The 288,358-nt window shown below is 45.8% G+C and overlaps 1 protein-coding gene across 2 annotated transcripts; it reads left to right on the top strand.

Annotated features, from left to right (window-relative positions):
• The first annotated feature begins 84,579 nt into the window (after positions 1-84,579).
• C2CD4C (C2 calcium dependent domain containing 4C) lies at positions 84,580-249,371 on the top strand. 2 transcript variants are annotated; one of them, XM_077253950.1, is made up of 3 exons: positions 84,606-84,707; positions 218,854-218,954; positions 245,807-249,371. In XM_077253950.1, exon 3 carries the CDS (start codon positions 245,862-245,864, stop codon positions 247,167-247,169), a length of 1,308 nt encoding a protein of 435 aa, XP_077110065.1. In that variant the 5' UTR covers positions 84,606-84,707; positions 218,854-218,954; positions 245,807-245,861; the 3' UTR covers positions 247,170-249,371. The 2 variants fall into 2 exon arrangements, with proteins under 2 accessions (XP_077110054.1, XP_077110065.1); XM_077253939.1 differs by lacking the exon at positions 218,854-218,954 and having other exon boundaries at positions 84,580-84,707.
• Positions 249,372-288,358: the final 38,987 nt, after the last annotated feature.

Below are 288,358 nucleotides of genomic sequence, written 5' to 3'. Positions count from 1 at the left end.
TCACTCTTGATGAGTGACTGCTCTGACTGTGCGGCTGGGACACACCTGCTGCTGACGTCACGTCAATTTCCAGAGTCTGGAAATTGACGTGACGTCGGCGGAAATAAGCGGCGGCTGCAGCCTGGGGGTCACGTGACCCGGACTCAGCTGCCGCTACAGCGCCGCTCACAGGCAAAAACGGCAACAAAAGGTATTTGCACAATTCATCAGGGGCCCCGGGGGGATACATTGGGGGGTTAATTGAAAGTAGTGGACAACCCCTTTAAGCCATTGATTATAATGTATATGGAGCGCCCCCACTGCCGTAAGGCCGAGGGGTACCCAGTACTGGGCCTCTGAGTCTCTGCTCTGGGGTTGTCACGGTGGCTAGACCCGGTCCGTGGCCCTGCCGGTCAGTGGGGGACGTCCGGTGCAATGAGTGATGATGATAGTGGTGGGGGTGATGCTGTGATGGTGCGGTGCAGTTGTGGGGTGCAGGTCGCGGTTAAATAACGAGGACACCAGGTTGCAGTCTCTTTACCTCTTTACTGAAGATCTCTGGGTCCTCAGTCCAGAACACGGTTCACCAGGCTGCGCAAGTCCGGCCGGTCAGATGGCACCTCCAGAGTTCTCTTCACAGGTGGAAATCTGTGCCTTCCTACTAGCGCTAGGTGTTGCGGTCCTTCCCTGCTGTGCTTACGGAAAGTCCCCACAACTGTTGTGTCTGTTTCTTAAGTTCCCTCACAACTCGATTAGATGATGTTCTGCTAATCCTCCGTCCCTCCCTGATGTGTTGTGTATCCGCTTTTTGGGCTCCCCTGGTGGTTGCTGGTGGTACTGGTGACTTGTTTGCACTTTGCTTCTTCTGTTCACCTGCTTCCATCAGTGTTTGGGAGTTTCCTATTTAGCCTTGCTCTCCAGTCATTTCCTTGCCAGTCATCATTGTAACCAGAGCCTTCGGTTGCATGTTCCTGCTACTAGTCTGCTGATCAGCTAAGTGGACTTTGTCCTTTTGTTTTGTACCTTTTGTCAAGTTTGCAGTTTTTGTAATTCTCTGTAGCTGGAAGCTCTTGCGGGCTGAAATTGCCACTCCTGTGTCATGAGTTGACACAGGAGTCTTAAAGTAATTTCAGGATGGTTTTTGAAAGGGTTTTCAGTTGACCGTGAAGTCCTCTTTTGTATCCTTCTGCTATCTAGTAAGTGGACCTCTCTTTGCTAAATCTACTTTCATACTGTGTATGTCTTTTCCTCTTAATTCACCGTTATTACATGTGGGGGGCTGCTATCATCTTTTGGGGTATTTCCCTAGAGGTAAGCCAGGTCTGTTTCTTCCTCTACCAGGCGTAGTTAGTCCTCCGGCTGGCACGTGGCATATAGGAAGCCGTAGGTATGCTCCCTGGCTACTGTTAGTTGTTTGGTAGATTTAGCTCACGGTCAACTCGAGTTTCCATCACCCGAGAGCTCGTTCGTTACTTATGTGTTTTTTACGTTCCCTTGCCATTGGGAACCATGACACTGATGTCCTGGTTGGGACGGCACCCGTTTGACGGGTAGGCTCGGAGCTCTTCCAGGACCCTAGAGTCGCCCCTCTCCAAAAGTTGCCCCCCAAGACTGCATAGGTGATTTGAGTTAGACAGCCCACCTTAGACTGACTGTCCTGCCGCTGTTTAGAGTATTGCTTGAAGCTAGATATTATGATACTCCCTCGGCGTTCCGGCCACCGGTAGTGCGCCTCAGTAGGGTGTTGCTTCGGTCTTACAGCACGACCCCTACTGGTATTTCTCCTATTGCTTGATCTCGTTTCTCACTCAGCACAATCTATCTCGCTTCTGATCCTTCCTTGGGCACCGCCGCTATCCTGAGCAGGCACGGTCCCGTTACGTTCTTTCAAGTTGCCAAGCCTCTGCCAGGATCACACCCCTGGCAGAGACCCTACTGTATCTTCCCCCACAACACCCTCTGCCACAAGGTGTTGCCTGGTTCCAACCCAGTCAGCTTTTCTGATCTAACTTCCTGCCTGACCCCCAGTTTACCCACTATGGTGGGGAGTGGCCTAGTGAATAGAACCCTTAGCTCCCCCCGGAGGCCCGACTGTGAAATGTATTGGTGTCTGTGATACCTGATCAGATGAACTCCTTCAGTGCCATCAGACACACCATAGCTCCCCATAGTGGCGGAGCCACAGTACTGCAACGACCAGGACTCTGGGGCGCTGCACTCCCCCCTGGTTAAACACAGTACTCCGGGACTGAGAAGAAAACAACAATACAAGTCAGCAAAAAGACATACAGTTTTGTTGAGTGCAATAACAATAAGTATACTTAAACAGAGCTTCCCTTTATGGGAGGTGAGGACACTTGAACGTTACCAACATGGTTAGATATCATAGCAACATGCTATAAATAACTTTTCTTACCCAACCGGGTATTCTACTAAGTGCAAAATTGTTGAACAATAATTTAACATTGCCTTTAAGGACATACACTCTTAATCCACTAAAGACCTTCCTATAATCACATTATAAGGTAATTTAACTTTTCCATTCTCCTTCTTTAAATCTGCAGGACCGCCTGCCCTAACGGCACCAGACCTACTGCCTCTCCTTTCTATGCAGGACCGCCCCGTTCAGCCCGGGCCTACTGCCTTTTCCACTACTATACACAGTATAGAGCATAACATTACTTTCAGTTTAAGAGCACTGAGCCATCTCTACATGACTCCTATGAGGACTCAGGGTTTACCTTCTATCCTAATTATCTATCAACGTTATCAACCATTTTCTTTATATAACATCAAACCTTCTCATTATCTTTCTCACTAACATGCATGCTGGACACCACGTCTACCCCTACGGGCCCACTGCATCCTTCTGCTATCTTTCACTTTTTCTTTTCAGAGAACATCATCAGCATTTCTTCACAATTAACTAGTTGAATACATATAACTTACTCATGTAAACATTATCATCACTTTCTTTCGTCAAAACATTATTGCTACCTGTCTTAAAGCAATATCACCGTTTAAGTGCGACAAATGAACATCCCCTTTAAGAGGGGACCAAGTCTCTATGAGGTAGCACGTCTTCTCAAGCTACCAGTCCATACTCAGCAAAGGTTCCAGTGTGGTATCTTCACAAAGAGTCCTTCTTTAAGTAAAACCAGTAGGGAGCACCTTTAATAAGGTGCAAACTATGTACAAAGAGTTTGTATCATGCACTGTTCATGATTGCGGCAGTTCTGGAAACTTTGTGCAAACTTTAGAAAAATCAAACAAAACAATAGGGATCCCGGGTCAACAAAAGGATCCCCTTAAGAGTTAACCCTGGACGGGTTTTAGCAGAACAGTAAAACAACAACTATTTACATTGCTCAGTGTATCGAGGTTTATTCTTCCAAGTCTGGGGGTGGCTTTCGTGAGCACCGCCCTCCTCCCGCCACCACATAAAGGGCGTCTGCACCCCGGATTGGGGTCTGGGTACTCACGGTTCTCCTCGGAGTGATGGTCCGCAAACATTTGGCACACAGGGAGATTGGGGCAATGACCGCTGGTCTCAGTGAATCATCGGAGGATGGTACTGTCACTTCTGGCTTGTATCTGCGCACGTGCAGGGCATACCACCCCTTATCTCCCCAGTGGCGAGTGTACCGAACTCGGTCTCCTGGGTAGAGATCCCGGCCTGGGTGTCCCTCAATGAGGTGCGCCTCTACATCCCGCCGGTTGACAAACACTTCCAAGGCAAGACCGGGCTCCTTAATGAAGCCCCAACCTCCCTGCAGCCGGAAGGTGCTAATCACGCCATAGCGCTGCGGGCCCCAGTTCTCCTCAGCAGCCTGCCTGACCTGGGCTTTGATTTGGAGATCCTTCTCCCGCTCAGCCTGACGCCGGAGCTCCTTCTTGCGGGCCCACTCCTCTTCTTGCTGGCGCAGCTGCTGGCGGTATTCCCTCTGGCGGATTACCTCAATACTCTCCCCTTCCTCCTGGGCATCCCCCGGAAACCCCATCAGGTTGGTGGTGGCCGCGCGGGTCCACTTGAAGGTTACCCATTCTCCCTGGAGCTGCGGGGGCTGCTTGATGGGTCGCAGGGGGCTATCGGCTGTCTGCAGGGTTTCCCAGGGCCTCTCACACTCGATGTGGCTACACACCCGTCCGGGTGGTCGTGGTGGGGGCGAGTCTACATCTACCAGCAGGGGCTCTTTAATCGCCACGCCTGGGTTGGCGCCGTTACCTGCTTCCGCCGCATCTCCGGTGCCGGTCTCCTCTGTGGTCGGCTGCCGGATCGATGCCTGGTGCGGGTGCGGCTCCTCACTAGGGATGGTTGCTCGCTGACAGAGACTCCGGAACTGCCGGCACAGCTCCTCCACCTCTGCCCCAAGGATCTCCTGATTAGCGCAGCCTGGTACGAACTCCGTCGGCTTCCATTGGCGGGGCCTGGTACGGTTCTTCTCTCCCTCTCCGGGGTGACTTCCGCGCTCCATGCTGCCAATCGGATTCTGCCTCATGGCATCCAGAGGCTCTTGCTCCTCCCCGTCCGGAGGACGGCCTTTCTCTCCTCCACCATCCCACACTAGGAGGCGGGCCCTTCTCCTTGATGGGCATATTTTCTGAACATAGTAGTATCTGTGAGGGGTGGGCTCCATCTTCGCGCCGCTCTTCCAAGCCACGCCCACGATGACACGCCCCATGTTCCCTGCGCGCCACATAGTACTATAATGGCGACGGTTTTGGCGGGGAATGTCATAGCACAGTCTTTGCAACATAATACAGTCCTAGCACAATAAATCTCAGCTCCAAGGCACACATGACCTGATTCTTCAGGCTTAAGTAGATCCTGTTCGTGACGCCAAAATGGAGCGCCCCCACTGCCGTAAGGCCGAGGGGTACCCGGTACTGGGCCTCTGAGTCTCTGCTCTGGGGTTGTCACGGTGGCTAGACCCGGTCCATGGCCCTGCCGGTCAGTGGGGGACGTCCGGTGCAATGAGTGATGATGATAGTGGTGGGGGTGATGCTGTGATGGTGCGGTGCAGTTGTGGGGTGCAGGTCGCGGTTAAATAACGAGGACACCAGGTTGCAGTCTCTTTACCTCTTTACTGAAGATCTCTGGGTCCTCAGTCCAGAACACGGTTCACCAGGCTGCGCAAGTCCGGCCGGTCAGATGGCACCTCCAGAGTTCTCTTCACAGGTGGAAATCTGTGCCTTCCTACTAGAGCTAGGTGTTGCGGTCCTTCCCTGCTGTGCTTACGGAAAGTCCCCACAACTGTTGTGTCTGTTTCTTAAGTTCCCTCACAACTCGATTAGATGATGTTCTGCTAATCCTCCGTCCCTCCCTGATGTCCTGGTTGGGACGGCACCCGTTTGACGGGTAGGCTCGGAGCTCTTCCGGGACCCTAGAGTCGCCCCTCTCCACAAGTTGCCCCCCAAGACTGCATAGGTGATTTGAGTTAGACAGCCCGCCTTAGACTGACTGTCCTGCCGCTGTTTAGAGTATTGCTTGAAGCTAGATATTATGATACTCCCTCGGCGTTCCGGCCACCGGTAGTGCGCCTCAGTAGGGTGTTGCTTCGGTCTTACAGCACGACCCCTACTGGTATTTCTCCTATTGCTTGATCTCGTTTCTCACTCAGCACAATCTATCTCGCTTCTGATCCTTCCTTGGGCACCGCCGCTATCCTGAGCAGGCACGGTCCCGTTACGTTCTTTCAAGTTGCCAAGCCTCTGCCAGGATCCCACCCCTGGCAGAGACCCTACTGTATCTTCCCCCACAACACCCTCTGCCACAAGGTGTTGCCTGGTTCCAACCCAGTCAGCTTTTCTGATCTAACTTCCTGCCTGACCCCCAGTTTACCCACTATGGTGGGGAGTGGCCTAGTGAATAGAACCCTTAGCTCCCCCCGGAGGCCCGACTGTGAAATGTATTGGTGTCTGTGATACCTGATCAGATGAACACTAACGGCAAGAAGGTCACCCAATCGTCCTGATCAGCAGAGACAAAATCGCCAGAATCTGGAAACGAACTGGGAACCTCTGTCTGACACAATATTCTCAGGGATGCCGTGCAAACGAACCACGTTCTGGAAAAACACAGGAACCAGATCGGAAGAGGAAGGCAGTTTAGGCAAAGGAACCAAATGGACCATCTTGGAGAAGCGATCACATATCACCCAGATAACAGACATGCCCTGAGACACCGGAAGATCAGAAATGAAATCCATGGAGATATGTGTCCAAGGTCTCTTAGGGACAGGCAAGGGCAAGAGCAACCCGCTGGCACGAGAACAGCAAGGCTTAGCTCGAGCACAAGTCCCACAGGACTGCACAAATGACCGCACATCCCTAGACAAGGAAGGCCACCAAAAGGATCTGGCCACCAGATCTCTGGTGCCAAAAATTCCTGGGTGACCTGCCAACACCGAGAAATGAACCTCGGAAATGACTCTGCTGGTCCACTTATCAGGCACAAACAGTCTGTCAGGTGGACAAGAATCAGGCCTATCAGCCTGAAATCTCTGCAACACACGTCGCAGATCAGGAGAAATAGCTGACAAGATAATACCATCCTTAAGAATACCAACAGGTTCAGCGACTCCAGGAGCATCAGGCACAAAGCTCCTGGAAAGAGCATCGGCCTTCACATTCTTTGAACCTGGTAAATACGAGACAACAAAGTCAAAACGGGAGAAAAACAATGACCAGCGGGCCTGTCTAGGATTCAGGCGTTTAGCAGACTCGAGATACATCAGATTTTTGTGATCAGTCAAGACCACCACACGATGCTTAGCACCCTCGAGCCAATGACGCCACTCCTCAAATGCCCATTTCATGGCCAACAACTCCCGATTGCCCACATCATAATTTCGCTCCGCAGGCGAAAACTTCCTAGAGAAAAAGGCGCAAGGTCTCATAACAGAGCAACCAGGGCCTCTCTGCGACAAAACGGCCCCTGCTCCAATCTCTGAAGCATCCACCTCAACTTGAAAGGGAAGCGAGACATCAGGCTGGCACAAAACAGGCGCCGAAGTAAACCGACGTTTCAACTCCTGGAAAGCCTCCACGGCAGCAGGAGCCCAATTAACCACATCGGAGCCCTTCTTGGTCATATCCGTCAAAGGTTTCACAATGCTAGAAAAGTTAGCGATAAAACGACGGTAGAAGTTAGCGAAACCCAAGAACTTCTGAAGACTCTTAACTGACGAGGGCTGAGTCCAATCAAGAATAGCTCGGACCTTGACTGGGTCCATCTCCACAGCAGAAGGGGAAAAAATGAACCCCAAAAAGGGAACCTTCTGTACACCAAAAAGACACTTTGAGCCCTTGACAAACAAAGAATTTTCACGCAAAATTTTAAAGACCATCCTGACCTGCTCCACATGCGAGTCCCAATTATCAGAAAAAACCAGAATATCATCCAGATAAACGATCAGAAATTTATCCAGATAGTTCCGGAAAATGTCATGCATAAAGGACTGAAAAACTGAAGGGGCATTAGAGAGACCAAAAGGCATCACCAAGTACTCAAAATGACCTTCGGGCGTATTGAATGCGGTTTTCCATTCATCCCCTTGCTTAATGCGCACAAGGTTGTACGCACCACGAAGGTCTATCTTGGTAAACCACTTGGCACCTTTAATCCGGGCAAACAAGTCAGACAACAGCGGCAAAGGATACTGAAATTTGACAGTGATCTTATTTAAAAGCCGATAGTCAATACAAGGCCTCAAAGATCCGTCCTTCTTAGCCACAAAAAAGAATCCCGCACCAAGAGGGGAAGAAGACGGACGGATGTGTCCTTTCTCCAGAGACTCCTTGATATATGAACGCATAGCGGTATGTTCAGGTATCGACAGATTAAACAGTCTTCCCTTAGGAAATTTACTGCCTGGAATCAAATCTATTGCACAGTCACATTCCCTATGAGGAGGCAATGCACTGGACCTGGACTCGCTAAAGACATCCTGATAATCAGACAAGTACTCCGGAACTTCCGAAGGCGTAGAAGAAGCAATAGACACAGGCAGGGAATCCTCATGAATACCACGACAGCCCCAACTAGACACTGACATAGCCTTCCAGTCAAGGACTGGATTATGGGTCTGTAACCATGGCAGCCCCAAAACAACCAAATCATGCATTTTATGTAGAACGAGAAAACGTATCACCTCGCGGTGTTCAGGAGTCATGCACATGGTAACCTGTGTCCAATACTGCGGCTTATTTTCTGCCAATGGCGTAGCATCAATACCCCTAAGAGGGATAGGATTTTCTAATGGTTCAAGAATAAAACCACAGCGCTTAGCAAATGAGAGATCCATAAGACTCAGGGCAGCACCTGAATCTACAAACGCCATGACAGGATAAGATGACAGTGAGCAAATCAAAGTTACAGACAGAATAAACTTAGGATGCAAATTACCAACGGTGACAGGACTAACAACCTTAGATATACGTTTAGAGCATGCTGAGATAACATGTGTAGAATCACCACAGTAGTAGCACAAGCCATTCCGGCGTCTATGAATTTTCCTCTCATTTCTAGTCAGGATTCTATCACATTGCATCAAATCAGGTGTCCGTTCAGACAACACCGTGAGGGAATTTGCGGTTTTTCTATCACATTGCATCACATCAGGTGTCTGTTCAGACAACAACATGAGGGAATTTGCGGTTTTGCGCTCCCGCAACCGCCGGTCAATTTGAATAGCCAGGGACATGGTATCATTCAGACCTGTGGGAATGGGAAAACCCACCATAACATTCTTAATGGCCTCAGAAAGGCCATTTCTAAAATTGGCGGCCAGTGCACACTCGTTCCAATGTGTCAGCACGGACCATTTCCGAAATTTTTGGCAATACACCTCAGCCTCGTCCTGGCCCTGAGACATAGCCAGCAAGGCTTTCTCTGCCTGAATCTCAAGATTGGGTTCCTCATAAAGTAAACCGAGCGCCAGAAAAAACGCATCAATATCAGCCAATGCCGGATCTCCTGGCGCCAACGAAAAAGCCCAATCCTGAGGGTCACCCCGTAAGAATGAAATAACAATTTTTACTTGTTGAGCAGAGTCTCCAGACGAACAAGGTTTCAGGGACAAAAATAATTTACAATTATTCCTGAAATTCCTAAACTTAAATCGGTCTCCTGAAAACAGTTCAGGAATCGGAATCTTGGGTTCAGACCTAGGATTTCTGGTAACATAATCTTGTATACCCTGCACACGAGCGGCAAGCTGGTCCACACTTGTAATCAAGGTCTGGACATTCATGTCTGCAGCAAGCTTAAGCCACTCTGAGGTAAAGGGGAAAAGAAAAAAAAAAATGAGAGAGGGAAAAAAAAAACTTAAAATTTTCTCTCTTATAATCCCACTTTTGCAATGCATTAAACATTTAATACTGGCCTGGCATACTGTTATGACCCCAGTGGACAGGGTCTCAGAGGAACGTGTAAGTCTGCAAGATACAAAAATCCAGCTCATAGGGCTGTGGTAACTGGGTTGACCAAATAGCTACTCCTAACGCCAACACTAGAAGTAGCCGGGGATCATGCCTACGGTGATCGCTAGATGACTCGCGCCAGCCGGAGAATCTAACTACCCCTAGGAGAAGAAAACAAAGACCTCTCTTGCCTCCAGAGAAAGGGACCCCAAAGCAAGATACAAGCCCCCCACAAATAATAACGGTGAGGTAAGAGGAAATGACAAACACAGAAATGAACCAGGTTCAGCAAAGAGAGGCCAGCTTACTAATAGCAGAATATAGCAAGATAACTTATCTGGTCAACAAAAACCCTATAAAAATCCACGCTGGAGATTCAAGAACCCCCGAACCGTCTAACGGTCCGGGGGGAGAACACCAGCCCCCTAGAGCTTCCAGCAAAGGTCAGGATACAGATAGGAACAAGCTGGACAAAAATACCAAACAAAAACAAAAGCAAAAAGCAAAGAAGCAGACTTAGCTTGAAAAACAGGAACCAGGATCAGAGGACAAGAGCACAACAGATTAGCTCTGATTTCAACGATGCCAGGCATTGAACTGAAGGTCCAGGGAGCTTATATAGCAACGCCCCTGAACTAACGGCCCAGGTGAGGATATAGGAAAAGACAGACGCTCCAGAGTCAAATCACTAATGACCACTAGAGGGAGCAAAAAGCAAAATCACAACAGAACTCCTTCAGTGCCATCAGACGCACCATAGCTCCCCATAGTGGCGGAGCCACAGTACTGCAACGACCAGGACTCTGGGGCGCTGCATATATATTAGCTGTGAGTATATGAGTATATATGATTATAGAACAGTATACATGCAAGTGAGATCTACATGATATATATATTTCTATCACAAGCCCCCCTTAGCCAACGTGGGGCCAACAGCGAGGCAAGGGACGAAACGCACACGGGGACCCTGCTGACCGGAGAGATGGAGGTGTTGGCCAAGTCCTTGGTTCACGGGACAGAGACTGCGCAGCTCCATAAGTAAGGTAAGAAAATGTTATCATCTTACCTGAAAGTCCCCTGTGCCCAGTCCGGGTCTATGCCTCTTGCCGGTCAGGTGTGGTCACCACCGCTTTCCCAGGTAGTGTAAAAAGTCCAAGCCTGTATCCAACAAACCCTGGGATATAAGTCAAGGTGTCTGCTGTGTGCCGTGTATGTGTTCTGTGTTTGTGTAAAATCCGGGAGAAGGAAGGCAGTGACTGTTTTGTTTGTGGTGGCTGGGTAACAGACAGCAGGAGGTCAAATCGCTGAATAAGCTATCACAGATTCCCGTGCAATAGGAGGAACAGGTAGTTCCGGGGCAGGTGGCTCCAGGATCCAGGCTCGGATGGTGATAGCTTTTGAGGGCTACTGCAGATTCCCGTAGTGCCGGCGATCCAGTTAGGATGACCGGACCAGGGTGGTAGATTTCCCGCTTGTTGTGCTTCTCACTCAGGTGGCCCGGGCACAGGTGTGCCCAGTGCGATTGGCAGTAGTCTGTTCCCAGCACAACCTGCACATGTCACAGAATAATTAAAGGGGAATCTCACGGACGTCTGTATCTGTTTGGTTCTGTTCATGCTTTAACTCTTGCTTTAAGAGCATACAATTGAAAAAGAAAGTTTTTTTCTCTTTTCTTTTTACTTCCCCTTTTCCAAGCAGAGATACAGTATATGCATTGTAAATCACACTGTCACATCTGTTTGTTTTTTTTCTGGCTGTTTCTGCAATGCTGGCTATGTGTAGCTATTTGTGAAAAAGTGAAACAAATTGTATCTATCATTTTTGGTGTGACATACGTGTTTTCAGATACGTGATTTTAGTGACATTTGATACAATAGCATAAGAAAAGGGGAAGGCCGGAGACACACTTAACGTATAAAAAAACGGTCCATTTTTCACGGCCGAGAATCGCACAAATGTTTCAAAAACAGTGATCCGTGTGCAGTGCGAGGATGCGATTTCCTCGCATCAAATGATCCGTGTGACATCCGTATGGCATCCGTATGCCGAGATTTTCTCGTAAGCTTGCAAAACCGACATCTAATGGATTTATGTGCTCAAATGTTCGGGAAAACATATATACAGTATATATATATATATATATATATATATATATGTCATTGAGACACATATATATATATTCTGTATTTATATTTCATTCAACGTGATATCTGTGAAAAGCCGGTAATTCAATTGCCGGCTTTGCATTTCTCCTTCACAAACCCGACAGGATATGAGACATGGTTTACATACAGTAAACCATCTCATATCCCTTTTTTTTTTGCATATTCCACACAGTCTGGGAACTTTTTCCCACGCTCCAGGTCATATGAGGACATCCACCAGGGGGCGCATCACCGCGACTGAAGGTAACTATAGGTCATTGACCTACATTCCCTTCAGTCGCGGTGATGCGCCCCCTGGTGGATGTCCTCATATGACCTGGAGCGTGGGAAAAAGTTCCCAGGCTGCAGTTCATGAGAACATCCAGCAGGGGCGCATCACCGCGACTGAATGTAAGTATAGATCACTGCTTTCCTTTCAGCACCCGGGGATTACAGGCACCAGCGAGTGGTTTATCGCAGCTCGTGCCTGTAATATTAGTTAACCCCTCCAGATGGATTACCTCGTGGGACGTGATAGGACATCAGAGAGGGTATGTATATTGTGTTTATTGTTTTGCCAAGCGAGGGTCTGAAAATGGATTGAGAGAGCAATAAATTATTAAAACAACCGCTGTGTTTATTTCATTAAAATACTTTTTAATCATGTGTGTGTGTTTTTTTAACCCTTTCAAACAATTGGATTAATAATGGATAGGTGTCATAATTGACGCCTCTCCATTATTAATCTGGCTTAATGTCACCTTCCAATAGCAAGGTGGCATTAACCCTTCATTACCCCATAGCCCACCGCTACAGGGAGTGGGAAGAGAGTGGCCAAGTGCCAGAATAGGCGCATCTTCCAGATGTGCCTTTTCTGGGGTGGCTGGGGGCAGATGTTTTTAGCCACGGGAGGGCCAATAACCATGGACCCTCTCCTGGCTATTAATATCTGCCCTCAGTCACTGGCTTTACCACTCTGGCGGAGAAAATTGCACGGGAGCCCACGCCAATTTTTTCCGCCATTTAACCCTTTATTTTAGCAGCTACAGCGGCCAAATTTTGCACATACACACTACTAACATTAGTAGTGTGGAATATGCAAAAAAAAGGTGGATATGAGATGGTTTACTGTATGTAAACCATGTCTCATATCCTGTCAGGTTTGTGAAGGAGAAATGCAAAGCCGGCAATTGAATAACCGGCTTTTCTATAGAACACCGCTGCGTATTTCTCGCAATGCACACGCATGGTCCGTGTGTAATCCGATTTTTTCTCGCACCCATAGACTTGCATTGGCGAGTCTCGGCCGAGATACGCTGACAATCGCAGCCTGCTGCGAGTTCCCTCGGATCCGAAATACGGTGGAGAAAATATCGGATGATGGGAGCTGAACCATAGATTAACATTGGGCCGAGTGCTATGCGATTTTTTATCGCATAGCACTCGTCCGTATTACGGTCTAGTGTGACCCCGGCCGAAGTGTGTGTCTCTGACTGCGTTGAGCGCAGAGAAGGAAAAAAATAAAATAAAATATAGTTTTTTTTACTCTTTTGAAGGTCTTTATTCTGGGTTTTTATATTTTTTTTAAGTTTTTTTATATTTTAAAGTTTTTTGCCTCTTTACCTTTTTTTTTTTAAAAAAAGTTTTTTCTTTTGTATCAAAATTTTGAGTTTTTGATCGTTATTTTTTTTGGGGAGTTTTATATACTCATTTTTAGAAGTTTTTGGTGTTGTTTTCTTTTTCCTTTTTGTGTGTTTTTCATTTTTTGCTTTTGCCATGGGGAATAAAGTGGCCAAGCAACAGGAGGGTCTTTTACTTCCTGATGAGAAAACAGCCACCCAGATAGTGGCAGAACACGAAGGTGTTAAGTATGTGAAGAATTTTGGAAGGTATAAAGTATGTGAAATTCATAAGAATGGCAGACTTCAAGCTGTGGAATGGCATGACGTAGAAAGGAAAATAGGGGAAGTTAGCTGATGTTAAATTGCTGAATGCTAATACATGGTATGAAGTAGCAGCAGAGCTTACATCGTTTAGGTGGTACAGAAAGTTATGTGAGCAAACCAGGAAGTGATTTTTATGTGTATAAGACAGAGATATTGGATCTGCGCAGTCTGCTTTTAGCAGAATCCATGGTATAGGTAGTTATTTTTGCACAGTATGTGGTGCACCCCGTCCCTCCCTACAGGGAGAAGGCACCATTGCTCCTCTCTATTGTTCTCGTTCTTCTCTATCCTACTTTTTCTCTGTCACTCTTTCTCTCCTCATTCTTCTCTCTCACTCTCCTTTCCTCTCCTCTTTCTCCACACTTTTTCCCTCTCTCTCTCTCTCCCTCTCTCTATCTCTCTCCTCCTTCTCCACTCCCCCACCACACCTATCTCCTCCTTCTCTTCCTTCTCCACACCGATCTCTCCTCCCTCTTCTTCTCTCTCTCTCTCCACCTCTTTCTGCACACCCTGATTCTCCCCGTTTCTCTTTACCACATCTTTCTATCTCTCTCTCTATCTCCTCATTCTCCTTCTCCACACCGCTTTCATCCTTCACTCATCAACCCCTCCTTCTTCTTCTTCTTCTTTCTTCCTCTTCGTTGCCGGCTGGGCCAACACCCAATTCAAACAATGTGGTGCTTACAGCACAAGGTTCCCCTTCTATGTCCCTGGCACAATCCAGCCATTGCCAGTTGTGATATCGGGGAAAGAAGGTGAAAATCCCCCTAACACAATGCAGTGGGTTGCCCCCAGACATATCAGGCAGCAGACAGCTCAGCCCTGGGTGCAGAGGGGGGAGTACTGACATCACCATTTGTTGATAATATAATGTACAATTTCAGCACTGGTCAGAGCTGCCTACATTCACACCAACATGGAATTATAAGCCTTATCGATCAGCTTCAGCAAGGAGGGGGAAACATCCTCACATAAAAAAGCAACTTCTAAGTCCAATATCAGCCAGTGTATGACCCCAGTACACGCTATCACAACTATTCCTCTGATGAAGATGAAGAGGGAACATCATACATGCTGTCCAGTACTAGGAAAAGAAACCCACAGGCATCAAGAATGCAGGGGCAGATAGAGGCACCACTATTACACTATGTGCACTTCAAGTCAGGTGACAATCCTCCAGACCCAGGGATGCATCCCATGCCATTTTACCGAAGAATATAGCAGAACCAGTGAACATATGCAGCCACCTGGAATGATCTCTGGGCCATGAATGGAAATAGAAGCAGGTGATGCACTCTGGCCAATCATGAAGGAACAATTCAAACTTCCAGCAGAATTAGATGTACATGCTTGGGAGTCAGGGCCACAGCTAATTGAACAGCTCAGAGAGTGGGCCAAAGGCAGATTGGCAGGACAAGCCCTCAGCTTACATGACATGAGCCAAGACAAGACAGAGTCTGTAAAGAAGTTTCATGGCAGAGTAATGCAAGTATTCCAAGACTTGGGCTTCACCATTCAAGACCAGATACACAGGCAAATGTTGGCACAGGCCTTTTTGCATGGACTGAGACAGCCAATTAGGAAACCACTGATAGTGGCTAGGCCTGAGAACAGGTCAATAGCAGTGGACTGACCCAGCAAAATGTTTTATGTGCGCCTAGGAGACTGTTTATTGCCCATTGTCACCAAAACTGCCGCCATTAAAGCACCACAAAGATCGCGGAGAAGGAAATGGGTGCCGTGCTGCTGAGAACGCCAGAAGGGGAGCCAGAGGTGAAGACACTGCAAAGTGCAGATCAACACACCGGAAGAACCGCTGCAGACTCCAGAGAGGAGACACCGACCTCAATAAGGTTAGCTAAGGGGAGAAGCTATGTCAGAACAGAGGGAAGAAGTTATGGCAGATGCAGCCGCAGCCCCTGTAATGCCCCAAGACCTTGGGTAGGATGCAGCCGCCGGTCTCATGGCACCCCCGGGCCTCGCCACTGACACACCTGCAGGCCCCATCTTACCACCGCAGCTTCAATCAGCAGGCCGGACCCCGCTGCCGCTACAGTGCCCATCATGCTGTTGTCCACAGTAGCCAAAGGGATTCAGTCCCAACCAGGGGTGCAGAAGACAGCACCTCTCATGGTGACCACTGACCTGGAAGCGCAACCACCCTACGAAAACATAAGAAGTGTCAAGTGTTACATCTGTGGCAAGTTTGGCCATTTCCAGAACCAGTGAAAAGCACCCATGCCCCCGAAGAGGCTGGACCCATGCAACCCAAGAGTTGGTCCAGAGAAACAGGTCAAGGAAGAAGTGCAGAAAGCAGTGAAGCACCCCATCCAAAGGACAGGGGCAAGCAAGCTAGGTCCGCAAGACACTACGCTCCTGACATGTAAAACTTCATCTGCAAGACCAATACCTCAAATTACCCTTAAAGTGGATGGCATTGTCAGATCTTTTCTTCTGCACACTGGTGCAAGTGTGATGAGACCTGTGGAACTCGCTGATCCCACCTGCCTATCAGAATCCTCTGTGCCTCGCATGGGCATTGATGGTCAAATCAGACATTCTCAGCTTACAAAGTCACTGAGCGAGTGCAATCAGCCAGGACACTCTATCCTGCCCCAGTTTGTGGTGCCAAGGACCTTCCACTCAACCTGCTGGGAGCGAACCTATTGCAGAAGCTGAAGGCAACCACAGTGTTCCAGGAAAATGGGACAGTGGCACTTTCTTCATCCCTGACCCAAGAAGAGTCATAATGGCGGCCCTACAAGAACATTAAACAACCGATGAGGCCTACCCAAGGAGGTACTGGATGTAGTACCAGAAAGTCTATGGTTTAAGGGACCCCAGGACGTGAGAAAACCTCAAGTTGCCCCAGTACGGGTGTCACTCAAGCCAGGTACCCTGTACCCTCGTAGAGCCCAGGCCAGGCCTAGAGTCAAGCTGCCTCTGACTAACTGAAGGTCTACCTGGAAATAGGAATCATTGTTCCTAGCACATCGCCTTGCAATACTCTGCTTTCCCCATCAAGAAAAAGACTGCAAAAGGAGAGCCAGCCAAGTTCAGAATGGTACATGGAACCAGAAACACATGGGCCACTTGCACATTGAACAAGTCTGTAGGAACCTGTTCACACCACCAGAAAACTTGAAGACACAAAAGAGCACAGTGAGGTCAAAAATACTCTGTTGTAAAAAAATCACAGTAATCAGCAAGTGCTAGTCAAAAGATGTAAAGAAAACAGGGTATTTAGTTGATACGTTTTTTTGCAAAAAAATGTATACTAAGCTGCTCCACCAAATCGTCAAGGTATACCCTTATAGAGCAGTCCTAACTAATGTATAAAATCCCTATCTGATGTATTTAAAACCTGATCATCTGTATAGTACCTGTATAAGCAGGGTTCAGAGAAGGACTATCCATGTGGACATGCAGGATGGAACAGCTTAAATGCAAATGACCCACAGAGGAGTGGTACATGACCTGAGAGCTGTGAATGATGCCACGGTGTTTGAAACTGCAATTATGCCGAATCCACACACTCTGCTCTCAAATGTGCCTGCCACAGCAAAAGTGTTCACAGTGACCGACCTGGCTAATGTTTTCTTCAGTGTTCCCCTTCACCCGGATGACCAGTACCTGTTTGCCTTAACGCACAAGGGGGGACACCACACATGGACAGTGATGCCACAGTGGGCCTAGAACAGCCCTTCACAGTTTACCAAAGCAATGTCCACAGTCCTCACCAACTGGGTCACAGAACATGCAGAAGTAACCCTGCTACAATACATGGACAATTTACTCCTTTATGCAGTTGGCTTTGACACATGTAAAGCCTATTTCTTGTATCTCCTACTCTACCTGGCGGAGCAGCATTGCAAAGTCTCAAAGAACAAAAGTCCAGTGGTGTCTGAAGCGAGTTACGTTCCAGAGACACTGTATTGCTCACCAGGCGAAACGCCTGACAGATGACCGGAAGACCACAGTGGAGAAGATGGTTCCTCCAACAACTCAAAAGGTGCTACAGGCGTTCCTTGGTCTAGTTTCATATTGCAGAGCCTAGATCCCTGATGCTTCAGTCCTAATGCAGCCTCTGTGTGAATACGTCAGCGTGACCCCATTCCTCCTGACAGATGCAGCCTTCAGCTCGTTCAAGAAGTTAAAAGGCTCAGTAGTCTCAGCGCCAGCACTAGGCCTATCTGACTACGAGAAGCCATTCCGTCTCTACTTGATGAGATAGGAAGGCCTTGCTACTGGAGTCCTGACGCAGCTTCAGGGGGGAAAGCAGAGACTTTTGGACTACTTTTCAGCTCGCCTGGATCCAGTTGCAAGGGGAGCCTCTTCCTCCCGCATGAGAGCAGCAGTTGCAGCACACGCCCTCCTGGACAGGACTGCTGACATCATTGGAAAAACCATTGGAAATCCTGGCTCCGCATGACATCTCAGCAATCCTCAACCAAACCCAGCCAAAACATCTCACCACCGCCCAACAATGTCACCATCTCCAGATACACAGTCCTCAACCCGTCCACACTACTCCCACTCCCAAGGGGGGATACAGATATGGACCCTCAGATAAAAAGTCTGATCAAAATCTGCATGATACCTGCCGCAAGGATCTGGATTTGCTCCGGACGGATGACCATGATTGCTTCAGCATCATGAAACAAGAAAACAGCAGGACTACCCAAGGTGGCAGAAGAGCCACTGACCAACCCAGAGTTGATCCTCTATGTGGATGGCTCCAGATTGACCAGCAATCAAGAGATCCTGTGGTCCAGAAGTCTGCCGCCTAGTCTGTCATCCCAGGAAGCAGAACTGATAGCGCTGACGAAGGCCTACCAGATGGCAGAAGACAAGACTGCGGAAATGTATACTGATTCGAGGTACTCGCATGGCATAGCACATGACTTTGGGCCCACCTGGGCTGCAAGGGACTTCATCACAGCAAGCGGAACAACCGTGAAGCATCATGGAGCCATTAAGGACCTGCTGAATGCACTCCAACTTCCAAAAAATGGTCGCAGTACTAAAGTCAAAGCGCATGGAAAACTAAACACAGTAGAGGCATGAGGCAACAACATGGCAGATATGGCAGCCAAAGAAGCAGTCAAAGGAAGACAATATGGAAAAGTGGAAGAGGTCATAGAGCCGGACGACTACTACATGACGACTGAAGACAAGAAACCTGACCAAATGACGTCCTGTGATCTGCTCAAAAAGCTGCAAGAGCAAGCCCCAAAGGACAAGAAGGAATGATGGATGCAGAAGGGAGCAACACATGAAGAAGGAAGGGTATACGCAATGGACTACAAACCCTGTTTACCCCGAAGCATGTACCCTATGGTGGTCCAGTGGGCACATGGGCCCACACACAGATTAAAGACACAGATGAATTATCCGATTGGTGCTTACTGGTTCGCTCCAGGGATCCCCACCCTAACAGCCAAGTTCACTAGCAGCTGTCTGACCTGCGGCAAATGCAACCCTGGAAGAATGGAGAAAGTTCCCACACATCATCTTGCCAGACCACTGTACCCCTTCCAGAGGATCCAGATAGACCACATCCAAATGCCGCCAAGTGGAGGTTTAGAATATGCCCTTGTGGTCGTGGACATGTTCTCAGGATGGCCAGAAGCTTTCCCAGTGAGGAACCAGTCAGCAAAGACTACTGCAAAGAAGCTACTCTCAGAGACGAGATATGCAGCTATGGGGTCCCAGAAGTGATAGAGAGTGACCAGGGACCCGCATTCACAGCAAATCTCACACGAGAGATCCGGTCAGCAGTAGGGTCAGACTTAGGCCTACACACTCCCAATCACACTATTCAGTGTTAGACACACTCCCAGAGGCCCAGAAAAGCTGTCACCATATGAAATTTTGTTTGGGTCTAGTCCCAGGTTAGGGGTATCCTTTCCCTCAGCAGCTGATTATGCAATATGATACTTTGTCTGCTTATGTAATTGAACTCACCAAGAAACTTGCTAATATCCATTCTTGAGTATTTTTCTTCATTGTCAGATCCAGATGCAGTCTATGGTAGATAGCCGTAGGCACTACTATTGGGGGTGGTGCGCAAGTAGGTGCCCAAACCGTATATCTTTGTAGAACAACTTGGCACACACGTGATACGATGCAAATGTGGTTTTTAATAAGAGAGTACATACATAATGACGTTTCGGTCATAGACCTTCTTCAATGTACTAAATAAAATAATAAATGATGACAAAATAAATAAAGTATATACAATAAACTCATATACAAAGTGGTCTCATATATATTGCAGTAAATAAACATATAATTGCACAGAATTGACTATATCCGTCTGTGATGAGGTGCAATTTAAGAAGAACGTTCTAAATATCATGCACTGGACTAACATGACTAAGTACCTTCAATCTAGAAATGGACCTACAAAAATTCTATAGGGCACTTAGACTAAAGCTACACTTTGCTGACTCCAACATTAATGATCCACCTCCTGACAATATAGAGGGACAACTCCTTACTTCAAGGAGCTTGGGCCTGAGAAACAAAAGCAATTACAGGCCTCCAACAGGCTCCCCGGCCCTAGAAGCATTTATCTCATTTGTGAATGATTCCTTTCACAAATTGAGAGAGGATTTTGATAGAGGTAGGTTACATGCCCCATCAAACCTCACGGCCGTAGATCAACAGGCACTTAATTCCTTACAAATGGACAAAGACATAATAATTAAACCAGCAGACAAGGGGGGAGGAATAGTCGTACTGGACAAATCCACTTACCGTGAAGAGGTCTACCGCCAATTAAACAATGATTCCATCTACACACCCCTTGAAAGAGACCCAACCAATAGCATTAGAGAACTAATCCAAAATGCGCTTACCAAATATAGAGAGTTAAAAATACTTGACCAAAAAACATGCGATTTTCTCACGAAACAAAATCCCATCACGCCAGTTTTTTATGTACTGCCAAAAGTACACAAGAGCCTAATTAATCCACCAGGAAGACCCATAGTGGCTTCAACAGAATCTATTTTTTCACCCATCTCTAAATATTTAGAGAAAATTCTCACACCCTTAACCAAACAAACTCGCTCCTTCCTATTGGACACAGGAGCCTTCCTGAAAATCATAGAGGAGTTGAAAACTGTCCCAACAGAAGCCTTTTTGGTTACATTCGACGTAAAGGACTTATATACGTCCATACCGCATGAGGAGGGCATTAAATCAGTCAGGAGACTACTTCTGGCCTCGAACTTAGCCCCAGATCAGATCAACCTTTGTTGTGAACTACTGTCCCTAATACTCACAAAAATTTTTTTTCTATTTGAGGACAAATTTTATTTACAAAAGCGGGGCACCGCGATGGGAAGCAATGCTGCGCCACCGTACGCAAATTCTTACATGGCAGACTACGAGGACAGTACCATCTATAAGAATGACCTCTTCCGCACACATGCCATAGTGTGGAAGAGGTACATAGATGATATATTCTGCATTTGGAATGGCCCTCAGATAACATTGGAATCTTTCTTTGAATTCCTCAAGACCTCATGGCCTGGCTTAGATTTTACCATTACCTATGACCAGAACAAAGTAAATTTCCTAGACACCATAATCCTCAAACATGAAATAGGCGAACTCTCCACAGATCTATACACCAAACCTACAGACCGAAATAGCCTATTGCACTACGACAGCTTTCATCCCAGGAAAATGAAAGACTCTATACCAAAATCCCAATTTCACAGGGTCAATAAAATAGTCTCTGACAAGAACCTACAAGAAAAACGACTAGAGGAAATGCGGACAAAATTTCTTGAAAGGGGCTACCCCCCTCACACCCTTGAGGTTACCAGTACAAATCCCTCCCAGAGCAAGAGGTTTGACACAAAATACCGCATCCCCTTCGTTCATAACTATCACCCCCTGGTCTACCTACTCCATAAGTCCATACGACGCCACTGGCACATTTTAGGAACAGCACATCCAGGGGTCAAAGAATTTAACGAACCTTTTCTCCCTTGCTTCCGGAGACCACGTAACATACGTGACAAACTAATCAGAGCGGACATAGGCAGTTCACAGTCTACATCCAGACAGCGTTTCCTCTCCAACCCAAGGACAGGCACATTTCCCTGCCTACAATGCATACAGTGCAATAATATACAAAGAGGCACGACTCTATATCATCCACACAACGGTAAAGAATATCCTATCAGAGGTTTCTTCACATCCGACTCCGCATACGTAATCTACATAATTAAGTGCCCTTGCGGACTGTACTATGTTGGAGAGACAACACAACCGATCAAACAGAGAATCTCTAAACATAAGTCCACGATAAGGTGCAAAAACACCTTATTGCCCATTCCCTATCACTTCATTACCCAGGGACATTCCATAGACCAATTAAGGTTTCAAGTCATCGAGCAGGTGACACCACCACGCAGAGGGGGAGACAGGATTAAGCTCCTGAAGAAGAGGGAGGCTTATTGGATACACGAACTACAAACTTTAGCCCCCAGGGGCCTGAACAGAGACTACGATATCCAAGCATTTCTCTCCTGATCATGAAATTACTGAGAGTGTTCATAGAACACTATGTCTATGATTTAATCTGCATATGTTATTAGACAATACCAATATATTATGCCACATCTCTTATAATATTCCATGTTCCATTCTAACACTTATGTCTCTCCTTTCAGAACCGGCTTTATTAACGTTGTCTGGATCCTAAATCACCTCCGCTACCTCACTGATATCGGTCACCACGGATGTTCACCTTCCACTACTCTAAGTACTTCACATCACCTCGGAGGAATGATACAGGGCTCTTTGAGCAGTATAGACAGCGCATGCCCATTGTGGAACGCACAGTCCCACCCATTTTAGCACCGTGGAACGCATCTGAGCCATACCCCTTAAACTAGGTCACTTCCGGTTAGACACTTCCGGTAGCGCGGCTTACCGCGCGCACTTATACCGGCACCGACCCACTTGCTCCCCCACCTCCAGGACTAACGGTGGATTCCGCGTCCAGTGCAGGGACCATTAGGTAAGCAGGATACTTCACCGCTCACAGAGCACCATGCCGCAATCTTAGGTCCTTCATCGTATGTCACTTTTATCCCCATAGTGCCTTGAAAGCACACAGACTGAACCTAGCTATACCGAAACCAGGGGTATGTTTACTCTTATTGTCCTCCCAAGGTGTCACTGCTTAATGATATAGCCTGAGACTCTTTATACATATTTATAGGTAATTTACCCAATAAGACCCGTTTACCTGTTATCTCCTTGAGAGAGGGTAGGTTTTCTTCTTCCTTCCCTCACTTAATGCACCAAGTAGAGATTATCTCTCATCACAAACGGTCACCACTAAAAAGCTTCCTCCACACTTCCAGTGCATGATATTTAGAACGTTCTTCTTAAATTGCACCTCATCACAGACGGATATAGTCAATTCTGTGCAATTATATGTGTATTTACTGCAATATATATGAGACCACTTTGTATATGAGTTTATTGTATATACTTTATTTATTTTGTCATCATTTATTATTTTATTTAGTACATTGAAGAAGGTCTATGACCGAAACGTCATTATGTATGTACTCTCTTATTAAAAACCACATTTGCATCGTATCACGTGTGTGCCAAGTTGTTCTACAAAGATCCAGATACAGTGTCCGGTACGCACTCCTTGAAGCCAGGAGACTGGGTGTTGGTGAAAAAGTTTGTAAGGAGAACACCACTCGATCCCAGATTTGATGGCCCTGTTCAAGTGCTGCTGATGACACCAAACTCTGTGAAACTGGAGGGAAGACCCACTTGGATCCACTCATCGCATTGCAAGAAAGCTCCCCTACCAGAAGATGACACCCAAGCCAGAATGATGTTGTGGATGCCCAGCCTGACCGATTAGATGACCTACCTGATAAAGAATACACTACACATGCTATTGACTAAGAGACTGATTGCAACGAACCCCCGTTAGGGACAGATCTCCTGACCGCCCATTTGCGGCAGTTCACCGGCAGCACAAAAGAGTTGCAGCGCTTTGGGACAGGAGGCTAGGAATAGGGCAAGTGATAGCTAAGGGGGGCTTGTGATAGAAATATATATATCATGTAGATCTCACTTGCATGTATACTGCTCTATAATCATGTATACTCATATACTCACAGCTAATATATACATTCTAATTAATGGCTTAAAATGGCTGACATAAACTGATATAAGCCACACAGATTGTATGGGGTTTTCCATCTCAAAAGCGGAACAACGCCAGATGTATTAAGTGCTGATCAGATGTCTCAACTTTGTCCTAGATGCAGAGCTACATTTTAGTTGCTTAATCAGCACTCATATGTGCATTAATCATAATATTCCATATATGTTTAGATAACCAATGACAGAGGAGCTAAACAATATGGTAATTAACTAACCACCCCTAACAACCCCTAACCACTCCTTTCTATATGAAAATATAAAACTATGTATGTATAATAAAGTATCAGTATTGATGGAATGTTGTTCTGTCACAATGGTGTACAGTCCATTCTTGATGAGCGCTCAAAATACTCAGTCTTATTGGGAGCGGCCGCAGCACACACACAGGGATAAATTTATCCAATCCAAATTTCCATATGACTAGTTAAAAAGAAATATAAGATGCACCACCTTTTTTAAAATTTTTTTTTCCATTTTCCACCCCAAAATTTAGGGTGCATGTTATGGTCTGGTGCATCTTATAATCCGCAAAATATGGTACATCTTTATGACACTTAAATCCATTTTGCATAATAATTTGGAACAGGGTGTATATATATAGAGAGCACTTCCTCAGATCACAACATCTCTACCCTGCCGAGAAGAGGATATATAACTTAGAGCTCATTCAGATGTCAGTTTTTCACATACAAATTCTATCTGCATTTTTCATTGACAGAACTCACAGAAATTATATTCTACTGAACTGTTTGCATATCTGTGTATTTTTGCATAATGAATGGTGTGTTTAAAATTACAGAGACATATCCTATTTTGACCCGAGTCAAAGATCAAACTCACCCATGCAAGTCTCTGGGTTCATTAAAAAAAACCAGACAGCACTTGCATGCCATCCATGTGCCATCTGTGTCCTGTCTGATTTTCATGCTATGCAAGAAGAGAACTTTGTAAAAACTTCTCATAGGGCAAAAAAACCATGATGAAACTCTGATGGTAAAAACAGACCCACACAGAAAGACTGAACACCTGATCCAAAACACTGATGAAGATCAACGTCTCAATGAGACCTAACTCATATTTCATTTAAGAAAGTGCTCCCATCTCCCAATATCATCTCTGCTCACAGGTTGTGGCAGTTGTACACTTGGCTTTTGAGCTGTGTCAGTACACAGAGCATTTCCTGTGTCAGTACAGAGAGCTTGAGCTGTGTCAGTACAGAGTGCATTTCCTGTGTCAGTACAGAGAGCTTTAGCTATGTCAGTGCAGAGAGCATTTCCTGTGTCAGTACAGAGAGTTTGAGCTGTGTCAGTACAGAGTACATTTCCTGTGTCAGTACAGAGAGCATTTCCTGTGTCAGTACAGAGAGCTTGAGCTGTGTCAATACAGAGAGCTTAAGCTGTGTCAGTAGAGAGCATTTTCTGTGTCAATACAGAGAGCTTTAGCTGCATAAGTGCAGAGAGCATTTCCTGTGTCAGTACAGAGCTTTAGCTGCGTCAGTACAGAGTGCATTTCCTGTGTAAGTACAGAGAGCATTTCCTGTCAGTACAGAGAGCTTGAGCTGTGTCAGTACAGAGAGCTTGCGCTTTGTCAGTTCAGAGAGCTTGAGCTGTGTCAGTGCAGAGAGGTTTAGTGGTGGCATAAACCATGATATGGAAGAGAATATTCTAACTTGATAACTAGGCAAATGTAGGGAGCTTTAGACACCATTTCTATGGATTTCTCTATGTACCATTACTCACATGAAGAGATATCATCAGATAGCTTGACTCGACTGCAGGAGGCACATATGTGGAACGCCCCGCCAGGGACATAGGGTACTCGGTACGTGGTCCGTTACTTAAAGGGATGTGTCATGGTGCCGGTGACCCAGTCCGTGGTCCTGGGCACCCAAGTGAAAGAGATGGTCTTTAAAGGGGTTTGTGAAATAATAAAAGTTCATGACACCACCTTGGTACTTGGTCAGGAGTGACCGATGCTGCTTAAAGGGGTCCTCTGGGGTGATGTTATGGCAGCAGAGATGGTGTGGCTTCCCACAGGTGAAGCTGGGTCCCCAGGGCTCCCGGTGTGTTTGGCAAGGATGGTGCGGTGCCGGAAAATAAACGGAGGACACAGGGTTGCAGTCTCTTTACCTGGTTTACTGATGGTAGACAGCCACAGTCCAGGGTACCAGCAGCAGGTGAAGGTGGAGTCCAGGCAGCCTGAAAATGAGTAGAATTCCATTTGCCAGGTCAGATTGGGAGCCTTCCACTATGCGCTAAATAATAGTCCCTTGCTGCCTATGGCTTCCTTCAAGGTTCTCTCTTACTCTCTGTCATGGGACAGTTCCTGCATGGTAAGTAACGTGAGCCGTTTCATTGGAGTCTCTATCCACGGTGACTCCAGGCTCTGGGTGTTGCTGTACCTCAGGATGTAATGTGGGCAAGTCACTTTCAATTTCCTGCCCTCCAGTTCTGCCGTGGGACCTATAGTTCCACACAGCCTCGGGCTCCCGGTGCCCGATTTCTGCACTTCATCTTAGAGGGAGCTCAATTGCAGCTCTCCTCTAGCTCCTGACTTCTCCTGTGCTACTTCCCTCAGGCACTTGCTATCAATGCAACGTTACTGCTTTTCCTCTTCTGGCCTGGAGCTGTAGCACCACACGTGGCTCCACGGCCCTAGCTCTGCTCACACTCCTCTCTCCTTCACTGTCTCACCACTCAACTTACTCCTCCTCCAGACCAGAATATATATATATATATATCTGGGGGAAGGAAGCTCCACTGAAACCGGGTTCAGAGCTCCCCCTTCTGGCCCGGAATCAGAATGTGTTGCATGTTGGTGTACTAACTGTTAAAGGGATCTTCCTTGCTTCCAGGCATGACATCACCCTCCCCAACAAGAAGGCAACATCACTGTAACAACCGGTTACCTTGGGTGTTACATATGAAGATTCCAGAAGAAGATTTATTTTCCAGCTGAATTCTTACAGTTATGCACAATTACAGTAGCTGTAACAATTGCAGTAGGTAAGAAAGTCTATTCTGAATCAGAACTGCAAGACATGAGGTTCTCAAGATGGCAGACATTGGGAGATTGAGGAAGAAGCAGGGTGGGGTTACTGATATCAGAGCTATGGAGGCAGATAGGAAGAGAAGGAGAACAAACTACTAAAAGGCAAACCTTATTGTATAGCAACGCTAAAGCAACAATACAATATGATTCCCAAGTCATGGAACATGACAGATAGCTTAGTAATGAAAACAAGCCAGTCAGAGAGCTCCCATCACACTCAGTTCTGGTCTCATGCCAACTCATTTGCTAAACAAAAGTAAATTTGAGATTCATTTTGAGATATCGGGGCACCTGTATTAAATTTAGATTTTTACCAAGCTTTATATATGGACAACCCCTTTCCGACATTGGGCATAATAGTACACTGTTATCGAATCCCCCTGTTTGGTGTGGGCTTTGGTGCTGAGCCCACACCTCTCCAGGCACATGACAGCTGATCTGTACAGCTGACATGTGCCCACAACAGCCGCGGGTAGAATTGTGATCCACCTGCAGTTGTTATCCCGTTAAATGCCACTTCAATCTCTGACAGCGAAATTTAACTCGCGCTTCTAGCAAGCGCGGCGAAAATCCCACTCACAGGTGACCCCATCACATGATCGTAGGTCACCGATGGGATGACATGACAACCAGAGGTCTCCAGCAGACCTCTATGGTTGTCATAGCCAGATCGCTATGAGTGCCGCACGGTACTTGGCGCTCATAGCAAGTGAGCATTTCTGCTACACACAGGAGATTTGATATTTAAAAAAAAAATGTTTAAATCATCCCCCTCCCACCCCGTTCAAAATAAAACAATAAAAAATCAAAATGCTCATATTTGGTATCGCTGCATTCAGAATTGCCCAATTTATCAATAAAAAAAAATAATTAACTGATTGTTAAACGGCGTAATGAGAAAAAAAACTAAAAATGCCAGAATTACGTTTTTTCTGGTTGCCGCAACATTGCATTAAAATGCATTAACAGGCGATCAAAAGATTGTATCTGCACCAAAATGGCATCATTAACCCTTTTCTGCCAGCTGACGGAATAGTACGTCAGATGGCAGAACCCCCGCTTTGAGGTGGGCTCCGGCGGTGTGCCCACCTCAAAGCCGCGACATGTCAGCTGTTTTGTACAGCTGACATGTGCGTGCAATGAGCGCGAGCAGAATCGCGATCTGCCCGCGCCCATTAACTAGTTAAATGTCGCTGTCAAGCGTTGACAGCGGCATTTAACTAGCGCTCCCGGTCGCGCGGCCGGAGGTACTCGCACCGCTGACTCCGTCACATGATCAGGGGTCAGCGGTGCATTGCCATAACAACCTGAGGTCTCCTTGAGACCTCTATGGTTGTTGATGGCCGATTGCTTTGAGTGCCACCCTGTGGTCGGAATTCAAAGCAACCCTACATTTCTGCTACACAGAGGTGATCTGTGCTTCACCTCTATGTAGCTGAGCCGATCCAGTTGTGCCAGCTTCTAGCTTCCTATGGAGGCTATTGAAGCATGCCAAAATGTAAAAAAAAAGTGTTTAAAAATATAAAAAAATAAAAAATATATAAAAGTTCAAATCACCCCCCTTTCGCCCCAATCAAAATAAAGCAATAAAAAAAATCAAACCTACACATATTTGGTATCGCCGCATTCAGAATCCCCAGATCTATCAATAAAAACAAAGTATTAACCTGATCGCTGAATGGCGTAGCGAAAAAAAAAATCAAAATGCCAAAATTAAAATTTTTTTGGTCGCCGCAACATTGCATTAAAATGCAATAACGGGCGATCAAAAGAACGTATCTGCACCAAAATGGTATTAAAAACATTAGCTCAGCACGCAAAAAATAAGCCCTCACCCGACCCCAGATTACGAAAATTGGAGACGCTACCGTTATCGGAAATTTTTTTTTACCACTTAAATGAAAAAGAAGATATACATGTTTGGGGTCTTTGAACTCGCAATGACCTGGAGAATTATAGTTTTACCATTTAATGAACATGGTAAAAAAAAAAACTGTGGGTTTACACTTTTTTTGCAATTGGGAATTTTTTTAATCATTTTCCAGTACATAATATAGGTCATTGACCTACATTTCCTTCAGTCGCGGTGATGCGCCCCCTGGTGGATGTCCTCATATGACCTGGAGCGTGGGAAAAAGTTCCCAGGCTGCAGTTCATGAGAACATCCAGCAGGGGCGCCTCACCGCGACTCAATGTAAGTACAGATCCAGCTTTCCTTTCAGCACCCGGGGATTACAGGCACCAGCGAGTGGTTTATCGCAGCTCATGCCTGTAATATTAGTTAACCCCTCCAGATGGATTACCTCGTGGGACGTGATAGGACATCAGAGAGGGTATGTATATTGTGTGTTTATTGTTTTGCCAAGCGAGGGTCTGATAATGGATTGAGAGATCAATAAATTATTAAAACAACCGCTGTGTTTATTGCATTAAAATACTTTTAAATCATGTGTGTGTGTGTTTTTTAACCCTTTCATACAATTGGATTAATAATGGATAGGTGTCATAATTGACGCCTCTCCATTATTAATCTGGCTTAATGTCACCTTCCAATAGCAAGGTGGCATTAACCCTTCATTACCCCATATCCCACCGCTACAGGGAGTGGGAAGAGAGTGGCCAAGTGCCAGAATAGGCGCATCTTCCAGATGTGCCTTTTCTGGGGTGGCTGGGGGCAGATGTTTGTAGCCAGGGGGGGGGGCCAATAACCATGGACCCTCTCTAGGCTATTAATATCTGCCCTCAGTCACTGGCTTTACCATTCTGGCGGAGAAAATTGCGCCGGAGCCCACGCCAATTTTTTCCACCATTTAACCCTTTATTTGAGCAGCTACAGCGCCCAAATTTTGCACATACACCCTACTAACATTAGTAGTGTGGAATATGCAAAAAAAAGGGGGATATGAGATGGTTTACTGCATGTAAACCATGTCTCATATCCTGTCGGGTTTGTGAAGGAGAAATGCAAAGCCGGCAATTGAATTACCGGCTTTTCTATAGAACGCCGCTGCGTATTTCTCGCAATGCACACGCATGGTCCGTGTGTAATCCGATTTTTTCTCGCACCCATAGACTTGCATTGGTGAGTCTCGGCCGAGATACGCTGACAATCGCAGCCTGCTGCGAGTTCCCTCGGATCCGAAATACGGTGGAGAAAATATCGGATGATGGGAGCTGAACCATAGATTAACATTGGGCCGAGTGCTATGCGATTTTTTATCGCATAGCACTCGTCCGTATTACGGTCTAATGTGACCCCGGCCTTATTAGCAGCAGCAAGTGTAGGATGATGAGAGCAATAGTCCTATCATCTGGCACCAGTGACTGGAGGTAAACTTTATACCTCTGATCACAGCTGCGTGCTCACACTGTCATTTGACAGAATGGGAACTGCGGCTGTCTGACAAGCGGTAATTGATTTTACCGCTGATCAGAAGCAGTGTTTGCCGCGCTGTCATTCACGTGACAGCATGACAAGCACTAGATGTTCAGCCCCCCATTCAAGTGAATGGGATCTGGGTACTGTTCTAGTACCGAACCCAAACTTTTTTTAACTGTTTGGCCAGACCCGATTATCCAGGGGTCCGCCCTTCTCTAATCCTCTGTCTAGTGTGTGGCTGGTGTGTGTCATGTGTCCATTGTGTGACTGGTGGGTATGTGTCTAGTGTGTGTGTGTGTGTCTAGTTAATACAATCTTTCTGTGCTTATAGAATACAATTGTTGTTGGCAGCACTTGTCTTTTTTTATCTGCTACCGATAAGGATGTTTTTAAATTAAGCATAAAATTCATTGCACCCAACAAATGAGCGTTTTGTTGGTTTGTCAGGTGTTTGTTTGGACAGGTATATATAGTAGGAAAAAATTCCCTGATTATCAGCTTGACTAGATGGAAGCTAAGGGAAGACTCTGCAGCTAGTACCCCTTACGCATGGTGGGCCCCAAGAATGATTTTCTCTGGTGGGCCCAAACTACTCCAGTCCGACGCTGGTGCAGAACAAATTAGATGATTGACAATCAGAAGGCACTGACCCTGACTGGCAGAGACAATAGGAAGCATCAGGGAGCAAAGTTTGTAGTCTCAGCTATGAGGCCAAACTCAAGCTGTGTGAGTTATTAAAGAGGACCTGTCAAAATGTAGTATAGTACCAGTTTTTGCACTTGTTTTATTTCCACTACTACAAACAAACTTAGCAGCAAATAGAAAGGCCCATATCTCTGAAATTGTATGACTGATTTTAAAAAAATTGAAATAAACAAGGGGATCAACGGGAATAACATAAAAGCAAAAACTGTCCACTTTTGACCAGCGGACAGGTCCTCTTTGAGTGTAACATTGAACGTATTACAGATGTGAATGTGAAATTTCATATTTTAAAGGGGTTATCTATCCTGTTTTTGTTATCCAGGAGCAAATTTCCTCTGCGTCTTCGCGTCCTGAAGATTGACCGTTCAGGCCAAAATCTTGGTAAAACCACTGGCCCTAGCTGCGAGCCCTCCATTGCAGCTGCATCAGTGATGGAACAGAGACTGAAGCTGGTTGGATCCAGCAATCTGGATGGATTCAGTGCATTGCTTATAGCCAGTGTGAGACTGCGGAGATCGCTGGCAATCGGGAAACAAGATAGAAAATATAACATAAAAAATCTGTCCATGCCTCATAATTGAGAGGATTTTTAATAAGAAGTAAATTCAATGTTGCTTGATTTTACAAGCATTTTCTATTTTATGCATTTACCAACATGAGGAAACCCCTTGAAAGGAGATAGCCTTCAGCTTTCACACTATCTCAAACCTGCCAGGAAATGGGCTATGTCTTCTGACATGCTGCAAGAAAGACGAGCTGTCACTTGCCATAAATACAGTGCCTTACGAAAGAATCATGCTTCAAACATGAAGATACCAAATGTAAATTTTTGGTGAAGAATTAGCAACAAGTGGAACACAATTGTGAAGTTGAACGAAATTTATTGGTTATTTTAAACTAGCTGAAGAGCCCGGCGTTGCCCAGGCATAGTAACTAACTGTTAGTTATAGCACCTCACTTCTCTCATTTTCCCATCATGCCTCTCATTTTCGCCCTCACATCTCTCATTTCCCCCTCACGTCTCTCATTTTCCCCTCACTCCTCTCATTTTCCCCCCACGCCTCATTTTCCCCCTCACACCTCATTTTCCCCCTCACACCTCTCATTTTCTCCCCTCACTTCTCTCATTCCCCCCAACACCTGTCATTTTGACCTCACCCCTGTCTTTTTCCAATCACTCCACTATTTTCCCCTCACTCCTCTCCTTTTGCACTCACACCTGTTCATTTTCACCTCACACCTTTCCCCTCAGTATATACCTGTATGTTATCTGCTCCTGTATATAGTATATACCTGTATGTCATCTCCTCCTGTATATAGTATATACCTGTATGTCATTTCCCCTGTATATAGTATATACCTGTAAGTCATTTTCTCCTGTATATAGTATATACCTGTATGTCATCCCCCTGTATATAGTATATACCTGTATGTCATCTCCTCCTGTATATAATATATAGCTGTATGTCATCTCCTCCTGTATATAGTATATACGTGTCATCTCCCCTGTACATAGTATATGCCTGTATGTCATCTCCAGTATATAGTATATACTTGTATGTTATCTCCTGTATATACCTGTACGTGATCTCCCCTGTATATAGTATATACCTGTATGTCACCTCCTGTATATAGTATATACCTGTATGTCACCTCCTGTATATACTATATACCTGTATGTCATCTATCCTGTATATAGTATATACCTGTGTCATCTCCCCTGTATATAGTATATACCTGTATGTCATCCCCCTGTATATAGTATATACTTGTATGTTATCTCCTGTATATACCTGTACGTCATCTCCCGTGTATATAGTATATACCTGTATGTCACCTCCTGTATATAGTATATACCTGTATGTCACCTCCTGTATATAGTATATACCTGTATGTCACCTCTTGTATATAGTATATACCTGTATGTCATCCCCCTGTATATAGTATATACCTGTATATCACCTCCTGTATATAGTATATAACTGTATGTCACCTCCTGTATATAGTATATACCTGTATGTCATCTCCCGTATATAGTATATACTTGTATGTTATCTCCTGTATATACCTGTACGTGATCTCCCCTGTATATAGTATATACCTGTATGTCACCTCCTGTATATAGTATATACCTGTATGTCACCTCCTGTATATAGTATATACCTGTATGTCACCTCTTGTATATAGTGTATACCTGTATGTCATCCCCCTGTATATAGTATATACCTGTATATCACCTCCGGTATATAGTATATAACTGTATGTCACCTCCTGTATACAGTATATACCTGTATGTCATCTATCCTGTATATAGTATATACCTGTGTCATCTCCCCTGTACATAATATATACCTATGTCATCTCCCCTGTACATAGTATATACCTGTATGTCATTCCCCTGTATATAGTATATACCTGTATGTCACCTCCTGTATATAGTATATACCTGTATGTCATCTATCCTGTATATAGTATATACCTGTGTGTCATCTCCCCTGTATATAGTATATATCTGTATGTAATTCCCCTGTATATAGTATATAACTGTATGTCATCTCCTCCTGTAGAGTATATACCTGTATGTCATCTCCCCTGTATATAGTATATACCTGTATGTCATCCCCTGTATATAGTATATACCTGTATGTCATCTCCTGTATATAGTATATACCTGTATGTCATCTATCCTGTATATAGGATATACCTGTATATCATCTCCTGTATATACCTGTACGTCATCTCCCCTGTATATAGTGTATACCTGTATGTCATCTCCTGTATATAGTATATACCTGTATGTCATCTTCCCTGTATATAGTATATACCCGTATGTCATCTCCTGTATATAGTATATACCTGTATGTCATCTCCTGTATATAGTATATACCTGTAAGTCATCTCCCCTGTATATAGTCTATACCTGTGTCATCTCCCCTGTATATAGTATATACCTGTTTGTCATCTCCTCCTGTATATAGTTTATACATGTCATCTCCCCTGTACATAGTATATACCTGTATGTCATCTCCTGTATATACCTGTACATCATCTCCCCTGTATATAGTATATACCTGTATGTCATCTCCTGTATATAGTATATACCTGCATGTCATCTCCTGTATATAGTATATACCTGTATGTCATCTCCTGTATATAGTATATACCTGTAAGTCATCTCCCCTGTATATAGTATATACCTGTGTCATCTCCCCTGTATATAGTATATACCTGTATGTCATCTCCCCTGTATATAGCATATACATGTATGTCATCTCCTCCTGTATATAATATATAGCTGTATGTCATCTCCTCCTGTATATAATTTATAGGTGTCATCTCCCCTGTACATAGTATATACCTGTATGTCATCTTCCGTTTATAGTATATACCTGTATGTCATCTCCTGTATATAGCATATACCTGTATGTCATCTCCTGTATATAGTATATACCTGTATGTCCTCTATCCTGTTTATAGCACATACCTGTATGTCATCTCCCCTGCATATAGAATATACCTGTATGTCATCTCCTGTATATAGTATATACCTGTATGTCATCTCCTGTATATAGTATATACCTGTAAGTCATCTCCCCTGTATATAGTATATACCTGTGTCATCTCCCCTGTATATAGTATATACCTGTATGTCATCTCCCCTGCATATAGTATATACCTGTATGTCATCTCCTGTATATAGTATATACCTGTATGTCATCTCCTGTATATAGTATATACCTGTAAGTCATCTCCACTGTATATAGTATATACCTGTATGTCATCTCCTCCTTTATATAGTATATACGTGTATATCATCTCCCCTGTATATAGTATATACCTGTATGCCATCTCCTCCTGGCTGTCAATTTGCCTTCAACACTTTTCCTTTCACTTTTTCCCCATTATGTAGATAGGGGCAAAATTGTTTGGTGAATTGGAACACGCGGAGTTAAAATTTTGCCTCACAACATAGCCTATGACGCTCTCGGGGTCCAGATGTGTGACTATGCAAAATTTTGTGGATGTAGCTGCGATGGTGCAGATGCCAATCCCGGACATACACACATACACACACACATTCAGCTTTATATATTAGATTTTTGTGGAAATTCAAAAACTGAAAAGTGGGGCGTTCAATATTATTCTGCCCCTTTAACTTAATACTTTGTAGCGCCACCTTTTGCTGCGATTACAGCTGCAAGTCACTTGGGGTTTGTCTCTATCAGTTTTGTACATCGAGAGACTGAAATTCTTGCCCATTCTTCCTTGGCAAATAGCTCGAGCTCAGTGAGGTTTGATGGAAATCGTTTGTGAACAGCAGTTTTCAGCTCTTTCCACAGATTCTCGATTGGATTGAGGTCTGAACTTTGACTTGGTCATTCTAACACCTGGATACTTTTATTTGTGAACCATTCCATTGTAAATTTTGCTTTATGTTTGGGGTCATTGTCTTGCTGAAAGACAAATCTCTGTCCCAGTCTCAGGTCCTTTGCAGACTCAAGCAGGTTTTCTTCAAGAATGGTCCTGTATTTGGCTCCATCCAACTTCCCATCAATTTTAACCATCTTCCCTGTCCCTGCTGAAGTAAAGCAGGCCCAAATCATAATGATGCCACCACCATGTTTGACAGTGGGAATGGTGTCTTCAGGGTGATGAGTAGTGATGAGCGAGTGTACTCGTTGCTCGGGTGACCTCCGAGTATTTATGACTGCTCGGAGATTTAGTTTTCATCATGGTAGCTGAATGATTTACAGCTACTAGCCAACTTAAGTACATGTGGAGGTTGCCTGGTTGCTAGGGAATCCCCACATGTAATCAAGCAGGCTAGTAGCTGTAAATCATTCAGCTGAGGTCATGAAAACTAAATCTCTAAGCAGTCTTAAATACTCGGAGGTCACCCAAGTGTGCTCTGGAAAACCTGAGCAACGAGTACACTCGTTCATCACTAGTGATGAGCTGTGCTGCCTTTATGCCAAACATATCGTTTGGCATTGTTGACAAAAAGTTCGATTTTGGTTTCATCTGACCAGAGCACCTTTTTCCACATGGTTGGTGTGTCTCCCAGGTGGCTTGTTGCAAACTTTAAACAACACTTTTTATGGATATCTTTGAGAAATGGCTTTCTTCTTGCCACTCTTCCATAAAGGCCAGATTTGTGCAGTGTGCAACTGATTGTTGTCCTATGGACAAACTGTCCCACCTCAGCTGTAGATCTTTGCAGTTCATCCAGAGTGATCATGGGCCTCATGGCTACATCTCTGATCAGTCTTCTCCTTGTTTGAGATGAAAGTTTAGAGGGACGGCCGGGTCTTGGTAGATTTGCAGTGGTATGATACTCCTTCCATTTCAATATGATCGCTTGCACAGTGCTCCTTGGGATGTTTAAAGTTTTGGAAATCATTTTGTATCCAAATCTGGCTTTAAACTTCTCCACAACAGTATCACGAATGTTATGATCCCAATGGCAGAGGATCTCTGATATTCCGGCAAGATAGCAAAAATATAAATACTGCTCTAGGGAGGTGGAAACTGGGCTAACCGCATACCTGATCCTGACACAAACAACTAAAAGTAGCCGGTGAACGTGCCTACGTTGGTTCTAGACGTCTCGAGCCAGCCGGAGAACTGACTACCCCTAGAGGGAAAAAATAAGACCTCACTTGCCTCCAGAGAAATTGAACCCCAAAGATATAGAAAGCCCCCAACAAATAATAACGGTGAGGCAAGAGGAAAACACAAACATAGAGATGAACTAGATTCAGCAAAGTGAGGCCCAATAGTCTAGATAGCAGAAAATAGATAGTGGACTATGCGGTTAGCAGAAAACCCTACAAAACATCCACGCTGAACATTCAAGAACCCCCACACCGACTGACGGTGTGGAGGGAGAATATCAGCCCCCTAGAGCTTCCAGCGAGTCAAAAATCAAATGTAAAGCAAGCTGGACAAAAACACTGAATAATGCAAACGATCCAAATTGTACAAAACAGACTTAGCTTTTCTTGCATGAGGCAGACTGAAAGGAATCCGGAGGAGACCAAATAGGTCTGGATACAACGATGCCAGGCAAGAGACTGAGTCCAGAGGAGACTCAAATAGGAAACACCCGCTGCTTAACGACACAGCTGGAGCTCAGGCCTGCAACAAGACATACCTAACACAATACCGTTAGTGACCACAAGAGGGAGCCCAGAAACACAGTTCACAACAGTACCCCCCCCTTGAGGAGGGGTCACCGAACCCTCACCAAGACCCCCAGGGCGATCAGGATGAGCAGCGTGAAAGGCATGAACCAAATCAGCTGCATGAACATCAGAGGCGACAACCCAGGAATTATCCTCCTGACCATAGCCTTTCCACTTAACTAAATACTGGAGTTTCCGTCTAGAGATACGAGAATCCAGAATCTTCTCCACCACGTACTCCAACTCGCCCACAACCAAAACCGGGGCAGGAGGCTCAACAGCAGGAACCATAGGCACCACGTACCGCCGCAACAAGGACCTATGGAACACATTATGAATAGCAAAAGACGCTGGAAGGTCCAAGCGAAAAGACACCGGGTTAAGGATTTCCAAAATCTTATAAGGACCGATAAAGCGAGGCTTGAACTTAGGAGAGGAGACTTTCAAAGGAACATGCTGAGAGGACAACCAAACCAAATCCCCAACACGAAGTCGGGGACCCACACCGCGGCGGCGGTTGGCAAACCGCTGGGCCTTGTCTTGTGACAATTTCAAATTGTCCACCACATGGTTCCAAATCCGCTGCAACCTATCCACCACAGAATCAACCCCAGGACAGTCAGAAGGTTCAACCTGACCCGAGGAGAAACGAGGATGAAAACCAGAGTTGCAGAAAAAGGGTGAAACCAATGTGGCAGAACTAGCCCGATTATTAAGGGCAAACTCGGCCAGTGGCAAAAAGGTAACCCAGTCGTCCTGATCAGCAGAAACAAAACATCTCAAATAAGTCTCTAACGTCTGATTAGTTCGCTCGGTCTGGCCATTAGTCTGAGGATGAAAAGCCGACGAAAAAGACAAATCAATACCCATCTTAGCACAATAGGATCGCCAGAATCTGGACACAAACTGGGATCCTCTGTCAGATACAATATTCTCAGGGATGCCATGCAAACGAACCACATTCTGAAAGAACAAAGGAACCAAATCAGAGGAGGAAGGCAACTTAGGCAAGGGCACCAAATGGACCATTTTAGAAAAACGATCGCACACCACCCAGATGACAGACATCTTCCGAGACACCGGAAGATCCGAAATGAAATCCATGGAAATGTGCGTCCAAGGCCTCTTTGGGATAGACAAGGGCAAAAGCAACCCGCTGGCACGAGAACAGCAAGGCTTAGCCCGAGCACAAATCCCACAGGACTGCACAAAAGAACGCACATCCCGCGACAAGGAAGGCCACCAAAAGGACCTGGCCACCAAATCTCTGGTACCAAAAATCCCAGGATGTCCCGCCAACACCGAAGAATGAACCTCAGAAATAACTCTGTTGGTCCATCCATCAGGGACAAACAATCTCTCTGGTGGACAACGATCAGGCCTATCAGCCTGAAATTTTTGCAGCCCTCGTCGCAAATCTGGGGAAATGGCAGACAAAATTACTCCCTCTCTGAGAATACCAGCCGGCTCAGAGACTCCCGGAGAATCAGGCACAAAACTCCTAGAAAGTGCATCAGCCTTCACGTTCTTCGAACCAGGCAGGTACGAGACCACAAAGTCAAAACGGGAGAAAAACAACGACCAACGGGCCTGTCTAGGATTCAGGCGCTTGGCAGACTCGAGGTAAATCAGATTTTTGTGATCAGTCAAGACCACCACACGATGTCTAGCTCCCTCGAGCCAATGTCGCCACTCCTCAAATGCCCACTTCATGGCCAACAACTCCCGATTACCAACATCGTAGTTCCGCTCAGCAGGCGAAAATTTCCTTGAAAAGAAGGCTCATGGCTTCATCATGGAGCAATCAGAACTTTTTTGCGACAAAACAGCCCCTGCACCAATTTCAGAAGCATCAACTTCAACCTGGAAGGGAAGAGAGACATCCGGCTGGCACAAGACTGGCGCTGAAGTGAACCGACGCTTCAGCTCCCGAAAGGCCTCCACGGCCGCAGGAGACCAATTCGCAACATCAGAACCCTTCTTGGTGATATCCGTCAAAGGTTTAACCACGCTGGAGAAATTAGCGATAAAACGACGGTAAAAATTAGCAAAGCCCAAGAACTTCTGCAGGCTCTTAACAGACGTGGGCTGAGTCCAGTCATGAATGGCACGGACCTTAACTGGGTCCATCTCCACAGTAGAAGGGGAAAAAATAAAACCCAAAAAAGAAACCTTCTTTACCCCAAAGATACATTTTGAGCCCTTCACAAATAGAGCATTCTTCCGCAAAACCTGAAACACCATCCTGACCTGGTTCACATGGGACTCCCAATCATCAGAAAAAACCAAAATATCATCCAGATAAATAATCATAAATTTATCCAGATATTTCCGGAAGATGTCATGCATGAAGGACTGAAACACAGAAGGAGCATTAGATAATCCGAAAGGCATCACCAGGTACTCAAAATGACCCTCAGGCGTATTAAATGCCGTTTTCCATTCATCTCCCTGCTTTATGCGCACAAGGTTATACGCACCACGAAGATCTATCTTGGTGAACCAACTGGATCCCTTAATCCGAGCAAACAAATCAGACAACAATGGCAAAGGATACTGAAATTTAACAGTGATCTTATTCAGAAGACGATAATCAATACAAGGTCTCAGAGACCCGTCTTTCTTGCCCACAAAAAAGAATCCTGCACCAAGAGGGGACGAGGATGGGCGAATATGTCCCTTCTCCAAAGACTCCTTTATATAACTCCGCATCGCGGCATGCTCTGGCACAGATAAATTAAAGAGTCGGCCCTTAGGAAACTTACTACCAGGAATCAAATCTATAGCACAATCACAGTCCCTATGAGGAGGAAGGGCACTGGACCTGGCCTCACTAAATACATCCTGAAAGTGTGACAAAAACTCAGGGATCTCAGAAGGAGTAGAAGAAGCAATAGACACCAATGGAGAATCGCCATGAATCCCCTGACACCCCCATCTAGACACAGTCATAGCTTTCCAATCTAAAACTGGATTATGGGCCTGTAACCATGGCAGACCCAAAACGACAACATCATGCATTTTATGCAGTACCAAAAAACGAATCACCTCCTGATGTACAGGAGTCATGCACATGGTCACCTGCATCCAATACTGAGGTTTATTCTCTGCCAATGGCGTAGAATCAATTCCTCTAAGAGGAATAGGATTTTCCAAAGGCTCCAGGACAAAACCGCAGCGCTTGGCAAACGACAAATCCATCAGACTTAAAGCAGCACCAGAATCCACAAAAGCCATAACTGAGTAAGAAGATAATGAACAAATTAAAGTCACAGACAAAATAAACTTAGGCTGAAAAGTACCAATGGCGACAGGATTAACTTTATTCTTTAAACGTTTAGAGCATGCTGAGATAACATGTGTTGAATCACCACAGTAGAAACACAACCCATTTTGACGTCTATGATTTTGTCGCTCGGCTCTGGTCAGAATTCTGTCACATTGCATAGAATCAGGTGACCGTTCAGACAGCACCGCCAAAGGATTATCAGATTTGCGCTCCCGCAAACGTCGATCAATTTGAATGGCTAGAGCCATTGAATCATTTAGACCTGTAGGGATAGGAAACCCCACGATCACATCTTTAATGGCTTCAGAAAGACCATTTCTGAAATTTGCGGCCAGTGCACACTCATTCCCTTGAGTAAGCACGGACCATTTCCAAAATTTTTGGCAATATACCTCAGCTTCGTCCTGACCCTGAGAAATAACCAGCAACATTTTTTCAGCCTGATTTTCAAGATTAGGCTCCTCATAAAGCAAACCAAGTGCCAGAAAAAATGCATCAACATTCACCAATGCAGGATCTCCTGGCGCCAGAGAGAAGGCCCAATCCTGAGGGTCGCCGCGCAAGAAGGAAATAACAATCTTAACTTGCTGAGTGGAATCACCAGAGGAACGAGGTTTCAGAGACAGAAACAATTTACAATTATTCCTAAAATTCAGGAATTTAGATCTATCTCCAAAAAACGGCTCAGGAATAGGTATTTTTGGTTCAGACATAGGGCTATGGATAACAAAATCCTGAATGCTTTGCACCCTAGCAGCAAGCTGATCCACACTAGAAGTCAGAGTCTGGACATTCATATCTGCAGCAGAGTTTCAGCCACTCAGAGAAAAAGGGGATGGAAGAAGCTAGGCAAACTGCAGCAAAAAAAAAACAAAAAAAAAAAAACTCAGAACTTCTTTTTAATCCCGCTTCTGCGATGCATTAAACATTTTCTTTTGGCCTGGCATTCTGTTATGATCCCAATGGCAGAGGATCTCTGATATTCCAGCAAGATAGCAAAAATATAAATACTGCTCTAGGGAGGTGGAAACTGGGCTAACCGCATACCTGATCCTGACACAAACAACTAAAAGTAGCCGGTGAACGTGCCTACGTTGGTTCTAGACGTCTCGAGCCAGCCGGAGAACTGACTACCCCTAGAGGGAAAAAATAAGACCTCACTTGCCTCCAGAGAAATTGAACCCCAAAGATATAGAAAGCCCCCAACAAATAATAACGGTGAGGCAAGAGGAAAACACAAACATAGAGATGAACTAGATTCAGCAAAGTGAGGCCCAATAGTCTAGATAGCAGAAAATAGATAGTGGACTATGCGGTTAGCAGAAAACCCTACAAAACATCCACGCTGAACATTCAAGAAACCCCACACCGACTGACGGTGTGGAGGGAGAATATCAGCCCCCTAGAGCTTCCAGCGAGTCAAAAATCAAATGTAAAGCAAGCTGGACAAAAACACTGAATAATGCAAACGATCCAAATTGTACAAAACAGACTTAGCTTTTCTTGCATGAGGCAGACTGAAAGGAATCCGGAGGAGACCAAATAGGTCTGGATACAACGATGCCAGGCAAGAGACTGAGTCCAGAGGAGACTCAAATAGGAAACACCCGCTGCTTAACGACACAGCTGGAGCTCAGGCCTGCAACAAGACATACCTAACACAATACCGTTAGTGACCACCAGAGGGAGCCCAGAAACACAGTTCACAACACACGGACCTGCCTGTTGTGCTTCTTGGTCTTCATGTTGTTCTCTGTGCTTCAAACAGAACCCTGAGACTATCACAGAGCAGGTGCATTTATACGGAGACTTGATTACACACAGGTGGATTTTATTTATCATCATTAGGCATTTAGGACAACATTGGATCATTCAAAGATCAACAATGAACTTCTGGAGTGAGTTTGCTTCACTGAAAGGGGCTGAATAATATTGCATGCCGCACCTTTCAGTTTTTGTATTTCCAAAATAATTTGAAATAACCAATAAATTTCGTTCAACTTTACAATTGTGGTCCACTTGTTGATTATTTACCAAAAATTTACATTTGGTATCTTCTTTATGTTTGAAGCATGATATGTGGGATAAGGTTGAAAAGTGCCAGGGAGCCGAAAACTTTCGCAAGGCACTGTATGTAATGTTATAAATACCACTATGCTGAATCTGCCATTGGTTATTTTTTGCACCTATCTCTTCCATTCATATAAATTTAGTCTTTATGGCCAACAGGGCAAGGTCATCGAGTGACAAAGAAGAGTTGAGTACCAAGCCCACTTGGCTAAAAAGACTAGATACTGTATAGTAGAGAAGACTAGATATTACAGTGAGCGAGGAGAGAATCATGTCTCACCAATGACATGAAAAGGACAATTTGTGAGCCTCATGAGAACAGAGGCACTTACAGCAGGTAAAAATGATATATTTATGGCAAGTGAAAGGTCCTCTTCTATCTCTTTCCTTTTTTCTGCTTTATTAATAGAGACCAAGAATAGTTTCACTTTTTGCTCACCAAACATCTGCATTTCAGAACTCTATGGCCTATTTGTCTTCTCTGTTACCATTTTTCATATTTCTTTAAAATGAATATTGAGACTTATTTCAGGGTAGAACGATAAACCTAGCATCTGTGCAAATGAGCCCTCAAGGCAAATTAACACAGCGATTATTTGTCCATTGCGAACAATAATAGGCAATAAGCTCCAAACGTAAATCAGACAAAAGTGGATTTATTACTTAGTAAATGGATTGAATGAGCATAAAAATGAAATAATTACAATGCTGGAATACTTCAAAATGTGTAGACAGCAATATACACTGCACAAAAAAATAAAAGGAACACTAAAATACCACATCCTAGATATCACTGAATGAAATATTTCAGTGGTAAATCTTTATTCACTACATAGTGGAATGTGTTGAGAACAATAAAACATAAAAATGATCAATGTAAATCAAAATGAATATCGCAGGTGAGGATTTGGAATGATACTGAAAATCAAAGTGGAAAATCAATTTACAGGCTGATGCAACTTCAGTGGAAATGCCTCAAGACAAGGAAATGATGTTCAGTTGTTTGTGTGTTGCTTCCATGTGCCTGTATTACCTCCCTACAATGCCTTGGCATGCTCCTGATGAGGTGGCAGATGGTCTCCTGAGGGATCTCCTCCCAGACCTGGGCTAAAGCATCTGCCAACACCTGGACAGTCTGTGGTGCAACGTGACGTTGGTGGATGGTGCAAAACATGATGTCCCAGATATGTTCAATCAGATTCAGTTCTTGGGAACGGGTGGACCAGTCCATAGCTTCAATGCCTTCATCTTGCAGGAACTGCTGACACACTCCAGCCACATGAGGTCTGGCATCGTCCTGCATTAGGAGGAACCAAGGGACAACCGCACCAGCATATGGTCAAACAAGGGGTCTGAAGATCTCATCTCGGTACCTAATGGCAGTCAGGCTACCTCTGGAAAGTGCGGCCCTCCAAAGATAAGCCACCTCACACTATTACTGACCCACTGCCAAACCGGTCATGCTGAAGGATGTTGCAGGCAGCAGACTGCTCTCCACGGCGTCTCCAGACTCTGTCACGTCTGTCATATGTGCTCAGTGTGAAGAGCACAAGGCGCCAGTGGCGAATTTGCCAATCTTGTGGCAAATGCCAAGCATCCTGCATGATGTTGTGCTTTGAGCACAACCCCCATCTGTTGACGTCGGGCACTCAGACCATCCTCATGGAGTCGGTTTCTAACCATTTGTGCAGATCCATGCCCATTTGTGGCCTGCTGGAGGTCATTTTGCAGGGCTCTGGCAGTGCTCCTCCTGTTCCTCCTTGAAAAAAGGCTGAGGTAACGGTCCTGCTGTTGGGTTGTTGCCCTGCTACAGCCCCCTCCATGTCTCCTGGCCTGTCTCCTAGTAGCGCCTCCAGCCTCTGGACACTACGCTGACAGACTAAGCAAACCTTCTTGCCACAGCTCACATTGATGTGCCATCCTGGATGAGCTGCACTACCTGAGCCACTTGTGTGGGTTGTATAGTTCGTCTCATGCTACCACGAGTGTGAAAGCCCAACCAACATTCAAAAGTGACCAAAACATCAGCCAGAAAGCATTGGTACCGAGTTTTGGTACCCACCTGTAGAACCACTCCTTTATTAAGTGTGTCTTGATAATTGCTAATAATTTCCATCTGTTGTCTATTCCATTTGCACAACAGCATGTGAAATTGATTGTCAAACAGTGTTGCATCTTAAGTGGACAGTTTGATTTCACAGAAGTTTGATTTACTTGGAGTTAGATTCTGTTGTTTAAGAGTTCCCTTTATTTTTTTGAGCAGTGGATATCAATTTATCTTTTAAAAGAAATACTGGTCATAATACTTGATATAATCAAACTAAGAAATTAAAGGCAATATGCCACATTGTGCATACAGATAATGGCAGCATGGTGGCTCAATGGTTAACACTGTTACATTTCAGATTTGGGGTCCTGAAATCAAATCCCACAAGTATAACACCGCAGCTTCTGCCTCCTGAAGACGAGTCACTTGAGTATATGAAGCAAAGCGTTATCAAAAAGGAAGGAGTAAAAAGAAAAGCGGTTACAAAGTATGGTTAAAGAAGGATAAAGTAAAAATAGATCAACTGACCGAACAATATATATATATAATTTATACTAGTGCATAGCCAAAAAAAGTCAAATACAAAATAGATCAATGGCCGCACTCATCTGTGCTAAAAATAAGGACATGTGAAATATGTGGAATGTGAATAGCATAATGGCTTATGAACTTTATGAAAAAACACATGAGATTTTTAGCACAAGATTTGGCCAAATATTGTGAGCCCATTCACCAAAACGTCAAGGTAATCTCAGATCGAATGGGTAACTACACTGACTGCCTGGTGTGAACACTTACCTATGGTATCTGAGCTGACTGCCTAATGTGAAAACTTACCTATGGCTAATAACAGGATAAAGCCTACTTATATAGGAGGCTCAGAACCAACTGTGTTGAGATGTAATTAAAATCACAGCATGGAGAAGGGCGGGACGTTCAAGTCAGAAAATAAAGTTCATAAGCCATTATGCTATTCACATTCCACATATTTCACATTTCCTTATTTTTAGCACAGATGAGTGCGGCCATTGATCTATTTTGTATTTGACTTTTTTTGGCTATGCACTAGTATAAATTATATATATATATTGTTCGGTCAGTTGATCTATTTTTACTATATACTATTTTCTGACTTGAACGTCCCGCCCTTCTCCATGCTGTGATTTTAATTACATCTCAACACAGTTGGTTCTGAGCCTCCTATATAAGTAGGCTTTATCCTGTTATTAGCCATAGGTAAGTTTTCACATTAGGCAGTCAGCTCAGATACCATAGGTAAGTGTTCACACCAGGCAGTCAGTGTAGTTGCCCATTCGATCTGAGATTACCTTGACGTTTTGGTGAATGGGCTCACAATATTTGGCCAAATCTTGTGCTAAAAATCTCATGTGTTTTTTCATAAAGTTCATAAGCCATTATGCTATTCACATTCCACATATTTCACATTTCCTTATTTTTAGCACAGATGAGTGCGGCCATTGATCTATTTTGTATTTGACTTTTTTTGGCTATGCACTAGTATAAATTATATATATATATATTGTTCGGTCAGTTGATCTATTTTTACTATATACTATTTTCTGACTTGAACGTCCCGCCCTTCTCCATGCTGTGATTTTAATTACATCTCAACACAGTTGGTTCTGAGCCTCCTATATAAGTAGGCTTTATCCTGTTATTAGCCATAGGTAAGTTTTCACATTAGGCAGTCAGCTCAGATACCATAGGTAAGTGTTCACACCAGGCAGTCAGTGTAGTTACCCATTCGATCTGAGATTACCTTGACGTTTTGGTGAATGGGCTCACAATATTTGGCCAAATCTTGTGCTAAAAATCTCATGTGTTTTTTCATAAAGTTCATAAGTAGTGTTGAGCGATACCATCCGATACTTGAAAGTATCGGTATCGGAAAGTATCGGCCGATACCGGCAAAGTATCGGATCCAATCCGATACCGATACCCGATACCAATACAAGTCAATGGGACTCAAGTATCGGACGGTATTCCTGATGGTTCCCAGGGTCTGAAGGAGAGGAAACTCTCCTTCAGGCCCTGGGAACCATATTAATGTGTATAAGAAAGAATTAAAATAAAAAATATTGCTATACTCACCTCTCCGAGGGAACCGGCAGCGTTGTTTGCTTAAAATTCGCGCTTTTCTTTCCTTTACGTGAAGTCCCGGCTTGTGATTGGTTGCGTCGCAGTCACATGGGCGACGCAACCAATCACAGCAAGCCGTGACGTAATTTCAGGTCCTTAAGGATTTTAAAATTACGTCCCGGCTTTGTGATTGGTTGCGTCGCAGTCACATGGGCGACGCAACCAATCACAGCAAGCCGTGACGTAATTTCAGGCCCTTAAGGATTTTAAAATTATGTCCCGGCTTTGTGATTGGTTGCGTCGCAGTCACATGGGCGACGCAACCAATCACAAGCCGTGACGTCACGGGAGGCTGGACACGCGCGCATTTTAAAATGCGCGCTTGTCCAGCCTCCCGTGACGTCCCGGCTTGTGATTGGTTGTGTCGCGGTCAACCAATCACAAGCCGGGAGGCTGGACACGCGCGCATTTTAAAATGCGCGCTTGTCCAGCCTCCCGGCTTGTGATTGGTTGACCGCGACGCAACCAATCACAAGCCGGGACGTCACGGGAGGCTGGACAAGCGCGCATTTTAAAATGCGCGCGTGTCCAGCCTCCCGGCTTGTGACTGGTTGACCGCGACGCAACCAATCACAAGCCGGGACGTCACGGGAGGCTGGACAAGCGCGCATTTTAAAATGCGCGCGTGTCCAGCCTCCCGTGACGTCACGGCTTGTGATTGGTTGCGTCGCCCATGTGACTGCGACGCAACCAATCACAAAGCCGGGACGTAATTTTAAAATCCTTAAGGGCCTGAAATTACGTCACGGCTTGCTGTGATTGGTTGCGTCGCCCATGTGACTGCGACGCAACCAATCACAAAGCCGGGACGTAATTTTAAAATCCATAAGGACCTGAAATTACGTCACGGCTTGCTGTGATTGGTTGCGTCGCCCATGTGACTGCGACGCAACCAATCACAAGCCGGGACTTCACGTAAAGGAAAGAAAAGCGCGAATTTTAAACAAAGAACGCTGCCGCTTCCCTCGGTAAGGTGCAGGCTGCGTCGGAGAGGTGAGTATAGCAATATTTTTTATTTTAATTCTCTCTTTTACACATTTTTACATTAATGTTGTTTCGATACCGATACCCGATACCACAAAAGTATCGGATCTCGGTATCGGAATTCCGATACCCGCAAGTATCGGCCGATACCCGATACTTGCGGTATCGGAATGCTCAACACTATTCATAAGCCATTATGCTATTCACATTCCACATATTTCACATTTCCTTATTTTTAGCACAGATGAGTGCGGCCATTGATCTATTTTGTAAAGAAGGATAAAAACATTTTAATTCTAGGGGTTGTCCACCACTTGGACACCCCTTCTCATTCCTCATGTTGGGCTCCGTTAAAATAAAAACACCTCTGCAGTTCCAGCGATGGCGGCACTCGCGTTACCAGGCTAATGTGAGGTTGCTATGTCATGTGTGCAATTTGCCCAATCAGTGCTGGCGTTACTGTCCCCGCTAGAGTTGAGCGACTTTTACTTTTTTCGGATCGAGTCGGGTTTTGCGAAACCCGACATTGTGAAAAGTCGGGCCGGGTGAAATCGGCCGATTATTGCGAAAAGTCGGGGGCCGACTGAAACACGAAACCCAATGCAAAATTGGCAGTGAGTGGAGGACAGGAAAACACCTACAGCGCCCATTTTAATGCCAAAAACATCAATTCTTATTACTTAAGCTTGTCAATCTTAATTTACTTTATAATAATAGTTAGGCATTGAAAACTGGGGATCATTTGGCTAAAGTTGTGAGGGGGGGAGGGCTGCTCAAGATTTTCGTGGGCCCAGGAAACGCGGAATACGTCATGGCGGTGGAGAAGGGAGAGGTACGTTTTTCAACTTTGCAAGTGCTGTGATCCTGAGCAAGCAGGGGGGGCCCACTCGTTGGCACTGGCACAGGTCCCCTCATAGTACGGCGGTGTGTTTGATGGCGGGTAGCGCCTCCCACTGGCAGAGACACTTTTGCGTACTATGAGGGGCCCTTTGCCAGTGATGTCGCCAACGAGTATGCCCCCCCCCTGCCTGATGAAGGAACCTGCACTTTCATCTGCACCTTCCTCTTTGTCCCAGTGTAAGGTGGTATAGTATGCGGGAAGGGGAACCTGACTTTCAGCAGGGTCAGATTCTGGCTGTGTAGAGTGCAAGGGGAATGTAGTGGTCTGGGTCAATGTACCAGCAGGCTCATCTAGCAGTGGCTGGGCAATGGGCAGGATGAGGAGGAAACACAGATATAGGCCCAAATAATAAAGTAGGCTAAATGCAGTTCAAAATTGGTAACAGGACTAAACAGGCGGCATTGCTTTGTTCAGTGGAGGAAAACTGAGTGGTAGACAGAGTTATTAGGCCCAAATAATAAAGTAGGCTAAATGCAGTTCAAACGTGGTAACAAGACTAAACAGGCGGCATTGCTTTGTTCAGTGGAGGAAAACTGTAATGAGTGGCAGACACAGTTAGTAGGCCCAAATAATAAAGTAGGCTAAATGCAGTTCAAATGTGGTAACAGGACTAAACAGGCGGCATTGCTTTGTTCAGTGGAGGAAAACTGTAATGAGTAGCAGACTAAGTTAGTAGGCCCAAATAATAAAGTGGGCTAAATATCTGCCAAAAAATTGTTCATAAATAAACAGGTGGCATAGCTAGGTACAGGGGTGGGCTCCTCTGCTGAGTAGCAGACAGTGGTAGTGGGCGCAAAGTATTAACTGGTCTAAATGGAGGCCAGGGCCCCTGTATATTTTAACTATCATCTATCATTTCAACAAATTTGTATTGGCAGTGCCATTGAAGGATTTAACAGTACAGACTACACAGTGGTGGAGCAGGGAGAAGTAAGTATTGCAAGTGGTAGAGCACTGTTCGAGCTGGGGGGAACACTCTCTCGTGGGCGGCAGTACTGGCACAGGACCCCTCATATTACGACGGTGTGTGTGACATTGGTTGTGCACCACCACCGTCAGAGACACTTCATTGTACTATGAGGGACCCTGTTCCAGTGCCGTCGCCCAAGAGTGGGCCCACCCACCTGTCCAGGCAAACGGCACTCGCACGGGTGCTTGCGCCAGGTGGTGACCACGACCCTGTGGGGGGAGTCAGCCCATTTAGGGAGGTATAAAAATGGCCTATGGTGGACATTCAGCAGCTGCAAATGGAGGAATTGGAGAAGTCAGTAAGAGGAGGCCAAAAGCAAGACATTTTTCAGGCAAGCTACGTGTCAGCAGTACCTGTCGTGTCAGCGGTCATTGCAAAATCACTCCACAACCTGGTCATAAAACCCCTCTGTCCAATGCCACTTCGGATTTGTGCACCTCTAACACCTCTGCCATGTTGCCCCCTAAGGCTCGTGTGAGAACCATCACCGCCGCTGTGTGCTGGGAATGCCTGAACCAAACGGTCTACAAGAGTTGCTTGTTTGGTAACCAATATTTGCTCAAGTATATAAATAGTCCACGGCACTCAAGGTTCCTTGGTGGTGCACAAGAAGGGTATCCAACCCGTATATAAACAATAAAGAACTTGGCACTCAGAGATTCATTTGCAAAAAAACTTGAAAGTTTTGTTTATTTGTGCGACCAGTTCAAGAGTGTTTAAACGTTTTCGGTCATAAGACCTTCATTAGAAACATCTCTCATGAAACTGGAGGCAGGACAGCGCAATATATAGGCTTCTGGCTACACCGGCCCCTCAGCACCTCGGCACCCCGGACCTGCATCTATTGGCGCCATTTCCTGCAACGGTTTTTTGCCCTCCCAGTGCGCTCTACTTCTCACATATCCTCCAGGACCCCCGAGGTGGTTTTGCCAGGTCTTTCATACATGTATGTGGGTCTTTGAGGCCTATATATTGCGCTGTCCTGCCTCCAGTTTCATGAGAGATGTTTCTGATGAAGGTCTTATGACCGAAAACGTTTAAACACTCTTGAACTGGTCGCACAAATAAACAAAACTTTCACGTTTTTTTGCAAATGAATCTCTGAGTGCCAAGTTCTTTATTGTCAATATTTGCTCAAGGTTCTCATGTGGCATGATATTTTGTAATTTTCCTTTATATTGTGGATTCCGGAGGCAGGCCAACCAGTAATCGTCATCGGTCATCATTTTGATAATGCGGGGGTCCCTTTTTAGGATATGCAAGGCATACTCAGCCATGTGGGCCAATGTTTCAGGTGTCAATTCACTGCTTGTGCTGGGTTGAGGAGCACTTTCTTGCAAATCAACATCACTTGTGTCCCGCAAAAACCCTGTACCTGAACTTGCAACGGCACCAGTTTCTATTGCCCCCTGAGAAGCATCCTCCTCCCATAAATATTCATCCCCATCATCCTCCTCCTCCTCCTCTTTGTCTGCCACCTCGTCCAGGAGAGTTCCCTGAGCAGACAATGGCTGACTGTCATCAAGGCTTCCCTCCTCCTCGGCTGCAGACGCCTGCTCCTTAATGTGCGTCAAACTTTGCATCAGCAGACGCATTAGTGGGATGCTCATGCTTATGATGGCGTCGTCTGCACTTACCAGCCGTGTGCATTCCTCAAAACACTGAAGGACTTGACAGAGGTCTTGTAGCTTCGACCACTGCACACCAGACAACTCCATGTCTGCCATCCAAGTGCCTGCCCGTGTATGTGTATCCTCCCACAAATTAATTACAGCATGCCTCTGTTCGCACAGCCTCTGAACCATGTGCAGTGTGGAGTTCCACCTTGTTGCAACGTCGATTATTAGGCGGTGCTGGGGAAGATTCAGTGATCGCTGATGGTTCAGCATACGACTGGAGTGTACAGGTGACCGGCGGATGTGCGAGCAAAGTCTTCACACCTTCAGGAGCAGGGCTGGTACCTCCGGATAATTTTTGAGGAAGCACTGCACCACCAGGTTCAAGGTGTGAGCCAGGCAAGGTATGTGTTTCAGTTCTGAAAGGGCTATGGCAGCCATAAAATTCCTTCCGTTATCACTGACTACCTTGCCTGCCTCAAGATGTACACTGCCCAGCCATGACTGAGTTTGTTGCTGCAAGTACTCAGCCAGTACTTCCACGGTGTGTCTGTTGTCGCCCAAACACTTCATTTGTAACACAGCCTGCTGACGCTTACCACTAGCTGTTCGATAATGGGACACCTCGTGTGCAACACTGGCAGCTGCGAATGGAGTGGTTGTGCGACTGCACTCTGTGGACGAGCTCTCGCTTCTGGAGGAGGAGGTGGAGGGGTGGTGAACGCCTACAGCCAACTGTTTCCTAGACCGTGGGCTAGGCAGAACTGTCCCACTATGGTTGTCCCCTGTGGACCTTGCATCCACCACATTAACCCAGTGCACCGTGATGGACACATAATGTCCCTGGCCATGCCTACTGGTCCATGCATCTGTTGTGAGGTGCACCTCTCCACTGACTGATTGCCTCAGAGCATGGACAATGTGGTCTTTGACATGCTGGTGGAGGGCTGGGATGGCTTTTCTCGCAAAGAAGTGCCGACTGGGTAGGTCATAGCGTGATACTGCGTAGGCCATCAGGTCTTTGAAAGCTTTGCTTTCAACCAACCGGTAGGGCATCATCTCTAACGAGATTAGTATAGCAATGTGGGCGTTCAAACCCTGTGTATGCGGATGAGAGGATGAGTACTTTTTTTTCCTAACGAGAGTCTCTTGTAGGGTGAGCTGGACTGGAGAGCTGCATATGGTGGAACTAGCAGTGGTGGTGGTGGACATGGCGGATTGAGAGAGGGTTCGTGATGGTATTCTTGATGTTGGCCTACATACAGTGTTTCCTACCAATAACCTTGTGATTCCCTGACTGATTTGGCCTTGCGATGATACCTCCACATTTGCTGCTGGTGGTGTCCTAACCGGTGGGCTTACAGTGAGGGAAGCAATGTAGCGTTGCTGACTACCTTCATTCTGAGCAGGTGCACCACCAGGTGTACGGGATATTTGGTAGTTAGTCCACGCTTGCAAGTGCATGCTGGTTAAATGTCTAAGCATGCACGTTGTATTTAAATTTTGAAGATTCTTCCCTCTGCTAAAGGTCTTTGAGCATTTCTTACAGATAACTTTCCACTGATCATTCGGATCTTGGTTAAAAAATTGCCACACTACCCTCTTCCTACTATGGAATACCTTTTCAGGCATTGCACGCTGTGCTACTTTCACAGGATGACCACGCTGTCCTAAAACTGTTTTTGTTTTTGACAAACATTTTTGGCCTGATACGGGCCTGCCAGATGACAGCTGTTGCGATGTAGATGGCTGCTGCGGATCATCCTCCTCTGCTTCTGAGCTACTGGCAGCAGCACCCTCTTCCCCCAATGGCTGCCAATCTGGGTCAACAACAGGGTCATCTATCACCTCCTCTTCAATGTCATGTGCACCTTCCTCTGTGTCACCGTGCTATAGCGTTCGGGACGGGGCACCATAGTCTCATCAGGGTCAGATTCTGGCTCAGTACACTACGAGGGCAATGTAGTGATCTGAGTCAATGGAACAGCATAATAATCTAGCTGTGGCTGTGCATCAGTGCACTCCATGTCCGATTCATCTTGTAATGGGCAGTTAACAATTTCCCTTTCAAATCCAGGCACGGTATGTGTAAAGAGCTCCATGGAGTAACCTGTAGTGTCGCCTGACGCATCCTTCACTTTTGGTTTGGGTGAAGGACACAAGAAAATGTCTTGTTCCTGATCGGGAGCATCCACTGACGACTCGCTGCTTTTATATTTGGAACTTTCTGAAGAGGAGGCGAAAGAGCTAGAGGCTGAGTGAGCAAGGAAAGCCAAAACTTTTTCCTGCTGCTCCGGCTTTAAAAGCCGTTTTCCTACTCCCAGATAAGGGAGCCTTCGAGACCTTGTATAGCCAGACGATGACGCTGGCTCAACACCTCCAGCCTTAGGTGCTATTGTGCTTTTGGCACTACCACCAGATGCACCACCACCACCATCAGTACCAGCTGGCAACCACCGCCCATGGGCTCTTCCACCAGACTTCCTCATTTTTTGGAAAATCTAACCAAAATAACAACCGTTATATGGTACTGTAAAACAAGGTAGAAGGTGTATATAAACTTGTTGAGAATTTAAATCTCCCTTTTTTTGGGGGGAGACTGAACCAAAACTCAGGCCCAGTGTATATAACAACGCAATCTAAGTGGCAGAAAGTGGCTGGCTGACATGATCTCTATCCAACATTTCTGACAGCAGGTAGTAGGAGGTGTACACATCGGATCTCCATCCAACATGTCTGACAGCAGGTAATAGCAGGAGCACACATCGGATCTCCATCCAACATGTCTGACAGCAGGTAATAGCAGGAGAACACATCGGATCTCCATCCAACATGTCTGCTAGCAGGTAATAGCAGGTGTACACATCTGATCTCCATCCAACATGTCTGACAGCAGGTAATAGCAGGTGTACACATCGGATCTCCATCCAACATGTCTCACAGCAGGTAATAGCAGGTGTACACAAAGAATCTGCATCCAACATGTCTGACAGCAGGTAACAGGAGGTGTACACATCGGATCTCCATCCAACATGTCTGACAGCATGTCGTAGCAGGTGTACACATTGGATCTCCATCCAACATGTCTGACAGCAGGTAATAGCAGGTGTGCACATCGGATCTGCATCCAACATGTCTCATAGCAGGTGTACACATCGGATCTCCATCCAACATGTCTGACAGCAGGTAATAGCAGGTCTATACATCGGATCTCCATCCAGCATGTCTGACAGCAGGTAATAGCAGGTGTACACATCGGATCTCCATCCAACATGTCTGCCAGCAGGTAATAGCAGGTGTACACATCGGATCTCCATCCAACATGACTGACAGCAGGTAATAGCAGGTGTACACATCGAATCTCCATCCAACAAGTCTGACAGCAGGTAAAAGCGGGCGTACACATCTGATCTCCATCCAACATGTCTCACAGCAGGTAATAGCGGGTGTACAAATCGGATCTCCATTCAACATGTCTGACAGCAGAAAATAGCAGGTGTACACATCGGATCTCCATACAATATGTCTGACAGTAGGTAATAGCAGGTGTACACATCAGATCTCCATCCAACATGTCTGACAGCAGGTAACAGCAGGTGTACACATCGAGTCTCCATCCACATGTCTGAGAGCAGGTAGTAGTAGGTGTACACATCGGATCTCCATCCAACATGTCTGACAGCAGGTAATAGCAGGTGTACACATGGGATCTCCATCCAACATGTCTCACAACAGGTAGTAGTAGGTGTACACATCGGATCTCCATCCAACATGTCTGACAGCAGGTAATAGCAGGTGTACACATCGGATGTCCATCCAACATGTCTGCCAGCAGGTAACCACAGGGGTACACATCGGTTCTCCATCCAACATGTCTGACAGCAGGTAATGGCAGGAGTACACATCGGATCTAAATCTAATATGTCTGACAGCAGGTAATAGCAGGTGTACACATCGGATCTCCATCCAACATGTCTGACAGCAGGTAATAGCAGGAGCACACATCGGATCTCCATCCAACATGTCTGCTAGCAGGTAATAGCAGGTGAACACATTGGATCTCCATCCAACATGTCTGCCATCAGGTAATAGCAGGTGTACATATCTGATCTCCATCCAACATGTCTGACAGCAGGTAATAGCAGGTGTACACAAAGAATCTGTATCCAACATGTCTGACAGCAGGTAACAGGAGGTGTACACATCGGATCTCCATCCAACATGTCTGCCATCAGGTAATAGCAGGTGTACACATCGGATCTCCATCCAACATGTCTGACAGCAGGTAATAGCAGCCGTACACATCAGATCTCCATCCAACATGTCTCACAGCGGGTAATAGCAGTTGTACACATTGGATCTCCATCCAACATGTCTGACAGCAGGTAACAACAGGTGTACACATCGGATCTCCAACCAACATGTCTGACAGCAGGTTATAGGTGTACACATCGGATCTAAATCAAACGTGTCCGACTGCAGGTAATAGCAGGTGTACAGATCGGATCTCCATCCACCATGTCTGCTAGCAGGTAATAGCAGGTGTACACATCGGATCTCCATCCAACATGTCTGACAGCAGGTAATAGCAGGTGTACACATCGGATCTCCATCCAACATGTCTGACAGCAGGTAATAGCAGTTGTATACATCGGATCTGAATCCAACATGTCTGACAGCAGGTAATAGCAGGTGTACATATTGCATCTCCATCCAACATGTCTGCCAGCAGGTAATAGCAGGTGTACACATCGAATCTCCATCCAACATGTCTGAGAGCAGGTAGTAGCAGGTGTACACATCGGATCTCCATCCAACATGTCTGACAGCAGGTAATAGCAGGTGTACACATCGGATCTCCATCCAGCATGTCTGCTAGCAGGTAACCACAGGGGTACACATCGGATCTCCATCCAACATGTCTGACAACAGGTAATAGCAGGTGTACACATCGGATCTCCATCCAACATGTCTGACAGCAGATAATAGCAGGTGTACACATCGGATCTCCATCCAACATGTCTGACAGCAGGTAATAGCAGGTGTACACATCGGATCTCCATCCAACATGTCTGACAGCAAGTAATAGCAGGTGTACACATCTGATCTTCATCCAACAGGTCTGACAGCAGGTAATAGCAGGTGTACACATCGGATCTCCATCCAACATGTCTGACAGCAGGTAATAGCAGGTGTACACATCGGATCTCCATCCAACATGTCTGACAGCAGGTAACTGTAGGTGTACACATCGAATCTCCATCCAACATGTCTGCCAGCAGGTGATAGCAGGCGTACACATCGGATCTCCATCCAACATGTCTCACAGGGGGTAATAGCAGGTGTACACATTGGATCTCCATCCAACATGTCTGACAGCAGGTAATAACAGGTGTACACATCGGATCTCCAACCAACATGTCTGACAGCAGGTTATAGGTGTACACATCGGATCTAAATCAAACATGTCCGACTGCAGGTAATAGCAGGTGTACACATCGGATCTCCATCCAACTTGTCTAACAGCAGGTAATAGCAGGTGTGCAGATCGGATCTCCATCCAACATGTCTGACAGCAGGTAATAGCAGGTGTATACATCGGATCTCCATCCAACATGTCTGACGGCAGGTAGTAGTAGGTGTACACATCGGATCTCCGTCCAACATGTCTGACAGCAGGTAATAGCAGGTGCACACATCGGATCTCCATCCAACATGTCTGCTAGCAGGTAATAGCAGGTGTACACATCGGATCTCCATCCACCATGTCTGACAGCAGGTAATAGCAGGTGTACACATCAGATCTCCATCCAACATGTCTGACAGCAGGTAATAGCAGGTGTACACAGCGGATCTCCATCTAACATGTCTGACAGTAGGTAATAGCAGGTGTACACATCGGATCTCAATCCAACATGTCTGACAGCAGTTAATAGCAGGTGTACACATCTGATCTTCATCCAACAGGTCTGACAGCAGGTAATAGCAGGTGTACACATCGGATCTCCATCCAACATGTCTGACAGCAGGTATTAGCGGGTGTACAAATCGGATCTCCATTCAACATGTCTGACAGCAGGTAATAGCAGGTGTACACATCGGATCTCCATCCAACATGTCTGACAGTAGGTAATAGCAAGTGTACACATCGGATCTCCATCCAACATGTCTGACAGCAGGTAACAGTAGGTGTACACATCGGATCTCCATCCAACATGTCTGCCAGCAGGTAATAGCAGGCGTACACATCAGATCTCCATCCAACATGTCTCACAGCGGGTAATTGCAGTTGTACACATTGGATCTCCATCCAACATGTCTGACAGCAGGTAATAACAGGTGTACATGTAGCGCCCCCACTGCTGCAGGGCCGAGGGGTACCCGGTACCGGGCCTCTGGGTCTCTGCTCTGGGGTTGTCACGGTGGCTAGGCCCGGTCCGTGACCCTGCTGAGGGGCGCCCAATGAAAGATGTGGATGGTGGTGGTAGTGCGGTGCAGTGCTGGTCACAGTAAATAACGAGGACACCAGGTTGCAGTCTCTTTACCTTTTTACTGAAGGTTTGGAGGTACCCAATCCAGAACACTGTTAACTGGGCTGGCTGAGACCGGCCGGTCCAACGGCACATCCGGAGTTCCCTTTTCAGGTGGGAATCAGTGTCTACCTTCTAGCGCCTGTGTGTTGTAGTCCTTCCCTGCTGAGCACCCCGGGATAGTCCTCACAACTTATTCTGTATGTCTCTGATGTTCATTCTCTCCGTCCCCCGGATGATATGGCTAGGACGCACCTGTATGACGGGGTAGGCCTGGAGTTCTTCCGGGACTCTAGAGTCGCCCCTCTCCCACAGCTGCCTCCGTTGTCTGCTTAGGTGTTTAAGTGAGACAGCCAACCTATAATTAGCTGCCCTGCCGTGGTTTGAAGTAATGCTTAAAGTCTCTTACTTTCTCGGCGTTCCGGCCACCGACTATTTGCGCCTCAGAAGGATGTTGCCTTGATCTTACAGCACGACTCCTTCTGGTCCTATCGCCTCTTTGCTGTATTCCCGTTTCCTCACTTAGCACAATAAACCTCGCTTCTTGTCCTTTCTTAGGAATCTGTCAGGATCCCATCCCTGACAGGTCCTCTCTCTGGCTCTTCCCAGTTACTTCTCTCTGTCTTCCTGTCCAACCCCCAGTTTTACCAGAGTGTGAGGAGTGGCCTACTAGATAGAACCACTCCCCCTGGTGGCCGGAGTGTGAAGTGTAGTGTGAGTGTTACCTGGTCAGGTGAACTCCTTTAGTGCAGTCAGACGTAACATCACTCCCCTTAGTGGCAGAGCGACATTACTGCAATGACCAGGACTCTGGGGCGCTGCACTCCCCCCCGGTTAAATCCAGTACTCCCGGACTGGGAAAACAAGAACAACAATACATGTTAACAGGAAACACACAACAATTTGAAATATCATACACAATTAAACGTAACAGTGCTTCCCTTTATGGGAGGTGAGGACTTCTTGAACGTTGCGAAAGTTAGGTCATGCACAGTTTATGACTCTCAGTTCAGTGGTTGAAACAGCGGGGACCCCGGGTAAACAAAGGGGTCCCCTTTTAGAAGTTTTTGGAGCAATTTACTGTCCATTACTCCGTTGTCCATTTTTAAAACCTGTAACAGAAGATATGCACACAAACATATTCAACTAAATAGCAGCCCTCATTAATACCTCCAAGTTTTGTAGCGGAGGGGAGTTTGATTCTGAGTGCTGCGTGTGGACCTTCGCAGGGCAGTGGTCGCTATTGACCTACCAGGGCCCGCTATGCTTGCTACCGCCGGTGTAGTGCACTGTCTTCTGGCTACACTTCTAGTGAGTCTGGGTAGCACTGGCAGGCTAGAGCTCTCAGGGCTGCTGCTACCAGCAGTGGGTACGGCAGGCTCACCGATAGCAGAGGGAGGATTTGCTATTTCAACGGTCGACACAGCATCTTCAGGTAGGGCTTGTTGAGGCTGCGGGGCCGGATGATCTGGTACCACCATTGTTTCTGGTGGGTTTGGCTGGGGGAACGTTAGAACAGGTACCACGATGGCTTGATTTATCTGAGTCCAGGACTGGGGAAAGTCACCAAGGACAGTGTGGATCATCTTCTCCCTTTCTACAGGTGGGGAGGTTCCTGGATCCATTTCCCTCGCTCTCAGCTTATCAGGGCAGGCTTTAAGGTGGTCCCTAGATATCACCGTCGAGGTCTCCCCTCCATCCTTGCTGATGAGGCAAACCTTCGTGTTGTCAAAATCGGATGGCAGGACGGTATACGGTTCTGCTTCCCATTGGTCGTCGAGTTTGTGCAGCCTCCTCTTTCGTTTGAGTACGTGCTCACCTGGTGGCAAAGGAATTGCAGGGGCATGCTGGTTGTAGTCCCATTCCTGCTTTTGCCTGGCCTGAGCAAGGCTTCTTTCCACGCATTCTTGTACCTTGCGGTACTTTTGCCGCCTCTCGGTATCCCAATCGGCATCTGGCGAGGTGTCTTCGGGGGTTAGGACCCCCATTTCCAGATCAACGGGTAACTTGCTAGACCTTCCTCGCATTAGGTATGCTGGAGTGCAGTTGGTGGAATTTACTGGAATGTGATTATATATGTCCACCAAGTCAGGCAACTTCGTTGGCCACAGGCTCCGTTCCTCTACGGGCAAGGTCTTTAGTAAGTCGATCACCACCTGGATCATCTTTTCGCACATCCCATTAGTTTGGGGATGGTATGGTGTGGTTCTGATCTTCTTACACCCGTACAGTTGGCAGAACTCTTGGAACACCTCCGCTTTGAATGCTGGTCCCTGATCGGTCAGTACCTTCTCCGGGTAGCCATGGGGCCTACAAAAGTACTGCTGGAAGGCCTTGGCGGCCGTCCTGGCCGTTAGATCCTTGACAGGCACAACCACCAAAAATCTGGAGTAGTGATCCACAATGGTAAGAGCGTAGACATAGCCTGACCGGCTAGGTGTCAGCTTCACATGGTCCAGCGCGACCAGTTCGAGCGGCCACCTGGTGATGATAGGCTGCAAGGCAGCCCGCTGGCTGCCACGGTCCCTCCTGCGTAGGCTACATGGACCGCACTCTCGACACCACTTCTCAATGGCTCTCTTCATGCCAATCCAATAGAACCTCCCTCGGAGTAGCCTCTCCAGCTTCTTCCACCCGAAGTGTCCGGCTCCATCGTGGTAGGCTCCTAGAACCATGGGCGCATCTTGCCTTGGCACTACTATCTGCCATACCAATTCGTGAGTACGTGGGTCGATGCTTCTCCGGCACAGCTTGCCATCATGGATAAACAGTTTGCTTCTCCCCTTCCACAGCTGTTGGGTCTCCTGTATATCATCTGGGCCGGGATGCAATCCTGCCTGCGTCAAGAGCTCTTTCACCTGACGGACTGCGGGGTCACCATCCTGGGTTTCCGCCCATCCGTGATGGGGCAGGGGATTCAGCGTGGCATCCGGTTGATTCTTGTGCCTGCTCTTCACATGATGGGAGTTCTGAGTGGCTTTGGGGCGATGGAATGCAGGCAGCTCCACCTCTTCAAGTGCCTCCGGGTCTTCCCCCGTTTCTGGCAAATTGGGCATTCGAGACAAGGCATTGGCATTTGCATTCTTATGCCCTGCCCGGTACTTGATGGTGAAGTCGTAGTTGGACAGCCAGGCCATCCACCGCTGCTCCAAGGCCCCGAGTTTGGAGGTATCCAGATGCGTTTGCGGATTGTTATCCGTGAAGACGGTGAATTTCGCTGAGGCCAGGTAGTGTTTGAACCTCTCTGTCACTGCCCAGACGATGGCAAGGAATTCCAGCTTAAAGGAACTGTAGTTGTCAGGGTTCCTTTCCGTGGGACGAAGTTTCCTGCTGGCGTAAGCGATTACCCTCTCCTTGCCTTTCTGGACCTGGGACAGCACGGCTCCCAATCCTACATTGCTGGCATCCGTGTACAGCGCAAACGGTTGGTCGTATTCAGGGTAGGCCAGTACCTCTTCTCCCGTCAGTGCCGACTTTAAGCCAGTGAAGGATTCCTCCAGCCCCTCGTTCCAATCAAATGGAGTGTTCCTCCCCTTGGTCTTCTTTGATTGGCCCACCAACAGGTTTTGCAAGGGCGCGGCTTTCTTGGTGAAGTCCTTAATGAACCTCCGGTAATAGCCTACCAGCCTGAGGAACTGCCGGACTTCATGGAGGTTGCCGGGCTTTGGCCAGTCCTGGATCACCGTGACCTTGTCGGGGTCTGGGGCTACTCCTTCGGCGCTCACCACATGGCCCAAGTACTGCACTTTTGGTTTCAGCAAATGACATTTGGACGGTTTCACCTTTAAGCCAAAGTTGGACAGGGCTTCAAACACCTCAGCCAGGTGCTTCAGATGGTCTTCGTAGGTCTTAGAGAAGACAATGACATCATCCAAATACAGCAGTACGGATTCAAAGTTCTTGTGCCCCAGACAGCACTCCATCATCCTCTGGAACGTCCCCGGGGCATTGCACAATCCAAAGGGCATGTAGTTGAATTCGCAGAGACCCATCGGTGTCGTGAAGGCCGTCTTCTCTTTGTCCGCCTCCGCCACGGGAACCTGCCAGTACCCACTGGTGAGATCTAAGGTAGAGAAGTAGTTAGCAGATTTTAAGGCAGCCAGAGACTCCTCTATCCTGGGCAGTGGGTATGCATCCTTATGTGTAATGCGATTCAACTGCCTGTAATCAACGCACATCCTCATTGTGCCATCTTTTTTTTTAACAAGGACTAATGGAGCTGCCCAGGGGCTACAACTGTCTCTCACCACCCCAGCCTCCTTCATTTCTCACAACATGTCCTTGGCACACTGGTAATGAGCTGGGGGTACAGGGTGGTATCTCTCTTTTATGGGCCGGTGATCTCCCGTGGGGATGTGATGTTGGATCCCTTTCACCTGTCCAAAATCTAAGGGGTGTTTGCTGAATACCTGCTCGTACTCGTGAACCACCCTGTAGTCCCCCTGTTTTTGATGGGCTGGGGTAGAGTCAGTGCCCACATGCAATTCCTGACACCAATCTTTCGAGTGCCCTGCAGAACCGTTGTCCTCCGCCACGTTTGACGGGACCAAGGGTTCAGGTGTCTGTATCACAGTATTATTGACAACGAACAATTTGGCGAGCGTGGCATACTTGGTGAGGTGAACCTCTTCCTCCCCACAATTGAGGACACGTACGTGCACCCTCCCTTGGCGGACGTCGACCACCCTCCGGGCTGTCAGGATAGTAGGCCTATTGTCTGAGTATACTGGTTCTACCAAGGCCTGGTAGTCCTTACCCCTGAGGCCTATGGCTGCCCGACACCATATTAACATCTCACTCCTGGGGGGTATCGCGATGGGGTTTGAATCACTCACAGTGACACGACCAATCTCACCACCAGTCAGCTCTACCTGCTGTCTCTGCATCAGAGCTCAAATTTCTTTTTGCAGGGCGCATTGTTCACTATGGCCAGCGGTTTCTGCTACCTGTTGCAACAAAACAATAACTTCTGCAAGACAATTTTCTATAACATTAGTACCGATGGTCATCATGGGATTACATTCACGGCGGTCAATATCAACAATTACAATCCCTTGGGCCTTCAGTTCCACCCGCCCCACCTTGATGGTGACCTCTGGCTATGATGGTGAAATCGTCATCGGGGCCACGAGTAATATCAGTGTCCTCCCAATACCGTTTATAAAGCACGTAAGGCATAGTCGTCACCTGAGAACCGGTGTCCAGCAAAGCGTTCATGGGGATACCGTCAACCACAACAGGAAGAACTGGTCGCCCTCCAACGTATTTGGCTCTCCAATGCTGCGGGCCTGATCGTCCTACTCCTGGGGGTTGGCCCTTTGCCCCAGGGGTTGCTCGTTTAAAGGACAGTACTTTGCAAGGTGGCCCACCTGGTGACAGCGGCGGCAGATGGGTCGTCCGTCCGGATGGAAGCGATCGCTGTCCCGGCCTCTGGTCGGTGGAGTCCTCCTCTGTCGCATCCAGGGGACATCTTCTGGTCTGGAGGCCAGCGGGATCTTCTCCTTGGGGGCCTCCTGTAGGGACTGCACCGTCCGGGCCAGGGCAGCAACGCTCTTGGTCAGCTCCTGCATCTGGAGGCAGAGTCCTGCAGGGGAGTCGTCCTCTAGGCTCTGGGCGTCGGCCTCGGCGGCAACTGGGGCATCCGACGCCACCTGGTGGTATGTAAGAGCGGGACGCCTGGGTGGTATTGTGCGGCTGGGTTGTCGCTCCTGCAGCACTTGGATAGCTTTATCCTTGAATTGCGCAAAAGTCAAGTCTGGATTCTGCATGGCCAGGAAGTGTAATTGGCCCCTTTGGTAACCGCACAGGAGCCCCTCAATGAACCGCTCTTTCAAGAGTTTATCCTCATCTTGCATGCTGCCGGGGTCACTCTGCTTAATGGCCCGCAGCGCCTCCTGGAGATTAAGGGCATAGTCCCGTAAGCTATCCTGCGGTCTCTGTTTGCATCCATAGAAAGTCAGTTTAATTTCTGTAGCAGTGCGGGTATCAAAGGTGGCATTGAGCTTTGCAAAAACCTGCTGTGCAGTTCCCTTATCCGCGGCGGGCCAGGACTTCACTTCCCTCAAAGCCGCCCCGAAGAGTTGGCCGATTATCATATGAACTGTTGTGAACTCTGTTTTCGGGCTCCCTCTTGTGGTCACAGGTGGTATTGTGTGAGTTTTGTTTTTGGGCTCCCCCTGGTGGCTTTGTTTGTTATCCTGCGGATCTGTGGCTGAATCAGCTGCCTCGTTATGCACTAGGGAGTTTCCTATTTAGCTCTGCTTCACCTCCACTTGTTGCCGGCTGTCGATGTATTCAGTGCTACTCTGATCTCCCCTGATTATCTTCGTTTTCAGTCTCTTCTGGAGAAGCTAAGTTTCTGTTTGATTATTTTTTGCTCATCAGTCTGCAATATGATTTCAGTGTATGATGAGTTTAATCCAGCTTGCTAATATGTGAGTTCTTGCTGCTGGTAAGCTCTGGGGTACGGAGTTGCTTCCCCCGCACCGTTAGTTGGTGCGGGGGCTCGAGCAATCTCTGCGTGGATATTTTGCTTAGGGTTTTCTATTGACCGCACAGCTCCCTTCCTATTTTCTGCTATCTAGTGTTAGCGGGCCTCATTTGCTAAATCTATTTCATCTCTGCGTTTGTGCTTTCCCCTTAACTCACCGTTAATATTTGTGGGGCGCTTTTCTATATCTTTGGGGTCATTTCTCTGAGGCAAGTAAGGACTTTACTTTCCCTCTAGGAATTGGTAGTTTCTCAGGCCGTGAAGAGACGTCTAGGATTTTCAGGTAACGTTCCACGGCTGCCTATAGTTGTTTGCGGATAGGTTCGGGTTGCGGTCAATCCAGATACCACTTCCCCAGAGCTGGTCGTTGGTTTAGTTACTTAGCTAGTCAAACTTGCGATCCTTGCCACTAGGATCATAACAGTACAGCCGGCCCGTAAAGTGTTAATTGCATGGCAGAAGCAGGAGAAGAGAAGCCTTGAGGATTTTTTTTTATTTTTTATTTTTATTTTTTGCTGCCGTGTGTCTAGCTGCTGTGTGTCTAGCTTCTCTCCTCCTCTTAATCTTGGTGTGGCTCTGAGTTCAGCTGCTGACATGGATATCCAGAGTTTGGCCTCCAGTGTAGATCATCTTGCTGCAAGGGTACAAAGTATTCAGGATTTTGTTGTTCACAGTCCTATGTCAGAGCCTAGAATACCTATTCCGGAGTTGTTTTCTGGAGATAGATCTAGGTTCCTGAATTTTAAGAACAATTGTAAATTGTTTCTTTCTTTGAAACCTCGTTCCTCTGGTGATTCCGTTCAGCAAGTTAAGATTATTATTTCTTTCTTGCGCGGCGACCCTCAAGATTGGGCCTTCGCATTGGCGCCAGGGGATCCTGCATTGCTCAGTGTGGATGCATTTTTTCTGGCCCTTGGATTGCTCTATGAGGAACCTAATCTTGAGAACCAGGCTGAAAAAGCTTTGTTGGCCCTCTCTCAGGGGCAAGATGAAGCAGAGGTGTATTGCCAGAAATTTCGGAAATGGTCGGTGCTTACTCAATGGAATGAGTGTGCCCTGGCTGCAAATTTCAGAAAGGGTCTTTCTGAAGCCATTAAGAATGTCATGGTGGGGTTCCCTACGCCTGCAGGTCTGAATGAGTCAATGACTCTGGCCATTCAGATTGATCGGCGTTTGCGGGAGCGCAAACCTGCGCACCATTTGGCGGTGTCTTCTGAACAGACACCTGAGTCTATGCAATGTGATAGAATTCTGACCAGAAGTGAACGGCAAAATTATAGACGGCAAAATGGGTTGTGCTTTTATTGTGGTGACTCAGCTCATGTTATCTCAGCATGCTCTAAGCGCACAAAAAAGTTTGATAAATCTGTCACCATCGGTACTTTACAGCCTAAGTTCATTTTGTCTGTGACCCTGATTTGTTCCCTGTCATCTTACCCGGTTATGGCTTTTGTAGATTCAGGTGCTGCCCTGAGCCTGATGGATTTGTCATTTGCCCGGCGCTGTGGTTTTGTTTTAAAATTCCCTATTCCACTAAGGGGTATTGATGTTACACCATTGGCTATGAATAAACCTCAGTACTGGACGCAAGTGACCATGTGCATGACTCCTGTTCATCAGGAGGTGATTCGCTTTCTTGTTCTGCATAATTTGCATGATGTTGTCGTGTTGGGTCTGCCATGGTTGCAGACTCATAATCCAGTCCTGGATTGGAAAGCAATGTCTGTGTCAAGTTGGGGTTGCCAGGGAATTCATGGTGACGCTCCTGTGGTGTCAATTGCTTCATCCACTCCTTCTGAAGTCCCTGCGTTTTTGTCGGACTACCAGGATGTATTTTATAAGCCCAAACTCAGTTCTCTACCTCCGCATAGGGATTGTGATTGTGCTATAAATTTGATTCCTGGTAGTAAGTTTCCTAAGGGACGACTTTTCAATTTGTCAGTGCCGGAGCATGCTGCTATGCGGAGTTATATAAAGGATTCTTTGGAGAAAGGACTTATTCGCCCCTCCTCCTCCCCTCTGGGTGCGGGATTCTTTTTTGTGGCTAAGAAGGATGGTTCCCTGAGACCTTGTATTGATTATCGCCTTCTAAATAAAATCACGGTCAAATTTCAGTATCCTTTGCCATTGTTATCTGATCTGTTTGCTCGCATTAGGGGGTCTAGTTGGTTCACCAAGATAGATCTTCGTGGTGCGTATAACCTTGTGCGTATTAAGCAGGGTGATGAATGGAAAACTGCATTTAATACGCCCGAAGGCCATTTCGAGTACTTGGTGATGCCTTTTGGACTTTCTAACGCTCCTTCTGTCTTTCAGTCCTTCATGCACGACATCTTCCGTGAGTATCTGGATAAATTTATGATTGTGTATCTGGATGATATTCTGTTTTTTTCTGATGATTGGGAGTCCCATGTTAAGCAGGTCAGGATGGTGTTTCAGGTCCTGCGTGCCAATGCTTTATTTGTGAAGGGCTCAAAATGTCTTTTTGGAGTCCAGAAGGTTTCTTTTTTGGGTTTCATTTTTTCCCCTTCTACTATTGAGATGGACCCAGTCAAGGTTCAGGCTATTCATGACTGGACTCAGCCTACATCTGTTAAGAGTCTTCAGAAGTTCTTGGGTTTTGCTAATTTTTACCGTCGCTTCATCGCTAATTTTTCTGGTGTTGTTAAGCCTTTGACGGATTTGACCAAGAAGGGTTCTGATGTTACTAATTGGTCTCCTGCGGCTGTGGAGGCCTTTCGGGAGCTGAAGCGCCGGTTTTCCTCGGCTCCGGTCTTATGTCAGCCAGATGTCTCTCTTCCTTTCCAGGTCGAGGTTGATGCTTCTGAGATTGGAGCGGGGGCTGTTTTGTCGCAGAGAAGCTCTGATGGCTCTGTGATGAAGCCATGTGCTTTCTTTTCAAGAAAGTTTTCGCCTGCCGAGCGGAATTATGATGTCGGTAATCGGGAGTTGTTGGCTATGAAGTGGGCATTTGAGGAGTGGCGACATTGGCTCGAGGGAGCTAAGCATCGTGTGGTGGTCTTGACTGATCACAAAAATCTGATTTATCTCGAGTCGGCCAAGCGGCTGAATCCTAGACAGGCTCGTTGGTCATTGTTTTTCTCTCATTTTGATTTCGTGGTCTCGTACCTGCCTGGTTCGAAGAATGTGAAGGCTGATGCTCTTTCTAGGAGTTTTGTGCCTGACTCTCCTGGAGATTCTGAGCCGGCTGGTATCCTTAGAGAAGGGGTGATTCTGTCTGCCATCTCCCCAGATTTGCGACGAGTGCTGCAGGAGTTTCAGGCGGATAGACCTGACCGTTGTCCACCGGAGAGACTGTTTGTCCCAGATAGATGGACCAACAGAGTTATTTCCGAGGTTCATTCTTCGGTGTTGGCAGGCCATCCTGGAATATTTGGTACCAGAGATTTGGTGGCCAGGTCCTTTTGGTGGCCTTCCTTGTCGCAGGATGTGCGTTCCTTTGTGCAGTCTTGTGGAATTTGTGCTCGGGCTAAGCCTTGCTGTTCTCGTGCCAGTGGTTTGCTGTTACCTTTGCCTGTCCCGAAGAGGCCTTGGACGCACATTTCCATGGATTTTATTTCAGATCTCCCTGTCTCTCAGAGAATGTCTGTCATCTGGGTGGTGTGTGATTGTTTTTCTAAGATGGTCCATTTGGTGCCCTTGACTAAGTTGCCTTCCTCCTCCGAGTTGGTTCCGCTGTTTTTTCAAAATGTGGTTCGTTTGCAAGGCGATCCCTGAGAATATTGTTTCCGACAGAGGATCCCAGTTTGTGTCTAGATTTTGGCGGACCTTTTGTGCTAAGATGGGCATTGATTTGTCTTTTTCGTTGGCCTTCCATCCTCAGACGAATGGCCAGACCGAGCGAACTAATCAGACCTTGGAAACCTATTTAAGATGTTTTGTTTCTGCTGATCAGGACGACTGGGTGGCTTTTTTGCCATTGGCCGAATTTGCCCTTAATAATCGGGCTAGTTCTGCTACTTTGGTTTCGCCTTTTTTTTGTAATTCGGGGTTTCATCCTCGTTTTTCCTCGGGTCAGGTGGAGCCTTCTGACTGTCCTGGAGTGGATCTTGTGGTGGATAGGTTGCATCAGATTTGGGATCATGTGGTGGACAATTTGAAGCTGTCACAAGAGAAGGCTCAGCGCTATGCCAACCGCCGTCGCTGTGTGGGTCCCCGACTTCGCGTTGGGGACTTGGTGTGGTTGTCTTCTCGCCTTGTTCCTATGAAGGTCTCCTCTCCCAAGTTCAAGCCTCGGTTTATCGGTCCTTATAAGATTTTGGAAGTCCTTAACCCTGTGTCATTTCGTTTGGACCTCCCAGCATCGTTTGCTATTCATAATGTGTTCCATCGGTCGTTGTTGCGGAGGTATGTGGTGCCTGTGGTTCCTTCGGTTGAGCCTCCTGCCCCTGTGCTGATTGAGGGAGAATTGGAATACGTGGTGGAGAAGATCTTGGATTCTCGTATTTCTAGACGGAGGCTTCAGTATTTGGTTAAGTGGAAGGGCTATGGTCAGGAGGATAATTCCTGGGTTGTCGCCTCTGATGTTCATGCGGCTGATTTGGTTCGTGCCTTCCATGTGGCTCACCCTGATCGCCCTGGGGGTTTTTGATGAGGGTTCGGTGACCCCTCCTCAAGGGGGGGGTACTGTTGTGAACTCTGTTTTCGGGCTCCCTCTTGTGGTCACAGGTGGTATTGTGTGAGTTTTGTTTTTGGGCTCCCCCTGGTGGCTTTGTTTGTTATCCTGTGGATCTGTGGCTGAATCAGCTGCCTCGTTATGCACTAGGGAGTTTCCTATTTAGCTCTGCTTCACCTCCACTTGTTGCCGGCTGTCGATGTATTCAGTGCTACTCTGATCTCCCCAGATTATCTTCGTTTTCAGTCTCTTCTGGAGAAGCTAAGTTTCTGTTTGATTATTTTTTGCTCATCAGTCTGCAATATGATTTCAGTGTATGATGAGTTTAGTCCAGCTTGCTAATATGTGAGTTCTTGCTGCTGGTAAGCTCTGGGGTATGGAGTTGCTTCCCCCGCACCGTTAGTTGGTGCGGGGGCTCGAGCAATCTCTGCGTGGATATTTTGCTTAGGTTTTCTATTGACCGCACAGCTCCCTTCCTATTTTCTGCTATCTAGTGTTAGCGGGCCTCATTTGCTAAATCTATTTCATCTCTGCGTTTGTGCTTTCCCCTTTACTCACCATTAATATTTGTGGGGGGCTTTTCTATATCTTTGGGGTCATTTCTCTGAGGCAAGTAAGGACTTTACTTTCCCTCTAGGAATTGGTAGTTTCTCAGGCCGTGAAGAGACATCTAGGATTTTCAGGTAACGTTCCACGGCTGCCTATAGTTGTTTGCGGATAGGTTCAGGTTGCGGTCAATCCAGATACCACTTCCCCAGAGCTGGTCGTCGGTTTAGTTACTTAGCTAGTCAAACTTGCGATCCTTGCCACTAGGATCATAACAATGAACCTTCTGTGGCTCCGTCAGGGGATAGAAATCGAGCAGGCTGCAGATTCCCTCTTTAAAATCAGTTAATGTGTGCGACTCCCCGGAGTATCGCGGGAGCCAGGCCGCTCCGAGCAGGTATGGCATAGAGAAGGGCATTATGGCCTTTGTGGTAGCGGCAGTGTCCGACTGGTTGATGGGGGCAGCGGGCTCTGCGGCCACCGGTGGTGATATTAGGGCCGCGGCTACATCCGCTAAGGGGACCGGAGCTGCCTCTGCGTTCACAGCTGCGACCACCGCCTCCGCTTCCCCTGACTCGGACATGGCTGTCCCTTCCTCCCACTAACCTGCTGGAGGTTGGAGTTTCTCTTCCGGGGTTGGCACTTTACCGCGCTTTCTCGTTCCGCGCTTCTTTTGACCGGTTCCGCCCACGAAGCTAAGGCTCCTCCCTCCGTGCGCGGCAATGGCGAATTGTGGCGGGAACCCTTGGCAGCAATTGGGAATGCACAGCCTTTGCAATAAGTCACAGTCCAAGCATAATAAAGCACAGTTCCAAGGCACACATGACCTGATTCTTCAGGCTTAAGTAGATCCTGTTCGTGACGCCAAGTTGTAGCGCCCCCACTGCCGCAGGGCCGAGGGGTACCCGGTACCGGGCCTCTGGGTCTCTGCTCTGGGGTTGTCACGGTGGCTAGGCCCGGTCCGTGACCCTGCTGAGGGGCGCCCAATGAAAGATGTGGATGGTGGTGGTAGTGCGGTGCAGTGCTGGTCACAGTAAATAATGAGGACACCAGGTTGCAGTCTCTTTACCTTTTTACTGAAGGTTTGGAGGTACCCAATCCAGAGCACTGTTAACTGGGCTGGCTGAGACCGGCCGGTCCAACGGCACATCCGGAGTTCCCTTTTCAGGTGGGAATCAGTGTCTACCTTCTAGCGCCTGTGTGTTGTAGTCCTTCCCTGCTGAGCACCCCGGGATAGTCCTCACAACTTATTCTGTCTGTCTCTGATGTTCATTCTCTCCGTCCCCCGGATGATATGGCTAGGACGCACCCGTATGACGGGGTAGGCCTGGAGTTCTTCCGGGACTCTAGAGTCGCCCCTCTCCCACAGCTGCCTCCGTTGTCTGCTTAGGTGTTTAAGTGAGACAGCCAACCTATAATTAGCTGCCCTGCCGTGGTTTGAAGTAATGCTTAAAGTCTCTTACTTTCTCGGCGTTCCGGCCACCGACTGCGCCTCAGAAGGATGTTGCCTTGATCTTACAGCACGACTCCTTCTGGTCCTATCGCCTCTTTGCTGTATTCCCGTTTCCTCACTTAGCACAATAAACCTCGCTTCTTGTCCTTTCTTAGGAATCTGTCAGGAATCGGATCCCATCCCTGACAGGTCCTCTCTCTGGCTCTTCCCAGTTACTTCTCTCTGTCTTCCTGTCCAACCCCCAGTTTTACCAGAGTGTGAGGAGTGGCCTACTAGATAGAAGCACTCCCCCTGGTGGCCGGAGTGTGAAGTGTAGTGTGAGTGTTACCTGGTCAGGTGAACTCCTTTAGTGCAGTCTGACGTAACATCACTCCCCTTAGTGGCAGAGCGACATTACTGCAACGACCAGGACTCTGGGGCGCTGCATACACATCGGATCTCCAACCAACATGTCTGACAGCAGGTTATAGGTGTACACATCGGATCTAAATCAAACATGTCCGACTGCAGGTAATAGCAGGTGTACACATCGGATCTCCATCCAACATGTCTGACAGCAGGTAATAGTAGGTGTCCAGATCGGATCTCCATCCACCATGTCTGACAGCAGGTAATAGGTGTACACATCTGATCTCCATCCAACATGTCTGACAGCAGGTAATAGCAGGTGTACACATCGGATCTCCATCCAACATGTCTGACAGCAGGTAATAGCAGGTGTACACATCGGATCTCCATCCAACATGTCTGACAGCAGGTAATAGCAGGTGTACACATCGGATCTCAATCCAACATGTCTGACAGCAGGTAATAGCAGGTGTACATATTGCATCTCCATCCAACATGTCTTCCAGCAGGTAATAGCAGGTGTACACATCTTATCTCCTTCCAACATGTCTGACAGCAGGTAATAGCAGGTGTACACATCGCATCTCCATTCAACATGTCTGACAGCAGGTAATAGCAGGTGTACACATCTTATCTCCATCCAACATGTCTGACAGGAGGTAATAGCAGGTGTACACATCGGATCTCCATCCAACATGTCTGACAGCAGGTAATAGCAGGTGTACACATCGGATCTCCATCCAATATGTCTGACAGGAGGAAATAGCAGGTGTACACATCGGATCTCCATCCAACATGTCTGACAGCAGGTAATAGCAGGTGTACACATCAGATCTCCATCCAACATGTCTGACAGCAGGTAATAGCACGTGTACAGATCGGATCTCCATCCACCATGTCTGACAGCAGGTAATAGAAGGTGTACATGCAGCGCCCCAGGGTCCTGGTCGTTGCAGTAATGTCGCTCTCCCACATGGGGGAGTGATATTACGTCTGATGGTACTAAAGGAGTTCACCTGACCAGGTATCACAAGTCACATACTACATTTCACACTCCAGTCCACCAGGGGGAGCCTTGCTTCTATCTATTAGGGCACTCCTCACACATGGGTAAAACTGGTGGGTTGGATAGGAAGTTAGTCAGAAGCTACCTGGATTTGACCCAGAGAGGACCTGTCAGGCAGACAGGGGGAGAAGGAGGAACATCTGAGCTGCAGACAGAGGGTCCCTGTCAGGAGTGGGATCCTGACAGAGGCCAAGCATGAGATAGAACGTTATGGAGCTGCGCCTGCACCCATTGCAGCAGCATCCTAAGAGAGGACACGAAGAGAATTGTATTGTGGAGAGTGAGAAACGAAGTCACAGCACAAGGAGATAATACCGGGAGGAGTTCTGTCATGAATCCCAATGGCTAGGGATAGCACAGGACAAGCAAGGTACAAATATATAACGGACGAGCTCTAGGGTGATGGAACCTGGGCTGACCGCTGCCCTACGCCTGACAAACGCAACTAGAGATAGCCAGGGAGCGTGCCTACGTTGGTTCTAGACGCCACGCACCAGCCTAAGAGCTAACTAGTACTGCAGAGAAAATAAAGACCTCACTTGCCTCCAGAGGAACGAACCCCAAAAGGTATAGTTGCCCCCCACATGTATTGACGGTGAAATGAGAGGAAGGCACACACATAGAGATGATATATATAGGTTTAGCAAATTGAGGCCCGCTGTAAACTAGAAAGCAGAACGATACAAAAGGGGTCTGAGCGGTCAGCAAAAAACCCTAATCAAAAAAAAAAACATCCTGAGATTACAAGAACCCATGTGCCAACTCATGGCACATGGGGAGAACCTCAGTCCACTAGAGCTACCAGCTAGCATAGAGACATAATAAGCAAGCTGGACAAAAATCCAAACAACTGAAAATCAGCACTTAGCTTATCTTGAAAGATCTGGGAGCAGGTAGGCAGGAACAAAACAGAGCACATCTGAATACATTGATAGCCGGCAAGGAAATGACAGAAAGGCCAGGTAAAATAGGAAACACCCAGCCTCTGATGGACAGGTGGAAACCAAAGGCCGCAACCCACCAAAGTCACCCAGTACCAGCAGTAACCACCAGAGGGAGCCCACAAACAGAATCCACAACAGAGTTCTGCCCCAAGATCGGCAGCCTCCTTCTGAGGCGCGTAGCCGGAACACTGAGGGAGTAATTAACGCTACGTATTACTTCAGAGACCGGCAGGACAGTCAATTCCAAGTTGGTTGCCCGACCTTAATACCTACGAAGACACGGAGGCAAATTGTGGGAGAGGGGCGTCACTAGGGTCCCTATAAATAAGCGCCCGGCCTACCCCGTCATACGGGTTGTCCTATTCATACCATCTGGGGGACAGAGAGAGAGAAGATCAGAAACATCCACGAAAGTTGTGAGGACTATCCCGTGGTGCTCAGCAGGGAGGTACTACAACACACAGGCGCTTGTAGGAAGGCTACTGATTTCCACCTGCATAAGGGAACTCTGGATGTGCCTTCGGACCGGCCAGACTCTGCCTGCCCTGTGAACGGTACTCTGGATTGTGGACCCTGAAGTCTTCAGTAAAAGGTAAAGAGACTGCAACCTTTGTGTCCTCGTTATTCATTGCGCCTTACAACCTCCACCACCACCACCTATACATCTGGGAAGCCCTGGGAACATATTTCACCTGTGGGAAGGTATACCATCTAGCTGCCATTCCATCACCCCAGCAGACCCCTAGCAGCGTCGGTCACCCTGACCGAATACCACAGGTGGCGTCACGAACACCAAACTTCTTTAATTGGACGCCCCTCAGAAGGGCCACGGACTGGGTCGGGCCACAGTGACATCCCCAGAACCGAGAGAGATAGACCCGGTACCGAGTACCCTATTGCCCTACACGTGGGGGCGCTCCATACACAACGGATCTCCATCCAACATGTCTGCCAGCAGGTAATAGCAGGTATACACATCGGACCTCCATCCAGCATGTCTGACAGCAGGTAATAGCAGGTGTACACATCGGATCTCCATCCAACATGTCTGACAGCAGGTTTTAGCAGGTGTACACATCGGATCTCCATCCAACATGTCTGACAGCAGGTAATAGCAGGTGTACACATCGGATCTCCATCCAACATGTCTGACAGCAGGTAGTAGCAGGTGTACACATCGGATCTCCATCCAACATGTCTGACAGCAGGTAATAGCAGGTGTACACATCGGATCTCCATCCAACATGTCTGACAGCAGGTAGTAGCAGGTGTACACATCGGATCTCCATCCAACATGTCTGACAGCAGGTAATAGCAGGTGTACACATCGGATCTCCATCCAACATGTCTGCCAGCAGGTAATAGCAGGTGTACACCTCGGATCTCCATCCAACATGTCTGACAGCAGGTAGTAGCAGGTGTACACATCGGATCTCCATCCAACATGTCTGACAGCAGGTAATAGCAGGTGTACACTTCGGATCTCCATCCAACATGTCTGCCAGCAGGTAATAGCAGGTGTACACCTCGGATCTCCATCCAACATGTCTGACAGCAGGTAATAGCAGGTGTACACATCGGATCTCCATCCAACATGTCTGACAGCAGGTAGTAGCAGGTGTACACATCGGACCTCCATCCAACATGTCTGACAGCAGGTAATAGCAGGTGTACACATCGGATCTCCATCCAACATGTCTGCCAGCAGGTAATAGCAGGTGTACAGGTCCTTCTCAAAAAATTAGCATATAGTGTTAAATTTCATTATTTACCATAATGTAATGATTACAATTAAACTTTCATATATTATAGATTCATTATCCACCAACTGAAATTTGTCAGGTCTTTTATTGTTTTAATACTGATGATTTTGGCATACAACTCCTGATAACCCAAAAAACCTGTCTCAATAAATTAGCATATCAAGAAAAGGTTCTCTAAACGACCTATTACCCTAATCTTCTGAATCAACTAATTAACTCTAAACACATGCAAAAGATACCTGAGGCTTTTAAAAACTCCCTGCCTGGTTCATTACTCAAAACCCCCATCATGGGTAAGACTAGCGACCTGACAGATGTCAAGAAGGCCATCATTGACACCCTCAAGCAAGAGGGTAAGACCCAGAAAGAAATTTCTCAACAAATAGGCTGTTCCCAGAGTGCTGTATCAAGGCACCTCAATGGTAAGTCTGTTGGAAGGAAACAATGTGGCAGAAAACGCTGTACAACGAGAAGAGGTGACCGGACCCTGAGGAAGATTGTGGAGAAGGACCGATTCCAGACCTTGGGGAACCTGAGGAAGCAGTGGACTGAGTCTGGAATGGTGCCGCATTCCCCAGGTAAAGCCACTTTTGAACCATAAACAGCGGCAGAAGCGCCTGACCTGGGCTACAGAGAAGCAGCACTGGACTGTTGCTAAGTGGTCCCAAGTACTTTTTTCTGATGAAAGCAAATTTTGCATGTCATTCGGAAATCAAGGTGCCAGAGTCTGGAGGAAGACTGGGGAGAAGGAAATGCCAAAATGCCTGAAGTCCAGTGTCAAGTACCCACAGTCAGTGATGGTGTGGGGTGCCATGTCAGCTGCTGGTGTTGGTCCACTGTGTTTCATCAAGGGCAGAGTCAATGCAGCTAGCTATCAGGAGATTTTGGAGCACTTCATGCTTCCATCGGCTGAAATGCTTTATGGAGATGAAGATTTCATTTTTCAGCACGACCTGGCACCTGCTCACAGTGCCAAAACCACTGGTAAATGGTTTACTGACCATGGTATTACTGTGCTCAATTGGCCTGCCAACTCTCCTGACCTGAACCCCATAGAGAATCTGTGGGATATTGTGAAGAGAAAGTTGAGAGACGCAAGACCCAACACTCTGGATGAGCTTAAGGCCGCTATTGAAGCATCCTGGGCCTCCATAACATCTCAGCAGTGTCACAGGCTGATTGCCTCCATGCCACGCCGCATTGAAGCAGTCATTTCTGCCAAAGGATTCCCGACCAAGTATTGAGTGCATAACTGAACATTATTATTTGATGTTTTTTTTGTTTGTTATTAAAAAACACTTTTATTTGATTGGACGGGTGAAATATGCTAATTAATTGAGACAGGTTTTTTGGGTTATCAGGAGTTGTATGCCAAAATCATCAGTATTAAAACAATAAAAGACCTGACAAATTTCAGTTGGTGGATAATGAATCTATAATATATGAAAGTTTAATTGTAATCATTACATTATGGTAAATAAGGAAATTTAACACGATATGCTAATTTTTTGAGAAGGACCTGTACACCTCGGATCTCCATCCAACATGTCTGCCAGCAGGTAGTAGCAGGTGTACACATCGGATCTCCATCCAACATGTCTGACAGCAGGTAGTAGCAGGTGTACACATCGGATCTCCATCCAACATGTCTGCCAGCAGGTAATAGCAGGTGTACACATCGGATCTCCATCCAACATGTCTGACAGCAGGTAATAGCAGGTGTACACATCGGATCTCCATCCAACATGTCTGCCAGCAGGTAATAGCAGGTGTACACATCGGATCTCCATCCAACATGTCTGACAGCAGGTAATAGCAGGTGTACACCTCGGATCTCCATCCAACATGTCTGACAGCAGGTAATAGCAGGTGTACACATCGGATCTCCATCCAACATGTCTGACAGCAGGTAGTAGCAGGTGTACACATCGGATCTCCATCCAACATGTCTGACAGCAGGTAATAGCAGGTGTACACATCGGATCTCCATCCAACATGTCTGCCAGCAGGTAGTAGCAGGTGTACACATCGGATCTCCATCCAACATGTCTGACAGCAGGTAATAGCAGGTGTACACCTCGGATCTCCATCCAACATGTCTGACAGCAGGTAGTAGCAGGTGTACACAGCGGATCTCCATCTAACATGTCTGACAGCAGGTAATAGCAGGTGTACACATCGGATCTCCATCCAACATGTCTGACAGCAGGTAATAGCAGGTGTACACAGCAGATCTCCATCTAACATGTCTGACAGCAGGTAATAGCAGGTGTACACATCGGATCTCCATCCAACATGTCTGACAGCAGGTAGTAGCAGGTGTACACATCGGATCTCCATCCAACATGTCTGCCAGCAGGTAATAGCAGGTGTACACATCGGATCTCCATCCAACATGTCTGACAGCAGGTAATAGCAGGTGTACACATCGGATCTCCATCCAACATGTCTGACAGCAGGTAATAGCAGGTGTACACATCGGATCTCCATCCAACATGTCTGACAGCAGGTAATAGCAGGTGTACACCTCGGATCTCCATCCAACATGTCTGACAGCAGGTAATAGCAGGTGTACACATCGGATCTCCATCCAACATGTCTGACAGCAGGTAGTAGCAGGTGTACACATCGGATCTCCATCCAACATGTCTGACAGCAGGTAATAGCAGGTGTACACATCGGATCTCCATCCAACATGTCTGCCAGCAGGTAGTAGCAGGTGTACACATCGGATCTCCATCCAACATGCCTGACAGCAGGTAATAGCAGGTGTACACCTCGGATCTCCATCCAACATGTCTGACAGCAGGTAGTAGCAGGTGTATACAGCGGATCTCCATCTAACATGTCTGACAGCAGGTAATAGCAGGTGTACACATCGGATCTCCATCCAACATGTCTGACAGCAGGTAATAGCAGGTGTACACAGCGGATCTCCATCTAACATGTCTGACAGCAGGTAATAGCAGGTGTACACATCGGATCTCCATCCAACATGTCTGACAGCAGGTAGTAGCAGGTGTACACATCGGATCTCCATCCAACATGTCTGCCAGCAGGTAATAGCAGGTGTACACATCGGATCTCTATCCAACATGTCTGACAGCAGGTAATAGCAGGTGTACACATCGGATCTCCATCCAACATGTCTGACAGCAGGTAATAGCAGGTGTACACCTCGGATCTCCATCCAACATGTCTGACAGCAGGTAATAGCAGGTGTACACATCGGATCTCCATCCAACATGTCTGACAGCAGGTAGTAGCAGGTGTACACATCGGATCTCCATCCAACATGTCTGACAGCAGGTAATAGCAGGTGTACACATCGGATCTCCGTCCAACATGTCTGACAGCAGGTAATATCAGGTGTACACATCAGATCTCCATCCAACATGTCTGCCAGCAGGTAATAGCAGGTGTACACATCGGATCTCCATCCAACATGTCTGACAGCAGGTAATAGCAGGTGTACACATCGGATCTCCATCCAACATGTCTGCCAGCAGGTAATAGCAGGTGTACATGTCGGATCTCCATCCAACATGTCTGACAGCAGGTAATAGCAGGTGTACACATCGGATCTCCATCCAACATGTCTGACAGCAGGTAGTAGCAGGTGTACACATCGGATCTCCATCCAACATGTCTGACAGCAGGTAATAGCAGGTGTACACATCGGATCTCCATCCAACATGTCTGACAGCAGGTAATAGCAGGTGTACACATCGGATCTCCATCCAACATGTCTGACAGCAGGTAATAGCAGGTGTACACATCGGATCTCCATCCAACATGTCTGACAGCAGGTAATAGCAGGTGTACACCTCGGATCTCCATCCAACATGTCTGCCAGCAGGTAATAGCAGGTGTACACATCGGATCTCCATCCAACATGTCTGACAGCAGGTAATAGCAGGTGTACACATCGGATCTCCATCCAACATGTCTGCCAGCAGGTAATAGCAGGTGTACACATCGGATCTCCATCCAACATGTCTGACAGCAGGTAATAGCAGGTGTACACATCGGATCTCCATCCAACATGTCTGCCAGCAGGTAATAGCAGGTGTACACATCGGATCTCCATCCAACATGTCTGACAGCAGGTAATAGCAGGTGTACACCTCGGATCTCCATCCAACATGTCTGACAGCAGGTAATAGCAGGTGTACACCTCGGATCTCCGTCCAACATGTCTGACAGCAGGTAGTAGCAGGTGTACACATCGGATCTCCATCCAACATGTCTGACAGCAGGTAATAGCAGGTGTACACATCGGATCTCCATCCAACATGTCTGCCAGCAGGTAGTAGCAGGTGTACACATCGGATCTCCATCCAACATGTCTGACAGCAGGTAATAGCAGGTGTACACCTCGGATCTCCATCCAACATGTCTGACAGCAGGTAGTAGCAGGTGTACACAGCGGATCTCCATCTAACATGTCTGACAGCAGGTAATAGCAGGTGTACACATCGGATCTCCATCCAACATGTCTGACAGCAGGTAATAGCAGGTGTACACAGCAGATCTCCATCTAACATGTCTGACAGCAGGTAATAGCAGGTGTACACATCGGATCTCCATCCAACATGTCTGACAGCAGGTAGTAGCAGGTGTACACATCGGATCTCCATCCAACATGTCTGCCAGCAGGTAATAGCAGGTGTACACATCGGATCTCCATCCAACATGTCTGACAGCAGGTAATAGCAGGTGTACACATCGGATCTCCATCCAACATGTCTGACAGCAGGTAATAGCAGGTGTACACATCGGATCTCCATCCAACATGTCTGACAGCAGGTAATAGCAGGTGTACACCTCGGATCTCCATCCAACATGTCTGACAGCAGGTAATAGCAGGTGTACACATCGGATCTCCATCCAACATGTCTGACAGCAGGTAGTAGCAGGTGTACACATCGGATCTCCATCCAACATGTCTGACAGCAGGTAATAGCAGGTGTACACATCGGATCTCCATCCAACATGTCTGCCAGCAGGTAGTAGCAGGTGTACACATCGGATCTCCATCCAACATGCCTGACAGCAGGTAATAGCAGGTGTACACCTCGGATCTCCATCCAACATGTCTGACAGCAGGTAGTAGCAGGTGTATACAGCGGATCTCCATCTAACATGTCTGACAGCAGGTAATAGCAGGTGTACACATCGGATCTCCATCCAACATGTCTGACAGCAGGTAATAGCAGGTGTACACAGCGGATCTCCATCTAACATGTCTGACAGCAGGTAATAGCAGGTGTACACATCGGATCTCCATCCAACATGTCTGACAGCAGGTAGTAGCAGGTGTACACATCGGATCTCCATCCAACATGTCTGCCAGCAGGTAATAGCAGGTGTACACATCGGATCTCTATCCAACATGTCTGACAGCAGGTAATAGCAGGTGTACACATCGGATCTCCATCCAACATGTCTGACAGCAGGTAATAGCAGGTGTACACCTCGGATCTCCATCCAACATGTCTGACAGCAGGTAATAGCAGGTGTACACATCGGATCTCCATCCAACATGTCTGACAGCAGGTAGTAGCAGGTGTACACATCGGATCTCCATCCAACATGTCTGACAGCAGGTAATAGCAGGTGTACACATCGGATCTCCGTCCAACATGTCTGACAGCAGGTAATATCAGGTGTACACATCAGATCTCCATCCAACATGTCTGCCAGCAGGTAATAGCAGGTGTACACATCGGATCTCCATCCAACATGTCTGACAGCAGGTAATAGCAGGTGTACACATCGGATCTCCATCCAACATGTCTGCCAGCAGGTAATAGCAGGTGTACATGTCGGATCTCCATCCAACATGTCTGACAGCAGGTAATAGCAGGTGTACACATCGGATCTCCATCCAACATGTCTGACAGCAGGTAGTAGCAGGTGTACACATCGGATCTCCATCCAACATGTCTGACAGCAGGTAATAGCAGGTGTACACATCGGATCTCCATCCAACATGTCTGACAGCAGGTAATAGCAGGTGTACACATCGGATCTCCATCCAACATGTCTGACAGCAGGTAATAGCAGGTGTACACATCGGATCTCCATCCAACATGTCTGACAGCAGGTAATAGCAGGTGTACACCTCGGATCTCCATCCAACATGTCTGCCAGCAGGTAATAGCAGGTGTACACATCGGATCTCCATCCAACATGTCTGACAGCAGGTAATAGCAGGTGTACACATCGGATCTCCATCCAACATGTCTGCCAGCAGGTAATAGCAGGTGTACACATCGGATCTCCATCCAACATGTCTGACAGCAGGTAATAGCAGGTGTACACATCGGATCTCCATCCAACATGTCTGCCAGCAGGTAATAGCAGGTGTACACATCGGATCTCCATCCAACATGTCTGACAGCAGGTAATAGCAGGTGTACACCTCGGATCTCCATCCAACATGTCTGACAGCAGGTAATAGCAGGTGTACACCTCGGATCTCCGTCCAACATGTCTGACAGCAGGTAGTAGCAGGTGTACACATCGGATCTCCATCCAACATGTCTGCCAGCAGGTAATAGCAGGTGTACACATCGGATCTCCATCCAACATGTCTGACAGCAGGTAATAGCAGGTGTACACATCGGATCTCCATCCAACATGTCTGACAGCAGGTAATAGCAGGTGTACACATCGGATCTCCATCCAACATGTCTGACAGCAGGTAGTAGCAGGTGTACACCTCGGATCTCCGTCCAACATGTCTGACAGCAGGTAATAGCAGGTGTACACATCGGATCTCCATCCAACATGTCTGACAGCAGGTAATAGCAGGTGTACACATCGGATCTCCATCCAACATGTCTGACAGCAGGTAATAGCAGGTGTACACATCGGATCTCCATCCAACATGTCTGACAGCAGGTAATAGCAGGTGTACACATCGGATCTCCATCCAACATGTCTGACAGCAGGTAATAGCAGGTGTACACATCGGATATCCATCCAACATGTCTGACAGCAGGTAGTAGCAGGTGTACACATCGGATCTCCATCCAACATGTCTGACAGCAGGTAATAGCAGGTGTACACATCGGATCTCCGTCCAACATGTCTGACAGCAGGTAATAGCAGGTGTACACATCAGATCTCCATCCAACATGTCTGCCAGCAGGTAATAGCAGGTGTACACATCGGATCTCCATCCAACATGTCTGACAGCAGGTAATAGCAGGTGTACACATCGGATCTCCATCCAACATGTCTGCCAGCAGGTAATAGCAGGTGTACATGTCGGATCTCCATCCAACATGTCTGACAGCAGGTAATAGCAGGTGTACACATCGGATCTCCATCCAACATGTCTGACAGCAGGTAGTAGCAGGTGTACACATCGGATCTCCATCCAACATGTCTGACAGCAGGTAATAGCAGGTGTACACATCGGATCTCCATCCAACATGTCTGACAGCAGGTAATAGCAGGTGTACACATCGGATCTCCATCCAACATGTCTGACAGCAGGTAATAGCAGGTGTACACATCGGATCTCCATCCAACATGTCTGACAGCAGGTAATAGCAGGTGTACACCTCGGATCTCCATCCAACATGTCTGCCAGCAGGTAATAGCAGGTGTACACATCGGATCTCCATCCAACATGTCTGACAGCAGGTAATAGCAGGTGTACACATCGGATCTCCATCCAACATGTCTGCCAGCAGGTAATAGCAGGTGTACACATCGGATCTCCATCCAACATGTCTGACAGCAGGTAATAGCAGGTGTACACATCGGATCTCCATCCAACATGTCTGCCAGCAGGTAATAGCAGGTGTACACATCGGATCTCCATCCAACATGTCTGACAGCAGGTAATAGCAGGTGTACACCTCGGATCTCCATCCAACATGTCTGACAGCAGGTAATAGCAGGTGTACACCTCGGATCTCCGTCCAACATGTCTGACAGCAGGTAGTAGCAGGTGTACACATCGGATCTCCATCCAACATGTCTGCCAGCAGGTAATAGCAGGTGTACACATCGGATCTCCATCCAACATGTCTGACAGCAGGTAATAGCAGGTGTACACATCGGATCTCCATCCAACATGTCTGACAGCAGGTAATAGCAGGTGTACACATCGGATCTCCATCCAACATGTCTGACAGCAGGTAGTAGCAGGTGTACACATCGGATCTCCATCCAACATGTCTGACAGCAGGTAATAGCAGGTGTACACATCGGATCTCCGTCCAACATGTCTGACAGCAGGTAATAGCAGGTGTACACATCAGATCTCCATCCAACATGTCTGCCAGCAGGTAATAGCAGGTGTACACATCGGATCTCCATCCAACATGTCTGACAGCAGGTAATAGCAGGTGTACACATCGGATCTCCATCCAACATGTCTGCCAGCAGGTAATAGCAGGTGTACATGTCGGATCTCCATCCAACATGTCTGACAGCAGGTAATAGCAGGTGTACACATCGGATCTCCATCCAACATGTCTGACAGCAGGTAGTAGCAGGTGTACACATCGGATCTCCATCCAACATGTCTGACAGCAGGTAATAGCAGGTGTACACATCGGATCTCCATCCAACATGTCTGACAGCAGGTAATAGCAGGTGTACACATCGGATCTCCATCCAACATGTCTGACAGCAGGTAATAGCAGGTGTACACATCGGATCTCCATCCAACATGTCTGACAGCAGGTAATAGCAGGTGTACACCTCGGATCTCCATCCAACATGTCTGCCAGCAGGTAATAGCAGGTGTACACATCGGATCTCCATCCAACATGTCTGACAGCAGGTAATAGCAGGTGTACACATCGGATCTCCATCCAACATGTCTGCCAGCAGGTAATAGCAGGTGTACACATCGGATCTCCATCCAACATGTCTGACAGCAGGTAATAGCAGGTGTACACATCGGATCTCCATCCAACATGTCTGCCAGCAGGTAATAGCAGGTGTACACATCGGATCTCCATCCAACATGTCTGACAGCAGGTAATAGCAGGTGTACACCTCGGATCTCCATCCAACATGTCTGACAGCAGGTAATAGCAGGTGTACACCTCGGATCTCCGTCCAACATGTCTGACAGCAGGTAGTAGCAGGTGTACACATCGGATCTCCATCCAACATGTCTGCCAGCAGGTAATAGCAGGTGTACACATCGGATCTCCATCCAACATGTCTGCCAGCAGGTAATAGCAGGTGTACACCTCGGATCTCCATCCAACATGTCTGACAGCAGGTAATAGCAGGTGTACACATCGGATCTCCGTCCAACATGTCTGACAGCAGGTAGTAGCAGGTGTACACATCGGATCTCCATCCAACATGTCTGCCAGCAGGTAATAGCAGGTGTACACATCGGATCTCCATCCAACATGTCTGCCAGCAGGTAATAGCAGGTGTACACCTCGGATCTCCATCCAACATGTCTGACAGCAGGTAATAGCAGGTGTACACATCGGATCTCCGTCCAACATGTCTGACAGCAGGTAGTAGCAGGTGTACACATCGGATCTCCCTCCAGCCTCCTACACACATGGATTCAGCTCCCTATAGCCTAGTATCAGACCCTGACTGCACAGACGGGCACTCTATGGGCACCCTTGCTGCTCCCCAGGATAGGCTAGGTGAGGCTGGCTGGGTGCCTCCCAGAGCGGGGAGGTGTGAGAGGAGGGATACATATGGTTGGCTGGCAGGGCTGCGAGCTGTGTATATAACAGCAGAGTCCCGGCCACTTCCGAGCAGACACACACAGCCCATAGATGCAGGCAGAGAGCGCCCGGCGTACCAGGAGCTGCTGAGCCTCGGCATACTGCACAACAGCCGGAGCAGGACCTACAGGTGGGTCACAAAGCACAGCACCCACTCTGGTGCCCTGTGCTCCTAGCTGGGCAATCCCTGGCTTCCATGACTTCCTAATATTCCTGGCTTTGCCAGGCAGCTGGGGCTTGTGCCTGCCTGGCTACCACTGGTGGTGGGATGACAGTGTCATTGTGCAGCAGTCACCTTCGATCATCTTCTTCATCTATTTGCCTGTTGTAGCTCGTGCTGCATCTCTGCTACATACTATTCCCATGACAGTGTTCACAGTGAAGCAGAGCTGTTTTTTTTTTGCCACAACTCATCACAGTAACATTGTGCTTCCTGGGAATTTACATAGGACTACAACTAGACCTACAGCTTTCTTACAGTCCATTTACTCTTAGTTTCCCCTGTAAAACCGTAATGCTCGTTTGCATATTCCTTTTATGCGGTATTATTTATATTAGTTCTGATCATCCGCATTTATTTGTAATGATAGTAGGTGTGAGAATATGAGGAATATGACAATGCAGTCTGAAAGGGTTAAGGGAGAAATGCAGTTCTGCTCCATCTATAATCACATCATTGACAGCAGCCAAGGAGAAAATGCTGGAGCAACATTGATTAAAGTTTTCCATTGTGTATTAGTGAGCTTGGGTTGACAAGCCATTAGCCCTCCTAATGGCTGGGCTTGTGACCTGTGAATGGCAGGTGGGCACCATAGAGGGCTGATCTAGTGGACAGGTGGGAGGCAGAAGAGACATGATGCCATTTACCGGTGGCAGCCTGTGCTACTTATATATTTATTATTATTATTATTATTTCATTCTATTGAAGGCAACCATGGCCAATATTTGTTTATGGCCCCTTATCTGTATTGTAGTTGTATCTAAGTCCTACGCACAGTTCTTCGCCGAACAGCTGCCCATAGACCTAATAATTCTTCCTCCATTAGAGGAGCCACAGGGAAAACATGTAATAATATATTCCTGCAATAATATATATATTTTTTTTACACTAAATCTTTGTTTGCCACAAGTGGGAGATTTTTTTTACCAATTTGGTTGTTATTTTAGATTGGTTTGTTTCCAAAGATCTATCACTTAAAATAATCTTTATAGTTTACTACAATACTATGCCAGTGTAAATACATGCCATCCATCTTTCAGATTGTAATCTGGATGTTTTGGAATATTCTCGGATGATGGGTAAAACATTTTAATAATAATTGTGAATAAAGCTTAATAGGGTTTGCATATTGAGATCTGCAAAAATGTTACTAACGAATTGAGCTTGAAAATGCCTCATTGCTTTAAAATAACTCCGTTATAAAAGCAGAGGGAAAAAGAGGCTGCAAGAGCAAACCTAAAAGGAATGAAATTATGCAGACGTTTACAAACAAACAAAAAAGAAGATAAATGTCATACTGTGAAAATGAGAAAAGTATGGGAGGCTCAGAAAAGCATTGAAGAGCTGCATCTGGCACTTAAAAGAATCTTTATCTTTAGAACATTATAAGTCTCCTTTATGGAGACAGCTGTATGTGCTTGTAACACCTAACGTTCCTGTATGGCCATATTACACAATATAAAGACATAGGGCACGGTTTTATCATGAAAGGTTTAACTTAAAGGGATGGTCCAGCATCTAAAATGTATTTTCTAACTATCTATCTTTGCACCTAACCACTTTTGTAATTTGCTTTATTACAGAACACACACTTTTCTTAACTAGGTAAATGTCTTTTTTACTGTACTTCCTGTGAGGTTTCGTTTGAGAAGTGTCTCAAATGTAATGTCATGGGAGGCTGGGGTTGCAACCATTCCCTGCAGAGTCCATCACCCCTCCTGGAACAGAACATCACAGGGGGCAACAATGCAGTTACTCACTAGTTTCTTGCATCACCACCCCCTTTGAAGATGTCCTGAGTGATAGATGCTGTGGAAGAGGTGAGTGCAGCACCAGCATTCTGCCTCTATCGCTGCCTCCGCCATAAATTGTAACTGAAAGAAAACATTGTCAGGGGTGGTGACAAAAGTAACTGACACCAGCGCCGCCCTCAAATGAATCCTCATCAGGGGCAGGGCTGGTGTCACACAGGTTCTATCACCAGCCGCTGATGATGATTCATTTGGGCCATGGTATCTTAAGGTTTCCATATACATTTATATTGTCTGCCGAACATGTCAGTATTTGTGGGTTCAGATGATATTTGTCTAATGTGTATGGGAGCCGTAAGATATCATGGCCCAAATGCAATTGTTACCTCTGCATTCCCATATGGATATCTACCACAATGTTTCTACTTTGTGCTGTGATGTAGAATAAAGGCCCCCAAATATTAGATAAGAGTCAACTGAACGCACTAAGATCGTCAGGTTGATGTCAAAGATAAACATTGGGCAGTTTCATTTATCTTCTGGAAGATAAGCTGCTTACAAGACTTGTCTGGATGTTGCCTTCTCCACCCTCCTCATTGAGAGCACATGAACGTTTAAGCGAACCAAACATTCATACATTCATGTGTGTTGGAGAGAGGTAGTTGTTGACCAAAGCAGTGTTCGCCCAACAGCGGTTTTCTTCACAACCCAAAACCATAGGACCTTGTCCAGGGAGTTTCAAGGAGCAAATATTCTCCATTACGGTGATGGAAATAATTATTTGATCCCTTGCTGATTTTGTAAGTTTGCCCACTGACAAAGACGTGAGCAGTCTATCATTTTAAGTGTAGGTTAATTTTAACATTGAGAGATAGAATATCAAAAATAAAATCCAGAAAATCCCATTGTATAAATTTATTTGCAGTGAGAAATAAGTATTTGATCCACTACCAACCATTAAGAGTTCTGGCTCCTACAGACGAGTTAGACGCTTCTAATCTACTCGTTACCTGCATTAAAGACAGCTGTCTTACATAGTCACCTTTATAAAAGACTCCTGTCCATTGACTCAATTAATCAGTCAGACTCTAACTTCTGCAACATGGGCATGACTTTCTAAGGATGTCAGGGACAAAATCATAGACCTGCACAAAGCTGGAATGGGCTACAAAACCATAAGTAAGACGCTAGGTGAGAAGGAGACAACTGTTGGTGCAATAGTAAGAAAATGTAAGAAATACAAGATGACTGTCAATCGACATCGATCTGAGGCACCATGCAAAATCTCACCTCGTGGGGTATTCTTGATCATGAGGAAGGTGAGAGATCAGCCTAAAACTACACAGGGGGAACTTGTTAATGATCTCAAGGCAGCTGAGACCACAGTCACCAAGAAAACCATTGCTAACACATTATTCTGTAAAGGCTTAAAATCCTGCAGTGCCCGCAAGGTCCCCTTGCTGAAGAAGGCACATGTGCAGGCCCGTCTAAGTTTTTCCAGTGAACACCTGGATGATTCTGTGAGTAATTGGGAGAAGGAGCTGTGGTCAGATGAGACAAAAATTGAGGTTTTTGGCATTAACTCAACTCGCATGTTTGGAGGAAGAGAAATGCTGCCTATGACCCAAAGAACACTGTCCCCACTGTCAAGCATGGAGGTGGAAACATTATGTTTTGGGGTTGTTTCTCTGCTAAGGGCACAGGACTACTTCACCGCATCAATGGGGGAATGGATGGAGCCGTGTACCGTAAAATCCTGAATGACAACCTACTTCTCTCTGCTAGGACATTAAAAATGGGTCGTGCAAATCCAAAAAGAGAAAAAACGGAAGTAAACGTCCTATTTATCTCAAAAACAAGTATACTTTATTGAATATTTTAAAAACAATGAAACAAACTGAAATAAAAAATGGAGACAACATATACAAAAAAAACGCACATAACCTTCACATGCAACACACGTTATATATATGCTTAGGTATATACAGGTATATGGGGAACCTATTCAAAAGATATTGATGCCCCTTTATTAAATAGCTAAGACTCTCATTGTGACAGTACCTTATTCACGTATTTGGAGCTACCCCAGCGTTAGGTGGAGGTGATTATCCCTATGGAGGTGTTGTGGTGGCATATATAATAAAGTAAAGTGCTTAGTGCATTGTGCTAAACTTTTGCCCACACTTCACCCTCACAGCAATATCATAACCACCAATGGGGAATCCCCTTACTGCATATAGCCTACTTGGCCCCATACATCTGCATACAAACATGTTAAATAGCCAAATAAATAGTACAAGCTCTGTTACATGACCTGTTTTGTGCGATCCTGAGCCCCAACGCGCGTTTCGCGTTAGCTTCATCCGGGGGTATGTAAATGAAAAATGGGTCGTGGTTGGGTCTTCCAGCAAGACAATGACCCAAGACATATAGCCAAGGCAACAAAGCAGTGGCTCAAAAAGAAGCACATTAAGGTCATGGAGTGGCCTAGCCAGCCCCCAGACTTTAATGCCATAGAAAACGTATGGAGGGAGTTGAAGCTCTGAGATGCCAAGCGACAGCCTCAAAATCTTAATGATGTAAAGATGGTCTGCAAAGAGGAGTGGACCAAAATTCCTCCTGACGTGCGCAAACCTCATAATTTACTACAAAAAACGTCTGACTGCTCTGCTTGCCAACAAGGGTTTTTCCATTAAGTATTAAGTCTTGTTTGCCAGAGGGATCAAATACTTATTTCTCACTACAAAATGCAAATAAATTTACAGGTGCATCTCATAAAATTAGAATATCATCAAAAAGTTAATTTATTTCAGTTCGTCAATACAAAAAGTGAAACTTGTATATTATATAGTCATTACAAACAGAGTGATCTATTTCAAGTGTATATTTCTGTTAATGTTGATGATTATGGCTTACAGCCAATGAAAACCCAAGTCATTATCTCAGCAAATTAGAATACTTTATAACACCAGCTTGAAAAAATGATTTTAAAATCCATAATGTTGGACTACTGAAATGTATGTACAGTAAATGCACTCAGTACTTGCTCAGGGCTCCTTTGGCATCAATTACTGCATCAATGCTGCGTGGCATGGAAGCGATCAGCCTGTGGCACTGCTGAGGTGTTATGGAAGCCCAGGTTGCTTTGATAGTAGCCTTCAGCTCGTCTGCATTGTTGGGTCTGGTGTCTCTCCTCTTCCTCTTGACAATACCCCATAGATTCTCTATGGGGTTAAGGTCAGACGAGTTTGCTGGCCAATCTGATACTGTTGTTTTTAAACCAGGTGTTTGGTACTTTTGGCAGTGTGGACAGGTACCAAGTCCTGCTGAAGAATGAAATTTCCATGTCCAAAAAGCTTGTCGGCAGAGGGAATCATGAAGTGCTCTAAAATTTGCTGGTAGACTGTTGTGCTGACTTTGGTCTTGATAAAACACAGTGGACCTACAACAGCAGATAACATGGCTCCTGAAACCATCATTGATTGTGGATACTTCACACTAGACCTTGGAAATCAAGGTCCCAGAGTCTGGAGGAATAATGGAGAGGCAGACAATCCAAGCTGCTTGAGGTCAAGTGTGAGATTTCCACAATCAGTGATGGTTTGGGGAGCCATGTCAATTGCTTCTCGTGTTTCTGTGAGGTGGCCAGGGCCGTAGTCGTGGTGAGGGGCTGATGTACTGGCATCCTGCAAATGAAATAGAATGTCCTGTGTGGTGTGGGTGTATTACACAAAATGCATGTTTGCATTTGCAGATCCCATAGTCCCTTCTCCGGACGATATCACACATTCGGGAAGTGGTGACAGGTTCCCTTTAAACTAAAAAAATCAAGTGAAAGGTTCTCTTTAACATGGACTTGTGTTTTACAATATGGATGACCCTTGAACCATTAACTACACTGAACAAAAATATAAACGCAACACTTTCGTTTTGGCTCCCATTTTTCATGAACTGAACTCAAATATCAAAGACTTTGGACATCCTGCCAAATTCTCTAAAGTGCCTTTGGAGACGGCTTATGGTAGAGTAATGAACATTCAATTAACAGACAGCAGATCTGGTGGACATTCCTGCAGTCAGTATGCCAATCGCATGCTCTCTCAACTTCTGTGGCATTATGCTGTGTTATAAAACTGCAAATTTTATCATGGCCAGCACACCTGTGCAATAATCATGTTGTCTAATCAGCAGCTTGATATGCCATACCTGTCAGATGGATGGATTTTCTTGGCAAAGGAGAAGAGCTCACCAACAGATTTAGACAAATTTGTTAACAATGAGAGAAAAATGCATTTTGTGTAGATACAACCCCTGGCAAAAATTATGGAATCACTGGCCTTGGAGGATGTTCATTCAGTTGTTTAATTTTGTAGAAAAAAAGCAGATCACAGTCATGGCACAAAACTAAAGTCATTTCAAATGGCAACTTTCTGGCTTTAAGAAACACTAAAAGAAATCAAGAACAAAAAATGTGGTAGTCAGTAATGGTTTCCATTTTTTTTTTCTTTTTTTAACCAAGCATAGGGGAGAAATTATGGAATTGCTGTGATCCTGCTGGGTCCTGTGTAATGTGGATAAGTATGTGCTGAAACATGGTCTGCTCATACGACAGCTGCTGGGCAGGGAGGGGTGAGCAAAAGAGTATACAGATATTACATCATGGGATCACAGCTGATTCTTTTTGTGAAGCAAAACATCTCGAATAATTAGCGATCCCCTCCTGTAATATCTGTATACTGCCTTGCATCCTCCCCTGCCCAGGAGATGTGGTATGATCAGACCATGTTCCTGCAGACACAGCCATTACACTGGACACAGCAGGGGCACATGTATAATATATGTGGTATGAGCAGACCATGTTCCTGTACGGTCAGACACAGCCATTACACAGGACACAGCAGGGGCACATGTATAAAATATGCATACCTCCCAACTTTCGAGGAAGGGAAAGAGGGACAAAGTCAGTGGCGCGCCCAGCACGCCGCGGCAAATTTCAGGCCACACCTCTGACCACACCCATTTCACATCTAGTCACGCCCCAACCACACCCAGTTAGCACTTCTGATCACAATGTTTCATAAACAATAATTATAAACAAAAAAAAATATGGCCACACATGACGCTCCATACTGTATAATGGCCACACATGACGCTCCATACTGTATAATGGCCACACATGACGCTCCATACTGTATAATGGCCACACATGACGCTCCATACTGTATAATGGCCACACATGACGCTCCATACTGTATAATGGCCACACATGACGCTCCATACTGTATAATGGCCACACATGACGCTCCATACTGTATAATGGCCCCAAATGATGCGTACAGTGTACTGGCCCCACGTGATGCTCCATACAGTATAATGGGCCCACATGATGCTGCATACTGTATAATGGCCACACATGATGCTGCGTACTGTATAATGGCCACACATGATGCTCCTTACTGTATAATGGCTCCACATGATGCTCCATACTGTATAATGGCCACACAGTGCCCCATACTGTATAATGGCCACACATAATGCTCCATACTGTATAATGGCCACACATAATGCTTCATACTGTCTAATGGCCACACTATGCTCCATACTGTATAATGGCCCCACATGATGCTGTGTACAGTATACTTGCCCCACGTGATGGTCCATACAGTATAATGGCCCCACATGATGCTTTGTACAGTATAATGGACCCACACGATACTGGTTACAGTATAATGGCCACACATAATGCTGGGTACAGTATAATGGCCCCTCACGATGCTCCATACAGTTTAATGGCCCCACACAATGCTGGGTGCAGTATAATGGCCACACATGGTTACCCCACCCCCATCATTGCCTTCTCCATCTCTGCACACACACCTTTCACTGCACTCCCTTGCAGCAGCCGGCAGCTTCCACTCCCACGGCGCTGAATGGTGTCATCCAGCTGCGCCGCTGACTGCTCACGTCGCTGCAGCTGTGATACGCCACTGATAAAGACCTCCGTGTCTCCTGTGCCAGTCAGTGTCAGAGCGAGAAGCAATATCTGCTCCGATCCGACACAGCCAGCGTCCGCTCCGTACACCTCGTACACATGCGACTCCGCTCCATACACCTCGTACACACACGACTCCGCTCCATACACCTTGCATATGCGGCTCCGCTCCATACACCTCGTACACACGACTCCGCTCCGTACACCTCATACACACACGGCTCCTCCCCATACACTTCGTACACACACGGCTCCACTCCATACACCTTATACACACACGGCTCCGCTCCGTACACCTCATACACACACGGCTCCTCTCCATACACCTCGTACACACATGGCTCCGCTCCATACACCTCGTACACACACGACTGCGCTCCATACACCTTGCACATGCGGCTCCGTACACTTCATACACACATGGCTCCGCTCCATACATCTCGTACACACAGCACCACTCCGTTCACACACGGCTCTGCTCCGTACACCTCATACACACACTGCTCTGCTCCATACACCTCATACACACACGGCTCCACTCCGTACACCTCGCGCACACACACGGCTCCACTCGGTACACCTCATACACACACGGCTCCGCTCCATACACATTGCACACGCTGCTCCGCTCCGTATACCTTGCACACACGGCTCCGCTCCGTACACCTCATACACACATGGCTCTGCTCCATACATCTCGTACACACACGGCTCTGCTCCATACACATTGCACATGCTGCTCCGCTCAGTATACCTTGCACACACACGGCTCCGCTCCATACACCTCATACACATACGGCTCCTCTCCATACATCTCGTACACACATGGTACCACTCCGTACACCTCGTACACACATGGCTCTGCTCCATACACCTCGTACACACACGGCTCCACTCCGTACACCTCGTACACACACGGCTCCACTCCGTGCACCTCGTACACACACGGCTCCACTCCATACACCTCGTACACACAGCTCCGCTCCATACACATTGCAGATGCTGATCCGCTCCGTATACCTTGCACACACACGGCTCCACTCCGTACACCTCGTACACACACAGCTCTGCTCCATACACATTGCAGACGCTGATCCGCTCCATAAACCTCGCACAAACAGGGCACCGCTCCATACACCTCATACACACGGCTCCTCCCCATACAAACAGCCAATATGTTGCTCTGTGGGTGCAGGGGCTCAGGGAGCTAACCGGGTGATATACACACCTCCCAACCAGTGTGGGACTACTAATGTCCCGCCGGGATCGCGGGGCTGACTGTCAAAATCGGGACAGTCCCGCTGGATCCGGGATGGTTGGGAGGTATGGATATGTGGTATGATCAGACCATGTTCCTACACGGTCAGACACAGCCATTATACAGGACACAGCAGGGGCACATGTATAAGATATGTGGTATGATCAGATCATGTTCCCGCACTGTCAGACTCAGCCATTACACAGGACACAGCAGGGGCACATGTATATGATATGTGGTATGATCAGACCATGTTCCTGTACGGTCAGACACAGCCATTACACAGCACATAGCAGGGGCACATGTATAAGATATGTGGTATGATCAGATCATGTTCCTGCAGACACAGCCATTACACAGCACACAGCAGGGGCACATGTATATGATATGTGGTATGATCAGACCATGTTCCTGCAGACACAGCCATTACACAGGACACAGCAGGGGCACATGTATAAGATATGTGGTATGATCAGATCATGTTCCTGCAGACACAGCCATTACACAGCACACAGCAGGGGCACATGCATAAGATATGTGGTATGATCAGATCATGTTCCTGTACGGTCAGACACAGCCATTACACAGTACACAGCAGGGGCACATGTATAAGATTATCTCGGCACAGGAGCATTTTTTTTAAACATATCTAATTGTGGAACTTTTGATTATTTCAAGATCTATTGATTTAAAATGTTGATCAAAATTAACTTTGTGGGAAAACCCCCTTTTAAAAAGAAGGCACATGAAGGTGAGAATACTATGGAGTACTTTACCTCTTACTAATACTAGCCTTCTCTGGGGCAAGTTGTGGCACAAAGGATTAGAATAAAAACTGGTGGGCCCCTTCTGTCTTTCTCTCCCTGCACAGAATATTGTCCTTTTCAATATAAAATGAGTGTATTATTAGTTAAATAAAATTATGAAAAATGTCCTAAAACCTGCAAAAAAGATAAGTTTGTATCCAGGATACCAAATTCAAAGAAAATGCTTTGAGATCTATTACTTTTTTAATAGCATTCCCATTTCTATTTCTAATATAAAATGCTACAACAGAAGAAAACTGCAAAAACAAAAATAAACAAATACAAATGTACTGTATTAGAGCAACATACAGTGGATTATGACTAGAGATGGGGAAACCATTTTTGCTTGAAAGAGAGACTAATCCTAAAGTCTGTCTATGTTTGCTGGGTATGTGAATGAGATCTTCTGTTGCCCCTGAATAGTGGTTTCAGGTTGGAGAGAATCCAATTGTAGGGTTCTGCTATGTGATCCCTGATGTAATTCCAGAAAAGAATATCTGACATAGGGATAGCTGAGGTCACTATATACGTGAGGATAGATTTGTATAACCATAATGATATAGCAAGTCGTTAATGTTCAAGAGACATGCCTGTATATGTAGCAATAAGGTTTTTTGAAACCTTGATAGTTTCTAACATCACTTTTTTTTTTGCTCCTCTCTTTCAGGCCGGCGTCACACTCAGCGTATGAAAATATGGTCCATTTTTTATGACCGTAATACGCAGAAATGTTCCCAAAATAGTGATCCGTATGTCATCCGTAGGCAGGGTGTGTCAGCGTATTTTGCGCATGTCATCCTCCGTATGTAATCCGCATGGCATCCGTACTGCGAGATTTTCTCGCAGGCTTGCAAAACCGACATCTAATGGATTTATGGGCTCAAATGTTCGTTAAAACATATATATATATATATATATATATATATATATATATATATATATATATATATTATACTGTATTTATATTTAATTCGGCGCGAGAAAGCAGAAAAGCCAGTAATTCAATTGCCGGCTTTTCCTATCTCCTTCGCAAACCCGACAGGATATGAGACATGGTTTACATACAGTAAACCATCTCATATCCCTTTTTTTTGCATATTCCACACTACTAATGTTAGTAGTGTGTATGTGCAAAATTTGGGCGCTGTAGCTTGTGAAATAAAGGGTTAAATCGCGGAAAAAATTGGCGTGGGCTCCCGCGCAATTTTCTCTGCCCGAGTGGGAAAGTCAGTGACTGAGGGCAGATATTAATAGACTAGAGAGGGACCATGGTTATAGGACCCCCCTGGCTAAAAACATCTGTCCCCAGCCACCCCAGAAAAGGCACATCTGGAACATGCGCCTATTCTGGCACTTGGCCACTCTCTTCCCACTCCCGTGTAGCGGTGGGATATGGGGTAATGAAGGGTTAATGTCACCTTGCTATTGTAAGTTGACATTAAGCCAGGTTAATAATGGAGAGGCGTCAATTATGACACCTATCCATTATTAATCCAATAGTACGAAATGGTTAATAAATCACACACATTATTAAAAAGTATTTTAATGAAATAAAGACACAGGGTGTTTTAATATTTTATTATACTCTTAAACCACCTGAAGACCCTCATTCTGTAAAAAAGGAAAAATAAAAAATCAACAATATCCCATACCTTCCGTCGTTCAGTCACGTCCCACGATGTAAATCCATCTGAAGGGGTTAAATCATTTTACACCCAGGAGCTCTGCTAATGCAGCTGTGCTTCTGTCTGTAAAATTTTGAGAATGAATGGAATGCAGGGGAATGTCCTGTAGTTACCTTGAGTCGCGGTGATGCGCCCTCTGCTGGATGTCCTCATATGAACTCGAGCCTGGGAAAAGTTCCCACGCTGCCTCTTTTTTTGAAATTATATATATATATATATATATATATATATATAGTTATATATAGTTGCCCGATTCTAACGCATCGGGTATTCTAGAATATGTATGTCCACGTAGTATATTGCTTAGCCACGTAGTATATTGCCCAGCCACGTAGTATATTGCCCAGTGACGTAGTATATTGCCCAGTACATTGTATATTGCCCAGTGACGTAGTACACAGCAGAGCCACATAGTATAATGCCCAGTTACATAGTATGTTGCCCAGTGATGTAGTATATTGCCCAGTGACGTAGTATACAGCACAAAGCCACGTAGTATATTGCACAGCCCATGTAGTATATTGCCCAGCTATGTAGTATATTGCCCACCCACATATGACACAGGTTAAAAAAATAAACATATACTCACCTTCCGCAGGCGCGTTGTAGCTCTGTCGCCTGTGTGGGGTGCAGGCGGCATCTTCCGGTCCCAGGGTGTGATGACGTCGCGGTCACGTGACCGTGACGCGGTCACATGACCGTGACATCACGGCAGGTCCTTTCCGCGCAGGACTTGTGATGACGTCGCGGTCACATGACCGTGACATCATGGCAGGTCCTTCTGCCAGACCATCTGTGCCACCGGAACGTGCCGGTTGCATCGTGAGGAGCGGGAAAGGCGGCGTAGGTGAGTATATAATCGTTTTTTATTATTTTTAACATTAGATGCTTTTTCTATTGGCGCTGCATAGGCTGCATCAATAGTAAAAGACTTGGTCACAAGTGCGTTACCCGCGACATAAACGCGGTCTGTTACCGCCGGCATTAACCCTGTGTGAGCAGAGGGGAGTATGCGGGCGCCGGGCAGTGAGTGCGGGTAGTAAGGAGCGGCCATTTTCTTCCGGACTGTGCGCGTCGCTGATTGGTCGCGGCAGCCATGACAGGCAGCTGGCGAGACCAATCAGCGAACGAATACGAATAACCGTTACAGACAGAAGGACAGACGGAAGTTACCCTTAGACAATTATATAGTAGATATATCTATCTATATATATATATATATATATAAACGAACATTTGAGCCCATAAATCTATTAGATGTCGGTTTTGCAAGCCTGCGAGAAAACCTCGCAGTACGGATGCCATACGGAGGATGACATGTGCAAAATACACTGCCACACTCTGCCTACGGATGACATACGGATCACTATTTTGGGAACATTTCTGCGTATTACGGCCGTGAAAAACGGACCATATTTTCATACGCTGAGTGTGACGCCGGCCTCAGACTTGCCTTCAAGTGATGAGCGAGTCTGCTCGTTACTCGAGTTTTTCCGAGCATTCTCGGGTGATCTCCAAGTATCTTGGGCGTGCTCAAAGAATATGTTTGTGTCCCCGCAGCTGCATGATTTGCGGCTGCTAGATGGCCTGAATATATGTGGGAATTCCCTAGCAAACAGGCAATCCGTGCATGTGGTCAGGTTGTCTAACAGCCGCATATTATGCAGCTGCGGATAACAACCGAGCATGCTCAGAAAACTCGAGTAACGAGCACACTCGCTCATCACTATTGCTTACTAATGACCGGCACATGCCCGGTTTACACACGGGAATGTAAGCCTATTTTAGACCAAAAAAAGTGTAATTAACAGCAAGCAAACCAATTCTTGCCTATAGCGCAGCGGCAGCAAGTGTTTACACTGAAAATAATTGCTAACTTTTCCACGATTTTGTCATCAATTTTTTAGTTAGCAATGCATCTATTGTCAACCATTAAGGACTCTTGGGCCCCAATGTATTTAGACTAGTATTTTGTACACCAGTCCTAATGAGGGGCATTCAGGAATAAAAAAAACAAAAAAACCTTTTTCATTAAGAGGCGTACCCCCACTTAATGAATTTGGCACATGTTATCCCTCGTGCCCCTCACCAGAAAGTAACGTCAGTGACTGAAGTAACATTTCTGGTAGACAGTAACTTTTAATACATTTTTCTTGAGATGGGTTTTGCCAAAAATGTCAAAATTCTTAAGCAACTTTGTTGTGCAAACATTTTACTACACCTGAAGATGTGTTACGCCAGAATTTAGTCAAAAACCTTTGTGAATATGGGCCTTGGATTTTATGTTTAATTTTTAGTCAATATGACAATGCTTTACATGAAAACCATCCCATTTAAATTTTTCTCCCATGTCTTCAGTACTGAGAACCTACATTAACCACTTCACGCGATGTGCCGTACATGTATGGCACATGTTGGTTCTCCCCTTTTGATGTGGGCTCTGGCGCTGAGCGCACATCTTTTCTTGCACATGTCAGCTGATTTAATTAGCTCACATGTGCCCCTAACAGCCACAGGTGGAATCGCAATCCACCCATGGCTGTTAACATGTTAAATACTGCTGTTAATCTCTGACGGCAGCATTTAACATGCTTGGGCTGTGAGTATGTCACAAACCATGCCCGTGTCACATTACCGTGGGTCGCCGATGGGTTAGCATGACAAGTAGTGTTGAGCATTCCGATACCGCAAGTATCGAGTATCGGCCGATATTTGCGGTATCGGAATTCCGATACCGAGTTCCGATATTTTTGTGAAATCGGAATCGGAAGTTCCCAGTGTATGGTTCCCAGGGTCTGGAGGAGAGGAAACTCTCCTTCAGGCCATGGGATCCATATTCATGTGTAAAATAAAGAATAAAAATTAAAAATAGGGATATACTCACCCTCTGACGCGCCCTGGTTGTAACCGCTGCAACCGGCAGCCTCCATTCCTAAGAATGAGCGAGTGAAGGACCTGCGATGACGTCACGGCTTGTGATTGGTCGCGTGAGCGGTCACATGAGCGGTCACGCAACCAATCACAAGCCGCGACGTCATCGAAGGTCCTTAACTCGGCATTCTTAGGAACGGAGGCACCGCTAAGAGCAGGGGCCGCCGGAGGGGTGAGTATATCAATATTTTTTATTTTTATTCTTTATTTTATACATGAATATGGATCCCAGGGCCTGAAGGAGAGTTTCCTCTCCTTCAGACCCTGGGAACCATTCCGATATTTTGTGTCCCATAGATATGCATTGGTATCAGGTATCGGTATCGGCGAGATCCGATATTTTGCCGGTATCGGCCGATCCAATCCGATACCGATACCTTTGCATATCGGAAGGTATCGCTCAACACTAATGACAAGCCGAGGTCTGCAGGAAATCCCTGTAGTTGTCATAGCCGGATAGCTATGGGCGCTGCCCAGTGGTCAGCTCTCATAGCAAGTAAGCATTTCTGCTGCACAGAGCAGGGCTGCAGCACAAGCAATCGGATGATTGTAGCCTCTGGTCTCCAATAGAGACTACTGAAACTAGTAAAAAGCAAATAAAAATGTTTTTAGAAATCTTTTTTAAAAATGTGTGTGTGTGTGTGTGTGTATATATATATATATATATATATATATATATATATATATATATATATATATATATATATATATATATATATATATATATATTTGTAAAAGCTTAAATCACCCCCATTCAAAATAAAACATACACATTTGGTATCGCTGCATTCGGAATTGCCCGATCTATCAATATGTAAAAATAATTAATCTGGCAAACGGTGTAACGAGAAAAAGTCAAAACTCCAGAATTAAGTTTTTTTTGGTCGCCGCAACATTGTATTATAATGCCATAACAGGCGACCAAAAGATCGTATGTGCACCAAAATGGTATCAATAAAAACATCAGCTCGGCGTGCAAAAAAACCTCTCACGTAGCCCCAGATTTCATCAGTTTTTGCATTTAGTGAATATGGTAAAAAAAAAAACTTTGAAAGAAGAAATATAAACCAGCTCACCCGTGATGCATAAACCAATCCTCGGGAGCACGGACCCGCTGTGTTCAGGCGTATAGAGTCCAAAAAGAAAAGAATGTCCAGCTTCACCGAATCCGTAAAAAAGAGTTTTCTTTATTCACATACTATTGAGCATAGAGGATACAGACCATGGTTATGATTAAGGGAGCTTAGTCTCCAGAAACGCGTTGAGATTCTTACCCATATGGATTGTGCTGAAGTCTGTATCCTCTATGCTCAATAGTATGTGAATAAAGAAAACTCTTTTTTACGGATTCGGTGAAGCTGGACATTCTTTTCTTTTTTAAAAAAAACAAAACAACAAAAACAAATCAAAACAAAAAAAAACCATTTGTGGAATTGCACTTTTTTTGCAATTTCACCACACTTGGATTTTTTTTTTTTCTGTTTTCCAGGACATTATATGGTAAAATCAATTGTGTCGTTCAAAAGTACAACTTGTCCCGCAAAAAACAAGCCCTCACATGGCCATATTGGTGGAAAAATAAAAGTTACGGCTCTGGGAAGAAGGGGAGCAAAAAACAGAATTGAAAAAAAAAAAATGGAAAGTGGTCCGGGGTGAAGAGGTTAGCAATACATGTGTTAGATATATAAGCATTTACTCTTAGCAGCTCCTCTAAGGCTATATTCACACTAATGTTTTGACATTTTGTTTGTTGCATTTTTATAAACAAATTAATGTAAAAAAAGCATCCATTGCATAACTGGTACAAATGGAAGCAGAGAAACCTCACTGGCTATTATGGGTCCATCTAGATTCCGCTGTTTTTAGAATGGAAGAAAAAGAACCAGTTGCATGAAGGAACACAAGACAGTCCCCGTACTAATCGATGGCTTTCCTCTGATCCTTTTTGCATCAGTTGCCTAATGGATCTTTTTTTTTTTTTTTCAGTTCCTAGAAATGGAACAGACAAATAGAATGTGAAAACTGTCACAAGGGTAGTGTAAGCACAGCCTTAGTCACACGTGCAACTGCTGCCATTCATTTTCCTTAGGTTTAGATTGTATATAGAGTACAATAAAGTGCGAGACAGAACAGTTTGAGACACCAGGTCATTTGCTTTTTTTTACTGACTCACTATTTATGGCAGGCGGTATATTTCATGTTCACAGAGAGACTTGTGAAGCACAATAGTACAAGGTCTGCACACTTGACAGATTTCTATGTTGCATTGTATCCATTGTTTGCTGCAACCTTCAGATCATTACTGTACATTTCATGTTGGAAAGTGCGGTTTGTAGGTAGAGGCAAATCGGCAAGTCTGATCTATATAACCTCATGAAACAAGTGCTAAAGTGGTGTCAGTTTTGATTTATTAGACTAGCAGTCTTAGCCACACCCTGTCTCACCCATGCTCCGCCAATTTTGGTGAATGTTATAAGCAACTGGCAGTCGCACAAACATTTTTAGGGTATGTTTCCACGGTCAGGAAACGCTGCTTTTTTGACGCTGCGCAGAGCTGCAGCGTCAAAAAAGCAGCGTCCAGATGTTCCTGCATAGTGGAGGGGATTTTATGAAATCCCGTCTCCACTATGCGTGGAAACCCGCACGCGGCGGCCCTGCGACTCCGGACATGCTGCGCGTCTTTTCAGATCGCAGCATGTCCGTACACCTTGCGGGGACGCAGCGTCCCCGCAAGGCATATCACAGGGCCCTGTGGGACAGAGCGATCATCCTGGATGTGAAGAGTTAACACATCCGGCATGATCGCGTCCCAGAAAGGGGGCGGGGCTTAGCGCCGAGCGGCTTCGCCGCTGCGGCGATACCGCCGCCCCTCCGGACCGTGGAGCCATACCCATACATTTGTTGTAGGAATGCACAAATCCGAACAAGAAAATTTGGAGTCCGTTACTGAACCCCAACCACAGAATTTTTATTATAAATGCGGTTTTCTGTTCGTAATCAGCAGTCTAAGGGTATGTGTCCACGTTCAGGAAACGCTGCGTTTTTGACGCAGCGCTGAGCCGCAGCGTCAAAAACGCAGCATCCAGATGTTACAGCATAGTGGAGGGGATTTTATGAAATCCCGTCTCCACTGTGCATTAAAAAACGCATGCGTTTTTCCCGCAAAAACGCACATGCGTTGCGTTTTTTCAGAACGCAGCATGTTGCTACAATGAGCAAAACACGCAGGAACACCACAGGTGACCTGCCAGTGGCCTCAGGTGCATTTTTGGTCAGGATTTTACCTGCATAAAATCCTGACCACAGCCTGAAGCAAACCTGAACGTGGACACATACCCTAAGGCCAGTCTCACACGTCCAGATAATTCCGGTACCGGAAAAATCGGTACCGGAGTTATCCGTGTCCGTGTGTCCTTGTGCTCACGTGGCACATCAGTGTGGCACACGTGCGGCAGCCGTGTGCCGACTGAGGACCACACGGACCGTGCAGGAGACAGCGCTAGAGTTAAGCGCTGTCCCCTGCTTTTGGTGCTGAAGCCGGCATTCATTCCTTCTCCCCAGCAGCGTTCGCTGGAGAGAAGGAATGAAAAATCAAGGTTTTTTTTATTTTATTTTTTGTTAAAATAAAGTTCGTGGTCACCTCCCGCCTCCCACCCCCTGTGCACCTCACTGTAATGAGCGGTACCACGTAACCGCTCGCACAGGACAAGCTGCCGGCGCTGAGAGGAGGCACCGCGAGAGCTGGGTGAGTATTTTAATGCAAGTGGGTGGGAGGTGACCACGAACTTTATTTTAAACACAAAAAAAATAAAAAAACCTTGATTTTTTCATTCCTTCTCTCCAGCGAACGCTGCTGGGGAGAAGGAATGAATGCCGGCTTCAGCACCAAAAGCAGGGGACAGCGCTTAACTCTAGCGCTGTTTCTCCTGCGGCGGTACGTGCACACGGAGGAGAGTGCACACTGTTCTCCGTGTGCTTGTGTGCGGGACGCTTTGCGGACCGTGCTGCCAGAGAAACGTAGACATGTCTCCGTGCTTTGCACACGGACACACAGTCCGTGAAAAATCACTGACATGTGCAGAGACACATTGATTTTAATGTGTCTACGTGTGTCAGTGTCTCCGGTGCGTGAGGAAACTGTCACCACACGTACCGGAGCCACTGACGTGTGAAACAGGCCTAATAAAGCTCATTGAAAGGCTGCAGTGTAGCTAATCAACATGCTTTCAGACTGTGGGCACTTAAGGAGCCATGACAAGTTGGCATTATGCTATCATTAGTGTAGGGATGGGACACAGCTGGACTGAGGGACAGATTCTGACTGCGCTGTGCATACTCTGCACCCCTCACCTGTGGCAGTACTGTCCTTTAAGCTTCTGTGTACTCTGCATCCCTCACCTGTAGCAGTACTGTCCTTTAAGCTGCTGTGCATACTCTGCAACCCTCACCTTTGGCAGTACTGTCCTTTAAGCTGTTGTGTGTACTCTGCACCCCTCACCTGTGGCAGTACTGTCCTTTAACCCCTTCATGACCTTGGGATTTTCCATTTTTCCGTGTTCGTTTTTCGCTCCCCTCCTTCCCAGAGCCATAACTTTATTATTTTTCCATTAATATGGCCATGTGAGGGCTTATTTTTTGCGGGACGAGTTGTGCTTTTGAACGACATTATTGGTTTTACTAGAAAATGGGAAAAAAATTCCAAGTGCGGTGAAATTGCAAAAAAAGTGCAGTCCCACACTTGTTTTTTGTTTGGCTTTTTTGCTAGGTTCACTAAATGCTAAAACTGACCTGCCATTATGATTCTCCAGGTCAGTATGAGTTCATAGACACCAAACATGTCTAGGTTATTTTTTATCCAAGTGGTAAAAAAAAATTCCAAACTTTGCTAAAAAAAAAAAAAAATTGTGCCATTTTTCGATACTCGTAGCGTCTCCATTTTTCATGATCTGGGGTCGATTGATGGCTTATTTTTTGCATGCTGAGCTGGTGTTTTTAATGATACCATTTTGGTGCAGATACGATCTTTTGATCGCCCGTTATTGCATTTTAATGCAATGTCGCGGCGACCAAAAAAACGTAATTCTGGCAATTCAAATTTTTTTCTCGCTACGCCGTTTAGCGATCAGGTTAATGCTTTTTTTATTGATAGACCGGGCGATTCTGAACGCGGTGAGACCAAATATGTGTAGGTTTGATTTTTTTTTTTATTGATTTATTTTGATTGGGGCAAAAGAGGGGTGATTTAAACTTTTATATATATATATTTTTTTTTTTTTCAATTTTTTTTTTTACTTTTGCCATGCTTCAATAGCCTCCATGGGAGGCTAGAAGCTGGCACAACGCGATCGACTCTGCTACATAGCAGCGATCATTAGATCGCTGCTATGCAGCAGAAATGCAGGTGTGCTATGAGCGCCGACCACAGGGTGGCGCTCACAGCTACCGGCGATCAGTAACCATAGAGGTCTCAAGGACCTCTATGGTTACTCTGCAGATCATGTGACGGGGGTCAGCGATGCGCTCATTTCCGGCCGCCCGGCTGGAAGCGCCGGTTAAATGCCGCTGTCTGCGTTTGACAGCGGCATTTAACTAGTTAATAGCGGCGGGTGAATCGCAATTTCACCCGCCGCTATTGCGGGCACATGTCAGCTGTTCAAAACAGCTGACATGTCCCGGCTTTGATGCGGGCTCACCGCCAGAGCCCTGCATCAAAGCAGGGGTTAAGCTGCTGTGTGTACTCTGCAGCCATATTTGTGGGAGTACTGTCCTTTAAAATTCTGTGTAATTTTCTGGTAGTCTGAGATACAAATAATTGGCATCAACTGTCTTGTTATCATTCCTATGCCCAAAAAATAATTTTTCTGGACTAGTGTGTTTTTCAGTAGTCTGGGAAACCTACAGCACCACCATGTGATAGCGTACATATTTGCAGGAGCCAGCATTACAACAACATGGTGGAATAGTACGTGTCCACACGTCTCCACATACTAACAGATGGATCTGTCCCATTTAATTTCTGGGTCTCCAAATTAGACACATGGCCTGAGCTCACCCTATATGCTTTGGAGGTGCTGGCCTATCCTGCTGCAAGTGTCATGTTGCAATGTGTGTTTAGCACATAAGGGAATGTGATCACAATTGGTCGCATCCACCTGTCAACATCCAAAGTGGGCAACCTACCATTCCTTAAAATGAACCAGGCGTGAATCCCACAGACCCTTGCCATACCTTTGAATGACTAGACAACTATGCCAGCCGCACACAGCCAGTGTTCAACTCTATTTGACATTGGTTTTATTTGCGATCCTCCTCCCCAAATAAAAACACACAAAATCTGTGATGAATATCTCCTCCTCCACTTGGACCTGTTCCTCCTGCTTCAAGATTCTTATTTTTTATTTCTGCTCTGCTTACTTTACGGACAGAATGCAGCTGTAGTGAGGGAAAGTGTTATGTGTTCAGTTTGGAAAAAAAACACTGTAGTTTGCATCAGTGTCTGTGATAGTGCCATGCGTAACCAAAAGTTTTAATAATCTTCAGGTGTGTCCAACTGGAGCACCTTGGGCCCACCAGAGAAAATCATTCTTGGGGCCCACTATGTAGCTACATAGAAATAAATACAAGACCACCAATTGTGTGGTAAAACGCGTTACTATCAGGGTATAATATAAGGTAGTACACATCTTAATTATGTAGCCGGGGTTGGGGTAGCCCCCCTCATAGAATATAAAGTAGCCCCCTCATAGGGTACAATGTAGCCTCCTCACAGAATATAATGCAGCTCTCATATAGTATAATGCAGCCCCTCATAAAATATAATGCAGCCCCCATAGAATATACTGCAACCAGCCTCAGAGTATAATGCAGCCCCCACAGAATATAATGTAGCTCCCTCAGAGTATAATGCAGCCCCACCATAGATTATGCAAGCCCCTTCATATAGTATAATACAGCCCCTATAGGGTATAATGCAGCTCCCACCATAGAGTATAATGCAGCCCCCCATAGGGAATAATGCTGCAACCCTCATAGGGTCCAATGCAGCTCCCCATAGGGTACAATGGAACTCCCCCAATAGGGAATAATGCTACACCGCTCATAGGGTACAATGCAGCTCCCCCATAGGGTGTAATACTGCCCCATAGGGTATAATGTAGCTCCCCCATATGGAATAATGCTGCCCCCCCTCATAGGGAATAATGCTCCTCACTCCCACTCTGCACACAGCAGGTAGGTGATGATGTGATGTCATTGGGCACCCGCTGTGTGTCAGAGGCAAGGGGAATGATGGGAGAGGGAGTGTCATCTGACGCTCTCTCCTCCATTAATGCACGCTGGGGGCGGCGCAGGTGACGGGTCCCCCTTTCTTACTGCCCTATAGCGGCCGCATGGGCTAGGGGCCCCTGAGGGAGCGGGGGCAGGGGCCTGGTCTGCAGACCCTGATAGTGGGCAGTGTTAGCTGCAGCATGCGGCAAACACTGCCCGCTATTATAGTGAAATGAAGTCACTCCTCTCCATACCCATGGGGGCGTGGGGAAGCGTGAATATTCATTTCACTTTAGCAGTGGGAACAGGCTTAGGCTCTCTGTAACCCGCTGCTGCTCCGCTGGCACCTGGGCCCCATAGCAGCTGCGTGGTGTGCCGCTATTAGCGACACCCCACTGGCTGGGGGCCCCTGGAGCAGCAGGGGCCCTAGGTAGCTGCTGGCCCTGTATGCCAGCAGGTGTTAGGGCTGTGTCGGTGGGAGTTACTGTATGTGCTTCTAAACATATTTTTCTACTCTTATGCATACATGGCTGTGATAGTACTGTATGTATACATTCTTTAACTGATATCTGTGGGAGTACTGTGCCGTTAAGTCTCTGTGTGCTCTGCAACCCTGCTTGTGGGGGTGCTGTGTCCCATTGTCGGGGTGTGAAATTTGGAATCCGCTTTCTCAGGGAAATGTGAAAACATGCTGTGTGGTTGAAATTTAGTGGAGTCTTTATTGGGGTATTCTTCCCCCATGTTCTGAGGCTGACATTTTTAATAGTCGTATTGTGCACCATGCTCTGTGGGTGAAACTTGAATCAGCTTCTGTGGAGGTACTGTGCCCCATGGTCTGTGGGTGAAGCTTGTAAGCTGCTTCTGTGGGAGTGTTCTCCCCATGCTCTCTGGGTGACATTTTTAACTGGATTGGCAGTAGCAAGCCTGTCTCTGAGGGCACTGTTAAAATTTTGAATATTCATTTACTTCCTATTTTACCATGATTGCTAGGATGAAATAACCAATTTAAATAATTTCCAAAATCCATATTTGTTTGCAGGGCAATTGTCCTGCTCTTTTTGCAGTCCCATAACCCTGACTATAACCATTTTACTGCACTGAATTTTGGGTCCGATGTCTCGGAACAAGCTCAAGTCAAAGTCCGGATGAAACCGGCGAGTTCCCTCATCACTAGTGTTGAGCAATACCTTCCGATATCGGAAAGTATCGGTATCGGAAATTATCGGCCGATACCGTCAAAGTATCGGATCTAATCCGATACCGATACCCGATCCCAATGCAAGTCAATGGGACAAAAATATCGGAATTAAAATAAACCCTTTCTTAACTTGTAGGTTCATTCTACATGAAGGAAAACAACTAAGAATAATGTAGGATGTATTGGGGGACGTGGCGGAGACATTAAAGGCACAGAGGTTTAGCCCAATCTAATAGAATAGCAGGATTTTGTTTTGTTTTTTATGACGTTCGGCGTTAGAAAGATTTTGACTATGTTAATTTTTTTTTTATTTTGTCAGATATTGATGTTTCACTACTTCCACGCCCTTAACCTTCTTTTTTACTTCTCCCACACTTTCTTCTTCATTATCCTCATCATCAGCTTCTTTGACATCAACTTCTTCACCTTATTCATCTTCTTCTTCATCTTCTACCTATTATTTTTTTTGTTACATTGTTCATATTCTTTTTATTTTACTATTATCTTCTTCATATTCAACTTCTTCATCATATTCTTATTTGTGACAGGCATTCCCGTAGTTGTTATCTATAAAAGTTTGAAGATTACACCTTCCGTTCTGCCTGTCACAAAACAGTTACATTTGTCCGCGTTCAGTTTGGCCTGCAGCATCAGGCTTTATCCAGGGGCACCACGAGGAGGAACGGACTCACCCCCATACACTGCTTAGTCTTCTTCGGCTTATAATTTAGATAATATCTTTTGCTCTGATATTTAGTCTTATGCTTAATGTTCTTCTGCTCTATGATCTGCAGCCTCTTGTTCTTCTGCTTCTCGGTCTTCCAGGTCGTCGTCGTCTCCGGGGTCGTCGTCATCGGGGTGGTCTTCAGGGTCATCGTCTCCAGGGTCATCGTCATCTCAGTGGTTGTCGTCTCTGGTGTCGTCGTCATCTTAGGGGTGGTCTTCCGGGTCGTCGTCTTTAGGGTCTTGAACTTGGGAATGTAGCAGAAGGTACAAGAAGGCTGAGAAAATGCCGAGAAACAGCTGATGGAACTGGAACTCGGATGGCTACCCGAAGGTCCAAGAGCCAATGGAACTACCGAGGACCAGCTGACGTTACTGGAACCCGGTTACTAAGCAGGAGGTACCCGTCCCTGAAAGCACTACCAAGGACCACCTGACGTTGGTGGAACTCAGATACCCAGAGGGAGGCACCTAAGCCAAAGGCTCTGCCTGGAACCAGCTGACGGTACTGGAACCAGGATGGGGAGCAGAAGGTACAAGAGCAAAAGACACTGCCGAGAACCAGCTGACGGTACTGGAACCCGGATGGGTAGCCGAAGGTCCAAGAGCCAATGGAACTACCGAGGACCAGCTGACGTTACTGGAACCCGGTTACTAAGCAGGAGGTACCCGTGCCTGAAAGCACTACCAAGGACCACCTGACGTTGGTGGAACTCGGATACCCAGAGGGAGGCACCTAAGCCAAAGGCTCTGCCCGGAACCAGCTAACGGTGCTGGAACCAGGATGGGGACCTATTCAAGCTTGTCTTCCTAGAGCCCCAACTAGCGGTGTTGGAGCAAAGGGTCAGCAGGGGGAGCAGAGTGTAGGCCGAAGCCTGCACTGGAGGCATTTGTAGGTCTGTTGTGTCTGCGTGGCTGTTGCAGGACACGTTGCCGGCTACACAGCAGGGGAAAAGCTGGCGGTGCTGAACCCCACTGACACATTGGCTGGTGTTTTTCTCTGTGCAGCTAGCAGTACCGGGCCCCAACTGGCGGTGTTAGAGCCCAGGGTCAGCAGGAGGAGAGGGAGCAGAGTGTAGGCCGAAGCCTAATTGAACCAATTTTAAAGGTAACCTTTAACCCCCCCCCTCAGGTGTTACAAACTAGAAGAGCCACGCCTTATGCAGCATTTGTGCTGCACAAGTCAAAGGTTGCTCTTTTAATTTTGTTCCTTGCACAAGCTGAATGAAACACGTACAACATTTTGGCCCTTATACAGTCAATCTGTCTTGGAGGCGGGAGTTCCCTTTGTAATGAGACGCAGCACAGCTGGCAAAAATACCAACTTGGTGCTTGGCGCGGCCTCCTGAGCATCGCATTTTGCTGTACAGGAGTCTGCGTTGTTGCGTTATCCCTTGGCCATGCGCTGCCCGTCTTCTGACATTTTTCATGTCGGCTGGTGCGGTTCGCGATGCCCATGAATCCCAGCCCCGCAGTGTCTTTACAGTGTTTCACACTGCGGGGCTGGGATTCATGGCCTGGCGCAGTACATATGTTCGCCTCTCGCTCGTGTCCTTACACCTGCTACAGACTGTGCGGCGTCAGCTGATCCCTTATCGCATGCCACGGCCTTGAAGCCGCACAGTCTGAAGAAGGCGGAAGGAGCTGAGTGACAGCCTGGCGAAGATATGCATTGCTCATGCCCGTCAATCACACCCTCGCAGTCAAAATAAATAAGACACCGAGGGGCGTTGTGTCGGGCAGGGCGGCCGCAGAGGCGCAGCCAGCCAAACAATGATGTCAGAAGAAGGGCTGTGCTACCAAGGGGGTTGTTGCGTGTCATTACAAAGGAAAGTCACACCTCAGGGACGTTTTAATGGTCTCAGGGGACACATTGTAGACGTGTTCTGTTCCACGTGTGCAAGGAGAATAAGTTTATGAGCCACCTTGCACACATGCAGCATTACTGCTGTACAAGGTGGCTGTAAAACATACAAATGCCTGGGGGGGGGGGACAGGTTCCCTTCAATTTCAGTTCTTGTGTCTGCGTGGCTGTTGCAGGACACATTGCCGGCTACACAGCAGGGGAACAGCTGGCGGTGCTGAACCCCACTGACACATTGGCTGGTGTTTTTCTCTGTGCAGCTAGCAGTACCGGGCCCCAACTGGCGGTGTTAGAGCCCAGGGTCAGCAGGAGGAGAGGGAGCAGAGTGTAGGCCGAAGCCTGCACTGGCGGCAGCTTTGTGTCTGTGTGGCTGTTGCAGGACACGTTGCCGGCTACACAGCAGGGGAACAGCTGGCGGTGCTGAACCCCACTGACAGAGTTAATAGAAGAGAACAAAGGAGGCTTTCTCAAATATATAAAAGCGATAAATTTATTAGTTACAAAAAAACACTCATACAAAAGAGACCAATAAAATAGACATGATACAAAAACACATGAACACGTTATCTGTAAATACCCGTGTACAGAACACAAGAGTGTAAAGAAAGACACCAGGACTAATAAAGGAGCGTACCACATAAACCATTAGCTGTACATGTTCATAATGTGGACCGTAACTAAGGTGCTACCAGGCCAAAATATCCATGTGTAACTATGAATGAAATACTATGTCTATCACCCTCTGTGTGTCCTATGCCATATGGACACGAGTGGTGAAAGAGCTATAGACCATGCGTTATGTGCACCCTAAGGTCCTAGACACAAAAACCTTATGGACCCTGGAAACGCTAGTGGTCCTGAAAAAAATGGTTATCATATTGAGCACATGGAAGGCTGGTCTCACCTGGTATGCGGACGCTCCAGCACGCACCCCAGGTGTGCGGTTCAGCCTTCCATGTGCTCAATATGATAACCATTTTTTTCAGGACCACTAGCGTTTCCAGGGTCCATAAGGTTTTTGTGTCTAGGACCTTAGGGTGCACATAACGCATGGTCTATAGCTCTTTCACCACTCGTGTCCATATGGCATAGGACACACAGAGGGTGATAGACATAGTATTTCATTCATAGTTACACATGGATATTTTGGCCTGGTAGCACCTTAGTTACGGTCCACATTATGAACATGTACAGCTAATGGTTTATGTGGTACGCTCCTTTATTAGTCCTGGTGTCTTTCTTTACACTCTTGTGTTCTGTACACGGGTATTTACAGATAACGTGTTCATGTGTTTTTGTATCATGTCTATTTTATTGGTCTCTTTTGTATGAGTGTTTTTTTGTAACTAATAAATTTATCGCTTTTATATATTTGAGAAAGCCTCCTTTGTTCTCTTCTATTAACTATGATCTATAAGGAGGATGTTTATGGTTTTTTGTGACATATGGGGGTCACAATGACGTTTCTGGAAAATTGGTTAACCCCACTGACAGAGTGGCGTGTGTTTTGCTCTGTGCAGCCAGCACTTCCGGACAGCAACTAGTGGTGTTGGAGCCCGGGCTCTACAGCTGGAGCAGAGTGTAGGCCGAAGCCTAATTGAACCGATTTTAAAGGTAACCTTTAACCCCCCCTCAGGGGTTACAAACTACAAGAGCCACAGCTTGGGCAGCAGTAATGCTGCACAAGTCAAAGGTTGTTCTTTTAATTTTGCTCCTTGCACACGCAGAAAGAAACACGTATAACATTTAGGCCCTTAAGCAGTCAAACTTTTTTGGAGGCGTGAGTTCCCTTTGTAATGAGACGCAGCACAGCTGTCAAAAATCCCACCTTGGTGCTGGGCGCGGCATCCTGAGCGTCGTTATTTGCTGCACAGGAGTCTGCGCTGTCGTGTTATCCCTTGGCCTTGCGCTGCCCATCTTCTGACATCATTTAATGTTGGCCGGTGCGGTTGGCGATGACCATGAATCCCAGCCCCGCAGTGTCTTTACATTGTTAAAACACTGCAGGGCTGGGATTCATGGCCTGGCGCAGTACATATGTTCGCCTCTCACACTCGGGTCCTTACACCTGCTTCAGACTGTGCGGCGTCAGCTGATCCCTTGTCGCATGCCATGGCCGTGAAGCCACACAGTCTGAAGAAGGCCGAAGGAGATGAGGGACAGGCGAACATATGCACTGCTCATGCCCATCAATCACACCCTCGCAGTCAAAATAAATAAGACACCGAGGGGCGTTTTGTGGGCCAGGGCGGCCGCAGAGGCGCAGCCAGCCAAACAATGATGCCAGAAGAGGGGCAGCGCTACCAAGGGGGTTGCAGCGTGTCATTACAAAGGAAAGTCACACCTCAGGGACGGTTAAATGGTCACAGAGGACACATTTTAGACGTGTTCAGTTCCACGTGTGCAAGGAGAATACGTTTCTGAGCCACCTTGCACACATGCAGCATTACTGCTGTACAAGGTGGCTGTGAAACATACAAACACCTGGGGGAGGGGGGACAAGTTCCCTTCAATTTCAGTTCTTGTGTCTGCGTGGCTGTTGCAGGACACAATGCCGGCTACACAGCAGGGGAACAGCTGGCGGTGCTGAACCCCACTGACACATTGGCTGGTGTTTGTCTCTGTGCAGCTAGCACTTCCGGGCGCCAACTGCGCATGTCCATGGATCTCAGACCCCCAGTGGGATTAAATCAGAAGACACTGCGAGGCGGGATCTTGGCCAGCGCAGCCGCACAGGCGCAGCCAGCCTGACACCAAATGATGTCAGAAGACGGGCAGCGCAAAATGTGTGCATGGCCAAGGGCTAACCTAACAGCGCAAGCTCCGGGACAGATTCAAACAACGCTGAGGAGGCGGCGCACAGCGCCAAGGGGGTAAGAATGATGGCTGTGCTGCGTCACATGACAAAGGAAAGTTCCACCTACCGGACGGTTTAACGGTGTGAGGGGACACATTTCATAAGTGTTAGGTTCAGCATGTGCAAGGAGCACCACGAAAAGAGGCACTTTTTCCATTTGCATCATTACTGCTGCACAAGGTGGCTCTTTCAGTAACAAACGCCTTGGGGGGGGGGACAGGTTGCCTTAAATTTAAGTTGTTGTGCCTGCGTGGCGGTCGCATGACACGTTGCCGTATACACAGCAGGGGAACAGCTGGCGGTGCTGAACCCCACTAACACATTGGCGAGGTGTTTGGCTCTGTGCGGACAGCACTTCTGGACAACAACTAGCGGTGTTGGTGCCCAGGGACAGGAGGAGGAGGAGGTGGAGGAGATAGGAGGGATTGCCACACACACAGCAGGGGAGCAGCAGGCATTACTGAACCCCACTAACACATTGGCGAGGTGTTTGGCTCTGTGCGGACAGCACTTCTGGACAGCAAATAGCGGTGTTGGAGCCCAGGAGGAGGAGGAGGTGGAGGAGATAGGAGGGATTGCCACACACACAGCTGGGGAACAGCTGACGTTACTGAACCCCAATAACAGAGGAGCGACTGTTGACTGTGCGTACAGCACTACCAGGCAACAACTAAGAGAGAGATAAAGGTATTCAATGGCAACATTGTCAAATCGCCGTAAATATTAACATTGCCCTACACTGGATTGTTCCCAAACCCAGCCGTATAACTAAACATGAGAAGGAAATGTGGAAAACCACATAAGGAAACGACCAAACTGGGTACTAATACAATACCATCTTTATTGAAAAACAACACAGACAAGTAAAAAACTACTGAGGCTAAGGACAAAGAGACAGAACAAGGTGCAAATGGTGATGGCTAAAAAACCCTTACATGGCCGCCATGTCCAAAAAACGTGCGGTCCGGAATCCAATGGCTACCCTCTCATAATAGACATAGAGTAAATAGCATGTATCTTATTATTAACCCCAAGGCCCTATAGGACCATACACATGACCCTATATATATGCCCGGAGACCCGGGACTAAACACCGCAATTGCGGTCGGGAATTTACCTGTGAGCAGAGGTTGAGAGGGAAGCCCGGACCGGTCACCGCACGAGCACCCGACGCGCGTTTCGGAGCGGAAGCTCCTTCGTCAGGGGGCGTGTCGGATCACTCCGGAAGCGGGGTTTAAATATCAGTGTCTCCCTGACTGCCGGGACGAGGCCCGGAAGTGACGCAGGCGTCACCATGGTCACGGCGACGCCGGGCGGCCGCGGCGTCATACAGGAAGGCCGCCACAGTCCGTGGCAACCAACCCTGCATAGAGACGCCGCAAACCGCGCAGCGCGGCCATGAACAGGTGCGCATGCGTGCAAGCCACGCCAGGGCAGTCAAGGGACGCTAACTGGGGGATGAATGCAGAACTACTATGAGACTCTACCGTTAAGGAAAGTAAACATGTGGCAAACAAAACAAAAACAAAAACAAGAAGCAGAAAAGGGGAAAAAGAAGGAAATATAAAGGCAAGATATCAAACAGAAAACTAAAGCCATAATGTCCTACGCCAGTAGAAATATATATAAATAAATAATGAAGAGATACAAACTCACTATCTCACTGTATGATACCCAACCATTACAAAACGATGGTAATGGGGTGCTAAAATAACACCCCAAACTAATGGCCATACTGGACGTAAACAGGTCAATAGTAATAACACATGTGACTTTATAAGTATACAAGTGTGAAGATAATATAGCAAATTCCCCATTCCATCAGTCTTACATCAAGATGCCTAACAAATATGTGTAAAAATACAAAGATAAAAAATGCATAACACCCCAAAACGGAGTAATGCGACATGTATGAATACAAACATACACCAGATACTAAAGCAGTCTTTATGGGGCCACAATATCTGTCAAATGGCCGTCTTCATCACCATAACTTCAAAATCCAGCGAAGACCCGGAGTGAAAAGGCCTTATGCAGAGACATCAAGCATGGCCCAATGCTACCGTATCTGAATGATAAAAGATATAAAAAGTTAAAAACAAAACATGGCAGTCATAGAACGGGAAAAACAGCCCCCCAAAAAGTATTGTACACTGACTAAGCAAGAGATCACAGGAATGGTGCGAAGCTAATGGTTTCATTCAACCCATGGGGGTGGATCGTGTTCAGGGTCCACATCCATCTTGTTTCAAGTTGTGCCAATCGTTGGGAGATGTTACCCCCCCTAATGCCTGGTTCGATCATGTCTATTCCCTTGACCCGCAGGCCCTTACTATCACAGCCGTGATGGGACCTGAAATGTTTAGGTAGTGTCTTTAATATGCTTGGATCAGGTGCGGTGGCAGCTGCCTCTATTCCAAGCACATGCTCCCGCACTCTTACTTTCAACTGACGAGTTGTCAGTCCCACATATATTAAGGGACAGGGGCAAACAGCATAATATATCACATTTTTCGATGTACAAGTGATGGACTTAGTGATTTTAAAGCTCTTTTGTCCTGATGAATCGGTGAACGTGTCATCTCTAGAGATATTACAGCATGCAACGCAATGGCCACACATGCGACAGCCACCACGAGGTAAGTGTCGTGGATCGTTCAAAAATGTCCTTGGAGGGTATTCCACAAAGTGACTACGCACTAAATGGTCCCGCATGTTTTTTGACCTCCGAAAGGTGATGGACGGTCGACTGGGCAGTAATTTCAGCAATGTTGCATCAGTTCTAAGAATCGGCCAAGCTCGTTCTAATGCATATCTGATAGCATCCGCCCTTGAATTGTAATTGGTCACAAATCTTACTGTTTCAGACCCGTTAACTCTAGTCTGGCTATCATACAGCAAGGCATTTCTTTCGCTATGCTTAGCCCTTAAATATGCTCGCTTAATGGCCCGGTTGCTATATCCCCTTTCCTTAAAACGTGACCAAAGGTCCCTTGCCTGTGATTCGAAGTCAGAATCGATAGAACATAAACGACGTAGGCGTAGGAACTGTCCAATGGGGACTGCACGTACCATGTGGGAGGGGTGTGAAGAGCCCGCATGGAGCAGCATATTTGTGGCCGTAGGCTTACGATAAATAGTGGTTTGCACTGTGTGTGAACCGTCTCTTTGCAATTTCACGTCCAGAAACTCAATCTTTGATGCATCACATGTCGCTGTCAGCCTTATATTGAAAGAGTTTTTGTTTAAGGTTGTCACAAATTCGAAAAAAGAATCACTGTCACCCTGCCAGATGATGAGAATGTCGTCTATGTAGCGCGCCCAAAGTAGGACGCGCTCCATAGACGACAGACCCTCTGACTGTAGGAGGTCCCTCTCCCACAGCCCCAGGAACAGGTTAGCATAGGAGGGCGCGAAGGCCGCCCCCATGGCTGTTCCCTGGAGCTGCAGGAAGAAAGACCCCCTAAAGGTGAAAAAATTATGGGTCAGAGCGAAACTGAGCACTTCTAAAAGAAAAGCGGCAAAGTCAGGGGACAAACTAGATGTGGATAAAAAGAACCGAGTAGCAGCTAAGCCATCACTGTGGCGAATGCTTGTATACAGTGATTCCACATCTATTGCCCCCATAACAGTGCCCACCCCCAAGTGTAGATCATCAACCCTTTTTAGCAACTGATTTGTGTCCTTCAAGAACGAGGGGAGTTCCTCAACCAACGGTTGCAAGATTGAGTCGATCCATTTGTTGATCTTTTCTAGATAGCTCCCATTCCCTGACACTATAGGGCGTCCCGGTGGTATAGACATATCCTTGTGTGTTTTAGGGAGTAAATAAAAGGTTGGTACTGTTGGTTCAGCCACCAGGAGTGCTGCATATAGTTCTCTAGAAATGACACGATCCTCTACACCTTTTTCAAGGATCCCCCTGAGTTGCGAGCAGTAGGCGGACAAGGGGTTAAAAGTCAGTTTTTTATAACAAATAGGGTTTAATAGCTGGCGCATAGCCTCTTTTACATACATAGCCTGTGGCCATAATACGATGTTACCCCCCTTGTCCGCCGGTTTGATCACAACACCAGGGAGATCTCGGAGCTGCTTAAGCCGTTGTCTCTCTAATCCCGTAAGGTTGTCATTTTTGATAGTTCGAGGAATTTTAATTAATTCCTCGCTGACAACTTTCACAAAGGTTTCAATGGCACTGCAGCTGGCCAATGGAGGGAACCTTTTGGATCGCACACGAATAGCAGGTGGAACCCTACCTCCTTCCTCTGTAGCCTCTTCACTAGCCAACTCCTCCAGAATTCTCAGGGCCGATTGTTCACTCTCTGTGGGGAATAATTCATGGAGATTATTATCAAAGAAATGTCGTTTGAATAACAAGGACCGGGCAAATAAATGTAAATCCTTGATTACCGTAAAATGATCTAAACCAGCAGTCGGCGAAAAAGACAATCCCCTACATAAAAGTGAACAATCGGCACGAGATAGAGGGTATTTACTCAGGTTTATTACCTTATTATCCTCTTTGGGGACTTCAACATCACGTGCTTTGTATCTCCTATAGGGATGGAAGTTTTGTCTCCTTGTACGATTATAGCTCACGCCTGAGCGTGTAACCGCCGATGACGCAGAGCTATCAGATTGAGACCCATGTGACGAGAGAGAGATATTTGATCCACTGCGTTGTGTACGATGATGTTGCATCGGCATTTTCCTCCACATATATACATTGTGGAACTGATAGTCTTTTAGGTCACGATTAAATTTGGAGGACTGTGTGTCGCTAATTTTTTTAACTGTTGACTCCATAATTTTATCGATTTGTACATCATAATTAGTGATTTGCTCATCCGAGCAATTACCACGTAACTCTGATAGTGTGGAATCAATCTCTTTATCGAGTCCATCAATAGTTTTTATATTGAGTTCAATAAGCAACTTCATCAAGACTTTGGAGCAAGTCCCACAGGCCTCCTCCCATTTTGACACAAATTCGTCATCCTCAACGGGGAACGTAGGCATCACTCGAACCCGAAGGCCCCTGGGGATCATACTTTTTGATAGATACTTTTCCAAAAACAATCTGTTCCACCAGAGCTTTGTGCGTTTTAAAAGCATTTTTTTCATGGATTCAAATAAAACATCATTACTGTGATCTCTTGCTGGCAGACCACCTGTTCCCTCCTGTCCAAAAACCTGTTCAATTTGTCCCAGCCAGGACTGTTCCCTGGCTCTAAAATCCATAATACCCGAAGTGGTACCTGTGCAAAACACAGAGAGATATAAGAGAGAGATAAAGGTATTCAATGGCAACATTGTCAAATCGCCGTAAATATTAACATTGCCCTACACTGGATTGTTCCCAAACCCAGCCGTATAACTAAACATGAGAAGGAAATGTGGAAAACCACATAAGGAAACGACCAAACTGGGTACTAATACAATACCATCTTTATTGAAAAACAACACAGACAAGTAAAAAACTACTGAGGCTAAGGACAAAGAGACAGAACAAGGTGCAAATGGTGATGGCTAAAAAACCCTTAGGTAGGGTTCCACCTGCTATTCGTGTGCGATCCAAAAGGTTCCCTCCATTGGCCAGCTGCAGTGCCATTGAAACCTTTGTGAAAGTTGTCAGCGAGGAATTAATTAAAATTCCTCGAACTATCAAAAATGACAACCTTACGGGATTAGAGAGACAACGGCTTAAGCAGCTCCGAGATCTCCCTGGTGTTGTGATCAAACCGGCGGACAAGGGGGGTAACATCGTATTATGGCCACAGGCTATGTATGTAAAAGAGGCTATGCGCCAGCTATTAAACCCTATTTGTTATAAAAAACTGACTTTTAACCCCTTGTCCGCCTACTGCTCGCAACTCAGGGGGATCCTTGAAAAAGGTGTAGAGGATCGTGTCATTTCTAGAGAACTATATGCAGCACTCCTGGTGGCTGAACCAACAGTACCAACCTTTTATTTACTCCCTAAAACACACAAGGATATGTCTATACCACCGGGACGCCCTATAGTGTCAGGGAATGGGAGCTATCTAGAAAAGATCAACAAATGGATCGACTCAATCTTGCAACCGTTGGTTGAGGAACTCCCCTCGTTCTTGAAGGACACAAATCAGTTGCTAAAAAGGGTTGATGATCTACACTTGGGGGTGGGCACTGTTATGGGGGCAATAGATGTGGAATCACTGTATACAAGCATTCGCCACAGTGATGGCTTAGCTGCTACTCGGTTCTTTTTATCCACATCTAGTTTGTCCCCTGACTTTGCCGCTTTTCTTTTAGAAGTGCTCAGTTTCGCTCTGACCCATAATTTTTTCACCTTTAGGGGGTCTTTCTTCCTGCAGCTCCAGGGAACAGCCATGGGGGCGGCCTTCGCGCCCTCCTATGCTAACCTGTTCCTGGGGCTGTGGGAGAGGGACCTCCTACAGTCAGAGGGTCTGTCGTCTATGGAGCGCGTCCTACTTTGGGCGCGCTACATAGACGACATTCTCATCATCTGGCAGGGTGACAGTGATTCTTTTTTCGAATTTGTGACAACCTTAAACAAAAACTCTTTCAATATAAGGCTGACAGCGACATGTGATGCATCAAAGATTGAGTTTCTGGACGTGAAATTGCAAAGAGACGGTTCAGACACAGTGCAAACCACTATTTATCGTAAGCCTACGGCCACAAATATGCTGCTCCATGCGGGCTCTTCACACCCCTCCCACATGGTACGTGCAGTCCCCATTGGACAGTTCCTACGCCTACGTCGTTTATGTTCTATCGATTCTGACTTCGAATCACAGGCAAGGGACCTTTGGTCACGTTTTAAGGAAAGGGGATATAGCAACCGGGCCATTAAGCGAGCATATTTAAGGGCTAAGCATAGCGAAAGAAATGCCTTGCTGTATGATAGCCAGACTAGAGTTAACGGGTCTGAAACAGTAAGATTTGTGACCAATTACAATTCAAGGGCGGATGCTATCAGATATGCATTAGAACGAGCTTGGCCGATTCTTAGAACTGATGCAACATTGCTGAAATTACTGCCCAGTCGACCGTCCATCACCTTTCGGAGGTCAAAAAACATGCGGGACCATTTAGTGCGTAGTCACTTTGTGGAATACCCTCCAAGGACATTTTTGAACGATCCACGACACTTACCTCGTGGTGGCTGTCGCATGTGTGGCCATTGCGTTGCATGCTGTAATATCTCTAGAGATGACACGTTCACCGATTCATCAGGACAAAAGAGCTTTAAAATCACTAAGTCCATCACTTGTACATCGAAAAATGTGATATATTATGCTGTTTGCCCCTGTCCCTTAATATATGTGGGACTGACAACTCGTCAGTTGAAAGTAAGAGTGCGGGAGCATGTGCTTGGAATAGAGGCAGCTGCCACCGCACCTGATCCAAGCATATTAAAGACACTACCTAAACATTTCAGGTCCCATCACGGCTGTGATAGTAAGGGCCTGCGGGTCAAGGGAATAGACATGATCGAACCAGGCATTAGGGGGGGTAACATCTCCCAACGATTGGCACAACTTGAAACAAGATGGATGTGGACCCTGAACACGATCCACCCCCATGGGTTGAATGAAACCATTAGCTTCGCACCATTCCTGTGATCTCTTGCTTAGTCAGTGTACAATACTTTTTGGGGGGCTGTTTTTCCCGTTCTATGACTGCCATGTTTTGTTTTTAACTTTTTATATCTTTTATCATTCAGATACGGTAGCATTGGGCCATGCTTGATGTCTCTGCATAAGGCCTTTTCACTCCGGGTCTTCGCTGGATTTTGAAGTTATGGTGATGAAGACGGCCATTTGACAGATATTGTGGCCCCATAAAGACTGCTTTAGTATCTGGTGTATGTTTGTATTCATACATGTCGCATTACTCCGTTTTGGGGTGTTATGCATTTTTTATCTTTGTATTTTTACACATATTTGTTAGGCATCTTGATGTAAGACTGATGGAATGGGGAATTTGCTATATTATCTTCACACTTGTATACTTATAAAGTCACATGTGTTATTACTATTGACCTGTTTACGTCCAGTATGGCCATTAGTTTGGGGTGTTATTTTAGCACCCCATTACCATCGTTTTGTAATGGTTGGGTATCATACAGTGAGATAGTGAGTTTGTATCTCTTCATTATTTATTTATATATATTTCTACTGGCGTAGGACATTATGGCTTTAGTTTTCTGTTTGATATCTTGCCTTTATATTTCCTTCTTTTTCCCCTTTTCTGCTTCTTGTTTTTGTTTTTGTTTTGTTTGCCACATGTTTACTTTCCTTAACGGTAGAGTCTCATAGTAGTTCTGCATTCATCCCCCAGTTAGCGTCCCTTGACTGCCCTGGCGTGGCTTGCACGCATGCGCACCTGTTCATGGCCGCGCTGCGCGGTTTGCGGCGTCTCTATGCAGGGTTGGTTGCCACGGACTGTGGCGGCCTTCCTGTATGACGCCGCGGCCGCCCGGCGTCGCCGTGACCATGGTGACGCCTGCGTCACTTCCGGGCCTCGTCCCGGCAGTCAGGGAGACACTGATATTTAAACCCCGCTTCCGGAGTGATCCGACACGCCCCCTGACGAAGGAGCTTCCGCTCCGAAACGCGCGTCGGGTGCTCGTGCGGTGACCGGTCCGGGCTTCCCTCTCAACCTCTGCTCACAGGTAAATTCCCGACCGCAATTGCGGTGTTTAGTCCCGGGTCTCCGGGCATATATATAGGGTCATGTGTATGGTCCTATAGGGCCTTGGGGTTAATAATAAGATACATGCTATTTACTCTATGTCTATTATGAGAGGGTAGCCATTGGATTCCGGACCGCACGTTTTTTGGACATGGCGGCCATGTAAGGGTTTTTTAGCCATCACCATTTGCACCTTGTTCTGTCTCTTTGTCCTTAGCCTCAGTAGTTTTTTACTTGTCTGTGTTGTTTTTCAATAAAGATGGTATTGTATTAGTACCCAGTTTGGTCGTTTCCTTATGTGGTTTTCCACATTTCCTTCTCAGGCAACAACTAGCGGTGTTGGAGCCCAGGGACAGGAGGAGGAGGAGGTGGAGGAGATGGGAGGGATTGCCACACACACAGCAGGGGAGCAGCAGGCATTACTGAACCCCACTAACACATTGGCGAGGTGTTTGGCTCTGTGCGGACAGCACTTCTGGACAGCAAATAGCGGTGTTGGAGCCCAGGGACAGGAGGAGGTGGAGGAGATAGGAGGGATTGCCACACACACAGCTGCGGAACAGCTGACATTACTGAACCCCAATAACAGAGGAGCGACTGTTGACTGTGCGTACAGCACTACCAGGCAACAACTAGCGGTGTTGGAGCCCAGGGACAGCAGGAGAAGCAGAGGAACACGATGTAGGCCGAAGCCTGATTGGAGAAAGTCGAAAGGGAACCTTTAACCCCCCCCCAAGGCGTTTGTAGCTGAAAGAGCCAGCTTGTGCAGCACAAAAGATGCAAAAGGAAAAGGTGGCTCTTTTCATTATGCTCCTTCCAAACACAGAACTAAACACTTATAAAATGTGTCCCCTGAAACCGTGAGACCGTCCCGGAGGTGGGACTTTCCTTTGTAATATGACGCAGCACAGCTGTCATTCCTACACCCTTGGCGCCGTGCCCCGGCTCCTCAGCGTTGTTTGATTCCGTCCCTGAGCCTGCGCTGTTATGATATCCCTTGGCCAGGCACACTTAGCGCTGCCCATCTTCTGACATCATTTGGTGTCAGGCTGGCTGCGCCTGTGCGGCCGCGCTGGCGTCATTCATAGTGGCCCACTCTGTGGTTGTGAAGTCTGAATGGCGCGGAGTGCGACTTCTTTGCGCCTGATGCAGCTGGTACTCCATTACAGCTTGCTGCTGCTCACACAACCGCTCCAACATATGTAACGTGGAATTCCACCTGGTAAGTAGGTCACATATGATGCGATGTTCCGGCAGGTGGTGTCGGCGCTGCAGAGCCGCAATGCGCGCTTTTGCCGTGCTGGAACGCCGCAAGTGAGCACACTCTAGGCGGACCTTGTGCAGCAGTGCATCAAGATCCGGATAGTCCCTCAAAAAACTCTGCACGACCAAATTGAGCACATGTGCCAGACATGGGATGTGAGTGAGGTTGCCGAGGCCCAGAGCTGCCACCAGATTTCGGCCATTATCACACACTACCATGCCTGGCTGGAGATTCGCTGGCACAAACCACACATCGCTCTCCTGCTTGATGGCATTCCAGAGCTCCTGCGCTGTGTGGCTTCGATTCCCCAAAGAAATTAATTTCAAGACGGCCTGTTGACGTTTGGCCACGGCTGTGCTCATGTCGGTCGTAACAGGTAAACGTTCATCACGGGTCCATGTGGAGGTGGACTGTGACGGCTCCTGCAGCGATGATTCTGAGGAACTTGTGTAAGAGGAGGAGTCAATGCGTACAGAATGGATTCCTGCAATCCTTGGAGTGGGCAGGACACGTCCTGCGCCACTCGCACGATCTGTACCCGGCTCAACGACATTAACCCAATGGGCAGTGAGGGAAAGGTATCGCCCCTGTCCATGTTGACTTGTCCACGCATCGTTGGTGAGGTGGACCTTGCTACTGACGGCGTTCAGTAGCACGTGTTTTATGTGTCCCTCCACATGCTTGTGCAGGGCAGGGACAGCTTGCCTGCTGAAGTAAAAGCGGCTGGTGTCATGATCTCAATGGCAAGAGAACATAGCATCAGCATATATAGGAACTAGCTCTTGGAAGATGGGAACTGAGCTGACCATGAACTAAACCTAACACACAACTAGCAGTGGCCGGGTAGCATGCCTACGTTGATTCTAGATGCCCAGCACCAGCCGGAGGACTAAATAATGCTAGCAGAGGAAAATATTAGTCCTAGCTCACCTCTAGAGAAATACCCCGAAAGGAGACAGAGGCCCCCCACATGTATTGGCGGTGAATTAAGATGAAATAACAAAACGTAGTATGAAAATAGGTTTAGCAAATTTGAGGTCCACTTACTACATAGCAGAAGACAGAAAGAACACTTTCATGGTCAGCTAAAAACCCTATCAAAACACCATCCAGAAATTACTTTAAAACTCTGTCATTAACTCATAACACCAGAGTGGCAATTCCTGTTCACAAGAGCTTTCCAGACACAGTAACGAAACTACAGCTGTGAACTGGAACAAAAATGCAAAAACAAACATGGACAAGAGTCCAACTTATCTAGTAGTTGTCTAGGAGCAGGAACAAGCACAGAGAGGCTTCTGATAACATTGTTGACCGGCAAGCAACTAACAAAGCAGCAAGGTTATATAGCGACTCCCACATCTTGATGGGAACAGGTGAACAGAGAAGATGAAGACACCAGTTCAATTCCACCAGTAGCCACCGGGGGAGCCCAGAATCCAAATTCACAACAGGCTGGGCACATTGTACTGTGGGACTGCCAATGACATCAAGTCACGGAAGCTGTCAGTCTCCACCAGCCTGAATGACAGCATTTCCAGTGACAGAAGTTTGGCAATGCCTGCAGTCAGAGCCTGTGCTCGTGGGTGGTTTGACGAGAAAGGCCGCCTTTTCTCCCATGCCTGTACTACCGATGGCTGTACACTGGGCTGGGAGTGTGTGGATGACTGGGAAAGTGGTGCTGCGGGTGGAATTACAGCAGGTCTCTGGACAACAGGGCCAGAGGTTCTTCCACGGCGATCCTGGGAGGAAGCCGAACCAGCTGCGTGTGAGCTGGAGGAAGAGGCAATAGGAGCTGAAGAGGTGGTAGCTGCCGCTATTGGTTGGCCTAGCTCTTCAGTGTGTTTTTCTAACTCCGCCGCGTGCCTGGTGCGCACATGTTTCCACATGTTGGAGGTATTGAGGTTGCTGACATTTCGACCTCTTTTGACTTTGTGATGACACACCTTGCATTTGACATAGCAAATGTCATCTGCAACTGTGTCAAAAAAGGACCAGGCACTGCAAGTCTTGGGAGCACCCTTTTTGGCTTTTGGAAGAGACATGATCCTAACGGGTGCCAAACCGGAGGCTGCAGGATCCGCAGTCTTCCCCCTCCCTCTCCCTCTTTGGCTCTTCCTCAGAGCTGCTCCCACCACCTTCCTGTCCCTCACGCCAAGATGGGTCAAGGACCTCATCATCTACACTACCCTCTGCCCCCAACTGCTCCTCCTGGGTAGTCTCAGCAGCAGAGCACGCACCAGAAAGTGGCACCTGAGTGTCATCAGCGGATGCGTCCTGCGATGTGGTGACCGGAGGCACTGGCCCACCCGCCTCTTCAGAGGAAGAGCGAAAAAGCGGTTGGGCATCACTGCACCCTGCCTCTTCTTCCATTTCTCCAATGCTGCTTGGCTGGCCCCCTGTTTCCAAGCCAAGAGATTCAGAGAACAGAAGTAGAGACGGCTCCTGTCCTGGGCTCTCTGTCTGCCTGGGCAATTTGGCAGGTGGTGAAGAGACAGATGGCTGCTCTCTAGTGCTCTGTGTCTGAGAGGATGTGGCACTAATTGAAGTTGATGCATTAGCTGCCATCCATCTGACAACGGCTTCAATTTGTTCTTCACGCAGCAGCGGTGTACGGCGCTCTGCGACAAAGCTGCGCATGAAGGACTGTTCCCTGGTGAAAGTGGGTGCTGATGAGTCACCGGTGCCCGCAGCAGGCACAGAATCCCCACGTCCTCTCCCTGCTCCGCGCCCACGCCCACGTGCCTTACTCACTGCCTTCTTCATCTTGGTTGACTGATAAAGATAAGCAGAAAAGTACTAACGGCTTTGTGTGCTTATTCCTGAACAACTCCTAACAGGTATAAGAAACACTAATTTTCTAAAGTGTGGACTAGACTTTAACCCCTTCCTGACATCCGACGTACTATCCCGTCGAGGTGGGGTGGGCCCCCATGACCGCCGACGGGATAGTACGTCATAGCCGATCGGCCGCGCTCACGGGGGGAGCGCGGCCGATCGCGGCCGGGTGTCAGCTGCATATCGCAGCTGACATCCGGCACTATGTGCCAGGAGCGGTCACGGACCGCTCCCGGCACATTAACCCCCGGCACACCGCGATCAAACATGATCGCGATGTGCCGGCGGTGCAGGGAAGCATCGCGCAGGGAGGGGGCTCCCTGCGGGCTTCCCTGAGCCCCCCGCAGCAACGCGATGTGATCGTGTTGCTGCGAGGGTCTTACCTCCCTCCCTGCCTGCTCCAGACCCGGATCCAAGATGGCCGCGGATCCGGGTCCTGCAGGGAGGGAGGTGGCTTCACAGACGCCTGCTCAGAGCAGGCACTGTGAAGCAGCCTGCACCTCTCGCAGATCGGTGATCTGTCAGAGTGCTATGCAAACTGACAGATCACCGATCTGTATTGTCCCCCCCTGGGGCAAAGTAAGAAAGTAAAAAAAAAAATTTCCAAATGTATAAAAAAAAATATTCCAAAATAATGAAAAAAAAAAAAAAATATATTATTCCCATAAATACATTTCTTTATCTAAATAAAAAAAAAACAATAAAAGTACACATGTTTAGTATCGCCGCGTCCGTAACGACCCCACCTATAAAACTGCCCCACTAGTTAACCCCTTCAGTAAACACCGTAAGAAAAAAAAAAAAAAAACGAGGCAAAAAACAACGCTTTATTACCATACCGCCGAACAAAAAGTGGAATAACACGCGATCAAAAAGACATATATAAATAACCATGGTACCACTGAAAACGTCATCTTGTCCTGCAAAAAACAAGCCGCCACACAGCATCATCAGCAAAAAAATAAAAAAGTTATAGTCCTGAGAATAAAGCGATACCAAAATAATTATTTTTTCTATAAAATAGTTTTTATCGTATAAAAGCGCCAAAACATTAAAAAATGATATAAATGAGATATCGCTGTAATCGTACTGACCCGAAGAATAAAACTGCTTTATCAATTTTACCAAACGCGGAACGGTATAAACGCCTCTCCCAAAAGAAATTCAGGAATTGCTGGTTTTTGGTCATTCTGCCTCACAAAAATCGGAATAAAAAGCGATCAAAAACGGTCACGTGTCCGAAAATGTTACCAATAAAAACGTCAACTCGTCCCGCAAAAAACAAGACCTCACATGACTCTGTGGAGCAAAATGTGAAAAAATTATAGCTCTCAAAATGTGGAGACGCAAAAACTTTTTTGCTATAAAAAGCGTCGCTGGTTTCACACTTGCGTTTTTGTCTGCAGCGTTTTTTGCACAAAAAAACGCATGCGTTTTTTCCCTATATTTAACATTGAAAACGCATGCGTTTTTTTTGTACACGTTTGGTCGCGTTTTCAAACGCATGCGGTTTTTTTCTGCATGCGTTAATTTTCAGAAATACAACCTGCAGTATTTTCTTGCGTTTTTAAGCACATGCGTTTGTTTGCGTTAAAAACGCATGCATTTTTATCGAAAAAAAAACAGAAAACACACTGAAAAGCCACCCACCACCATCATTGTGATAAAGGGATCCAAACCCTAACCCTAACTCTACCCCTAACCTCACCCCTAACCGTTTAATGAACATTTTCTGACAGTCATAGTGCCACGTATTTCAGTGCCACGTATTTCAGTGCCACGTATTTCAGTGCCACGTATTTCAGTGCCACGTATTTCAGTGCCATGTATCACGTATTTCAGTGCCACGTGTTTCAGTGCCACGTATTTAAGTGCCACGTATCACATATTTCAGTGCCACGTATTTCAGTGCCACGTATTTCAGTGCCACGTATTTCAGTGCCACGTATTTCAGTGCCACGTATCACGTATTTCAGTGCCACGTGTTTCAGTGCCACGTATCACGTATTTCAGTGCCACGTGTTTCAGTGCCACGTGTTTCAGTGCCACGTATTTAAGTGCCACGTATCACATATTTCAGTGCCACGTATTTAAGTGCCACGTATTTAAGTGCCACGTATTTAAGTGCCACGTATTTCAGTGCCACGTATTTCAGTGCCACGTATTTCAGTGCCACGTATTTCAGTGCCACGTATTTCAGTCACGTTTAGGGTTAGGGGTAGGGGTAGGGTTAGGGCTAGGGTTGGAGGTAAAGTTAGGGTTGGGGCTAAAGTTAGGGTTGGGGCTAAAGTTAAGGTTGGGGCTAAACTTAGGGTTAGGGTTTGGATTACATTTACGTTTGGATTAGGGTTGGGATTAGAATTATGGGTGTGTCAGGGCTAGGGGTGTGGTTAGGGTTACCGTTGGGATTAGGGTTAGGGGTGTGTTTGGGTTAGGGTTTCAGGTAGAATTGGGGAGTTTCCACTGTCCAGGCACATCAGGGGCTCTCCAAGCGCGACATGGCGTCCAATCTCAATTCCAGCCAATTCTGCGTTGAAAAAGTAAAACAGTGCTCCTTCCCTTCCGAGCTCTCCCGTGCGCCCAAAAAGGGGTTTACCCCAACATATGTGTTATCAGCGTACTCGGGACAAATTGAACAACAACTTCTGGGGTCCAAGCTCTCTTGTTATCCTTAGGAAAATAAAAATTTGGGGGGCTAAAAATCATTTTTGTGGGAAAAAAAAGATGTTTTATTTTCACGGCTCTGCATTATAAACTGTAGTGAAACACTTGGGGGTTCAAAGTTCTCACATCACATCTAGATAAGTTCCTTGGGAGGTCTAGTTTCCAATATGGGGTCACTTGTGGGGGGTTTGTACTGTTTGGGTACATCAGGGGCTCTGCAAATGCAACGTGACGCCTGCAGACCAATCCATTTAAGGCTGCATTCCAAATGGTGCTCCTTCCCTTCCGAGCTCTGTCATGCACCCAAACAGTGGTTCCCCCCCACATATGGGGTATCAGCGTACTCAGAACAAATTGGACAACAACTTTTGGGGTCCAATTTATCCTGTTACCCTTGTGAAAATACAAAACTGGGGGCTAAAAAATCATTTTTGTGAAAAAAAAAAAGAATTTTTATTTTCACGGATTTGCGCTATAAACTTTAGTGAAACACTTGGGGGTTCAAAGTTCTCAAAACACATCTAGATAAGTTCCTTGGGAGGTCTAGTTTCCAATATGGGGTCACTTGTGGGGGGTTTGTACTGTTTGGGTACATCAGGGGCTCTGCAAATGCAACGTGACGGCTGCTGACCAATCCATTTAAGTCTGCATTCCAAATGGCGCTCCTTCCCTTCCGAGCTCTGTCATGCGCCCAAACAGTGGTTCCCCCCCACATATGGGGTATCAGCGTACTCAGGACAAATTGGAAAACAAATTTTGGGGTCCAATTTATTCTGTTACCCTTGTAAAAATACAAAGCTGGGGGCTAAAAAATCATTTTTGAGAAAAAAAAAAAAATTATTTTCACGGCTCTGCGTTATAATCTGTAGTGAAACACTTGGGGGTTCAAAGCTCTCAAAACACATCTAGATAAGTTCCTTAGGGGGTCTACTTTCCAAAATGGTGTCACTTGTAGGGAGTTTCAATGTTTAGGCACATCAGGGGCTCTCCAAACGCAACATGGCGTCCCATCTCAATTCCAGTCAATTTTGCATTGAAAAGTCAAATGGCGCTCCTTCCCTTCCAAGCTCTGCCATGCGCCCAAACAATGGTTTACACCCACATATGGGGTATCAGCGTACTCAGGACAAATTGCACAACATGTTTTGGGGTCCAATTTCTTCTCTTACCCTTGGGAAAATAAAAAATTGGGGGCGAAAAGATCATTTGTGTGAAAAAATATGATTTTTTATTTTTACGGCTCTGCATTATAAACTTCTGTGAAGCACTTGGTGGGTCAAAGTGCTCACCACACATCTAGATAAGTTCCTTAGGGGGTCTACTTTCCAAAATGGTGTCACTTGTAGGGAGTTTCAATGTTTAGGCACATCAGGGGGCTCTCCAAACGCAACATGGCGTCCCATCTCAATTCCAGTCAATTTTGCATTGAAAAGTCAAATGGCGCTCCTTCCCTTCCAAGCTCTGCCATGCGCCCAAACAATGGTTTACACCCACATATGGGGTATCAGCGTACTCAGGACAAATTGCACAACATTTTTTGGGGTCCAATTTCTTCTCTTACCCTTGGGAAAATAAAAAATTGGGGGCGAAAAGATCATTTTTGTGAAAAAATATGATTTTTTATTTTTACGGCTCTGCATTATAAACTTCTGTGAAGCACTTGGTGGGTCAAAGTGCTCACCACACATCTAGATAAGTTCCTTAGGGGGTCTACTTTCCAAAATGGTGTCACTTGTAGGGAGTTTCAATGTTTAGGCACATCAGGGGCTCTCCAAACGCAACATGGCGTCCCATCTCAATTCCAGTCAATTTTGCATTGAAAAGTCAAATGGCGCTCCTTCCCTTCCAAGCTCTGCCATGCGCCCAAACAATGGTTTACCCCCACATATGGGGTATCAGCGTACTCAGGACAAATTATACAACAACTTTGGGGGTCCATTTTCTCCTGTTACCCTTGGTAAAATAAAACAAATTGGAGCTGAAATAAATTTTGTGTGAAAAAAAGTTAAATGTTCATTTTTATTTAAACATTCCAAAAATTCCTGTGAAACACCTGAAGGGTTAATAAACTTCTTGAATGTGGTTTTGAGCACCTTGAGGGGTGCAGTTTTTAGAATGGTGTCACACTTGAGTATTTTCTATCATATAGACCCCTCAAAATGACTTCAAATGAGATGTGGTCCCTAAAAAAAAAATGGTGTTGTAAAAATGAGAAATTGCTGGTCAACTTTTAACCCTTATAACTCCGTCAGAAAAAAAAATTTTGGTTCCAAAATTGTACTGATGTAAAGTAGACATGTGGAAAATGTTACTTATTAAGTATTTTGCGTGACATATGTCTGTGATTTAAGGGCATAAAAATTCAAAGTTGGAAAATTGCAAAATTTTCATAATTTTCGCCAAATTTCCATTTTTTTCACAAATAAACGCAAGTTATATCGAATAAATTTTACCACTAACATGAAGTACAATATGTCACGAGAAAACAATGTCAGAATCGCCAAGATCCGTCAAAGCGTTCCAGAGTTATAGCCTCATAAAGGGACAGTGGTCAGAATTGTAAAAATTGGCCCGGTCATTAACGTGCAAACCACCCTTGGGGGTGAAGGGGTTAATATGAGCTAATGTGGCCTACACAAATGTAAAGTGGTGTCACTGGTGTGTTTGGTGAACTTTATTATTTATTTATTTTTTGGGGGCTGAACTGACAACAGAGAGAGCTGCAGTCACACGGAGACCGTGCAGACAGCCGTAAACGGCGCTGCAAGGCCCAAAAACCCTCCTCTACGTTATCCTATGTAGTGTTTTTCCACAAGTTAGCTGGAGACGGGTGGAAAGACACTAATAGGATTTTTTTGAAAAAATGAGCAGCAGACTACACTACTTGAAGAAAAAAAAAAAAAAAATAGAACAGTATGAGGCAATGAACCACCCTCCCTGAACTGAATACAACCAGCTATGGATGGCCTATGGCTGCACTCAGATGAGAGTGGGCTGCACTCACACACACACACACACACACACGCACACACAGATCTTGCAGATCGCTGTGAAAACAGCGCTACAAGGCAAAAGCAAGGTGATTAGTAGGTGAACACAGCGGTTGCTAAATTAGCCTTTGAAAAGCACAAAGAAGCAAATCGCTATCTCTAAACTGGCCCTCAGTCAGCAAACAGCGTCCTGTCACTAACTGAATTCACAGCAGAGTGATCGCAAAATGGCACCAGCGACTTTTAAACTGCATCATGACATCATTTCAGCAGCCAATCACAGCCTTGCCAGTAGTTTCATGCCCTCCATGCTGAACAGGATGTGCCCACACTTGGAATCATTCTCATTGGCTGATTTCGTACAAATTTGTGCAGTTTGAATCCTGGGAACTTCCGATTCCGGTATCCGATACGCGGCAAGTATCGGATCTCGGTATCGGATACCCGATACTTGCGGTATCGGAATGCTCAACACTACTCATCACTTATTTGTTTTACACCCAAGAACTGGCAAAAAAAAACTTGAATCGGGTCCCTATAGCTTTGATCTTGCTTGTTTAGACAAAAGTATGAATTCAGGAATGGTCCAGGAAAAAGTTAAAAGGGTATTCTGAACTTTGGGAGTTATCCCTCATAAATGGGATGGGGCATAACCTCCTGATCACTGGGTGCCAGTCCAAAGATGTGGGGCTCTAAACCGAGTGTGAATGGAGCCAGTTGATCATGTGCTTTATTAAAAATGAATTAAATGACAGTGAGAATGATTGACCGCTGCTGCTTTCATATTGGCCCTTCAGAGCCCTCACGTCTCAGAGGGTATCCAAGCAAATCATACCCAAATACTAGCTGGTGACTGACTCATGCAGATTAAGATGTATTACATATTTATTATAATACATAGCTGACTGTAGAAAACAAGCTCTGTTAAACCTCTTTTGTCACCTCTATCTCCACACAGATTGTTAGCTTGCGAGTAGGGCTCTCACTCCTCTTGTTTGAATTCTTGAATATTGTGGTGTTCTGTAATGTCTATGACTGTTTGTACATGTACCCTCTGAACTATCCGTTTATATTATTTCTAGAGCATAGAAGAAGCCTCGGTGGCAGTCCGAAGGTTTTGCTTATGTTTAGTAAGCTTTAGTTGTCTTGTGGTAGTATAAGGATGGTTGTTTTGTATGTTAGACACATATTTCATGAATCATTTTACATCCCCATAGGTTTCAGCGGATGTTAGCTTCTTTTCTGGATATATGTATAAAATAGACTCAATGTGCATTTAAATTGAGGCAGAGTAGTGTATGTGGAGCACAATAAACTAGCAGCAGGTGTGGGGTATATATTATATCTAAATGTAGTTTTTCTTCCAGAATAGACTGTCAATCAGACATGTTCAGCACACTGAAATTTATAAATTTATGAGCGTTAGAGAAACCTATTCTGCCACTGGAAAGATTCAAGCAATGGAGAGGTGACAGTCCTGTGCTAGAAATGGGATGAGCCTTGGCTCAGCCACATAATTATTTAGGGTCTCTTCTGTGGGACTTTAAGCTTTATTATTATTATTCATTTATACAGCACCATTAATTCCATGGTGCTATACATGAGAAAGGGGTTACATACAGAGTTCTAGATATCGTTAACAGTAAACAAGTTTACAGTGACAGACTGGTACAGAGGGGAGAGGACCCTGTCCTTGCGGACTTGCATTCTATGGGATTTAGAACTTCAAAAAAATCCCTTTTATATGCAGCAATTAGATTTTTTTTTTTTCTTTTTATTACAGCAAATCTGTGGGTGAATGCTATGTCTTTTAATTGTCAGGTGAGAATCTAGATTCCAATGAAAAAAGTCACTAGTTTATAAATAGATAAAAAGATTATTCTTGTGCTGTGTTAGCAGAGCTTTTCTCTGCAGAATTGGGCGTGAAATATTTTAACTCTTGTTATACGTGAAGATGAATATTATGTTTGCAAAGGGAAGTGCCCCAGAATATATTTATTGTGGTAGATTGGCTCACTCGGCTGTACACAGAGGTAGACACAGGAACACTGTGGTTTAAGAACTTCCTTTGGTTTATTATGGACAGCATAAACCAAGATATAGTAAAACAAATACACCCTCTGGGCAAAAGAGGAAAACAAAACAGTGTTAGCAGAAAGCACAGTCCTTCTGAGAGCAGGGTTCCTCCCGCTCACTGCTAGCAGAACACACAGTTCAGGTTGGTTCCGGCACAACCTCTCTGGAGTGTTCCTCTCCAGACACAGAACGCTGATGACTTTGGAGGCCAGCTACTTAAGCCCAGACCACGCAATGGGGTGGAGATAAGGTGAATATCCTCCCACCCGCTCTATGAATGTCCACATAAGTCAGCTCATTATACAAATTGTAAGGAAAATAAATATACAAGTTCCTCATTATACAAATTAGCTGTGACCCCCTCACCACACTTAGTGTGCTGAGGGAAAAAAACTGGGTTTTATATCGCTGATGCCATTAGAAACATATCTCCCCTCCAGCACTTTACCAGTGTCTTTGTCAATATATATATATATATATATATATATATATATATATATATATATATATTTATTTATTTACACTGACTTCCACCTGGTATATGCTCCCACGTCTCCCCATGTGTAATGTCCCCTCTGGTGCCCATTGTTCCCTCACACGCATATACAGTTTAGGTGGCAATCACTTTTTCACACAGGACCCTATAGGCTTTGATTTCTGTTTCCCTTAATAATGAAGATCTTCATTTGAAAACTGCATTTTCTGGTTACTTTTGTTGTATTTGTCTACAATTTAAATTTGTTTGAGATAAAACATTTTAAGTGTGACAGTCATGCAAAATAATAGGAAATCAGGAAGGAAGCAAACACTTTCACACGACTGTATATACCTCCATATTTTTCCCCGTATATAGTTGTTCCCCTTATAATAATGCCCCCCATGTCTCCATATGCTATGTAGATATGCTTGAAATCAACGTTTTGGAGTAAAATATAACTTTTAATAAATATAATAATACATATACAGTCATGGCCAAAAGTATTCACACCCCTGCAATTCTGTCAGATAATACTCAGTTTCTTCCTGAAAATGATTGCAAACACAAATTCTTTGATACTATTATCTTTATTTAATTTGTCTTAAATGAAAAAACGCAAAAGAGAATGAAGCAAAAAGTAAAACATTGATCATTTCACACAAAACTCCAAAAATGGGCCAGACAAAAGTATTGGCACCCTCAGCCTAATACTTGGTTGCACAACCTTTAGCCAAAATAACTGCGACCAACCGCTTCCGGTAACCATCAATGAGTTTCCTACAATGCTCTGCTGGAATTTTAGACCATTCTTCTTTGGCAAACTGCTCCAGGTCCCTTATATTTGAAGGGTGCCTTCTCCAAACTGCCATTTTTAGATCTCTCCACAGGTGTTCTATGGGATTCAGGTCTGGACTCATTGCTGGCCACCTTAGAAGTCTCCAGTGCTTTCTCTCAAACCATTTTCTAGTGCTTTTTGAAGTGTGTTTTGGGTCATTGTCCTGCTGGAAGACCCATGACCTCTGAGGGAGACCCAGCTTTCTCACACTGGGCCCTATATTATGCTGCAAAATTTGTTTGTAGTCTTCAGACTTCATAATGCCATGCACACGGTCAAACAGTTCCAGTGCCAGAGGCAGCAAAGCAACCCCAAAACATCAGGGTACCTCCGCCATGTTTGACTGTAGGGACCATGTTCTTTTCTTTGAATGCCTCCTTTTTTTTTTCTCCTGTAAACTCGATGTTGATGCCTTTGCCCAAAAAGCTCTACTTTTGTCTCATCTGACCAGAGAACATTCTTCCAAAACGTTTTAGGTTTTTTCAGGTAAGTTTTGGCAAACCAGCCTGGCTTTTTTATGTCTCGGTGTAAGAAGTGGGGTCTTCCTGGGTCTCCTACCATACAGTCCTTTTCATTCAGATGCCGACGGACAGTACGGGTTGACACTGTTGTACCCTCGGACTGCAGGGCAGTTTGAACTTGTTTGGATGTTAGTCGAGGTTCTTTATCGAACATCCGCACAATCTTGCATTGAAATCTCTTGTCAATTTTTCTTTTCCGTCCACATCTAGGGAGGTTAGCCACAGTGCCATGGGCTTTAAAGTTCTTGATGACACTGCGCACGGTAGACACAGGAACATTCAGGTCTTTGGAGATGGACTTGTAGCCTTGAGATTGCTCATGCTTCCTCACAATTTGGTTTCTCAAGTCCTCAGACAGTTCTTTGGTCTTCTTTCTTTTCTCCATGCTCAATGTGGTACACACAAGGACACAGGACAGAGGTTGAGTCAACTTTAATCCATGTCAACTGGCTGCAAGTGTGATTTAGTTATTGCCAACACCTGTTAGGTGCCACAGGTAAGTTACAGGTGCTGTTAATTACAAAAATTAGAGAAGCATCACGTGATTTTTCGAACAGTGCCAATACTTTTGTCCACCCCCTTTTTTATGTTTGGTGTGGAATTATATCCAATTTGGCTTTAGGACAATTCTTTTTGTGTTTTTTCATTTAAGACAAATTAAATGAAGATAATAATAACAAAGAATTTGTGTTTGCAATCATTTTCAGGAAGAAACTGAGTATTATCTGACAGAATTGCAGGGGTGTGAATACTTTTGGCCATGACTGTATAACCTAAAGTGCAAGGTGCCAAGACAGACCAGTCAAATACAGTGGTACACACACACAAAAAAAATTGGTCTATGACATACCTTTGGGACCTTCAGTCCTCTTTTCAAATGGCAGATTAACAGTTGTTGATATCCCATGGTAGTGAGTTGGCCCACGGGCTAGGGGTACTCTGTACCGGGTCCTGCGGTTCACAGGGGGATGTCACTATGGCTGCGACCCGGTCCGTGGCCCTGGGCGCCCATGTAAAAGGGAAAGGTCCTTAAAGGGATAAAGTTTATGTTCGTGACGCCACCTGTGGTATTCGGTCAGCGTGATCGGCACTGCATTAAGGGGTCTGCTGGGGTGATGTTATGACAGCTAGATGGTATAACTTCCCACAGGTGAAGTATATCCCCAGGGCTCCCGATGTGTAGATGGTGGTATGGTGAGACGTGCAGAGAAGAACGAGGACACAGGATTGCAGTCTCTTTACCCTGTTTACTGTTGGTTTCTGCAGCCACAATCCAGGGCACCAGACCACAGGGCAGGCAGAGAAGTCCGGCCGGCTCGGAGGCAAGTCCAGAGTCCCCTTATCCAGGTGGAAAGTAGAAGCGTTCCTTTGCGCTGTAGTGATGTAGTCCCTTACTGCTAAGCTTCACATAAGGACCCCACAGATGTTCGTTCTCTCTCTCTCTCTCTCTCTTCCCCCCCCCCTGGATAGGATAGGACACAACCCTTATGACTGGTGACTTGAGCCTGTTTATAGGGTCTCTTAGATGACCCGGCTCTGTGGGATGTCACCGTGCCTCCTGGGTGTGGGTGCGGACAGGTAACGTGCAATTAGCTGTCCTGCCGGCCTCCGATGTAAGGCATGGAGGTCCTCACAACCTCGGTGTTCCGGCTACCGGTGTTTCCATGCCTCAGAAGGAGGCAGCCTGCTCGGGGCTGGTTCCCTTCTGGTATCCTCTCCTGTGCTTCCTCTCCCGCACACTCGCTGCAATCATTTCTGCTTTCTGAATGTCTCTTTCTGGGAGCTGCAGCTCTGAGGGCATGCAAAGCTCCATAAACCCTCTGCCGGTCTCTGATATAAGGCATGGAGGTCCTCACAACCTCGGTGTTCCGGCTACCGGTGTTTCCACGCCTCAGAAGGAGGCAGCCTGCTCGGGGCTGGTTCCCTTCTGGTATCCTCTCCTGTGCTTCCCCTCCCGCACACTCGCTGCAATCATTTCTGCTTTCTGAATGTCTCTTTCTGGGAGCTGCAGCTCTGAGGGCATGCAAAGCTCCGTAAACCATCTGTCCTCCTCAGACGGATGTCTGGAACTAACTAACTTTCCCTACAGACTACCAGTTATATATAATGGAGTCACCTAGTAATTGGGATCAAAAGCTCCCCCTGGTGGCCTCGAGTGTGAATATGTTGCATGTTTGTGGTACCTGGTTAGTTATCCTTTCTTGCCTCTGAACGTAGCATCACTCTCCCCAGGAGGAAAGCAATGCCACTGTGACGACCAGGACCCTGGCACGCTACACTAGCAATACCTTACTATAACTGTACACAGCTCCACTTTCAGAAGCGCATGGAGATAATCAACCAGATTGTGTATAAATTCCACAATCACAAAAACCACAATACTGCAGGTTATACAGACTAGCTTAAATAGGTCATTTCTCTATGTCCAACTCAAATCCATGCACCGGTTTTATACGTTTGCATATAGATATAGTGCAGGTGTTGCCACGTAAACAACCTGCATACCGCTAATCAGACCTTTATTTCATGGTGTCTCACATCAGTCTCATGGGTCATCATGCACCATATTCATGTGTAAGGGCTGCAATATAATATAGGCAAATCCTGAGGTCACACTTGCATTGTGAGGTGTTATATACTACACACTAATCATTCCCATTAACACAGTGATTGGCATTCCTATAGCAGACCCTTCCTGTCATAGGTTTAGGGGTCAGTACGACATATTGGCGAGTCATATAAACAGGAGAGGTCGCACCAGATTCAGAGGGGGTAATTTGATGGTTGTGTTCCTCTTTCCAGGCTCAGTAGTGGACACTCTCCTCCATCCTTCTGACGCATTTCATCAATGCTCATCAAGTAAGTACTTAAGGGCCAATGCCACCATGTTGCCAGTTAGGTTGCTGTCATATGTGGGCAACTTGACACTGTTGGAGTGCCCACCGGGGCTGTGGGCATACTCAGTACCGGGCTGATTCTTAAAGGGATGTGTCACGGCAGCAGTGACCCAGTCCGTGGCCGTGGGTGTCCAATGAAAAATGATGATTAAAGGGGAATAAAGTTTGAGGAGATTATTCGTGACACCACCCGTGGTGTTCGGCAATGGATGGCCGACGCTACGGTTCAGGTCCACTGGGGCAGTTGGTGATGCAGCAGAATTGGTACAGCTCTCCATGGGTAGAGCTAGGCCCCAGGGCAGTGATGGTGTTCAATGTGGTGGTCGTAGTGCAGGGCAGGTGACGCAGTAATTCAGAGGACACAGCAGGATGCAGTTTCCACAGTTTACTCACAGTTTGAAGTGTAGGTCGGGGCACTAGTTACAGATGACAATGGAGGTCTGGGAAGCCTGGAAGCAATATAGGATTCACTAAGCCAGATGGGAATGATGGCTCCTTATTACGCTGTCCTCTGAGGTCCTTGTGGCCTAAAGATATGCTCAGTCCTCTGTTCCTTATTGTTCTGAAGTACTTGCCCGTATGGCAGGCAGCTTGAGCCAGGTGCAGGTGTCGCTCCTTTATGGCGGCTCCGGGCTCTGGTTTGCTGCTGTGCCTTCGGGTGTCTGCTGGGCCAGGAGACCTGCAATCCCCTGCCATCCGGATTTAGCTGCTGGGACTATTGTACCCTTCAGCCACGGACTACGGCGTCCAGCTTCTAGCGCTGTACTCTGGTCACAGCTCCACTCCCCAGGTTCTCTTTCACTTCTTCCTCTCTGCTCTGTTCACTCAGACTGTATCTCTTCAGTTCCAGACACTGACTGACTGACTGACCCCTCCTCCAGGCCAGAACTCATAGAGAAGCTATATTATTTTTTTTCCCCTAGCACATCTGGGATACAGATTCTGGCATCTTACCTATGCGCATGCGTCATTATGAGCACTTGCGTTCCACTAAGGACCTTGCGGTGCATACACCGGAAGTACTGCAGCTCATATACAGGATATCCGTTGGATGTTTGCAGTCCAAAAACTGGAAGTACTAGTAACCAACCGCGGACCGAAAGTACTATTCTGTTTGAAGCTAAGGCGTGATTACAAGGACGGACAGCGTCAACTTGCCCACATATGACGGTAAAGCATCTGGAAACATGGTCGCATTGGCCCTAAAGTACTCCCCTGATGAGCATTGATGAAACGCATCAGGAGGATGGGCGAGTGTCCACTACTGAGCCTGGAAAGAGGAACAGAGTAACTATCAAATTACTCCCTCTGAATCGAGTGAGACCTCTCCTGTTTATGACTCGCCAATATGTCATACTGACCCCTAAACCTATCACAGGAAGTGTCTGCTATAGGTGTGCCGATCACTGTGTGTTAATGGAAATGATTAGTGTGTGGTGTATATAACATCTCCCAATACAAGTGAGACCTGCTCAGGATTTACCTATATTATATTGCAGCCTTATACTGTACATGAATATGGTGCATGATGACCATGGGATTGATGTGGTACACACCATGAAAGAAATTTCTGATTAGTGTCAGGCAAGTTGTTTGCATGGCAAGCCACTTTCTTCTGCAACACCTGCAATATATGTATATGCAAACGTATAAAACCAGTGCATGGATTTGAGATTGACACAGAGAAATTACCTATTTAAGGTGAGTGCAGGGATCCATGTGCCTGGTGCGGTGATGTCCTGTTCAAGGCCTCAGCACTCGCCCCCTGCCTGCACATGTGCAGGAGGCTGGAGGGGGCGTGCCCTGTTATGACCCCAATGGCGAGGGTCTCAGAGGAACGTGGAAGTCTGCAGAATACAAAAATCCAGCTCATAGGGCAGTGGTAACTGGGTTGACCATATATCTACTCCTAACGCCAACACTAGCAGTAGCCGGGGATCATTCCTACGTTGATTCTAGATGACACGCGCCAGCCGGAGAATCTAGCTACCCCTAGTAGAGGAAAACAAAGACCTTTCTTGCCTCCAGAGAAGGGGACCCCAAAGCTGGATAGAAGCCCCCCACAAATAATAACGGTGAGGTAAGAGGAAATGACAAACACAGAAATGAAGCAGGTTTAGCACAGAGAGGCCCGCTTACTGATAGCAGAATAAAGAAAGGTAACTTATATGGTCAACAAAAACCCTATCAAAATCCACACTGGAAATTCAAGAACCCCCGAACCGTCTAACGGTCCGGGGGGAGAACACCAGCCCCCTAGAGCTTCCAGCAAAGGTCAGGACACAGATTTGGAACAAGCTGGACAAAAATACAAAACCAAAACAAATAGCAAAAAGCAAAAGGCAGACTTAGCTGATATAACTGGAACCAGGATCAGTAGACAAGAGCACAGCAGACTAGCTCTGATAACTACGTTGCCAGGCATAGAACTGAAGGTCCAGGGAGCTTATATAGCAACACCCCTAACTAACGACCCAGGTGCGGATAAAAGGAATGACAGAAAAACCAGAGTCAAAAAACTAGTAACCACTAGAGGGAGCAAAAAGCAAATTCACAACAGTGCCCCACCTGATTTACATATCTGATGGCAGCAGTGCTCAGTCTCTCTTTCCCTTCCCTTTCATGCTCACCTAACCTGCCACTTTATGCCTCTCCTTCCCCATGTGTCCTCTCTCTTTGCCCCCTGCCTCAACCCAGTCATTAGAGCTCCACAGTGTTCCCCTTTGTCTATTTCCCACCTCTCTGTCCTTTGTCCTCAGCCCTGATGGTCTGTGCCTGCTCACCCGATCTGCCTCTTTTCAAGCCTGCAGCCTCTATGCAGCTGCCCGCAGCCTCTATGCAGCTGCCCGCAGCCTCCTCTCTCCCATCCTGTTCTCAGACTCCTCGCAGTGTTCTCTGCTCCCAACCCTGCTTCGTCTACAGCCTCATCTCCTGTCTCATCTCCTCACACTTGCTGCTCCCACCTGACCTGCCTCGGCTGTTGTGGATTCTGTTTTTGGGCTCCCTCTGGTGGTTACGGCTGGTACTGGGTGACTTTGGTGGGTTGCTGTCTCTGGTTTCCACCTGTCCATCAGAGGCTGGGTGTTTCCTATTTAACCTGGCTTTCCTGTCATTCCCTTGCCGGCTATCAATGTACTCAGATGTGCACAGTTTGGTTCCTGACTACCTGCTCCCAGATCTTTCAGGATAAGCTAAGTTCTGTTTTTCAGTTGTTTTGTTCTTTTTGTCCAGCTTGCTAATTATGACTCTATGCTAGCTGGTAGCTCTAGTGGGCTGAGGTTCTCCCCATGTGCCATGAGTTGGCACATGGGTTCTTGTAATCTCAGGATGGTTTTTGATTAGGGTTTTTTGCTGACCGCTCAGACCCCTTTTGTATCATTCTGCTTTCTAGTTATAGCGGGCCTCATTTTGCTAAATCTATTTTCATCTCTATGTGCGTGCCTTCCTCTCATTTCACCATCAATACATGTGGGGGGCAACTATACCTTTTGGGGTTCATTTCTCTGGAGGCAAGCTAGGTCTTTATTTCCTCTGCAGTACTAGTTAGCTCTTAGGCTGGCGCGTGGCGTCTAGAATCAACGTAGGCACGCTCCCTGGCTATTTCTAGTTGTGTTTGTCAGGAGTAGGGCAGCGGTCAGCCCAGGTTCCATCACCCTAGAGCTCGTCCGTTATTTATGTTATTTTGCTTGTCCAGTGCGATCCCCAGCCATTGGGATCCATGACACTCGGCCCCCTCTTTCTCTTACCCTGCAGGCTTCCACTACCCCCTCCTGCTCTTGTCTTCCTACACTGTCCCCCTACCCCCCTCTTTAGACACAGTCAGTGCCCTCTCTCCCTTTCGGAGTGCCCACAATATAACTAGTGTTTGTGGGTTTAATTGTATATTAGTATTGTGGCTATTATTGTATACAGTGTTAATGTTATACATTAGTAGTAAAAGAACTATAAACTTGTGTGTAATAAATATTTATTGATACACTGTTTCTTCTCAGCTAGTTGCCGTTTTTATCTAATTATATAATTGCCTTGTAATGTTTTCATTTCCTATTCTGTCCAGATGTCTCTGAATCCCAGAATTCCAAGCGGAGGAAGTAAACAGACCGCCATAATGGGACACCGAAGTGATTGGTGTCTCAATATGGAAATTGCTGCTGGTATCAGCCTATTGCACGGTACCAACAGCGGACACACGCACACGCACACACACACACACACACACACACACCCTCTTGTGCGGTACCACCAGCGGAACACCGTCGCGAACACTCCACCGCTGGGATCAGCCAAATTATTCACTGACTGCCGCCATCATTGTACTGGCGGAGTGCATGCACAGTTTTAATTTGACCGCCATTATCTGTCTGCACAAAGATGGCGGCGGTCTGATTTACAGCGTTTGCGTGAATTACACGCAGGTGCAGTGAATCATTTGGCTGATCCCGGCAACAGATGCACGATGTGTCTACAAAACACACACACACACACACACACACACACACACTGACCGTGTACGGAGCATACCACATCTCCTGGGCAGGGGAGAAAGCAAAAGACAATACTGACATTACAGCAGGAGATCACAGTGGATTTATTTTGTGAGGTAAAATATTTCACTGTTTGTTTTTTTTTTTTTAATTATTTACCTCACAAAATGTATCCTATGTGATCTGCTGTAATGTCAGTATTGTCTTTTGCTTCCTCCCCCGCCCAGGAGCTGTGGTATGTTCGGTACACGGTCAGACAAACAGTTTTTAAAATGAACTTTTGTTCGTGGGAAAAACCCTTTAAAAACGAATATGAACGCCAACATGGCTCCTCATAAAAGGTATGCCAATGACAACGAAAGGAAAGCAGCATGGCACAACGTCGAAGACAACAAAGGGCAAATGAGACTCTTGAAGAGCAACAGCATTGCTGGGACAAAAACAATGCATATAAGCGTAGGCGTCAAGCTCATGAGTCCCCTGATGCAAAGTCATTAGATTATCACAAGAAGCCATTAGACAACAACAGCGCCGCATGCCTGCCCCCATTGTGACATTACTGTGCCACCCTCCTGATGCGATAGCATCGGGCCTCCATCTAGTAATATATAAAAGGAAAAATAAAGAGTGGACATCTTGTTTTAGTGCCATTTTGACACTGTAACAGCACAGAGAGGCTGCTCCTGATGCTGGGACTGTTTGCTGACAGAATTTAGCTAGTTACGCAGCAAAGTGAAGGACAGCATCCAATCCAGGTGAAGTATAAAAAGTCCTTTATTGTGCCAAATGCTTTGGCATTTGGCGCAATAAAGGACTTTTTATACTTCACCTGGATTGGATGCTGTCCTTCACTTTGCTGCGGTATGTATTTTTCCATTTGGGTCCAATGGAACTAGGATGGGCATCCCTATATCAGTTGTGCTGTCAGCTATTTTCTAATATTTGGAGAATTTAGCTAGTTAACTAGGTGGTTGTTTCTTATTAAGATAGTTTAGATAGCTTGTGGCTGTTAACCCCTTAATGACCTCCAATACGTCTTTTAACTGACCTGAGATATAAGAGAATAGCATCCCCATACAGGTGACAATCCAGCAGCTGTCGGCTGTACACTATAGCTGACAACTTGCTGTATCAGCCACGATCAGTGTTTGCACAGTCCAAATCTGTTTAACCCCTTAGATGCTGCTGTCAATAGTGACTACATCATATAAATGGTTAACAGAGTGTGGGGGCTTGATCTTTATCCCAATGGGTGCCCTCAGATTATGATTGTACTGTCCTGATATTTGCCATAGCAATTCATGACCAAATAGCGGCCTTAAGGTACCGTCACATTAAGCGACGCTGCAGCGATATCGACAACGATGCCGATCGCTGCAGCGTCGCTGTGTGGTCGCTGGAGAGCTGTCACACAGGCAGCTCTCCAGCGACCAACGATGCCGAAGTCCCCGAGTAACCAGGGTAAACATCGGGTTACTAAGCGCAGGGCCGCGCTTAGTAACCCGATGTTTACCCTGGTTACCAGTGTAAATGTAAAAAAAAAAACCCACTACATACTTACATTGCCGTGTCTGTCGCGTCCCTCACCTTCAGCTTCCCTGCACTGTGTAAGCGCCGGCCCTAAAGCACAGCGGTGACATCACCGCTGTGCTCTGCTTTACGGCCGGCACTGACACATTCAGTGCAGGAAGCTCTGAGCAGCAGCGCGGACGCCGGGGCACGTGACAGACATCAGAGGGTGAGTATGTAGTGTTTTTTTTTTTTACTTTTACAATGGTAACCAGGGTAAATATCGGGTTACTAAGCGCGGCCCTGCGCTTAGTAACCCAATATTTACCCTGGTTACCATTGTAAAACATTGCTGGCATCGTTGCTTTTGCTGTCAAACACGACGATACACGCCGATCTGACGACCAAATAAAGTTCTGGACTTTCAGCAACGACCAGCGATATCACAGCAGGATCCAGATCGCTGCTGCGTGTCAAACACAACGATATCGCGATCCAGGATGCTGCAACGTCACGGATCGCTATCGTTATCGTTGCAAAGTCGCTTAGTGTGAAGGTACCTTTAGAGTCTGACAGCTGTTGTAACCTGTTCAGAAGTTAGCCGCATTTAGGTGGTAAAAATACACATTTTCATTTTTCATGCCACTTTGCATTAATTCCTGAACATCACCTGAACGGTTAATAAACTACCTGACTGCAGTTTTCAATATGTCAGGGGGTGCTGTTTTTAAAATGGTATAACTTTTGGGGTTTCCCAATATATGGGAAAAGTCACTTCGAACATGGATAGGTCCCTATAAAAATAAATTTTGTAAATTTCCTTGAAAAAATGAAAAATTACTGCTACACTTTTAAACCTCCTAAAATGCTAACAAAATAAAATAACATTTTACAAATGGTGCTGATGTAAAGCAGACATGTGGTAAATGCTATTTATTAATGTTTTTCTGTGGTATGACTATCTGGATTAAAGAGATAATCATTCAAAGTCTCAAAATTGCTAATTTTTTAACATTTTTCTCAAATTTCAGATTTTTTTTTATAAATGAACACAAAACATATCGACCTAAATTTACCGTTATCATAAATTATAATGTGTCATGAAAAAACATCAAAATCACAACATCTCAAAATCACTGGCATTTGTAGAAGCGTTCCAGAGTTATTACCACATAAAGTGACACTGGTCAGATTTTAAAAAAATTGGCTCTGTCACTAAGGGGTTAAATTGACCTTCAGCATTTTTTATATATTTTTTTTTTTGTGCCATTACTGAGGTCCACAGACAGAGCAGGGCACATTTCATAGAAGTGTGTTGTGCACTGCTTCTATTGTGCTCCATGCACAATTTCTTTGGGCAGTTGCTACCGTGATTCAGCATACCATAGTTGTTACTTACTGGTGGTGAAATTCAACTGCAGAGCTCATGCAGATTTAAAAAAAAAAAAAATTCTGTTGCTAAATGTTATACAGCCCGCCATATCTCACATTGTAATTTTGTGGCGGTGAAATTTTGTGGCGGTGAAATTGTTGTATGTGCAGAGCTGTTGAACATAAAAAAAATAAAATAAATATATTCGCCAAAAGTAGGTGGACAGTATGTGTAATAGGGTTATGAAGGGGGAGATTTATCAAACATGGTGTAAAGTAAAACTGACTCAGTTGCCCTTAGCAACCAATCAGATTCCACCTTTCATTTTCCAAAGAGTCTGTGAAGAACGAAAATTGGAATCTGATTGGTTGCTAGGGCAACTGAGTCAGTTTCACAGATCCAGTTTTCACAGATAAATCTTCCCCCAAATCTGTTTTCTTTTCAGATACCCCATAATAGCAAATAATTTAAATACAGATCAAATAAAATAGATTTTAAAAGATTATTGGAAATCTCAAAATGCTGAAACAGTTAGAGCAAACTGGATTGAAACATATGGTACTCAAGCCCCAAAGAGACAAACCATTTACCGCATTCGTGACAAATTCGATGCCACTGGCTCAATCCTTAATGCTCCAAAAACTGGTCAACCCAAAACAGCCTGTACAGAAAATAATAAACAACTTGTTGCTGAAACATTTGTTCAGAGTCCAAAAAGGTGCACCAGAAGAGTCTCTTTAGAATTGGGAATTTCACAAGCTTCCATCATGCGAATCCTGAAATCTATTGGGTGGAAAGCTTATCGTCCACGTCTAATTCATGGTTTATTGGAGGATGATCCAGACAGGTGGCTGCAATTTAGTGAGATTATTATTTCCAGTTTTGGTGGTTTTGGATCATTATATATATATTTTTTTTTTTATGGAGCAGTCACAGGAGATAAGTATCTCAAAATTCTTATGAACCAAGTTGTTCCCCAGTTACAGCAACAGCCTAATTCAAATTACCTTTATTTCCAACAAGATGAGGCCCTTCCACATTATTCAAGAGTAGTCCGCAAGTATCTTGATGAAACATTTCCTAATAAATGGATTGGCTGAAGAGGCCCACTTGATTGGCTGGCACTAGTGTTGAGCATTCCGATACTGCAAATATCGGGTATCGGCCGATATTTGCTGTATCGGAATTCCGATACCGAGTTCCGATATTTTTGCGATATTGGAAATCGGAATCGGAAGTGTTCCCAGTCATCTTCGGCGTGTGCGGTGCGTATGGTTCCCATGGTCTGAAGGAGAGGAAACTCTCCTTCAGGCCCTGGGATCCATATTCATGTAAAAAATAAAGAATAAAAATAAAAAATATGGATATACTCACCCCTCCGAGAACCCTGGCTATCACCGCTGCAAGCGTCTTCCTCCGTTCCTAACAATGCAGCGGGTGAAGGACCTTCGATGACGTCGCGGTCTTGTGATTGGTCCGTGACCGCTCATGTGACCGGTCACCTGACCGCGACATCATCGGAGGTCCTTCACGCTCTGAATTCTTAGGAACGGAGGCAGACGCTTGCAGCGGTGACAGCCAGGGTTTTCGGAGGGGTGAGTATATCAATATTTTTTATTTTTATTCTTTATTTTTTACATGAACATGGATCCCAGGACCTGAAGGAGAGTTTCCTCTCCTTCAGACCCTGGGAACCATCCAGGATAGCTTCTGATACTTGTGTCCCATTGACTTGCATTGGTATCGGGTATCGGTGATATCCGATATTTTTTGGATATCGGCCGATCCCATCCTATACCGATACCTTTGAGTATCGGAAGGTATCGCTCAACACTAGCCGGCCAATTCACCAGACTTGACCCCAATGGATTTTTTTCTTTTGGGGAGTACTCAAGGACAAAGTTTATAGTCGAAAACCAAAAAGTGTCAGATTTGAAAAATTGCATAAGACATGCATTTCAAGAAAGTAATACTCAAAGAGACTTGTGCAAAAATGTTTGTCGAAGCGCAAGAGGCAAACTTCAAAGCTATGCAAATTGTGATGGAAAACAGTTTGAGCACCTACGTTGATAAAATGTAAGAGCTTTTGTATTATTGTTCAGAATAAAGTTTAATTGTCAATGTTATGCTAGTGTTAGTAAATATAATTTTGTAAATAAACCAAAATAAATGTTTTCTGTCCACCTACTTTTGGTCCACCCTGTGTGTATGTATGTGTGTGTGTGTGTGTGTGTGTGTGTGTGTATATGTATATATATATATATATATATATAATATATAATTGCCTAGAATACTACTTCCTGCAATTTGTGCCAACGTCCGGAGCTAATGTCCGGAGCTAATGTCCGGAGCTAATGTCCGGAGATAAGTGACGTCACCAGTGTCCTACACCCAGGCAGAGCACAGGGGCCCCAGGCAGAACATGGGGCCCCAGGCAGATCACAGGGGCCCCAGGCAGCATATGGGGCCCCAGGCAGAGCACAGGGGCCCCAGGCAGCATATGGGGCCCCAGGCAGAGCACAGTGGCCCCAGGCAGAGCACACACCAAATCGGAGGCCGAGGGGCCCCGCCAACCAAATCGGAGGCCGAGGAGCCCCGCCCACCAAATCGAAGGCCGAGTGGCCCCGCCCACCAAAGCGGAGGCCGAGGTGCCCCGCCCACCACATCGGAGGCCGAGGGGCCCCGCCCACCAAATCGGAGGCCGAGGGGCCCCGCCCACCAAATCAGAGGCCGAGGGGCCCCGCCCACCAAATCGGAGGCCGAGGGTCCACACCATCCAAATCGGAGGCCGAGGGGCCCCGCCCACCAAATCGGAGGTGGAGGGGCCCCGCCCACCAAATCGGAGGCCGAGGGTCCCCGCCCACCAAATCGGAGGCCGAGGGGCCCCGCCCACCAAATCGAAGGTCGAGGGGCCCCGCCCACGAAAGCGGAGGCCGAGGGTCCCCGCACACCAAATCGGAGGCAGAGGGACCCCGCCCACCAAATCGGAGGCCGAGGGGCCCCGCCCACCAAAGCGGAGGCCGAGGGTCCCCGACCACCAAATCGGAGGCCGAGGGTCCCCGCCCACCAAATCGGAGGCCGAGGGTCCCCGCCCACCAAATCGGAGGCCGAGGGTCCCCGCCCACCAAATCGGAGGCCGAGAGTCCCCGCCCACCAAATCGAAGGCCCAGGGACCCCGCCAACCAAATCGGAGGCCGAGGGGCTTTGCCAACCAAATCGGAGGCCGAGGAGCCCCGCCCACCAAATCGAAGGCCGAGCGGCCCCGCCCACCAAAGCGGAGGCCGAGGGGCCTGGCCCCGCCCACCAAAGCGGAGGCCGAGGGGCCCCGCCCACCACATCGGAGGCCGAGGGGCCCCGCCCACCACATCGGAGGCCGAGGGGCCCCGCCCACCACATCGGAGGCCGAGGGGCCCCGCCCACCAAATCGGAAGCCGAGGGGCCCCGCCCACCAAATCGGAGGCCGAGGGGCCCCGCCCACCAAATCGGAGGCCGAGGGGCCCCGCCCACCAAATCGGAGGCCGAGGGTCCCCGCCAACCAAATCGGAGGCCGGTCCCCGCCCACCAAATCGGAGGCCGAGGGTCCCCACCCACCAAATCGGAGGACGAGGGGCCCCACCAACCAAATCGGAGGCCGAGGAGCCCCGCCCACCAAAAGTAAGTGCGGCCCCAAAAGTAAGTGCGCCCCCGGGTGCAAAAGTAAGTGCGCCCCCGGGTGCAAAAGTAAGTGCGCCCCCGGGTGCAAAAGTAAGTGCGCCCCCGGGTGCAAAAGTGCGCCTCCGGGTGCAAAAGTAAGTGCGCCCCCGGGTGCAAAAGTAAGCGCGCCCCCGGCCCCGGGTGCAAAAGTAAGCGCGCCCCCCAGTCCCGTGTGTGAAAAGTGCTGCTGTAAAGCTGGTAGCGCTGTTCAAGCACCATGTATTTCCTTCAGGAAATGCCCATCTAATATATAATTGCCTAGAATACTACTTCCTGCAATTTGTGCCAACTTCCGTGGCTTTGTCCGGAGCTAATGTCCGGAGATAATGTCCGGAGATAATGTCCGGAGCTAATGTCCGAAGCTAATGTCCGGAGATAAGTGACGTCACCAGTGTCCTACACCCAGGCAGAGCACAGGGGCCCCAGGCAGCATATGGGGCCCCAGGCAGAGCACAGTGGCCCCAGGCAGAGCACAGGGGCCCCAGGCAGCATATGGGGCCCCAGGCAGAGCACAGTGGTCCCAGGCAGAGCACAGGGGCCCCAGGCAGCCTATGGGGCCCCAGGCAGAGCACAGTGGCCCCAGGCAGAGCACAGGGGCCCCAGGCAGCATATGGGGCCCAAGGAAGAGCACAGGGGCCCCAGGCAGCATATGGGGCCCCAGGCAGAGCACAGTGGCCCCAGGCAGAGCACAGTGTCCCCAGGCAGAACATGGGGCCCCAGGCAGAGCACAGGGGCCCCAGGCAGAGCACAGGGGCCCCAGGCAGAGCACAGGGGCCCCAGGCAGCATATGGGGCCCCAGGCAGAGCACAGGGGCCCCAGGCAGCATATGGGGCCCCAGGCAGGGCACAGGGGCCCCAGGCAGCATATGGGGCCCCAGGCAGAGCACAGTGGCCCCAGGCAGAGCACAGGGGCCCCAGGCAGAACATGGGGCCCCAAGCAGAGCACAGGGGCCCCAGGCAGAGCACAGGGGCCCCAGGCAGAGCACAGGGGCCCCAGGCAGCATATGGGGCCCCAGGCAGAGCACAGGGGCCCCAGGCAGCATATGGGGCCCCAGGCAGAGCACAGTGGCCCCAGGCAGAGCACAGGGGCCCCAAGCAGCATTTGGGGCCCCAGGCAGAGCACAGTGGTCCCAGGCAGAGCACAGGGGCCCCAGGCAGCTTATGGGGCCCCAGGCAGAGCACAGTGGCCCCAGGCAGAACATGGGGCCCCAGGCAGAGCACAGTGGCCCCAGGCAGAGCACAGGGGCCCCAGGCAGAACATGGGGCCCCAGGAAGAGCACAGGGGCCCCAGGCAGAACACAGGGGCCCCAGGCAGCATATGGGGCCGCAGGCAGAGCACAGGGGCCCCAGGCAGCATATGGGGCCCCAGGCAGAGCACAGTGGCCCCAGGCAGAGCACAGGGGCCCCAGGCAGCTTATGGGGCCCCAGGCAGAGCACAGTGGCCCCAGGCAGAACATGGGGCCCCAGGCAGAGCACAGGGGCCCCAGGCAGAGCACAGGGGCCCCAGGCAGCATATGGGGCCCCAGGCAGAGCACAGTGGTCCCAGGTAGAGCACAGGGGCCCCAGGCAGCCTATGGGGCCCCAGGCAGAGCACAGGGGCCCCAGGCAGCATATGGGGCCCCAGGCAGAGCACAGGGGCCCCAGGCAGCATATAGGGCCCCAGGCAGAGCACAGTGGCCCCAGGCAGAGCACAGGGGCCCCAGGCAGAACATGGGGCCCCAGGCAGAGCACAGGGGCCCCAGGCAGAGCACAGGGGCCCCAGGCAGCATATGGGGCCCCAGGCAGAGCACAGGGGCCCCAGGCAGCATATGGGGCCCCAGGCAGAGCACAGCGATATTTTGGACCACTGTGCGGTGTTTCAGACCCCCTGTGTGATGTCTGGGGCCCTGTTCTTAAGTATATTAAAGATTAAAGTAACGTATATTAAAGTATATTATAGATCAAATTTGACACGTTTATGAGCACCATTGAGTGATATACTCAAGAATGACATAATTTTTCAACATTTTATGGTTTCAAACTGTAAACACTCAGAGTTTTTTTTACTTCAACCAGAAAACCTTAACGGTTCATAAAAAACTTGACTGTTCAGGATATGATAAAAGTCATAGTATTCTGAATCTTTAACTTATAAAGATACCTTTACATGGGGTGATTATTGGTTCCAGAGAGGCTTTCGGCCGATAATCGTACACATGGCTGGTGACAGGACAATACAATATAAACGTTCAAAGGTAAACACTGATAACATTAAAATCTAATATATAATTGCCTAGAATACTACTTCCGGCAATTTGTGCCAACTTCCGTGGCTTTGTCCGGAGATAATGTCCGGAGATAAGTGACGTCACCAGCGTCCTACACCCGCTCAGGGTGGACAAAGATATATGCCTTCGTGGTGCGCGGCACTTTTCTGATTGGTTGCCGCCTGCCGCGAGCGACCAATCAGAAATGTGCCGTACTGTCAAGAATTGTCAAGAGCTGGTGAGTGCAGCCATTTTTTGTTCTTTCTTACTATTATTTATTAATTGTATTATTCTTACATTTGAATAAATAAAGTATATATGGATTCTAGACTCCCGATTCTTTAGAATCGGGCTGCCATCTAGTATATATATATATATATATATATATATATATATATATATATATATATATATATTGTCCTGCAAATGTATTCTGCCCCCCAGAACTTTTCAACTTTTTCCCACATATCATGCTGCAAACCTAAAGATACCAAATGTAAGTTGTTGGTGAAGAATCCACAACAAGTGGAACACAATTGTGAAGTTGAATGCAATTTATTGGTGGTGTTAAATTTTTGTGGAATTCAAAAACTGAAAAGTGGGGCGTTCAATATTATTCGTCCCCTTTAACTTTACAGCTGCAAGTTGCTTGGGGTATGTCTCTATCAGTTTTGTACATCGAGAGACTGAAATTCTTACCCATTCTTCCTTGGAAAACTGCTCAAGCTCAATGAGGTTTGATGGAGATCTTTTGTGAACAGCAGTTTTCAGCTTTTTCCACAGATTCTCGATTGGATTTAGGTCTGGACTTTGACTTGACCATTTTAACACCTGGATACGTTTATTTGTGAACCATTCCATTGTAGATTTTGCTTTGTTTGGGATCGTTGTCTTGTTGGAAGACTAATCTCCATCCCAGTCTCAGGTCTTTTGCAGACTCCAACAGGTTTTCTTCAAGAATGATCCTGTATTTGGCTCCATCCATCTTCCCATCAATTTTAACCATCTTCCCTGTCCCTGCTGAATAAAAGCAGGCCCAAACCATGATGCTGCCACCACCATGTTTGACAGTGGAGATGGTTTTTTCAGGGTGATGAGCTGTGTTGCCTTTACGCCAAACATTTTGTTTGACATTGTTGCCAAAAGGTCGATTTTGGTTTCATCTGACCAGAGCACCTTCTTCCACATGTTTGGTGTGTCTCCCAGGTGGCTTGTTGCAAACTTTAAACAACACTTTTAATGGATATATTTGAGAAATGGCTTTCTTCTTGCCACTCTTCCATAAAGGCCAGATTTGTGCAGTGTACGACTGATTGTTGTCCTATGGACAGACTGTCCCACCTCAGCTGTAGATCTCTGCAGTTCATCCAGAGTGATCATGGGCCTCTTGGCTACATCTCTGATCAGTCTTCTCCTTGTTTGAGATGAAAGTTTAGGGGGACGGCCAGGTCTTGGTAGATTTGCAGTGGTATGATACTCCTTCCATTTCAATATGATCGCTTGCACAGTACTCCTTGGAATGTTTAAAGTTTTGGAAATCATTTTGTATCCAAATCCAGCTTTAAACTTCTCCACAACAGTATCATGGACCTGCCAGTTGTGTTCCTTGGTCTTCATGATGCTCTCTGTGCTTCAAACAGAATCCTGAGACGATCAGAAAAGGGGCATTTATACGGAAACTTGATTACACACAGGTGGATTATATTTATCATCATTAGGCATTTAGGGCAACATTGGATCATTCAGAGATCCACAATGAACTTCTGGAGTGAGTTTGCTGCACTGAAAGGGGCCGAATAATATTGCATGCCCCACTTTTCAGTTTTTGAATTTCCTCAAAAATTTAAAATAACCAACAAATTTCGTTCAACTTCACAATTGTGTTCCACTTGTTGTCGATTCTTCACAAAAATTTACATTTGGAATCTTTAGGGGGCCGAATACTTTTGTAAGGCACTGTGTGTGTGTGTGTGTGTGTATATGTGTATATATATGTGTGTGTGTGTGTGTGTGTGCATGTATGTGTGTGTGTGTGTGTGTGTGTGTGTGTGTGTGTGTGTGTGTATATATATATATATATATATATATATATATATATATATATATATTAGTTCTTTTTTTTTTTTTTTACAAACACGATACAGAAGGCTAGATCTGAGTTTAAAATTGTTTGGAGCATATCTTCTAGGTTATACAGGTCTCATCCACACAAAAAAACAATTTCTTCTGCTACCAACATCATACAGTAGGGGAGATCTCATTTTGAAATGCTGCCTTTCCACCTGGTAGATACAGACGGCTTCTGAAAGCCGATGGCCGTCGCAGTCCCACAGTACCAGTTGCTATTACTTTTCTAAGAAAGCTGTGCCAGTGCTACACCTTTCGCAGACAACATCACCCATTCCTTGACTAAATCTGTCAGCCAGGGTGCATTTCACCAGACTCTTGGAAGAGTAAGCATGGTCAAGGGTGTTACATCTCCATGACTGGGCACTGGATGACTGGTGGCTGTGGTGGCAATTGGGGAAGGTGCTGCTCCACAAGTCTTGGAATCTTCAAGGCTTACAGGACAAACCTCTGTATTTAACAGTTCCTCCACTGTTTCTGCCTCTTCCTCTACCTCCTATTGGGCCTCCACCTGTGCCCTCAATCTCTGCTTTAATGAGACACATATTCCAACAGAGCAAAGTGAAACCCCACCACCACCATACTGCACAGCCAGGGCTCACCACAATCAGGCAGTGTTAAGATTGATATGACTTGGGATCACAGTCATACAGTTGAAAAGTTGTGGACAGCTCTCCAGGCTGAGTTTAAGCAATGGCTGCCTCTACTGAACCTGCATCCAGGGAAGGCCGTGTTCGATAACGGTGCAAGCCTGATGGCGACCCTACGCCGATGCAATCTCACACTCGTGCCTTGCACAGCTCATTTCCTCAACCTGATGGTACAGCATTTTTTCCACCACTATCTTAGCGTGGGTGAGCTGCAGCAGAAAGCACGGAAGATGTGTGCTCACTTCCGTCGGTCGCACCCCTCAGGTCATCGACTTGCATCGATACAGAGGTCTTTGTCCATGCCAGTTAGTAGGTTGATATTTGATGTGCTGACATGTTGGAATTCCACTCTGCATATGTTGCAGCGATGTTGTGCGGCGTGGGCACAGATTAAGGACCTCTGCACAGTTTTGAAATGGCTACTAAGATGGTTAGCGCTAATGTTGCCATCATCAGCATCACTGTTCCGGTCATCTATATTCTGGAGCATAGCCTGCTGTAGGAGGTGGTGGTCCCAGAGGAAGAGAAGGAAGCAGAGGAGGATGCGGAGGGATAACATTGTCCCTTAGTTCCAGATTGTCATCGCACAGTCACAGGCTGGTGCCAAGGGAGGGTGGATTACTGTGATCGAGAGGGGATGGTGATAATAGAAAAACTGTTAGTGAAGGTGCAAGAGCTGAGGTACAAATGGAGAAGGAAGAGGTGATTGGCGAGCACCTGTCAGGAGATGAAGAAGATAATCATCCCCTCTCTGTTCGTGGTTGGCAGGAGGGTATGGAGGAAACAAGCATCCGGTGCTACCCAGCAACCAACACAACATGGGCTTGGACCTCATGAAAGAGCCCGACATATGAGTGCCTTCTTGCTGCACGATCTCTAACATGATCCCCATATAGTTATGATTCAAAATAGTGCTGACTACTGGGTTGCCACTCTGTTAGATCCATGTTTTAAGACAAAATTTTGCCAGATGCTTCCCGCCCTGGAAAGGGACAAGTGAATGCTAGAGTATCGAAACATGCTTTTATACAACCTTAGGTGAGGTTTTCCCCAAGACAGCAGTGAGGCACACAATGTGCATCACAGCTCTAGACTTCCAACCTCCTGCACGTCAATTCGTCAACACCACAACATTAGCAACAGCAGCAGTAGTATAAGTGGCAGAAGTAATTTCTGAGTACTTTGAATTTTATTTTTTTTTATACCAGCTCCTGCACCAGCACAACAGAGTCCATGTTGGACACAGACACATGGTGAACAAATGGATAGGATGGCGCAGGAGTGTCTAGAACTGAAACTCCGTACCATCATGGAGAGTTTGGACCCTTTTCACATTTTGGTCTTCAAAAATGGATGAGTGGCCTGAGCTTGCCTCTTACGCCTTGGAGGTTTTATTATGCCCGGTAGCCAGCGTTTTTTCAGAACATGTCTGCAGCACTGCTGGTAGTGTTCTGATGAATAAGTGCAGCCAGCTGTCCCCTGAAAGTGCAGACTGATGCACTTTCATCAAGATGAGCAAGTTATGGATCTCCAAGGACTTTTGTACCCCAATCACAGACTGTACAGACTAGGCGATGTTGAAGTTTTAGTGTGAAGCATTGATCTTGCGTAATTGTGATATCTTTAGTGTGGCTTCTGTGTCCGCTGTTGCTGCTGCTGCATATGTTAGCACACATTTGTGGAAATGCGAACAGTCATGGTTAGTCTCCATCTGCTGGGTTGGCTGTGGTGGACGATGTCTGTCCCTATTACACTATTTTTACTCTCGTGAAATTAATGCCTTTTTAATGGTGTCTGCCACTAATTTTTGGAAATGTGCACACTCCTAGTTGTGTTCATCAGCTGGGTTGGCTGTAGTGGAAGATGTGTAGGCCCCCATTATACTAGTTCTACTCTGTTGCAATTGATGGCACTTTCGTGTTGTCTGACACTAATTTTTGGAAATGTATAGACTCCTGATTTGGTTTCCTTCATGTGTGTTGCTGGTAGCAGTCGGCCTCTGAGACTGGCAGGCCTCCATTCCCTTTGAGTCAACTACCCATGTTACTGTCCTTAGATTTTACTGACAAAAGCTATCGTAGAATGGTAGAGTTGGAACGGACCTCCTGGGTCATCTTGTCCAACCCCCTGCTCAAAGCAGAATTCACTAAATCATCCCAGACAGATGTCTGTCCAGCCTCTGTTTGAAGACTTCCATGGATGGAGAACTCACCACCTCTTGTGGCAGTCTGATCCACTCATTGATCACCCTAACTGTCAAAAAGTTCTTTCTGATATCTAATCTGTCTCCTCCCATTCAGTTTCAACCCATTGCTTCTAGTCTTTCCTCTTGCAAATGAGTATAAAGATGATTGTTCTACCATGTGACAGCCCTTGAGATATTTATAGACCGCTATTAAGTCTCCTCTCCGTCTTCTTTTTTGCAAGCTAAACATTCCCAAATCCTGTAACCATTCCTCTTAGGACATGCTTTGCAGACCGGTCAGCATTCTGGACGCTCTTCTCTGAACTTGCTCCAGTTTGTTAATGTGTTTTTTTTTTGTTTGTTTTTTTTAAATGTGCCCAAAACTGGACACAGTATTCCAGATGAGGTCTGACCAAAGAGGAGTAGAGGGCAATAATTTGCCTTTGCGTTATCTAGACTGTATGCTTCTGTTAACACATCCCAGAATTGCATTTACCTTTTTTGCTGCTGCATCACACTGTTGACTCCTGTTCTGTTTATGATCTATTAGTGTACCCAGAAATAGATTTGGTTGTGTAGCGGCGCTATTGTAAGTGCATAAAATCAGCTGGAAGTGTAGCCCTAGACCACATAGGGAAAAAATGAAACTACAAGAATCTTCCAGGTAATTAACATCACATTGGTGTTTAATCTATGCATTCTATATAGCGCAGGTACTGTGTTTTTTTTTCTATTAGTATACCCAAGTCTTTTTCACATGTGCTGTTGCTTATCCCTTTTCCTCCCATTCTGTATATGCTTTTTTTTCATTTTTATTGCCTAGATGTAGTACTTGGCATTTTTCCTTGTTAAAAACCATTCTGTTAGTTGCTGCCCACTGCTCCAGTCTATTTTATATATTTTTGAATCCTCTCTCTCTTCTCTAGTATTAGCTATCCCTCCTAGCTTTGTGTCATCAGCAAATTTAATCAGTGTACCCTCAATTCCTTCATCTAAATCATTGATAAAGATGTTGAACAATACAGGGCCCAGGACAGGACAGAACCCTGTGGTACCCCACTTGAGACATTCTTCCAATTGGATGTGCAACCATTTATGACCAATCTTTGGGTCCAATCACTAAGCCAGTTATGAATCCACCTAACAGTTGCCTTGTCCATTCCATACTTAGTCATTTTTTTCAATAGGGATGGTGTGAAATACTTTGTTAAATGCTTTGCTAAAGTCAAGATATACTATATCTACAGCATTTCCCTGATCCACCCAGTTAGTAATTCTGTCATAGAAGGAAATTAAGTTAGTCTGACATGACTTATTAGTTACAAACCCATGCTGACTCTGGTTAATCACTTCATTCTTATCCAGGTACTTACATACATGTTGTTTAATAATTTGTTCAAAGATCTTTCCTGGTATAGAAGTCAGACTCACCGGCCTATAGTTCCCTGGGTCCGCCTGCTTCCCCTCTTTGAAGATAGGAACAACATTTGCTCTTCTCCAGTCTTCTGGGACTTCTCCTGTTCTCCAAGAATTTTCAAAGATTATGGAGAGTGATTCAAAAATTTTCTTCTGCTAACTCCTTCAGTACTCTGGGGTGTAATTCATCTGGACCTGGAGACTTCAATTAATTTATGTTAGCTAAGTGTTTCCTCACTATCATTCTGTTTATAGATATCCTGGATTCTTCTATTCGTTTAATAGGACAGCGAAGATCAGTTGATGTTACATTTCCTTTCTGAGAGAACAGATGCAAAATAGGAATTTAAAAGTTCGGCCTTCTCAACATCCTTTCTTACTATTTCATCATTTTCATCCTGTAAAAATCCTATAGCATCTTTGACTTTTCTTTTACTTTTGACATATCCCCCCAAAATCCTTTTTTATTGCTTTTAACGTCTCTTGCAAGCCTTAATTCATTGTCAGCTTTAGATAATCTGATTCGTGCCCTTCAGGTTCTGCAGACAGCATTATATTCTTCTTTAGATATGTCTCCCTCTTTCCAATTGATAAACATTTCTTTCTGCCTTTTTAGCATGTGTTTAAGTTCTGTGTTCATCCATCCTGGTTTCCTTAAATGCTTTGTATTTTTTCCTGGAATTGTTAACGATTGTGCTTTGAGAATCTCATTTTTCAAGATTTCCCATCTTTCCTGGACATTTTTGTCCTTAAGCATATCCAGCCTTTGGATCCCTCCGATTCTCTTTCTGCTCTTCTGTTCTTCCTCCTCTAGTTATCCAAAATTCTAAAATAGCATGGTCGCTATCTCCTAGGGTCCTAGCCACTCTTACCCCCTCAATCATTTCTTCCCTGTTTATAAAGATTATATTCAAGGTAGCAGATCCCCCTTGTTTTCTGCCCTACATTTTTGAAGATAGTCTATGAAACTGATGTTTGTGCCACCTGAGCGTGGCTGAGCATGAAAGCAGGATGAGCTGTTGCATGTGGTATCAGGGCTCACAGCACAGCAGGCCTACACCGATCCTGCACCCACTTCATCTTAATTTGAAATTCAGTTCAAAGCTGTAAATGCTGGCCCAGACCCTGATACCTTAGACATGGCTGATCGCTACTGTACCATTATAAAATTTGTACTGTGGGTCATTTGAGGCCACTTTCCTGGTGTCTTCCCCTAATTTAATGTGTTTTGGCAGCTTTGGGGCCCATTTGAAGGTGTTGTGTAATGGTTTTATTTTTGCCTCCAATTGACTTGAATGGCGTTCGGCGAATATTCTACAGATCAGCAAATATTGCAAAATATTGCAAATATTTGCAAATATTGCAAAATCAGCTATCCAAACCAAACACTGTCTAGTTATTGATAGTCCAGCATGACATTAATAATTACTATATGAAAATACTGCCGTGTAACAATATTCTCAAGATTGGATTCTAGTAAATAGAATGCTAAGCTTAGTCTATAAGTAGTTTGATCAGCAAATATAAGATCATTATTTATAAATTATTTCAGTTATTTTTTTTTTTCAAAATAACTAAAAAAAGCAGCAAAAATAGTAACAATACTTTTGTTAATGTTGCTATTTTTGCTGCTTTTTTTGTTATTTTGTACACTTTTCTATGGTTTACAGAAAATGGGCAGAAAAAATAAGCAGGAATTATTTGGGGTAACTTCTAGGATGGCAGCATAGAGGGTGCTACAGGACATGGCCTGCTTCTACTTAAAGGCAAGATGCCATCTGATTCATGCTGCCCAAACCATGTTCGCCACAAATTGGATGACCGGTTCCCTTTAAAGAAGCTCCAGAGGTTAGACTTGAACTGAGTTTGGAATATCTATGGGAATTGTTGAGGGAGAGAGAAAATAAGAATACGCAGTGGGTGGATGAAAGCCATAGTAATCAAAAAACATTCTCCCTTCCCCTATGGCTGTTGCCCTTTGCTGTGCTATATGTTGGGCTTCACAAATGACCCATCATTCCTTAATAACATCACACAAAACCTTTTAATGCCCACTTACACACATACAGCTCTGGCAAAAATTAAGAGACCACCTCAAAACCCTGTCATGGGCAGCTCAATCTCTAGACCTGAACCCCATTGAAAACCTATGGAATGTAATCAAGAGGATAATGGATAGTCACAAGCCATCAAACAAAGAACTGCTTACATTTTTTCGCCAGAAGCAGTGTGAAAGAGTGGAAGGGTATGGCTCCACGGTCCGGAGGGGCGGCGGTATCGCCGCAGCGGCGAAGCCGCTCGGCGCTAAGCCCCGCCCCCTTCCTGGGACGCGATCATGCCGGATGTGTTAACTCTTCACATCCGGGATGATCGCTCGCTCCCATAGGGCCCTGTGATATGTACGGGCATGCTGCGATCTGAAAAGACGCGCAGCATGTCCGTAGTCGCAGGGCCGCCGCGTGCGGGTTTCCACGCATAGTGGAGACGGGATTTCATAAAATCCCCTCCACTATGCAGGAACACCTGGACGCTGCTTGTTTGACGCTGCAGCGCTGCGCAGCGTCAAACAAGCAGCGTTTCCTGAACGTGGAAACATACCCGAAAGCATGCCAAGACACATGAAAGCTGTGATTAAAAATCATGGATATTCCACAAAATATTGATTTCTAAACTCTTCCTGAGATAAAACATTAGTATTGTTGCTTCGAAATGACAAAGAACTTGTTTTCTTTGCATTATTTGAGGTCTGAAAGCACTGTTTTTGTTTTTTAATTTTCAGAAAATACAAAATGTATTATTTGCTAATCTGGAGAGGAGACGTTGTCAGAAGTTTATAGAATAAATGAACTATTTACATTTTTACTCAAAAATATAAAGAGAAAAGTCAGACAAACTGAATGTGAGACTTTTTGGGACTCCTAAAGTGAACCCGCAGGACCACGACAACGAACCTCCCCAAGGGTGAGCTGACCTGGTGGACCACCCCCAATACAGGGAGCATTAGGGGCAGGCCCAAGGGAGACTATTGCCGTGGAAGCTGATACCCGGGGACAGGAGGTAGGAGACTCAAGCAGGAATGGAAGGAAGGGATGTCAGAGGCTAGAAACCCATGGTGGGACTGACGCGGCTAAGACACAAGACGGACAGGCACAGCGGGGATGCAGGGCAAACAGGCACGGCAAGAACACTGGACAGGCTGAGTACAGCAAAGACACAGGGCAGGCTGGGTACGGCAAAGACAAAGGGCAAAGAACGCAGAGAAACCTGGGACCTGGGTCACATGAAACACAAATGATAGTCAGGCATGGAGCAGAGGGAAAGATTACCTTAAATACGCCGCATGCTGCAGGACTTCAGGGTCAGGATCCCCCACAATCATAGAGTGGGGGAACGGAGCATTCGCAGACCGAGGAAGTGCGCGTGCGCTGAAGAGGTTGGAGTGAGAAATGTGTGCACGCGCACCCGACAAGACCCAGGGACAGGCGGCGAGTCTGGACAAGAGGAGATCGGAAGGTGTGCGCATATAAGTAAGCCGGGGAACAGGGAGGGGAGTGGCAGGTGCGACTGCACAGAGCGGCGACGTGACAGTACCTGTTATGACCCCAATGGCAGAGGGTCTCAAAAGTACCTACCAAGTCTGCAAACATAGAAAACCAGCTCATAGGGCAGTGGTAACTGGGCTAACCGTATATCTAATCCTAGCACCACAAATAGCAGCAGCCGGGGAACGTGCCTACGTTGGTTCTAGACGTCTCGCGCCAGCCGGAGAACTAACTAACCCTAGAAGGGAAAAGATAGACCTTTCTTGCCTCCAGAGAAAAGACCCCAAAAGTTGGATACAAGCCCCCCACAAATAATAACGGTGAGGTAAGGAGAAAAGACAAACGTAAGAATGAACTAGATATTTAGCAAAGAGAGGCCCACTGACTAATAGCAGAATATAGTAAGATGACTTATACGGTCAGCAAAAACCCTATCAAAATTTCCACGCTGGATATTCAAGAACCCCCGAACCGTCTAACGGCCCGGGGGGAGAATACCAGCCCCCTAGAGCTTCCAGCAAAATCAGGAATCACATTAGTACAAGCTGGACAGAAAATAAGAGCAATCAGTGGCGTAACTACAAAGTTATGGGCCCCGGTGCGAACTTCCAAATGGGGCCCCCCCCGCCATAAAATTCAATGTAAGCCCCATAGAATACAATGCAGCCCCCCTCATAGTATAATGCAGCCCCTCCATACAGGGGCAGTGACAAAGACACGAGCAAATGGTGACGAGGGGGCAGAGGAGAGGGAACAAGGGGGCAAGGAAGACAGGCACTAGGGGACACATGGGGGCTAGGAGGCAGGGGAGAAGGATACAAGGGGTCTAGTGGGCAAGGGAGACTGACACAAGTGGGCAAGGGAGACTGACACAAAGGGCACACGGGGACTAGTGGACAAGAGAGACTGGCACACGGGGACACGGACTAGTGGGCAAGGGAGACTGACACACGGGGAATAGTGGGCAAGGGAGACTGATACAAGGGGACTAGTGGGCAATGGAGACTGACACACGGGGACAAGGGACAAGCACAAGGGGACAAGGGAGACAGGCACAAGGGGACACATAGGGACTAGTGAGCAAGAGACTGACACAAGGGGACAAGGGATACAAGCACAAGGGGACACACAGGGACAAGTGGGAAAGGGAGACTGACACACAGGGACTAGTGGGCAAAGGAGACTGACACAAGCACAAGGGGACAAAGGAGACTGACACAAGCACAAGGGGACATAGGAGACAGGCACATGGGGACACACAGGGACTAATGGGCAAGGGAGACTGGCACACGGGGACACAAGCATAAGGGAGACAGGCACATGGGGACACACAGGGACTAATGGGCAAGGGAGACAGGCACATGGGGACACAAGCATAAGGGAGACAGGCTCAAGGGGACTCATGGCCCCCTGACCTGCCAGAGCCGCTTGCAGCTGCGACCGTAGTAGTTACGCCGCTGCCTCACACACACATACTACAGATATCACACACACACATCATACTACAGATATCACACACACACACACACACACACACACACACATCAGTTATTACACACACTACAGATATCACACACACATCATATTACAGATATCACACACATACTACAGTTATCACACACACACACTACAGATATCACACACACACACAGACATACTACAGATATCACACACACACACATCATACTACAGATATCACACACACACACACTACAGATAACACACACACACACACACACACTACAGATATCACACACACACACACATACACACACTACAGATATCACACACACACACACATCATACTACAGATATCACACACATACTACAGTTATCACACACACACTACAGATACCACACACACACACACACACACACACACCAGAGATACCAGCTCATATACACAACTCACAATCTCCTCTCTGGTACAGGGGTGGCTGATGTAAACCGGCTGCAGCTCCTCAGCTTCTCCTGACTAAGGCTAGTTTCACACTAGCGACTAAGGCTAGTTTCACACTAGCGTCGGGAACAACCCGTCGCTGTGCGTCGGGCCGACGTTCCCGACGCTAGTGTGGTCTCCGCCGCACAACGGGGGCAGCGGATGCATTTTTCCCACGCATCCGCTGCCCCATTGTGAGGTGCGGGGAAGTGCGGGGAGGTGGGGGCGGAGTTCCGGCCGCGCATGCGCGGTCGGAAAAAGTGGACCGTCGGGAGCAAAAAACGTTACATGTAAGGTTTTTTTCTCCCGACGGTCCGCTACCACACGCCCAAGCGTCGCAAAACGGACGCGACGTTTGGCAATGCGTCGCAAATGCGTCGCTAATGTTAGTCTATGACGAAAAAACGTATCCAGCAAGAACTTTTGCTGGATGCGTACTTTCGGCAAAACTACGCATTTGCGACGTATTGCAGTTAAAGGGAACCTGTCACCACGTTTTTGGAAGATGGGATAAAAATAGCGTTAAATAGGGGCAGAGGTGGGCGTTACATTAGTGTGTGTGTTATGCGTTTATTACCCACCTAAGTTGCCGAAATAACTTTGCAAAGTCTCCGTTTTCGCCTGTCAATCAGGCTGGTCAGGTCGCATGGGCGTTGTCTTCCCCCAGATTTGGCGTAGTTTTCCGTTGGTGGCGTAGTGGTGTGCGCATGCCCAAAGTCCGGAATCCTCTTCCAGGGGATTTAAAATAGCGCGGTGTTCGTTATTGCATTGGTGATCGGTGGGCGCGGCCATCTTCCTTTGGCCGCGCGTGCGCAGAAGCGGCGCTCTGCTGGCCGCGGCTTCAGGAAAATGGCCGTGCGATATCCATCTGCGCACGCGCGGCATCCCGCGGCCATTTTCCTGAAGCCGCGGCCAGCAGAGCGCCGCTTCTGCGCACGCGCGGCCAAAGGAAGATGGCCGCGCCCACCGATCACCAATGCAATAACGAACACCGCGCTATTTTAAATCCCCTGGAAGAGGATTCCGGACTTTGGGCATGCGCACACCACTACGCCACCAACGGAAAACTACGCCAAATCTGGGTGAAGACACCACGCCCATGTGACCTGACCAGCCTGATTGACAGGCGAAAACGGAGACTTTGCAAAGTTATTTCGGCAACTTAGGTGGGTAATAAACGCATAACAAACACACTAATGTAACGCCCACCTCTGCCCCTATTTAACGCTATTTTTATCCCATCTTCCAAAAACGTGGTGACAGGTTCCCTTTAACGCTAGTGTGAAACTAGCCTAAAGCGGCTCTGTCCCGCACCTCCCCCCTGCTCTCGCCTTCTGTCCCAGGGTTATTTTGGCTTTCTCTTAAAGGGAACCTGTCACCCCGTTTTTTCCGTATGAGATAAAAATACTGTTAAATAGGGCCTGAGCTGTGCATTACAATAGTGTAGTTTGTGGACCCCGATTCCCCACCTATGCTGCCGAAATACGTTACCAAAGTAGTCGTTTTCGCCTGTCAATCAGGCTGGTCTGGTCAGATGGGCGTGGTGTCTTCCCCCAGATCTTGCTTAGTTTTCCGTTGGTGGCGTAGTGGTGTGCGCATGCCCAAGGTCCCGAATCCACTGCACAGGGGATTGAAAATAGCGTGATGTGCGACATTTCATTGGTGATCGGTGGGGCGGCCATCTTCCTTTGGCCGCGCGTGCGCAGAAGCGGCGCTCTGCTGGCCGCGGCTTCAGGAAAATGGCCGCAGGATGCCGCGCGTGCCCAGATGGAGATCGTGGCGGCCATTTTCCTGAAGCAGAGATGCGACACCTCGTACACACCCGACTCCGCTCCGTACACCCCCGACTCCGCTCCGTACACCTCGTACACACACGGCTCCGCTCCGTACACCTCGTACACACACGGCTCCGCTCCGTACACCTCGTACACACACGGCTCCGCTCCGTACACCTCGTACACACACGGCTCCGCTCCGTACACCTCGTACACACACGGCTCCGCTCCGTACACCTCGTACACACACGGCTCCGCTCCGTACACCTCGTACACACACGGCTCCGCTCCGTACACCTCGTACACACACGGCTCCGCTCCGTACACCTCGTACACACACGGCTCCGCTCCGTACACCTCGTACACACACGGCTCCGCTCCGTACACCTCGTACACACACGGCTCCGCTCCGTACACCTCGTACACACCCGGCTCCGCTCCGTACACCTCGTACACACCCGGCTCCGCTCCGTACACCTCGTACACACCCGGCTCCGCTCCGTACACCTCGTGCACACCCGGCTCCGCTCCGTACACCTCGTGCACACCCGGCTCCGCTCCGTACACCTCGTGCACACCCGGCTCCGCTCCGTACACCTCGTGCACACCCGGCTCCGCTCCGTACACCTCGTGCACACCCGGCTCCGCTCCGTACACCTCGTGCACACCCGGCTCCGCTCCGTACACCTCGTGCACACCCGGCTCCGCTCCGTACACCTCGTGCACACCCGGCTCTGCTCCGTACACCTCGTGCACACCCGGCTCTGCTCCGTACACCTCATGCACACCCGGCTCTGCTCCGTACACCTCATGCACACCCGGCTCCGCTCCGTACACCTCATGCACACCCGGCTCCGCTCCGTACACCTCATGCACACCCGGCTCCACTCCGTACACCTCATACACACCCGGCTCCACTCCGTACACCTCATACACACCCGGCTCCGCTCCGTACACCTCATACACACCCGGCTCTGCTCCGTACACCTCATGCACACCCGGCTCTGCTCCGTACACCTCATGCACACCCGGCTCTGCTCCGTACACCTCATACACACCCGGCTCCGCTCCGTACACCTCATACACACACGGCTCCGCTCTGTACACCTCATACACACACTGCTCTGCTACATCCACCCAAACCCCTCCTGACCTCACACAAAAGCTTACCCTCCTCCAGCATGATGACAAACAGCACTGCACTACACGGAAGCCCTTGATCATGTGACTCCAACTCCTCCCCTCCTGTGACCTCATCACAGGTCCTGTGCGCACAGAGCAGTGGCAGCTATAGTAGTGGTGTGCGGCTCTCTGCGGTGGAGGGGCTCTGCTGCGGGTCAAGTGCAGTCCCACCCGTGATCGCGAGTGCACGCGCAGCAGGGCCTGTAAGGAAGAATTATTTAAAGGGCCGGCGGCCCATTTTGTAGCTTAGAGTTCTTAGGAGCCCGCCCAGTCTGCTGGACTGGGTGGGCCCCTAAGCACTGCGGGCCCCGTCGCAATTGCGACCCCTGCGACCGCGGTAGTTACGCCCCTGAGAGCAATACAGATAACCAAAAAAAAACAAGGAAGCAGGACTTAGCTTAATTTTGCAAGAACCAAGACCAGCAGACAGGAGCAAACAGAAAGGATCTGATTACAACGATGCCAGGCACTGGACTGAGGATCCAGGAAGTTTATATAGCAACACCCCTGGACTAACGACCCAGGTGGGTGCCAAACTGAGGAAAGACAATCCCAGAGTCATATAACTAGTGACCACAAGAGGGAGCCAAAAAAGTCTAATTCACAACAAGTACCCCCCTCTTTCTAAGGCTAGAAAGAAATCTGGCTAAAATCTGAGGAGCCTGTATTTTTTCACGGGGCTCTCAAGACCTCTCCTCGGGACCAAAGCCTTTCCAATCGACAAAAAAGAAGGTTTTACCTCTAGTCTTATTCTTGGCAAGAATATCTTTAACTTCAAAGACCTCCAGAGCGGAAACAGGCAGAGGAGATTGACCAGGGGAAGTTTGGAATTGATTGAAAATGACAGGTTTCAGAAGGGAAACGTGAAAAGAATTGGGAATGCGAAGCGAAGCAGGTAATTTCAACTTGTAGGCAACATTGTTAATACGAGCCAAAACCACAAATGGACCAATAGACCATGGACCGAATTTATACGAGGGAATCTTTAGATGGGATGAACCTGGAAGATAACCACACCTTATCACCAGGCTGGCATAATGGAGGATCCAGGTGTCTCTTATCGGCATGTCTCTTAATCCTGTCCTGCGCCTGTTCAAGAGCGATTTTGGTCTCCTGCCAGACCCTGGAGAACTCCTCGGACAGAAGATCGGCCGCCATCACACCCGAGACAGGGAGTACCGGCAGAGGGATACCAGGATGCTGCCCTTAAATGATGAAGAAGGGCAACTTGGAAGATGAGTCTTTGATGTGGTTATTGTACGCGATCTCAGCCCACGGAAACAAATCAGACCAATCGTTCTGATGAACGTTGGAAAAATGACAGATAAGTCATCAGAATCTGGTTCGTGCGCTCCGCTTGTCCGGTAGTCTGAGGATGGTAGGCTGAGGAAAAATGTAATGTTACATTCATCAGCTTGCATAGAGCCCGCCAGAACCGAGAGGTGAACTGAACTCTTCTGTCAGAAACTATGTGTAGAGGAAAGCCGTGAATCCGACAGATATGAGCAATGAAGATTCTTGCAAATTTATGGAGCAGAAGGTAATCCAGGCAGAGAGACTAAATGAGCCATCTTGGAGAATCGATCTACGACTACCAAAATGACCGTATGACCAGAAGACCGAGGTAGATCAGTAATAAAATCCATAGCAATGTGTTGCCAGGGAGCTGAGGGAACTGGAAGCGGGTGCAGACGTCCGGAGGGCAGATGCCTAGGAATCTTGTTCTTTGCACAGGAAGGACAGGAAGCGACAAAATTTCGGACATCTTGTAGAAGGGACGGCCACAAGTAACAGTGCGTGACGAGATAGTGTTTTCTTGAATCCCACATGGCCTGCCAGCTTTGAGGCATGACCCCAATGTAAAACTCGACCTCTCTTGTTCACCTGAACAAAAGTCTTACCCGGGGCAATGAAGTCATGCTGATAGGAGCAACAAGAATGACCTTGCTGGGGTCCACTATGTGTGAAGGTTCCTCCTAAACATCGGTTTCGAGAAAGGACCTGGATAAAGCATCTGCTTTGAAGTTCTTATCGCCAGGCCAGAAATGCAGTTCAAAGTCAAATCGGGCAAACAATAAAGACCACCTGGCTTGTCGAGGATTAAGTCTTTGCGCAGAGCGGATATATGCCAGATTCTTGTGGTCTGTGTAGACCTTGAAAGGATGAACAGCTCCCTCCAATAAGTGCCACCACTCCTCTAGCGCCAACTTGATCGCCAGCAGTTCCTTGTCACCAATGGCGTAATTCCTCTCTGAGACGGAGAACATCTTGGAAAAGAACCCACAGGTAGCCAGTTGTCTGGAAGAAAGTACTACACCAGCACCAATGGCAGAAGCATCTACCTCAAGAATGAAAGGCTTGTTAGTTTTCGGACGACGGAGTATGGGAGCCGAGGCAAAGGCTTGTTTCAAAGTCTGAAAAGCGTCTTCCGCTTCAGAAGTCCAGATGTGAAAGTTGGACCCCTTGCGAGTCAAGGTGGAAATAGATACGACCAGAGTAGAGAATTTTGGGATAAACTAAGTAGTTAGCAAACCCGAGGAAGCATTGAATCGCCTTAACCCCCTGTGGACATGGCCAGTTAAGCACGACAGGCACTTTATCCGGATCCATACGCAAGCCAGAGTCAGAAATTATATAACCTAGAAAGGGTAAAGGTGATTGTTCAAAGACGCACTTCTCGAATTTGGCATAAAGATGGGTTTTCTCTAAGACGAGACAGGACTTGGCAGATGTCTCTTCTGTGGGAAGCAAGAACTGGGGAAAACACAAGAATGTCATCTAAGTATACCACCACACAGAGTAGAGTAGATCCTGGAAAAGATCATTTACAAACTCCTGGAATACCGCAGAAGCATTACACAAACCGAAAGGCATGACCAAATACTCATAGTGGCCGTCTCGGGTGTTGAAGGCGGTCTTCCACTCATCTCCCGAATGAATACGGATAAGGTTGTAGGCTCCTAAGATCCAATTTCATGAAGATTCGTGCTCCCCGAAGGTGATCAAACAACTCCGGAATAAGAGGTAGCTGATACTTGTTCTTAATCTTGAGATTAAGACCTCGGTAGTCTATACAGGGATGGAGAGATCCATCCTTCTTCTTGACGAAGAAAAAACCTGCACATGCAGGAGAGGATGACTTGTGAATAAAGCCTTTAGCTAAATTCTCCTGGACATATTTGGTCATAGCTTACGTCTCGGTGGGAGACGACGGGTAAATCCGACCTCTGGGCGGAGTAGAGCCTGGATCAAGATCGATTGGGCAGTCATATGGTCGATGCGGAGGTAAGCTCTCCGCCTCTTTCTTATTGAAGACATCCATGAAAGACCCATAGATGGAAGGTATATTTGAGGACACCCAAATTGGACAAGAAGAATTCCTCGGCAGAACAGGAAGCAAGCAGTTATTCTGGCAAAACAGTCCCCAAAACACAATATCACCAGACCGCCAGTCAAGATAAGGTTCATGAGTCCTCGGTCAAGGAAGTCCAAGAAGAATTGTGTGGGACAATGAAGGCTGCACAAAAAAAAAACTATCTTCTCCTGATGCAAGATTCCAATTTGGAGTTCCAGTTCCTCGTTCACCTAAGTAATGGACTCCCGCAGGGGTTGGCCGTCGACCGAAGCAATCTGCCGAGGAGTCTCCAGGGATTTGACCAGAGTCAGTAGTCTCCTAACCGACTCGAGTTGGATGAAATTCAAGCAATCTATATAACCAAAATCAGAAAAACGCTTAGAACCCAGATGCAAAAGAGCAGAAAGAGTTAGGGCTTGAGAGGATTCAGGGACACCTAGGGAGACCTCTCTTACCTGTCCTAGGTGGAGGCGTTTCCCGGCCTCAAAGGACAGGAACGCAAAAGATGAGATGCACTGCCACAATAGAAACAGAGACCTTGAGTAAGTCTCTCCTTCTGGCGCTGCTCCACTGGCTTGAGATGATCCACCTGCATGGGCTCCAAAGCAGAAATGGCAGAAGTTGACACAGCACGTGAACAGGAAGGACTCTGGATAGCCGAAGGAAGACGAGGAAATCTCCTCTCTAGCGGACTCTTGGGAATGCTCTTGGAAGTGTAAATCAATGTGGGTTGCCAGAGAGATAAGATCCTCCAAGGAAGTCAGAGTGTCCCGACCCACCAATTCGTCCTTGATTCGAGCCAAGAGACCTCGCCAAAAGGCTCCTACCAAAGCCTCATTGTTCCATCCTAATTTGGACGAAAGAGTGCGGAACCGAATGGCATACTGACCCACAGAGAGCGTATCCTGGTGAAGGTTAAAAAGAGACTCGGTGGTGGAAGCCAAACGACCCGGTTCACCAAATACTTAACAAAAAGTATCTAGAAAGATGAAGAGTTGAGAGACAAGAGGATCATCACGCTCCCAGAGGGGTTTAACCCAAGCTAAAGCCTCACCCTCTAAATGGGAAATCACAAAGGCCACCTTAGCTTGGTCAGTGGGGTACTGCATAGGGAGCAACTCAAAGTGTAGTTGGCATTGGTTCAGAAACCCTCTACACAATTTATGATCCCCACTGTAATGAGGGGGTTTAGCAAGGCGGCGGGTGAGGGGCCGTGGCCTGGGAAGAAACAGAAGCAGAAGACTGGAGGGCATGAAGACTATCATCCACAGAAGCCATGAAGTTAAGGATGTGGGCTTGAGTATCACACTGCTGAACAAGCTCCTCTTGGAGACCTGCCAGCTGTGAAGCACTCCCTGGGTCTGAGGCCTGCAAAGACGAGAGACGAGACTCCATGGATTTCAAAAAGGACATAATCCTTGGCTGATTTCTCCCGAAGGAACAGTAGTTCCTTTTGGGTGGGAGTCGGGGTACCTACAGGATCCATGGCCTGACTTTACTGTGCGACTTTTTGGGACTCCTAAAGTGAACCCGCAGGACTATGACAATGAATCTCCCAAGGGTGAGCTGACCTGGTGGACCACCCCCAACACAGGGAGCCTTAGGGGTAGGCCCGAGGGAGACTGTTGCCGTGGAAGCTGATACCCGGGGACAGGAGGTAGGAGACTCAAGCAGAACGGAAGGAAGGGATGTCAGAGGCTAGAAACCCACGGTGGGACTGACATAGCTAAAACACAAGATGGACAGGCACGGCAGGGACACGGGGCAAACGGGCACGGCAAGGACACTGGACAGGCTGGGTATGGCGAAGACAGGGCAGGCTGGGTATGGCAAAGACACAGGGCAGGCTGAGTATGGCAAAGACACAGGGCAGAGAACGCAGAGAAATGTGGGACCTGGGTCACATGAAACACAAATAACAGTCAGGCATAGAGCAGAGGGAAAGATTACCTTAAATAGGCTGTGTGCTGCAGGACTTCTGGGTCAGGATCCTCCAGAATCATAGAGTGGAGGAACGGAGCGTCTGCAGACCAGACCGAGGAAGTGCACTGAAGAGGTTGGCGTGAGAGCGCACCCGACGAGACCCAGGGACTGGCGGCGAGTCTGGACGAGAGGAGACCGGAAGGTGTGCGCACATACCAGGAGCGCGCCGGGATGGGTAAGTATGCCAGGGAGCGGCAGATGCGACGGCACGGAGCGGTGACGTGACACTGAACATTTTGCAGTGGTCTCTTAATTGTTGCCACAGCTGTATGTCTGAGGATTCATTTTTTTTGTGACTGGTTACACTCCTATATCTGTGGCTTCCAGTGTCTGCACTGCTTGTTTGCTTGCCATACAGCATAGCCTGTTGTCAATGTTCTTGTTCTTCCTCTTGCCATCAGGCAAATCCAGAACACTAAACCGTTGTCCTCAGTCTGTGTTAACCCACACCTGTGGCTTAGTGAATCCATCTCTCCAGGTGAGCCCTAACAGCTGGCAAAACATACTAAATGTATATCAGCCAAACCTAGAGATTTAAACAGGTATAGCCATCCATTTTAATGTGTATGGAGTCCTCTCAACTTTCCCTAGATGTCAGGGTAAATAAAAGTCAGGCAACTTGATGAATTCCAGGCTACCTGAGTGTGCATGTGTTGGGGGGAGGGTGAGAAAGATATCTGTTGCCCGATTAATCATTTACACAACAGCTATCTATTGTGTATGGCAAATCTAAGACTGCCTGTCCTGTATGGTGCTCATGTGATTTTCATGTTTCAAAAAAACAGTAGAACTAAAATTGAAGCATCTTCACTTACCAGTTAGAGGTTCATACGCACTTCTCTCATATATTTATTTTTTGCTTCATTATGATAAAATATCTAAAATAGAGGAAAATTCTTCAGTGCTGTGAAATCTAATCTCAAATACCCTCCATGTTTTTATCTCATTCTTGATAAGCTTGATGCATAAGGATATAAATCATGTACTCACAACCAACCATACAGTGAATGTTAAGGCATCGCATTAAATCTACACTATACCCAACACACACATATCTAGGAGTAGCCTTTTATCTATGTCAAGATCTGTTATCTACAGCACACTTCTAATACTTTACTCATAAAACTACAACATTATAATTTTCTTTAGCATTTATAAAATATCTAAATGTAACTTTACTGTCTCCTGTACTGTATCTGAATATGCAACTTGAGAGAAATTATTTCCTTACAATTTGCAGTGTTCCAAGAAGTATCGTTTCTCCTTGCGGAGAGTGACATGATAAGCATGTCGAGGAGAGGAGACTTAAAGCCGCAATGCTCCTCTGGGAAATATGCAAATTGTCTCTTCAGAGAGGAAGAGAACTAGAACTCTAGTGCCACCTATAGGAAGTAGCAATCCTAACAGTCAATGTCGACCCTTTAATGAGCCAATTTGCAGTGTTGAAATTCTTGTGACCTGACAAGCATCTCTATGTATCCAATGTCTGTTCTAACTCTTCACACAAAGGAGATCAATCTGGTATGCTATGTTTTCGTGCTCGGTTCACATAAAGCAGCTTTGCTACATTCTGGTAACTTGTGGTTTTGCAATAGTATGTCGGTGTATATGTATGTGTGTGTGTGTGTGTGTGTGTATGTGTGTGTATATATATATATATATATATGTATATATGTATATATATGTATGTGTATATATATATATATATATATATATTAGTGAGATAGCGCTCATTGCATGTGTTCGGACACTCGGCAATGGGATAAATGCACACGGGCACGGTTTTTAACACAAAACAGTCTATTTGGTTTATTCAGGTATCATAAACCATAGAAACCAAAGGCAAGCAGTCTTTACATAAGGCTTCACATCATTAGTTTGTGTCCACTAAACATGTTGGTCCTGCTCTGACAAGTTGCCGTGGGTGACCACACATTTCATGGAACCTCATAATCACCAACAGTCTAGGTACCTTACGGGAGCTCCTGCTCCACCTGTTGACTCCTTGTCAGTCCACTCTTCCTGGGAAAGCTGTCTTATGGGGATCACCAATTGGCCTGACAGACATACGACAGTCGGTTCCAGACCCACAGAAGGATGGTAGCTTCCCCCAACACAGAAGCCGTCATAGACCGTCCAGGACCACGGTCTCTCCAGGTGCTTCCAGGAAGTCTCCACTCACAGGAGCTTCCAACACAGTCCATCCAGGTCCATGGTCTCTCTGTGTGTTGTTCAGGATGTTCATCCCCACCTGGGACCGTCCAACACACAGGCATATGGCCTGTCTGGGTGCTATTCAGGACGTTCGTCCAACACCCAGGCCACCAGGTCCAAAGCCCCCACCATGTGTTATTCAGGGACATAGACTTTTCCAAGACCTTCAGCACAGACCATTCAGGTCCAAACACTCTCCGCCATATGACCCACACCCTGGTCACATTATGAAGCTGTAACCACTCCCACAGGTGGGAGGTGTGTGGATAGTTCGACCCGCCCAGCTCTCAGAACTATGCCTGCCAGCCTCCCTCTAAAACAACACAATTACTTGTGGGACTACAGGTCCCAGAACATCCTTACTTCTGGCTGGCAGTGCAGAGTGTCTTCCTCTGTGACACACATACCGGGCATTAGCAATAATGCCGGATTTTGACTCATTACTTGTTGCATTGTACGTTTTACTCACTGATGTATACCCATGACTGTGGTCACTCTAGATATTATCTGGTTGAAGGTGTTATAGCATATAGATGTTGCCAGCCACAATGTGTTTGATCATTTAATCACCCCCTGGTGTGCTGGCCCCAGCTGCCAAATTATCCCCAACCAGTGCCCACAATCCATCTCTTCTGACCCAGCATTCTGGACTATAAATTCAGAAACATCCTTAGGGGTGCACGCATGTGGGGGTGCACACAAGCATCCCAAAGCAAAGCATCATGAAGATAAGTGTCATGATACAGCAGTTATTCCATAGCAGTTAGTCAGGTAACCCACACTCTGCTCTCCCTTCTATCCATGTGCTTTATTCCTATGTTCCCTTGCAATCCACATTCACCACCCAATAGCCCCTCCATCACAACTCATATACATCAGCTCCTCACTCCTTCCCTCTCCCATGTACAGCTCCCATGCGCTTCTCACCTTCCTGAAAAACCTCAGCCCATCTTGCCCAAACACACTGCACAAAAAACTTCCAAAAACTACTTGCTCTTTATCTTCCTACTCCTACTAATTTCAGGGGACATCTCCCCCAACCCTGGTCCACCATCCCCCAACCTCAACCCCTACCCTACCTCACATCGAAACCTTAATAATCTTACTAATATTATTTGCACTCCTTCATCTCCTTCTTTTAATTGTGCCCTTTTGAATCCACAGTCTGTATGTAGCAAGCTTCCTTTCGTACACAATTACTTTCTGAAAAACTCTCTTAATCTGTTGGCCCTCATAGAAACCTGGATTCAGGATTCCGACACTGTCTCTCTTGCTGCTATTTTCCCATGATGGCTTACAATTCTCAATTCCCCGAGACCCACAAACAGACATGGTGGTGGAGTTGGCATACTCTTGTCCCCACAATGCAATTTCCAGGTCATCCCCCCCAGTTCCATCACTCTCATTCCCTTCTTTTGAGGTCCACACCATCAGGCTCTTTCGTCCCCCTCTCCCTCAGAGTAGCGGTCATATACCGGCCCCCAGGCTCACCCACCCACTTCCTGGACCATTTCTCTGCCTGGCTGCTGCGCTTCATGTCCTCAGAACTCCCAACCCTTATCCTGGGAGACTTCAACATCTGTTGTGAATTCCGTTCTCGGGCTCCCTCCTGTGGTCGTGAATGGTACTTTGGTGAGTTCTGTCCTTGGACACCCTCTGGTGGCTTTGAGTGGAACTGCTGATCTTTGAGCTTGGCTTTCTCAGCTGCCCTCATTATTGCTGCTGCTGGCTTCCCTATTTAACTCTGCCGAGGTCGTTAGTTCATGCCAGCTGTCAATGTCTCAGTACTGGTTCAGATCTCTCTTGGATTTCTCAGATGACCTGTCTACTCCAGCAGAAGCTAAGTCCTCGCTAGTTCATTTGCTGCTTATTGGTTTTTGAATATATTTCTCAGTACATGTTATGTTTCCAGTCCAGCTTGCTATTATGATATTTCCTTGCTAGCTGGAAGCTCTGGGGGTGCAGAGCTGCACCTCCACACCGTGAGTCGGTGTGGAGGTCTTTTTGCACACTCTGCGTGGTTTTTGTAGTTTTTAATACTGATTGCATAGTTCCCTTTCCTATCCTCTGTCTTTCTAGAGAAGATTCGGCCTCCTTTGCTAAAATCTGTTTCATTCCTGTGTTTGTTACTTTCCTCTTAACTCACAGTCAATATTTGTGGGGGCTACCTTTTACTTTGGGGAATTTCTCTGAGGCAAGTTAGACTGCTATTTCTATCTTTAAGGGTAGTTAGCTCTTCGGCTGTGAAGAGGCGTCTAGGGAGAGTTAGGTACGCTCCACGGCTATTTCTAGTGTGTGTGATAGGATTAGGGATTGCGGTCAGTAGAGTTACCACTTCCTCAGAGCTTGTCCCAGGTTTTCCATTTTAACCATCAGGTCAATTCGGGTGCTCCTAACCACCAGGTCCATAACAAACATCCCCGTAAACAGCCCCACTTCTACATCTTCATCCCAGCTTCTATCACCAACCACTTCCCTAGGCCTCTCATAGCTCTCAACCTCTGAAACACACACAGATTGTAACACCCTTGACCTGGTCTTCGTCCGGGTCTGTTCAATCTCCTACTTAGATAACTCACCGCTACCCCTCTCTCACCACAACATTCTATCCTTCACACTCTCAATTCCTCGCCCACCCCAGCACTCTCCTACCTACCACACATTCAGAAATCTACGAGCTATTAACCCTCACACACTTTCAGACTCCCTACACTCATCATTGTCCCCAATCTCCTCTCTTTCCTGTCCTGATCTGACTGTACATCACTACAATGACACTCTTAGAAGCACCCTGGACCAAGTAGTGCCCCTCACCCTCAGAACCTCCAAGCACAGGGTAAAACAGCCCTGGCTCACATCGCAAACCCAATTTCTCCAGGGATGCTCTAGGAGTGCTGAGACTTCATACACTTCAAATTTATGTTAAAAACCTATAACTCTGCCCTTCACCTCGCCAAACAGACCTACTTCACCACTCTGATCTTCTTGCTATCCAACAACCCCAAGAAACTTTTTGACACCTTTCACTCCCTCCTCAAGCCAAAAGCACAAGCCCCATCACAGACATTTGTGCTGATGACCTGGCCTCCCACTTTATAGAGAAAATAGAAAACATCCATTAGGAAATCCGCTCCCAGACACCAAGTGCAGCGACTCCCATCCCTCCCTGCATTTCCCCTGGCTCACTCTCCACATTCAATCCCATCACAGAAGAAGCCTCAAGGCTCCTCTCTACTTCTCGTCCAACTACATCCACTACTGACCCCATTCCCTCACATCTCCAGTCTCTCTCTCCAGTCGTCACAACTCTCCTAACTACAATCTTTAATCTTTCCCTCTCTTCTGGCATTTTCGCCTCCTCCTTCAAACACTCTACTCCATTACTAAAGAAACCCGCCCTCGACCCATCCTGCACAAACTACAGACCAGTCTCCAATCTCCCCTTCATCTCTAAACTCTTGGAGCGCCTGATCTACTCCCGCCTTACCAGTTACCTCTCCACTCATTCCCTCCTAGACCCTTCACAGTCTGGTTTCCACCCACTACATTTGACAGAAATGGCACTCCTCAAGGTGACCAATGACCTTCTGACAGCAGAATGTAACGGTGACCACTCTCTGCTCATTCTTCTCGACCTTTCTGCAGCTTTCGACACTGTTGACCACCCTCTCCTAGTGACTGTCTGTCCGCAGTCTCCAACATCATGTTTGCTCTCTATCTGAAACTCAACCTCTCCAAAACTAAACTACTTTTGCTCCTGCCATCTACTATCCTTCCTAAATCTGACATTTTCCTATCCGTGGGTGGCACCATAATAACACCCTGGCAGCAGGCGCGCTGTCTGGGTGTTATGTTTGACTCCAATCTCTCCTTCACATCCTATATACAATCTTTTGCCCGCTCATGCCGCTTACACCTAAAGAGCATCTCTAGAATCCGTCCTTTTCTCATCATGGAAACAACAAAACCTTCACTGTCGCCTTGATCCACTCCCGCCTGGACTACTGCAATGCTCTACTAATTGGCCTCCCCCTTACTCGATTTTCCCCTCTCCAGTCTATCCTTAATGCAGCAGCCAGGGTTGTCCATCTAGCTAATCCTTATTCGGACGCGTCCGCTCTTTGCCAGTTGTTACACTGGCTGCTTACTCATTACAGGATACAATTCAAAGTACTTGTTCTCACCCACAAAGCTCTCCACAATGCGGCACCCCCTTACATCTCCTCCCTTATTTCTGTCTATCGGCTTAACCGACCACTGTGCTCGGCAAACGACTTTCGACTAACCTCTGCACTAATCCATACCTACCACTCCCGACTCCAAGACTTCTCCTGTGCTGCGCCAATCCTCTGGAATGCTCTACCCCAAGATATTAGGACCATCCACAATTTGCATAGTTTTAGGCGCTCCCTCAAAACACATTTGTTCAGAGCGGCCTATCACGTTCACTAATCAAAGTCATTTTATGTTTGTAATCCACACGGGTATGGGAAAAATGAAAGAAATGCAGCACTCACCACGAAGTCTTCACGTGCATAAATGTTCTTTATTTCACATAACAATCCAATCTGGATGTGGCACTGAAGTAACTAGGGCATGTGAGGGGAGCAGGAGTGTGCAGTCTCGTCTCTGCACACTCCTGCTCCCCTCATATGCCCTAGTTACTTCAGTGCCACATCCAGATTGGATTGTTATGTGAAATAAAGAACATTTATGCACGTGAAGACTTCGTGGTGAGTGCTGCATTTCTTTCATTTTTCCCATACCCATGTGGATTACTTCATGTTGATGCATAGCACCTCTGAGTCTTCTTTGGCTAACTATACCCGCTCAGCCGATTAAGGATCTAGTCCGGAAGCAGTGTAAATTTACAGCGTATAATCCTTTAGTGCCAGTTAGACTTTTTATACAACATTTTATGTTTGTGTGTGTGTATCCCATTCACTATCTCCATCTATTCCCCACCCCCTGGTGATGGCTGGACCATCATTGTAAATACATCATTGTAAATACACACCTGTACTTTGTATCTCCCCCACCTCATTGTAGATTGTAAGCTCTCACGAGCAGGGTCATCTTATTTTGCTTCAATTATTGTATTACTAACGTTGTTTCTTATGACTAGGGTTGAGCGAAACAGATCGGACAAATTCAAAAATCGCCGACTTTCGGCAAAGTCGGGTTTCATGAAACCCGACACGATCCTAGTGTGGGATCGGCCATGAGGTCGGCGATCATCTCGCCAAAGTCGCGTTTCGTATGACGCGCTCAGCGCCATTTCTCAGCCAATGAAGGAGGACGCAGGGTGTGGGCAGCGTGATGACATAGGTCTCGGTCCCCACCATCTTAGAGAAGGGCATGACAGTGATTGGCTTGCTTTCTGCGGCATCGCAGGGGCTATAAAGGGGTGTGCACGCCGACCGCCATCTTACTTCTGCCGATCTTAGCATAGGGAGAGGTTGCTGCAGCTTCGTCAAAAGAAGGGACATAGTTAGGGAGGGAAGATTGACCCACAAACTGCTTGTGCTGTAGCGATTTCCACTGTCCAACACCACCTTTTTTTTTGCAGGGACAGTGGAGGCTATATCTTTGTGCATAAGCTCTGTAGCTTATTAGGCTGCCTTATAAGGCTCCCTGATAGCTGCATTGCTGTTTGCACCGCTGCTGTGCAAACCAACTGCTTTTTTTAAAAGCAAAAATCCTGTTGCTCCTTTCTGCACAGTTATCCTGTTTATTTGTCCACACTTTTGTGCAGCAGTCCTTTTTATTGCTGCCATACTTGTCCTGAGATCATTGTAGGGAGATTGAAATTGTGCTACAGTCCTTGTATTTTTTCATATATCTTCCAGCCACTTGCTGCCACTCACATTGCGTTGTAAAATACACTGGGCCTGAGTTTGGGTTCAGTCTCCCACCAAAAAAAAAGTGAGATTCAAATTCTCACAAAGTGGATATACCTCAGTCCTTAATTTGTCGTGTATCAGCCAGCCACTTGCTGCCACTCACATTGCGTTGTAAAATACACTGGGCCTGAGTTTGGGTTCAGTCTCCCCCCCAAAAAAAAAAGTGAGATTAAAATTCTCACAAAGTGGATATACCTCAGTCCTCTTAGTTTGTCATATATCAGCCAGCCACTTGCTGCCACTCACATTGCGTTGTAAAATACACTGGGCCTGAGTTTGGGTTCAGTCTCCCCCCAAAAAAAAAGTGAGATACAAATTCGCAGAAAGTGGATATACCTCAGTCCTCTTAGTTTCTCATGTATCAGCCAGCCACTTGCTGCCACTCACATTGGGTTGTTAAATACACTGGGCCTGAGATGTGGTTCAGTCTCCCCAAAATAAAAAGGGAGATTTAAATTCTCAACAAGTTTATATAAACCTTCTACCTTGTTTTACAGTACCATATAACGGTTGTTATTTTGGTTGCATTTTCCCAAAAATGAGGAAGTCAGGTGGAAGTTGCCGTGGGTGGTCGATGCCAGCTGGTAATGATGGTGGTGGTGGTGGTGGAGCATCTGGTGGTAGTGAGAAAAGCAAAATAGCACCTAAGGCTGGAGGTGTTGAGCCAGCGTCATCATCTGGCTACACAAGGCCTCGAAGGCTCCCTTATCAGGGTGTAGGAAATCAGCTTTTAAAGCAGGAGCAGCAGGAAACAGTTTTGGCTTTCATTGCTGACTCAGCCTCTAGCTCTTTCGCCTCCTCTTCAGAAAGTTCCAAATATAAAAGCAGCGAGTCGTCAGTGGATGCTCCCGGTCAGGAACAAGACGTGTCCTTCACCCAAACCAAAAGTGAAGGATGTGTCAGGCGACACTACAGGTTACTCCATGGAGCTCTTTACACATGCCATGCCTGGGTTAGAAAGGGAAATTGTTAACTGCCCATTACAAGATGAATCGGACATGGAGTGCACTGATGCACAGCCACAGCTAGATTATTATGCTGTTCCATTGACTCAGATCACTACATTGCCCTCGCAGTGTACTGAGCCAGAATCTGACCCTGATGAGACTATGGTGCCGCGTCCCGAACGCTATAGCACCTTACACGGTGACACAGAGGAAGGTGCACATGACATTGAAGAGGAGGTGATAGATGACCCAGTTGTTGACCCAGATTGGCAGCCATTGGGGGAAGAGGGTGCCGCTGCCAGTAGCTCAGAAGTGGAGGAGTATGATCCACAGAAGCCATCTACATCGCAATAGCTGTCATCTGGCAGGCCCGTATCAGGCCAAAAACGTGTGTCGAAACCAAAAACAGGACAGCATGGCCATCCGGTGAAAGTAGCACAGCGTGCAATGCCTGAAAAGGTATTCGATAGTAGGAAGAGTGCAGTGTGGCAATTTTTTAACCAAGATCCGAATGATCAGTGCAAAGTTATCTGTAAGAAATGCTCAAAGACCTTTAGCAGAGGGAAGAATCTTCAAAATTTAAATACAACGTGCATGCATAGACATTTAACCAGCATGCACTTGCAAGCCTGGACTAACTAGCAAATGTCACGTACCGTTGGTGCACTTGCTCAGAATTAAGGTAGTCAGCAACGCTACATTGCTTCCCTCACTGTAAGCCCACAGGTTAGGACCCCACCAGCAGCAAATGTGGAGGTGTCGTCGCAAGGCCAAAGCAGTCAGGGAATCACAAGGTTATTGGTAGGAAACACTGTAGGTAGGCCAACATCAAGAATACCATCACCAACCCTCTCTCAATCCGCCATGTCCACCACCACCGCTAGTTCCACCATATGCAGCTCTCCAGTCCACCACCGTACAAGAGACTCTCGTTAGGAAAAAGAAGTTCTCATCCGCGAACACAGGGTTTGAACGCCCACATTGCTAGACTAATCTCCTTAGAGATGATGCCCTACCGGATGGTTGAAAGCGACGCTTTCAAAGACCTGATGGCCTACGCAGTACCAAGCTATGACCTACCCAGTTGGCACTTCTTTGCGAGAAAAGCCATCCCAGCCCTCCACCAGCATGTCAAAGACCGCATTGTCCATGCACTGAGGCAATGAGTCAGTGGAAAGGTGCACCTCACAACAGATGAATGGACCAGTAGGCATGGCCAGGGACGTTACATGTCCATCACGGCGCACTGGGTTAATGTGGTGGATGCAGGGTCCACTGGGGACAGCCATAGTGGGACAGTTCTGCCTAGCCCATGGTCTAGGAAACAATTGTCTGTAGGCGTTCGCCACCCCTCCTCCTCCTCCTACTCCTCCTCCATAAGCGAAAGCTCGTCCACAGAGCACAGTCGCACAACCACTCCATCCGCAGCTGCCAGTGTTGCACATGAGGTGTCCCATTATCAAACAGCTAGTGGTAAGCATCAGCAGGCTGTGTTGCAAATGAAGTGTTTGGGTGACAACAGACACACCGTGGAAGTACTGGCCGAGTACTTGCAGCAAGAAACTCAGTCATGGCTGGGCAGTGTACATCTTGAGGCAGGCAAGGTAGTCAGTGATAACGGAAGGAATTTTATGGCTGCCATAGCCCTTTCAGAACTGAAACACATACCTTGCCTGGCTCACACCTTGAACCTGGTGGTGCAGTGCTTCCTGAAAAATTATCCGGGGTTACCAGCCCTGCTCCTGAAGGTGCAAAGACTTTGCTCGCACATCCGCCGGTCGCCCGTACATTCCAGCCGTATGCTGAACCATCAGCAATCGCTGAATCTACCCCAGAACCGCCTAATAATCGACGTTGCAACAAGGTGGAACTCCACACTGCATATGCTTCAGAGGCTGTGCGAACAGAGGCTTGCTGTAATTTATTTGTGGGATGATACACATACATGGGCAGGCATTTGGATGGCAGACATGGAGTTGACTGGTGTGCAGTGGTCGAAGCTACAAGACCTCTGTCATGTCCTTCAGTGCTTGAGGAATGCACAAGGCTGGTAAGTGCAGACGACGCCATCATAAGCATGAGCATCCCACTAATGCGTCTGCTGATGCAAAGTTTGACGGACATTAAGGAGCAGGTGTCTGCAGCCGAAGAGGAGGGAAGCCTTGATGACAGTCAGCCATTGTCAGCTCAGGGAACTCTCCTGGACGAGGTGGTGGAAAAAGAGGAGGAGGAGGATGATGGGGATGAATATTTATGGGAAGAGGATGCTTCTCAGGGGGCAATAGAAACTGGTAGCGTTGCAAGGTCAGGTACAGGGTTTTTCCGGGACACAAGTGATGTTGATTTGCAAGAAAGTGCTCCTCAACCCAGCACAAAAAGTGAATTGACACCTGGAACATTGGCCCACATGGCTGAGTATGCCTTGCATATCTTAAAAAGGGACCCCCGCATTATCAAAATGATGACCGATGACGATTACTGGTTGGCCTGCCTCCTGGATCCACGATATAAAGGAAAATTACAAAATGTCATGCCATGTGAGAACCTTGAGCAAATATTGGCTACCAAACAAGCAACTCTTGTAGACTGTTTGGTTCAGGCATTCCCAGCACACAGTGGCGGTGATGGTTCTCACACGAACCGTAGTGGGCAACATGGCAGAGTTGTTAGGGCTGCACAAATCCGAAGTGGCGTTGGACAGAGGGGTTTTATGACCAGGTTGTGGATTGATTTCGCAACGACCGCTGACACGACAGGTACTGCTGCATAAATTCAAAGTGACAGGAGACAGCATTTTTCCAGTATGGTTATGAACTACTTTTCCGCCCTTATCGATGTTCTCCCTCACAGGTCATTCCCCTTTGATTACTGGGCATCTAAAATAGACACCTGGCCTGAATTGGCAGAATATGCATTACAGGAGCTCGCATGCCCTGCTGCTAGTGTGCTATCAGAAAGAGTATTCAGTGCTGCTGGTTCAATATTGACCGAAAAAAAGAACACGTGTGGCTACCTGAAATGTTGATGATCTAACCTTCATTAAAAAGAACCGATCATTGATTTCAAATTATTTTGCCCCACCTTCCCCTGCTGACACGTAGCTTGCCTGAAAAATGTCTTGCTTTTGGCCTCCTCTTACTGACTTCTCCAATTCCTCCATTTGCAGTTGCTGAATGTCCACCATAGGCCATTTTTATACGTCCCTAAATGGGCTGACTCCCCCCACAAGGCCGTGGTCACCACCTGGCACATGCACCCGTGCGAGTGCCGTGTGCCTGGACAGGTGGGTGTGCCCACTCTTGGGCTATGGCACTGGCACATGGTCCCTCATAGTACAATGAAGTGTCTCTGACGGTGGTGGTGCACAACCAACGTCAGACACACCGTCGTAATATGAGGGGCCCTGTGCCAGTATCGCAGCCCAATCCTTCAGTGGCACTGCCAATACAAAATTGTTGAAATGATAGATGATAGTTAAAATATACAGGGGCCCTGGCCTCCATTTAGACCAGTTAATACGTTGCGCCTACTAACACTGTCTGCTACTCAGCAGAGGAGCCCACCCCTGTACCTAGCTATGGCACCTGGTTATTTCTGAAAAAAATTTTGGCAGACATTTAGCCTACTTTATTATTATGGCCTACTCACTGTGTCAGCCACTCCTTACAATTGTCCTCCGCTGAAAAAAGCAACGCCGCCAGTTTAGTTCTGTTACCAATTTTGAACTGCATTTAGCCCACTTACTTATTTGGGCCTACTCACTGTGTCAGCCACTCCTTAGAATTGTCCTCCGCTGAACCAAGCAATGCCGCCTGGTTATTCCTGTTACCAATTTTGAACTGCATTTAGCCCACTTTATTATTTGGGCCTATATCTGTGTTTCCTCCTCATCCTGCCCATTGCCCAGCCACTGCTGGTACATTGATCCAAACCACTACATTCCCCTTGCACTCTACACAGTCAGAATCTGACCCTGCTGAAAGTCAGGTTCCCCTTCCCGCATACTATACCACCTTACACAGGGACAAAGAGGAATGTGCAGATGAAAGTGCAGGTTCCTTCATCAGGTGGGGGGGCACACTCGTTGGCACAGGGTCCCTCATAGTACGCAAAAGTGTCTCTGCCGGTGAAAGACCTGGCTATTCATTGCTTGCATTGAGAAACACGTGATGGTGTTTCCGCGGCTTTTCTACATGCCGGTGGGAGGCGCCACCTGCCATCAAACACACCACCATACTATGAGGGGCCCTGTGCCAGTGCCAATGCCAACGAGTGGGCCCCCACTGCTTGCTCAGGATCACAGCACTTGCAAAGCTGAAATACTTACCTTATCCCTGCTCCACCGCCGTGACGTATTCCGCGTTTCCTGGGCCCACAAAATCTTGAGCCAGCACTACGCCCCCACAACTTTAGCCAAATGACCCCCAGTTTTCATTGCCCAACTATTATTATAAAGTAAATTAAGATTGACAAGCTTCAGTAATAAGAATTGATGTTTTTGGCATTAAAATGGGTACTGTAGGTGTTTTCCTGTCCTCCACTCACTGCCAAATTTGATTCCCCATTGACTTGCATTGGGTTTCGTGTTTCAGTCGGCCCCCGACTTTTCATAATAATCGGCCGATTTCACCCGACCCGACTTTTGACAAAGTCGGGTTTCGCGAAACCCGACTCGATCCGAAAAAAGTAAAAGTTGCTCAACTCTACTTATGACTGTTGTGTTTGAAACTGTTAAGCTGTAAAGCGCTGCGGAATATGTTGGCGCTATATAAATAAAGATCATTTATTATTATTATTATTATTATTATTATCATTACCACAGTTATGCCTGCAATTGCCATGCATTCCTATGCGTATTCTGGGAAGTCCATGCAGTGCCTCCTGCCTGTAACAGGGGTTACTATATCACATATCCACCCCCTCTGTTAAATCCTGTGGGGTTGAACATTTGTCACACACCAGGGGTCTCGAGACCGGTTATCCAAGTCACCTTGCTCTACCAGTCGAGAGGACCCTCTCAGTCGGGTTTGTGCATCCCTCATCATCATACCCTTGTTAGGGTTTTCCCGCCCCAGTGGTCAATATGTAAATCTTGAATTTTAGTTTTCAAATCACCATCTGTCGGTGTCAACAGACCTTTAGTCACCATATTTCCCCAGTATGCACCTTTACCCGACCTTTCTCTCCATGGCCGCCACCCATGATTGGTGCGGTCATGAGACCCACTTACAGTCGAGGCTACTGTATGTTCGGAGTTTGACCCTTTGTCACTATATTTGCTACAAGGTCTCCCACCTAGGCCACTCAACACTGAGCTAACTGAGGAGTCACTGCTTCTAACTCTTTCATCAGGCCACCTTTGGCTGTCTCCCTGTTGGCAATCTCTCCTATTGTCTTTGTTACCCAGAGAGCAGTCATTCCATTTATCTTCAGGCTGGGTACTTCCACCCCTTTGTTTGTCCACATTTTGGGTCGAAAGTGGCAGCCATCTTCTTCGCCTTTCCTGCAGCTGTTTATTAACTTGCAGTCCCTCAAGTCTCAGCTGCTCTACCTCTTAGATACGCAATGCGATATTCCAGGAGCATGCGTATATTCTTAAGGCTCTCAGTTGACCCGACCACAAAGAATGGTACCATCCCATCTTCACCCTCTACTTGGGCTTTGACAACAGCTGGAATCCTAACTCTCACCACACCGGATTTACTCATGATTTCCTCCATCACTTTTCCAAGTCTCCCAATGACTTTCGCCACCAGAACTTTGGGTACTTGGACTATGTCTTCCACCAAGCCCAGCTGATTTCGAGCTTTCCTTGCACACTTCAAACGTTGAGCGGCTTCCTTATTCCTCAATATGATCCTCTGTTTTGTGCGGAGGCAGTGTAGGTGCATGTCTCTCAAGACCGCTACCCACTTCACTGTGACTTCCCTAGTCGACAGTATGATCAACTGCTGAGTCTCTGGGGCCCAGTACACTCTACATGCCTCTATTGCCTTTCTAAAAGCCTCATGCACATCCTTACTGGCACACGCTTCTCGCATGTCTTCAGGTACCTCTATTATGCTTTTGAAAAGCGGGGTCTCACTCTCTTCATGGTCAGACGGCTCCTGCTTTCCCATGGACCTTTTCATCAAGACATTTGCCATGACCGGGTGACACTTGGTCTGTAAGTTTTTCTTTGGGCATGCGCAGTTTGCGCTGCCCTTCGACTCCCATCACATGATGGGAACCTACAGCGCAGGCGCCTGGGACGTTAATGACTGAGGGATGGCTGGGAGGCGTTTGTGTCCAGGGAAAAAGACATGCCCCCCAGACAGACTACAGGTATGTTGGTTAAATTATAAAAATGAATATTTCAGCGTTGGAAGGGACCCCAACCGAAAGAGCCACCTTGACAGAATTCAGCATTAGTCCTGCACAATGTGGCTCTGTTAGTTAAAAATGCCAGGGGTGTGACATGTTTCCTTTAACTCGCTTTTCCCATGCTCTGGTTGGGTTGAGTTATCATCACCCAAGAAGGTATCTGCTTCAGGCCCCATATCTTTTGTGGCTTCCTCCACTTCTGCACCCTTGGATTCAGCATTGTCACCTTCAGCCTTCTCTTGGGTCTCAGCGGTGACATCCTTAGCTTCATCCCGTTTCTCTGGGACTTTAAAGTACTTCACACACTCCAGGTCCTCAGCATCAGGTTTTATGGAGCCTTCACCATTACTCAAATGTTCGCAAGGTGCAACTGATTCAGCCCCTTTGCCTCTTTTACATCTCTGGCGATGGGAGGAAGACTTGCTGTTTGTACCTGAGTCAGCCTTACTGCACTCTTTTCCACTGGCGTCATCATCTGAATGGGAGTCACCACCACAAAATCGGTCATCCTGGAACCAGCAGTCCCCACTTAAACAGGTCATATTTTCTGGTATGGCTGCCCCCGCCATCCTGACTTCAGCTTGTGGAGTACTGTCGTTCCCCTGTGTCAGTGTTTCTGACAGCACAACATCGTACTTAACTCTAGCGGTTGCTACTGGCAATGACATGTCGGTTACCCCCGGAGTCTGTGTCACATCCCCAACATGGTGAACCCTCGAGTTGCTTTCTAACCGGGTGTCAGCTCCACAGGTTTTATCTACCACATCACTAACAGTCATATTGTGGCACACGTCAGGTGATATCCTGTCCGTAAGTTGAGGCCGTCCACCATTTTCCTTGGTCATGCCTAACTTAGGACTGTCAACTATAGTGGGCGCATTCTCCACATTCTTACCACCTATACATATTACACTTTTCCTTTTACCCACAGGGCTTCCAAGTCCCGCTTTATTACCATAGTGTACAGTAAGTCCGAGACTACCCCCACTTCGTGGTATGTGGACCTCTTAGTCACATCAATGTAAAGGCAGGCTGTCAAACATCTTTTAATGTCCCCACTGGTGTCATTCACTCTTGTCCCTATCCCAGGCAACATAGTGCATTTAGGAGGGGTCCTCAGCAAAGATGCTTTACTCCCTGGGTTTATCAGTCCCATCACACATTCTCCATCCACCCAAAAGGGCACTGTCATGATAAATCATTGGCTGAGCAATTCACAGTATAGCATGGACCTGCATAGCACAATTGCCCCTGGCGACAGCCCGTCCTCACCACCCTTTTAACTTTGGGAAATTCTGCTCCTTTTTGGGAAACTACCATTCCCCAGGACCCAAACCCCTTTTGGGTCACTATCCCTGTTGTGGTTACCACCCCCTTTTGGGATTCCACCCCTTTTTGGGCAACTATGCCTGCTTGTATTACTGCCCCATTTTGAGACTCCACCTCTTTTTGGGCACCCATCCCTGTTTGGGTCACCACCCCTTTTAGGGACACCACCCCTTCCCTGTGGTACACCCCATGGACTCCCCACGGTACTCTCAGGCCCCAGTTTGCACAATAAAAAATATGCCTCTGGGCTTGCACTGGCCCTTTAAGAGTCTGCACGATCCAGACCAACAATGCTTTTATGTCATTTCACCAGCTCCTGCTGGTACTGCCACAGCTCTTGCTGCAGTCACAAACTGTCAGCACCTCCAGCAGCCTATCGCAAACTCTGCTGCTGCCACTGCAGCTCCGGCTGCTGCAGAACCTCTTGCTGCTGTTATGGAAATATTAGGGTTGGATAAATATATCCCTGTGTGTGCTGTGGCCGCTCCCAATAAGACTGAGTATTTTGAGCGCTCAAGGAAGAATGAGACTGCACAACATCATTGTGTCAATAACATTCCATCAATACTGAAACTTTATTGTACATACATAGTTTTATATTTTCACATAGAAAGGAGTGGTTAGGGGTTGTCAGGGGTGGTTAGTTAATTACCATATTGTCTAGCTCCTCTGTCATTGGTTATCTAAACATATATGGAATATGGTGATTAATGCTCATATGACAGAGGATTAAGCAACTAAACTTGAGTTCTGTGTCTAGGACAAAGTGGAGACATCTGATCAGCAGTCACCAAACATCTGACACTCTTCTGCTTTTGACGGATGGAAAACCCCATACGATCTGTCTGGTTTATATTAGTTCATGTCAGCCATTTTATGATCTGTCTAGGTTATATTAGTTTGTGTCAGCCATTTTAAACCATTGATTATAATGTATATATTAGCTGTGAGCATATAAGTATATATTTGATTATAGAAGAGTATACATGCAAATGAGATCTACATGATATATATATTTCTATCACAAGCCCCCCTTAGATATCACTTGCCCTAATCCTAGCCTCCTGTCCCAAAGCGCTGCAACTCTTTTGTGCTGTCGGCGAACTGACACAAGCCTAACGCCTGTGCCCCACTCCGTACAGACTTTTCGCAAATGGGCGGTCAGGAGATCTGTCCCTAACGGGGGTTCATTGCAATCAGTCTCTTAGTCAATAGCATGTGTAGTGAGCGATGTGTAGTCTTTATCAGGTAGGTCATCCTTTCGGTCAGGCCGCAACATAATTCTGGCTTGGGTGTCATCTTCTGGCAGGGGAGCTTTCTTGCGATGCGATGAGTGGATCCAAGCGGGTCTTCCCTCCAGTTTCGCAGAGTTTGGTGTCATCAGCAGCACTTGAACAGGACCATCAAATCTGGGATCGAGTGGTGTTCTCCTTACAAGCTTTTTCACCAACACCCAGTCTCCTGGCTTCTAGGAGTGCATACCGGACACTGAATCTGGATCTGGCAATGAAGAAAAAAACTCGAGAATGGATGTTAGCAAGTTTCTTGGTGATTTCAATTACATAAGCAGACAAAGTATCATATTACATAGTCAGCTGCTAAGGGAAAGGATACCCCTAACCTGGGACTATACACAAACAAAATTTCATATGGTAACAGCTTTTCTGGGCCTCTGGGAGTGTGCCTTACACTGAGTAGTGTGATTGGGAGTGTGTAGGCCTAAGTCTGACCCTACTGCTGACTAGATCTCTCGTGTGAGATTTGCTGTGAATGCTGGTCCCTGGTCACTATCACTTCTGGGACCCCATAGCTGCATATCTCGTCTCTGAGAGTAGCTTCTTTGCAGTAGTCATTGCTGACTGGTTCTTCACTGGGAAAGCTTCTGGCTGCCATCCTGAGAACATGTCCACGGCCACAAGGGCATATTTGAAACCTCCACTTGGCGGCATCTGGATGTGGTCTATCTGGATCCTCTGGAAGGGGGTACAGTGGTCTGGCAAGACGATGCGTGGGAACTTTCTTCATTCTTCCAGGGTTGCATTTGCCACAGGTCAGACAGCTGTTTATGAACTTGGCTGTTAGGGTGGAGATTTCTGGAGCGAACCAGTAAGCACCAATCGGAACATTCATCTGTGTCTTTAATCTGTGTGTGGGCCCATGTGCCCACTGGACCACCATAGGGTACATGTTTTGGGGTAAACCGGGTTTGTAGTCCATTTAGTATAGCCTTCCTTCTTCATGTGCTGCTCTTTTCTGCATCCAGCATTCCTTCTTGTTTTTTGGGGCTTGCTCTTGCAGCTTTTTGAGCAGATCACAGGACGTCATTTGGTCAGGTTTCTTGTCTTCAGTCGTCATGTAGTAGCCGTCTGGCTCTGCGACCTCTTCCACTTTTCCATATTGTCTTCCCTTGACTGCTTCTTTGGCTGCCATATCCGCCATGTTGTTGCCTCGTGCCCCTACTGTGTTCAGTTTTCCATGCGCTATGACTTTTACTATTGTCACCACTTTTGGAAGTTGAAGTGTGTTCAGCAGGTCCTTAATGGCTCCATGATGCTTCACGGTTGTTCCGCTTGCTGTGATGAAGTCCCTTGCAGCCCAGATGGGTCCGAAGTCGTGTGCTATGCCATGCAAGTACCTTGAATCGGTATACATTTTCTCAGTCTTGTCTTCTGCCATCTGGTAGGCCTTCATCAGCGCTATCAGTTCTGCTTCCTGGGCTGACAGACTGGGCGGCAGACTTCTGGACCACAGGATCTCTTGATTGCTGGTCACTGCACATCTTCCTTCATCATCTGCGAATCTGGAGCCATCCACATAGAGGATCAACTCTGGGTTGGTCAGTGGCTCTTCTGCCACCTTGGGTAATCCTGCTGTTTCCTGTTGCATGATCCTGAAGCAATCATGGTCATCCGTCCGGAGTAAATTCAGATCCCTGCAGAAGGTGTCATGCAGATTTTGATCAGACTTTTTATCTGAGGGTCCATATCTGTATCCCCCCTTGGGAGTGGGAGTAGAGTGGACGGGTTGAGGACTGTGCATCTGGAGATGGTGACATTGTTGGGCAGGAGTAGAGAGCACTGGAGGCGAAGATGCCTGGCGGTGGAGAGATGTTTTAGCTGGGTTTGGTTGAGGATTGCTGAGATGTCGTGCAGAGCCAGGATTTCCAATGGTTTTTTCCACTGATGTCAGTAGTCCTGTCCAGGAGGGCGTGTGCTGCAACTGCTGCTCTCATGCGGGAGGAAGAGGCTTCCCTTGCAACTGGATCCAGGCAAGCTGAAAAGTAGTCCGAAAGATTCTGCTTTCCCCCCTGAAGCTGTGTCAGGACTCCAGTAGCAAGGCCTTCTCTTCTCATCAAGTAGAGACGGAATGGCTTCTCATAGTCAGATAGGCCTAGTGCTGGCGCTGAGACTACAGTGCCTTTTAACTTCTTGAACGAACTGAAGGCCACATCTGTCTGGAGGAACGGGGTCACGCTGACATATTCACACAGAGGCTGCATTAGGACGGAAGCATCAGGGATCCAGGCTCTGCAATACGAAACTAGACCAAGGAAGGCCTGTAGCACCTTTGGAGTTCTCGGAGGGACCATCTTCTCCACTGTGGTCTTCCGGTCATCTGTCAGGTGTTTCGCCTGGTGAGCAATACAGTGTCTCTGGAACGTAACTTGCTTCAGACACCACTGGACTTTGTTCTTTGAGATCCTGCAGTGCTGCTCCGCCAGGTAGAGTAGGAGATACAAGGAATGGGCTTTACACGTGTCAAAGTCAATTGCACAAAGGAGTAGATTGTCCATGTACTGTAGCAGGGTTACTTCTGCTTGTTCTGTGACTCAGTTGGTGAGAACTGTGGACATTGCTTTGGTGAACTGTGAAGGGCTGTTCTGGGCCCACTGTGGCATCACTGTCCATGTGTGGTGTCCCCCCTGGTGCATTAAGGCAAACAGGAACTGGTCTTCCAGATGAAGGGGAACACTGGAGAAAACATTAGCCAGGTCGGTCACTGTGAACACTTTTGCTGTGGCAGGCACATTTGAGAGCAGAGTGTGCGGATTCGGCATAATTGCAGTTTCAAACACCGTGGTGTCATTCACAGCTCTCAGGTCATATACCATTCTGAACTTGGCTGGCTCTCCTTTTACAGTCTTTTTCTTGACGGGGAAAAGGAGAGCAGGGTATTGCAAGGCGATGTGCGAGGAACAATGATTCCTATTTCCAGGTAGACCTTCAGTTGGTCAGAGGCAGCTTGACTCTAGGCCTGGCCTGGGCCTTACGAGGGTACAGGGTACATGGCTTGAGTGACACCTGTACTGGGGCAACTTGAGGTTTTCTCACGTGCTGGGGTCCCTTAGACCATAGACTTTCTGGTACTACATCCAGTACCTCCTTGGGTAGGCCTCATCGATTGTTTAATGTTCTTGTAGGGCCGCCAGCATGACTCTTCTCGGGTCAGGGATGAAGAAAGTGTCACTGTCCCATCTTCCTGGAACACTGTGGTTGCCTTCAGCTTCTGCAGTAGGTTCGCTCCCAGCAGGTTGAGTGGCAGGTCCTTTACACCACAAACTGGGACAGGATAGAGTGTCCTGGCTGAGTGCACACGCTCAGTGGCTTTGTAAGCTGAGAATGTCTGACTTGACCATCAATGCCCATGCGAGACGCAGAGGATTCTGATAGGCAGGTGGGATCAGCGAGTTCCACAGGTGTCATCACACTTCTGGCTGCACCACTTTGGATCTGACAACGCCATTCACTTTCAGGGTAATTTGAGGTATTGGTCCTGCAGATGAAGTTTTACATGTCAGGAGCGTAGTGTCTTGCGAACCTGGCTTGCTTGCCCCTGTCCTTTGGATGGGGTACTTCACTGCTTTCTGCACTTCTTCCTTGACCTGTTTCTCTGGACCAACTCTTGGGTTGTATGGGTCCAGTCTCTTCGGGGGCGTGGGTGCTTTGCACTGGTTCTGGTAATGGCCAAACTTGCCACAGATGTAACACTTGACACTTTTTCTGTCTTTGTAGGGTGGTTGCGCTTCCAGGTCAGTGGTCACCATGAGAGGGGCTGTCTTCTGCACCCCTGGTTGGGACTCAATCCCTTTGGCTACTGTGGACAACATGATGGGTACTGCAGCGGCAGCGGGGTCCGGCCTGCTGATTGAAGCTGCGGTGGTAAGACGGGGCCTGCAGGTGCATTCGTGGCGAGGCCCGGGGGTGCCATGAGACCGACGGCTGCATCCAACCCAAGGTCTCGGGGCATTACAGGGGCTGCGGCTGCATCTGCCGTCACTTCTTACCCCTGGTCTGACATAGCTTCTCCCCTTTGCTAACCTTATTGAGGTCGGTGTCTCCTCTCTGGAGTCTGCAGCGGTTCTTCCGGTGTGTCGTTCGGCACTTTGTAGCGTCTTCACCTCTGGCTCCCCTTCTGGTGTTCTCAGCAGCACGGCACCCTTTTCCTTCTTTTTGCTCTTTTGTGGTGCTATAATGGTGGCAATTTTGGTGACAATCGGCAATAAACAGTCTCCTAGGCGCACATAAAACATTTTTTCTGGGTCAGTCCACTGCTATTGACCTGTTCCTAGGCCTAGCCACTATCAGTGGTTTCCTGATTGGCTGTCTCAGTCCATGCACAAAGACCTGTGCCAACATTTGCCTGTGTATCTGGTCTTGAATGGTGAAGCCCAAGTCTTGGAATACTTGCATTACTCTGCCATGAAACTTCTTTACAGACTCTGTCTTATCTTGGCTCTTGGTTTTGGCTTGTCCTGCCAATCTGCCTTTGGCCCACTCTCTGAGCTGTTCAATTAGCTGTGGCCCTGACTCCCAAGCGTGTACATCTAATTCTGCTGGAAGTTTGAATTGTTCCTTCATGATTGGCCAGAGTTCATCACCTGCTTCTATTTTCATTCATGGCCCAGAGATCATTCCAGGTGGCTGCATATCAGGTGGCTTCATATGTTTACTGCTTCTGCTACATTCTTCGGTAAAATGGCATGGGATGCATCCCTGGGTCTGGAAGATTGTCACCTGACTTGAAGTGCAGTGCACATAGTGTAATGGTGGTGCCTTTATCTGCCCTTGCATTCTTGGTGCCTGTGGGTTTCCTTTCTAGTACTGGACAGCATGTATGATGTTCCCTCTTCATCTTCATCAGAGGAATAGTTGTGATGGCTTGTACTGGGGTCATACACTGGCTGATTTTGGACTTAGAAGTTGCTTTTTTATGTGAGGATGTCTCCCCCCTTGCTGAAGCTGTGATGGATTAGGCTTATAGTTCTATGTTGGTGTGAATGTAGGCAGCTCTGACTGGTGCTGAAGTTGTACATTATCAATACATGGTGATATCAAAGTTCATGTAAAACCTTAAGGGTTACAATATTGTTGACTGTGAAATGAGGTAACGGAGGATCTGTCAGTGAGCTCGTTCTGATATCATTCCTCCCCCTTCTGCACCCAGGGCTGAGCTGTCTGCTACCTGATGTGTCTGGGGGCTGCCCACTGCATTGTGTGTAGGGGGATTTTCACTTTCTTTCCCCAATATCACAACTGGCAATGGCTGGTTTGTGCCAGGGGCATAAGCACCATATTATTTGAATTGGGCGTTGGCCCAGCCGGCAACAAGGAGGAAAAAAGAGGAAGAAGAAAAGGGAGGGGTTGAGGAATGAGACAAAGGAATAGTAGGAGGGGAGAGAGAATGTGGAGAGAGAGGGAGGAGAAGAGAGGAGAGAGAAGGAGGGGAGAAAGAGGGTGAGGAGAAGAGGGAGGAGAGATGGGTGTGGAGAAGGAAAAGGAGGAGAAAGGTGTGGTGGGGGAGTGGAGAAAGAGGAGAGAGAGAGAGGGGTGTGGAGAAAGAAAAGAAGGAGGAGAAAGGTGTGTGTGGGAGTGGAGAAGGAGGGAGGAGAAGATGGAGGGTATGGAGGAGAGAGATAGAGAGGGGAAGAGAGAGAAGAGAAAAAAAATGTGAAGGAAGAGGAGAGTAAAGGAGAGAGAGAATGCGGAGAGAAAAGACTGACAGAGAAAAAGAAAAGAAAAAAAAAAAAAAGAGGATAGATGAGAACAACAAGAATAATAGAGAGGAGCAATTATGCCTTCTCCCTGTAGGGAGAGACGGGGCGCGCCACATACTGTGCAAAAATAACTACCTACTGCGCAGATTCTCCCATCTCATACCCACAAAAATCACTTCCTGGTTTGCTCACATAACTTTCTGTACCACCTAAACGATGTAAGATCTGCTGTGCTACTTCATACCATGTATTGGCATTCAGCAATCTAACATCAGCTAACTTCCCTTATTTTCCCTTCTACGTCATGCCACTCCGCAGCTTGAAGTCTGCCATTCTAATGAATTTCACGTACTTTATACCTTCCAAAAATCTTCACATACTTAACACCTTCGTGTTCTGCCACTATCTAGGAGCTGTTTTCTCATCAGGAAGTAAGAAGACTTTCCTGTAGCTCGGCCACTTTATTCACCATGGCAAAAGCAAAAAAAAAATGAAAAACACACAAAAATGAAAAAAAAACAGTGCTAAATAATAAAAAAAAACTTCTAAAAATGAGTATATAAAACTCTAAGAAAAACCCAAAACGATAAGAAAAACCGTCAAAAACTTAGTTCACAACCAAAAACTCAAAATTTTGATACAAAAGGAAAGAAAGAAAAAAAACTTTTTCCCCCCAAAAAAGTAAAAAGGTAAAGAGATTGAAGATTGAGGAAAACTTAATTAAAAAAACTTTAAAATGCCGCAAAAAGAAAAAGACCCTTTAAAAGAGTAAAAAAAATTAAAAATTAAAACGGCTTTTCTCTTCTCCTTTTTTTTTTTTTTTTTTAGAATCTCTGCGCTCAAATACAGTCAGAGACACACTTCCCCTTTTATACGCCGCTGTATGCTATTGCAATAATATCAAATGTCACTAAAATCACGTATGTCACATCAAAAATGATGGATACAATTTAAATTTAACTTCTTCACAAAAAGCTACACATAGCCAGCATTGCAGCTGAAAACAGTCAGAAAAAACCAGATGTGACAGTTTGATTTACAATGCATATCTCTCTGCTAAACAGCACGGAGAAAGAGGAAGTTCGGAGAAGAGAGGGGGGAAAAAAAACAAAACAAAACTTTCTCTTACTATTTCATGCTCTTAAAGCGGCAATAGTACATGACACAAACAGAAACAGATAGACAATCCGAGAGATGCCCTTTTAAATTCTGTGACACATGCAGGTTGCGCTGGGAACAGACTACTGCCAATCGCACTGGACGCACCTGCGCCCGGGCCGCCTGAGTGCCTGAGAAGCACAACAAGCGGGAAATCTACCACCCCGGTCCGGACGTCCTAACTGGATCACCGGCACTACGGGAATCTGCAGTAGCCCTCTAAGTTATCACTACCCATGCCTGGAACCTGGAGCCACCTGCTCCGGAACTCTATGTGTTCCTCCTATGCACGGGAATCCTGCAATAACTTATCGAGCGATTTGACCTCCTGCGGTCTGTTTCCCAGCAACCACAAACAAAAGTCACTTTTTCCTTCTTCTCTCGGATTTTACACAAACACATACACGGTCCACAGCAGACACCTCCCAGGGTGGATTCGTGGCTATGGATTTTTTACACTACCTGGGAATTTGTGACCAGACCACACCTGACCGGCAAGAGGTATAGACAAGGACTGGGCACAGGGGACTTTCAGGTAAGATGATAACATTTTCTTACCTTACTTATGGAGCTGTGCAGTCTCCTGCCCCTGTGCCAAGGCCACGGCTACAACTTCCGTATCTCCGGTTAGAAGGATCCCGTGCTTTCATCCGTGCCTCGCTGTTGGGGGCCATTCTGTTATGGAAATATTAGGGTTGGATAAATATATCCCTGTGTGTGCTGTGGCCGCTCCCAATAAGACTGAGTATTTTGAGCGCTCAAGGAAGAATGAGACTGCACAACATCATTGTGTCAATAACATTCCATCAATACTGAAACTTTATTGTACATACATAGTTTTATATTTTCACATAGAAAGGAGTGGTTAGGGTGTTGTGAAATTGGATTTTGGGCTCCCCCGGTGGCCACTGGTGGAATTGAACTGGTGTGCATCATCCTCTCTGTTCACCTGTTTCCATCAGGATGTGGGAGTCGCTATTTAGCCTTGCTCCTCTGTCACTTCCATGCCGGTCAACATTGTAATCAGAAGCCTTTCTGTGCATGTTCCTGCTGCTAGACAACTCCCAGCTAAGTTGGACTTAGTCCTTGTTTGTTTTTGCATTTTGTTCCAGTTCACAGCTGTAGTTTCGTTTCTGTGTCTGGAAAGCTCTTGTGATCTGAAATTGCCACTCTGATATTATGAGTTAATACTAGAGTCTTAAAGTAATTTCAGGATGGTATTTTGATAGGGTTTTCAGCTGACCATGAAAGTGCCCTTTCTGTCTTCCTGCTATCTAGTAAGCGGACCTCAATTTTGCTAAACCTATTTTCATACTACGTTTGTCATTTCATCTAAAATCACCGCCAATATTTGTGGGGGCCTCTGTCTGCCTTTCGGGGAAATTTCTCTAGAGGTGAGCCAGGACTATATTTTCCTCTGCCAGGATTAGTTAGTCCTCCGGCCGGCGCTGGGCGTCTAGGGATAAAACGCAGGCTACGCTACCCGGCTACTGTTAGTTGTGCGGCAGGTTTAGTTCATGGTCAGTTTAGTTTCCATCCTTCCAAGAGCTAGTTCGTATGTTTGCTGGGCTATGTTCTCTTGCCATTGAGAACCATAACAGTTTGACCGGCCGGAAAGGGTTAAATTAATTTACAGAGAAGGGAGAGAAAAGAGAAGTCTGCTGAAGATTTTTTTTTTTTTTTTCTCAGTTCTGAGTGTGCTTGTAATTGAATCTCTTGCAAGTCTGCCTATATTGCAGCCTTTCTCTCTCTCTCTCCTTCTAATCCTGGAATGGCTCTGTGTTCACCTGTTTAAAATGGATATTCAGAGTTTAGCTGCAGGTTTGAATAATCTCACCACGAAAGTTCAAAACTTACAAGATTTTGTTGTTCATGTTCCTATATCTGAACCTAGAATTCCTTTGCCTGAATTTTTCTCGGGGAATAGATCTTGCTTTCAAAATTTCAAAAATAATTGCAAGTTGTTTTTGTCCCTGAAATCTCGCTCTGCTGGAGATCCTGCTCAGCAGGTCAGGATTGTGATTTCTTTGCTCCGGGGCGACCCTCAGGATTGGGCTTTTGCATTGGCTCCAGGGGATCCTGCGTTGCTCAATGTGGATGCGTTTTTTCTGGCCTTGGGGTTGCTTTATGAGGAACCTCAGTTAGAACTTCAGGCGGAAAAGGCCTTGATGTCCCTATCTCAGGGGCAAGACGAAGCTGAAATATACTGCCAGAAATTCCGTAAATGGGCTGTGCTTACTCAGTGGAATGAGTGCGCCCTGGCGGCGAATTTCAGAGAGGGTCTCTCTGATGCCATTAAGGATGTTATGGTGGGGTTCCCTGTGCCTGCGGGTCTGAATGAGTCCATGACAATGGCTATCCAGATCGATAGGCATCTGCGGGAGCGCAAACCTGTGCACCATTTGGCGGTGTCTACTGAGAAGACGCCAGAGAATATGCAATGTGATAGAATTCTGTCCAGAAGTGAACGGCAGAATTTTAGACGAAAAAATGGGTTGTGCTTCTATTGCGGTGATTCAACTCATGTTATATCAGCATGCTCTAAGCGTACTAAGAAGCTTGATAAGTCTGTTTCAATTGGCACTTTACAGTCTAAGTTTATTCTATCTGTGACCCTGATTTGTTCTTTATCATCTATTACCGCGGATGCCTATGTCGACTCTGGCGCCGCTTTGAGTCTTATGGATTGGTCCTTTGCCAAACGCTGTGGGTATGATTTGGAGCCTCTTGAAACTCCTATACCCCTGAAGGGGATTGACTCCACCCCATTGGCTAGCAATAAACCACAATACTGGACACAAGTAACTATGCGGATTAATCCGGATCACCAGGAGATTATTCGCTTTCTTGTGCTGTATAACCTACATGATGTGTTGGTGCTTGGATTGCCATGGCTGCAATCTCATAACCCAGTCCTTGACTGGAAAGCTATGTCTGTGTTAAGCTGGGGATGTAAGGGGACGCATGGGGACGTACCTGTGGTTTCCATTTCATCATCTATTCCCTCTGAGATTCCTGAATTCTTGACTGAATATCGTGACGTTTTTGAAGAACCTAAGCTTGGTTCATTACCTCCGCACCGGGAGTGCGATTGTGCCATAGATTTGATTCCGGGTAGTAAATACCCTAAGGGTCGTTTATTTAATCTGTCTGTGCCTGAACATGCTGCTATGCGAGAATATATAAAGGAGTCCTTGGAAAAGGGACATATTCGTCCTTCGTCATCTCCCTTAGGAGCCGGTTTTTTCTTTGTGGCTAAGAAAGATGGCTCTTTGAGGCCGTGCATTGATTATCGGCTTTTGAATAAAATCATGGTTAAATATCAATATCCGTTGCCACTGCTGACTGATTTGTTTGCTCGCATAAAGGGGGCCAAGTGGTTCTCTAAGATAGATCTTCGTGGGGCGTATAATTTGGTGCGAATTAAGCAGGGGGATGAGTGGAAAACCGCATTTAATACGCCCGAGGGCCACTTTGAGTATTTGGTGATGCCTTTTGGTCTTTCAAATGCCCCTTCAGTCTTTCAGTCCTTTATGCATGACATTTTCCGTGATTATTTGGATAAATTTATGATTGTGTATCTGGATGATATTTTGATTTTTTCGGATGACTGGGACTCTCATGTCCAGCAGGTCAGGAGGGTTTTTCAGGTTTTGCGGTCTAATTCCTTGTGTGTGAAGGGTTCTAAGGGCGTTTTTGGGGTTCAAAAGATTTCCTTTTTGGGATATATTTTTTCCCCCTCTTCCATCGAGATGGATCCTGTCAAGGTTCAGGCTATTTGTGATTGGACGCAACCCTCTTCTCTTAAGAGTCTTCAGAAATTTTTGGGCTTTGCTAACTTTTATCGTCGATTTATTGCTGGTTTTTCTGATGTTGTTAAACCATTGACTGATTTGACTAAGAAGGGTGCTGATGTTGCTGATTGGTCCCCTGCTGCTGTGGAGGCCTTTCGGGAGCTTAAGCGCCGCTTTTCTTCCGCCCCTGTGTTGCGTCAGCCTGATGTTGCTCTTCCTTTTCAGGTTGAGGTCGACGCTTCTGAAATCGGAGCTGGGGCGGTTTTGTCGCAGAGAAGTTCCGATTGCTCCGTGATGAGACCTTGTGCTTTTTTCTCGCGTAAATTTTCGCCCGCCGAGCGGAATTATGATGTTGGGAATCGGGAGCTTTTGGCCATGAAGTGGGCTTTTGAGGAGTGGCGTCATTGGCTTGAGGGGGCTAGACATCAGGTGGTGGTATTGACTGACCACAAAAATCTAATTTATCTTGAGTCCGCCAGACGCCTGAATCCTAGACAGGCGCGCTGGTCGTTGTTTTTCTCTCGGTTTAATTTTGTGGTGTCCTACCTGCCGGGTTCTAAGAATGTTAAGGCGGATGCCCTTTCTAGGAGTTTTGAGCCTGACTCCCCTGGTAATTCTGAACCTACAGGTATCCTTAAGGATGGAGTGATATTGTCTGCCGTTTCTCCAGACCTGCGGCGGGCCTTGCAGGAGTTTCAGGCGGATAGACCTGATCGTTGCCCACCTGGTAGACTGTTTGTTCCTGATGATTGGACCAGTAAAGTCATTTCTGAGGTTCATTCTTCTGCGTTGGCAGGTCATCCTGGAATCTTTGGTACCAGGGATTTGGTGGCAAGGTCCTTCTGGTGGCCTTCCCTGTCTCGAGATGTGCGAGGCTTCGTGCAGTCTTGTGACGTTTGTGCTCGGGCCAAGCCTTGTTGTTCTCGGGCTAGTGGATTGTTGTTGCCCTTGCCTATCCCGAAGAGGCCCTGGACGCACATCTCGATGGATTTTATTTCGGATCTTCCTGTTTCTCAGAAGATGTCTGTCATCTGGGTGGTGTGTGATCGTTTCTCTAAGATGGTCCATTTGGTTCCCCTGCCTAAGTTGCCTTCTTCTTCCGAGTTGGTTCCTCTGTTTTTTCAAAATGTGGTCCGTTTGCATGGTATTCCGGAGAATATCGTTTCTGACAGAGGTACCCAATTCGTGTCTAGATTTTGGCGAGCATTCTGTGCTAGGATGGGCATAGATTTGTCTTTCTCGTCTGCTTTCCATCCTCAGACTAATGGCCAGACCGAGCGGACGAATCAGACCTTGGAGACATATTTGAGGTGTTTTGTGTCTGCAGATCAGGATGATTGGGTTGCTTTTTTGCCTTTAGCGGAGTTTGCCCTCAATAATCGGGCCAGTTCTGCCACCTTGGTGTCTCCCTTTTTCTGTAATTCGGGGTTTCATCCTCGATTTTCTTCTGGTCAGGTGGAATCTTCGGATTGTCCTGGAGTGGATGCTGTGGTGGAGAGGTTGCATCAGATTTGGGGGCAGGTAGTGGACAATTTGAAGTTGTCCCAGGAGAAGACTCAGCTTTTTGCCAACCGCCGGCGTCGGGTTGGTCCTCGGCTTTGTGTTGGGGACTTGGTGTGGTTGTCTTCTCGTTTTGTCCCTATGAGGGTTTCTTCTCCCAAGTTTAAGCCTCGGTTCATCGGCCCGTACAAGATATTGGAGATTCTTAACCCTGTGTCCTTCCGTTTGGACCTCCCTGCATCTTTTTCTATTCATAATGTTTTTCATCGGTCATTATTGCGCAGGTATGAGGTACCGGTTGTGCCTTCCGTTGAGCCTCCTGCTCCGGTGTTGGTGGAGGGCGAGTTGGAGTACGTTGTGGAAAAAATCTTGGACTCCCGTGTTTCCAGACGGAAACTCCAGTATCTGGTCAAATGGAAGGGATACGGTCAGGAGGATAATTCTTGGGTGACTGCCTCTGATGTTCATGCCTCCGATTTGGTCCGTGCCTTTCATAGGGCTCATCCTGATCGCCCTGGTGGTTCTGGTGAGGGTTCGGTGCCCCCTCCTTGAGGGGGGGGTACTGTTGTGAAATTGGATTTTGGGCTCCCCCGGTGGCCACTGGTGGAATTGAACTGGTGTGCATCATCCTCTCTGTTCACCTGTTTCCATCAGGATGTGGGAGTCGCTATTTAGCCTTGCTCCTCTGTCACTTCCATGCCGGTCAACATTGTAATCAGAAGCCTTTCTGTGCATGTTCCTGCTGCTAGACAACTCCCAGCTAAGTTGGACTTAGTCCTTGTTTGTTTTTGCATTTTGTTCCAGTTCACAGCTGTAGTTTCGTTTCTGTGTCTGGAAAGCTCTTGTGATCTGAAATTGCCACTCTGATGTTATGAGTTAATACTAGAGTCTTAAAGTAATTTCAGGATGGTATTTTGATAGGGTTTTCAGCTGACCATGAAAGTGCCCTTTCTGTCTTCCTGCTATCTAGTAAGCGGACCTCAATTTTGCTAAACCTATTTTCATACTACGTTTGTAATTTCATCTAAAATCACCGCCAATATTTGTGGGGGCCTCTGTCTGCCTTTCGGGGAAATTTCTCTAGAGGTGAGCCAGGACTATATTTTCCTCTGCCAGGATTAGTTAGTCCTCCGGCCGGCGCTGGGCGTCTAGGGATAAAACGCAGGCTACGCTACCCGGCTACTGTTAGTTGTGCGGCAGGTTTAGTTCATGGTCAGTTTAGTTTCCATCCTTCCAAGAGCTAGTTCGTATGTTTGCTGGGCTATGTTCTCTTGCCATTGAGAACCATAACATTAGGGGTTGTCAGGGGTGGTTAGTTAATTACCATATTGTCTAGCTCCTCTGTCATTGGTTATCTAAACATATATGGAATATGGTGATTAATGCTCATATGACAGAGGATTAAGCAACTAAACTTGAGTTCTGTGTCTAGGACAAAGTGGAGACATCTGATCAGCAGTCACCAAACATCTGACACTCTTCTGCTTTTGACGGATGGAAAACCCCATACGATCTGTCTGGTTTATATTAGTTCATGTCAGCCATTTTATGATCTGTCTAGGTTATATTAGTTTGTGTCAGCCATTTTAAACCATTGATTATAATGTATATATTAGCTGTGAGCATATAAGTATATATTTGATTATAGAAGAGTATACATGCAAGTGAGATCTACATGATATATATATTTCTATCACACTGCAACTGCAGCTACATGCCACAAGGCTCTGTACTGCTCCACAGCAGACTTTGTGGATTTGCAAAACTTCGTAACCCCGCCGAGTCACAGCCAGGCACTTGCAATCTCCATGGCCCCGCCGAGCCACTGCAATTACGCCCGCATTCTCTACCATATGTGAGATACCGCTCACTGCATGTGTTGGGGTACACTCGCTTGGCAACGGGATAAATGCACACGGGCACAGTTTTTAACACAAAACAGTCTATTTGGTTTATCCAGGTATCATAAACCATAGAAACGTGAAAAAAGGAAAGAGCTGAAAACTGCTGTTCAAATGATCTAAATCAAACCACACTGAGCTTGAGCCGTTTCCCAATGAAGAATGTGCAAGAATTTCAGTCTTTCGATGTGCAAAACTGATAGACATACCCCAAGCAACTTGCAGCTGTAATCACAGCAAAAGGTGGCGCAACAATATATTAAGTTAAAGGGACCGAATAATATTGCATGCCCCACTTTTCAGTTTTTGAATTTCCACAAAAATTTAAAATAACCAATAAACTTCGTTCAAGTTCACAATTGTGTTCCACTTGTTGTTGTTTCTAAACCAAAAATTTACATTTGATATCTTTATGTTTTGAAGCATGATATGTGGGAAAAGGTTGAAAAGTTCCAGGGAGCCAAATACTTTCGCAAGGAGACATATACACTGTGTGCAGAATTATTAGGCAAGTTGTATTTTAGAGGATTATTGATCAACAACTATGTTCCCAATCAACCCAAAAGACTCATAAATATCAAAGCTTAATATTTTTGGAAGTTGGAGTGGGTTTTTTTTTTTTTAGATTTGGCTATCTTAGGAGGATATCTGTTTGTGCAGGTAACTATTACTGTGCTGAATTATTAGGCAACTTAATAAAAACCAAATATATTCCCATCTCACTTGTTTATTTTCACCAGGTAAACGATATAACTGCACAAAATTTAGAAATAAACATTTCTGACATGCAAAAACAAAACCCCCCCAAAATTAGTGACCAATATAGCCACCCTTCTTTATGATGACACTCAACAGGCTTCCACCCATAGATTTTGTCAGTTGCTTGATCTGTTTATTGTCAACATTGTGTGCAGCAGCCACCACAGCCTCCCAGACACTGTTCCTAGAGGTGTACTGTTTTCCCTCCCTGTATATCTCACATTTCATGAGGGACCGCAGGTTCTCTATGGGGTTCAGATCAGGTGAACAAGGGGACCATGTCATTATTTTTTCTTCTTTGAGACCTTTACTGGCCAGCCACGCTGTGGAGTAGTTGGAGGCATGTGATGGAGCATTTTCCTGCATGAAAATCTTGTTTTTCTTGAACGATACTGACTTCTTCCTGTACCACTGCTTGAAGAAGTTGTCTTCCAGAAACTGGCAGTAGGTCTGGGAGTTGAGCTTCACTCCATCCTCAACCCGAAAAGGTCCCACAAGTTCATATTTGATGATACCAGCCCATACCAGTACCCCACCTCCATCTTGCTGACGTCTCGGTCGGAGTGGCCCTTTACTGATCCATCCTCTGGCCCATCCATCTGGCCCATCAAGAGTCACTCTCATTTCATGAGTCCATAAAACCTTTGAAAAGTCAGTCTTAAGATAAAACGTCAAGACTGGGCCAAGAAATATCTTATGTCTCTTGTTCAAAAGTGGTCGTTTTTCAGCCTTCCTTACCTTGGCCATGTCCCTGAGTATTGCACACCTTGTGCTTTTTGTTACTCCAGTAACGTTGCAGCTCTGAAATATGGCAACACTGGTGGCAAATAGTATCTTGGCAGCTTCATGCTTGATTTTCCTCAATTCTTGGGCAGTTATTTTGCGCCTCTTTTGCCCAACACGCTTCTTGCGACCCTGTTGGTTATTTGCCATGAAACGCTTGATTGTTCAGTGATCTCGCTTCAAAAGTAAGGCAATTTCAAGACTACTGCATCCCTCTGCAAGACATCTTACAATTTTGGACTTTTCAGAGCCCGTCAAATCTCTCTTCTGACCAATTTTGCCAAAGGAAAGGAAGTTGCCTAATTAGCACACCTTATATATGTTTGATGTCATTAGACAACACCCCTCCTCATTACAGACATGCACATCACCTGATTTACTAAATTGGTAGTTGGCTCTCAAGCCTGAACAGCTTGGAGTAGGACAACATGTATAAAAAGTATTGTGATCAAAATACAACTTGCCTAATAATTTTGCACACAGTATATGTGTATATATGTATATTAGTACAGACCAAAAGTTTGGACACACCTCATTTAAAGATTTTTCTGTATTTTCATGACTATGAAAATTGTACATTCACACTGAAGGCATCAAAACTATGAATTAACACATGTGGAATTATATACTTAACAAAAAAGTGTGAAACAACTGAAATTATGTCTTATATTCTAGGTTCTTCAAAGTAGCCATCTTTTGCTTTGATGATTGCTTTGCACACTCCTGGCATTCTCATGATGAGCTTCAAGAGGTAGTCACCGGGAATAGTTTTCACTTCACAGGTGTGCCTTTTCAGGTTTAATAAGTGGGATTTCTTGCCTTATAAATGGGGTTGGGACCATCAGTTGTGTTGTGCAGAAGTCTGGTGGATACACAGCTGATAGTCCTACTGAATAGACTGTTAGCTGCTTTTTTCTTGTCATAATACAAATTCTAAGTAATGAACAACGAGTGGCCATCATTACTTTAAGAAATGAAGGTCAGTCAGTCTGAAAAATTGGGAAAACTTTGAAAGTGTCCCCAAGTGCAGTTGCAAAAACCATCAAGCACTACAAAGAAACTAGCTCACATGAGGACCGCCCCAGGAAAAGAAGACCAAGAGTCACCTCTGCTTCTGAGGATAAGTTTATCCGAGTCACCAGCCTCAGAAATCGTAGGTTAACAGCAGCTCAGATTAGAGACCAGGTCAATGCCACACAGAGTTCTAGCAGCAGACACATCTCCACAACAACTGTTAAGAGGAGACCTTGTGCAGCAGGCCTTCATGGTAAAATAGCTGCTAGGAAACCACTGCTAAGGACAGGCAACAAGCAGAAGAGACTTGTTTGGGCTAAAGAACACAAGGAATGGACATTAGACTAGTGGAAATCTGTGCTTTGGTCTGATGAGTCCAGATTTGAGATCTTTGGTTCCAACCACCGTATCTTTGTGCGATGCAGAAAAGGTGAACGGATGGACTCTACATGCCTGGTTCCCACCGTGAAGCATGGACAAGGTGTGATGGTGTGGGGGTGCTTTGCTGGTGACACTGTTGAGGATTTATTCAAAATTGAAGGCATACTGAACCAGCATGGCTACCACAGCATCTTGCAACGGCATGCTATTCCATTCGGTTTGTGTTTAGTTGGACCATCATTTATTTTTCAACAGGACAGTGACCCCAAACACACCTCCAAGCTGTGTAAGGGCTATTTGAGCAAGAAGGAGAGTGATGGGGTGCTACGCCAGATGACATGGCCTCCAGTCACCAGACCTGAACCCAATCGAGATGGTTAGGGTGAGCTGGACTGCAGAGTGAAGGCAAAAGAGCCAAAAAGTGCTAAGCATCTCTGGGAACTCCTTCAAGATTGTTGGAAGACCATTCCCGGTGACAACCTCTTGAAGCTCATCAAGAGAATGCCAAGAGTGTGCAAACTGTCTACTTAGGAAGAAATACTGTTTGACAATCAATTTCACATGTTGTGAAATTGGAATAGACAACAGATGGAAATTTTTGGCAATTATCAAGACACACTCAATAAAGGAGTGGTTCTGCAGGTGGGGACCACAGACCACATCTCAGTACCAATGCTTTATGCCTGATGTTTTGGTCACTTTTGTATGTTGGTTGTGATTTCACACTCGTGGTAGCATGAGAAGGGCTCTGCAACCCACACAAGTGGCTCAGGTAGTGCAGTGTTGTGGATTCTGTTTTTGGGCTCCCTCTGGTGGTTACGGCTGGTACTGGGTGACTTTGGTGGGTTGCGGTCTCTGGTTTCCACCTGTCCATCAGAGGCTGGGTGTTTCCTATTTAACCTGGCTTTCCTGTCATTCCCTTGCCGGCTATCAATGTACTCAGATGTGCTCAGTTTGGTTCCTGACTACCTGCTCCCAGATCTCTCAGGATAAGCTAAGTTCTGTTTTTCAGTTGTTTGGTTTTTTGTCCAGCTTGCTAATTATGACTCTATGCTAGCTGGTAGCTCTAGTGGGCTGAGGTTCTCCCCATGTGCCATGAGTTGGCACATGAGTTCTTGTAATCTCAGGATGGTTTTTGATTAGGGTTTTTTGCTGACCGCTCAGACCCCTTTTGTATCATTCTGCTTTCTAGTTATAGCGGGCCTCATTTTGCTAAATCTATTTTCATCTCTATGTGCGTGCCTTCCTCTCATTTCACCGTCAATACATGTGGGGGGCAACTATACCTTTTGGGGTTCATTCCTCTGGAGGCAAGCTAGGTCTTTATTTCCTCTGCAGTGCTAGTTAGCTCTTAGGCTGGCGCGTGGCGTCTAGAATCAACGTAGGCACGCTCCCTGGCTATTTCTAGTTGTGTTTGACAGGAGTAGGGCAGCGGTCAGCCCAGGTTCCATCACCCTAGAGCTCGTCCGTTATTTGAGTTATTTTGCTTGTCCAGTGCGATCCCCAGCCATTGGGATCCATGACAGTATAGCCGGCCCACAAAGTGTTAATTGTTTGGGCTGAAGCAGGAGAAAAAGAAGTGTTGAAGGGAAATTTTTTTTTTTTCCTCAGTTTTGCTGCCTAGCCCTTAATTGCTGTCTAGCTGCTTCTTACCTCCTCTTAACCCTTGAATGGCTCTGACCTTAGCTGTTTAACATGGTTGTCCAGAGTTTGGCTTCCAGCCTGAGTAATCTTGCTGCAAAAGTTCAAAACATACAGGATTTTGTTGTTCACACTCCCATGTCTGAACCTAGAATTCCTATTCCAGAGTTTTTTTCTGGAGATAGATCTACCTTCCTGAATTTCAGGAACAATTGCAAATTGTTTCTTTCTTTGAAATCTCGCTCCTCTGGAGACACTGCTCAGCAGGTTAAGATTGTAATATCTTTCCTGCGGGGCGACCCTCAGAATTGGGCATTTGCATTGGCACCAGGGGATCCTGCATTGCTCAGTGTGGATGCGTTTTTTCTGGCACTGGGATTGCTCTATGAGGAACCTAACCTGGAGATTCAGGCTGAAAAGGCTTTATTAGCCCTCTCTCAGGGGCATGATGAAGCGGAAGTATATTGTCAAAAATTTCGGAAATGGTCGGTGCTTACTCAGTGGAATGAGTGCGCCCTGGCTGCAAACTTCAGAGATGGTCTTTCTGAGGCCATTAAGGATATTATGGTGGGGTTCCCTGCGACTACAGGTCTGAATGAGTCTATGGCTATGGCCATTCAGATTGATCGGCGTTTACGGGAGCGCAAACCTGTGCACCAGTTGGCGGTGTCTTCTGAACCGGCACCTGAGACTATGCAATGTGATAGAATTCAGTCCAGAAGTGAACGGCAAAATTATAGGCGGAAAAATGGATTGTGTTTTTATTGTGGTGATTCAGCTCATGTTATATCAGCATGCTCTAAACGCACAAAAAAGGTTGATAAATCTTTTGCCATTAGTACTCTGCAGTCTAAGTTCATTTTGTCTGTAACTCTGATTTGTTCACTGTCTTCCATTTCCGTCGATGCCTATGTGGATTCGGGCGCTGCCCTGAGTCTTATGGATTGGTCATTTGCCAAACGCTGCAGTTTTAGTCTGGAGCCTCTGGAAGTTCCTATTCCTTTGAAGGGAATTGACTCTACACCATTGGCTATGAATAAACCGCAGTACTGGACACAAGTGACCATGCGCATGACTCCCGTTCATCAGGAGGTGATTCACTTCCTTGTACTGTATAATTTACATGATGTACTAGTGCTTGGTCTGCCATGGTTACAAACTCATAATCCTGTCCTGGATTGGAAAACAATGTCTGTGTTAAGCTGGGGATGTCAGGGGGTTCATGATGATGCACCTCTGATTTCAATCGCTTCATCTACTCCTTCTGAGGTCCCTGCGTTTTTGTCTGACTATCGGGATGTTTTTGAGGAGCCTAAGTTCAATTCGCTCCCTCCTCATAGGGATTGTGACTGTGCTATAGAATTAATTCCTGGCAGTAAGTTCCCTAAGGGTCGTTTATTTAATCTGTCAGTGCCAGAGCATACTGCTATGCGGAATTATATTAAGGAGTCCTTGGAAAAGGGACATATTCGTCCATCTTCGTCCCCTCTGGGAGCAGGTTTTTTTTTCGTGGCAAAAAAAGATGGTTCCCTGAGGCCTTGTATAGATTATCGCCTTCTGAATAAGATTACAGTCAAATATCAGTATCCATTGCCATTATTGACTGATTTGTTTGCTCGCATTAAGGGGGCTAGGTGGTTCACTAAGATAGATCTTCGCGGTGCGTATAATCTTGTGCGGATAAAGCAGGGTGATGAGTGGAAAACCGCATTTAATACGCCTGAGGGCCATTTTGAGTATTTGGTAATGCCTTTTGGACTTTCTAATGCTCCTTCAGTCTTTCAGTCCTTTATGCACAATATTTTCCGTGAATATCTGGATAAGTTTATGATTGTGTATTTGGATGATATTTTGGTGTTTTCTGATGACTGGGAGTCTCATGTTCTACAGGTCAGGAAGGTGTTTCAAGTCCTGCGGGCCAATTCTCTGTTTGTGAAGGGCTCAAAATGTCTCTTCGGAGTCCAGAAAATTTCTTTTTTGGGGTACATTTTTTCTCCTTCTACTATTGAGATGGATCCCGTCAAGGTTCAGGCGATTTGTGACTGGACACAACCTACATCTGTTAAGAGTCTTCAGAAGTTCTTGGGTTTTGCTAATTTTTATCGTCGGTTCATTACTAATTTTTCCAGTGTTGTTAAACCTTTGACTGATTTGACTAAAAAGGGTGCTGATGTTGCTAATTGGTCTCCTACAGCTGTGGAGGCCTTTCAGGAACTTAAGCGCCGGTTTTCTTCTGCTCCTGTGTTATGTCAACCAGATGTTTCACTTCCTTTTCAGGTTGAGGTTGATGCTTCCGAGATTGGAGCGGGGGCGGTTTTGTCACAGAGAAGTTCCAATGGCTCGGTGATGAAGCCATGTGCGTTCTTTTCTAGAAAATTCTCGCCCGCCGAGCGCAATTATGATGTGGGTAATCGGGAGCTTTTGGCCATGAAGTGGGCATTTGAGGAGTGGCGTCATTGGCTTGAGGGTGCTAGACATCGTGTGGTGGTCTTGACTGATCACAAAAATCTGATTTACCTTGAGTCTGCCAGGCGTCTGAATCCTAGACAGGCTCGTTGGTCGTTGTTTTTTTCTCGTTTCAATTTTGTGGTTTCATACCTGCCAGGTTCAAAGAATGTGAAGGCAGATGCTCTTTCCAGGAGTTTTGTGCCTGACTCTCCTGGAGACTCTGGGCCTACTGGTATCCTTAGGGATGGGGTAATATTGTCCGCCGTCTCCCCAGACTTGCGTCGTGCATTGCAGGAGTTTCAGGCGGATAAACCTGATCGTTGTCCACCAGAAAGACTGTTTGTTCCGGATGATTGGACCAGTAGAGTCATCTCCGAGGTCCATTCTTCTGTGTTGGCTGGTCATCCTGGAATATTTGGTACTAGAGACTTGGTGGCCAGGTCTTTTTGGTGGCCTTCCTTGTCAAGGGATGTGCGCACCTTTGTGCAGTCTTGTGAAGTGTGTGCTCGGGCTAAGCCTTGCTGTTCTCGGGCCAGTGGGTTGTTGTTATCCTTGCCTATCCCAAAGAGGCCTTGGACGCACATTTCCATGGATTTTATTTCAGATCTCCCTGTCTCACAGAAAATGTCCGTTATCTGGGTTGTGTGTGACCGCTTTTCTAAGATGGTTCATTTGGTACCCTTGCCTAAGTTGCCTTCCTCCTCTGAGTTGGTCCCTTTATTTTTTCAGAACGTGGTTCGTTTGCATGGGATTCCGGAGAATATTGTTTCTGACAGGGGATCCCAGTTTGTGTCTAGATTTTGGCGGACGTTTTGTGCTAAGATGGGCATTGAGTTGTCTTTCTCGTCTGCATTCCATCCTCAAACGAATGGCCAGACGGAGCGAACTAATCAGACCTTGGAAACTTATTTAAGGTGTTTTGTTTCTGCTGATCAAGATGACTGGGTTGCCTTTTTGCCACTGGCCGAATTTGCCCTTAATAATCGGGCTAGTTCTGCTACTTTGGTCTCTCCTTTCTTTTGTAATTCGGGGTTTCATCCTCGTTTTTCCTCTGGTCAGGTGGAGCCTTCGGATTGTCCTGGAGTGGACGTGGTGGTGGACAGGCTACATCAGATTTGGAATCAGGTGGTGGACAATTTGAAGTTGTCTCAGGAGAAGACTCAGCAGTTTGCTAATCGCCGTCGCCGCGTGGGTCCCCGACTTCTTGTTGGGGACTTGGTGTGGTTGTCTTCTCGTTTTGTCCCTATGAAGGTCTCTTCTCCTAAGTTCAAGCCTCGGTTCATCGGTCCTTATAAGATCTTGGAGATTCTTAACCCTGTGTCTTTTCGTTTGGATCTCCCAGCATCGTTTGCTATTCATAATGTGTTCCATCGGTCGTTATTGCGGAGGTATGAGGTGCCCGTTGTTCCTTCGGTTGAGCCTCCTGCTCCGGTGCTGGTGGAGGGAGAATTGGAGTATGTTGTTGAGAAGATCTTGGATTCTCGTGTTTCCAGACGTAAACTCCAGTATTTGGTTAAGTGGAAGGGTTATGGTCAGGAGGATAATTCCTGGGTGGTCGCCTCTGATGTTCATGCGACTGATTTGGTCCGCGCCTTCCATAGAGCTCATCCTGATTGCCCTGGGAGTTCTCGTGAGGGTTCGGTGACCCCTCCTCAAGGGGGGGGTACTGTTGTGGATTCTGTTTTTGGGCTCCCTCTGGTGGTTACGGCTGGTACTGGGTGACTTTGGTGGGTTGCGGTCTCTGGTTTCCACCTGTCCATCAGAGGCTGGGTGTTTCCTATTTAACCTGGCTTTCCTGTCATTCCCTTGCCGGCTATCAATGTACTCAGATGTGCTCAGTTTGGTTCCTGACTACCTGCTCCCAGATCTCTCAGGATAAGCTAAGTTCTGTTTTTCAGTTGTTTGGTTTTTTGTCCAGCTTGCTAATTATGACTCTATGCTAGCTGGTAGCTCTAGTGGGCTGAGGTTCTCCCCATGTGCCATGAGTTGGCACATGGGTTCTTGTAATCTCAGGATGGTTTTTGATTAGGGTTTTTTGCTGACCGCTCAGACCCCTTTTGTATCATTCTGCTTTCTAGTTATAGCGGGCCTCATTTTGCTAAATCTATTTTCATCTCTATGTGCGTGCCTTCCTCTCATTTCACCGTCAATACATGTGGGGGGCAACTATACCTTTTGGGGTTCATTCCTCTGGAGGCAAGCTAGGTCTTTATTTCCTCTGCAGTGCTAGTTAGCTCTTAGGCTGGCGCGTGGCGTCTAGAATCAACGTAGGCACGCTCCCTGGCTATTTCTAGTTGTGTTTGACAGGAGTAGGGCAGCGGTCAGCCCAAGTTCCATCACCCTAGAGCTCGTCCGTTATTTGAGTTATTTTGCTTGTCCAGTGCGATCCCCAGCCATTGGGATCCATGACAGTGCAGCTCATCCAGGATGGTGCATCAATGCGAGCTGTGGCAAGAAGGTTTGCTTTGTCTGTCAGCGTAGTGTCCGGAGGCTGGAAGTGCTACCAGGAGACAGGCCAGGAGACGTGGAGGGGGCTGTAGGAGGGCAACAACCCAGCAGCAGGACCGCTACCTCAGCCTTTGTGCAAGGAGGAACAGGAGGAGCACTGCCAGAGACTTGCAAAGTGACCTCCAGCAGGCCTCAAATGTGCATGTGTCTGCACAAACGGTTAGAAACCGACTCCATGAGGATGGTCTGAGTGCCCGACGTCCACAGATGGGCTGTGAGCACAACCCCCAACACTGTGCAGGACGCTTGGCATTTGCCACAGAACATCAGGATTGGCAAATTCACCACTGGCGCCCTGTGCTCTTCACAGATGAAAGCAGGTTCACACTGAGCACATGTGACACAGTCTGTAGACTACGTTGATAATTTTAGGTTTTATTCCATTATGGAATGAATAAAGATTTACAACTGGAATAGTTCATTCAGTGATATCTTGGATGTGGGATTTTTGTGTTCCCTTTATCTTTTTGAGCAATTTGTATGTATAAAATATAGATAGATAGATAGTTTATATTTATAATTAATGTGAGAAAACCTTGCTTTTTCTGGGACTTTTGGCCCAATGGGCGGTCCGATCAGTGGTTGACAGATATCACTGTATACATACTTAGATAGATATCAGTCACTGGTAGGACCACCCACTGGGCCAAAAGTCCCAGAAAGAGAAAAGATTTGAATGATTAAAATGTAGATTATACTGGATCTTTTCTCAAAAAATTATATATTAAAATATTCAGCTCTCCCTGCCCTATGACATTGTGCCTGCAGATTGGATTGCGTTCTCGTGGTGACAGATTCCCTTTACGGCCCCTATACAAATTAGACACATGTCCCACCCACCATCAGGTGAAAGCATATAATTAATTGTGAACAAGTAAAAAAACAGATACATGCAGTACAAAAAATATTCTTAAAAACAGATAAATAAAAACAAATCACAAAAACACAGCCATGTCGAGTTTGTCATTAAAGCCTAATGGACCTTGAGCATGAGTCCAAATTATCCATCTAGCCTCCTTTCCTAATAATAATTTATTGAGGTCACCTCCTTGTGCAGGCATTTTAACGGTTTCAATCCCTGCAAACCGTAAGATTTCAGGATTGCCTTCATGTTTTTTCCTTATGTTCAATTAATCTAGGGACCCCTTTACCTGAACTGATGGAATTAAAGTGCTCACGGAAACGTACAAATAAGGGACAAATAGTCTTTCCAATATAATAAAAACTGCATGGGCAAAAAACAACGTATACAACATAATTTGTGCGGCATGTTATAAAATCTTAAACCTTTTATGTGAAATACCTCCCATCTGTAATTATTTGGTGGTAAGATGGAAGGAACAGAAAGAACAATTTCCGCATTTGATTGCCTACAGGCATATTTTTTTGCAGCCAATTATTGGATTCACTTTTTAACACGATTCTGAACTAGAATATCTTTTATATTTTTTGTTGTCCTCCGGTATGTAACCAGCGGACCCCTGCACACTATATCCGCAATTTCTTTTTCTCCCTCTAGTAAATGCCAATTCCTGTTGATCGCAGATCTAATCTGACTGTCCATAGGACCAAATCTAAAATTAAAAATGAATCTTTTTTTCTTTTTTATTTCTGTTGTACCCTGCGTTTCTTTTCATATGAAACAGGAGGACTTTCCTCAACTCTTTTTAACGCGGTGTCAAGAACAGATTTGAGGTAACCCCTATCGGAAAAACGTTTATTAAGATCCAAAGATTGTTCTTTAAACCTGAAGGGATCGTTATTACCGTATATACTCACATATAAGCCGAGAATTTCAGCCCATTTTTTTAGGCTGAAATTGCCCCTCTCGGCTTATACTCGACTCATACCCAGGGGTCGACAGGTGAGGGGGAGCGGAGCTGTGTAATAATACTCACCTGCTCCGGCCGTGGTGTCCCTGGTTCCCCAGCGCCGGAAGCTTCTTTCTGTAGTGAGCGGTCACATGGTACCGCTCATTACAGCAATGAATATGGACCCGACTCCAGTTCCATAGGGGTGGAGCCGCATATTCAATACTGTAATGAGCAGTACCATGTGACCGTGCACTACAGGACGAAGCTGCCAGAGAACAGACGTGCAGGGACCGCGCCAGGAGCAGGTGAGTATAACACAGTGCGCGATATTCACCTGCTCCCCGTTCCACCGTCGGTGCTGCTGCGTCTTCCGCATCCTCTGCAGTGACGCTCAGGTCAGAGGGCGTGATGACGCGATTAGTGCGCGCCGCCCTCTGCCTGAGCATCAGTGCGGAGGACGGGGAAGACACAGAAGCGGTCAGCGCTGGAACGGGAGCAGGTGAATATAGCAAGTGCCGGGGCCTGAGAGGCGAGTGTGTAAATTTTTTTTTTTTAATCGCAGCAACAGCATATGGGGCAAATATCTGTATGGAGCATCTTATGGGGCCATGTGCAACATTATATGGGGCAAATATCTGTATGGAGCATCTTATGGGGCCACGTGCAGCATTTTATGGGGCAAATATCTGTATGGGGCCATGTGCAGCATTATATGGGGCAAATATCTGTATGGGGTCATGTGCAGCATTATATGGGGCAAATATCTCTATGGAGCATCTTATGGGGCCATGTGCAGCATTATATGGGGCCAATATCTCTATGGAGCATCTTATGGGCAGCACAGTGGCGCAGTGGTTAGCACAGCAGCCTTGCAGCGCTGGAATCCTGGGTTCAAATCCCACCAAGGACAACATCTGCAAAGAGTTTGTATGTTCTCTCTGTGTTTGTGTGGGTTTCCTCCGGGTACTCCGGTTTCCTCCCACATTCCAAAGACATACTGATAGGGAGTTTAGATTGTGAGCCCCAACGGGGACAGTGATGATAATGTGTGCAACCTGTAAAGCGCTGCGGAATATGTTAGCGCTATATAAAAATAAAGATTATTATTTATTATTATTATGGGGCCGTAATCCACATTTGTGGAGCATTATACAGGCCAAATGTGTCTATGGAGCATCTTATGGGGCCATGATCTGCATTTGTGCAGCATTATATGGGGCAAATGTTTGTATGGAGCATCTTATGGGGTCATAATCAACATTTGTGCAGCATTATATGGGGCATATTTTAATATGGAGCATCTTATGGAGTCCATCATAAACTGGAGCAATACATGGGGTGTATTTTGTATGGAGCATCTTATGGGAGCCCATCATGAACTGTATGGAGCATTATATGGGGCTCCTGATTCAATATGGATATTCAAAAACACTTAACCTACTGATGTCTCAATTAATTTTATTTTTATTGGTATCTATTTTTATTTTTGAAATTTAGCAGCTGCTGCATTTTCCACCCTAGGCATATACTCGAGTCATTAAGTTTTCCCAGTTTTTTGTGGCAAAATTAGGGGGGTCGGCTTATACTTGGGTCGACTTATACTCGAGTATATACGGTAATCCTTTTCAGTCGCAGAAACTGGCTGTAAGGCAGGGATTTTTTTAAAAAATGGGTGAGCGCTATCATAAATGCAGAAGAGAATTGGTGGAGGTTGGTTTGCGATATACTTCTGTTCTTAGAGAGCCATTGACAATATGCAACTGTACGTCCAAGAATTCAAGAGTATCACCCTCAAATTTGGCAGTGAACCTCGTATTCATATTGTTGGACGTATTCAAGAGATCTACGAACTGATGGAACGAATCCTAGGACCCGTCCCATACTATGAATATATCGTCAACATATCTCACAGCAAGTTTCATTTGCTTGAGATAACAATTTTTTTGTTGAATACATACATTTTTCTACAAAAATCGCAAGGTACAGGTTTGCGAAGGTACATGCAACAGGGGTCCTCATTGCAGTATCCACTCCCTGCAGGTACCACGCATCCATGAATTTAAAGGCATTGTGCTCCATTGTCTATACTGGATAACGCTGTTCTGACTGCGTCTACCCCTTCTAATTGCGATATTCTTGTATAAAGACTAACCTCCATTGATGTAGAAATTGAGAAACTTTCCTGCCATGTAAAATCTTTTAAGGCACTTTCCGTGAGCACTTTAATTCCATCACCTCAGGTAAAGGGTCCTTAGATTAATTGAACATATAAGGAAAAAACATGCAGGCAATCCTGAAGTCTTGTGGTTTGCAGAGATTGAAACTGTTAAAATGCCTGTACAGGGAGGTTACCTCAATAAATTATTAAGAAAGGAGGCTAGATGGATTATTCGGACTCGTGCTCAAGGTCCATCAGGCTTTAATGACAAACTCGACATGGCTGTATTTTTGTGATTTGTTTTTATTTATCTGTTTTTAACAATATTTTTTGTACTGAATGTATCTGGTTTTCACTTGTTCACAATTAAAGGGAACCTGTCACCACGTTTTTGGAAGATGGGATAAAAATAGCGTTAAATAGGGGCAGAGGTGGGCGTTACATTAGTGTGTGTGTTATGCGTTTATTACCCACCTAAGTTGCCGAAATAACTTTGCAAAGTCTCCGTTTTCGCCTGTCAATCAGGCTGGTCAGGTCACATGGGCGTTGTCTTCACCCAGATTTGGCGTAGTTTTCCGTTGGTGGCGTAGTGGTGTGCGCATGCCCAAAGTCCGGAATCCTCTTCCAGGGGATTTAAAATAGCGCGGTGTTCGTTATTGCATTGGTGATCGGTGGGCGCGGCCATCTTCCTTTGGCCGCGCGTGCGCAGAAGCGGCGCTCTGCTGGCCGCGGCTTCAGGAAAATGGCCGCGGGATGCCGCGCGTGCGCAGATGGATATCGCGGCGGCCATTTTCCTGAAGCCGCGGCCAGCAGAGCGCCGCTTCTGCGCACGCGCGGCCAAAGGAAGATGGCCGCGCCCACCGATCACCAATGCAATAACGAACACCGCGCTATTTTAAATCCCCTGGAAGAGGATTCCGGACTTTGGGCATGCGCACACCACTACGCCACCAACGGAAAACTACGCCAAATCTGGGGGAAGACAACGCCCATGCGACCTGACCAGCCTGATTGACAGGCGAAAACGGAGACTTTGCAAAGTTATTTCGGCAACTTAGGTGGGTAATAAACGCATAACACACACACTAATGTAACGCCCACCTCTGCCCCTATTTAACGCTATTTTTATCCCATCTTCCAAAAACGTGGTGACAGGTTCCCTTTAATGATATGCTTTCACCTGATGGTGGGTGGGACAAGGGCAATGGCTGCTTATAAATATTCTGTGAGCTACATATGACCTGTTGAAGCGCAATATAAGCGTGAAACGATCGTCGTCTGTATTTGCTCCACTGTTTTATCTGCCTGCTGTTGGTATGATGATGCCACAATAAAGGATTTTATTGCATGGGATGGTATGTGCCAATCCACTTTCTTTTCTATGGACATACAGATTCTTTTTCTTTGGAAGTGGCGCCCGTAATCCCTGGTGTGTGTGCAGCTTCACCAACCCGAGGTCATACAGCTGTGCCATTGTCCTGCTTCTCTTCTATGGTATGTGTTTTATATATGAACCTGCGTATATCTGCTTTGATCGGTTTGTTTTTTACTGGATGCAAATCACAGTCTGCTATTCGTTTTTTTTTTTTCCCCCCAGAAAACAAGTTACATAATCTGGCAACATCCGTCCTCCCATACATGTCATTACCGAAAAAATATGGAGTTCTCTTTTTATTTTTAATACAAATGCACATGGATACAACATATACTGTATGTTATAAACATAGATGTGCTTGTTTTAAGATGTATCAGTTTCCATCAGTTTTACAACAAATCAGTTTTTATTATAATATAAAAACTTGCAGCTATTAAAGATTACAAAATGTGGGGTGAAATATGTTAGAGTAAGGCCTAAGTCTTGGAGAAATTGTCCATATCAATGAATTTCTGTTACTAGAGCCAGCCCTTTTAAGATTTACCAGTATTTATCAGAGACAGCGTAGATCTTTGAAGATGTGGTACTCATTCTCAATATATTTTAATTTTATTACGGTCACATAAGGATACTAGTATAATTGCACCTCCTTTGACTTAAAGGCATTTTCCACTACTTGTATATCCCTTTTAAAGGTAGTCACCCTTGTAAAATGAAAGCACCATATACTCCCCTCATGCACTTGCAGCGTACCAGTGATGTCGGCTTTGGATCAGTAGCTGCTATTGGGCTGCTGGGCTCTCACTTCTATTTGTCCGAAGTTTATGACAGACAAGTGAAATTAATAAGAATGCAGCAGCCCAATACCAGCTGCTGAATGGTAGAAGGGCTTATGTGCCACAAGCATGTCACGTGAACCCCGGGACACCCGAAGCTGACATAGTTGGAGCAGCACCAGTGCTGGGAAGCCCTGGGGATATACTTCACCTGTGGGAAGGTATACCATCTAGCTGCCATAACATCACCCCAGCGGACCCCTTAAAGCAGCGTCGGTCACCCTGACCGAATTCCACAGGTGGTGTCACGAACATTATCCCTTTAAAGACCTGTCCCCCATTTTAAACCGGAACTCCCAAGGGCCACGGACTGGGTCAGCCACCGTGACATCCCCTTTGAGAACCGAAGGGCCCGGTACCGAGCTCCCCTAGCCCTTGGGGCGATCCAACTTTGGCGTCACGAACAGGATTTACTTAAGCCTGTAAAATCGGGTAATTTGTGCCTAAGAACTGTGTCAGAATTGTATTTGAACTGTGATTTACTAGAGGACTGTGTATTGCCACTTGCTGCCCAAATCTGCCATTGCCGCGCAGTGTGGAGCTCGAGGGGGAGGAGACGTACCTTCGTGGACGAAGCTAGCCAAAAAAGAGCACGAAGCAGGAAGAATGGGTGCCGCACAGCGTCGTACAGTGGAGCCACAAAGGGAGATGTGGGCTTCTATCAGGTTAGCTAGGGGGAAGAACAATGTCTAAGCCGGGAGGGGAGTTGGCGGCGGTCGCAGCCGCAGACCTAATAGCTCCCCTTGCCGTGGACGTGCCCGCAGACCCCGCGATAGATGCAGCCGCAGGCCTTCCACCGCCGCCAGGTCCTGCAGAGCCCGCCGCTCCCATCAGCCAGCCGGGCACCGCCCCAGCTACAACGGCCATCATGCCCCTCTCCATGCCGTACATACCTGGAGCAGCCTGGCTCCCGCAATATTTTGGAGAATCGCATACATTAGTTGACTTTAAAGAACTACTCTGCAGCCTGCTTGAAGTTTATCCTCTGACAGAGTATCAGAAAGCTCACATTATAACGGGCCAACTGTTTGGAGCAGCCCTGAGGGAGGTGAAATCCTGGCCAGCTGTGGATAAATGGACTGTGCAGCAGATCTTTGCTAAGCTTAAAACCATCTTTGACACCCGCACCGCTACAGAAATCAAATTGAAGTTTTATGGGTGCAAGCAGAGGCCGCAGGATAGCCTACGGGACTATGCCCTTAATCTCCAGAAAGCATTGCGGGCAATCAGGCAGGTTGACCCTAACAGTGTGCCAGATGAGGACAAACTCTTAAAGGAGTGGTTCATTGAGGGACTGTGTAATAACCAAAGGGCCCAACTGCACCTCCTGGCCATGCAGAATCCTGACCTGGCCTTTGTGCAGTTCAAAGACAAGGCCATCCAGGTGCTACAGGAACGGCAGCTCAGCCTTGCAGTTCCCCCTAGGCGTCCAGTGCTCACTTACCACCAGGAGGTGGCGCCCTATCGAAGTCTCTGCTGAGGCCGATGCCTAGATCCTTGAAGATGATTCTCCCTCCGGACTACGCCTCCAGCTACAGGAGCTGACCAAGAACATTGCTGCATTAGCCCAGACCATGCAGTCCCTACAGGAGGCCCCAAAGGAGGAGATCAAGCTGGCTTCCAGACCGGAGGATATTCCCTGGCGACGACAGAAGAGGATCCCGCTGACCAGAGGCAGAGATGACGATCGCTATCATCAGGACGGACGACCCATCTGCTGCCGCTACAATCAGGCAGGCCACATTAAATGACAGTGCCTTGCAAACAAGCAACCCCTGGGGCAGAGGGCCAATCCCCAGGAGTAGGACGACCAGGCCCGCAAAACTGGAGAGCCAAGTACGTTGGAGGAAGACCTGTTCTCCCCATTGTGATCGACGGTATCCCCATGAACGCTCTGTTGGACAACGGTTCTCAGGTGACAACTATGCCTTATGTCCTTTATAAACGTTATTGGGAAGACACCGACATTACTCGTGGCCCTAATGACGACTTCACCATAGTCGCCAGTAAAGGTCAGCCATTACCAGAAGTGGGATACAAAGAGGTCACCATTAAAGTGCGGCGGGTAGAGTTAAAATCCCAAGGGATCATGATTGTTGATATTGATCGCTGTGAATGTAACCCTATGATGACCTTTGGTACTAATGTCATAGAAAATTGTCTTGCAGAGGTTATTGTCTTGTTACAGAAGGTGGCAGAAACAGCTGGTTCCAGTGAGCAAAGTGTCCTTCAGAAAGAAATCAGAGCTCTGGTACAGAGACAGCAGGTAGAACTATCTGGTGGAGAAATTGGCCATGCCACAATGAGTGATTCAATCCTCATTGCAATACCCCCAGGAGTGAAATGTTAATATGGTGTCAGGCAGCAATAGGCCTCAGAGGTAAAGACTACTAGGCCCTGGTTGAACCTGTGTATTCAGACAGTAGGCCCACAATCCTGACAGCCAGAGGGGTGGTTGAAGTCCGCAAGGGGAGGGTACCAGTGTGTGTCCTTAACTGTGGAGAGGAAGAAGTCCACCTAACCAAATATGCCATGCTTGCCAAACTGTGTAATGTTGATAATAATGTGATACAGGCATCAGAACCCTTGGTCCCGTTCAACCAGGCAGAGGACAATGGCTCTGCAGGACAAATGGAAGATTGGTGTCAGAAATTATACGTGGGCACTGACTCTACCCCATCACACCAAAAACAAGGGGCTTACAGGGTGGTTCATGAGTATGAGCGGGTATTCAGCAAGCACCCCCTAGATTTTGGGCAAGTAAAAGGGATTCAACATCATATCCCCAGGGGAGATCATCCACCCATAAAAGAGAGATACTGTCCTTTACCTCCAGCTCATTATCAGTGTGCCAAAGACATGTTACAAGAGATGATGGAGGCTGGCGTAGCTAGAGACAGTTGTAGCCCCTGGGCAGCTCCATTGGTCCTCGTTAGGAAGAAGAATGGCAAGATGAGGATGTGTGTTGATTATAGGCAGATAAACCGCATTACACACAAGGGATGCATACCCCTTACTTAGAATAGAAGTATCATTAGCTGCTTTAAAATCTGCTAACTACTTCTCTACCTTGGATCTCACCAGTGGGTACTGGCAGGTTCCCGTAGCAGAGGCGGACAAAGAAAAGACAGCCTTCACCACACCGATGGGTCTCTGTGAATTCAACTACATGCCATTCGGACTGCACAACGCCCCAGGAACGTTTCAGAGGATGATGGAGTGCTGTCTTGGACACAAGAACTTTGAAACCATCTTGCTGTATCTGGACAATGTCATTGTCTTCTCCAAGACTTATGAGGACCATCTGGAGCACCTGGCTGAGGTGTTCGAAGCTCTGTCCAACTTTGGCCTAAAGGTAAAACCATCCAAATGCCATCTGTTAATGCCCAAAGTGCAGTACCTGGGCCATGTAGTGAGTGCCGAAGGAGTGGCCCCAGACCCTGACAAGGTCACTGTGATCAGAGACTGGCCGAAGCCCACAACCTCCATGAAGTCCGGCAGTTCCTCAGGTTGGTAGGCTATTACAGAAGATTTATCAAAGACTTCACCAAGAAAGCTGCACCACTACAAGACCTGTTAGTGGGCCAATCCAAGAAGACCAAGGGTAAGAATACCCCATTTGACTGGAACGACGGACTGGAGAGATCCTTCACTTGTTTGAAGTTGGCTCTGATGGGAGAAGAGGTACTGGCTTACCCTGAATATGACCAACCGTTTATGCTGTATACGGATGCCAGCAACATGGGACTGGGAGCCGTGTTGTCAACCACATTCCAGTGAATTCCATCAACTGTACTCCAGCATACCTGATGAGAGTAAGATCCAGCAAACTACCTGTTGATCTAGACATGGGAGTCCTAACCCCAGAAAATCCATCATCTGATGCAGATTGGGATACAGAAAGACAGCAAAAGTACCACCAAGTACAAGAGTGTGTTGAAAGAAGTCTATCTCAAGCCAGACAAAAATAAGAGAGAGACTACAACCAACGTGCTCCTGCAATTCCCTTGTCACTAGGTGAACAAGTGTTAAAGCGTAAAAGAAGAATGAACAGACTTGATGATCAGTGGGAAGCAGAAGCATATACCATCTTACCGTCCAACTTTGACAATACTAAAGTCTGTCTTATCAGCAAAGATGGAGGAGAAACTTTGACGGCAGTATCCAGAGACCATCTGAAGAAATGCCCTGATAAATTAAGGAACAGAGAAACATCCAGGAACATCCCCGCCTATGGAAGAGAAGATGATACACACTGTTCTTGGAGATTTTACCCAGTCCTGGACTCAAGTAAATCAGGCCATTGTGATACCTGTCTTGACTTTTCCCCAGCTGGAAATACAAGAGGAAGTGACTCGGAACCATGCAGAACTGGAAGAGGCGCCGCACCAACAGGTTCAAGCAGCAATTGTCACCTCAACAGTGGCTCGGCAACAGCAGATTCCGACAGAAAACGTCATGCCAGCAGTCGAATCGGCAAGTCCACCCTCTGCTATCGGCGAATCTGCCATACCTACAGAAAATAGAAGTAGTCCCAAAAGGTCCAGTATTCCCCTGCTATGTAGACTCACCAGAAGTGTAGCCAAGAGACAGTGCAGTACACCAGTGGTAGCGAAAACAGTGAATCCTGTCAGGTCACCAGCAACCCCTGTACTGCGTAGGTCTACACGTAGCACCAAGAATCAAGCCCCAACTCATTACAAGATCTGGAAATATTAATAATTGTTATACGTTTGAATTGCTTATCTTGCTTACAGGTTTAAAAATGGACATTGCGGTAATGGACAATGCTTACCCAAAAACTTTCTTTGTAAATAGTTTGGCACCTCCAAGGTGCACCGTGGTTCTGCCCACTTTGCCGACGTGGGAGGAGCCTTTCTTTGCTTCATCTGACCAGAGACAATAACAGATGTACATTTATAAACTGGTTTTTGCAACGTTCAAGAGTCCTCACCTCCCATAAAGGGAAGCATTAGTTAAATTAACTTGTTTTATAGCATTTCAAAATTTGCACGTCTTTTGCTAATGTATTGTTGTTTTCTTCTCCCAGTCTGGGAGTACTGGATTTAACGGGGGGGGGGAGTGCAGCGTCCCAGGGTCCTGGTCATGGCAGTAATATCGTTCTCCTCTAGGGGAGTAGTGATGCTACGTTTGGAGGCAATAAAAGAGATCTCTTCACCAGGTAAACACAATGCATGCAACATGTTCACACTCCAGACCAGAAGGGGGAGCTCTAAGCCTGTTTTAGGTGAACTCCCCTATAAAAGATCCTGATCTGGAGGGAAAGGGGGTTCAGAGTGGAGTTCCTGTCAGGAAGACAGAGGAAAAGGAGGCAGAGGAGCCCTGTGGCCTGAATTGCCGCAGCTCCTAGGAAACAGACGGATAGAAAACAGAACATATTGCAGCAAGCATGAAGGAGAGCAGAGCAAAGGAGAGAATATCAGAGGGAGATCAGTCAGGAGCAGGCTGCCTCCTTCTGAGGTGCAGAAATCCAGGAGCCAGAATACCGAGGGAGTAAGGATCTCTACGCTTTACTTCAGAGACTGGCAGGACAGCTAATTGCAAGTTACCTGTCTGCACCTACACCCAGGAGGCCCGGTGGCACCTCTCAGAGGCCGGGGCATGTTAGAGTCCCTACAAACAGCCTCAAGCCACCAGTCATACGGGTTTTGTCCTATCCTATCCGGGGGACAGAGAGAGACACAACATCTAGAACATCTACAATAGTTGTGAGAACCTTATGAGAAGCTCAGCAGTAAGGTACTACAACACCCAGGTGCTAGAGGAAGGCTACTGATTTCCACCTGGATAAGGGGACTCTGGATTTGCCTCCAAACCGGCCGGACTCTGCCTGCCCTGATCTGGTGCCCTGGACTGTGGATGCTGAAGCCTTCAGTAAAAAGGTAAAGAGACTGCACCCTTGTGTCCTCGTTCTTCACTGCACCTCTCATCATCCACCATCTACACACTGGGAAGCCCTGGGGACATACTTCACCTGTGGGAAGGTATACCATCTAGCTGCCATAACATCACCCCAGCGGACCCCTTAAAGCAGCGTCGGTCACCCTGACCGAATACCACAGGTGGCGTCACGAACATTATCCCTTTAAAGACCTTTCCCCCTTTTAAACTGGAACTCCTGACGGCCACGGACCGGGTCAGCCACCGTGACATCCCCCTTGAGAACCGAAGGGCCCGATACCGAGTTCCCCTAGCCCTTGGGGGCGATCCAGTAACATGGCCGAGCATCAAAAAATTCTCTCTCATATTCTTTTTGTCTTCTCTGAACAAACTGTTACAATAATTGATCTCTGTAGATAAGCATTTAACCCCTTTAGTCTTGTTTTTTGTGCTTTCGTTTTTTTCCTCCCCTTCTAAGCGCTATCATTTTTTTTTTTCTATCAACAAAGCCATATGAGGGCTTGAATTGTGTGGGATATGTTGAAGATTTGCATGACACCATTAATTTTAACATACAATGCATTGGAAAATGAAAAAAACGTCCATGCAGTGAAGCTATTAAAAAAACAAAAAACAAAAAACAAACACAACTCGATCATTGTATATACTGCGTTCCTTGTGCTGTAGAAATGAACAAGTAATATCATTCCACAGATCAGTACAATCACAGCAATATCAAACATTTTTTTTAAATAAAGTTGCAAAAAAATGAAGTTTGTTAAAAAAAAAAAAAGTTTGGTATGCGCCACTTTCAGAGACCTGTAATGTTTTCAATTTTACCTCAATAGAGCTGTGGTGAGGGCTTGCTTTTTTTTAATGTGGTGATTTTTTTTTTCTTTTTTAACCATTTGGGTTTTTTTTTACTGTGTTTTATTCTCCGCTAATTGCATTTTTTGAGTTGCCATGGGCAAAAAATGCAATAAGAAAGTGCAATTCTGGGTTTACATTTTTTTTTCTCCTTATAGCTTTTGCTGCATGAAAATTTTATTAGATTGGACTTTTATGGATGCAAGACCACAAAAACATGAATTTTTTTTTTACTTTACTTTTCTATACCCTTTGAGAAATTTGAATTTGAGATTCTGATCACTTGTTTTATATACTGCAATATATTCACTATGTTCCAAATTATTATGCAAATGACATTTTTCTCGGATTTTCCTAAATGGTCAGTGCAAATGACAGTCAGTCTAATAAAAGTCATCACCAGTTAGAGTATACATCGAATTTTATTGAAGAAACCTCCCAATGATAACAGTATAATCTCCAAAATGAATAAAAACTCAAAATGCACTGTTCCAAATTATTAGGCACAGCAGTATTTCTAAACATTTCATACGTTTTAAAGACTTGAAAATGCTCATTTGTGGAATTTGCAGCATTAGGAGGTCACATTCCCTGAACAAAAAAGCTATTTAACTCCAAAACATCCTAACAGGCCAAGTTACATGTTAACATAGGAGCCCTTCTTTGATATCACCTTCACAATTCTTGCATCCATTGAACTTGTGAGTTTATGGAGAGTTTCTGCTTGTTTTTCTTTGCATGAAGTCAGAATAGCCTCCCAGAGCTGCTGTTTTGATGTGAACTGCCTCCCACCCTCACAGATCTTTTGTTTGATGATACTCCAAAGGTTTTCTATAGGGTTGAGGTCAGGGGAAGATGGTGGCCACACCATGAGTTTATCTCCTCTTATGCCCATAGCAGCCAATTACTCAGAGGTATTCATTGTCATGCATGAAGATGATTTTGTTCCTGAAGGCATGTTTCTGCTTTTTAGACCATGGAAGAAAGTTGTCAGTCAGAAACTCTATTTACTTTGCTGAGGTCATTTTCACACCTTCAGGAACCTTAAAGGGCCCTACCAGCTGGTTCCCCATGATTCCAGCCCAAAACAGGACTCCTCCACCTCCTTGCTGACGTCGCAGCCTTGTTGGGACATGGTGGCCATCCACCAACCATCCACTACTCCATCCATCTGGACCGTCCAGAGTTGCTCGACACATCAATAAACAAGACTGTTTGAAAATTAGTCTTCATGCATGTATGGGCCCACTGCAACCATTTCTGCTTGTGAACACTGTTTAGGAGTGGACGAATAGTAGGTTTATGCACCACAGCAAGCCTCTGAAGGATCCTACACCTTGAGGATCGTGGGACTCCAGACACACCAGCAGCTTAAAATAACTGCTGCTTTGTAATGGTATTTTGGCAGCTGCTCTCTTAATCCAATGAATTTGTCTGCCAGAAAACTTCCTCATTATGCCTTTATTTGCATGAACTCTGTCTGTGCTCTGTTTCAGTCACAAATCTCATCAGAGTATGATGATCACTCTTAAGTTTTCGTGAAATATCTAATTTTTTCATACCTTGTCCAAGGCATTGCACTATTTAATGCTTTTCAACAGCAGATAGATGCTTTTTATTTTCCATATTGCTTGAAACCTGTGACCTGCATAATAATGTAAAACATCATTTTTGAGTAGTTTTTCTTTAATTGGAATCACCTGGAAAACTAATTATCACATGTGTTTAAGATTGATTTCAGTGATTCATTGAGCCCTGAGACACAATACCATCCACGCGTTTATTTGAAAAACAAAACAATTAAATCTTTAAGACACTTAAATCCAATTTGCATAATAATTTGGAACACAGTGTATACTATTGCAGTATATAGGGACAACCAATTGTTAAAGGGCACCGAAGAATCAGGAAGGATGCTGGTATGGTCACTTAAAGTGAACCTGTCACCCCCCCAGGCATTTGAAACTAAAAGAGCCACCTTGTGCAGCACTAATGTTTTGCACCCGTCGCACAACTGCTAGATAAATATTAGTTATTTCAGCAATAAGTGAGGAATATTATTTAGCCTTTAATGCTAATGCTGCATTCTGACAAGGTGGCTCTTTTTTAGTTCGGGTCCCTGGCACTGCTGCAATAATCGCTTTTGAAGTTTGTCCCTCATACCTGTGAAATTGTCCCGGGGGCAGTTCTTTCCCCCCTAATCCAGACGCCTTGCAGCCGTCAATCATAGCCTCTGGAAAGGGCAGCGCAAGTGCGCATGCCCGAAAAAAAAAACAAAAATGCAGGTGTCGGGGACACTAATGAAGGAAGAGGAGCCGGCGCGCAGAGGCCATGAGTGATGACTGGGAGGCGTCTGGATTCATCCATACTTGACAGGCATGAAGCTGGAAATGAGTCTCTCTGTAGAGCAGACCAAAAACTTCCTCCTCCTCCTCCTCCTGTTCCTCATCATCACCCAGTGTGGCCTGACAATATCTTCTGAGCCTGGGCTGTGTGGTATCAGCCACTTTAAACTCCTGCTCCATAGCCACCTGCTCATCATTCAAAGCTTCCTCTTTAAAATTCTGCAGCAAACATTTTAATAGACAGAGCAGTGGGATGGTTATGCTGATAATGACATCTTCAACACTCACCATCTAGGTGCAGAGTTTTAAAGAACCTCACATATGTCATGAATGTCACTCTGACGGGCATTGAGAAGCTGGAATTCAAACACTGCCCTTTACTGTTCATTAAGTCTTGCAACATATGAAAGGTCAAATTCCAGCGTGTGGGCAGGTCACAAATCAGTCGGTGATTAGGCAAACTAAAGCTCTGCTGCAGCTCAGCCAGACCAGCAAAAGCCTCAGATGACGCATCTTACCTTGGCAAGTAGGTCTGGCAAGTCAGGCTATGCCTTTAAAAAATGCTATACAACCAAGTTCAGCATGTGTGCTATACATGGAACATGTACCAGTTTACCAAGCTTTAAAGCCGCCACCAAGTTATACCCATTATCGCACATAATCAGATCTGGTTGGAGGTTCAGCTGGGAGAGCCACTGATCGTTCTGGTCTTTTATCCCTTTCAACTGCTCTGCATTGTGAGCTTTATTGCCTAAACAGATGAGCTTCAGCAGAGCAGGCTGCTGCTTCACCAAGGCAATGCTGCAGAGCTCCCAGCTGGGGAGTTATGGGGAGGCTAGTTCAGGTTAGGATGATGATGAGGAGAGACAGGAACTGGAATACGAGAAGACTGAAACCCTGATGAAAGTTGGGCCCACTATTCTTGGTGTGGGTAAGAGGTGTGGTGTCCCAGCCTCGGACTCTGTCCCAGACTCCACCAGGTTCACTAAGTGTGCCATCAGGGAAATGTAGTGTCCCTGTCTACTAGAAATTGTCCATGTGTCTGTGTTTTGATGGACCTTCCCTGTGACTGCTTTGGTCACAGCATGGCTGAAGTTGTGTAACACGTGATTATGTAACACGGGGACGGCACACTGGAAAAAATAGTGGCGGCTGGGAATCGAGTACAGTGGAGCTACCACCGCCAAGAGGTCACGCAAAGACTCAGTTCCCACAAGACGAAACAGCAACATCTTCAGGTCTAGCAACCTGGCAATGTGGGTGTTTAGCATTTGGACTTGTGGGTGGATATTTCTGCTTCCTGTGAAATGTCTTGGGCAGGGATAAGTGAACGCTGCACTTGGACAATGAACTGGACATAGTTGCTGACTGTTGTGTCTGTGCAATTGCAGGTTGTGGGCAGGAGGCATCAGCGCCTGTTTACTGGACAGCAGATTGGGAAGGGGCAGTGGTTTCACCATCACACAGATTTTGTACCTAGGCGTTCTGCCCACCTACTGGGGTGCTTGACTGCCATGTGCTTCTGCATGCTTGTGGTGCTCAGGTTGGCAGTGTTCTTGCCTCTTCTCAGCTTTGTATGGCAGATGCTGCAAGTTACAGTTGTTTTGTCTTAAGGACTTTAAAAAAAACAAACTGCCATACAGGGGAACAACGTTCTCTTTGCCTGTGATCTAGTGAGGGAGCTCTGTTGAACAGTTGACCAAGTTCTCCCTCTGGTCAAACCACTACCTCTTCTTGCCTGTTTTCATACTATGGATCCATCCCTCTCTGCACTGCTGTGCTCGCTTTGCGAGCCACCGTGCCAGGTTGGGTCAGTGACCTCATCATTGACCATATTGTTTTCCAATTTATCAATCTGATCCACCTTCTGAGTTGCGATTTTAGGCTGACCTGATTGCAGCTGTGCGTCATGATTATCTTCCACCTCTTCAGACATGAATTGACCTTCCCCAATGTGGCTTTCTTCTGGCAGTGGGTGTTCAAATGTTTGTGCATCACTGCACTCTACCTCTCCATGACCTTTTTTAATGATGCACTGTGAGAGTCCAGAATAATTGCAAGGAAACGTAAGCAATTCCTCAGAGTGACCAGCATTGGTGTCATATGTCTCCTGAGACTCTTGATAGTGGGAGGAAGGAGGACCAGGTTGAGGACTGTGAAGCCCAGCCTCTTGGCTACTGAGACTGGACCATGTGGAAGACTTGATGGTGCTGCTTGTCAACACACTGGAGCCTTTGCCTGCCATCCAACCCACAACATCCTTGCACTTGTCTGGGTTTGACAGGGGTGTAGCGTGTAGATCAAATGGAAGCTAGAACGAGATAAAATGACCTTCTGATCTGTCACATGGCCTTGTCGGGCACCACCACATCCATGTTCCCGTTCCTTCTTGTCACCCTTTCTCATATTGAATGCATTGTGAAAAATAAAGCCAGGATACTTTTTTTTCCTAAGTGCCCTCATAGGTGTTATGTACAAATTCCCTGTATCTAGCACTGTGTGGGTAATTTTTTTAGCTATCAGCTTTATTACACGCAGCAACAGCAGACTCCGGAAAAGTACTAGTAAATAGTGATGTTTGCGTATCTCTCCAGGTTTTGCACCCGTCGCACAACTGCTAGATAAATATTAGTTATTTCAGCAATAAGTGAGGAATATTATTTAGCCTTTAACCCCTTCCCGACCTTTGACGCCACGTAGGCGTCATGAAAACCCGTGCCAATCCGACCTATGACGCCTATGTGGCGTCATGGAAAGATCGCATCCCTGCAGATCGGGTGAAAGGGTTAACTCCTATTTTACCCGATCTGCAGGGAGAGGGGGAGTGGTACTTCAGCCCAGGGGGGGTGGCTTCACCCCCCCGTGGCTACGATCGCTCTGATTGGCTGTTGAAAGTGAAACTGCCAATCAGAGCGATTTGTAATATTTCACCTAAAAAACTGGTGAAATATTACAATCCAGCCATGGCTGATGCTGCAATATCATCGGCCATGGCTGGAAACACTAATGTGACCCCCCCACACCCCACCGATCGCCCCCCCAGTGCTCCGTTATAGGGTCCGGTCCCCTCCGTCCGCCTGCCGGCTCCCCCGTCCTGCTGTCCGCTCCCCCGTCCTCCTGCCCGCTCCCCCCCTGCTCCTATGTCACCCCCCCGTGCTCCGACGCCCCCCTCGTGCCCCGATCTCCCCCCCTTATACTTACCGAGGCTCCCGGTCCCCGTCCGCCTCCATCATGGGCGCCGCCATCTTCCAAAATGGCGGGCGCATGCTCAGTGCGCCCGCCGGCCGGCAGATTCATTAGAGGTACATTTTGATCGCTGTGGTAGGTTCTATCACAGCGATCAAAATAAAAAAATAATAAATAAACCCCCCCCCTTTATCACCCCCATAGGTAGTGACAATAATAAAATAAAGAAAATATTTTTTTTTCTTTTTCCACTAGGGTTAGGGTTAGAACTAGGGTTAGAACTAGGGGTAGGGTTAGGGGTAGGGTTAGGGTTACGGGTAGGGTTAGGGTTAGGGGTAGGGTTATGGCATGTGCACACAGAGCGGATCGGCCGCGGATCCGCAGCGGATCGGCCGCGGATCGGCCGCGGATCCGCAGCGGATCCGCAGCGGATCCGCAGCGGATCGGCCGCGGATCCGCAGCGGATCGGCCGCGGATCCGCAGCGGATCGGCAGCGGATCCGCAGCGGATCGGCAGCGGATCCGCAGCGGATGGGCCGCGGATCCGCAGCGGATGGGCCGCGGATCCGCAGCAGATCCGCAGCGGATCCGCAGCGGATTGGCCGCGGATCCGCAGCGGATTGGCAGCGGATCCGCAGCGGATTGGCCGCGGATCCGCAGCGGATTGGCCGCGGATCCGCAGCGGATTGGCCGCGGATTGGCAGCGGATCCGCAGCGGATTGGCCGCTGCGAATTCGAAGCAGTTTTCCATCAGGTTTACAGTACCATGTACACCTAAGGAAAACCAAATCCGCTGTGCCCATGGTGCGGAAAATTCCGTGCAGAAACGCTGCGTTGTATTTTCCGCAGCATGTCAATTCTTTGTGCGGATTCCGCAGCGTTTTACACCTGTTCCTCAATAGGAATCCGCAGGTGAAATCTGCACAAAAAAACCACTGGAAATCTGCTGTAAATCCGCAGGTAAAACGCAGTGCCTTTTACCTGCAGATTTTTCAAAAATCGTGCGGAAAAATCTCACACGAATCCGCAACGTGGGCACATAGCCTTAGGGTTAGGATTAGAGTTAGGGTTGGAATTAGGGCTAGGGTTTGAAATAGGGTTAAGATTAGGCTTGTGGTTAGGGTTACGGATAGGGTTAGGGGTGTGTTGGGGTTACAGTTGTGGTTAGGGTTGGGATTAGGGTTACGGTTGGGATTAGGGTTAGGATTAGGGTTGGAATTAGGGTTACGGGTGTGTTGCGGTTAGGGTTGTGGTTAGGGGTGTGTTGGGGTTAAGGTTGTGATTAGGGTTATGGCTACAGTTGGGATTAGGATTAGGGGTGTGTTGGGGTTAGTGTTGAAGTTAGAATTGAGGGGTTTCCACTGTTTAGGCACATCAGGGGTCTCCAAACGCAACATGGCGCCACCATTGATTCCAGCCAATCTTGCGTTCAAAAAGTCAAATGGTGCTCCCGCCCTTCCAAGCCCCGACGTGCGCCCAAACAGTGGTTTACCCCCACATTTGGGGTACCAGCTTACTCAGGACAAACTGGGCAACAACTGTTGGGGTCTAATTTCTCCTGTTACCCTTGCAAAAATAAAAAAATACTTGCTAAAACATAATTTTTGAGGAAAGAACAATTATTTTTTATTTTCACGGCTCTGCGTTATAAACTTCTGTGAAGCACTTGGGGGTTGAAAGTGCTCACCACACATCTAGATAAGTTCCTTCGGGGGTCTAGTTTCCAAAATGGGGTCACTTGTGGGGTGTTTCTACTGGTTAGGCACATCAGGGGCTCTGCAAATGCAATGTGACGCCCGCAGACCATTCCATCAAAGTCTGCATTTCAAATGTCACTACTTCCCTTCTGAGCCCTGACGTGTGCCCAAACAGTGGTTTACCCCCACATATGGGGTATCAGCGTACTCACAACAAACTGGGCAACAAATATTGGGGTCCAAATTCTCCTGTTACCCTTGTGAAAATAAAAAATTGCTTGCTAAAACATCTTTTTTGAGGAAAGAAAAATGATTTTTTATTTTCACGGCTCTGCGTTGTAAACTTCTGTGAAGCACTTGGGGGTTGAAAGTGCTCACCACACATCTAGATAAGTTCCTTCGGGGGTCTAGTTTCCAAAATGGGGTCACTTGTGGGGTGTTTCTACTGGTTAGGCACATCAGGGGCTCTGCAAATGCAATGTGACGCCCGCAGACCATTCCATCAAAGTCTGCATTTCAAATGTCACTACTTCCCTTCTGAGCCCTGACGTGTGCCCAAACAGTGGTTTACCCCCACATATGGGGTATCAGCGTACTCACAACAAACTGGGCAACAAATATTGGGGTCCAAATTCTCCTGTTACCCTTGTGAAAATAAAAAATTGCTTGCTAAAACATCTTTTTTGAGGAAAGAAAAATGATTTTTTATTTTCACGGCTCTGCGTTGTAAACTTCTGTGAAGCACTTGGGGGTTGAACGTGCTCACCACACATCTAGATAAGTTCCTTGGGGGGTCTAGTTTCCAAAATGGGGTCACTTGTGGGGGGTTTCTACTGTTTAGGCATATCAGGGGCTCTGCAAACGTAACATGATGCCCTCAGACCATTCCATCAAAGTCTGCATTCCAAAACGTCACTACTTCCCTTCCGAGCCCCGGCATGTGCCCAAACAGTGGTTTACCCCCACATATGGGGTATCAGCGTACTCAGGAGAAACTGGACAACAACTTTTGGGGTCCAATTTCTCCTGTTACTCTTGCAAAAATAAAAAATTCTGGGCTAAAAAAATATTTTTGAGGAAAGGAAACACATTTATTATTTTCACGGCTCTGCGTTATAAACTTCTGTGAAGCACTTGGGGGTTCAAAGTGCTCACTACACATCTAGATAAGTTCCCTTGGGGGTCTAGTTTCCAAAATGGAGTCAATTGTGGGGAGTTCCTACTGTTTAGGCACATCAGGGGCTCTGCAAACGCAACCTGACGCCCGCAGAGCATTCCATCAAAGTCTGCATTTCAAAACGTCACTACTTCCCTTCCGAACCCCGACGTGTGCCAAAACCGTGGTTTACCCCCACATATGGGGTATCAGCGTACTCAGGAGAAACTGGACAACAACTTTTGGGGTCCAATTTCTTTTGTTACCCTTGGGAAAATAAAAAATTGTGGGCTAAAAATCATTTTTGAGAAAAGAAAAATTATTTTTTATTTTCATGGCTCTGCGTTATAAACTTCTGTGAAGCACTTGGGGGTTCAAAGTGCTCACCACACATCTAGATTAGTTCCTTGGGAGGTCTAGTTTCCAAAATGGGGTCACTTGTGCGGGAGCTCCAATGTTTAGGCACACAGGGGCTCTCCAAACGCGACATGGTGTCCGCTAATGATTGGAGCTAATTTTCCATTCAAAAAGCCAAATGGCGTGCCTTCCCTTCCGAGCCCTGCCGTGCGCCCAAACAGTGGTTTACCCCCACATATGGGGTATCATCGTACTCAGAACAAACTGGACAACAACATTTGGGGTCCAATTTCTCCTATTACCCTTGGGAAAATAAAAAATTCTGGGCTAAAAATCATTTTTGAGGAAAGAAAAATTATTTTTTTTATTTTCACGGCTCTGCGTTATAAACTTCTGTGAAGCACCTGGGGGTTATAAGTGCTCACTATGCATCTAGATAAGTTTCTTGGGGGGTCTAGTTTCCAAAATGGGGTCACTTGTAGGGGAGCTCCAATGTTTAGGCACACAGGGGCTCTCCAAACGCGACATGGTGTCCGCTAACGATTGGAGCTAATTTTCCATTCAAAAAGTCAAATGGCACGCCTCCCCTTCCGAGCCTTGCCGTGCACCCAAACAGTGGTTTACCCCCACATATGAGGTATCGGCATACTCAGGAGAAATTGCCCAACAAATTTTAGGATCCATTTTATCCTGTTGCCCATGTGAAAATGAAAGAATTGAGGCTAAAAGAAATTTTGTGTGAAAAAAAAGTACTTTTTCATTTTTGCGGATCAATTTGTGAAGCACCTGGGGGTTTAAAGTGCTCACTATGCCTCTGGATGAGTTCCTTGGGGGGTCTAGTTTCCAAAATGGGGTCACTTGTGGAGGAGCTCCAATGTTTAGGCACACAGGGGCTTTCCAAACGCGACATGGTGTCCGCTAACGATGGAGATAATTTTCCATTCAAAAAGTCAAATGGCGCTCCTTCCCTTCCGAGCCTTACCATGTGCCCAAACAGTGGTTTACCCCCACATGTGAGGTATTGGTGTACTCAGGAGAAATTGCCCAACAAAATTTAGGATCCATTTTATCCTGTTGCCCATGTGAAAATGAAAAAATTGAGGCTAAAATAATTTTTTTGTGAAAAAAAAGTACTTTTTCATTTTTACGGATCAATTTGTGAAGCACCTGGGGGTTTAAAGTGCTCACTATGCTTCTAGATAAGTTCCTTGGGGGGTCTAGTTTCCAAAATGTGGTCACTTGTGGGGGAGCTCCAATGTTTAGGCACACGGGGGCTCTCCAAACGCGACATGGTGTCCGCTAAAGATTGGAGCCAATTTTTCATTCAAAAAGTCAAATGGCGCTCCTTCCCTTCCGAGTTCTGCCGTGCGCCCAAACAGTGGTTTACCCCCACATATGAGGTATCAGCGTACTCAGGACAAATTGGACAACAACGTCCCTGGTCCATTTTCTCCTTTTACCCTTGGGAAAATAAAAAAATTGTTGCTAAAAGATCATTTTTGTGACTAAAAAGTTAAATGTTCATTTTTTACTTCCATGTTGCTTCTGCTGCTGTGAAACACCTGAAGGGTTAATAAACTTCTTGAATGTGGTTTTGAGCACCTTGAGGGGTGCAGTTTTTAGAATGGTGTCACTTTGGGGTATTTTCAGCCATATAGAACCCTCAAAATGACTTCAAATGTGAGGTGGTCCCTAAAAAAAATGGTTTTGTAAATTTTGTTGTAAAAATGAGAAATCACTGGTCAAATTTTAACCCTTATAACTTCCTAGCAAAAAAAAAAAATTGTTTCCAAAATTGTGCTGATGTAAAGTAGACATGTGGGAAACGTTATTTATTAACTATTTTGTGTCACATAACTCTCTGGTTTAACAGAATAAAAATTCAAAATGTGAAAATTGCGAAATTTTCAAATTTTTTGCCAAATTTCCGTTTTTTTCACAAATAAACTCAAAAATTATCGACGTAAATTTACCACTAACATGAAGCCCAATATGTCACGAAAAAACAATCTCAGAATCGCTAGGATCCGTTGAAGCGTTCCTGAGTTATTACCTCATAAAGGGACACTGGTCAGAATTGCAAAAAACGGCAAGGTCATTAAGGCCAAAATAGGCTGGGTCATGAAGGGGTTAAAAAAGATGTTCAGTATATGCTGGTACGCAGGAATATTATGTAGCGCCAAAAAATTTGTTTAATATATGCTGGTACTAATTAATATGATTTGGTCCTAAAAAGAGCTATTTTGTATATTCTGGTACAAAATATGAAACCCTGCCTCTCTCCCTAATCCCAGTGTCTGTTTCAAAAACACTATACAACACAACGCAAACTAGCAGAGATCTGCAGCAGGTACTTGCAATGATAACACCCAGGTGCCTGCCTTTCCCTCTCCCACATATTAAATCTCTCCCTACTTTATCTCTCCCTAACAGAGAACTAATCTTCACTCTCAGTAGTAATCCCAAACTCTCCTTATACGCTGCTTTCACTCTCCCTACGGTCACACTACACTCACACTATGTTGTTTCCACCAGTAATGTTTATCCAAACAGAACTTTTTGACTATATGTGGGGTATCACGGCGCTCATAAGAAAAAAGGGAAACAGACAGTGAGGTCCGCTGTTTTGTGTTACCTCTTGCAAAAGTGAGAAATTTGGGGCTAAAGCAAAATTTTAGAGATAAAATTGTATTTATCTTTTTCATTTCACTTTGCAATAATTCCTGTGTGGTAACTGAAGGGTTAAAAATTTCCCAACAATATTTTTTTGAAGTCAGGAAAAGTAAAAAATAAGACAAATTATGGCTCAGTGGTTAGCACTGCAGCCTTGCAGCATTGAGGTCCCTTGGTTCAAATCCCACCAAGGACAACATCTGCAAAGCTTTTGTATGTTCTCCCCGTGATTGTGTGGGTTTCCCCTGGGTTCTCGCTTTTCCTCCCACACTCCAAAGACATACTGATAGGGAACTTTCATTGTGAGCTCCAATGCGGACAGTGATGATGATGTATGTAAAGCACTGTGGAATAACTAAATAATCACCCTACCTTAAATCTGGAGTATTCATGTGATAAAACTAACAAACCACAGATATGGAGAAAGGGGAGTGGGCCAGTTTAACAGACTGTTTAAAGAACCAGGAAGCATATGTCTAATTGAACTGTAAAAGACCTGTTTGTGTCAAATGACCTATGGCAATAAATAATCCAATTTACAGCAGTACACTTCTTAACTCCTTACAGTACATCAGCCAAAATTACAAATGTCCTGGTGGGCTGATTGTGTTAGTACATTTGGGCTAACTACTATGTGTTTTTGAATGTCACACTCTTTACATATACATACACATATACATACATACACACATATATATATATATATATATATATATATATATATATATATATATATATATATATATACAGGTCCTTCTCAAAAAATTAGCATATAGTGTTAAATTTCATTATTTACCATAATGTAATGATTACAATTAAACTTTCATATACTATAGATTCATTATCCACCAACTGAAATTTGTCAGGTCTTTTATTGTTTTAATACTGATGATTTTGGCATACAACTCCTGATAACCCAAAAAACCTGTCTCAATAAATTAGCATATTTCACCCGACCAATCAAATAAAAGTGTTTTTTAATACCAAACAAAAAAACCATCAAATAATAGTGTTCAGTTATGCACTCAATACTTGGTCGGGAATCCTTTGGCAGAAATGACTGCTTCAATGCGGCGTGGCATGGAGGCAATCAGCCTGTGACACTGCTGAGATGTTATGGAGGCCCAGGATGCTTCAATAGCGGCCTTAAGCTCATCCAGAGTGTTGGGTCTTGCATCTCTCAACTTTCTCTTCACAATATCCCACAGATTCTCTATGGGGTTCAGGTCAAGAGAGTTGGCAGGCCAATTGAGCACAGTAATACCATGGTCAGTAAACCATTTACCAGTGGTTTTGGCACTGTGAGCAGGTGCCAGGTCGTGCTGAAAAATGAAATCTTCATCTCCATAAAGCATTTCAGCCGATGGAAGCATGAAGTGCTCCAAAATCTCCTGATAGCTAGCTGCATTGACCCTGCCCTTGATGAAACACAGTGGACCAACACCAGCAGCTGACATGGCACCCCACACCATCACTGACTGTGGGTACTTGACACTGGACTTCAGGCATTTTGGCATTTCCTTCTCCCCAGTCTTCCTCCAGACTCTGGCACCTAGATTTCCGAATGACATGCAAAATTTGCTTTCATCAGAAAAAAGTACTTGGGACCACTTAGCAACAGTCCAGTGCTGCTTCTCTGTAGCCCAGGTCAGGCGCTTCTGCCGCTGTTTATGGTTCAAAAGTGGCTTTACCTGGGGAATGCGGCACCTGTAGCCCATTTCCTGCACACGCCTGTGCACGGTGGCTCTGGATGTTTCCACACCAGACTCAGTCCACTGCTTCCTCAGGTTCCGGTCATCTCTTCTCGTTGTACAGCGTTTTCTGCCACATTGTTTCCTTCCAACAGACTTACCATTGAGGTGCCTTGATACAGCACTCTGGGAACAGCCTATTTGTTGAGAAATTTCTTTCTGGGTCTTACCCTCTTGCTTGAGGGTGTCAATGATGGCCTTCTTGACATCTGTCAGGTCGCTAGTCTTACCCATGATGGGGGTTTTGAGTAATGAACCAGGGAGGGAGTTTTTAAAAGCCTCAGGTATCTTTTGCATGTGTTTAGAGTTAATTAGTTGATTCAGAAGATTAGGGTAATAGGTCATTTAGAGAACCTTTTCTTGATATGCTAATTTATTGAGACAGGTTTTTTGGGTTACCAGGAGTTGTATGCCAAAATCATCAGTATTAAAACAATAAAAGACCTGACAAATTTCAGTTGGTGGATAATGAATCTATAGTATATGAAAGTTTAATTGTAATCATTACATTATGGTAAATAATGAAATTTAACACTATATGCTAATTTTTTGAGAAGGACCTGTATATATATTGAATTCATTTTCTAGTGAGGACATATTAAAATATGATGGCTCAATGAATAGCATTGTTATTCTGTAGAGCTGGGGTCCTTGGTTCATATCCCGCCAAGGACAACATCTGCAAGGAATTTGTATGTTCTCCTCGTGTTTGCGTGGGTTTCCTCCGGGAATTCCGGATTCTTCCCACACTCCATAGACATACTGATAGGGAATTTAGATTGTGAGCCCCAATGGGGACAGTGATGATATTGTCAGTCAAATAATGCACAGATGACACGTGGTTTGGCTATACCCTAGGATTAGTAAATAAAAACAAAAATTGGGCTACGGGGTGGTCTCAGTCATGGCAATCTATTTCTATATACCCTATTAATGCAAAAGTGTGCTCCACTTGGCACTTAGCTGTCAAGTTGGAGAGCATGGGTATTATTAACCCCTTATCACTAAAGCCTGTTTTAACCTCCTGACAGAGCCCCATTTTTTTTTAATCTGACATGAATCACTTAAGGCCAGTCTCACATGTTCCGATAATTCCGGTACCGGAGAAATCAGTACCGGAGTTATCCATGTCCGTGTGCTCACGTGGCACATCAGTGTGACACACGTGCGGCAGCCGTGTGCCGCCCGTGTGCCGACTGAGGACCACACGGACTGTGCAGGAGACAGCACTACAGTTAAGCGCTGTCCTCTGCTTTTGGTGCTGAAGCCGGCATTCATTCCTTCTCCCCAGCAGCGTTCGCTGGAGAGAAGGAATGAAAAATCAAGGTTTTTTTTAGAATTTTTTTTTGTTTAAAATAAAGTTTGGGGTCACCTCCCGCCTCACCCCCCCATGCGCCCGCCCGCTTGGGAGGTGCAGCCGCATATTCATCACTGTAATGAGCAGTACCACGTGATCGCGCTCACCGGACAAGCTGCCGGCGCTGAGAGGAGGCATCGCGGGAGCTGGGTGAGTATTTCTCTGCAAGCGGGCGGGCGCACGGGGGGGGGGGGGTGAGGTGGCAGGTGACCCCAAACTTTAATTTAAACAAAAAAATTTAAAAAACCTTGATTTTTCATTCCTTCTCTCCAGCGAACACTGCAGGGGAGAAGGAATGAATGCCGGCTTCAGCACCAAAAGCAGGGGACAGCGCTTAACTGTAGCGCTATTTCTCCTGCGGCGCTACGTGCACACGGAGGAGAGTGCACACTGTTCTCCATGTGCGGGATGCTTTGCGGACCATGCTGCCGGAGAAAAGCGGACATGTCTCTGGAGCGCCCCTGTTATGATCCTTAGTGGTTGAGGATCACAAAATACTCCAGCTAAGTAACAAAACATAGGACAAGTTCTAGAGAGGTGGCAAACTGGACTGACCGCAAATCTGAACCTATCCAACACACTAAAGGTAGCCGGTGAACGTGTCTAAAATCCTAGACAACAAAACGTAGCACTCAACTTAGGATGCTTGGAACAGAAGAATTTATTTTGCAGTATACTCAAAACGTTTCGGTTCAACATGAACCTTCTTCAGTTACGTATACGGAATACATGTGATGAATGGGGCCGGAAGTCAGTGGGCCACACAAATTCTATGCTGGGGGACCACAGCCGAGGTATGCAGAGAGAAGTGCTTTAGGAGAGCGAGGTGTAGGCGTGCATGCCACCAGACACGGAGTCCACAACAACTGTTGTGTCTGTTTCTGATGTTCTTTCCCACAACTTCTGTCTATTCTGATGTTCTTCTCCGTCCCCCAGATGATATGGATAGGACGCCCCCGTATGATGGGTAGGCCTGGAGTTCTTCCGGGACCCTAGTGACGCCCCTCTCCCACAGTTGCCCCCTATGTCTGCTTAGGTGATTTAGGTGAGACAGCCAACCTATAATTAACTGTCCTGCCGTTGGTTTGAAGTAATGCCTGGAGCTTAATACTTCCTCGGCGTTCCGGCCACCGGCTACGCGCCTCAGTAGGATGTTGCCTCAATCTTACAGCACGACTCCTACTGGTGTTATCTCCTTTTTTGCTTTGATCTCGTTTCTCACTCTCCACAATAAACCTCGCTTCTTGTCCTTTCTTGAGATACCGCCGTGATGTAGTGCAGGCGCGGTTCCTTAATGTTCTTTCCTGTTTGCTAGGCCTCTGTCAGGATCCCACCCCTGACAGGGACCCCCCTGAATCTTCCCCTGCAACACCCTCTGCCACAGGATGTTGCCTGGTTCCAACCCAGTCAGCTTCTCCCTAACTTTCTATCTAACCCCCTGTTTTACCAGATTGTGAGGAGTGGCCTAATACATAGCGCCCTTAGCTCCCCCTGGAGGCCAGAATATGAAGTGTATTGGTGTCTGTGATACCTGTTCAGGTGAACTCCTTCAGTGCCATCAGACGTACCATCACTCCCCTTAGCGGCGGAGCATCAGTACTGCAACGACCAGGACTCTGGGGCGCTGCATCTCCGTATTTTGCACACGGACACACGGTCCATGAAAACACGCAGGCATGTGCATAGACCCATTCATTTGAATGGGTCTACGTGTGTCAGTGTCTCCAGTACGTGAGAAAACTGTCACTACATGTACCGGAGCCACTGACGTGTGAAACCGGCCTAAGGTTAAGTTCCCATGATTACGTAAGGTTTTTGGTGAGTATTTGACACTGCATATTTTCGCTGAACATAACACGCAGTCTTTTTATGCAACCTAAACTGACCTGTGGTGCGTGTTTGAAATCCACAACACGTCCGTTTCCCTTGTGGGTATGCTGTGTGGCTTTAATTGCATTAGATGAGGGAAATCCGCAGGTAAATGGATATACGTTTTTAGTGCATTCCGCTACATTTTGATTTATGAATTAATCTAAAGGTATAATGACAATTTTTTACCCTAAGCGTGAGCCAAAATTACTGTTTGTTCACTAAAAATTTTGCTTTTACCTCATTTTATCAAGGGTAACAGGAAAAAATGGATAACTTAATTTTTCACCCAATATCTACTGAATGTGGCCTGAACACTTACCAGATTCAGGAGAAATTGAGTAGCAAATTGTGGCGTCTGCCAGCGCCTCAGCATGGTTTACCTCCCCCCACTACGTGAGCACGCCAGCTTACTCACCCCAGCAGCATCCCTGGAAGCTGTCTTCTCCTCCTCTGTGCGCTCCGCACTGTGGTCCGGGGGCGAGGCAAGTATGCGCATATGCGTGCACCCCTGCTCTTAAAGGGCAGAGTGCGCATAAATTAAAATGCCCCATCTATCAGCTGGGGGGCATTTAGTTAAAGTCCTTCCCTGCAAGTTGTCTCCCAGCCAACAGCTGGGAGGCATCTTGTATATAAGGCACCCTCGCCAATAGGGAGGTATCTGAGCAACCCCTATAATTTCTTTGTGATATTGGTGTGTGCAACTGTATGTTGCCTGGTCCTCTGTCTTTAGTCTGTTAAACTTATTCCTGTATCATGTGTTCCCTTCGGTGGTATCCCAATCTCGAAACCACATCTGCAGTACCTATGTCTATTCTTCAAGTCCTATTGCGGCCAGCTCCAGAACTATTTCTTGATATCTATAAGTGTGAACAAGAACCTATGTCCAATATTCAAGTTGTCCGTACAGTCTCAGTCTCCGTTACCTGCTAATCAGTGAACTTGGTCATGTCTTCTCACGTCAGCAAACCCGACCCTGGAATCAGCAGCTGGCTGCAGCACGGCCACCTGCCTAGGAGTGGTACCTGGTGGCTACCTGCAGCTCAAGTCTGACTCCACCATCAAGAGCTCCAGTTAATACCAGGTAGCTACTTAGCTATACCCCTTCCTAGGCAGGCCCTGTGGCACAGTCAGTCTATGAACATGACACACATTTCCTTTTTGGAAACCACATCCATCATGAAAATTCATCTGTGGGTGTGGTGAGCATTTCTACTCCATAGATTCTTCACAGATTTTTTTAATGTTACTATGTGGAAACAAATATTTTTGTTCCCCCTAAAACAATCCATTATCCTAAATTTTTCACTTTCCTAAATTCCTAATATCCTTTGTGAGACAATGGATCACACTATAAGGAAATTTTCTCCTTAAAGTGGCAATACACAATACCCAACATTTAGTTGGAAACTACTGTTTGGACATATGGAAGGTGTTGGAATGGAAGAAAAGTTATTTGGCTTTTGCTGCACAATTTGGGAGGAATAGTTTGTAGGCGCCACATGTGGAGCCCCGAGGTGCCAGAACAGCAACAAAAAATGACCACACTGTGCGAAAATAATTGACGTTTGTTACAATAATAAGTAGATTTAGTTTAACATTTTAAATTTTTTACCAAGAAGAAAATAAGTGCCCAATATATTAGGGTAAGAAAAAGAGCATTATTTGTCTTGTGGGGCACAGATTTTCCTGGAGTAGCATGCAGGTTCCCTTTGCAGACATCCTCAAAAAGTGATTTTGCAAATTACACTCAGGAATTTGATTTATTGTTATAGCGAATGTTTTGACTCCACATGCATTTTCCAGCAATTAGCGCGTAAGTGGATGTTGCATGAAAATGTTGAGTGAAAATTGCAAATATGTCATTTTAGCACCCAATACATAGTGCCCAGTACCCCATATATTGTTAAATGTCTTGTCCAAGATTTAACAATTCATGATCTTTCTCAATGTGAGATTGGTGTCAGTACGACACACAAACAATGAGCAGAAAATTGCTGAGGCAGCAGCCAGAACTAAGTGATGTACAGGTGGAACACAATGAATCCGCACTGAATATCGTATTTATGATCAATCCAATGGATAGATCACAAATTGTTAAGTCCTGGAGAACTTCTCATTTGATCGGGTTCCATGTAGCAGTGCCATATTTATAGATGTTAACAGTGGTTGGACAAGATGCAAGGCTCGTGGGTCCTCTAACCCACGTCTGTCACTTCATCGCGGACATCTGAAATCCATGTCCGTTAGAGACAAGTATGCAAGCTTGGCACAAGCTTCTGTATGGAATTTTTGTATTTCTTTTGCAATTCTTTTTGCGAAGGGAGGAATAATTTATTATTAATTTTTTTTTTTACCAAAATACTGTGACTGTCCACTTCAAAAAGTGTGTACTTTGACATCAATTATTATTTTGCACATCTATTTTATATCTGTACTGTAGATACCACACCAATACATTACCCTGTTACAAGATCTGGCATTTTGGACGGTCACCTACCTAACATTCCTTATTTTGTCATTTTTGAGGACATGATTGAACTTTGTTTAAAGAAAAAATGTAGACACTTAACGGCGCATGCCTGTTTTTGCACACCTGTTTTACTAGTCTAATTTGACACCCATACACCCCACACCTATACTGTAGCATGCTGCCACATTAAGCTTTCAGTTTTTTGAATGTGTACCTAGATAGTATTTCTTGTTACAACCTTTTTGGCTAGGATTGAAAAGATTGTTCAAAGTTAATTATAGTGACATACATCATCTATGGTGAAAAAAAAAAAAAAAGTGGCAAAGGATGGGGTAAAGTAAAAGGAAAAATCCGATACATGGACCAAAGGTAAAAATATAGATAATTACCTCAAGTGACAGGTCTTCTTTAAGATCATTAGTACTAAGTAGAATAAGCTTGTTCTGACAATAAATTAATGTTCTCTTTCTTCATTAAATAAACCACTTTTTTTTTTTTTTGCAGGCAGTTTAGTCTGTATCCAGTGACAACACAAATTTCACTCCATATAAGAAACAGAATGTGGCTGCTGGAGAGGATCCGAGGCACAGTGGATCATAGCAGTGGTCGACAGGCAGGAGAATCTGGTGACAAACAGTCAAAAGGTGGATCATACAGCAATGTTCTGACTCCAGACAAGATTCCTGACTTTTTCATCCCACCAAAACTTAGTAGTATACCAGCAGAAGGTGGAGCTGAAGGTGCTTCAGCAGGTGAAGGAGTACAGTCCAAACCTAATATAGGCACTTCTGCATCTGAGCAAAACTTGTCAGGAAGACGTCCACAACGTAGCCCTCGTCTACCAACCAAAACTACTTCAGAGAGCAGAAACCTTGTAAAAGCTGCTAACCGGCACATCATTCAGATTGAAAGTGCAGATGAGTGGGCTTCAGAGGAAGATTTGGGTACAAATGCAGACCCACAATCTCAAACTGCCATGTCTCTTCCATATGTTCCAAAGGCCCAGACATCATATGGTTTTGTGACTCTGATGGAAAGTCCACATACTCGACGTAAGGAATCTCTTTTTCACACTGACCAGGGCTCTCTTTCTCCATGTCAATCACAGTCTAGTTCACCTAGTTCTCAGAGAAGGAGTGGAACAGAGGGAGGATCCCAGTTAAACACTTCAGATTTTGGAATGTCTTTGATGAATCCATACCGGTATTTTAGTGGTGGTGAAAGTGATACCTGCTCCTCAGCTGAGTCATCACCATTCAGTTCACCTTTACTTTCGCGCTCAGTATCTTTGCTGAAAATATTCACACCAGACACACAGTCAAAACTCATTAAGCTCAAACACTCAGTAGCTAGAAACAGTTCACTATCTACAGATGAGTGCAGTTCTGCTGACACTAGCCCCAGCATGCCCAGAAGAAGAGTAAGAGGTGCCAAAGGAGCAGGCATAGGTTCTGGCCAACAAGGTGTGCTACCTTTGGACCTTCTACAGAAGGAACACAATGTGGGACTCAGTAAAGGAGGTAGTATGAGACTATCAGCAGAGTATGACCCATCTAATGCCCGTCTCCGAGTACGGTTAATCGCAGCGGAGCATCTCTTTGACAAGCTCTGTGATCTGAAGGGAGTAAACTGTTGCGTGGTTCTCTATCTGAATCCTGGTAAAGTTCACCGCCAGAGAAGCACTATTATCAAGAATAGTCGAAACCCAGTGTTCAATGAAGATTTTTTCTTTGATGGATTGGTGGCTGGAAGTGTTAAAAAGATGTCACTTAAACTAAAAGTGCTGAACAAGGGAAGCAGCCTTAAAAGAGACACTCTTCTTGGAGAAAAAGAGATCCCACTGACCTCACTTTTGCCTTTTCTTTGAGAATGGAGCTGCAACAGTGGCGTGCATGGTGTGTGAGAGAGCTGCTTGTGCTCTGCAGTGGAGAATGGATGTACCTCCTAGTTACCAGATGAATTACTGTCCTGTGTATGATGGAGTAACGCCCTGCAGAGCACTGCCCTAGAACGCAGATGGTAGTACTTCCATGCCTACAAAAACATGCACGCCTTCATTCAAAAAAATGACATAGAGTTAAGCTTCCAATTTCAAGCTTTAGGAACCTTCATGTTTTGACAAATCAAACCTGCATAAGACAGTCTTAAAAAAAGTAAGCTCAGATGATGAAGAAACATTAATAACATACCTACAGAGCCCTCTGCAATGCCCCAAGTTCTAGAAATCAAAGCCTGCAGACACGTACTGCTGGTGCAAAGAGTCTTTGCATTTAGAATACATTCTCATGGGCAAAACCTGGCGATTATCTTTTAGACAAAGGAGCACATTAAATGTAACCTGTTGTTACAGCTGCCATATGTACACATATTAAAGGCATGTGTTGTATGGCTGCATGAATTCAGATTTGTTCTACGTGCTTACATAGCAACAGTAGGCATACACTACATGTACTTTATATGAATCCAGTTTTAACTGAATAAATTGGCAGCCAAGCCTCTGGTTATATAATATTAGTTATTTTTATATTTTGTATCTTAGCAGTAGCTAACATGCAGGAACAGAAACTTCAAGGCATCATCATTTAGCCAGAGTCGGACAGGCACCTGCCAATGTATCACATTACAGCCGACAGGACCTCTCGCAGCTTGTCACTTTGGACCTATAGAAGGCAGATCTCTGGCCACTGACTTGATTTTTGTGTATTCTGGCATGTATAATGCAGAATAATATAGTATTATTGGATAATGATTCTTTCATACTTATGTTAGATGCTTCCAAAAAATCTCCAGGTATATGATGTACTTTTCACGATCTGGATGGACAGAAGACCCAGCAATCTTCCTTTAAGCAATGTGTTCATACCTTTTGCATAGACGACATCCATTTCCTTAGTGGACATTTCAGCACTCCCACACAGAAAACAATGTTTGATCTGACGTGTTCTTTCTGTTTCACACCTAGAATGTAAGAAGATGCAGCGTGAGTATTTACATCATACACGCCCATTGTGCAGATGGTAAATTCAAAAGGCCAAACATTCCCATATGGGGAAATGAATGTGAAATGAGACTCATGAAAAATGATTAGCTCAAATAGCAATACAATCTTTAACTCATTTTTTAATAAACTAAAGATCTAAAGTTTTTGTTTGAAAATGTGCCAGTGACTAGATAAAAACTTGGCTAGCTGTGGTCATGTACAAACATGGAAAAATGGAAGTTCCTATTTCCTTTTTTTACCCCTTGTCTTATCCCTTTTTTTTATAGAACAGTACTGTGTTACTTAAAGATGACATATGACTAGCTATAATTTTTGTACTGCTATATAAATCTAGTCTAGTTAGTCAGCTAGTCATGGTCAATGCAATAGAGGGGTGATGAGGAACACACCCACTTGACTAAAACGACTTGATCTACATAACGTAGTAATAGAGAAAATCTACACCGGATTTGGGAGAACTGGCGCATTTACACCAGGTAAAAAAAATTACATATTTATGGCAACTGACAGTTCTTCTTTAAAGTGATTTTCAGTTTTCATAGTTCAATGGACCGAAGACTTGAATTATTGGAAAAAAGAATACAACCTTACTTACAGCTGCTACGTCAATGCCACTTCTCTGCTGCTTCCCCACTGGTCTTTCTTAACATGGCTGCAATAGTGAGATCATGTCAACAGCAAGTGACCTCTGAAACCAGTCGCTAGGCTCAGGGATGATGTCTGGGTAGACAGCGTGAGACCACTGAGCCCAGTGACTGGCTGCAGCAGTCATGTGATGTAAACATGTCATCACCTCTTATGCCTTTTCAATTAAAACCAGAGGAAGCAGCGAACAAGAGGCACTGGAGCAGCTGTGATAGTGGAAAACCCCTTTAATAAAGTTCCACATTGCGGTAATTTGCAGAAGGATGAAAATGTTATATGGACCCCTATATTCAAGTGTATTCGATGACTGAGATTATTGAATTTACAGGGCTTTTAATATGCCATGTGATAGTGTTTGAAGCCAAAACTACAGTAGTAGTGAAATAATGAAAACAGATGAATTAGAGCTGTTAATCTTCTCCTAAAAAAAAAAAAAAAGTCCTTGAAGCACCACTCCAGCTTTTTTTTTTTTTTTAGAGCCAGAGTGGCGCCTTAAATATAAGCCTCCTGCTCCGGTCATATACTTATTCTCCATCATCTTCATAGTTTTTTCAGTGTTTGATCCCCTGTACCATCTTCTGACAGGAGCTTCTGACTGACCAGAAGTGAGAAGCTACTTCACAAGCTCTCAATACAAGTGTATGAGAGCCAGAACAAGGCTCTTATAGACTTGTATTGAAAAGTGACATCCGTGCATCTCCATGAAACACTGGACCTGTGAGTGGGTCACTTTTCGCCAGAAACCGACACTGGAAATGGATGAAGGAGGTGACAGGTGAGGACTTACCGGGAGCAGGCAACTTACATTTAAAGCACCACTCCAGCAATGCAATAAAAAAAAAAATCTGGGGTGGTGCTGTGAAAGCTGATTCAAGAAGCTGCTTCAAAAAAGCATGTGGAAAAGTACCCTTAGGGTAAAATTTATATATGTTTTATTCTTTCATTATCAAAAACAGATGAAAGCAAGGAACTTTGTATTAGTATATTGGAAGATAATAGTCATTGTGGGTTTTTGTAACTCGTTTTCTAATCCCCTAGTTTGAACTTGCAGACTTTTTTCTCTCTCTTTATAGTAGTATTGAAGGCAGCGTGTCATCAGAAAATGATATATTGCTTAAAATTTAATATTGCTTGTACTTTTTTACAAGTTTAGATTTTCTTATTTTTCTTTTAAATATCTATGCTAAAAGAATCAGATAAGGTTTAATATTCACACTGGAATTCACACTGGACACTATGGCTGGTGTCACACTTGCAACTACAGGGTGAGAAACACGCACAAGTCTCTTGTCTCCATACCCGGCACTGCCGCTGGCACTCAGGACCGGTGTGTGCAGCTGCATGTATCTCTATGCAGCTGAACGCTCCGGTCTGAACCGCCGGTGGCAGTGCCGGGTATTGATTCAAAAGACTCACGCGAGTTTCACATTGCATTTGCAAGTGTGACACCGGCCTAATACTTACAGTAACTCCTATTACCTGGCCTCCAGACTCATTATCATCACAGACAGGATTATAATAAAAAAGTAACACCTCTGTATAAAGTAGATAACAGGGTCCTCTATTCACAATAGGGGATGGTCACAGCTCACCTCCTCCTCATTCCTTCACAATGACCTCTGCCCAGAACAGAGCATAACTTCCTTGTATACAAGTCTGTAGAGTCATAGCCATCAGTTGTTTATGTTCAAGTGACTGCTGATAACCATTCGAAGTATGCATCTAATATTAGGCCTAGTTGTAAAATGTATACGAGTTCTGATTTTTTTTGGGGGAAATATAGTTCAATGATTTAAATTAAGACTCATTTTCGTATGCTACATTCCCTACTCTTTGATTCAGCTAAACACAGGAAAGTTTACTTCTATGAATTATTAGAGCAGTAAACTACTCACATGAGTATTACCTATCATTATGGTGGCAAGGTAGAAAAATATTTGAATAACTTATACATTGTACACAGATCAGGCATGGTGGTACACAGACTGGCCAATGGGTCCACAAAGCAGACATTTAGTCCATCCATGTATCTCCATCTGGTACCAACTTAATACAGCATATATTTTACAAGATCTGATTGAGACAAATTTGAGGTTTGACATTAGGGTTTTAGAGAAGCATTCCCATGTGTATATTTTTTTTAAAAATTTATATGTTCAAGTGAGTGTGTATAATATACTGCTTTTTCCGGTATTCAGCACCATTCTATCCTCTTGTCAGTGATGTCACCGCAATTGCGACTAGCTGGTTCACTGTATGCTCTGTGTGTAACAAGGTGGCATGGGGTGGTAGTCATGGCCTAGTTTACGAAGACACAGTCAGTGAGCACCCCGGCCCCTTGCACACAAACAGACAAGTGAGGTCCTAGTCCTGTGGTACAGTCAGTTATCTCCATCATACGCGTACTCCAGCTGCTGGGGATGAGCTCACAGGAAAACACAGACCACAGTTCTGTTCCAATGAGAAAACGTTACTATAACAATGCATTGCTTCCTGCTCTGTCCCTGCAGCTTTGTGAGACTGCACAGTCTTCACATTTCCCATCCAGGCCACGAACCATAAAAGTCTTTCTGGGGTCGGTCCTCAACACCAGGAGCCGTCCACACTGCCCAACAGTCTGTGTTAGCTAGTGCCCCTCTCGACCGGGGTACTCTCTGCTCCTGGCAGTGGAGTGCATCCTGCCTCGGGCAAGCCTGCCCAGGCTCTGCTGACAGAACAGGAAATTCTTCTCCTGTAAGCCTGATTTACGGGCCTCCTTTTTAACTCCTTCTGTCCCTGAACTAACTTTATACACATGTAGTCACATAACATTCACAGTACATTACACATAAAACATACATGAATCATTACACATAAAACTTGAGGGAACCATTGAGGTGCCATAAGGGCTCAGTGTGTAGGAGAGAGTAGGCAACTGAGATTCCCCGCCACCTCCTTACATGTGAGCCGGAATTCTCATTTACAATGGAAGTCTATGGAGCCTTTTCCTGATGCTCCACAGGCTTACATTATAAAAGCCACTTCCAAATCAGGCAGTGCACAGTGCGACTCAGTGTCTGCAGAGCAGTGACATCAGCGAGAAGAGGAGCAGAGCAATGCTGGACACCGGAGAAAGAGGTGGTAGGTGAATATATCAACACACTACATTACATGCACATATACACACATTTAAGAAAAAACTATATAGATGGGAGTGCTTCTTTAACAAATTCCCATAAAAGAAAAAGCCTCACAGTATATGCCTCCTGCCATTCACAAAATGTGATTTATATACATTGGTTTTATATACATATATAGTTATGATCTAATCCCACTATATTGCACTCTGTAATAATGCCACATTTTTGCACCCTAGAAGATAAAAAAAGGTGGACACTTTTGTTGTGTGGCGGTACTCAGGAGGCTAATAATATTGTTTTGGAGCTGATGGGGGTATTGTTAACACACTCTTTCTACTCAGTAACAGTAATAATTACAACCTTTTTTTGTGTCTTCGCACAAGAAAAGTTCCCATTGTGTTCAGTAATGAGAAACATCTTGGTCCTGCATGCTTGCCCAGGGCTACCTGCTCTGTCATGGGTTTCAACTAATGTTCTGAGTGAGTCAACAGTCTGGTGTTGTGGATCCCTGAGAGATGGTGATGGCCATGGGTATTGCTCAATCCCTCACTGATACTTTGACCCCGGTATATTAAATTAATTACAAGTGTTGGTACAGTTTGTGTTAATAAGATTCAGTTAGCCCCTCTGTGAGGATCTGAGTGATGTCTTGAGGTCTTATGCACGGTCTTGCCTTCTTGAAGGCTACAGGCAGAGAGTCATAGGCCCACTAAATGTGACTTTTCCAATAGGGTTTATGTGATATGAATCATGTGTATGGGACCTCACATATGCATTCTGATGAATAAAATGATGTTGTTAAACATGCTAACTTGAGTTAAATGATAAACTCCATTTATATAACTTATAAATTAACTTAATCAATTATTTCAAAATAATTAGAATATGGCAATTACCAAGTATTTCTATTGAATGGGCAGTTTGTAAAATGATTTCTGCCCTTTAGTCTTGTGTTCCCCAACCTGTGACTTAGTAGGCAGATGTGGTTCTTGAACTCCTGGCATGTACCCTTTAGCTGTTGGCATGCAAATGCTGAAAGATAGACATAACAAGTGATATAGCTCTATAGGAATAATCTAAGATGCATCTGTTTTGCTACAGACAATGGCAGGGGTGTAACTAGAATTCATAGGCTCTCCATAACAAAATTATATGGAGCTCTACCAACTAATGACATTTTATAGGGAGTCTATGACCCACGCAATTTGCATGAAACAAGCTGAACAGTGATATGGAAGACTTAGCCCCTATAAAAATAACATTTAGCACTGTACATTTTAGTGAAAGTGCCTGAGAAAATTACTTTTAATTCTAATTCGAATGATGTAGCTTCTAGGGGCACCATTGGCTTTGCCAAGGGCTCAATGCACAATTATACCCTGTCAATTAGCATGTTATAAAGGCAAGGATGATTGACCTCGTGGAGACCAAAACATCCAACACCGCGGAGACACCATCACGTGTTTCTCAACGCAGTGATCCAGAACACTGCCCCCAAATATGCAAATGCATGTAGAGGAGCTGCGGAGACACCATCACGTGTTTCTCAACGCAGGCAGTGAATAGCCAGGCCTTTCCCCGGGAAGGAACAACCAAGGGAAGGGCAGCATCCAATAAAGGAAAACATCCAATAAAGGAAAACCACCTATGCCAAGCATGGTATCCATCCACAGGCAGTGTTCTGGATCACTGCCTTGAGAAACACGTGATGGTGTCTCCGCAGCTCCTCTACATGAATTAGCATGTTAGGCACTTCTTCAGATTGCTGTCTAAGCTCAGACTGCATATCTGCACATGTGCACTGTCGCTGCCGGAACTCAGCCACATGAACAGGGAGTGGGAAGACATGTCCTCACTGGTGCTGCTGTTCTCTACACTGATTCACCAGGAATTGTGGCAACCATGTGGCTTCAGAGAGGGGCTAGAGATGAGTCCTATTCTGCACACAACTGAGCTCCGGCTGAATTCAGGCAGTGTGCAGTGTGGGAAACCAGCATTGTCAATCAGAAGTTGGGGAAGACCCACAAAATGCAAATTGAGGGGGGCGAACAAGTGAGCACCAAAGCCCCCTAATTTGCATTGAATTAGTAGTAATTTTCTCAAGCACTGTATCATTAAATTGTACAGTTATGGCATGATTTCTATATCAGCAAAGTCCTCTATATCAGCGTATAGATAGTATAATATTCATTTTAGGAGTAATGGATTTCCTTTAGAACAGAATAGGCTGTATTCTACAATATCGCCATGTTTTATTGACCCTCATAGCAGTGCTAGTTCTGTTATACGAAGACGTGCAATGTTCTTCTACCTGAGTGCCACCCTCTTTGGACCACACAGACACAGAGCTGCTAAGGCTACAGTTACACCAATAGATACTAGCAGAAAGATTACTATTTTTATGGACTGTGTATGAATTTACAGACAACCCAAAAACCACACAATTTGGTTGCATACTATATTCTTTCCGTTGACTCCTTGCCAGCTGTTGTGTTTTGAAACTATATCTCAAGATCTATAAAAGCTTGGCAAATTCAAGGGAGTTGACCAAGGTTTCGTATGTTTCCAACAGATGGGGATAACCAGGGGTGTAACTACAACAGGTGCAGGGGTTGCAATCGCACCCGGGCCCTGGAGCCTTGGGGGCCCTAAAAGTCCCTTTGGCCTATAGAAAAAGACTATTGCTCTTAAAGATTTAAAATATTTGGTGGCCCCGTTGGAACTTTCGCATCGGGGTCCATGAGTTTCAAGTTACTCCACTGGGGCTAACTTTTGCCTTGCACTCCCTGTAGGAACGGTTACCCTCCATCTCGTAATGTTCTAGTAAATATCAGTATTCTTCACAGGCTACTTTACAATTCTATTAGGGAGTCATATATTGATCACAAGATGAATATGTTTTGTGAGAGATGGCAGTATGCCATGGGGCTGTCACACTTGATAATTAGCCATTCCCTTATTACACAATGAATCTTGTTGTCTACCTTCTGAAAACTATGACTGTGCCCAGAAGCTGTATTTGTGATAACAGCTGCTATCAACAGTCACTAGTAAATACCGATGAGCAAATCTCTTAAAATCACTCCAGATTTCCTCTCCACATATCTGCAGCCCAATCAATGTCCAGACCAACAGATGGCTTAATACAGATTTTGCATAGACCGAACATATTGAAATTCCTAAAATGATGCAATCTACATTCAGTGGCATTGTTAGATGCTTAAAAAAATCTTCAAGTAAATGATAGTAGTTTAAATAGAACTAGAACGCTGTATAAGCTATGGGCAGCATGTGGTAGAGCTGAAGAAGCTGAGCAGATTCATTAAAGTTTGTGGCAATTTATTTGCACATCCCATTCCACCAACCACAACAATGGTCTGTGGGTGCCACGTGTGAGCACTGAGCAGGAGTATGGTGTTTTACCTGCTTGCATCCATGGCTCTTCTTTTAATTAATTGGCCTGGTGTGATCTTATCACTGCAGTGTGACACATACCGTATTTTTCGGACTATAAGACGCACTGGACTATAAGGCGCACCCAGGTTTTAGAGGTGGAAAATAGGGAAAAAAATATTTGAAGCAAAAAAATGTGGTAAAATATTTAATAACATAAATAACATACTATTATATGTGCTGTTATTACATATAATAGTATGTTATTATGTTGGAAGCTGCATGACCAGTGTGGTGTCTGTACAGTACTATATGAAGATGCTGGAGGGTGAGTATAAGAATGGGGGCACAGGGCTGATATTGAAAGCACCTCTCCAGCACTGCAAAATAGCACTGGAGTGCTGCTTTAAAATCCCATGGGAGAACTATAACTCCCAGCATGTCCTGCAGATCCTATGACATGCTGGGATTTATAGTTCACCACAGGAGTGGCAGAGTGCTTTATTGTGTATTGCAAAGACTAACCTCTTAATTGTGGCAGCCTGCCAGCCACTGTGGTGAGGTAAAAGCATCCCATGACTGCACACAGAGCCCTCCCTCTTGTTGCCTCTCCACAGCACAGGTTTTGAGGAATCCTGCAGATTCTAGTGGAGAGCCTGAAGGACCTGTGATGATGTCAAGAGGGAGGGCTCTGTGATGCCATGTGATGCTCCAGCCCGCCCACTCCTGACATCACACAGGTCCTGTTTGTGCACAGCACTCGGCATCCAGGCATGGCAGGCAGGTATACAGCGATCTCCTCTCCGCTCTGGCCCCTGCTGCTGCCTCCTCCCCAGGACACACAAATCTCCCTAGCTGCTGCAGCAATCAGCGCTGAGGAAGCCATGCGTGTCCCTGCTTAAGTGCAGCATTCATTTGCTGCTCCCGGCTCACCGCTCAGCTGATCAGTGGGCGGGGAGCCGCTAATGAATATTCACTGCACTTAATCATCGGGAGCACATGGTTTTCCCAGCGCTGATTCCTGGCAGCGGGGACATCCTGAAGTGGGATAACAGTGCGATCCCACTCACTGCTGCCCCCCTCCCCACATGCTACATCCGTACCATAAGACGCACCCACACTTTCCTCCCAAATTTGGAGGAAAAAAGTGCGTCTTATGGTCGGAAAAATACGGTAAGTGATGTAGCGCCAGGCCAGCTAATCAGCAGAAGAGTTGTGGATGTCGGTAGGTAAGAGGTGGCCACAGACTGCTCACTGTCGTGGCAGATGGAATGGAACGTGCAAATTGATTCACCCCTACTCTAAGATATACTGTACACGTTCGTGGGAAAACATTTAGTATAACATGTTTTGTTCATTGAAATAACTGCTTAATAAACATTTTAAAAAAATCACAGCAAAAAATATTGCAGCTTGATTGGGACTTTGGCTAAATGATGCAAAAAAAAAAAAAGGGGAACACAGGCAGCTATCCCATCTATTAATAACATTGGGAGAAAGGAAGAAATTTTAAAATTATAGTTGTCCATCTTCACCAAATACTGTATGTATATGTTAGTCTTTATATTGGCCTGGAAATATTCTTTGGTAGAGGAGAGGAGAAAGTTGTGCATTTTCAAAATATTAATTTTCCCATAAACTGGTTCACGCCCTCTCTGTCTCAAAGAAATGTGGTTTTACATTTTTCCAATTTGTATATGCCTCACTGTATTCAAATGATCATTGTTGCATGTTTTAAACTGCTTGTGGGTTTCTGGCACTTTCTTACATGTGAACATGACCAAATTAGCTATTTTTGCATTCAGTTTGTAATGTTTAGATTTTGATATTTCACATTCAAACCCAATGTCTCAGGCCTGAGAAAAATGGATCCAGCAAGGATTGTAATAAATGACACATAGACCAAAAATAAGTTAAGAACGCTGACAAAAGCATAGAGCGTTCTTCACATATGAGGAAAAACCCTTATGTGCGAAACCTACCTTAAATGTTTGTGGGGGTAACAAGAGGCGAATAATACGGTGTTTTGATGCAAATCAGACTCCTTGCAGCCTATTGAATCTTGGTATAAGGCCTCATTTTCAGAGGTTTATTGTATCTGTTTGAAAATAATCTGTCAGCAGTTTTCCCTAATGGAGGTTTTTAAACATTCTGCACATGTTGAATAAGGTGAATAAGAAAGTAAACCATGGTTGTCATGAATCATGATTGCTGCCAGGTACATTAGTCTCTGAAATGCCCTTCAGAGAAAACATAGTTTGAAGAACCAGGAGAGACAAGACTACCCCTTCTCCCAGCTGTGTGTGTACATAAGGAGAGACATGTCAGTCACCGGGCAGAAGCCTGCCAGAGGCAGCACTGGCCTAGTCTCTTCTCTCCCTGTGTTCACGACCAGATCTTTAAACTGTCCTCTCTCTGAAATGGTGCAGCGTCTCAGAAATAAACATACCTGGCTGCAACTGTGATTTGGGCAGCATGAATTGAATGCCAGTTTCCCTTTATTCCTGCAGGCGCAACTTCTGCAAGTGCTTCCTGGCGTTTCTTACCCAGAAGTGCTCTCAGTTCTCAACAGTACAGGATCCACAACCCTTTTATTGAACTCTTTTGTAATGTGCTCCTGGTTGGAGGCTAGCCAACATTTAGGAGCAGACAGGAGCGTGTTGTGGATGAGGGAAAATTACAGGAGTAGTAGATTACCAGAAAACACTTGAGAACGGCATGTGCATGTATTCAACTTCTTCTTCTCACTCATGCTGCTGATGAAAATGTACATAAAGGTCTAGTTACGTCCACATGTCTCTAATCTAGAGCTGTCAGCAGCTTTACGGAATCCAAACTATTGCCTCCCTTTAATTGTCTACGTGCAGGATAGAAAATCTGGAGCGCATGTAGTTTGGTTCTGTAGGTAGGTAAAGGCTCCATTTTGTTTAATGTAGAAAATGATTAGTTAGATATGGGGAGAATAGGCTTGTGTAAATGAAGTCTAAGGCCCCGATTCCTCATTTCTAGGTTTTTTAAAGTCGCTTTTCTTTTTTGCCTTGTGGTATTTGTTGCTGCTTTTTTCACCAAATTCTTCAAAATGGTGTACGCAGTTCATGAATTCTGCGCAACGTAAAACATGTTTTTTATTTTAGTCTTTATTTTTGTCTGTATCCTTTTGATGACTTTTTATTGCAAAAAAATTTTTCACGTTTTGAAAAATGTCTCAAATGCTTGCATTGAATTATCTGCCATATGTATACTCATACCAGGGTGGGGCTGGAGTGCTTTTGTGACTTTTCAAAAAGTAGAAAAAAAGAATCAGGCAAAAATATTTGGAAAGCCTAAACTGCAAACACTTACACAGGCAAACACATCTAAAATACATTGTAGAAACGGCGCACATGGAAAGATGAAAATGGTACAACTGAAAAACGTGCAAAACACGTAACAAAAAAAGGTACAAATGCAATAATAAATCACTCCCTATGTGAGTGTAATCCGTCTACCCATTTTTTATCTAAGGGTATAGCAGATGGATGCATTCCTTATCTTTGGATAGTCCCAATTTTCAAATACATTCACTAATCATAGATTAAAAGTTCAGTGCCCCTATTTTAAATGGTTTATTTTTGTATGAATATTTGTAATGCAATCTTTGTGTTGCTAGCAGTTATTATTGACATGCAGCTTGAATACCCATTGATAGCCTAGCAATACTTTGCAATCTGATTATGAACACTTAGAAATGGATCTGTAAATATAAATTATGTTACGCATTTGCATTAATGTTTCTAAATTTTCCGGTGTTTACATGAATTTTCTTTTGGACTATTATTCAGAGCGGATAATCTTGCTTAGCCTGTGATCTTCTCCACTGCTGTGGGACAATATGTAACACACGTGTGCACATACAGCCATGATTCTTCAGTTCTGAGGGAATAATAAGGCAACTGCTTCCAAATGTCTACTAAGATGATATCTCCTGCCACTAGTGACGCTGAATGTACTGTATGGGAACCAGGATGTTGAAATTGTTTGCAGTCAATATAATTATGTCCCTTTAAATCAATAGAAGGATTGGATGGTGATTAAAGGGAGATGTAAACATTTCCTATAGAAGTAATAAGTAATGTTTCTACTCTTTCTAGTCTCCTTCAATCATTAAAAATGATGTTTCTGTATTATGTAAAGTATTCTTGATTGCAAATATTCTGCAATTCCCAGATGGACCTTTATTTCCTTTTTGTTATAAAGTACAGGCCTAGATCCTTCCATCTGCTTCCTACTCCTTGCTAACTTATTCAATATAAATTAGCCGAATTGAAGGCAGCAGGACTACAGGATCAGACTACACAGGTTCATTTGTAGTCTGTAACCATGGAGATACATACATCTAAATAGGAACTGTTCCCACGAAACAACAGGATATTTTAAATTAAGAATATTTATAAATTTGCTACATTTTTCCATTTTATTTTATACTTTATTAGGATTCGGAGCATCAAAAAATGGTGGAAATGGTCAGAATACTCATTAATGGGGGTGTCCAAGACTAGAAAAACATGGATGCTTTTTTTTCCAAAACAATACCTCCTCTATCCATGGGTTGTTTATGCTATTGCACATCAGCTCCTTTCACTTCTATGGGGCTGAGTAGCAATACCAGACACAACCCACACACAACCCACGGTGGAGGTGGCATTCTTTCTTAAAGAAAGCAGCCATGTTTTTCAAATCCTGCTGTACGCCTTTAAGACATAATCATGGTGTATTGTAATATCTCATATAATTGTGTATAACACTTTGCTAGAAACAAAATAATTAGGTTTCACTCTGAGAACTAAGTAGTGGCATATTACACATCCTAGAAGCCCACACAATATTCTGCCAGATGTGGTTTCTGGATCCTTTCTGAAGCGTAGGAGAAGATGTGCAGCGTTACAAAGCACTATCATGTCATTGTACGCCGCATATAAATAAGCCTATATAGACAATGTGGATTCGATCAAGCAGCAAAGGTCACAACATAAATCATTCTTTGTACAGTAGAACATAACCTCGATTGGGGCCTGTGACACCTTTATATCGAGGGATGAGATTGTGATTCTCCAGCAAATCACTTTCTGTAGCCCAGAAACGTGTAGATATACAGTATTTTAGTGCCATTGGTCAAATTTTTGTTGTAACCTTCCATTTTAAAGTGTTTCTTTGTGCACTGCGCTGTATCTTCACTTTCTAATGAATTGTATAGCAAATCTAGTGAAATCTTGTTACATGTGTTATGAACATACTGGATTTATCAGTCCATTTACTTGAATGATTACTTTTGTGTTTATTATATATCACTCCTTTCATTGTATCGCGGAACAATGCCGTGCATGTCCCTGCTGTTCCAGACATGTGATGGTGATTTATTTAGGTAGCTTGATTCACCCAATGTAATATATATATGAAGCATGTACAACTGTGGTTTGTAAGTGATATCACCGGCCTATTTCTGAATGCCCTATAGTAAGTAATAGAGAACACATTTCCTGAAAAAGCAAACTGTGACCAGTATTAAAGGCTTGTTCCCATCTCAGCAGGCATGGCTACGAAAACAGTCCTGAATGGCTTATCTGTGCTGTTTCTATAACTCTTGTACAAATGAATTGGAGTTACGGAAGCAACCTAACTCAGCAACTCCCGACTGTTCCTGTAGCTTCACCTCAAGTGGCCGGTGCCTGAATGCAGTTATTCCTAGCTCTGTCATAGGAATACCCTTTCACAATGGGTTCCCAATGCTCTCCTTAGATGTGGCTAGGCCAAAATAATGATTTTTTTATGCATAAAGTACACCTGGTCCTAGAAGGCAGTTTATGTGGTGCCATTTTATATATTCTGCCCTAGAAGTGATGCTACTAAAGGAAGGACACTCTGTAGAACAGATTCCATTCTTATTGTATATGAAATTAAGACCTGTAGGGATACAGTGGAATCCAAATGTACTATATTACCACTCTCTAAAACTCTGAGGTTATGCACAACAGGACACTCATGTGGATGATCCCTTTTAATAGCAGTTATAGAATTCTAATCTTCTTGTCATAATGTTCTTCATATTAGCATACTCAGATAAAGGAAATCTATCAGCAGGATTTAACCCCCCCTCAGAACTATTTACATGTGCATGCTTTACCTTTATAAGTCCAGCAATACCTTTTACATGGCCGGTCTGTTACTCCATTACAGAGAAATCAGTATCTGAATTGATATGCAAATTAATCTGTAGATCTGAAGCCTCTGTCACTCCAGCTCTATTCCCATGCTGTGCGGTGTGACTTGAGGCAAAGTAACGTCAGCCAAGCAGGAGGAGGCGGCGTTGGATGGTGAATAGAGCTGGAGTGACAAAGGCTTCAGATCTACAGCCTCATTTACACATCAATTCAAAGGCTGATTTCTCAGTAATGGAGGGACAGAGCGGCCATGTAAAGGTATTGCTGGACTTGTCTTTGAAAAAGCTACATGTGCATATAAATGTCTTTTTGAGGGAAGGGGTAAACTTCTACTAACAGATTCCCTTAAGACACCTTACTTCCATTTCAAGTTAAATAGGTATGTTATTCTGGGTTTTCACACTATAGATCAATAATACTGTACTTATAAAGATTATTACTACTGGATAACCATTTTATGTGTTTACTTGCCAAAACAAATGAGTAATAAGGAATTCTGAAAACATGACTGCAGATAATATAACTGTGTTGGAACCAAAGTCACCTTTAAATATGCACTTACAGTAAAATGCACGCTGCTCTATATAAAAGGAATGTAACAATTATGTAGCAATACAAATGATTGATAATTGAATAAATTAGGACAGCCTATGAAGTGTTAACAGTATAATGTGGAAAATAAGTATTTGATACACTGCCGATTTTGCAAGTTTTCCCACTTGCAAAGAATGGAGAGGTCTGTCATTTTTATCATAGGTACACTTCAACTATGAGAGCCAGAATCTTAAAAAAAAATTGCATTGTATGATTTTACATAATTAATTAGCATTTTATTGCATGAAATAAGTATTTGATACAATAGAAAAACAGAACTTAATATTTGGTACAGAAACCTTTGTTTGCAATTGCAGAGCTCAGATGTTTCCTGTAGTTCTTGACCAAGTTTGCACACACTACAGCAGAGATTTTGGCCCACTCCTCCATACAGATCTCCAGATCTTTTAGGTTTTAGGGCTATCGTTTCAGCTTCCTCCAAAGACTTTCTATTTGGTTCAGGTCTGGAGACTGGCTAGGCCACTTAGGGACCTTGAAATGCTTCTTACAGAGCCACTTCTTAGATGCCCTGGCTGTGTGTTTCGGGTCATTGTCATGCTGGAAAACCGAGCCACGACACTTCTTCAATGCTCTGAGGGAAAGAGGTTGTTCGTCAAAATCTCCCCATCCATCCTCCCCTCAATGCTCTGCAGTCGTCCTGCCCCCTTTGCAGAAAAGCACCACTAAAGTACGATGTTTTCACCACCATGCTTCACGGTTGGGATGGTGTTACTGAGGTTGTACTCATCCTTCTTCTTCCTCCAAACACAGTGATTGGAGTTGATAACAAAGTTTTATATTGGTCTCATCTGACCACAAAATCTTCTCCCATGCCTCCTCTGGATCATCCAGATCATCATTGGCGACCTTCAAACGGGTGTACACAAGGGACCTTTCTGGATTTGAATCTACGACTGCTTAGTGAGTTACGCTAATGTTTGAGACTGGGGTCCTAGCTTCCTTACCTCACCAAGCTGCTTGCCTACTGTCCTGTAGACTATCCCAGTCTTGTGCAGGTCTACAATTTTGTACCTGGTGTCCTTAGACAGATTTTTGGTCTGGGCTGTTATGGAGAGGTTGAAGTGTGATAGATTGACTGTGTGGACAGGTTTCTTTTATGCAGGTAACGAGTTCAAACAAGTGCAATTAATATAAGTAATGAGTGAAGAGTAGGAGGGCTTCTTTAAAAAAAAAAACTTGCAAGTCTGTGACAGACAGAATTTTTGCTGTTTGGTAGGTGATCAAATGCTGATTTAATGCAATAAAATGCAATTAAGTTATTTAGAAATCATAGAATGTGATTTTCTATTTTTTTATTTTTAGATTCTGTCTCACAATTGAAGTGTACCTATGATAAAAATTACTGACCTCTCCATTCTCTGTAGGTGGGAAAACTTGCAAAATCAGCAGTGTATCAAATACTTATTTTCCTCACTGTAAGTGAATTCTGTTAAAACATAGTTAGGTTATGTGAACATTATATTTTTTTCAGGCGGATTCTGAATGAGAGTTGGTGCAAAAAAATTTCATTTTTCACTGTAATGTTAAAACAACACTGATCTGCACTAGTGATGAGCGAGAGTGCTCATTACTTGAAATTTCCGAGCATGCTCTGGTGTTCTCCGAGTATCTTGGGCATGCTCGGAGATTATGTTTGTATCCCCGCAGCTGCATGATTTGCGGCTGCTAGACAGCCTTAATACATATGGTGATTCCCTAACAAACAGGCAATCCCTGCATGTGTTCAGGTTGTCTACCAGCCGCAAATCATGTAGCTGCAGGGCCACAAGCATAATATACGAGTATGCCTAAGGCTAGTTTCACACTAGCGTCGGGAACAACCCGTCGCTGTGCGTCGGGCCGACGTTCCCGACGCTAGGGTGGTCTCCGCCGCACAACGGGGGCAGCGGATGCATTTTTCCCACGCATCCGCTGCCCCATTGTGAGGTGCGGGGAAGTGCGGGGAGGTGGGGGCGGAGTTCCGGCCGCGCATGCGCGGTCGGAAAAAGTGGACCGTCGGGAGCAAAAAACGTTTTTTTCTCCCGACGGTCCGCTACCACACGCCCAAGCGTCGCAAAACGGACGCGACGTTTGGCAATGCGTCGCAAATGCGTCGCAAATGCGTCGCTAATGTTAGTCTATGACGAAAAAACGTATCCAGCAAGAACTTTTGCTGGATGCGTATTTTCGGCAAAACGACGCATTTGCGACGTATTGCAGTTAACGCTAGTGTGAAACTAGCCTAAGATACTTGGAGAACGCTCGAGCATGCTTGGAAACCTCAAGTAACGAGCACACTCGCTCATCACTACTCTGCACATATTGAATTTTTTTACTACCTCTTCTAACCACATCAGAGTTTGGAAACTGTGAAATGGTTAAATGAAGTAACCTGTTTACTTCTCTCTATAGTTCAAAATACTGATAATAGCTACCAGGGACAGACCACCACAAAGAACAACGGCAAAGCAAGTGAAGCCTAGTATAAGGGTGCGCTCACATCTGTGCTTAAGCTTGGTTAGTGCAATGTGAGAAAACCTTGCATTGCACTCGTTACAATGCTAGTCAATCAGGCAGTGCTCATTTGGAATTAGGGTGAGGAAAAATTTGCAGCATACTGCGTATGGCACTGAAAACAGCAGGGACTCCCCAATGAAAGTCAGTGGTTGCAAAAACAAAAAATCGCACAATGCTCGGACCATGCGTCTGCAGTGCGATTTATTTTTTTTTTTTCACACCCCCATCTCATAGGAAACCTGACATTTCAGCGGCCAAGTACAGTAAATTCACAACATGAACTGACAGCATAGAATAGAAGAGATATATAGAGAGAATAAAAGAAAAAAAATGGCGTGGGGTCACCCATATTATTCTTAACCAGCTGAGGGAAAGCCAACAGTTGGGGGTTGATGTTTATAGCCTGGGATGGGAGCAATAAACATGGAGCTTCCTATGCTATTAATAACAGCTCACAGCTGTCTGCTTAGCCTTTACTGGCTATTAACAAGGGGTAACCCGCAAAAAATGACGTGGGGTCCCCACTATTTTTAATAACCAGCAAAGGCTTTAGGCAGACAGCTGTGGGCCTATATTAATAGCCTTGGAATGGACATTGAATATTGGCCCCCTACCAGACTAATTACATCAGCCCTCCGCTGCCCCAGAAATGGTGCATCCATTAGATATGCCAGTTCTGGCGCTTAGCCTCGGCTCTTCCCTCTTGCCCTGGTGCAGTGGCAAGTGGGGTAATATTATTGGAGTTGATGTCAGTTGATGAAGCCCAGGGTTTAGTAATGGAGAAGTGTCTATAAGACACCTCAATTACTAACCCTGTCAGTTTAAGTAAAAAAAATACACACAGAGCAAAGTCCTTTTATTTGAGCAAAAACACTCCCTGAGCCTATTTTAACCATTTATTAATATCCAAACAAAAATAAATCAAAGAAATCCTCACCTGTCCACTGATAATCCATATGTCACACGACGAGCCCAATTCAGCTAAATCTGGATGCTTCGCTGAGTGGTGACATAAAAATCCACCGATCAGCTGGGCATCCAGGAGACACTGAGCTGAACATGAGAACATAGCTTCAGCACCGAGCGCTGACATCAGCAAGGTGACTGGAGTTCATAGCCGATGAACTCCGGTCACCAAACTGATGTTACAACTCACTGCATGACATCAGGTGGAAAGAGGCTGAGGCTAATGGATATGCCATTTCTGGGGTGGCTGAGGACTGATGTTATTAGTCTGGGAGGGGGCTAATATTCATGGCCCCTATTAGCCCACAGCTGTCTACATATTTGCTCTCTAATAAAAATAGTGGGAACGCTATGTTATTTTTTGGGGGTTACCCCTTGTTAATAACCAGTAAAGGCTAAGTAGACAGCTGTGAGCTGATATTAATAGCCTGGGAATCTCCATGTTTATTACCCACGTCCCAGACTATAAACATCCTCTATCTCTAGACTTGCTGTATGTAAAACATGTTAAAATGCATTGCATACATGTCATACAGATGCTTGGTGAGGGATAAGGCTGGAGTTAAACTACTGTACAACATGGCTGAGTGCTATGCAATAAAACTTTGCATAGCACTCCGCCCAGTGTTATTCTATGGTGGAGCTCAGATCTGCGATTATTTTCTCATTCCGAATCAGTTTTCGAGAACAACTGCAGCATGCTGCAATTGGCAGTGAAACTCGCCTCATTCACACCCATATAAGTCTATGGGTGATGGGTGCGAGTGATACAGTGCACTACACTCGGATATTACCCGGGTGAGGTGCGATATACTCTGACACCAGTAGCAGAGGAAATGGAGAAATTAATTTCTGTCTCCTCTACAGTTGTGCTTCGATCCTTTCTGTGCGAGAACATGACACCGGCTCCCGCTCGCAGCAGAGAAGGAGCCGAGGGTCATTAGCTCTCGCATCGGACGTGATACGCTGGTCTGACTCCAGCCTAAAATGCACACTCGCATTGCATATGAATGCTAAGGGCAGTCTCACACGTCCAGATAATTCCGGTACCGGAAACAATCGGTACCGGAATTATCCGTGTCCGTGTGCCCCTATGTTTCTGGTGTACATCAGTGTGGCACACTTGCGGCACACGTGTGCCGCCCGTGTGCCCACTGGGTACCACACGCACCGTGCTGGGTACCACACGTACCAGCATCTGGTGCTGAATCCGCGATTCATATCTTCTATGCAGCAGCGTTTGCTGCATAGAAGATATGAATAATAGTGTTTAAAAGAAAGATCTATCTGTCCGCCGCCCTCCCACCCCCTGTGCGCCCCCCCGCTGTTCTGAAAATACTCACCCGCTTCCCTCGTTGGCTGTTGATGCTTCCTGGTTTGGCCGCGCCTTCTACTGTATGCGGTCACGTGGGGCCGCTCATTTACAGTCATGAATAGGCGGCTCCACCCCTATGGGAGGTGGAGCCACATATTCATGACTCTAATCGGCGGCCCCACGTGACCGCATACAGTAGAAGGGGCGGCCAGCACAGGACACTGTAAAATCAAAGCAAAAAATCAATGACATCTGCACAGATGCATTGATTTTTATGTGTCTACATGAGTGTACCCTAACTCAGTAGCTCCACTTGCAGAATAAAGACATTGTGTGCACACACCCTTATCCAGATTTTGTCCAGATTGTTAAAAAAAATCTACATTTAGAGTTTTATATGTGCTTTTTAAAAACTACAATTATATGGAGTTTTTTTTTTCATTTTTAATATTAAAAGTCATGGGTTTCATACACTATCAATTCCAAAAATCCTTTTTAAATCGCACAATTTGTAATGTCATAATATTAAAAAAAAACAAAAAACAATAGAGTAAATGAAATACATAGTGACATGCCAGAAAAACTTGACAGGCTCACTGACAAACGTACTGTAAAAAAAATAACCCAGACACAGAAAAAATGCAATGTACAGGATGCATTGCAGCTAATATTTTCCTACTGACTGTCACCAAAAATTTTAGTAGTTTTCTCTGCAAAAATGCCTCAAAATACCACTGAAGATGCAGTATTTTTTTATTTTAAAAAGCAATGTACTTTTAGAACACTATGAAAAATGTCTCTGACGTAGTCTGTTTAAATTTAAGTTTGCAAACATAAGGCTAGGGCTAAACCATGAATGACACTGAAGTCACAATGTTGCATTGTGACAATGCATCTAATAATTTTCTATGGTATAGCTCTACGACACCGTGACACAGACTTGCATATGTTTTCCAAACATGTTGGATTTTTTTGTCGCTGGCTCCAAGTCGCATGTGACTGACTTGTCATAGGCTTCGATGCAGGTCACAAGTAACTGCTACTTGGAAGAGACTTGACCATTTTTTACAGCAAAATCACAGCTCTAGAACAGATGTGCAGAAGCAGATCACAGACAAGTTGCACAGATTTTTTTGGTGGCACAACTTTACTGAGAATTAAATAACATGTCACAGTGTAGCCTCAACCCTAGGCTTGTCTTATTAGGCCTCATTCCGAAGTCCGTTTTTCATGTACAATTGAAACAAAACTAAAAAAATACACAGACATATAAACAGCTCCATTGACTTATGGGCATATATTCTATCCATGAAAAACATAGATCACATACAGTTGAAACCAGAAATTTACATACACTACTGTATATAAAAAGACATATATACATGTTTTTCTCAATATCTGACATGAAATCAGAATAAACCTTTCCCACTTGAGGTGAACTAGGATTACCATAATTATGTGCGAAATTTCAGAATAATGATAGAGAATATTTTAAGACATTTTTATTACTTACTGCAAAGTCAAAAGTTTACATACATTTCATTAGTATTTGGTACCATTGCCCTTAAACTGAATGACTTTGGTCAAACATTTGGGATATCCCTCCACAAACTTCTCAAAATAGTTTGTCAGAATTTGGGCCCATTCCTCCTAACAAAACTGGTGTATCTAATCCAGGTTTGTAGGTAGCCTTGCTCGCACCTGACTCTTCAGCTTTGCCCATACATTTTCAATAGGATGGAGATCAGGGCTTTGTGATGGCCTCTCTAAAACATTGATTTTGTTATCCTTAAGCCACTTTGCTATCATTTTAGTAGTATGCTTCTGGTCATTGTCCATTTGGAAGACCCATTTCCACCTAAGATTTATTTTCTTGGCTGATGTCTTGAGATCTTGCTTCAGTATTGCCACATAAGTGCAACAGTCCCTCCTGCAGCAAAACAATCCCACAACATGATGCTGCCTCCCCCATGTTTCACAGTTGGGATGGTGCTCTTAGGCTTCCTAGCTTCTCTGTTGTGAATTCTGCTCTTGGGCTCCCTCCGGTGGTTATAAGTGGTAGCGCTGCTGTCTTTGGATCGCAGCAGTCATCAGGTGTGTCCACTTCTTGCAATTCTGACAGGGCTATTTAGTCTTGCTTTACCCTTTAGTCAGTGCCAGTTGTCCATTGTTTCCTGGAGGATTCACTTCCCAGCCTGGTCTCTCTTGCTTTGCTGTTCATTTCCTCAAAGATAAGTTCTGGCTTTGTTTTTTGCAGGCCTTATTGTTCAGTGCTTTTCCATGTTTTGTCTTGTCCAGCTTGGTCTGTATAAGGATTTTCTCAGCCAAGCTGGTATCTCTAGATATGCAGATATACCCGCCATGTCTTTAGTTAGATGTGGAGATTTTTGTATTTTCTGTGGTGGATATTTTCTAGTGTTTTAATACTGACCGCATAGTACTCTGTCCTATCCTTTCTATTTAGCTTGAGTGGCCTCCTTTGCTAAATCCTGTTTTCAGTCTGCGTGTGTTATTTCCCTCTCCTCTCACAGTCAATATTTGTGGGGGGCTGTCTATCCTTTGGGGATTTTCTCTGAGGCAAGATAGTTTTCCCTTTTCTAGCTTTAGGAATAATTAGTCCTCCGGCTGTGTCGAGATGTCTAGGGAGTGTTAGGTACATTCCACGGCTACTTCTAGTTGTGGTGTTAAGTTCAGGGTCTGCGGTCAGTACAGGTACCACCTCTTCATAGTACGTCTCATGCTGCTCCTAGGCCACCAGATCATAACACTTCTCCCTTCTTCGTCTAAACGTAATGATGGTCATTATGCCCAAAAAGTTCAATTTTAGTTTCATCAGACCACAGGATGTCTCCAAAAATTAAGGAGTAATGCTTCTTCCTGGTAGAGTGGCCTCTCAGCCCATGTTGATACAGTACTCGTTTCACTGTGCATATTGGCAATCTCACCAGCTTCCGCCATCATCTTCAGAAGGTCTTTTGCTTTTGTCCTTGAGTTGATATGCATATGTCGGACCAAAGCACGTTCATCTCTGGGACACAGAACCCGTCTCCTTCCTGAGGGGTATGATGGCTGAACATTCCCATCTTGTTTGTGCAGATGAGCGAGGCTCCTTCAGGTATCTTGAAATTGTAGAAAGTATGAGTCACACTTGTGCAAGGCCACAATTCTCTTCCTGATATGTTGGCTGATTTCTTTAGAATTTCCCATGATGCCACACAAAGAAACAGTGTGTTTCAGTTGTGCATTAAGCTACATCCACAGATGTGTATCTAATTAACTCAGATGTTACCAAAATAGCTATCCGAAGCTTCCAAACACATGACATCATCATATGGGCAGTCCAGGTGGTGTATTTCACTTTCGCTGATGATAACACTCAGGCAGAGGTACTATCTAAAGAGTCTAATATTACAGGTATTAAACTATTTGGATTTTACCTCTGCCTTGAGTGTTATCAGCAGCGCAAGTGAAATACGCCACTGGCTTGCACATTAATGTTTCTGGTCTATCTCTGATCGGTGTCTTACGGCAGCTGTATATATACCTGTTTCATGTTGCTAGCTTGCAACCTTACCAGGTGAGTGGTTCCACATCTTTTATATATCTGTACCATTGGATAAGATCCTATTGCTTCTTATCTCCTAGTTTTCTCTCCACAGAATTGTTTAAAGGCAGAGTAATTAGTGATGAGCGAATATACTCGTTAATCGAGATTTCTCGAGCATGCTCAGGGGTCCTCCGAGTATTTTTTAGTGCTCAGAGATTTAGTTTTCATCGCAGTAGCTGAATGATATACATCTCTTAGCCAGCATAAGTAAATGTGGGAGTTGCCTGGTTGTTAGGGAATCCCCGCATGTACTTATGCTGGCTAACAGATGTAAATCATTCAGCTGCGGCAATAAAAAATAAATTTCCGAGCACTAAAAAATACTCTGAGGACACCCGATCATGCTCGAGAAATCTCGATTAACAAGTATATTCGTTCATCACTAATAGTAATCTTAGTGTATGCAAATTTTTGACTTTGCAGTAAGTAATAAAAATGCCTTAAAATATTCTCTCTCATTATTCTGGCATTTGGCAAATACTAATAATTATGATAATCCTAATTGACGGGAAAGATTTATTCTGATTTCATGTCGGATATTGAGAAAAACATGCAGATGTGTCTTTTTATATAGTGTATGTAAGTCAATGCATCTGTTTGTATGTCCGTGTATTTTTTTTATTGTGGACCCATGCAAAATCATGGCGACATATTTATTTTTTACCAGCATCACAGATGAAAGTACCATACAAGTCAATGTTTCCGAGAAATTAACAGACAGCTGACGGATGGCATCAGTAAAATTCTGATGGATAGAAGAAGCTTTGTAATTTCTTTCTTTTCCATACATGAAAATCACTGATGAAACATTGATTGTAAAAACTGACCACACTGAACAAACACTGATGACCCTGGTACCATTTATTTACTTATTTGAACAAACATATATGTCTGAATGAGACCTAAGATAGAGACAACAGGGCCGATTCATCAAAGTGTTTTCTGGTTTAAAACACTTTGAAAAGTCAACAAATTTTTGCAAAAGGCTTAATTGTCATGCCAGTCAATGCCATCTCTACCCGTCAAATTCATCATAAATTACGTCAGACATGTTTCTACAGTCCCTGACTCTCAAAATTAATTCAGTGCATCTTACACCACCAGTCCAACTAAAACCCTTCTGTAAGTTTCGTTATGTACTCCGAGGCATACAGCGTTACAGTGAGGTCCCATGCCACCACTATACTCGTATGTGGGTCATACTTCTATACAACATGGATCTGTAATATGGCAGTGTGTGTAAGGCTTTAGGTTCCTTTCCAACGTTGTTGCCGCATTGTGAGTCTTTGCCGCAAGTAAAACCACAGTATTACTGCAGTGATTTTGAAATAATAAGTGCTTTGCTGCAAAAAACGCAATACATCCGCAACATGCAAACTCAGCCTTAGTCACTTCCTGATTTAACAAATGAAACCTGTTTAATCCACTTTCCTATTTGCACTATCCTGCTAAATAGGGCTTTACAAGGAGCTTTGTTCATACTTTTGAACCCAGCGAGACGAAGGACGTAGCAATAGAGAATCCGGCCGAACTGCTTTCTGTGATGGTAAAGCCGTCCCTCTATGTTATTACTAATGCACTTAACTGACTCCTCATTAATGCACGACCCTTTTGTCCTGATTTTGTTTGGGTATCTAGATAGGCGGTTTATAACCTCTTTACACAGCTTCAAATGTCAAATGGGGGTATAGCTTCTTCCTAAAAAGCCAATGTCCCTTTTTAAGCTTTCATAAATTTGGGGGTTTGTATTACACAATATATACACATCTATATTGAATGAATAAAAGTTGAAAAAATAATATCCAAAATGTGTTGTATGTTTATATATAATGAAAGGTTGCATTTTTTTGTGTGCAATAAATAATATTTCTAAGAATGTATAACTGTGGTGCTTATTCATTTACTGTAATCTGTTATTTCCTTGTCACAATCAAAATGACTTAATTTCCATGGAAAATGAATCACTAGTAGCCTGAGTGGCCACCGAGCCTCCACACTAGAGCATTTAGATAACCTCTATTCTATTAAGGCGCCCATGCTCACCCACCTCCGTGCCCATGCCCATTAGTCTCACTATCATTGCCTATAGACACATCCTGTAGTTCCTTTCATAGCAGGTTTTGCATGTGCATTGGATATCAAGCTTCTTCTCTGATGCAGCCTAGCAAGTGCAGAAATACCATCCACTGAAACAAAAATGGTTTTCTCATTAAAATAATTAATATTTATGTTAATATTTGTTATAATGATCACATCCTATCAATAAACACTTATCTATACTGTCTAAAAGAGTAACTTATTTTTCTTTAGTGCCCACAGAAACAAGAAAGCTCAGTTTTCCTTTTTTAAACAGCTTTGGCAAAATGAAAGTTCCACTGTAATTGGTTGCTATGGACAGCAACATCTAAAGTCGAGGACTATAAACCTTTAAGCTGGAGTCAGACTGCCGTAGAATTCGGCAGAGTGCTATGCCAGAAAACATGGCACAGCACTCGGCCCAGTGTTAATCTATGGGGCAGCTCACATCAGCGTTTTTTTTCTCAGGCGCATTTGTCCGTGCAATTGTCACCGAGACTCGGCCGAGACTCTCCAATGCAAGCCTCTGGGTGCGAGAAAAAAAATAATCACACAGCACTTGGACCATGCGAGTGCTGTCCTATTTTTACGCACCAATCTCATTTGAAAAGCCGGCAATTCATCTGCCGTATACAGTAAAATCACAGCATGACAGGTTAGAATAGAATAGATATATACACATAGAATACATAGATATATAGATGTCAGTGACACACATATATATATATATATATATATATATATATATATATATATATATATATATATATATATATATATATATAGTATGTATATACAGTACAGACCAAAAGTTTGGACACACCTCATTTAAAGATTTTTCTGCATTTTCATGACTGAAAAATGTATATTCACACTGAAGGCATCAGAACTATGAATTAACACATGTGGAATTATATACTTAATTTCAGTTGTTTCACACTTTTTTGTTATGTCTTATATTCTAGGTTCTTCAAAGTAGCCACCTTTTGCTTTGATGACTGCTTTGCACACTCTTGGCATTCTCTTGATGAGCTTCAAGAGGTAGTCACCGGGAATGGTTTCCACTACACAGGTGTGCCTTGTCAGGTTTAATAAGTGGGATTTCTTGCCTTACAAATGGGGTTGGGACCATCAGTTGTGTTGTGCAGAAGTCTGGTGGATACACAGCTGATAGTCCTACCAAATAGACTGTTAGCTGCTTTTTTCTTGCCATAATACAAATTCTAAGTAAAGAAAAACGAGTGGCAATCATTACTTTAAGAAATTAAGGTCAGTCAGTCAGAAAAATTGGGAAAACTTTGAAAGTGTTCCCAAGTGCAGTGGCAAAAAGCATCAAGCGCTACAAAGAAACTAGCTCACGTGAGGACCTCCCCAGGAAAGAAAGACCAAGAGTCACCTCTGCTTCTGAGGATAAGTTTATCCGAGTCACCAGCCTCAGAAATCGCAGGTTAACAGCAGCTCAGATTAGAGACGAGGTCAATGCCACACAGAGTTTTAGCAGCAGACACATCTCTACAACAACTGTTAAGAGGAGACTTTGTGCAGCAGGCCTTCATGGTAAAATAGCTGCTAGGAAACCACTGCTAAGGACAGGCAACAATCAGAAGAGACTTGTTTGGGCTAAAGAACACAAGGAATGGACATTAGACCATTGGAAATCTGTGCTTTGGTCTGATGAGTCCAAATTTGAGATCTTTGGTTCCAACCACCGTGTCTTTGGGCGACACAGATAAGGTGAGCGGATGGAATCTACATGCCTGGTTTCCACTGTAAAGCATGGAGGAGGAGGTGTGATGGTGTGGGGGTGCTTATCTGGTGACACTCTTGGGGATTTATTTAAAATTGAAGGCATACTGAACCAGCATGGCTCCCACAGCATTTTGCAGCGGCATGCTATTCCATCCGATTTGCGTTTAGTTGGACCATCATTTATTTTTTAACAGAACAATGACTCCAAACACACATCCAGGCTGTGCAAGGGCTATTTGACCAAGAAGGAGAGTGATGGAGTGCTATGCCAGATGACCTGGCCTCCACAGTCAACAGACCTGAACCCAATCGAGATGGTTTGGGGTAAGCTGGACCGCAGAGTGAAGGCAAAAGGGCCAGCAAGTGCTAAGCATCTCTGGGAACTCCTTCAAGATTGTTGGAAGACCATTCCCGGTGACTATCTCTTGAAGCTCATCAAGAGAATGCCAAGGGTGTGCAAAGCAGTCATCAAAGCAAAAGGTTGCTACTTTGAAGAACCTAAAATATAAGACATAATTTCAGTTGTTTCACACTTTTTTGTTAAGTATATAATTCCACTTGTGTTAGTTCATGGTTTTGATGCCTTCAGTGTGAATGTACATGGATCACGCCCAGGCAAAGGGCAGTGGGGTACTCGGTACCGGGTCTGTCTCTCTCAGTTCTGGGGATGTCACGGTGGCCTGACCCGGTCCGTGACCCTTCTAAGGGGTGCCCAATTAAAGGTGTAGTTGTTTGTACGGTGTTCGTGACGCCACCTGTGGTATTCGGTCAGGGTGACCGACGCTGCTAGGGCTCCGCTGGGGTGATGGAATTGCAGCTAGATGGTATACCTTCCCACAGGTGAAGTATATCCCCAGGGCTTCACAGATGTGTAGGTGGTGATGGTGGACGTCGTAAGGCACAATGAATAACGAGGACACAAAGGTTGCAGTCTCTTTACCTTTTACTGAAGGCTTCAGCGTCCACAGTCCAGAGTACCGTTCACAGGGCTGGCTGAATCCGGCCGGTCCGAAGGCACACCCAGAGTTCCCTTTGCAGGTGGAAATCAGTAGCCTTCCTGCTAGCGCCTGTGTGTTGTAGTACCTCCCTGCTGAGCACCACGGGATAGTCATCACAACTTTCGTGGATGTTTCTGATCTCGCTCTCTCTGTACCCCAGATGATATGGATAGGACAACCCATATGACGGGGTAGGCCTGGAGCTATTTTATAGGGACCCTAGAGACGCCCCTCTCCCACAAATTGCCTCCGTTGTCTTCATAGGTATTAAGGTCGGGCAGCAAACTTGGAATTAACTGTCCTGCCGGTCTCTGAAGTAATGTGTAGAGCCTATTACTCCCTCAGTGTTCCGGCCATCAGCTACGCGCCTCGGAAGGATGTTGCCGGTCTTAAGGCAGGACTCCTCCCGGTGTTATCTCCTTGTGCTGTGATCTCGTTTCTCACTCTCCACAATATACTTCGCTTCGTGTCCTTTCTTAGGATGCTGCCGCAATGAAGTGCAGGCGCAGCTCTGTAACATTCTATCTCGTGCTTGGCCTCTGTCAGTATCCCACCCCTGACAGAGACCCTCTGCAGCTCAGATGTTCCTCCTTCTCCCCCTGTCTGCCTGACAGGTCTTCTCTGGGTCAAACCCAGGTAGCTTTCTGACTAACTCCCTATACAACCCACCAGTTTTACCCATCTGTGAGGAGTGGCCTAATACATAGAACCTTTGCTCCCCCTGGTGGACTAGAGTGTGAAGTGTAGTGTGTGACTGTGATACCTGGTCAGGTGAACTCCTTTAGTACAATCAGACGTAACATCACTCCCCCTGGTGGAAGAGCAACATTACTGCAACGGCCAGGACTCTGGGGCGCTGCATACAATTTTCATAGTGATGAAAATTCAGAAAAATCTTTAAATGAGAAGGTGTGTCCAAACTTTTGGTCTGTACTGTATATTACATAGAAGAAAAGCCAGCAATTCAGCACCCGTGTAGTGTAAAATCACAGCAGTATTCGACAGGATAGTATAGATGGATTGCATACAGTATATACACATAGAATAGATATATATACAGTATATATATATATGTCAGTGACATATACAATTAGTACAGTGTGTGCAGATTACTGTACATGTATTTAATTATTAAAATAATATTTTTCTTAAAAAAAAATGGTGTGGGCTGCCGCATAATTTTCTTAACCAGCAGAGGGAGAACCGACAGCTGGAGGCTGATGTTTATAGCCTGGAAAGGGGGTAACACCCATGGAGCTTCCCATGCTATTACTATAAGCTCACAGCTGTACACTTAGACTTTACTGGCTATTAAAATGGGGTCCCCCAAAAAAATGATGTATGGTACCCCTATAATTAAAAACCAGCAAAGGCTAGGCAGACAGCTGCTGGCTGATATTAACAGCCAGGGATACTGCCTCCCCAGGCTAAAAACATCAGCTCCTTGACCATTCTTACAGCTTGGTATTTGTCCCCCAGGATGCGTACAAAGCCATATTAAACCAACTGGAGCACATTGTGTTTACAGCAAAATGCCTACAAGGCAAAATAAAAGTAAGTGTGGAATTGGTCAAAGTAGTTGACCAGGCCAGATTTTAGAAAAACCCAACATGGGCTTTTATTTTTAGAGGTATTTTCAGATTTGGTAGTGGGATGAATCCCTTTCTGTGTAAGTTTTAGTTTTGCAAGCTGCAGAGCAGGAGGCTCTGTGCACCTAGACTTGTGTGAAGCTAACACAAAGCCAGGGACTTCAAAGTGGCTGACGCACCCAGGAGTTACCGCAGTGCCAGGAGTTACAGCCGAACCGGAGGATATCGTTTTCTGTTTATGTGAGTTCTGGAAATAAAGACATTTTATGTTGAACTATCTGTAGTCCCTGCCTATCTGTCACACTGTGTAAACCCTGCTGCACTACATGATATATATCACTGATATCTTTATATCTATCTATTCTATGTGTTGTAGTACAGCGGGGCTGGTGCAGTGTGACAGATAGGCAGGGACCACAGAAAGTTCAACATAAACAGTGTTTTTATTGCAAAGTCACATAGAGGAGTGATATCCTCCGGATCACAACTGGATTTCCATATGTACAGTGCATGTTCCGAACCTGTTGCCGTGGACAATAAGACCACCGTGTCTCTTGGATGCGTCAGCCATCTTGAGTTCCATGGCTCTGTGTTAGCTTCACACAGACCCGGGTAGAACAGAGCCACCTGCTCTACAGAGTGCAGACTCCACACTGACACACCCACGGCAAACTGACAGATTTTAAATGGAATCCTGGCCATAGAGACACTTACAAAATCCGAAGTGGAGAGAGGGATTAGCCCCACTACTAATCCTGCAAATCCCTCTAAAAATAAAAGCCCTTAATGGGTTTTCCAAATTGGCTGAGTCACTACTTGGACCCAATCTATACTTTCTTTTATATTGCCTTGTGACTCACAGGCATCCTGCTGTGAACACAGGGCACTTCAGCGGGTTTATTAGGACACAGTTCACTTCCTGATGGACACATATCGTCCCTCGCATATGATGCCCCTCACTGCCTCTCAGTGTACAGTATATATCTATTCTATAAATTCTATTCTAACCTGTCACGCTGTGATTTTACTGTGCACGGCAGATTAATTGTTGACTTTTAATCTACATCTATTATATATATACAGTATGTTTTTATGTTGCATAGAAAGATAGAAGAAAAGCTGGCAATTCATGTGCCATGTACTGAAAAATCACTTCAGGAGCCGACAGGATAGAAGAGATGGATAAAATACAGTAAAAACAAATAGAATAGCAGTCTGTGGCAAATACAATTAGTACAGTGTGTGTGTGCAGCTTACTGTACATGTATTTAATTAATAAAAGGTTACTTTTCAGAAATAAATGGAGCAATTTTCATAACCAGCAGAGGGAAAGCCGATGGCTGGGGGCCGATGTTGATAGCCTGGGAAGGGGGTAATACTCATGGAGCTTCCCAGGCTATTAAAATCAGCTCACAGCTGTATAATTAGCATTTACTGGCTATTAAAATGGGGGACCCATTCCCTGATGCCCTCTTCATCTGCAAAAGAGGTAAAAAAACAAACAACAATATTCAGCAGCTTTCCGTAGAGATGCTTTTAATCCATTTGTCCCATGATGTGACCATGCAGCCTGTCATCCACACGGTGCTCAGTGTCTGCCTGTGAACCCTATTCCCTGTCTGAGGGCACCGCGAGCGTGAGAAAGTTCTGTTGTAGCTAGTCTTTGGCTCCACTACGTTGACAATGTCTTTGTTATTTGTAGGGGCAGTGAACATGATTTTGGCAGCTTTGTAGTGGGACTAAACATTAATAACCTTGGTCTTTGGTTCACTTTTGAGGTCAGCAATTCGAGACTTCCACTTCTGGATGTGCTGATAAAGAAAAATATATGAGAGGTGAGCTGAAGACCAGTACATACAGAAAACCAATTGCAAAAAAATCCACTCCAAAGGTAAGAATCGAACAATGCAGCCCCCCTCAGGAGAGGTATCCCAAGTGGACAATACTTGAGGTTACGTAGAAACTGCTCAGACGCCTCCACTTTTCAACAGCAGGCATGTGAACAAACCACTTGCAGCAGCTAGCTCCATCTGATTATAGGATGTATACCATATTATCCATATACTCGCCTGATGAATCGATTAAGAGGAAACGCGTCATGAGACTCGATAATGATATCTGGGACCAGGACAGCTAACAGGTTGGGATACATATACAGTACCTGCATAAAACGGTAAGACTGTTCCTGTATTCCTCTTAAGAGAGGATTTGGGCACGCCTAATGGATGTCAGACTCTTTAATACTTATTACTAGGGAAAATGATATTAGTACTTTATGGTCATCTGTTTAAGTTCCTTGCCTGCTGTATTTATGTTTGAAAATATCTCTGTGGCATTCACCTCATGTCATAATTTGGTCTCTGTTATTAGGCTGTGTGCGCACATTAAGTGTTTGCTTGCAGAAATTTCTGCAAGGTTTCTGCATTTCTTGGCAGCAAAAACGCTGCAGAAAAAAATGTGCCTTTTTGCTAAGTTTTTGGTGCGTTTTTGCATTTGTTTTGTACAGCAATGAATGCTTTTTTTGAGCTAATTAAAGATATTTTATTTTTCATGCTGATGCAGTAGTGTCAGGGTTATGAGATTAGGGCTTGGAGTCATCAGCTGTCATTGACACCTAGCTCTGGGCTTAGTAATGAAGAGGTGTCATCCTGACACCCTCATTACTAAGCCGATAAGTAAACACAAAACACAAGTTATAGCAGACATAGCCAGATGGGAGCAGTCTTCTCATCTGCCTATGCCTAAGGGTCACAGTCACAGCTGCGGGGTCTCGCTGACATCTGACAGCATGACCCCGCAGCTTATTGACTGACAGTACCGGTGGTAGTGTTACCGTAGGTGACAGTCACAGCTGCGGTATCATGCTGACATCTGCCAGCATGATTCCACAGCGCTGTGACCAACAGTACCGGCGGTAGCATTACCGGTGGTGCAAGTTACAACTGCGAGATCATGCTGACATCTGCCAACATGATCCCGCAGTGCTCTGACCAACAGTACTGGCAGTAGCATTACTGCGGGTCACAGTCACAGCTGCCGGGTCATGCTGAAATCTGACAGTGTTACCCCACAGCGCTCTGACTGCCAGTCTTACCAGTGGTAACGTTACCACCGATTAAAACCACCGCACCTGTAGCAAATCGGTAAAATGCAAAACAAAAACTCAGCAAATCCACAGCAAATCCGCAAAGATTTTTATACCTGCATTTTTGCTGCGGATTTGACTGACTCAATTGAAGTCAATGGGTGCAGAAACACTGCAGAATCGCAAAAAAATTGACATGCTGAAGAAAAAAATGCACTGCAAAAACGCACAGAAATGTACTGATCATGTGCACAACACTTCATGATTGTCATTGAATTATCTTGCATAAGGATTGTCATGAATATACACCCACAAACACACATTCAGGGCTGCTGCATCTCCCTGCCTTTGTAAGTGACATGTGGCCAAGACACATGCTGTGGGCTTTCTGACCCCCATTTCGGCATTGTACCCTGAGCTAGAGGGTGAGGTGTTGGAGGCCCTTCAGGAAGGCTATTTGCACCATCTAAACTGCGCCGCAAAGTAATTAAGGAACATCACAACTCTGTGCTTGCCGGTCATCCAGGTGGTAAGTCAACTGCGGACCTGATTTTTCATTGATTTTGTGTGTCCCCGGGGTTGCATCAGGATGTGGATGAACATGTATCTGCTTGTAGTATGTCCGTGCATTCTAAAGTATTGCATACCGTCCATCTGGTACTCTTCTTCCTCTACCTATTACTAGCAGGCCATAGATTCACTTGTCCATGGATTTTATTGCTGACCTACCAGTATCTGCAGGCAAGACTGTGCTTTTGGTGTTGTAGATAGGCTCAATAAAATGGTTCACTTTGTCGCTATACCCCCACTTCTGAATGCCAAGACTCTTGCTCAGGTGTTTATAAATGAGATTGTGAAGCTTCACGGGATTCACTCCGATGTGGTGTCAGATCAGGGGACCCAGTTTGTTTCCAAGATCTGGAGGGCATTCTGTTCTCGACTGGGGGTGCAGCTGTCCTTTTCCTCTGCTTTCCATCTCCAGTTAAATGGACAGACTGAGCGCGTTACTCAATTTGGAGACTTACCTCAGGTGTTTTGTCTCCGAAAGTCAGGAGGATTAGGGATCCTACTTACCAATGGCCGAATTTTCTATAAATTATCTACCAGCAGGTCACTGTTTTTTGGTGCATACAGTTACCATCCACAGTTTGGTACTATTGGCAGGGAAGGGGCTTCGGGAGTTCCTGAAGAGCAACGTTTTGTTTCGTCACTGTGGCGGGGGGTTCTGAGTAATTTGAAATCATGGGAGACAAGTTCAAACGTATGGCTGACAGAAAGCGCTTGCCAGGTCTGGACCTGAATGTGAATTAATTTGTGTGGTTGTCTACCAGGAATATCAAGTTGAAGGTTCCTTCCTGGACGTTGGGACCTAAATTTATTAGTCCCTATAAAATAACCGCCGTCATTAACCCAGCAGCGTTTCGGCTTGAGCTACCTCAATCCCTTAAGATTCACAATGTCTTTCACAGGTCTCTGCTCAAGAAATATGTGGAACCTATCGAGTCCTCACCCCTACCGTTGCCCCTAATATTGGTTGATGGTAATCTGGAGTTTCAGATTTAAGAGGATTGTAGATTCTTGTCTCCAACATGATTCCCCACAGTACTAGTTGCACTGAAAGTTATGGTCCAGAGGACAGGATGTGGGTTTCGGCACCGTAAGTGAAATTTTCCGGGATGGTTCGTTCATTCCACACCTCTTATCCTGAAAAACCTGGTCCTGAGTGTCCAAAGGCCACCCGTAGAAGAGGGGGTACTGTCGCGGGTGTGTCAGATACAACAGACTGTCGCTCTGCATCTGGCTGCCAAAGGTCTCTGCGTTTGGCATTACAGATGGCTCTTTAATACTTCTGACTCTTGGACCCAGCGGCATCCTCCATCCTGCTGTAGTTGACACACCTGGATTTGGGTGTTTATAAATCACAAGTCTGCTGCAGAGAGTTGCCAGTGATATTCACGTTTTTCCATTGTGAAGGCTTGAAGCTATAGCAGTTGGATACCTTCCTCTCTGGAGCTGTTTGAGGACATTTGGTCTTACCTGTCTGAGTCTGCTCAAGCTAAGTTCATTCCCCTTGTCTGTCTTCCTTTTTGTCTTTAGTTTACAGTGGTTACTGACCAGTGCAGGGTCCACCCCCTCCCTATCCAGGGCCTAGCTCTAGGAAGATACAGGGCTTAGGTTTCCTGCTCGGCGATTGGTGAGGACCAATTTAGGGACAGTAGGGCAGGTAGGGCATTATTAGATCTTCCTAGGGGTCTCTACTAACCCTTTCCCTAGTGTCTGGGCTTCCTTCCCCTTATCCCTTCATGCTTCACTTAGTCTTTCCCACACTGACTGTGTGGGACACATACATATTGGGGAGGTGGGTAACACCGTTCATTCATCAGATGATTGGATTATCTATTCTAGAACAAATCATTGTTCTCAGCAGCACATTGCCTGGCAAAACAGGGTATGTTCTACCAATTAAATAATGTTGTATGCAAATAGAATGATTATATTATCATTTGTTCTGTTCCATCATTCTTAACCCTGCATCAGGAACAACTGATTTGACAGGCACAGCCCTTTTAGTTTCATTTCTCCCTCTTCACCAGATTGTCAAGAAATTCCCCACCCACCAATATCTTTCTGACTCTTGATGCTTTGTGAAACCTGATATCACAGTTGTACTGCAGAGACTCAGGAGAGCAGATATAATTGTGCTGGCTTCTCAGACACATTGTTCCCGAACACGTGACACTATATAAGGTTGGTATTTTATGTTTTTAGTAGTGATAAGCAAGCATGCTCGGTGCTTGCCCGACCATTGCAGTGCTCGCGATGCTTGCCGAGCGGCAAGCATTTCTGGGATTGTTCGGCTGGAGTTTGGGTCTTTAGATCGCCAATCAACATGCAGGGATTGTCTGCCATGGACTGTGATGCCACAGCCATGTTTGTTGTGGCATTACAGTGATTGGCTGGCCGCAGAGTGTCATCAGGTCTATATCATACCTGGCGCCACCCTGCTCGTCACACTCTGCTCCAGAATCACCAGTGTAGGGAAAGGTGCTGCTGAGCTAGGGACAGAAAAGGTGTGGTATCAGTTTGTGTGGATATACCATTATTGAATCCACAAATCCAGCTAAATTAACAGTCCTAAAGACTAGAGTTGAGCGATTTTACTTTTTTAGGATCGAGTCGGGTTTCGCGAAACCCGACTTTGTCAAAAGTCGGGTCGGGTGAAATCAGCCGATTACTGTGAAAAGTCGGGGATCCGACTGAAACACGAAACCCAATGCAAGTCAATGGGGAAGCAAAGTCGGCAGTGAGTGGAGGACAGGAAAATACCTACAGTGCCCATTTTAATGCCAAAAACAGCAATTCTTGTTACTTAAGCTTGTCAATCTTAATTTACCTTATAATAATAGTTAGGCATTGAAAATAGGGGGTCATTTGGCTAAACTTGTGGGGGGGTAGGGCTGGCTCAAGTTTTTCTTGGGCCCAGGAAACGCGGACTACGTCACGGCAGTGGAGCAGGGAGAGGTAAGTATTTCAACTTTGCAAGTGCTGTGATCCTGAGCAAGCAGGGGGGGCACACTCGTTCGCATTGGCACTGGCACAGGGCCCCTCAAAGTATGGCGGTGTGTTTGATGGCAGGGGCACCTCCCACCGGCAGAGACACTTTTGCGTACTATGAGGGGCCCTGTGCCACTGATGTCGCCAATGAGTATGCCCCCCACCTGATGAAGGAACCTGCACTTTCATCTGCACCTTCCTGTTTGTCCCCGTGTAAGGTGGTATAGTATGCGGGAAGGGGAACCTGACTTTCAGCAGGGTCAGATTCTGGCTGTGTAGAGTGCAAGGGGAATGTAGTGGTCTGGGTCAATGTACCAGCAGACTCATCTAGCACTGGCTGGGCAATGGGCAGGATGAGGAGGAAACACAGATATAGGCCCAAATAATAAAGTGGGCTAAATGCAGTTCAAAATTGGTAACAGACTAACCAGGTGGCATTGCTTTGTTCAGTGGAGGACAACTGTAATGAGAGGCTGACACAGTGAGTAGGTCCAAATAAGTAACTAAACACCTAATCATATCCACATGTTCAGGCCGTGAAGTAAATATCATAAGAACACCAAATTATCAACTTCACAAAAGGCTGATAAATATGCTTCAATTTTATTAATTACCCAAACAATATATATATATATATACACCAATGGAGGCAACCTCCTAACACACAGGAACAGGGTAGGCAAACCAAACAGAAGCTCCCAATATAGTACATTCAAAAACCAATTGATAATGTGGTTTGCACCAAAATGCTTCGTCGCGGTGCGAAACGCGCGTCGGGAGTTGGTGGGCATCCAGCAGCGCTTCTTTTGGTAACTATACCTCTATTTGCTAGCATTGTATTTCCTGCATTATGCTTGTTAATTATCTTCATGTGACCACTGGTACAATGACTAACTATATGACCACATTATCAATTGGTTTTTGAATGTACTATATTGGGAGCTTCTGTTTGGTTTGCCTACCCTGTTCCTGTGTGTTAGGAGGTTGCCTCCATTGGTGTATATATATATATTGTTTGTGTAATTAATAAAATTGAAGCATATTTATCAGCCTTTTGTGAAGTTGATAATTTGGTGTTCCCAAATAAGTAACTAGGCTAAACGCAGTTCAAAACTGGTAACAGGACTAACCAGGCGGCATTGCTTTGTTCAGTGGAGGACAACTGTAATGAGTGGCAGATACAGTTAGTAGGGCCAAATAATAAAGTGGGCCAAATGACGTTCAAAATTGGTAACAGGAGTAAACAGGCGGCACTGCTTTGTTCAGTGGAGGAGAAAAGCAAGGAGCGGCAGACACCGTTAGTAGGGCCCAACCAAACTAGTAGGCCAAATGCAGTTTCATATTCAAAATATAGGCTGAAAGCCTGAACATTGAAGCTCTGCTTTATTCAGTGGAGGAGAAAAGCAAGGAGTGGCAGACACCATTAGTAGGGCCCAACCAAATAGTAGGCCAAATGCAGTTTCATATTCAAAATATAGGCCGAAAGCCTGAAGATTGAAGCACAGGAGAAAAGCACAGGAGAACACCAAGGAGCGGCAGACACCATTAGTAGGCCCAACCAAACTAGTAGGCCAAATATAGTTTCATATTTAAAATATAGGCCGAAAGCCTGAAGATTGAAGCACAGGAGAAAAGCACAGGAGAACGAGAACACCAAGGAGCGGCAGACACCGTTAGTAGGCCCAACCAAACTAGTAGGCCAAATGCAGTTTCATATTCAAAATATAGGCCGAAAGCCTGAAGATTGAAGCTCAGCTTTGTTCAGTGGAGGAGAAAAGCAAGGAGCGGCAGACACCGTTAGTAGGGCCCAACCAAACTAGTAGGCCAAATGCAGTTTCATATTGTCAATATAGGCCAAAAGACTGAAGATTGAAGCTCAGCTTTGTTCAGTGGAGGAGAAAAGCAAGGAGCGGCAGACACCGTTAGTAGGGCCCAACCAAACTAGTAGGCCAAATGCAGTTTCATATTCAAAATATAGGCCGGAAGCCTGAAGATTGAAGCTCAGCTTTATTCAGTGGAGGAGAAAAGCAAGGAGCGGCTGACACCGTTAGTAGGGTCCAACCAAACTAGTAGGCCAAATGCAGTTTCTTATTGTAAATATAGGCTGAAAGCCTGAAGATTGCAGCTCAGCTCTGTTCAGTAAAGGAGAAAAGCAAGGAGCGGCATACACCATTAGTAGGGCCCAACCAAACTAGTAGGCCAAATGCAGTTTCATATTCAAAATATAGGCCAAAAGCCTGAAGATTGAAGCACAGGAGAAAAGCACAGGAGAACACCAAGGAGCGGCAGACATCGTTAGTAGGCCCAACCAAACTAGTAGGCCAAATGCAGTTTCATATTCAAAATATGGGCCGAAAGCCTGAAGATTGAAGCTCAGCTTTGTTCAGTGGAGGAGAAAAGCAAGGAGCGGCAGACACCATTAGAAGGGCCCAACCAAACTAGTAAGCCAAATGCAGTTTCATATTGTAAATATAGGCCAAAAGCCTGAACATTGAAGCTCAGCTTTGTTCAGTGGAGGAGAAAAGCAAGGAGCGGCAGACACCGTTAGTAGGGCCCAACCAAACTAGTAGGCCAAATGCAGTTTCATATTCAAAATATAGGCCGGAAACCTGAAGATTGAAGCTCAGCTTTGTTCAGTGGAGGAGAAAAGCAAGGAGTGGCAGACACCGTTAGTAGGGCCAAACCAAACTAGTTGGCCAAATGCAGTTTCATATTGTAAATATAGGCCAAAAGCCTGAAGATTGAAGCTCAGCTTTGTTCAGTGGAGGAGAAAAGCAAGGAGCGGCAGGCACCATTAGTAGGGCCCAACCAAACTAGTAGGCCAAATGCAGTTTCATATTGTAAATATAGGCCGAAAGCCTGAAGATTGAAGCACAGGAGAAAAGCACAGGAGAACACCAAGGAGCGGCAGACACCGTTAGTAGGCCCAACCAAACTAGTAGGCCAAATGCAGTTTCATATTCAAAATATAGGCCGAAAGCCTAAAGATTGAAGCTCAGCTTTGTTCAGTGGAGGAGAAAAGCAAGGAGCGGCAGACACCATTAGTAGGGCCCAACCAAACTAGTAGGCCAAATGCAGTTTCATATTGTAAATATAGGCCAAAAGCCTCAAGATTGAAGCTCAGCTTTGTTCAGTGGATGAGAAAAGCAAGGAGCGGCAGACACCGTTAGTAGGGCCCAACCAAACTAGTAGGCCAAATGCAGTTTCATATTCAAAATATAGGCCGGAAGCATGAAGATTGAAGCTCAGATTTGTTCAGTGGAGGAGAAAAGCAAGGATCGGCAGACACCGTTATTAGGGTCCAACCAAACTAGTAGGCGAAATGCAGTTTCATATTGTAAATATAGGCCAAAAGCCTGAAGATTGAAGCTCAGCTTTGTTCAGTGGAGGAGAAAAGCAAGGAGCGGCAGACACCGTTAGTAGGGCCCAAACAAACTAGTAGGCCAAATGCAGTTTCACATTCAAAATATAGGCCGGAAGCATGAAGATTGAAGCTCAGCTTTGTTCAGTGGAGGAGAAAAGCAAGGAGCGGCAGACACCGTTAGTAGGGTCCAACCAAACTAGTAGGCCAAATGCAGTTTCATATTGTAAATATAGGCCGAAAGCCTGAAGATTGAAGCTCAGCTCTGTTCAGTAAAGGAGAAAAGCAAGGAGCGGCATACACCATTAGTAGGGCCCAACCAAACTAGTAGGTCAAATGCAGTTTCATATTCAAAATATAGGCCAAAAGCCTAAAGATTGAAGCACAAGAGAAAAGCACAGGAGAACACCAAGGAGTGGCAGACACCGTTAGTAGGCCCAACCAAACTAGTAGGCCAAATGCAGTTTCATATTTAAAATATAGGCCGAAAGCCTGAAGATTGAAGCTCAGCTTTGTTCAGTGGAGGAGAAAAGCAAGGAGCGGCAGACACCGTAAGTAGGGCCCAACCAAACTAGTAAGCAAAATGCAGTTTCATATTGTAAATATAAGCCAAAAGCCTGAAGATTGAAGCTCAGCTTTGTTCAGTGGAGGAGAAAAGCAAGGAGCGGCAGACACCGTTAGTAGGGCCCAATTAAACTAGTAGGCCAAATGCAGTTTCATATTCAAAATATAGGCCAGAAGCATGAAGATTGAAGCTCAGCTTTGTTCAGTGGAGGAGAAAAGCAAGGAGCTGCAGACCCCGTTAGTAGGGCCAAACCAAACTAGTAGGCCAAATGCAGTTTCATATTGTAAATATAGGCCGAAAGCCTGAAGATTGAAGCTCAGCTTTGTTCAGTGGAGGAGAAAAGCAAGGAGCGGCAGACACCGTTAGTAGGGCCCAACCAAACTAGTAGGCCAAATGCAGTTTCATATTGTAAATATAGGCCGAAAGCCTAAAGATTGAAGCTCAGCTTTGTTCAGTGGAGGAGAAATGCAAGGAGCGGCATACACCGTTAGTAGGGCCCAACCAAACTAGTAGGCCAAATGCAGTTTCATATTCAAAATATAGGCAGAAAGCCTGAAGATTGAAGCACAGGAGAAAAGCACAGGAGAACACCAAGGAGCGGCATACACCGTTAGTAGGGCCCAACCAAACTAGTAGGCCAAATTCAGTTTCATATTCAAAATATAGGCCGAAAGCCTGAAGATTGAAGCTCAGCTTTGTTCAGTGGAGGAGAAAAGCAAGGAGA

This window comes from Ranitomeya variabilis, chromosome 1, assembly GCF_051348905.1.
Source record: "Ranitomeya variabilis isolate aRanVar5 chromosome 1, aRanVar5.hap1, whole genome shotgun sequence".
Taxonomy (NCBI): domain Eukaryota; kingdom Metazoa; phylum Chordata; class Amphibia; order Anura; family Dendrobatidae; genus Ranitomeya; species Ranitomeya variabilis.
The sequence above is the reverse complement of the archived record's forward strand: the minus strand, read 5'-3'. Positions and strand labels throughout refer to the sequence as shown.

What these genes read in the sequence shown, in the direction of transcription:
- C2CD4C (XM_077253939.1), top strand. Translation starts at nt 245,862, where the DNA reads ATGTGGCTGCTGGAGAGGATCCGAGGCACAGTGGATCATAGCAGTGGT.